The following is a 288,358-nucleotide window of genomic DNA, read 5'->3' as shown; positions in this document are numbered from 1 at the left end:
TATATTGAACTAGCCGAAACTTTCCTGTTAAGAGAAACATTCATTATTATCGATGATGTCTTTTCGATTTATCGATATTTTTGTTTTTCTTTACAATCCATATTCCATCTGTTTTAATATCTTCAAAAATTACAGAATGACAGACAAACAGGCATAGCAAATACTTTATGTCTAAGTTATAGGCCTACTTGGTTCAATAATCGAGTTATTGAGTTATAGCTCGTATTAAGTTATATAATAGGATTATGAACTAATCTTGTTTAGGCAAAAACAATAGCCGTTATATTGGATTAAGAAACAAAACTATTCTAACCCAAAAAACTAACCGAACTTGCTGTAGGCTAAGTTACCGTTTCAAAATTCCGTTTGATAATAGAATAAGGCATAGGCCTATGGGGAATAATAGGCTATCAAACGGAATTTGGAAATTTTACAGCAAGTTTTGTTAGTTTACTTATGTTAGCTTAGAACAGTTTCATTTCAATATAATTTTTTGTATTGTTTGTTGATACTGAATAATATATATTTATCGTAGTTGTCAGCTGATAAGTTTCAATTTGTTAATATCAATATATCGAATAAAAAAATAAACAATTGATATCGGAATATATCGAAAAGAAATCATTTATAATAATGAATGTTCCCTTTAACAGTAAAGTACAAACTAGCCTAACTTAACTTATCCCTTTCAGACCCGGGAATCTTAGTCATCTCGACCGCTTTAAGTCCTGAGGAAATTTTGAATAAATGTTGGTTTTTAACCTAGATTTCAAATTCTAAAATTATTGATTAGGTTTGTTTTAAAGACGAAACCTTCATAATACCATATTAACCATTTCAGTTTCAGCAATAATTAGCATTATATATACGTTTAAAAACAAAAATGATACAGTCATTAACCTTAACAGTTGCCTCTTTCTCCTATCTTACCGTGACATTGCAACAAAACAATCAGTGTTACCATAAGACATGAAGGCAGACTGCAAAACAAAAATTCCCAGCTGATCTCCATAACCTACACAATCGATGTGCTGAGCAACAGAAAGATCTAGAAACTTCAAAAAAACAAATAAACATCTAACCTACACAATTGTGTTGGTTAGGTTATCAGGACTGAAAAATTTACCTACACAAATGAGTGTGCTGGGTCTGAAAGGGTTAAAATGGTTGTAAGATAAGTTAAACATGACTAAACTTAAACATTGAGTGAAACATTGGGTGTTTTGAAACTGGAGTAAACTTTCGACACCCCATCTATATCTTTAGGTGAGTCGGTGGCTCAGTCGGTAGCGTTGCAGACTTCGGGCCCAAGGCAGAAGTGTCGTGGGTTCGGATCCTGGTCAATGCCACTAACTTTTATCAGTACAGTTCACCTTTTTACTGTACTGGCTCACCCCTTGCTTTGCTGGATACGTTCCACGCACAGATCTGTAGTCTATGTGGACGGGCAAATGCAAGGTTAAAAGAGGCCGCCAACCTCTTTAAAAAAAAATATATATATTAGATGAGGTATAAATAACATTAGGTAACTTAATTTGAATGATTATGAGATTTCAGAGGTTTGCTTCTACAGGGAAGGTATTGAAGTGTTTTTTATTTATTTATTTAAATGTTGATAGGTAAGTTAGGTAGCCTACTAGCTTAGTATGAAATAGGCTAAATAAAATTGCCAAATTTGATTAAAATATATATATGTAGCCTATCAATAAACAAGCAAACAAGCATCAATAAACAACAGAAACCATAAGAACCATAAGAAATTGTGGAATGTTAAATGTTTTTAGGAACCAATTTTTACCCCATAAAACTTTGGGGTAAAAATTGTTCATGTAGTAAGTTCCTCTAATATTTTAGGCTACACTGAGTGTGTACACTTTTAAAGTGAGTAACATTGAATAAACAATAACATCTTCAGACAAAAATAAAATCTGCTGATTAGTTTGTAAATAAGTACGTTGATTTTCACCACAGCTAATATAAAAAGTTTGGATGTTTTGTGTGAACTTTAAAGACAGTAAAAAGGTGTGCAATTGTAAAGCCATCCTAAAGATAGATAATTGATAAAAAACACTTTAGGGGTTATGTAATCTTTTATTATTGTTTGAAATAATCTAAAATCGCTTAAAAATAACTTGAAAAGCGGACGGAGACTGTTGCATTGTTGTGGCAGACTTTAGCCGCATGCCTCGGCATGCACTACAACTAACCTCCAGTGGTCACGTATTACTAAAGCTATATCTCAGTTAATATTCGCCCAATCTTAAAAAGTAATGTGTCAATCGATTTATAATTAAATTACCTTATAAAAGTTCTTGTAAAATATTTGTAAATCAACGGTTTTTGAGTAATAGGCTACCTATTTAAAAAACAAAATTTTAAATTACTGCCATTTTGTTTTATGAATTTTAAAAATTGTTATAATTTTGTTATAGCTTTGTCTAGTTGTCATAAATGTTTGTGCAAAGTTTCAATTTCGTATCTTTTACCTTCTTAAAAAAAACAATAAGTGAAAAAACAAAATGGTGGCTTTGTGAGTAACTTACTTCAGTTTGACTTGGTTGAAAAACCTGCATATTTGTCTGGAATCAGTGACTTAACTTATATCAGCACGAATTAAATATAGCCTGTCGGCCATGCTGTAGTTACCATGGTTACCATTAGGTTCAGACGCACACCACTGGGAGCGCCGTGTTTACGTAGCGCGTAAGCTGTAACTGCATGGCGCTCCCAGCGGTGTGCACCAGAACCTAACCGCAGCATGGGTGTTGGTCTGTATTTAACTTAGCCTAATTCTTTTTGTCTATGCTCATACCAACTAGGCCTAATCCTTTTTGATGTAAAAACTGGCACCAACTTTAACATGACGATGGAATATCTAACTTGGTTTTATCAATATATAAGTAGGCTTAGAAAAAAAGCTTTTTAACTGTTTCTTAAAGTAAAAAAAATATGACAATACCATTGTGGATACAGTCTGTAACAAAGTAACTTCGAAATATTTGTTATTATGGCTGACATTGGTAAAAGTTGAATTGGCTAGATATTTTCACTCACAAAAAATTTATTATTATGTAAAACCTAAGTTATCCTCTTAAAGTTTTTTGCACGCTAAATCTGAAAATCGCATCAGTTTTTGTCAGAAATAGTTATGCGTGAAAAAAAATTGAAGATTGTGTCTACGAATTCACAGTTCATTGAGCTGTTTGGATGGTATCATGGCAGTTTGACAGTTTTTTCCTGTGACGGGCCGGAACTGATGTGTGTGAATCGACCTTACCTGACATGTATGTACCAATGAGAAATTTTACAGGGAAGGCTGTGGCCACTCAAGATCATAGGCTGAGCTGAGACTGTATTTGCTAGCATATCAGCACCCTGGTTTCCTTCTATCCCGGAGTGTACTGTCCAGGGACCTAACAGAGCATCACGATGTTGTACTGATCAGAGCAGATACTGGTTGTGAGGACCTTGGACCTGAACTCATAAGAGCGCAATGCCTTAATTCACTGCAGCCTGGTTGTCTGCGAAAATGGAGATGTTCTTGACTCTAAAGCCCTGCCTCAGTGTCGCTAGGTTCTGCCAAGATGCACTCCGATAAAGAGACAAAAGTCAAACGACGTTCTGCTCACTGCTTATTTCAGCCCCTGTCCTATCTGTTTATCTTGAAACCATCTGTGTACCATATCAGGTCCCCATGTGGATCTCTGGACATACATTACATTACATTACCTACATTATTTGTCATGAGAGCCGAAGCCCCCTGACTGCATACCCGGTACCTATCGTGAGACTTACCCGGGCCCCATGATGTAGGCCGAAGCTTACGCATCAACCTTTAGCACATCATGGGCGGATGACTTAAGGTCATCAGGCTCGCCGGCTGCCGAAGCAGACCCTTCGGAAGGAGGGTTGCCCCTCAATCCTAACCAGGGATTCCGGCTGCTTGTTTAAGCGTCACTCCATCTGGGTTCCACTAGGTCAGGACCTAGAGGTCCATGGTAGAGCGCCCCGACGCATTTAGTGCAAGCAACACTCGGGACCTATCTAATCCCTGACAGGCAGAACCCGCCATCAATAGCCAGGAGGAAGGGGACCGTCAGCAACCCCAACCTCCCATTTACACCACTACCCGATCGAGGCCTTACCCATTGCTGGGAAACCAGAGATAACCAGAGCGATATATCCCCAGATACCCCTGGCGGGCTCGGACCCAGCACCCGATCTACTTCGTTTGCCCGTCAGACCCAACATCACTGCCAGGCCATCAGGGTTTCCCAAAAGGAGGCAGGTATAGAAGTGGGACCCACCCGGATGAACCTAACTTATCCACCAGAGGTGGCGACACCCTTGACTCAATTGAGGTTCCGGGAAGAACCCCCCACACTCAAGATAACCATACCGTCCGTGCTCAGAGACAGGGATTGGTTTGCATAAGTGCCTACAAACCGTTGCCCTCACACTGCGGAAAGTTACGTTGCCCTTGAGTGTCCCCGTGAGCTACGGGTACTTGCCCGTTTTCACCTCCAGGAAAGGTTACTTCCAAAGTCGAGGATTTGCCCACTGAATGCTGGTCGCACACAACAAGCAGGCCGAAGCCCAAAGAACCACAGACACAGGTAGGTTAGAGAATATGATGCACTTCCATCTCTCCTAGAGCTAAACACCCCTCCATCCTGGATAAAGGAATGTCACTGGGACCCAATGCCCAGTCGTCCATGTCTGTGGCCTACTTGAAAATGCCGATACCAACACCGAGCATTTACCTCCCCTCTGGGGGCTAGGTATTTCACCTCCCAGGACGAGGCTACTTCCAAAGTCGAGGATATGCCTCACAAAATGTCAGTCGTACACAACAGGTAGGACTCAGTCACAACCACAAGCTACAGGCAGGTGAAAGATCTATGAACTTAATCAACACTAGCAGAGCTGAACACCCCACCACCCTGAATGGAGGGAATGTCACTGGGTACTCTCACTTTGGGTACAACCCAAAGAGGCTGGCTTGTCCAGTCGTCCATAGCTTGTGGTCTACCTGAAGTGCCGGTTCCAACACCGAGCAATTACCTCCCCTCTGGGAGAGCTAGGGTCCGCGTGGTCGCCCAGGCCACGAACCCACGCAAGCGTGGGCCCCCTGCGGTTGGATCTCTGGACAACCACGCCGCCATGTATGGAAGAAGGATAGCCTAATCAATGGCTATAAAACCAAATTGGCATATGTTTTAGATACCCATCTCTAAAAAGTGCCATCGAGTTTTGTCTAAAAAAAGGATTTGTGTCTAAAAACGAAAAACAAAGTCAAATTACAAATTCATTCACAAGGGAGTGTTGCGACAAATTAGCTTAAGTTTTTTTGGGTTTAGCCTCACTAATAGTTTTTAATCTTCTACAGACCCTAAGTAATTTTTTTTAGACGAGATACAAATAATAGGCCTATAGTTTTTTTACTTAATCCTACCTTTTATTCAGAGTTGATTATGTGTTTCAGAAATTCTCTCGGAAGACGTGTCAAATAACTATTTATTCACAAATATTGCAAATCAGATCAAGTATTTATAGAATATACTGCAAACCTTATTCCTCACAAGTGATTGCAGAAGGCCGAAATAATTTCCTCAAGGAGAATCTTTTTGTCAATTCTTTGACATGTTATATCTGTAAGAAGTTTATGTACCACAATTTAAGTTAGTGCATTTTTAAATATACATTTTACATATTAATGTATTGTACTTTATTTGCCATTGCCAATCCAAAGAAATGTGTAAGATTTTATGATCAGAGTGTCCACATAGCACACATTTTGTTTTTTAATATTTGAAAGCCATATAAAAAACCAGCCACGTTTGTCCAGTGTTAAAATTTTTAAAGGTTGGTTTTAAGTTCTTACATATTTTAGCAAAAAAAAAAAAAAGGACAGCATAATGTTTTCTTTTGAACTTACTAGGTTAAATTTAGTTTAACTTTTAGCTTTCTTTTAGTGTTAATAGTCTAAATGAATCACTTACTAAACAGCTGCTTGTTTGTTAAAAAAATTGAAAACAAGTTTGAGGTCGATTGGAGAGGTTACTAGGCCCTACATGAAAATTATCTTCGTTTTTAACTTATTTATGTTTGCTAAAATAAATGTGCAATATGACAAAAATATAGTTCATCACATGGTCAAAAAGTGTCTTTTCAACCCTAGCTCATTTTCCGACCTCGGCTTCGCCTTGTTCCTGAAACTTGAACTCGGGTCAATAAGAGTCACTTTACGCCCTAGTGATGAAATATATTATTTTATTTATAAACCTTAACTAAAGCTTTTTAGCAGCCTACAATAAATTGTCATACCCATAAAGAAGATAGAAAAACACATTATCTTAGTTGTGTTATAATTAAAATTAAAGGCGTCAATAAAGCAAACGCACTAGGGGGGCAGATGTACCAAGGGGGAAAAATAGTTATAACAAGTCAAAGGAGAATATTTTAAAATTTTATTTTGAGCCGGTAAATAATCATCATTATCCTTTAAGAAAATATCTTGCCCATGGGCGCCAGTATCTTGGGTGGGGGGAGGGTTGCAGTTATGAAGTATCTTTTTTAGGGTTCAGAGGAAAAGATCCTCTAAAAAGAAGTGTAAAACACTATTTTGGCTGTTTAAAAGGTAGAACTGTCTTCAAACACTTAGACTAATTTTTTTCTTGCTACAACCTGTTTAAAAACCTTAAAGAGCATAGTGGATTTTAAAATAAATTTAGTTTTTTTCAGAGAGGTAATGGCCAGGGCAATTTTCATTGCATATGCTTAAGTTATATAAACAGAGTATTTGTATTTTCTGCACATTTTGAATTTTTGTTGGAAATAAACTTGAGCTAAGTATTCAGCATACAGTTGTGATGGTTTATTCAGCGAATGAGAAGAGATAAGAAGATTGGAAGACTTCCTCGCTCTGATAGGTTTAAACCACTGATCACCTTAATCAGTCAACGGATTTTGAGTTAGAGAATTTGCAAACCTGACGGGCTCAGAGAAAAAAGGTTCGAACCATTGAAGCATTGGTAGTTCATGGTTGAGGTGCGAAATCAACACAGTTTGGAATTTAACCTGAATAGTAGTGTTTTTAACATGTGCGACAAAGTCGAGGAGTTGGTATGTGTGCAGCATACTTTGTGGCTTTGCGAGACAGAAAAGCGTTTGATGGGTGGATTTATGCAACAATCGCTAAAACCCGATTGAATTTGTTTCCATGCATTGTACACTTTTTTCTGTCTATATGGTCTTTGCGTAGTAGATTCCAAATAACAGGTTCCTGTTCATAAAGTACAAAAACTCTTATCGAAAATTCTATTATTCTATTCCATTTTTATTCCCAGAGACTATTACCACACAACTTATCCAATGCACTCCCAGCGGTCGGCTCAAAGACTGAACAGGATGTGAGATCAGTGCTTTGAGCTTCAGTCTCAAACCATTACGATTTAGAGGCTTTTGATGTTTATGATTTATGAGTTTTCTGCCTCTGGGCGGAAACGGCTCTGGCCTTAAGGAACCACCTCAAAAAGCTGCACAAGCCACTGATGAGCTGTTCTCACGACCCGTATCAATACAAGCCGCTGATCAAGTTCACTTCACAAGGAGACTCAATGAACATTGCGTCGTGTGGAGGAAGCTTTAAAAAAGCTTTAAGGTAAACTTTTATGAGGATATTAACCACACTGTAATATCATTAAATCTCATTTAGATGTTATATGAAAATCATCAATGTTATAAAAGGCATAGGCCTATATGGTTAATCTTCATTCTTACAAATATAGCTTACATAGGAGCCTCAAAGATTTTTGATCGGCTTTCCCCAGGTCGTTAGCGCCACCAATAACACACTGTACTAATTGGACCATAGCTACAAATTAGATCAAGTAAATGAGATTTAATTATTTCATCTTCAGGTTCTATTTTAATAAGTTATTAGAAGTGTTTATGATTTGCCATGTGTTGTGTGATCAAAAAGAAATATGGCTTAAAAGTGATTGTTTCTCTTTCTCTTTCTGTCAGGCTGTCCAGACTGAAAGGTACCCATTAAAGGTGTCAGATGGGGCTGTTTGTTACAGGTGACCCAACAATGGGCTGTGGCACCCTATCTTGGAGCCTGTGGCGTCGTATCTGTATCTGAGTATTGCGGCCCCTCATTAACATCAGTCTTCTCACAACTTGCATGGAAACAGCGCTCATCACTCGCTGTACAGCTGCTGACCTTTGCTTTCAATGCTACATTTGATAACAAAGCATTTGCTTTTTATTTTACCGACCTAACACCTGACAATTTCGCAGTTTCCGACAGTAACGAAATCCGACTGGTTGATTTGGACAACGTAATTGTTGTTGATAAGAATCCCTCAGGTTGGTTTGATTTTTTATACATTTAAGTATATGATAGTTTTAAGTTAAATTAAGAATACAATTTTTGAAAAAGTTTCATATAGCCTAATGATTCTTACAAATGGTTTAGAATAACTGCATAGTAATTCTTCATACTATATGCAGGTAGCTTGGTGCAGGAATTGTAAACCATTTTAAGTAAAATACAGTAATGCAGAGGCTAAAAAACAGCTCTACTTAACATCACTTTAGTTCGAAATTGTTTTTAACTGTAGGAAATGGAATGATTAAATTCAAACTGTTCGTTTTTTACTTTCTATGCATGGAGAAAGTACTGTATTGTTATTGTCAACATTTTCGATTTTTAGTTTGGGTGGAAATAACTATTTGGTGTCCCCCTGAACTTAAAAAAAGTGGTTTTCAAAGTGATGTCTTGTGGATGTATACAGAGCTACAAACTACACATGTAGACCGGTTTTCATTAAATTTGGTATGTGGGTACTAATCCTTGGTATCTCCAGGCTGTTTTCATTATTTTAATTTTTAATTTTTGTGGTAATTTTGGCTATAATCTATAAAATAACATAACAAATTTATTTGAACACAAGTGGCTTTAACTATTTAAGCCAAAATTTAGTATGTTTGGATTCTTTTAACCCCCCAAAAAATTGTACAACCCCCAGTTCTGTAAAAATTACTGTTCAAAAGTGATGACAACTTTTGTGTTTTTCCCAACTTTTGTGAAATAAATATTTAGAAAATGAAGTCCATGTACAGTACAATTTTTTGTCTCGGCATACCTTTATAAGCTGTTAAAATATGATACACTTAGGAACTAACGTAAAAAGTTACAAACATACTTCACGTTACATCCATTTGTAGTGATCATTTTCAGCATTATATACTTTGATGGTTGTAAATGTATGTTTTTGTATGATTTGTTTAGAGAAACCTTCAAACTGGGATAGTGTGCATACCAGCTATCACGATCAAGATATCCATGGGTTTGCTTTTTCAAAGGAGGAAATCTGTTCCCATAAAATCAGTGACACAAATGTTTACTCCATATGTCAGGTAAATGAACATTTCATTTTGTTTACATTATAGAAAAACCAATCTTGATATGTTTTTTCTGTAAGTTATTATAACTCAATGTAGAACTCCGCCATATGCGACCTCGGGATAGAAAATTCTTGGAACTTATGACCTAGTCCAACAGGCAGCCAGGTGGGGTCCATTTCTGCCCACCTTTCAGGTCCAAGTCTTGGAATGATTCACTTGTGTTATGTGTTTTTATCGTTTGAGTGTAGGCTATCTTGTTAGAAAAGGTTGTATAAGCTTAAATTTAAATGCTTTTATGATATTTCTTTAAGTTGCTGACACTTTTTCTACGCTGCTCTGACTAACGTTGGCTGAAAAATATAACTTTACCACACATAATTTTCAGATAAATTGTATAAAAAACCACCTATTGGCACATATTAAACCTCCATCGGTCGCACCTATTTTGCACTATATCTTTAGATACATATTTCCTTGTAAATATTTTTGAGTAAGCCAACTTTAGACATATATTTACCCCCCCCCCCCCTAATTTTTATTTATATAACAACTCTTGACCTAAAGATTTCTTACATATTTCACACCGTCCAAGTATTTCTCAATTAGTAAAAAAAGTTGTCAGACCAAACATTGTCTGTAAAATTGAACTCAAGGTTTTCTTTGCTCGTTAAAACAGTTTTATTTATTTATATACTTAATGGAATTACCTAATTTTTGTATCATATAACAGAGATATATCTATCACATAAAAACGAGACCGGTCCTGTTTTTACTTTACCGGTACATTACAAAATAAAAACTAGACCGGTCGCACTATATCTCTCAGATACAACGGAGCAAAACAAGGCATGTGTACACGGGACGACGCTAACAGGGATACTTAAAAAGGTGTGTGGAGGAGGGGAGGAAGCAGCACAGTGGCCAAGACAGGTTTTGGGATGAGAACATGAAAGTGGCGGGAATTTTTCATCTTGAGGTATCTAATAAATTAGGTGCGACCAGCGGAGAGTAAGCTAAAATGTTATCAATCTATATTGTTCCTACAATTCCTACAATCTCCACTTATCAGTAAATCTCATTTTGCAGGGAATTTTGTCTCCACATTCAGATTTACTTCCAAATGGTCTGCTGCACTCACCCCCACCTCATCTGTCAGGGTTGAAGACTCTTCTGGATGATTGCATTGCTCCCCCAGCAGAGTTGACAAGGTTTGACGTAGCTCAGGAGATTTTACAGTTTTTACAAAATGATTACAGTAATTGATTTACACACATTTTAAATGGTCAGATTGTATGAGATAAAAATACTATTGAATCGTTTCATTAAAACTATGATAAAAAGAATGATTTTCCTACAGTTTCCTTGTTTGAATCCATAGAAAGCATAGATTTGTTAAAAGGTGACAAAAAACATTTTTTATTACTGTATGTACGTACTTACAAGTATCTTGTAAAATTTCATAAAACCGGCGCAAGAGGTTTTAGGTTTGTTAGGGGCGCAAGGATTGGAATTCCCCCACAAGGTTGTTGAAGAGGGCGCAATCATCTCTCAGGCCCGTTGTGCACACATGCCAACTGTGGGTCTAGTAAGCATGCCTGTTGGTTTCTACTTTGTTTGAATGCTTTTTTTCTCCAGGAGCCACATTTTAGTTGCATATAACATTTGCATTTTTTATCATTTTTTTTATTTGCAAAGTCAATTATACCTCCCCCAGAAATAGTTCAATTTTTATCAGTGCTTTTGTACATATGTATTTGCCTGTTTTTGTAAAGAATTTTAAAAGACCATACCATTTAACAAGCACAGACATTTCAATTATGATAACAAATTTTATTTAAAAAAGTTGAGGCTCTTAAGAAGTGTTGCAGGGATTTTTACAGGGAATCAGTATAAAATATTTCAATCAACATTTTTCTTACAAAATGTATTTGTTTCCAACTTTTACATTACTTTCTGACATAGTAATATTTTCTTCTTCTTTATACTCTAACAGGTATAATTGAAATTATTTACACTTTACACATAAAAATATATATTATATTACTTCTTTATACTTTGTACATTCTACTTTGGTGTAGCTTTGGTATTGAAGGTAATGCTTGTAAAGTTTCCTTTACAATGTGAAAAGCCATATTGACTGGTTCATATTTTTTGTAAATTAATCTTTGAGAGAAGTAATAGTACTATATTTTGTACCTAGAGCCGAAAATGGGGTTTTGCCTGCTCGAGATAGTTTTTAATCGATTTTTTAAATCGATCGAGAGCTGCAAAACCATTTCGGTCCATGGTACGAACGCTATTTTTCACCACACTATACCCTATTACCACTATTCACCACTATAATAATGCACACTGATAGTCAACACAACTACAACTTTAAGGTTATGTGAAGAAATAATTTGAGGAATCAGCAAAAATAAAAATAAATAGTTGCTAGGCAACGGTGACAATAACACAATTGTATTGCAATGCTATGGATTTTGATTGTGTATTTAAAACGCATTCAAGTAAGCGGACAGCTGATTTTGCGGCCCCGGGCTGTAAAAACCTGCTCGGTCCCCAAATTACGATGACAGCTGGCATGGCCAGCAAAACGTAACTTTCAGCCACCAATTAACGTATGTAATACAGCCAAAAACATCATAGTGTGGTGAAAAAGACATTACAAACTTTACAATATTGACCATATTTAACATCTGTTTTGCCGAATTTCACATTTATTTCTTCAGCTATTCAGAATCAACAATGACCAAACACAATCACAAAATGGAATATTGAGAAGTGAAATGATACAAAGATTGGTTTGTTATAAATGTTTTAAACATTAAAAGCTGAGTTATTTTGAGTTTATTTGTGTAGAGATCCAGTATTCAAAACCTTTTTACAGTAAACACTTGCAAATCTGGCTCGCAGATAAGTGAAATAAGGACCTTTAAATGTGAATTACACCCTATTCCAATTGAAATGGTCCATACTATAGTGATTGTACACATCCCTTCTAGTATTCGTTTTACTTATATAGACTTAAAACGTAGAGACAGATGAAAAATTACTCTAAGACTGTACAAAAATTATTTTAAAACATTTAAATGATGCTGGTACTGTAATTTGAATGCTAATTGGTAAGGTGACAACAATTACTATACTATTGTAATTACAAAGTCTATCCTTGCGATAAAACTATTTACATCCAAACACATTCAACGTATATCTAAAATATATTTTAATATTACACATACACATGTATCACACTAAATAAATGCTATGTTGCATTTAGAGGTCAGTAATATCACAGTAACGACTTTAAATAGACTTATTGTAATAATATAAGAGTGAAAAATTTGAAACGACTACGAGAAAATAAGTCATTAATTCACAACAACACACAAGTCAAAACAGAATATGGTTGATACATTGAATTAACATAGTTTCTTTTTCTTACCTACAATAACATTAATTGTGATGTGAAATGTATAAACTTTCTAATTAATAACAGGTTTTAAGTTAAGTTTCACGACTTGATTACTTCTACATTGTCCCTCTTCTATTTTCTTGAAATCTCCTCCTTCTTCCAGATCCGCTACTGTTATTTATTGAGTTTTATGTAAAGTAGAACTCCAATCATCTGAGCTTCAACCATCAGAATTGCCGACTATCCAAATTGCTTACGGAAAGAATTTAAAATCACAGTAATTAGAATCTTTATCAAAGAAGGCAGAAGCTGTGATGGGGGCAAAATCTTAAACCTCTCTTGCAATTGTGTAAAAATTGTCATCATCTCCAACGTTTACAGAAACATTGTCATAGTTTTACGCGATCGTGGCAAAATCTTGAACATCTTACGTGGTTTTGTAGACATTATCATCATCTCCCGCTGTCACAGAAACAACGTGATCTTTTCTGTAACTGTGGCAAAATTTGATTATCTTCTTGGATCTTATAGACATCATATCAGTCTCCTGCGGTCTAGGAAAATATAATCGCCCTCTGCAATCGCAGCAAAAGCGTGAAAGTTTTGTTTAGAAAATCTTCGCAGACACGTTTTGCGTTAAGTAAAAGCTCCCCTAAACTGTCAAATACTGTACTGAAAAAAGAAAAAAAAAATTCTACGAACATTTTAATATCCAAATATAGTATAGTCGTACGGAAAAATTTATCTAGATGATTGCAGTTCTACTGTACTTGTAATTAGTCCTTTCTTTATGTATACTTTCTCATATTTGGTCTTCAATGATTAAACAGTCATAGTCTCAATTTTTATAATATCTAAAAATGTAAGCATATTCTTTTAGTGTTAGAAAAGAATAGAAACTATCTATGATGGTAACTTACTTGTTTGTTGCATTATTCCCCTTCTATGTTCCTTAATCATTCTAATTGAAGACAACAGGTTCAGTTCTTGTCATAAAATATACATCACAAATCCAGACTCATAGCATAACTTGCCTAAACAAGCTCATTTACTTGGCTATAAATATATCTTCTCTTTATTCCCTTCAACGTAGAGATTTATTTACAAATATTACATCATAAAAACAAATTCATTATACTTGTACTCTTATCCCTCTGATTTCCTCAAAATTCGTTTAGCACCTCATGAAGATCACATAAATAATGAGCAATTTACACTGTAATTTTATTTTGAATCGTAGTTTCAATCAGGCAATGTCTGTAAGTATTCCTTTGGCTCAGTTTGTAGAGGTTTCAGATAATTCTCTGCATCGAGGACCTCAATCGCAGTTTGAGGTGTTACAGGGAATGCCGGCGGTCGAGGAAGAGACAACTGCACACTTGATTGAGGTGTTTGTGCAGCTCTGTGCAGAACTTGCAGTATTTCCGCAAAGTTCGTCCTGTCTCTTGGTTCGGTTTTCCAACAACATCTCATTAGTTCACATATGTATGGCGGACAGTCTTCTGGGGGTATCAGCATGATACCTTGTAGAATCAGTCTTACCACCTGAGGAAAATTGACAAATGTTACAAAGTTAAAACCGCTAATATACAAAAATATATACAACAAATATTTATTTAAATACATTTGACATTCAAATTCATTGCTAGGTTAATCTCATAGTTGAGAAATAAACTGTAAGGTTTTTTTTATTCAGATTTCATTGACGGAATTGGACTTCCATTTATGCAGGATGTTTCTATGTTATTGGAGATCCTCCAATAACATAGACTGGAACATAACATAGACCTGGAAGACCAGGTTTAACCGATGATGATATCATCGGTTAAACCTGGTCTTCCTTTACTAAAGGACTATTTTCCTGGAGGACCAGGACTATTGGAAATGTGCTACCGGTACTTGATAATACTGTAACCAGGCTCTGGGCCAATTAATCTTTTTGGTAAGAAGATCTATATTTGAGGTTATTCTATATGAAAAGCTATAGGATTTAGCAACTGCGGCGTATTTAAAAACATTAAGCGACAAAACGAAGACTTACGGCTTAAGAACTGTACAAATCATATGAATTTGTATGAATCGAATACTCAAATATCAAATACTCAGACCCTACAAAATATTCTAAAATGTTTGGTACTTGTATTGCATACTAGAATATTACCTCTTCGTTGGAATGTCCAAAGTATGGTTGCTTTCCAAAACTGTATATCTCCCAGAGAACAACTCCATATGACCAAACGTCAGACTCAAGAGTGAATCTTCCGTAAATGACACTCTCTGGAGATATCCAACGAACTGGTAGAAGACGGGAACCCCCAATCTGGCGACAAAAGCATCTCTTAGCCACACAACACCAAGTGTTTGAAACGATTGATTTACAAAACAGTTTTCCATTAGAACACCTATTTGCAGTACTTATTGGTCGAAAGTCTAAACTGTATCAACTTCAATAATGCAACCTTGAAATAAAAAAGTTTACCAATTTGGAGAGGTGAGATATTTCATTTACTTGCCACTTGCCAATCTATGTTTACATTGAAACAATGTAGTAAATGAATTTAACGTTTACTATGAGAACGTTACAGTTAAATTATCTTGCAGTGTAATGTGTATATGGTGTTTATGCCTTGTATTAAAACCAAAGACTTTCTGCCAGAGCAAACCAAAAAGTATGAAATATTTTGCCACAATTTTCTGAAATGCTTAACCGCAACTACCAATACAAATTATATTTTGATATTCATCAAAGCTCTTTTAGAACAACTTTTGATATAGAGATCAGGGCCGATTTACCGAATAGGCACGGTAGGCAAGTGCCTAGGGCGCGAGGCAATAGACTATTTTGAGGGGCGCCAAAAACAAAAAAAAATTGAAAATATAAAAAATTGTGGCTGTAGTTTGCGGCCGTGTAGACATCGTAACTGTCTCCCTCGATTGCGGCAAGATGTTAATCATTTCCTGCGGTTGTATACATCATCATCGTCCATCTCCCGCGATCGCGGCAAAATTCTGACTATTTCCGGTGGACGTGTGGACATAATTATCGTCTTCCTTGATCGCGGCAATATATGAACACATCCTGCGGTCGTGAGGAGATTAGCACTGTCTACCGCGAATGAGGCAAAATTCTAATCTTTTCCCAGGGTCGTGTGGACATTATCATCGTCTTGCGTGATCACGGTAAAATTGTGATAATCCCTCACAGTCGTGAAGATATCATCGCCTCCCGCGGTTGAGTGGCATAGTAATGCTCTACCGCCATTGCGGCAAATGGTAATCATCTCCCGCGGTCGTTTTGAGATCATCATTGTCTTCTGCGAATGAGGCAAAATTCTGATCTTTCCCGTGGGGGGACATTTCCATCGTCTTATGCGATTGCGGTAAAATTCTGATCATTTCTCGCAGTCGTGTAGACATAATAATTGTAACTCCCGCCATCCTGTAGACATTGTAATAGTCTCCCGAGTTCGTGAAGACATCTTAACCCTTTGAGTGCCAACGTCCGGGGAACCGGACGTTTTTAAAACGAGCCAAAAGTGCCGACGTCCGGCCGACCGGACGTTTTTAGAACGAGCCAAAAGTGCCAACGTCCGGCTGACCGGACGTTTCGTAATGATCGAACAGCTGTCATAACAACCGAATGGATACTCGGATTCTTTTAACCCATATATTAACATTGAGTCGAAAGTTACTAGATGCGATACATCGATTTTCGTTGGTCGAAATATCGAAAGTTCGATTTTTACGAAATTTTAACCTAAAAATCGCCAGATCGCGCTCGGCATTTTTAGCGCGACCTTCGGGAAAAATCATCGGCATTTTTTGAGCGTTACTTTTATTTCTCGCCTGGCACTCTAAGGGTTAATCGGTCCCACTGTCATGTAGCCTAGACATCATAATCGTCTCCCTCGATCGTGAAGACATCGCGGTAAATTGACAATTCCAGGTTCAACACAAAATTCACACATAATTCTCGGATTTCCCGGTCAGTGGTCACCCTGTTATATATATATATTGCAAAGGGGTGCTACTATTATTTGTGCCTAGGGCGCTGACATAGTCAAAAACGGGCCTGATAGAGATACAAACCTAAAGTTATGCATCCATACCGTAGAACTCTATTTAGGAGTACGTAAGATGAGATATATATTGACAAGACACCATTTACAGAATGACGAGTAAGGGATTTATGGAACGTCTTGTAACAATTAATAATTAATTTTTTATTCACTGTACAGGGACGTGCGACACTCGTAGGCACTTGAGTAACATTGTGGGCTATTTGCTTGTCTCGTTAGTTATGCCTATGAGATCTGCGGAGACAGGTGCCTTCCCTCCACCAAGGTTTTAAGGGTGTTCTTTCCCTTAGTTACATCTGTGCAATAAAACATCTAAATGGTTTTTAGTTTACGACTAGGCAGAACTGACTTGAGAGAATGTAAAAGATTATGAGATATGTACCTTGTAGTAGTCGCACGTGTAGACGTCCCGACTCATGCCGAAGTCTGCAATCTTGACACGCAGGTTGTCACCCACCAGACAATTGCGACATGCGAGGTCTCTGTGGACAAACCTCTGCGCGGCCAGGTATGCCATCCCCTGCGCAATCTGCGTGGCGATGTTTAAAAGGCTGTCCTGCAATTGGTATTAGTTAGGTAAATAAATTTTGGAATACGTTGCAAAATTTTACAATGAATGCAAATATTAGGCCTATTTAGTAGTAAAACGAGGTTTATCAACGATAAAATGATTAAGAGGCCTAGTTTGAAAAAAAAACCAAAAAGCACAACCCTTACAATCCTAGAAACATTTGAGTTTTTGAAAATTAAATTTGGGGTTTAGTGCAACATTTTGAAATTATAGATCGATTAAGTCAAGTCCATATATGTGAGTTATGTCATTGACTTATAGATACTATTGTTGTGTCCAATATCGGAGTTTATGTGTTCACTTGCTGTTAGTATTTTTTTATTCAGTTTGGTTATATAAAAATCAACAAATTCGACTCTTGCAAGACCGAAGGATTTAGGACGTAAGGCCCCGTCATATTGCAAGTGACGAATCGCATTACTAAGATTAATAGCCTGAACTTAATCAAATATTGAAACGGTAATTCTATCTAGATAGATTAGTGCTTATATTGTAAAGTGGAAACAGCAGGATATTAAATTATGGGGCTAAACAATCCTCTCCCCACCAATTCAAAAAATGATTATACAATTGGGTCTAAAAACATCTTTGTATGTAAGTGATTTATTATTTGTTTCAACATCATTGGCGCTTTCCACTTTTTCCACCCTGGTCTTCTTACCAACATTAACCTGTTGTTAGATCATCCATGGACAATTACAATTTGCTGTTCATTGTTGTACCACTGTACCTTGTTGAGGCGAGGCAACTTGTTGTTGTCTGAAGGTCTGAACAGACGACCGTTGCTTCTTAACACTTCTGTCAGGTCTCCATGGGCCATGAACTCAAACACCATCCAGGGGCTCTTGTTGGGCTCTGAGATGAACAGTAAAAATGGAAATCAACTTTTGAAATAGTATATATCTTTCCAGCATTCCATACAGTAAGTAGCTAAGAAGCTATTTTCGATGACAGTTGATATCAAAGAAAATAACTGCTTTCCAAGCTCATAATCTGTACCAAAATTTACTATCTGGCACTTGTTCCAATTCCCGTCCTCGCCTTTGAAACACATAAAACTTGATCGTGCACAGAAAAACCGTAACTTTTGTTACTTGTAGTGAAATATATACTATTACGCTACACTATTTTGACGAACTTCCCATGCAAGGATTTAGTCCAGAAAACAGCTGTTTGCCGCCAGCTTAATCAAATGGGGTTTCATTGCGTACTACTGTACTGTAATGAGTTTTACCGGACACCAATCAGCTGATTATACTGTATTTGGGTGGCAATGAGTGTTTATAAACAAAAACATAACCTCTCTAGAGGTTATGACTAGTGATTGTTAGTCCTTTAGTCGGTGGTAATATATATGCATTTTTACGAATTTAGTAGTACGGTATGGCGTAAACTATCGTACGTAACTTGTCCAAAATGTGTATACCGGACTTTTATGGTAATCAATGGAATGAAAACACACGTCCGGTAAACACTTATTTTCAGGACTAGTTACGTAATATACTATTTCACCATTGACTATTATTTCACTTAAGAACTTTTTGTTTCAAAACATTTTTAAAGTTTGTATTGCAAAGTACTTTCTTTATAGATTGTATTATTTAACCAACTTATCATTACTCCTCAATGGCGATTTATTATTCTTTTGCTACCAGATGTGATGTTAGGAAGAGTCATGGGACTGCCTCCCTAACTTTGATAATTATTGATTTATACAGGGTGAATTTTAAATGAGTTCCCCCCCTACTTTTTTCTACATTTCTTAAGATATCATCTCCGGACCACGTCAGATCATTGTTTAGTAGTAAGTACTTCATTTTGACTGGGTATACATTTTTGGCCGCCATCTTGGATCCGCCATATTGGATACAAAATTTTTTTTTCAAATGTAAAGGTAGGGTTGTGACCCATTATTTCAAACTAGAATTTTATGCTGATTACAATGCCGCAATTAGTTTTTAAAAATCTTGATTCGTTCTAAAGTTATGAGGACTTTTATAACTTTATTTTTAGCGCATTTTAACATTGTGCATTTACAAACTAAGACCATAATCTCAAAATAGTGCTAGATAAAGATAAGTATACACCACCATTCATTTTTTCATATTTTCACTTGGTTATGACGGATGTAGTTTTTTCAGCCGCCATCTTGGATCCGCCATTTTGAAATGTGATCAATTAATTTAAATATGAAGGTGGTGTTGTGACCCATCATTTTGAGTTACTTTTTTATGCTGAACTCAATGGCGCAATCCGTTTTTCATTTGCATCTTTGGATTTTGAAATATTGAAATTTTAAATAAGAGTATTTTAATATTTCATCAAGAAAGCTTGATAACCAAAAACGGATTGCAGCATTGAGTCCAGTATAAAAAAGTAGTTCAAAATGATGGGTCACAACACCACCTTCATATTTAAATTAATGAACATAAGGAAACAAAAGTTCCTTATGTTTTATGTATAATATTGAAGCCCATGATTTTCCAAACAAAATGGTATATAGAACAGTAGAATTAACATTGTTTTAAGCTTCTCAGATCCGTTTTAATAAAACCTTGCAAATGCGCCAAAAATAGGCGGACATTAAGGCCTAAACTATGGACACGGAGGGTTAACTGTAATTTTTTTTAATTATGTATTAATTCACAGTAAATTTGTTTCCAAGTACCTACTTATAATTCTAATAATAATTCAAAATCATTAGAACTCTAAATTGTTAAATGAATTATAATTAATTGAAAACCAACAAACATTAAGTGCTTGGATACAACTGAACTTTTCCAAGTCTTCACATTTCCATTTGCAAATGAATGTTGCTCTTGCAGATGTTGAATCCACCATGAGCACAGATTAGGTGCTTGAATACCCAAGAGTTTGCCTACCTCTGAGCGCCACGCCTATGAGTGTGAGAATGTTGGGATGTTTGAAAGCACTCATAATCTCCACCTCTCTCATAAAGTCTTCTTCTGCTTCCCTGGTGGCTGACTCTTTCAGAACCTTGATAGCGACAGTTTCCACCAGTCCCTCACTACGCCATTCTCCTATGAAATAACATCATCTATGATTACACATTTCTCCACCTTATACACATTCTGTTGTCTTCTAATCCCATCTAATTTATAAAACCGGCCAGAAATTTTATTAAATTTTATAATCTTTGTAAAGCAATAATTGTGCAATCGAGGTCTTCTTACTATCTAACATCAACCGCTTGCTTGTTAGCATTATTGATTGCTTAATGACTTGTGAATTCTAAGTCCAAAACTAATTCCTCTCAGAATTGAAGCATCAACCTTCAGATTAAAATACGAGCACTTAAAACACTTCCATCCGAGAAGTATTGCCATCGCTCTCTTTCATGGCTTTCGTAACTCGACACCCATGTTTTTTAATTAGTTAACACAATAGTTCAGCTAAAAGTGAGAGAACTAAGTACCTATGATTGATTATAATTTTATACTGTTTGTATTCTTTAAATAATATTACAGAATAATTCGGTTCTTTTAGCGAATTTCCCATATAGGGAATAAGCTATTACCGTAGTACTCATGGTAAGACCTGGACGCGGGACCGATTTTTTTTTTCATTTTGAGGTCCCTAGAGGCCAAAAACACCATCCGTTCAAATTCATATATATATATATATTTATATATTTATATATTTATATATTTATATATATATATATATATATATATATATATGTGTCCGTTAGCACGATAACTCGAGCAAAAATGATCCAATTTTGATGAAATTTGGTACAAACGTGTAAACCTACGTTTATTCGAACGAGTTCGCGATCCAGCATGATCGGACCATGGGAACAGGGGTTTACGGGGGGTTTTATGGGGTAAAAATAGGTTTTTCCCATTTTTGACCCAAAAAACATAAAATTTAGCAATTTCTTTCCAAACCATTTTGTAGAGCTTAAAAAAACAAATAATTTAGTATATTGAAGCGTTATTATGCGCCTAATGGTTACGGAGAAAATGCCAAAAAATTGTAAATTTAAAATTCCCATGTTATTGTTATGGAGAATAAGTAAATTGTTGTAGTTTGCTTGTTTATGAACATATTTTGATCAAATTTGGAAAATGTTTTTATTTCTTACTAACTATTAATGTTTTACAAAAAAAACAGTTTTACCCTCCCTGATGCAGCAAACCTAAGTACTAGTTAAACTAATTCTATTTAAATAGAGAATAAATGTTATATTTTTAAGTAGACATTTCAGTGTAAATCCAATCAGTCAAATGGAAATTCGCTTAGTCTGCAGGTTTGCTGCGGCGGGGGTATTTTTTATAAATCAATAACAGTAAATTTTATGGAGGAATTACAATATTTGTCTAAATATAAAAGAAAATATTCTCTATGTTATTGCTTTTCCTACCACACCCTGGTTTTGGATTCATAATAGCAAAAAGTACGGTATCCGAACAGAGCCACATGAAGCAGCACTAATGCTGTCTATGAAGTTTGAAAGTTCTTTGAACAAAGTTTGGAAAAGTATTATTCATTGGACTTCAACTCAATAAATTGGGAATAACTTATTGTTTTTTTCTCTGAATTAATTTAAAGTCTTTCTGTTTAATGAAAGTGGAATATTGAGCTGGACACATCAATTCTATCTTGTATTCATAGTATAACTACTTCTAGCATAAGATGATATAATGACAAACCTTTGTACACTTTTCCAAAGCATCCTTCGCCAATCTCCTGATAGAAGGTGAGAGAGTCCCTTGGTAAGGTAGGGACAGAGAGGTTTGGAGAAACATCCCCCAGTGAACAAGGGGTGTATTGTGGGTTAGGAGTGTAATGCTCAGACGCTAACAGCCCTTTGCTCAGGTTCAATGGCATTGCCTGAAATCAGAATTTGATTGTATTATAGAAAACTGAAATCGCTGAGGTAAAAGGCTGTAGTACAGGTAAAATCTTGTCCTATGCAAAAGCACAGATTAAGGACTCTTATTTAATCTGTGGCGAAAGTAGAGGTTTCGATTATAATATACCACACTATGTACATACACTATATATTTACTAGTCAGTCAACAAGTTAATAAGTGATTAAGAAGCCAGTTATGTGCGAGTTATATTAAGTACCATCGGATGCCGAAAGCATTGGTGGTGCAAACTGAAACTACTTTTCGTTACTCTTCTCTGTGTTAGTGTGGAGCAGATTGCAATGTTTACATAATTTTCCTATAGTTCATCATAGATTTAAGTGGTTTTTGTGAGTCGTAAATACCGTCGTAGTGTTATGCTGGGGACATCAAAAGAAAAATGTAAATCGATTCCGGGCCCATGTCTACGGTATAGCTTATTCCCTATATCAGAAATTCACCAAAAAGTAAAATACTTACAGATTGTTGTTGCTTGCTACATTTATTGGACATTGCACAGCATTGTGACAGTTGGCGGCCCTTCCAGCAGCAAACCGCAGTGAATACTGCTAGTAAGAAGCACGACGCAGCTACACTCGCCAACAACACGCCTGCCTCTACTGTATTGGAGAGGCCGTTCGTCAGTGTGGTGTTGGACGTAGAGTTCAAGCCCAGGGGTGGGATGATGTTGTGGATTGGCCGAGGTGTTAGTGGCACTGTGAAAAATATAAATAAATTAAATAGCATTTAATTTTATTATAAATTTATTTTTATCATAATTCCTTTCTGAATTCAATGTATTTTTATATTGTTGTTGCTGAATGATCGGTGTAATGCCATGAAAAGACAACCTCCTGCTTAGATGGACAAAAGCTATTTACTAAGATATTTTGATGCTGTGAATTAATTTTAAGTTTGGCCCCAAGAGATTTTTAAAGCCAGGCTTACATCAATGTTAGCAACAAAATGATTGACGACACTGCTTGTTAAGGTATGGCTTAATCAACTAGTTGCAAACTCTGGTGTAAATGCCCAAACGTGGCTCTATACCATTAATCTGTATAAAAAAATGAGACGTTTGTTTAAGAGTCGGTTTTATTAAGATGTAACAACCATAGAACCATCAATTCAAATTTTCACTTAAGGTGTTGTACCTTCGCCATGAAAGTCAATGACATTTTGCTGTGGTAATATTTTTACTCGAGGCTCTGCTCAATGCTATCAATGATCTGATGTGATATAGGTGTTTAGAACTGAAATATTGATTGGTCGCAAAACAATAAAAACTGCACACTTTTTGGGGTTTTGCTGCTTCGAAAAAACTATACTATTCTACACAAATTCACACACCTAAATCAATTATAGGGAAACAATTTCCTATGTTTAAAAGTGATGCTGTATCTGATAAGAAATTCCTATTATAGCATATCACGATGTAAAGCGCGATCAATATTAAACTAATCTATTAATTGTATCAATACATCATCATTTTGACCTGATATTTCAAGCTATGAAACTGAGCCCACCAATCATTGTTCATGTGCTGTTTAAAGTTCCGCAAGCTTTCTTCACTTACCAGTCAGTCTGTTGGGGCAGCGCAGGTCATGTGTAGGAGGAGATGAGTCATGTGGGCAGATGCATTTGAACCTACTAGAGCCCACAGGCATACAAGCTGCTTCATTTCCACACAAGCCAGGCGAGCACTCCCCATCATGTATTCCTCCTGAAACACCATGATAACATTATTAACTTGAAACCTACTAGAGCCCACAGGCATACAAGCTGCTTCATTTCCAAACAAGTCATGTATATCCCTCTGCAAAAAAAAAAACAAAACAACAGTATAAAAATGAAATGTCTGGGTAGCTAGTGGTTGGAGCAAGGTACAACATACAAGGTTTACAATTGCAAGGTTTACATAGGTAACAAAGCTTCATAACACGTCTTACTTCATTCTGCAATCTTCCTTCACTCATGCGTTCCCTTCTCAATTGGAAAGTGTGTTAAAAAAAGGTGGGGAAATAGTTGTTGTACTGATTCCGTGGGTGAAAATAAAGAGAATGTTTACATAAATATTTTTTCTTTGGATTCTCTCTACCGATCTTGATGAAACTTGGTATGTATGTTAATCTAGAATAGATCCATATCAGATAAACGTGTTACCTTGATTCAATTTTAAATTTTTAAATGGCAGCCATTTTATTTTTTTTCAATTTGAATTATTAAAAAAGGCTAATTTTTTGAAAAAAAAATTTTTAAGAACACTTTTTTAAGTTAAATTCATTTCCTATAAAGCAACACTAAGATAAAATAAAAAATAACTGAACCATCACGATTTTTATTTGTAATATGACGTGGAATAAGGCTGAGCTAGTCAGGTTTGCCACATTGTGAACTAAAAATCGTCTTATTTCAGTAATTTTCATTAGATCTTTTTAACTTGTGTTGTTTGATAGGAAATGTTTATATGGCCGCCATTTTGATATTTTAAATTGAATCGAGTTAACATTTTTAACTAACATGGATCTCGTCTACCGTAACATGCATAGTTCAAGTTTCAGTTTCAGTTGCATCAAGTTTCATAAAGATCGGTAGAAACAATCCAAATGTGAAAAAGTTTTATTCTTAATCTTTTCTTTATTTTAACTCAAGGAATCACTACCCTAGTAAATTGTGTCCTACCTTTTTTTGAACACCCTGTATAAATATAATAACACAGAAGTTTGGGCGACTCTCCGTTAGTTAACATGCCCAGGGTTGGACTGTTTCCTTACAAAAAAAACATTAAAAATGCCAAATAGCGTAAAACAAAAACATACAAAATAAAACTTCATAACATTAACAATCTTAACCATTCGTTGACTACACTCAATCGTGAGTTTTTAAAATTGTATTTTGATCCTTTACAATGTACAAATGCTTTGTTTGAGAAATATTTTTGATATGAAAACACGTTTAATGATATATTATGCCTATTTTAATTCAATACTGCATTATGGGATTAAATTTTGGGGATTCTCATCAAAAATAGAAAAGATTTTTAAAGTAAAAAAAAAAAAAAAATACTTAAGAATTATGACATTTGCTAAACGAAAACATTCATGTAGACAAATTTTTAAAGAACTTGATATAATGACTGTACCAAGTTTAATTATTTTTAAATCCTTATTAATGGTACAGTCAAATTTTGAAAACTTATGTGCGGAGAATTTTGACCATCAATATAACACCCCTTCAAAAAGAATTTTCAGTTTCCGATTCACCGATTAAAATTAATAGAAAAAACACCAAAATATATGGGAAAGAAATTTGTTAATAAACTGCAACCAAAATATAAAGATTTAATAAACAAAACTTCTTTTAAAAGTATATTAACAATATAACAAGTATATAACAAAATATATTACAGTATTTACGAATTTTTGAATGATGGAAATTTTTTAAATTAGTAGCCTAAATATTATGTTTTATAAAATAACCCAAATAATTATTTCTAAGAATCATTGTTTATTTTTAGTATTTTAGGTACTTATTATGATATACCGGTATGATTATATTGACAATGTCACCTGTTTTTGTAGCTTATGCTATGTAATCTGTAAAACAATAAAGATATATTTATTTATTTGTACATTTTCAACCATGGCTGTGTTTTTAGACTTTTTTTACAGTAAAATAACTTTTGCAAAACATGAATTCTTTGTACATCCGCCATGGTTGAAGTAGGTTTCAGTACAAAGAGAATTCTCAAGACATATCAAAGAGACCAGTCGAGTGTAAACTAATCTTTAATTAAATAAACCCAAAATTAAACTAACAATTATTTTTCTTCGCCTCACGATTAAGCAGAAAACATTTATCAGATTCGCTCTCCAGTATTAGCGCTGATTTCTCGATCACAATTGGTTGTTTAAACTATGAGCTTCCTGTTACTAAACTAACGAACATAACATAATACCTAAGGGAGTATGTTTTATCTATGATAATACGTAATGGCTGCCGTCGCCGGTTTTATTGATTTACTTGACGTAAAAACCCTACTTAAATCTCCATCTAACATAACCTGACAACATAACAATGACTGGTTACCATCTTAACGTGATAATTCAGTTACTATTGTTCTAAAGGAAAGATGAAGATGTAAAAAACACTGAAGATGAGAGTGGGTGATGTGTGGGTTTCATTTGAGTGTTTCTTTGAAACAATAGGGACGGGAGCGGTTCAAACCCTTCTCCTTACCAAAACAAACACAGAAACAACGGGAGGTCCACATGTGCTTCCACCTGGACAGAGATGCTCTCTGACGGCGTTTAATAAAGTTATTTGTGTTTAAATATTAATTTAACAACTATTATTAGTTTTTATAAACATGTAGTTGTAAACACTGTTTACACATTATAGTTTTCATAAGAGTCCGCGCCGTTTCGCGTTTGATGCCCTTTATTTCCACGCACCACTATCGGAACGTTCCTCAATGGAACTTTCATCGACCGTCAAAAAATGATGTGTGTACAACTTTTGGATAGGTAATGAAGTGATATCTCATCAATATATGAACTAGCTGTGGACATTTTAAATTTGAATTAGCTATTTGTGTATTAAGAGTGCAAGTACGTCATTGCCACTAGATGACTACAGTTCTCTACTGCTTACTATACAGTTCTTACCGTTTGCTTAGCTGATTGCTAGCGCGGTAATGATTGTTCTTGTCATAGACTTAAGATTTTTTCCAATACCATAACTAACTTATCAACACACCGATTAACTTTTTAGTTGTAGACTATATAAAATGTCATTTCAGTTATTAGTTTTTTAGGTTATGTTGTTTTTGAACATAATTGATCCACGGCTGTGGTTGGCGACAACTGCGAAATCAGTGCTGGATTAGCGAGCGAGAATGATACATTCCCGCTCTAGAGCGTAAATGAGCTATTTTGTGTACTGTTTACAGATTTGGACAGATGATAATTTCCATGCAGTGGTAGGAAAAGAAAATAGTTAAATTAATGAGCCACTCACAGAGTGTATGGTACAACAATTTACAATTTTTTTTTTTGCTATCTCATTCTTTGCTATTGTGATTATGATAGTTGGTTTGACATGAAAGCAGCTATTATGCCTACAATAAGTAATCGTATCAGTTCGAGTTGGTTAAAATATTTCGTATTTGACAGAATTTGGAAATTAGCGCACTCTGTATTTGAATTGGAAATGTAAGACAGGGCCATGAGTCTCAATAAAGAAGGATATCTATGTATTTCACTTATACTTTAAAACGTTATACATTTTTTACATGGAAATGGAATATTAGTTCTACCCGTCAAAGACAAAACCGGTAACTAAGCCGACCAAAGTTTAGAGAACTTTGTAAACAAATCCTACACCAATTTCTGGTGTAAATACGACAATCGACGTTACTTTAAAAAAAACATCCAGTATTGGTTAACTGCCATTCATGAATCAGTCGCCGTTTGTCTCGGCACAATTTGTTTCCGGCCTATTGAAAAGAGGATTCAGTGAGATTCTGCGATGTGAAATAATTTTGCAATATATGGGTGAATTAAATTTGCAATTTAATCTCAACTGTTTCAACTGACATGAAAATCTGAAACCCCAACCAAAGTCTAGTAATAGTTAGTTTAATTGTTGAGGTTTGAAAAAGAGTAAAGTTTTGCAATAGAAGTGTGGTGAAGTTCTCCTTCATTTATTTCAGTTAGGATTTATACCGCTCATTTGTTTAGGTAGTCTAATTTTCTGATGTGAGTTGAAGTGGAAAATTAACTATATTGTGTTGAATGACCTAGGCTCACACTAGTTACACTTTGGTCCCTTTAGTTTATACAATTCTGGAATCTAGGTTACAGTGCATTGTTTATTGTATACAGTATATTTTTTATTCGATAGGGGTTTCTTCCATAGTTAAATATTCAGCCTTAAAATTTATTAATTTATAGTGGTATAATGGCCACTATAACGAAGTTACTTGTTTTTGATTCTATTATTGTTATGTAATTACAAAACTTGTTGTTCCCTTGTTGATTGTTATATTGTTTTTGATTGTGATATTGATATATTTTTATATAAGTCATTTTTTTCTGTTCTTTCTTCATCTATGAGATGTATTAATCCTGAATTGTAAAGTTTTGCCATCATTGTGTGAACATGTAAAATGGAGTTTTCCGTAAATAAATAAATAAAACCAATTATATAATAACTTTATCTGTGAAACTTTCAAATCCACAAGTAATAAAATACACTGCAGTAATAGTCACTCTGGACTAAGCTAAATGCCAAATCCATCAACTCAAATTCCAATAGTATGAAAAATATTAAAATTATTTTATATGCTGAATTAGGTTTGTCTAGGAGTATGACGTCACTACATAACCAATTACAATGAATTTTATATGAATTGAAATATGTAAATTAAACCAGTAGTTTTCCAGTTGTAGGCAACATTTAGCTTTTTGTAAGGAGTGTGGCGATGACTTAGTGTTGGGGCCGTCGACTCCCCTCACTTCTCACTTCTGTGATATTGCTTTGTCATGTTTAATAATATTTTATGGTTATCTTGTTGTTGCTCTTGTTAAATTTTTAAAATATTCAGAGTTTATCGTACCTCTTGCACATTGTTCTTTTTTGTATATTTGTTGCTTTTGCATCCATAATATGTATATTTTTTTCAAAAATTGGGTTTGCTTATTGTTAGATTCTACTTCGTTTACATGTATTGTTATTATTGTTTCTGCATGTGTTACTATTTATTTATTGCCACTTGTGATACAATGTTTATTAATTTTTCTTAAATTTGTTTCCATTATTCTCAGTGTAGGTAGATAGCTTTAATGGTCACACGCATGTTATTTTTACGTTTTCTTTTTCCACCTTTGGCCACCTGTAAAAAAATTGAGATGTACAATGCAAAATGGTGTTTACCGTTAAATAAATAAAGTTAAATAAATTAAAGTTAAATAAATAAGCTTGTAAAATTAGATGTTTATTTGGCACAGAAATCATTTGATCCAACGTCACTAATGCTAATGCAATATAATTGTTTACTAGGCAGGAAATGTGCTCAGGACTAATTTGTCTTCCTCGGAATTAGTTATGTCAATTATTTCAGTTACGTAATTGGCAAAACAATGCATTTGTTAGCGACAAATCTGTTTAAAAAGTTCAACTGGAGAAGATTAAAACCCCCGCTGCAGCAAACCTGCCGACTAAGCGAATTTCAATTTGCCTGGATTGATTTTCAATTAATCTATTAAATTAAAATTTATCTTTAACAAATACCTAGGTTTACTGATACAGGGAAACTAATAAAGTGTGTTTTTTAATAAAATATTAATAGCTTAGTATAAAATAAATAAATCTGCCAAGTTTGATCAAAATATATCCATATGCAAGCCAACTACAACATTCTCCATAAGAATTATATGGGAATTTCTTTGAATTGTTTTTCATGCAATATGGGAATTAATTTTTTTTTTAATTTTCTCCGTAACCAATAGCTGTACAAAAACACTTTGATATACTAAATATTTTTTTTAAGCTCTTTAAAAAGGTCTACAGAGAAATTGGGAAATTTTGAATGGATATTGAATGGATGGATAGGCTATGCAATAATGAGTTATGTTTATCATGCAAAACATGTTGGCAGGATGTCTGAGGTATACTGGTGTGCGTGATGGGTATGTAGTACAATAGGCTGCGGCTGGGTATGTATACCTAATGGCTATGTATACTTAAACGTGCCTCTGTGTCCTGTGGCACAGTATCTACTGTACCGGTACCAACTGATCACACAGTAGTAATTAAATCACTTTAAATTATTCATTCTGAATTTTGCCATGGAATATATAATAATTAGTTGTATTCGTATTTATATAATCGGTGTACCATTTTTATTTCTTTTAACGTGACTGCATTATGAGTAAGTAGTTATTGCGATAACCTAATGTATAACTGGTTTACGTATTTATTGAAAAATTAAGTGCGTGAAGTCCATAATCCAGTATAACATATTGTGACATTACATTAAGATAATTAAATATATTATTAATGGTTCTGATATTTTTCCTGGTGTTAGATGTAATTCTAGTAATGTTGTAAGACATAGAACCGGGACCAATGTACATTTAGATTTAAGGTCATAAGTCAGCACATGTCTATTGGCGTGTTTTGATACAGTAGCTTTATTGAATGGAATTACGTACCTAAAAAACTGTTAATAATTATATGTAATACCTGCCACAGCAACCCTGCAGACTAAGCGATTTTCCATTTGCTCATTTGCTCTTTTCACTCAAATATTTCCTTTATACTGTCAGACCTATTCCCGACTTAGTAAAATAACATTATGTTTAGGAGTAGCCTACTTAGGTTTGCTGCTTTTGCTAAATTGTTAATAGCTTAGTATGAAATAAAACAAATTTGCCAAATATGATCAAATTGTGTCCATACAGAAGCAAACTACAACAGTTTGATTATTCTCCAAAAGAATAACATTGGATATGTACATATATAAATATTTTGGAATTCTCTTCGCAACAATTAGACAGGCAATAAAGGTTCAATATACAAAATTATTCGGGGGTTTTAAGCTCAACAAAGGGGATTTGAAATAAATTTGAAAATGTTATGTTTTAAATTAAACCCCCCTTAAAACCCCGTTCCTATAGTCCGGCCATGCTCTTTCGTGCTCAAGTAACCGTAGGTTTATACGATTTTACTAAATTTCATCAAAATCGGATGATTTTTACTCGAGTTATCGCGCTAACAAAACCTTTGAATTTGAACGGATGATGACTACGGATGGGACTCTGGTGCTATCGAAACAAACAAACAAACAAGTAAAGCGGTCCCCGGTCTATATCTTACGACCAGACTTACTAATGGTAATAGCTTGTTCTTTATATGGAAAATTCCCTTAAATTATCGAACTTTTCCTTAATTACTTTACATTTCTGACGTGTGTTTAATAACCCTTTGATGGTAATAGACATTCAATATCCATGTTTAAGTATCCGGTTATAGAATCAAAATATAGGTAGATGAAATAAACCGACAGTAGGTTGCTGTCAATTATTTCTATGTCGAATGAACCCACATTTTCACCTATACATAATAAAAAGACAACTTACTGTAACTCTGGCATCACTGTCGTTTCACATAAACTAGAATATCGAAAACTGGTGAGAAAATAAAATTGTAACATACCACATAGGGTGAGCGATTCATAACTTATTCATATTCCATTTGAATATAGATTCTTCTACAAATAGCTCATGCATGTGGTATGGCTCCCATATACAAAAACAATGGTACATTCTGATTCTATTAATGTAGATATTTATTATATTCCAAATTGTTTCCCCTATGTGACTTTACAAAATGAAATCATAGCGTAAATCTTTCTATATTATCCAATATACTCGACCTTATTAAAGTTACAACTAGCCAGTAATCGGTCCAGTAATCGCATGTCAGTGTCTGTAAGTTTAATTACCTATCTCTGCCCAAGGGAGGGAAGTTATTAACCTGTGTCACAGCCAATAAGTCGTTTTGTCTCTAGCAAATTGAGTTCTCCAAAATACATTTGGTAAATCAGTTTTTCCTTCGATTTTGTAAAATTATAGTCCAAAGGGTATAAAAAGACATTATCGTCTACAACTATCGAAATGTTTATAAATTTTGATACGGGAATTCCTGTAATTAAGTTAATCAAATCAAATAATTTATTTATTATGGACACATGCATTGGCATTGTCAGTGGAGCAGAACATAAAATTTCAATATTTATTGTATAAATAGGCAGAGTTAACTTAAGTATGAGGGGACTGCCCTCAAAATAATGTATTAAAAAAACTTCAAACCGTTGTGTTTTGACTGCATGTGGCAATACAAAAAAAATTGATTCATTCAAAAGTAGCGTAAAAGTATTTTACAAACAATATTTCCTGTAAAGTAAAGGGGAAATAAGTTTCTTAAATAAGGACTTCGAACTTTACAAAAGTACAGTAAAAGGAAATACACTTGGTTCCTATTGTTTGTGGTAAAAGCCTCTAAACAATTCCAAGTGGTTGCAAGAGCAGTATTGTGTAGTAAATTAAAACCGCTCATACCAGGGACAAGTTTTCAATTTTACTTGATAAAGTGCCATTAACCAGTTTAAACAAATTGGATATCACATTTTAAGCCCATGTATTATTTTATTAAACGTAACAATTGTAAATTTAACAATACTTTTGTTATTTGCTTTCTACTCTGGATTATGAACTTACGTGATTACTTTTATCCGAGTAAAATACAGTAAATACATACAAACTATGTAGTTAGCTTTTAAAAAACCATCTGCACGGTGCTTTGGATGGATTAAATATCGTGTAAGCACAATTTTTACGTTTTACAACAAAATCGCATTCTAGTCCAGCAAACAGTAAATGTTTCTCTCAAATCTGAAATATGCATAAAACATTCCATGTAATCCGTTCTCCGAATAAAAATTCAGGTTTCGTTTGCAGTAGGACTTTTTCCAGGTTTACATTCTAAATAACCCAAATGACATAATGTAAATTGTAAATTCTACTTACGTTTTAAGATATCATTTTGGACCTAGGACAGATTTAAATAATTCCAAAACTCGAAAGCCTGTTTTATATTTTAAAGCCGATTGTTGTAGTGAATTTAACTGATTTTTACTTTCTCCGATTATACAATACATAGTGTATGGAGAGAGTATTGGTTATTCCTACTTAAGAAAGTTCTATACATTCGAGTTTGAATTTCGAGTGGAAATATCTGGTTTGGGTCCCCAAAACCCAAAAAGTGGTTTTTGAAGTAATGTCTTTGTGTGTAATACCATTACATCAAGTAAAGTTTAAATTACTGAATTAATTCAATATAAAATGTCAGTTTTTAGTTGTACAGGCCACTCAAAATAAGGCCAAGTAGACAATGCTCACCTCATTCTGAGGTTAAAAGGTGTGATTTCTCAGTTGTTTGTTATTAAATTTCTTTGAACTTAGAGTGGTTTGATAGGAAAATGCAATTAAAAAAAATAGTTTCAAATTTTCTCATAAAATCTACTTTTTTGTAATTTATGTTATTAAAATTAAAATGGCCGTAATTTGTAAACCAAAGAATATATTCAATGATTATTTTTTCTCCAATAGCACATGACTTTATAAAATGCTTTGCCAAATTGCATAAAGATCTTCAACTTCCTTAAAAGTATAAATTGAAAACACGAAAAACATATTGGCGAATATTAGTCGGAGAAATATAGGATATGACCTAAAAAAAATTGCAAGAAAACGTTTTATGGTTTTATTTTGTAGAGTTGGGTTTGCAGAATGACATACTAAAAGTTGCCAAAAATCGGTGCACAAAAAACCACTAAAATCAGAACTTAAAATGGCGGTTTTTCCAACATTGGACAAACTAAAAAAAAACATATTTCACATGCATTTGTTATGCACATTTTTCGAGATATTGACTTGGGACCACCGCCTGTATTTATTGGGTGATAAATAAACTAAATTCTGATTTTAGTGGTTTTCTGGTGCACCGATTTTTGGCAACTTTTATTATGTCATTCTGCAAACCCAACTCTACAAAATAAAACCATAAAACGTTTTCTAGCAATTTTTTTAACGATCCCTATGTAAGTTTGTTTAGTTTGCTTGGACTATATCCCAAGAACGAATCGTTAGTGGAAAAAATATTGTTCCTTATTTTCATTTTATTTTTCCCATACCTCAATTTTTCCTACCTATTTGCATGGCAGCCTATACATATGATTTTTTTTAGATTTATGAATTATTGCCTTCAAAACACTAATTTTAATATTACGATTGGATTGTTAAACGTCATAAGGTATTGGTTGTGGACAACAAATTTGATATTTTATTTTCACTTTGAAAATTTACATTAATACTATTGCTATACAGAGTAAGGGGTTTAGCATAATTTATGATCAAAGATGGATTTCAAGTTATGAAACATAATTAAATATTAACATATGACCTGTACAGTCTAGAACGCTTCTATACATGAAAAAATTACAATATATTGCAGATGTAGGTATATTTACATTAAAGGTAATTTAATCACAATTCCTCTCGCAGTTTTTGAAACCTGGTTGAAAAACATTTAACGTAATTAAACTAAGAAATCGTTGTAAAGAAGCAATAAAATTAGAAAGTCTAACTCAGGTCTTAGAGGTCTAGCTTAAACTGATTGCAGTGTAATGAAATAATAATTAAAGCAAGCCTTTTGTTTGCATGTCATTTTTAGAAGACGGGGACCTATTGGCAGACCTGGGCATACCTTGGAGATTCCATTATGCTTTACACGGACAACGATGGGACGCGATTTTCACCAAACCGATATCAAAAACATGCATTTTATATTTTAAAACTATTTTTACGCCACAACGACGCTCATCACCACCTACAGTAAATGCATAATTTATTGAACAGAACAGAATGACACGATTTGCAGCTCTGTAGCTGACGTGTACTCTTCGTTGTGTTATAAAATTTGTGTTAATTGAATCTCCTACCGCAAGCGCAGTAAGTTCAGTGATACAATTTTTACCACAAGAAACATAACGCCACGATTACTTAAGCCCTCGTAAAAATGAGTTTTATTGTTTAAATTTCCTATTCGCTAATTGATTTTTGTTGTTTAGTCACTCCTGTCAAAATAGTTTCAATGAAGCGAGATAACTCTCGGTTATCAGCATATTTATTTACTCCAGATGATTATGGAAGTCAACAACCGAGATACAACAATGAAGCAACAACATTCGAGGACTTTGGCAATTGGGAGGTATTGATATAACTATATAATGATAAGATATTACATTTTTGTTTCCAAACTCTGTGAAAAATGTATAGCATAAATGTTTAACAATGCTTTAGTTGCAATGCTGCAGCCGATTAAATATTTGCATGTCTTTCCATGAATTTCCGATAAAAGCTTAGATATTTGTACAACAAATATTTAACTGAATGGATATTTCCTTAGGTATTTGGTCGTCTATATTTCTTCTAAATAATTCAATCCTATGATTCTATCAATATATGTAGTATATAATTCGTTAGTAACAAAAATACAGCTTAATAAATATTTTATCCCCTTTATGAACTAATTTAATAATTTAATTCAAACATAATGTTGTATGGATGCAGAACTACAGATAGACGGACAACAATTGTTTGCTGTTTCTTGGAGTTATCTTTCTATAGTTTATTCAAGTTTAGACAAGCATCCCATCAGGGTTTTGCCCGTTGTTTTTCAATGTCAACACATAATTTACTGGACTTAAATTTCATTTGCTATGTGAGTTTTTTTAAACGGTTGTTGTAATCTCTAAATCCAAAAGTTATTAATTATTCTACTGGAGACTATATCAACAACTTCACTTGTTTTTCTTAATATTAATAGGGCTTCAACTTATCTTGTATTTCAGCTATAAAAATAGGCTACGCTAAACCCGGTTTCACATAGTTGGTTTATAAAAATATCAATTTTTAATGCAGCACGATCAACAATGTTTTTAAGTGAATGTCTGAGAAATGAGATAATTGGAGATACGTCTAATTCGTCTGAAGTCATAGAATGTTTAAGTTAACAGGAAAAGGTAATATGTTACCTATTCTTCCCACGAGTGTTTGTAGCTTGATAATGACATTGAAAAACAAACAATTTCAAAAGTAAAAAATCAATACAGATATTTAAATATTCTTGTATTTTTTATCAGACTAAATTTATTAATAAAATCTACCTAGCTTCTTCCGTGCGTAGAAAATAAATCAAACGCTGCCGAGAGTAAGCAGACTGAAGGAGTTGTGACGACAAATAAAACAAGATTTGAATTTAAATAAATAACGAATGCTTTGATAAGACTTGGATCAAGTTGCGCGATGTTCACTTAAAGTGTGTCGTAGTTCATCGAATCGAAGTTTTCTTACTTCTCGATCAGTGCTCGATCATTGGGTAAACTGGGATTTTATAAACATTACTACCTACCTTACCTAGCTGGTCATTTCTATTTATTTCTACGCTTATAACAGGGCACAATCTATTATGTGTTCAATATTTCTCAGTAAAACGTCTTCCAAAAAATCAAATTCAACATCCTTTCAATCAACCACACTTATCCTGTTAGAATCTACAGAAAATAAATATTTCACATTTTCCGCGTCGTGTAAAACTTGTGCAGAATGTCATTAGCATTCCCTCTACTAAGCTGGGTTTGTATCCGGGCAAAGATCAAGGTTTGTAATTTATTTTCCATCTATTTAATCCATCGACAGTTTGATATTATTTAATGTTAAATATTAAGTCATTAGTTTATAACAGATCAAATTATTATAAACCCCAAAGAATTATTACAAATAATAGATTTTTTCCACTTAGTGTAGGACAAAATCAATACATGTATGAATTTAGACATCTATATTATTATTTTGGCAAATCTCTTTTTCCTGAACATGCAAATCATATATGTGGATAGAAAAAACAAAAAATACATTTTTTCAATATTAATTTAAATTATCCCATTAAATTGCAACGATGTCGTTTTTCAGTCATAATAATTGACTTTGATTATAATTATTATATTGAATTTGACATAATTTATTACATTAAAAAGGGCATTAAAACTTTATCCTGGATGATTGATGCCGTTATAAACCTAGACTATCTTGATCCTAACTAAACTCAATTCCAATGAATATCGGTGGTATTAATTGCAATTAGTGCAATTTAACTCTGTTTGTTAAGGTTGGCAAAACTAGAGAAACATTTGAAATCATTGTATAGGCCACTATTTTTCTTATGGACAAAATGTAAAGATATTTTATAGGTAAGCTACATATTTTTTACCATCCTTCTCCAGAAGTCAATTTTAGAAATTTCTTGTTAACACTCACACACAACTCACGAATAATTACTTTGATTATTTATCAATTATATTTCATTAGTTAATTATTGTTATTATTACTATTTTATTAATGATATTTTCACCACTCCACTCACTTAGTTCCTGTTAAAAGGTGATTTCAGATTATAACGTGCACAAAAGATAAGAAACTTCGCGACGAAGAAAGCTCAAAGAGGTAACTGAAGTGGTTCTAACAATATCATACTCATGCTTTTGTTAAATAAGAGAAGATTGCACAAGGGAAATATTATTTTTACAAGAATATCATCCCTAAAGCGTTATTCTTTTAGTGTATGCATACAAGATTGTTTTTTGAATGTTTTTCTGTTCTAGATATCATCTCTTTGAACGATTTTCTGTTCTAGATCTCAAATAAACTTTATATTTTTTTCTTGTCATAGTTAAAAGTGATTATAAAGATGTCTGTAGCAAAAGAATCTATAGAAAAGCTATTTTTATAATTTCCTTATAAATCAGCTTATTCATAGATGTATAAAACCATTTAAATGTTTCAAATTACAATATAAAATAAACAACTGGTCCTGTTTGGATCTTTTTGAACAGTTACAAAATGATCTCAAATCAATTGATTTGTTTGTTTGATACATTCAGACAAAATATTATCCTACTACGTAGTTACAAGGTGTATTATGAACTCTGAAACTGATGTTGAGCTTTAAACAACCAAGAAACAACTGAACGACTTCTAGAGATTCCATCGTCGGTTCTCACTTCTATAACTACAGTTCCGAGTAACAAAACTCAGATATTGTGTTTGAAACATTCACCAATACAAAGATAACGTGGTTGCTAAGTCTGAGACGTAGCTTTGAGTTGCCACTATCATAAGGAATTAACTCTGAGGTAGTTCTAATGTATAACGTATTGTGTTGTCAGAGTGTATTGAACTCACATACGAGATAGGTATGGGTAAAAATAATTTATATTAATCTGATTTCACGATAAAATTGTTTGAGGCTTTTTCAAGTTTACTGAAAAAAACAATATTAAACTATCATCATGAAATTGACATTTAATCTGTTGATAGATGTTTGCATCATTTTCGTTTCACAAGGAAACCCGTTTACACAAGCTTACACTTCCAAATTGTTTTTTGTATAATATTTTTATAGCAGCCGCTATTTTCATATCTCAGTTAATATTTTCTACGAAAAAAGATACCTCAAATATTTCTTATTGTGTTTTAAAGAAACAACAAAACCTTTTGCTTTTAAATAAGGCCATAAACTGCCACATAAACGTTTTTAACAAATTATTTTTTTACCACGAATTGCTTGTAGCTTTTCATAGTAACATTGACAAACTGAAAATTAAACATGTTAAATATTAAAATATTCTTATAATTTCCTGGAAATATTTTTGGAATTTAAATAATCTTCTCTACATTTTACAAACATTAAAATAATATATTATAAAGCTTGGAAATTGATTTATAATGTAATAACACATTCATAAACTTGCAGTTAGAAATAACTTTATATATCTCCAATATCACTATTAGACGTTTTTCCCGCGACATCCGAATATGATAATCGGGTTAAGACTCGTACACCATTTATTGGTGGTAAACATCTCTCTTTTCCTTTACGTAAGGAACTGAGTCCATCGAATTTGGATCACAACTGGACGACATAACCTATGTGCAACTATGCAGATCCACTGACGAAATCCAAATCATTCATCTAGACACAATCGTGAACTGGAAAACAAGTGACGTGGTGTATGCAAATATTATACAGCCGAGTAAATCAAAACTTGTGTTAAATCAAAGGGGGATTTAGTATAACACAAAATATTTTAAAATCTTTCTTCGATGTTCATTTAACAGCAAATCATTGTCTAGTCCCAACGGTCATCTTGACAACTGCCTCTTTATCCGAGAACAGATCGTAGCCTAAGATTACGTGTATAATTTCTTCCAAAAACGAGTCACTCTATTTTCATTAGCCCATTAGGAGCAGACAAGAGTGACGTTGTCAGTTTTTGTCGATCAGCTGGGCTCGTGCCTTTAGTCGCATCGCCGACGACGATCAGCTGATAAAAACATCTGTTCGTCAACCACTCTGGTTAGCCTTGCCCAAGGTTTTTGACAAATTGTCCCCAACATGTTTTTTACTTCACACCCCGTAAGATATTTGGAGCTCATATGGGTGTGTTATGACATAACTTCTCAATATGAACACTTCGTTCTTTGTAAATTTTGATCCGTAGTGATGGCAGACAATATTTTTACCACTTACTAATGTCCAAGTACAGTATCTGTTAAACCTTTGATAAAAAAACTTCTTGTAACGTGTTCATATGTTCTTTACTAGCATATTAACTAGCATTTATTCAGCTATGTCAAACCAAAACACATACATAAAAAAAATATTTAAAAAATCACCGAGGTTGATGAATTACGTAGTCTACAACATTAATGGTTTATTTCTAAGTCAAACAGATTTGTATTAATTTGTTTTTTTTTCTATACAGTAATGCAACAAATGCAGACCAGTTTTAATAAAACTGTTTAGATTTAGAAAAGTCACTTGGTATCTTTGTGCAAAGTTGAAGTTTTACTACTCTTAAAAAAATCCAACTTAGTTGGATGCAGCGTATCATTGGTGATTTTTACTACACAATTTGGCCGTGTCCATGTCTATAAATATTTGATAACACGATTAAAAGTTTTAATTTTAATTAGTAGTGTTGTCTAAACTGATAAGTAACCATTTTATGAAGATGATCTTTCGCCTTTAACTTCTTAGTGTTACTTTTAACTTCTTAGCTTCAAATGTCCAAACTATGGAGCGTGTAAATATGTTAGTAGAATAACATTTTAGTGGGGGTGATGGTTTTGTTATCGCATAAATTTATCCCTGATGGAATATCGCTGCTCAATATAAATTGAGGTTGACATTGTTATTTGTTTGTAAATTCTCTTTTTTGTTTTAGGGCCATACAATGTTTTTAGGATACGATATTTATCGGTTAAACTTCGATATGTAATTAAAAAATCGATTTGTCCGTGTTCGGGGACGTTTTTTTTTTTTATTGAACAAAGTTCAACAACTATTTATATATACTTTATGAAGATGGAAGATATGCGGTTCACACTGGAAGTCTAATACTAATATCCCATATCATTTGTGTTCACAAAATAAATGTTTTTCACAAATACATATATTCAAATACGAAATGTTCTCGTTAACCGAAGGGGGGGGGGGGTTATTTCATCGGATAACGATCATATAGCAAGAGATCAGTGCGGTTATGTATTGTAGTCATCGATTGATATATTCAAAGCAGATTCTTACATTATTGAAATTCCACATCTAACTTAACGCTGTATCAGATTCTCTATATGTTACATTTATACGGTACAATGACACACGCTGCAGTACATTAACCTGCTTCATTTTATCAGCGCATTTCCCTTAGGGAATAAGCTATTACCGTAGAACTCATGGTAAGACCTGGACCCGGGACCGATTTACTTTTTCGTTTAGAGGTCCCTACAGGCCAAAAACACCATCCGTTCAAATTCATGAACATATATGAACGTCACGATAACTCTAGCAAAAATGAACCGATTTTGATGAAATTTGGTATAAACGTGTAAACTTACATTTATTCGAACGAGTTTGCGAACCAGCATGATTGGACTATGGGCACGGGGGTTTGTGGGGGTTTTATGGGGTAAAATAGGTATTTTCCATTTTTGACCCTAAAAACACGAAATTTCACAATTTCTTTCCAAACCATTTTGTAGAGCTTAAAAAACAAACAGTTTAGTATATTGAAGCGTTATTGTGCGCCTAATGGTTACGGGGAAAATTCCAAAAAATTGTAAATTTAAAATTCTCATGTTATTCTTATTAATTCGTTAAGGTAGAAATTATTAAGTCAACTGTTGTAGTTCGCTTGTTTATAAACATATTTTAATAAAATTTGGAAAATACATTCACTTCTTACTAAACTATTAACATTTTACAACAAAAACCCTTTTTACCCTCCCTGTTGCAGCAAACCTAAGTACTCATTAAACTAATTCTATTTAAATAAGGAATAAATGTGATATTTTTAATGAGGCTTTTTAGTGTAAATCCAATCAGGAAAATGGAAATTCACTTCACACACAATTAAGGACAGGTCTACATAATTTATGTTACTGGTGAGATAAAATCGTTTTGACAGTTCGAATTTCCCAAAGGTATGTTTCCAAAGGTTCTTTGAAGAAATCTCCGTCTAACATACGAGGGATGTCAAGCGATCGCATGAAACTCTTTCTAGAAGAAACTTTTCTTCAAATATGCAAACCAATAAGTAGAGCTGAAACTTCGCTCTCGCATCCGCAAATTCGTAAAAATGAACTTTGGTTTTGAAGTTAACGCACAGAATAAATGTACAAACTGCCGTTTTAAAATATTTTGTAGTATCGTTTTGTAAATCTTTTGTTTACCATACTTTGCCAGTCTCATATAAAAACCTTTATGGGGAAATGTGAGAGAAAAACACTCTAAAGTTAACATAAGTTTACGTTGCAAAAAGTTGCTTTGCCCTTTGAAACAAGCATACTAGTATTAGTGAAATAAAAGAGACATTTAAGAGGGTAATATTGACTGAACTTTGATTGCTTGAATAATACTTGTTACTTAACTTAACAGGGGTTCCAAACGACTAACAATATACTTAAACTGTATTTAGTCTATGAGGGTTTATTCAAAATTGATTTACAATGATGCAAATAAATGACTTATTGACTTATTGACTTATTTATATCTTCAAAATTGTAAGAAGAGGATTTTAAAAACAACGCCAATAAGAGACATATATAATTTTTGCAAAATGTTCTACGGATATTTTTAAATATAGAAACTTTTGACTTACGGAATTATGTACCGGTTGAGTTTTAATTGTCCCCCTTTCAACATTTTCTTAATTATTTTCAAATATCAATCCCAGACCACTTCCAAACATTGTTGGGTAGTAAGTATTTCATTTTGACAAGGTGGTCATTTCCACCGCCATCTTTGATTCGCTATACTGGATGCAAAAGATTTTATAAATGTAAAGGTGGGGTTGTGACCCATTATTTAAAACTAGATTTTTACCCTGATTACAATTCCACAATCGGTTTTAAAAAATATTGTTCCATTCTAAAGTTAAGAGGGCTTTTGTAACTTTATTTTAAGCCCATTTTATCATTGTGCATTTACAAACTTAGACCATAATCTTAAAATAGATCTAGTTATTTGATCTGAAATAAGTTATTTGAAATAATTGGTCAAAACACCACCTTCATATTTAAAATAATTGATCACATTTAAAAATGGTTGATCCAAGATGGCAGCCGAAAAAATTACATCGGTCATAACCAAATGAAAATAAATCGACAGTGACTGGTGGTGTACACTTATCTTTATCTAGCACTATTTTGAGATTATGGTCTTAGTTTGTAAATGCACAATGTTAAAATTGGCTAAAAATAAAGTTACAAAAGCCCTCATAACTTAGAATGGATCAATATTTTTAAAAACGGATTTTAGCATTGTATTCAAGGAAAAATATAGTTTGAAATAATGGGTCACAACCCCACCTTTACATTTGAAAAAAATATTTTGCATCCAATATATCGAATCCAAGATGGCAGCCGGAAATGACCACCTTGTCAAAAATGAAGTTATTACTACCCAACAATGTTTGGAAATGGTCTGGGATTGATATTTAAAAAATGTAGAAAAAAGTTGGAGGGGGAACAATTTAAATTCACCCTATGTATTCCATTTGGTGTGTCCGTCCACCCTAGTTCAAATACTACAAATAACCCCACTTTACTCCTACAGTACATATACAGACATTACTCATTACTAAAAACAATTAAAATACCCTCAAAGGATTGTCCACTCGGATGGACACACTAATTGTCTTCAACTATTGGAGGAGGTGAAATGGTCTGTTTTTCAGTCACATACAAATACTTACGAACTTACGCACAAAAGAGAAACATTAGCAAGGACATATTTTTTACTTTTAAAAAACAATTTCTAATTTCAGTTTTAATTTTCAGTTTTTGGATTTGCTTCTAAAATTTGAAGATTTTCATGCTCATGGACTCGCTCATAAATTGCCCATCTAAGGTAAGGTACGTTTAAATACCGTTATTCTGCTATGTAGCTTTTATAGCAGCATTGTGCACCTGATGATGAGCAAGCGCTTGGTAGAGTAATAACTATGACCTTTACTCCTTGTACTAGAGCTTTACTATACTTTGAGCAACAGGCGCAATATTATTTGCTAATACAAGTACGATACAGTAGTCTCTTGAATGTACAACAAAACTGAATCAATTAATTATAATCATGGACATAAAGCACAACTTCAAGCCTTTGGAGTTAACATTTTAAAAATTACCGTTCTTGTTGAATGCCCAACGGTATTTCCTTATAATAGAATCCATAGAATCCTGCTTATCTTTCATTTTATTTCCACTTTGTTTTCAATTTGTTCAAGCCTTGGTAGCGCTTGTAAACTTTCCAAATTTTATTCAAACAATAGCTGCTATACCTGTGAGTGCTTTGCAACGAGAGAGGACACAGAAGAGGATATTGTTGCTCTTTACATAGTTTTGTATGTGATAGTTACACATCCGCAATTCATAATAGAAACAAAGCTTAATATAACCACTTGGTTTGGTACACCTAATTTTCTAGCACTTCAAGTAAAAGGTTTAAATTTTCTGGGTAACCTAGTACAGCGTACTATAAGTGGAGCTGTTTAAGAATACCGTAACTATGTTATTTAATTTTGAAGGAATACTCTAAATCTGATTTACTTTTAAGTAAATATATGCTGTACAAATGAATCTTTAAACATGAGATAAACATATTTTACCCTGATTCTTCAATAATAGTCGAAACCTGTAATAATAATCATAATAACCTCTAATAATAGCATATTTATCTGTTTTTTACCCATTTAAACTTCACAGAAAACCATAAGCAAATTTATACATTATCCTTTTAAATACAACTTTTCATTAAATAGCGAAATTTCTAAAATGTAAATACATCAGCTATATTTTCAAAAGCTGGAACTCGCACAGCGCAGAGGTCTCGTTCCTGTGGTGTACAGTATCATGGTGGAAGTAAATAGTATTACTCTATTCTCTCCATTTTACGTTTATGACAAACCCGTGCTATAATCTCCTTCCCTCTGTCGATATCACTAAAAGTCACCCTCGACCGACCCGACCTTGCTATCAGAAGGTCACGTGTTATCAGTACATTCCTCCCGCCATTTGTACTCCAATACTAACGGTTTGTTACTCCATATTGCGATAACCTTGTGAAAATATTGTGTAGTCGTGTCTAGGTATCGTTTCCCATGTTCTTGTGGGGACAAATGACCCATTAGAGGTTGGAGGATGGAGGAGAGTGTAGGACCCCAGCCGTGGCTTCGTCCTGTAATCCAGCTACTAGGTTAGGAATTGTGGATATTTATAGGCATTATGTGGATGCTACATACCTTGATGTGGATAAGGTACTAAGGTACTAAGTTTAATGGCATTAATAAATTCTTATTGAGTCTTATTGGATTAACGTCCGCACTAGTTAGTACTAAGACTATCCGCAGTACATCCAAGTAATAGGACCAATTCGTAAATTACAAGGCCAAAAATGTGGTTCGGACTCCACTATGGATGTATGTACTATTAATTAACAGCTGTGTCTAAGGAATATGTCGTCCTTCCTTAGTCAGTAACAAGACTACAAGATCGCACCACTCATCCTACACTCATCTCCATTTAATACCTACCATCGTATTAAGTATTAAAAACTTGAATATCCCTCGCCTTTGCCTACTGCAATGGCTTTAAGGATTACTAGAATGTAACTATTGCATGCTTTTAACCTGCGTTAGTACTGCAATACATCAAAACGACGAAATAGTGAGCTGTAAAACCCTGCTTTAAAGAGTTTGACTATTAATTACTACTATTTACCATCAATTTGCAGGCACACAGCCATGGACACATACAAACTTAAACTTATAATAAACGCATGGTTACAAAACTGGAAATAAATCAATTGAATAAACTATAGCTCATTCAAGTCAATATGTTTCAATACGCTCTACCTCTTATAGCCTATGTACTTTTTCACTAAGTCGTTATGTGTGATAAATCCAGTTACATTCAGTGGTTCGGTGGTATTAGGTTAGGCTGTTATTGGGCACTGTATTATCTAAAGACAGTAACCTATCTGGATTAGGATTCATAACGTCAGGCAAATCTGGTATTTTACTCATTTTGTCATACTAATGTACTGTATAGTCCATTTTAACTTACTTGAAGTTATTTATAGGAATTGACTTAAATAAAAATATTTCAAATTTTCAACTTGGCGAGTGGATTAAAATAAAAAAAAATCGGAGGAATAACATACTGTGGTAAGCCAATAAAACAGACGAATAAATTGAAAAGTATAGGTGTGTTCCTATTTTATTTTAAGCTTTCAATAACGCGTGTCACGAAGATATTTACATGTTGTATAAAAAGACACAGATATTTTTACTGGCTAATTAAACACCAAACATTCAGTGTTAATCGCATTTTATACAGCCTAGTCTATTCAAATAATAAGATTAATTTAGCTAAACATATTGTACAATTGTAGGTTTCTCTCGAAAACACTTTCGTAAACATGTAAAAATAGTTATACAGTACATCATCATTAAGTTCAAGCATTGATAAAACAAACTCGTTTGCGTTAATTCCAATTAATTAATCATAGACTTTTCATATATATAAAGACGAATACTTACAGGAAAAAATGATCGTATATACTTTTGTAAAGATACATTTAAAAACAGTAATATTGGAGGTAAAAGGGATAGATGGACATAAAAGCACAGATTAATGCTAAAACTTCAGGAATTCATCTCTGGTTCGTGAAATTACTCAGTGAGAATCAAATTACTAAGTGGTGATTGGTGGAATTTGTACTCAAGACTCCATGAGAGAAGTGTTCTGCTTTTTTTACTATAACCCCCCCCCCCCCCCAATCACATGGACCAACGGGTCTAAAGGTCAAAACTGCTTTGGCAAAACCTTAAACCAAATGCAAGAAGTAGCGGCAAAAAATTGCCATGTAATAAATAACTTATTTCACTACAGTTGATTGAATCGCCACATAGCTATGTGCAGAGGAGTATACACCTCTCTAGTTACACTAATAGTGTAAATTCAATGGAGGTGGTTGTAATATTGGTAGCGATGTGTTTTCAGAATAGTTCCAATATATTGATTTTTCGTTAACCTGATTTGGCACTAATGGGCTGTAAGGTACCACAATTAACAAGTAAACTCGCCTACATAGCCGCTACAGTGAATACACACGTGTGCATCAATACATCTTTATTGCAATTCTCATTCATGTAATATAATCACAATAACTTAATTAACCGATTAGCTCTAATAAAAATATTATAATATCTATAGCTAAAATTAGAGAATCTGGGCATAATATATAGTAAGGTAGACAATCTAATATTTAACAAACCATAATAATTTAGGAAACCTACAATCTAATATTTTCCATATTAAAAGCAGCTAGGTATTATCCCAATTTTGTCATCAACAATTAGTAGTAAATACATAGGATTAAAACTCCTTATTAAGAAGGAGCACATGCCATTAGAATTGGGGTAAATTAGCTAAATTTCCAAAAAGGTACGTTCAAATGTCAATACATCATTATGTGCTGAATTTCACCTTTGCCACAATCAAGAATAGGTACAAAGATTGAGTTTTAGATCAGCCAATGGTTTAATTTAAACATTTATGCTAGATAAGCATTAAAACTGAGAGAGCTTTGATCAATATGTATTTCACAATGGTAAACAATTATTTACTAATTTTATTTCTACTAAGTGATAACTAAAATTAAGCTAAGAGCCTTACTTGATTTATTAAAGGCGTGACAGTAACACTAGCATTTACCTTACAGACACAAAATCAACATAATGAATATCAAAATAACTGTATGGCTGTCCATACAATTCATGACACATAATTGTTCCAGCATTGCTTGTATGTGTGAGTGTGTGATGGTGTGAGTGTGTGAGTGTGTGATGGTGTAGTGTGTGTGTTTCGGGTCGTCTGAGCGAGATAGTGAGTTCTCAGTAGAAGACAAAGAGACCACTGTATGTATCAAAGCTTCTCTCATTGCTTGAAAGATCGGTTAATTCAACTTTAAAAAAAATTCTAAGAAAGAATGCCGCCGGAAATATTGTAAGTCAATACAAGAGACTAATCCTAATAATAAATATTGTTCTAACTTTCCAAACCCAAATTGTAGTAACCATTAAAACAAAATCTCATATTTTAAATAATCCTAATACCAATGTTATACAACTACAGTATTCTAAGTTCTAAAAACTGTATTCGGTAAGTTTCATAAACAATTTTAACGAGCGTTGGTTGTTGTTCTTCTTTCTGGCGGAATAAATGTCATGTCATAAATGTAACTTGAACGCCCTTAAGTCAATTTAGTAGAAAATGTGACATGTCCTCTTCTAGGAAAACAATATACATTGGGTAACATGCATGGTATTTAAAGTGATATTTGAACAAGTACGTAGGTTAAGAATTCGAAGGCAGTAAAATATTGGATTTTCTTTTAATTATTTCGCTAACATTTAAAAACAATTTTTTAGCCAAGTAAAAAATATGACTGGACAACTTTTGTGAGTAAAACATGTACAACTCTGATAATTAAATCACGAAAACATTGTTTTCTATTTACAGCTTTAAATACGTAACCATACAGTCTTACAACTCTTTTAAACGACTTTACGTTGATCCTCATAAAAAACCTTTTAATCATAATCCAATTTTGAAGTTAATAAAACATTAAAACAAACAGATTGATACTCATATCTTCAATGTCTTGTATATCACGTTTGCACACCCTTAGTTATAAGGATATACAAAAAATTCAAAAAATAAATATACACAATCCAAGTGAATCATACAATCTTCTGAATTAATTTGAGTTTCATCAAAGAACAGCATGAAAGAGATGTTCGTTTTAAACAAGTAACACTTCATTTATAACAGACTCAGATTATATTATATTTGATGTTTGTAGAACCTTTCATCTCCAGTTGTCGCTTCGGGTTATGTTTGAAATTTCTATACAACTTAAATAAAATGTTTTATCTACAGTTATTTTTCCAATATAAATGTCCGTTAGCAACACAATAAAAATATGTAAACCATAAATTAAATATTAAGTATAAAATTAAATAGCTAAATCCCATTCGAATTTGGTATTCGTTTGTAGTTTGAAAATAGTTGGTTAGGTGAGTAATTATAGTGCTCGCTTCGTAATAATAAAATAAATTTACATTGTAGAAATACACTGTTCAAATCTGAGAAGAGTGTGTAGATATTTTGATTGTTCGAAGTAATAACCAGTTGTCTTGCTCATTGGGCTTTTGATTATTTGTTCTGACTTATAAAGCAGCTAATACGTAGAAACAGAGCTATATTTATAATCTTTATGTATAGACTGGGACGGTGGCGTCGTCCTGTAATCCAGCTACTAGGTCACGAATTGTGGATATATACCAATTCGTTAATACCCTAATGTGGTTCGGATTCCACTATAAACTGTAGGTCCCTTAGTTGCCATTATCTTTTTGGGCTATTAATTAACAGCTAGGAATATGTCGGCCTTAGTCACTAGCAAGACTACAAGATCGTGCCCACTCATCCTTCACTCATATTTGAGTTAAAATACGTACATAGTGTCATCCCCATCAGTTAAATAATTGATAATTGATAATATATAATTTATTTATTAATCCCATTCCATTCTACGCGCATAATTAGTTAAGTTTATATACACCACACTATGGCCCTTTCCCAATGCTATTATATACTACAAAATGAAAATTATTAAAAATTATTATATTTAGCTGAATATACCGAGTGTGCAATTTTTTCATAAAACAATATTGAACACCTTTAATTTGTTAAAGATTTTCCAAAATTCATCTAGCTGTGACGGTGTGAACATAATGTTATAGGTCGCTTCATTCGTAACCGCATATTGGATTCCACCTCAAGAATTTCAACCTGTATCTCCAATACTGTATAGGTGCTACCTACGTTCACCATATATTCACACTTCTAATCCCTTACGTTGTGTACGTATTATTGTTTTTTTATTTGCATAGAGTCAGGGGTCTGTAGGTTAATGTGACTACTGTATAATAATTAAAAGAAATGTTATGCTAACATGAGGTGCAAATGAATGTTCTTAAAATCAATTAGCTACCCAGGTAATCACATAATAAAATTAAATAGGGTCAAATAAAGATTTTAATTTGATTAGTTTTATAATTACTAGCCGTCAACAACACACATTTCTAATTTACATCAAAATGCTTCCACTTGGCAAATAAATTAAATGGACTGGCGCTATTAAAAACCGTCTAACAATTTTATGAAAAAAAACTTTGCATTTTAATTGTTTGCCGACGGCAAATGCTTCAACTGATTAACTGGGAGTTGACAAGCGTTGATAGTGCAATTAGAGGTAGATGCTTTCATTTAATACCACAAAAATATTAATTAAGTTTGAAAAGTTTTATCTGAACTGTGCAGTTCTCTTCCATCACGTACATGCGCTCAAGTGGAATCCTTCTGCCACCTTCTCATCCACATTAAATCCACATTTAATCCACATTAAAAAATAACTGCTTTTATTTGCATCAGAATATTTTCATTTTAAAAATAAAAATAATAACCTTGTTTAACCAACTCTTGTGAAAGCACAAAACTTATAATTAGGCCTAAATTGAGAAAAATTATTAAAATAATATTACACTGTGACAATTTAAATCTTTAAAGAATAGCCGCAATTGAACTGTATAACTGAACCGAACAGTGTGATTGAAAAGTCCGAAAAGTCCCGGAACGGTGTGATTATAACTTTAAAGTAATGATAGGCCTACTTGGTATATCAATAATAACGATGCATGTCTACACTTTAATGCTATTATTACTTTTTTATCTCTTAAGGGTTGCGGCCCACGAGGAGTTAGACAGAATTATTAAATACCAGCACAGGTTGAGATTGCTATTAAAATTAAAGATCGCAAACCCGAACTCAAACGGACAACCATGCAGGTCAAAAATGGAGATTTCTCGAGTTACTTAACAGTAAAAATTACTTTAGTGTAAAAATTTGGAATATATTTTACTCTTGAACACACGGCCACGTTCATTCTGTAATGTTTTGAACATCAAAACCTAGACATAAATAATATTACATTTCAGTTGAATCGTAATTGCAAAATTTTAGTTAACCATTCATGATTTAATTGTATTGTGCAGTTTAGTTTCGACACTTGCACAAGTTATGATTATACAAGATAAAAATGTATGTTAAGATTAATGTTGTAATATGCCTAGAAAAATTCTATTATGAGGATGAGATTGCGAAACAATCGTGAAGTATTGGTTGTGTAAAACAAATTCAATATCTTATTTAAAACTTTAAAAACTTACATTAATACTATAGCTATAACGAGTAAGTGGTTTTGAATCCTATATGATCAAGTTGTTCGATTTTAAGATATGCTTTTGCATTATTTTGTCTCGAAATTAACTCACATACAATACACATTAACTCTCGACATTAACTCGAATCTCCCAAAGTGGAAATCAGTTCATCACTAAATCTGATGAACAGCCCTTTGGCATTTTTGTATACGAAAAGTAATTACGAAAACAGATAGTCAATAGTAACATTACGAACCGTTGCCTAAACCATTCTCTGATGCTATTTCCCGCGTTTTAATTAAAATTCGATGATTATTTACGGTTGAAGTAATACTCAAGCCAAAGACGATACTTTGAAAGGTTCTTCTAATTAATTAGTTGAAGTCTTGCAACTAAACTTTGTGGTCAGTTTTGCCAACCTCGTGTAGACTACTGTTCGGTACTGCTTGCTATAAGACTGTCAGTTACTATCATCTGGTTTAAATTGTGTGTTTCATGATTCGCGTTAAATTAGTTTAAATGTTCAAAAATGTAATCAAAATCGGACCAAAACGACTCGATGTTAGACCGAGATCATATTCATAGACTTTTCAAATGTGTAAAAAAACTTATGTGTGTATTTTGTGCCAAACCTGCTAAGCTTTATTCATGTTTTCAACCCTTTTTAATAATTAGTTTTTGTAATATTTTTTTATTTGAATGTTTAGTTTTGTAATATTAAATAATCAAAGTTCACTGACGTAAATAAACATAAACTAGTATAGTGCTTACCATATTTAACTTAAAAATAAAATATAGAACATCGAATATGGTGAAGATTATTAATAAACTAATGAAATTTACATTGAATTTTGTAATTTCTAGCTTTTGCTGGGTTCACGTATTAATATTTGGTACGTTTAGGATACTTTCTGACCTGTGGACGGGGTCAGGTTTTAGTTCTTAGAACGTTGTAAAACAATAATTCTGGAGGAAGGAAAATTTCCGTAATAATCTGTAAACTAATAAAATTAGTTTCTTAACCCAGTTCACAGTGAACCTATATTCTAGCATTATTGAACTACTAAAGAACAATAATACCCCTACCACAGCAAACCTAAGACACCTACACCAAATTCATCAAAACTTTAAAACCCAATCATACCCAGTACCAATGAGGCGATCTTCGCAATACAGTTCTACTCATTCATGCCAAGTTTAATCATGATCAGACCAAAACTACAGATTTAAATCACAACAGTTTTATACTTACCCGTTAACAATAACATAGAAATATTAAAAGTAGAGTATTTTGGAATTTTCTCCGTAACCTGCAATCTTACGTTAATTCTTTCGACAAATAAACCCGTTTTTTATACACAATGTTTTAGTGAAAATCGCGCATTTCAATGTTTTAAGAATAAAATATATATTTTTTTTACATTTTCAAAATCCCAAAAAATTCCGTTTCCATATCCAAATCATGCTGGTTCGAGAACTCAATTAAAGTTTATCAAGCTATACTATAGCATGGAATTTTATCAAAATCAGATCAAAATTAATTGAGATTATATACATACGTATTATAGTAGTCATTTGAAAGAATAGTGTTTTGACCGAATCTCATCACCATCAGATGGTCTTACTTGAGTTATCGTGCTAACGAACACACATATATAAATAAATGTTTATTTATGTATTTCAACGGAGTTTATTTTCGGCCTCGGGGGTCGTCAAAATAAAAAAAGTAAATCGGTCCCAGGTAACTTCGGTAAAAGGAATAATCCCGTCCATTCATTCCCGCCCTAGAAGTTATTCAGTTGTAATTCAGAAGGCGTTACTTACTAATTCCATAAGTAAACTACTAGGTCCAAGCCACCGCACAGTATAATTGTTTCTAAAGAATATCTCATTTACCTGACAGTCTTGTAGGTGTATACTCAATTCGCTCGGTTCTGTCCGTCCTTCAAATAAATCTCTTTGTACACGACTAAATTGAATGCTACTATTTTATCACTTTATCGTTCCCAGAGAAGTCTTTAACTTGTCTTTGTAACAGGAAACTTTTGTCCTTGACATTAGAAAATTCACAATTTCCAAGAATAATTGAAAACTAGCGTCGCGTGGACCCCTTCGTGCGTATCTTAATTTTTAATCAAAAACGACTACCACGTGTATACAATTTTCTTATTTAATAAAGAATGGTATGAATTTATTACAGTACAGTATTTTATTTTCTTATGACATTGTATTCATGACGGTAAGCAAATTTTTATAAATGCAAATTTCAGTTATTTGACTCAACAATTTATACATTTTGCTCAAACTCAAAAATGACTCGAGAAGAGTCAAATCAATGTCAACGATATTTCAAATGTTTCCAAACTGAGACAACAATTGAAAAATAATGCGAATGGATGATCAGTTTGCTTAAGGTTTACTTTGTTGCCATAAAGAGATCATGTTTATAAGGCGCTCATCCGTCATAATCTAAATTAAAATCTTTAAAGGAGTTATTTTTGGATCTTAAAAAAAAACGTTTATACGTACAATATGCATATGTCCTTATAGTATTTTTTTCTTGCGAAATAGTTTAGAACTAACGGCATTTGGTTTAAATATGTTCATAAAGACCTACTTAATTAAGGTATCAAGTTCATTGAGAAAATATTTCCTTTTTCTTTTGTAAATGTTTTTTATTTGCCATGTTATATTACGAGGCTTTTAGTTAAGGAGGATGTTTTCTTTTTAATATAGGAAAAGTATATTTTTTCGAGTAAACGGACAGCTTAAGTTAGGTTCGATACATTGTCATTGGCTGAATTGGACCTGAGCGTCTTCAATATCTTCCAACATGGTATTTGATCATTTTAGGTTAATTAATAAGAAATCCATAGCTGAAACCTAACCAAAGAAATGAGGAGGTTTTTGATTTGTAGTGAATACATACGAACATCTTCCTACCAATGTCGAGATTTTTGTCCTTGTGTTAAACAAATAAAAAGCATATTCAAGGCTGCAAAGGCTATCATGGCTTTGAGATAAGCTACAGTAGAGCCACTATTAAAGACACAAGCTATAAATAGACATTATTTAACAGAGTATACAAAAGTGCTCTCTTTGACGTACAAAAGGTCTAAGTTATTTCCCTCCCTTCACAATCCTAAGGGGATACTGTCTCTGACACCTCCCCCCACCCTCTTAAGAGGAAAGTAACTTTAATCGTAAATAAAACATTTTTAAAACCATTTGAGTATTTTCAAATGTCTCGTTTAAATTTTCTAAAATGTAAGTAGTAGTTGTGTCCGTGTTTTCCTAATGAGGTATATTTTTATACAAAAATAAAATGTCCAAACCATGCTACATCTAAGATCTAAATAATATTCTGTGAACTAGATAAAATTTTACTATTATTCCGTTCAACAAACGTTTAATATTTTTGTATTTGTTTCATTATCTTACTATTAAGTTACAACGCATTCATTGTTTTGGCTCACGGGGTTAAACACAGCTAAGTTATGAACTCTCTAATATATATAACCATCTTCGAATCCTATCAAACTGTAGGCTATGGATATGTAGGTTAAGATAATATTTATATAATTCAATGTCTTTCAACGTTATTTTCCACAGTATAACTTTGCAACAGGAATCTGAAATTATAAAATGTCTCTTATGCTGAAACGAAAATAACAAATTTATTTACCAAGTAAAAATAGTGTTACTTTTTATCAATAAACATTTAATTTACCAGACAATAAGGAAACTTCCCTAGTATAGCTAGTATTCTATTTTGACGTTGCTCTATCAGCTGAAATGGAACCAGTGTAGTAATTATTTTCATTACCATGGAGACCGACCAATAAAACAATTTTCATTAGCTTAACCTTTGAATTTTCTAGCTGCCAGTCATTCCATCCCCATGTTAAAGCTGTCACCAGATTTTTAATCTAAATTGTAGTAGTTTCTGTGAGCCACCAACAGATTGTGCTGATCTAAATTACTAAGTTATGTTGAATCTTTTGTTTCCCTATTCTGTGGTTGAATACATGAACTTTTTACCAAGTAAAACTAATGGAATGACATGTGTTGAACTATAGCAACTGTTTTTACCCATAACAGGAACAAAAAAATAGGCCGAAAAAAGAATTTTAGGAACTAGCGCATTCTATGACTGGCTCACACAACTACTTAAAAAAAATTGCAACAGCTGGTCCATACAGATGGGTAGTCAACGCCAGTATCCAATAAGTCCATGCTTTGAAATGGTCCTAGGCTCTTAGGGATTTTTAAATTGTAACGATAAAACCTAGTTTATTTTTTCTGGTTTTGGCCGTACAACCAAAATTTACGATTTTTCAGCATCAAGCTGCAACCTTTTGGTTGTTAGTTTGAAACCTTCACCATAAATATTCTTCTGTGCACGTTTATTACATCCCAAAAAAATTTAATACCTTATCTACTTTTGTTAATTTCCAAATGATTGCTTTCTTACCAATAATTTCGGATCCACAATATTAGGTTGGAAATAATAGCACAAGCTTCGGTAGAGATTAGAGGTTAAAATCACGTTACAAGAATTCCAACCCTGAGGAAATTCTGTACCCTCATTCCCTCAGATTTAACTCAGAGATATTGAGCGCCAAGTTACTCGGTTTGTATCCGTTACAATAAGATTCCGTTTGATATAAGTTCTAGTTACTTGTTATTGCATGTTATTTGTCACTGGAACGTTATTGTCACATTGTAAAGTATCGACGTATCGTTACGTACTGCAGCAAAGTGGTTTATCGAATAATGAAGTCATGTGAGTGGAATTTAGTGCAATATTTCTGCGTGTATATTTCATAAAATGTCTTTAGCTTTTACCATGTACAACCATACACTAAAAAGAGCTGTGTCTGGATGTTTTCCCAGCAAAAGCTCCTGAACTTATCTTATTGAACGTGAAACTCACAAAACTATTTCGAAATTTATCAAAAGGAATATTTACGCGTTTTCATGATTTCAACATTTTTTTTTTCAAATATTCTAAATCTTAAAACTCCTTTATGCATCTGCCGTCTTTACACTTAATAGCTGTTGTCAATGTATTATTATTCTCCTCTCACAATCCCGGATGGTTTCTGTTAAGAATATTCTTTGAATAGTATTGTTTTTGTACACGAATTTTCACAGTAGTGACAGAATATATTCACCAATTGCATGGAGTATTTATACGAATAGCCATTTAAATAAACGGGAATAAACATAAACAATGTTCGTAGGAAAATATGAAAATCTTTACTGAACTTACTGATTGTAACGTATTTATTTAGTTATATACTCATATGTCTATCCCGTAAACAAATATATCATGAGATGTCCCATATAAAGTTTCAAAAATGTGTAAATAATATTCACACTAGGTTAAATAATTTAAGGGACAGTAAAATTGTATAAAATACATTGGGACAACCTGTAAAAAAATATAAAACAAATTATCATGTTATGATCTACTATATTATTATTATGTGTGATAAAAACTTATTACTTCATATTCTTATCGATCGTCTAAATACATAGGCCTATACAACAAACAAACTAAAGTAAACAAAACTAAATTATATTTCGATACGACTAAGACTAAAACCAATCCTGTTGGGAAAGATTTAAATTGAAATGAATGCCGAAGGCAAGGGTACTGCTTTACTCTTTGTTTTATCAAAAAAAGATATTGCAACAAGTATTTCTCTAATTGGTTTATTCACAATAAGATATTCGATTTTTCTAGATTGATATGGATGGTTGCATCGTTGTTTTACTTATTTATCGAGATAAGCATTCTTAATTTTACCACGAAATTGACAGAAACTGAATAATAACATTCAGAACACTGCTGACTTGAATTCTGTAGTTCGCAAAATACGTTGCTCTGTGTTTCAAACGTATGTGTTTGACATGCATATAACACGGGCCATAGTGAGAGCTGGAAGTTTCTTTGACAGTTTGTTAACAGTTTGTTGTTTGGCTTTTGGGTTTGGGACATTGAGTACATTACATTGTTTCTTAAAATATGAGTAAATTTTGATTGCTAATGGTAAAAAGGGATTTTCTTGGCTGAAGAACTAGAATACTGTTTCTTTACTGTCTTTAGTCAGTCGCGTTCGATGCGTGTTCGTGGTTTGCGTAAACAACTAGTATTGGAAAATTTTACCTAAATAGACAGTCAAGTAAATAGCATTTAATAATATATTACAAATTAATCAGAAGAAGTCATTTATGGTGTAATTATACAGGTTTTGATACTTATTTATGTTACTTATAGATCATAGTTGAGTCATTATTGTAGTGATCTATAATCGTGCATTGACTTCAACCCACTGAAATGTACTGGCGTATAAAAATAGTTAGAATACAAAAATGTATTTATATTCAAATAAATGCTTAGAACTCATTAAAATAATAACTGGATAATGGGGCAACGTAGTTCCAAGAGAATGTATTATTTTGTATTTATTTGTTTTGATGGAATTAACTCATTATTTCATTATTTTTTCATTATTTCAAATGAAACCACGTGGATTTGCATGGTTAGTTAAGCGAAATCTCACAATTCAACATAGTTTAAATTAATAAGACTTTAAAACTAATACGGTGCTGTTATACAACCCCGTTTACTATTATATCAAGTTTAGGAGTCTAGGCCTATGTGTCTTCTAATAAAAAAAATTAAAAACAGTTTAAATATTATCACGTAAATATATCTACTAAGGAGGATCACAAATAAACAAACCGTATTACGTAAATATAATTATCCTAAAACAAAGCATGGTCGATGTAAAGAGTTTTTTGTGCACATATAAACAAAGTGTGAGCTGAAGTCTAAAACATGAGTTCTTTCCAGTCTGTATGTAGCGTTACTTGGACAATAGTACCGGTACATACCGACTGAAAAGAACTCATGTTTTAGACCTCAGCTCTCGCTTTGTTTAAATAATTTCATTTTATATAGTTATGTTTTCTTAAAATATTTTCATGTTAGATCTGTGGATGGATAAAGACTAACTAACGTTTTATTAATATTGTTCTCATATATGCTGAATGTTCAAAAAGCTTTTTGCATGTTTTTTTCTTGTTTGCCGGTGTTGTATGTTCATAGTATATATATATATTTGTTTTTCATATTTCATTAATCATTACTCAGTTGCGAGTCATTAGTGTTAAAAAAAGCAAGATCTAAAACTTACAGCATGTTAATAGTATTAATTAGTACACAAATTGTTATGCATGTAATTGATAAAAAAATGGCGATTTTGCCGTAAACAAATAAATAAATAAATAATAAGCTTAACAGATTGTAAATAAAATTGTCAAAAAAATATATAAGGAATATTGCTGTTTTTTTTTTTTACTAGTAAACTATTTTTATCCAAGGTTTTAATGTTCTAAATTGTGGTTTGAAAATAAAAAACCATTTTCCCCAAGGAACAATGGTACATCGAAAATTTTTACAAAACGATTTGCTATCTATTTTCCATTTGCAGTCAGCTAGTTTTGATATTTTGGAAATCTAAGTGCGTTTATTTAGTGTCTGGAGTTACTACAGTGTATAGAAACGATGCAGTTTTCTATAATCAATGTTGATAACAAACATGTTTTGCCCTATCCAAGGCCCTGTTTGCAAAACACCGGTTAAGCTATTAGCTTTATATATATCCTCTACAGTATCTACTAGTTTCAGGATGTTGCAATACTTATTATGTGAAAATGTTGTACCCCGATGGAGGAAACTTCAACAAACAGTGCCAATGAACCGGTATAACCTAATGCTCAAAGATTAGATTTGTCACAACAGGATTTTTCTGTTCGTGGCACTGTTCGGGTTTTGCATTTGTTAAGGTTCACTTCAAAAGAGTATTGTTTAAAAGTAGTGTGATAATACAAAGAATGCGTTAGTTTATTATGCTAATCAACAGTTGACCTAAGGTGTGACGGTACTTTCCTGTTAAAGGTAACATTCATTATTATCGATGATTTTTTTCGATATATCGATTTTTCCCTTTACGATACATTACAAATTGACAGCTGATATTTAGGCTAAGATATAGTCTGTTATATGGAAATAAATTAATCTGTTCTAAGCTAACATAACATAACCAACCGAACTTGCTGTACCATTTAAAAATTCCGTTTGATAACAGAAAAGGCGAGTGGAGAATATTAAATGGAGTTATTAAATGTTACAGCATGTTTGGTTAGTTTTGTTGGGTTTGTTTAGAACAGTTTTTTTTTTTTTTTAATTTTTGTTCGTCGATTCTGAACAATATTTATTTATGTCAGCTGAGACGTTTCAATTTGTCAATATCGATACATCGAGAAAAAAATCATCGATGATAATGAATGTTCCCTTTAACAGAAAAGTACCGGTGTGGCCTTTCTATTACATACAAACGTGGAAATACAGGGTGATTTGTACTCAGTGTGACAACATTTTTTTGATGTAAGTACAAAGTAAATGAAGTGTGATGATGCATATCAAATGTTCTAAGTCTCAAAATTAGCATCCCGAAAAATTATTTTATGTTTTTCAAAAATAACCATGCTTTCTAACTTAATAAAGCGATTTCTCAATTACCTGTATATGGATTTGAGTAGATAATGTCATTTTCGTGTTCTACATTAAATTTTGAACAAGAATAATACAAAATGACAGAAGATGAGTTGTAAAAACTCCATTGTAAATAGATTCAAAGATAAAAATTAAGATGTTAGATAAAAAGTTAAAAAACAATGGTTTATTGCATTTTTCACATCCTGTATACAAGAAAGTGTCGGAATATGTTAAAAACTGCGCCATTTTATAAGCTTTCCAACCATATGCTACACTATTGAGGTTTAGATATTTTTTTGTTTGTAAGAGTGGTTTGAATACCAGAAAACAGGGAACTTTTTACTGTTTTTACTGTTCAAGCTGAATCAAAAATACAACTATTGCTTAATACATGCCGACTTTCTATGTTTTAAATGTTAAATACACCATGCTTTGCAGTCTTCAAACCATTAAAGCGTACATAAGCAGACATAAACCTCAATAGTATAGCATATCGTTGGAAAGCTTATAAAATGGCGCAGTTTTTAACATATTCCGACACTTTCTTGTATACAGGGTGTGAAAAATGCAATAGACCATTGTTTTTTTAACTTTTTATCTAACATCTTAATTTTTATCTTTGAATCTATTTACAATGGAGTTTTTACAACTCATCTTCTGTCATTTCGTATTATTCTTGTTCAAAATTTAATGTAGAACACGAAAATGACATTATCTACTCAAATCCATATACAGTTAATTGAGAAATCGCTGTATTAATTTTAAAAACATGGTTATTTTTGAAAAACATAAAATAATTTTTTGGGACGCTAATTTTGAGACTTAGAACATTTGATATGCATCATCACACTTCATTTACTTTGTAATTACACCAAAAAAATTTTGTCACACTGAGTACAAATCACCCTGTATATGTATTATTTCTAGTGTGCCATAACATTTTATTCATTTTATATACAGGGTGTCCTGTAAGTAAAAAGACAAACTCTGTAAGTAAGACCAAAAAGTTATCTTGATCTAAATAAACATTTCAAAATGGGAGCCATTTTAGTTGTTTAGGATTAAATTACTAAAAACGACTGATTTTATGAATAAAAGTCAAGAACACTTTTATTTTGCTTTTAACATTCCCTATCAAAAGAATTCAAGTTCAAAAAGATCGAATTAAAATAACTGAAATAATATAACGATTTTTAGTTGTAAAATGAGGTAGACGAGGTTTTTTACAACTAAAAATTTTACAACTCAAAATCGTGATATTTCAGCTATTTTTTATTCAATCTTTTTGAACTTGGTATGGTTTGATAGTTAGTTTTAAATCATAAATAAAAGTGTTCATGAAATTTTTTTCATAAAATCAGCCGTTTTTTATAATTTAAATTACAACAAATAAAATGGCTACCATTTTGTTATTTTTAATTGGATCAAGATAAATTATTTTCCTAGCATGGGTCTACATACATACCAAGTTTCATAAAGATCGGTTAGAACAATCTAAAGATACAAATGTTTATGTGAAAAATACAAAACGGCGGATATCTGGTCAAAAGCGATTTTGGAAAAAAAGTCTCGATTTTCTTTTTATTTTGGCCCATATAACCATTTCCTGGAGTTAGGCTGTTAAATTACGGGACCCCTGTAAAATATATATAATTTGCCATATCATCTACAATTATTTGAGATTACTATTCAATAGTAATTAAATAAAATACCACTGGTAGTAATTAACATCCTCACTTACATTCAATCGCGTAACCTACATCTACCCACAGTCGTGAAGGGACAATGTAGTATTACTGTAATTGGAATAGTTTTGGTTAACTAAAGGGTGGAATACCTCGTGTATTTAAGGCCAAGGCGAAATGGGTTGTCAAATGAATATTTAGCTTAAAATGTTCTCTTCGGAAATATTTCAAATAAAATATTTACCCAAATTTGCATAGTAAATATCTGAAAATCAATATATTGTGACAAGTGTGTTGAATTCTGAGTAGGTTAGTTAAAAATTAAATAATAATCAAATTTTTTGTTTATTTTTAGAAAGATATTCAATTCGTAGATCAGACTCAATTAATATAATATTTATCCTTTTTCTGCTTGACAGCTAGGTGTACTTCAAACCACTGCAAGTCACAGCATTTTCGCAAATCTAAAAACCGTTGCTGGTTGGCAGGAGTTGAACCCGTGCCTACTAAACCAATAACAAATCAATTTAAAAACCCAGGTTAACAATGAAATTGCGTATAATTTAAATTAACAGCGATTGGTTTGATATTGAAGAAAAACAATCTGTGAATTGTTTGAGAAAGACAAAAGACACATTATATCAACGTAGCATATTCAAATTATACATATACGTAAACTGTCTATCTCTTAATACATTTGAATTATTAACGATTTATTAACTCATTATCTCTTATTAAAAAGTGTTAAAACAAAAGTTTTAATAGGATGGACCAACAACGATCCATAGACTACAACAATTGCTTTATATCTAAAGTCAATGCTACAACTAAAATCACAAAACTTTTGTTTAAAATCAGAGAAAACAGAGCTATCGCCGGAAACCGTATTGTTTTACCCTCACAAAAAGTGTAGTTCATGACCTTTTTTTAAATTGGAATTGGAATGTTTTATTTTCGTTTCATTTATTGCAAAAAAAAACAGATTTGATCGCATTCGAGAGAAAATTTGTTCAAAATACAACACTAGTCGAAAATAAAATGAATTATTGTTTATATGCTCCGCGAGACAAATTATTGGAAAGTTCATAGTTATGAATATTAATAAAGTATTAGTAGCCTAGTATTTTTATAAAATATACAATTTTATGTATGTTTTGATTGAAACGTTTTAATTCATGTTAGTAAGTAAATACACAATTAACCTATTTCCACGAACACTATCCGTTTGTTCCCAAGGTTTGTTTTAGTTTATATAATGACTTTCCTCCTATGTTGGGAAATTAGTTTAATTGTTGGACTACTTTATTCCAAATAATTTTATCCTGCTATTTATTTGTCTTCATACAAAAACACCATCATAATAAATATAAAATTAAAACGATGAAATAAATAATTATTTTAACACGGTTTACATAATTAACCGCTCTAGCTTTTATAAAGTTAAACAATCAAAAATTTTATTTTGGCAATTTTTTAACATTATTATTAGGAATAAACACTAAAACAAGCTCATTTCCAAATCAAGCATGTATAACGAAATCTATATCCATTTAGAAATTTAAATTTTTTTGTGTTTGTATATTTTTGTTTGTAATTTAATATACGCACCTAGAAGCATAAATTTAAGTCGAAATTAAAAATGGTTTCTATAATCATCTAATTAGTCCTGAGGTTTGCTCACCTTCATATCCAGATGTCATTTATTTGTGATTGGGTTTAATTTAATAAAACTATCCAACCAAAGAACGACGTTAGATTTTAACAAGACCAGGGTTTGGACCGTCCCCTTACAAAAGAATTTATAAATTCCAAGCGTGAACAATGATCTATCCTCTTGCCATGATCATAACCATTATCTCCAGACTTTTTAGGAACATAAAATAACATTATTTAAAATTAATTAAAACGATTGTCTAGGAAATCTTCGAGTGTACCACAGGTGGCAGAAGCTATTGGAATATCAATGGGCCTATTATAGCTGGAAGTGGCGAGACCTACACGTTGTACCTCCGTTAAATAAAATTTAACGTATCATTTATCAATGGTTGGAATGGCTTTAAAAGACCCAGGTTGGAAATAAAGTGTCAAAGATGTCACGATAAAGGTCTGAAATGTTTCCCTCTTAAATGTTTTACATATTTTGACGAGAATGGTTTTGTCGTTTCGGAGTTCCCTCTTCAACACTATTAAATGTTTCATTATATCTTTCAGACAAGTGTAAAGTTTAACCTTTGATAGTGTTTAAGTTCCGTTTTATTTTTGTAAGATTTGTTTGATTTACTATCACAGTAATATGTAATTCAACAATTACTAAGAATACAATTTTGCTATTTTTTAACTTTAGGAAAACCACAGAATTGATCTACATAATTTTGAAAATTCCTCAACTCCAAATTGAAAAATATTGAAAGACTGCATTGATATCGAAAATGTTAGTTCATACTGTATGTTCTTTAAAGCTTTTCTTTCCGTTTATCGTCAGAAAATATTGTTATTTTCATACTGTTTTGATGTCTAAGATACATGTTTGAGGCCACATCCTCTAGAATGCAAATAATTGCCTATCCATGAAATGAAAACTGAGTATAGGCTTAAAGTAATACATATAAGAACACCAAAATAAATTTGTCTAAAATAATAATAATTATTAAATATCTTGCACATAAAAGCTGCATGGCTTATTAAATATGTTGTGATATTTAAATTTTTGCTACTGTTTGCTATTGTTATTCTCCTCATATATTAAGAGCAATCATAATTATTCATCTATTACAAGGCTAATAAACGTACAAGGGAACATAAAAGTCTCACGATTGGTTTTTCAAAGCTTTTGTCCAAAGAAAAAAAGCAATATGTTTCTGAAAGTCGATTAAGTTCCTGGAAATGAAGTTTCAATTTTCAATCAACAAGAGGAATGGTCAAAACCCACGAACGGTTCAAAATGACAATCGCTGATCTGTTCAACCTATATGGTTATTTACTTAACATTTAGCCAGCTGTTTATTTATGTACTTAAGTTTTCCAGTATTTTAATTATTTAAACAGTGAAGTTTCTTTGAATTACTCAAAAAGAATTAAAACAGTATCCATATAGGACTGTAATTTAATAGTTGATCAATCTATTTGAACCATCGGCTTTAGTTTGATCTCGAGCGCTTGAAATTCATGATCAAGACACTTTAAATCCACGCGAGAAAACTGTTTTTGGAAAATAAATTTGTTTTCTCCAATAGAACGAAAGATCAAATATATTCATTTCCAGTAGTCATTTGCATTATCCTCATTTCAACTGGCAACTGTCCTTGCTCCTTTGGTTTCAAACACTATTAGACATGAACTAGGCATAAATTGACATTCTGGTTGTTTTCGTGAAAAAGGTAAGGTTATAAAAACATTACAAAATATTATAAAAATAATAATATTATTAATATACATTAATAAATATCAATTTGCCTTATTGTATAGTAGAGGTTACAGCTTACAAAAAATATTAATGTTGTATGCTAATATCCTTTTTTTAAACCAAACCATATACTAGTCAGTCAATGCTATCCAATCAAATGCCATAGACTAATTTAGACTTTTGGACTACTTCCACTCATTAGGCTTGTGTTAGCTTTGACATTTTAATACCAATACAGTAATTCCGTTCCAAATGAACACACACGCACTTCAAATTGCAAACCGGACATTTTAACCTTTTACAATTTTTCCAGCTAATTATTGTTACGTTTTAGCTTGTATTTGGTTCACATCAAATGAACTACCCAAATGGGAGGTTTTGTTCTGCTGCTTCCGGAGAGGGTCGCACTGGGAGACCTACAACTTCTTCCTCTTCGGGCTGCCAGTCACCCTGCTCCTGGGACCAGTAGGACACACTCCGCCTTCTACCACCACCGCCTACCACCAGGAAGGACAATGGTTGTGTCAACATTACCAAACGTTTTATTTTAGTCATGAACTTTTAAAAGTACTGTTATATAAAGGGGCCCCAAAAATAATTGATCTTCAGTTATTTAATTTTCATAGTCATCGTTATTTTTTTAAATTGTTATTTATTTATTGTTAATCCATTAAAAGTTTAAATTCATTCAGTTAACATAATTTATTTCTTGTTAAGCCTAATATTTTTTAGTTACTGGTACCAGTTTTTGTAAGTTCAGGAAGGGTAGGGTAATTTCCAATCCGTTTAATTTTTTTTAGAGAAATAAAAAAAAACAATAATAATTCTTTGGATGGCTGATTTCTTGTTCTGTATTTGTTGATTTTGAATAATTATAGTTTTTTTTACAATTTGTCTTGTCTTGTAATTCACCCACGGTCTTTCAGTTTTTAGTTAGGGATGTGGGGCGACCACTCGCACTGTCACTAAGGGGGACGCGCTTCCAATAGTTGTTCGTCTGGGGACGGTGCGAGGGGTCGGCTCAGATATGAATTTTTTTATGGTTTATGGATTAATTTTTTGATTGGTTTATTTTGATTGTAAAATAAAATGGTGCCTAATATATACAGTTTATCTTAATTTTATTGCTTAAGAGTATCTTAAGAGTATATAATCCTGTAAGTAAATGTATATAATCTTGCTACTAGGAGTGAAATGTTGATTACGTTTGTTAGACAATCATAAAAATATGATTCATGTTTCGATAAATTTTATTTATGCTCCTTCAACAGTATACATGGGAATAATCCAGCAGCAATTATTAGTGTTAATAAACGACCCTAATAATCTGGTTTGGAAATATTTGCTGCATGCTAGCCGTTAAAAGTGACAAGTTACAAAGTTCGACGACACTTTTTATGCCAGATAATTACTTTTAAAAGTTTAACGATTTCATTCAAGCTCACAATTTGAATATTTCTGAGTATTGGAGAAGTTTAATTTAAAGGAACTTCATGTTTATACATTAAAGAGACTCTTGAACTAGTTTATTCGCACTAATTTACTAATTTGAATACACCGGTTATGTAATTAATGACACGTTATCAAGTTCATGAACATGCCATGGATAAAAAATTATTCATTTCCCAATAATATCTTTGTTCAATTCATATTATCTAAATCCAGCATGATGGTAAATAGATGTATTGAATTTACTTGCTACGTAGTAAATGTATGTTCCTAATGTTTCTGTTTTTCGTTATTTTAAGTAAATTTTCCTTTACATTTTCCGTATGGAATCTCCTTTACGGATTTTAAAAATTTCTTCTTTTGTAGATCGTGTAGGTTGTGAATTATTGAAAACCAATATCCCAAAATCATAGGGCCTTTGGACGTGTTCATAAATATGATCTAATAAAAGTTTGGTGTGTGGCTGTAAATTCATTGTAGGGAGGGAGACAGTTCCAACCCACTAATAAGCTTTTTTAGTTGTAAATATTGAAAGTGATTCCAATTCAAACGGTGAACAAATTAAAATACCCCCGCCACAGCAAACCTGCAGACTAAGCAAATTTCCATTTGCCTGATTGGATTTATTCCCTATTTAAATAGAATTAGTTTAACAAGTACTTAGGTTTGCTGCATCAGGGAGGGTAAAACTGTTTTTTTAATGTTAATAGTTAGTAAAAAATAAAACATTTCCCAAATTTGATCAAAAAATGTTCATAAACAAGCAAACTCCAACAGTTTACTTATTCTCCATAAGAATAACATGGGAATTTTAAATTTACATTTTTTTTGAATTTTTCCCGTAACCATTAGGCGCATAATAACGCTTCAATATACTAAATTATTTGTTTTTTTACGCTCTACAACATGGTTTGGAAATAAATTGCTAAACTTTATGTTTCTAGGGTCAAAAATGGGAAAAACCTATTTTTACCCTATAAAACCCCCCGTAAACCCCCATTCCCATAGTCCGATCATGCTGGTTCGCGAACTCGTTCGAATAAATGTAGGTTTACACGTTTATGCCAAATTTCATCAAAATCGGATAATTTTCTTCGAGTTATCGTGCTAACGGACACACACACATATATATATACATACATATATATATATACATATATATACACATATATATATATATATACATATATATATATATGAATTTGAACGGATGGTGTTGTTGGCCTCTAGGGACCTCAAAACGAAAAAAAATCGGTCCCGCGTCCAGGTCTTACCATGAGTACTACGGTAATAGCTTATTCCCTATATGGGAAATTCGCTAAAAAGCTAATAAAAATGTAAACTAAAATAAATCGTATTTGTATTTACTTTTTATGTAGCGGTTCGTGTGAACAAACATGACATCGAGGTCTACTGATGTCTAATGGTCTGTTATAAGAATTATTAGTGTTAGTATCTGTTAATATTTTCATTGATATATTCACCATATTAATTATACTAGGAAATAATCTTTTCGTGTGGAATAGGAAAATATTTTGTCATAGTGCACACTCTCATAGAATGCATACAGGATGACAAAAAAGTCTGGAAACTGCTTAAATCTTTTTAACCAAATCCGTTGGAAAATTCAAACCTTTCACATAAAGTTATATGTACGAAAACTACCTTTTGCTATCATTAGCATTTTTTGACCTCCAACAAGGTATGACCCATGAAGAATAGGTACATAATCTTTAGTGTAAGCAAAGGTTGATATGCACATCATTCTAAAGGGCTGGTCAAGTGGAGTTCATTTCCGGAAACCGCGTCTCAAAAGGTTCATACGTTACAAAATGGCGTCGGCCAAAGTTCTTGTGAAAAATACCTGCACAGGCCTTAGTATTGGTAAATACTCGTATTCAACATTAGCTAGAGAGCTAAAACCCCGTAAAATTTGTTTTAAATATTGAATAATATTAGTCTATGAGCTAGTTGACTTTAAATTGCAATTCCAGCTCTCTAGCTAATCTTGAATACCTATGCTTACATTACTACTTCTCATGGGTCATCCCCTGGTGGAGGTTGAAAAGTGTGAATGCTTGCAAAAAGTAGTTTTCATACATATAAGTTGATTTTAAAGGTTTGAATTTTCTAAGGGATTTAGTTAAAAAGATATTAAGCCGTTTCCAGACTTTTTTGTCACCCTGTATACGTTTTGTAATCCAATTAAAAAGGGAATTTGGTTTCGTAAGGTGCTCTGCCGTATAGTTGATGTAGTTGAGAATTAATATAATGTTTAGGAAGAAGTCAAATGTTTTACCCGAATAACTCAAATAAGCTTATAGGAATTTTTACATGTATCTAAAAAATACAGTTACATAATCCTAATTTTAGTTCGTTTTAAAAATTGATAATTCTATTTTTTTTCTCATCAACAGTGTCCGTCAAACAAAAGAACTACTCAACCAAACCTAAAACAACAGACTTATTGTTGTATCCGTTGGGTCATTGTACTACTTGCAGCTCAGTATTCATGTTATTTTCGGACAACACATTTGCAGTTCATGTTTAATGCATTCTAATTTGATTGACAAAACAACTATCACAGTTCGTTCTGATACATTGACAAATTGTAATCACTAAAACTAACTAACTAACTAACTTTAAACTTATTACTTTTAGTAAAATTTCCACGCCCTGAAGCAGGATTTACGTAAAGAAATACAACTAATCGTGAAACTCGTCAAAAGTATTGTAAGATAATATTTCATCCAACTCACTCAATTTCAACATCCAACCCAACAAGCAGGCTACATACTCATTCAATTATATGTATAGTGTATATAATATCAATTAAAACTGGGTTTTTTTCTTTTTTTTCATTTATGCTATTGGAAACACTGTCTCAACAACTCACTGGCCACCATATTGGACCTTAAAAACACTATATTCCTTAGTTGAAGATGATGTAAGTGACAGTGAAATGTTCCGATTTGTTGTGTATATACAGTAGTGTGAAGTATTGTGTTTCTTGTGCCAGTTGGACTCTTTTCCAATCAGGTAAGCCTGTTATCTTCTAAAAAATCCTTAAAATACTCTTGGTTTAAGATAAGTTTTCCTCACTGACCAGTCTCCACTCTTTAAGTTTTTGTGCTCAGATTGGCTGAAAACTATAATATGTAAAGCTGTTTTAGGTTTTAATGTTTTGTGGTATTAACACTTACGGATACTAAAGTAGATATCTCATCTAGATTACCAGCAATAGCCGATTTTGAATTGACAAAGAAAATCGTCGACTAAGCCACTCACAGCATTTTCTAGGGTCAAAAATATTTCATTCTCCCATATTTTATGTCACTGATATGGTTAACGTAACATGAAAGGTGACATAAAAATATGCTTTCAGGTTGGTTTGATTAAACAGTTGGTGTACTTGATAGAAATCACAAATACACCAGCCTACTTCGTCGGTGGCTCATACGTTCATTTTTATTCTAAAGCTGGCTACAGCTTGTATAAAACTCTAGCTCTACTCATAGTCTAACGTACAGCAGTCTGTGCTGGTACCAGTAAGGACAGCAGCAGCACCGGCTGGTAGCAGCTGGTGGGCTACATGGATGAATTACAGCCATCTCTGCTGCGTTTGTAGTTTACTTGTCAAAACAAGGAATTACACAGTTAACACCTGCTGTCTTACTGTATTATAACGAGGGCCTTGCGCAAACAGCGCATCTTAAGTTCAAAACTTGTCTGCCGTGCATATTGAAAAATGCATTACTCTCTTACATTACTTCAAAGCCGAAGCAAAATTTAACACTATAAAACATTACAATTTTAAAATGAAAATTGTGTGAAATTTCTTTTTAATGTTAAATCAACAGTTTGTGCTAACTCACAATATTTAATTTTGTCGTTGGCAAATCTATATAATGTTGATTTAGCTACACCAATCGGGCAAAGTCAATTTTACTTTGTCAAGTAGTTTGTCTTTTACTGTCAGACTATTTAGAATTCATTTTCATAATCATTTTCTTCTTTTCTTTACAAGATGACTGTTGTTAAAAATGTAACTAAATTTAATCAGCTGTCAAATTACAATGTACATTTTCAAGCCAACTATTATTAAAAAAGTTGGTCGAGGCGAAGCCTAAAAGGAATTTGTTATTTAGGCCTTACCAGTCATCCATTTGCTAGATTATAAGCTTCAAAGTAATGCCTCAATAATATAAATCGGTTAAGTAAGGAGGGTTATAAAGGGGTGTTACAGAGGAAACCATTGTTGTAACAAGTATCTTTGACTATTAATAAGGTACAAAATAGAGTTTTAGACACTAGTGCAATCTGTGACTGGCTCACACAACTACATTATTTTTCAGTAAAAAATTGGCGACAGCTGATCCATATAGATGGGATGTCTTCTTCTGTATCCAATAGTCAATGCAAGTATAGATAGATTCAAAATAAATATTTCCATCACTCCAGGTAGACACTTTTAAGGCAATAGATCTCGCAGGTAATGGTCCTCAAGATACAAAAATATCCACCATACATTTTTACATTTACCTATCCATGTAAACACAAGTAATCCCAGTATTGCTATAGTGTGTTTGTGAACAGCATTTTTCATCCTAATGAAATAATCTTAATGAATTCAGTGTTTGTGCCATGTTGCATAAACCATTGTGCTAAAAGTGCTTTTCCTAGATTTTTTTAGTTCATTTACCATACTTTGCCTCGTACCATTTTTGGCGTTTATGTGAGACACTCTTACTTGATAGATCAGTGTATTTCATCGGCAAAAATAAATTGTGTAGTTTTTATATTATCCATTACAAGTTTATTTTCTTAGGACGAGATGTTTATTTTTGTTACGTGCCATTGAGTAGCATGCATGTTTCTTTTTAGGGTTGAAACAGTGTTCATAAACAACATTCATAATTATTGTTATGAAACCAAACAATATCTCCTGTTCATGTTGGTGCACATAAATTTCACCACATTAGATGTTTTATGAAATATTTCTTTGATCGATCATAAGTATTCAATGTTAATTAGCAGAATGATCGTGAAGTGAGATGTTTGTGCCATTTCAATGGGGATCCACAGGTACCAGCACGGAATACTCGCTTTTCCTCAAGAGCCATAGACATAGACAGTGTGAACTTTAACAGGTGCTTAGTATATTCGTAGTGACATATTTTGAAGGTCGGTAACCTTATTGTGGCAACGAACTCCGATACAACTATTCGAGGGCTTCTTTGAAGCAATACAACATTCAAATGCATTTTCATTTTTATGGATTGTAATAGTTATGATACTTTCAAGATTCCTTTGGCCTATTTCTGTTTTTATTTAAAACTTAAAGCTAATCGATGTAACAAAAACATTCTTGGTTTTATAAAAGCATATAATAAAAAAAATAGTTTTGTAAATATTAAAATTAGCGTGTTTATTCCTCACTCAGTACGATTTAAAACTAGTCTGATAACACGTAAAAAATATTTCACAAATGTATTTTTCAGATGTTATCAAATTATAATTTAGTACCAAAGACCGAGCCGGTGCAGTTTATTTCTATGTTAAAGGCAATATTTATTTACAACTAATTTTGAATTGTATTATTTAAGTTTCAGTGGAATTTCAATTTATCATTATGGGATTTTTAACCTGGCAATTTACAACACATTAATTAATTTTACAGCCGATGGTAAAAATCGCTCGTTTATAATAAGCATTAATAGCCTATACTTGCCTAATTATTGTTTTGGAAATTTGTTTGGATTAAAACAGTTATGATTGAAAATTTTTGCTTGAATTATAGTTTACATAAAATATAATATTATTAAATATTTATTTCACTGTTAAAACCAAAGTTTGCTTAAAAAACTGTCTTCGGGTTTAGTTCTTCGGGTTTAAGTTTGGTTAAGAGAGAGCCAAGTAAAATAATCAGTATTTGATCGGAACTATTTTCACATATATCGAGTAATCTTCAGGCAGTGTAATCTTTGTTCAGTAGTAACAACTGATGTTTTTCCCTGTGTACTTTATGTTGTAATTTGCTAGTAGACTTCGGATGGCTTGTTATAAAAACATGTTACAAGTATGTGTTTACTTTTCCTTGTTATTTTGTTCAACATACATGGTTAATTGGCAACCCATAAGCCCAATGTTAACGTTTTGACTTTCAATATCATTTTTTCGTAATGACATTTTTTGTTGGCAGTTTTTACTGCAGCAATAAACTATTTACGAGATTAGAAGGAAATCGTCGAAGCAGTTTACGAGATCTTTGTGCAAGCAAGCAAACATACAAGCAAATATTGCTCATATAAGAGTATAGGATTACTAGGTATTCTAGACTAAGGCGGTAATTTTTATAAATAAATAAAACAAGGGGTTTCAGTAGAATATGACAAAAATACAATATTTTTAATGTAATAAATAATTATCTTTAAAATGCAAACATAACGCTGGAGCTCACACTTTTGCTTGAAAACTCGTAAAAATTAAATCGTCTCAGAATTGCAATTTTTATACTTCTTTCTGGTTATGAAAATCTCAAATGTAGCCCATAAAAGTCTTTGTTGTGATACCCATAATATCGGCAAGTTGAGCTGGGGATTGCTACATGTATTAGTTTCGTCAATATACTATGTAGGTCAGTACAGTAATTTCATTTACATCGACCGTAAGCGGACCATTTACTATTACCGTAAGGCGATATGTGAAGCGTAGGATGTCACAAGATTTTACACATCCTCGGTAATGTATGTGGATTATAAATCACAAAAACAGTCGATAACAATCAGTAAAAGTTATTATCTGAGCAAATACATGGCTGTAGAACTTGGAACTAGGTAGACTTTTCTCTCAAGATACTTCTCGGGCTAGTTATATTCAAAACTAAATCCTTCATAGATTCGACAAAGTATGTTAATTGGTACTGGACATACTGTTAAACCAAGCAAATTGCTTTATAATGAAAATTGTCCCAAAACGTCTCCTTTAGCCAAACTCTGTGTTAACTAGAATCAAAGTGTTTCGTTTGATAAGTTAGAGCACCAAACCATAATAATGTTTCTTGCACGTGAACTAAATCGAGAATGATTATTTTAGTGCTTAAAATTAAGAAAAAACTAGTACTTTTCAAAATTTTGAACTTTAAAGCACGTCTGGAATAGGTGGGTTTGCTCACCTCACTAAATAAAATACTTTCCAATCGTTTTCAGCTGTCAAGCAGTCAATCCTTAGAAAACCTGTGTGAACTAACGACTTCTCGAAGCTAATTTGAGATTTTAATTACATTGCTTGAAACACGACAGGAAATTGAACAAGTTTCTTAAACTTTTTAAAGATCTAGCAGGCTAAAGATCGGTTCAAAATACTTATGAGACTACTAAAAACCTTCGAAAATAAGCTAAGACTAAAATAAATCCGTTTGATATTATGTAATTTACATCTAGTTTCATCCTTTTCTTCTCATCGTTATATGAAAGTGGATTACAATTATTATGATTATACTCTTATCAATCCAAAGTTAGGAATTAACTTAAATTGTAATTATCAGAACGCACTGGCATTGTGATACATCAAAGGTTAGAGGTGATACACTAATTGTCTGTTGGATTGAAGTTGCGTTAATATGTAATAATTCGCAAGGTAACTTCCATACTGTACCTACTTTGATGGTGAATATGCTATTAGGCTAATGGATATCATGTTAAAAGCATAGTATCTGATAATTCTCTTTCTAGTTAGGAATAATAAACTATCATAACCTAACATGATCATATCCCGGGCTTTGTCAATATACTTTGCCTCATTTCCTATACAGGGACAGAGTTTCTCTATTTTAATAATCTTATGTAGTAAACAATGTTTATTATCCGGTTTCGTATTAATTTGCAAGCATTTTTATTCCCTGATAATCTCTAAGCCAACAGAGAAGGACGGATTATTCTAATTTCATTGCTGATTGTTTTATCAGTGCGGTGCAGATATGTTCACGTAATCCATCGACATCCAAGATACTTAAATCTTTTTAATATGCTAGTTCCGATCAATAAACATCAGTGAATGAGTATAGATGATAACTAATACCTTTGGCTGTGGATGGAAGTAGACCCGGGTGTTCCATTGTTGAAGATGTTGCCAGTTTTAAAATTTAAATAAACTTAGTGCTATTTTTTAAGACCTGTGTCAAATAGATTAAAGTTTTCAACTCATCCCTAACATAGAAATCAAATCATCCAAAACTATAGAATCTTTTTCACACGAATCTTCATAACACAAAACCTGAGGGAGGAAGAAAATAAAATTTGTGTATTAAAATACTCTGTGGAAGGTTCATTCAACTATCCCTATACTCTAATACAAGCTATTATATAGTAATATCTGACTAAATTTTGTAATTAATGACTTATAGCCCTAAAAACGTGTTGGTGATAGCCACTACCCTAGAGAAATTCGTATTTCGCTACACAACTCATTTTAACATTGGCCTTATGGGTTGCCAAGTAACTATGTTGGTTGAAAAAAAAATAACAAGGAATAATAACAAAAGACTTTTAACATGTGTTTATAACAAGCCATCCACAGTAGGCCTATACTAGCAAACTACAAAATACAGTACAAAGGGAAAAATCAGTTGTAACTATTGAGCAAAGATTACACTGAAAATTACACGATACAAGGAAATATAGAGCAAGCGTTGATGAGTATATTGGGCTAATGGCAACACGTTCGAACAGGCGTCAAATCAATGATTTACTCTTATTTAAAGGTAGATTTCACAATTTTATGAACTCTAACTTTGTTTATACTTCACGCAATTTGGTATTCAGTTTAATTAGTATTAAAGTTAATTGTATTACAATAATCTTAATTGTAAACAATATACGCTTGAATCGTACTTTCTACAGCTAAGCCATCTTATGAGAGTATTTTAGAATATTTTTATGCTTATGCTGAAGTTATTACTTTTACCTTTTACTTAAAGAAAGATTTAGTTTAGTACCAAGAAATATATCACACTACAGTACTTACATACGCTGTGTGTGGCACTGTAGCTGAATAGTACTGTATTAACCCGTGATTGTATATTAAATCCTACACAATAGGAACTAAAATAAAAAAGACATTTTATTTATTTTTTAAATTTGTTTGATTTATTTACAACATAAGCAATGAGTACGATTGAAATAAATTAATGTAATGGATTACTGGGTTTAAATTTTTACGATAGTAAAAAATAATAAACAAAACAAATTTCATGATTATTTAACAAATATAAATTGTCATGTTAAATTAATATGTACAAACGGTTATGTATACATTGGATCGATAAATTGGAATTCTACTGAAACTTAAGTAATACAAGTTAAAATTACTTGTAAATAAATAGTAAGTTTCCTTTGTATTGCTACTACAAAATTGCTACTACGAAATAAGCTACCGAGCCATGGCTTGGTACCCGGTACTTATATTTAAATAACTAAATATTATAGTCCACATACATGGGATTACAACTTCAGCATGAAAAGGCCTATGCTAATGACGAAGTTTTGAAATTTAAGTCCAGTTTAAGCTGTGGCTTTCCTTTTGGACGAAACCACGTTAACTTTTGTTGAAACCAAATGAACTACGAGTTATTCATAAATATGTACATTCTTTTCATTGACTAATACTTTAGAAAGAATTAAAGTGGTGAAACTCTACTATAATGAACGAATTCTTTATCTGTGCAGGATAAAAAATCGTTATACTTCCATAAAACGTTTCTTAAACATACTAGTATCTTTTTATCGTATTAATCTGCTCGTATCATAAAGAATATTAAATTCCGTGTCATTTATTTGGTAGTAATAGATAGATCTTCGGTAAATATGGAAACTATAAAATGTAATGACTTAATACTAAATTAGAGATTTAATTAAGTTCATTAGTATTTGGGACTCTGATTGATTCACAAAGATTATAATGAAGGATTAGTGGGTAAATATATAGCTTTAATTGATAGAATTATTTTGGACCATTGATATTCTATGACGTATGCATATTGGCATCCGATTGTATGCTTTAGGTCAGATACCATTCTAATCAGGAAATTATTGAGGAGTTGTTAAATTCAGAACCCCATGTTTATTTTGACAACCCCAATAAGAAAAGACGTATGATTTTGTTAAGCCATTTAAAACAGTTTATATAATGTCTTTTAGTGCTTTTACACTTAGACTAAGATTAAAGGTAATCAAGATTACTAATTTTAATCTGGTTGTAAAGAATTGTTTTGTCGGTTTTTGTTTAACTTATTTTTATTTTTTTACAAGAGATGAAGTGTTCGATTATCATCAATCCGCATAGAAAACTATTATTGAGGGTAACTAATTCTAGAGTCGTAATGCAAAATTGTTTTTGAAGATGTAAAATCAAAAATTTGGAGAGTTTGAATGTTCTTGATCCTAATGTATTTATCTATCAACATCAAAGTTGAACAGACGTGCTTCTTTATACAAAGAGGTTAATGATATTGGAACCAAACTCTTGATCCAAATCCACTACATTCACCTGCGCAGTAGTACGCCTTATCCGATAAAGGACCCAATAAAGAGCTTTCGTGGTTTTAGGATCGTGTAGAGCTTGTGGGATTCACAAATGGTTTCTGATGTTGGTATTTGGTGTTGGTTTCGACTGTTTCAAAGCAAACTGCAGAGGTCTCGGACTTGAACTGTTTGTTCACTAGAGTCAGTTTGTCTCTTGGTTGTTAGCAACCCGTTTTCTGAGAATCGTTCACAGACGGATTGCCGATCTTATCTCGTGTAAACTTAACTTTTGTAAATCACTATCTTGTTTTAAGTCCTGTAAACATGTTTTACTTCGTGCCATAACTTTTTTTTAACTAACTAAATTTGTTCACGCTTTGTGTTCAAAATTATACTTCAACACAGGTCCGTTTACAATCAATGCGTTGCTATGGACAGATCCGTTTACAATGCGTTGTTGTGGACAAATTACCTATAGGAAATACAGTTTGTTATGCATTTTACTTGTTTCATAACGTTGTTACATCCCGTGGATGTGTTAGTAGCAATGAATGTTTATACAGAGTTTTTTAAGTAGCCACAATGTAGGTAAGTAGGTATGTACAACAATAGGTTTGATTGGTCCAAACAAAGCGAAAATCAACACAGTTTTGCGCAAAATCGCTCCATTAGCGAGATATCCACCTTTTGAAACGCTTTGAGTTCATAATACTTTTTACATCATATTACACAGAAATATGTACTTTTCCATCCGTATTGATAGGCTGGAAAAGTTGTCCTTTGCCGTGTCTACACACGGAAAAGTAACGTTATGTACTTTTACCGTGCACTTCGTCAGCTGATGAAATAAACAGCTAATTGCAACGGTCTATTTTATTTTCTGAAATATAAAAATATAATAATTCATGTTATGTTTTAAATAAATTGTTTTATGAGTTTAAAATGTACTAATTTTTCTGTGTAGTATGATGTAAAGTATCGTACGTTACTCGCCCGGTACGTCTCGCGTTAGTAAAACTCGGGCTAGTAACGTAATACTATAATACGAATAATAACACCGTAACGTCGTACTTCTTCAAGCAAGTATTAAACACCATTAACGCAGCTTGAAAATTCTTTCATTTATTCTTTCCCTAAATTTGCATATGTTGTATCACCAAATACTATATGCTACTTATACCCCCGGATAGTACCAGAAACTATGTACATTCTAACGGATTCAAATGATTCGCAATAGTTAAAAATGACAACATTTAATCTTGAAGACTTGTTTACATTCCATGTTTAGGCCCTGCACAGTAAACTAGAGGGCTGGGCCCAGCTGGTGGTAGCCAATGATGGATCACTAGTCTACAGTTAAACAGCCGTCAAAACAAAGGCAGTCGTATACATTGAGTCGGTCACTGGAATTGTCATTACTATCGTAATTTGTCATGGAACAAAAACTGCCCAAACTATTTGATAATCTTCCTAACAGCAGTGGCGTGATTTGGTCTTACAGGATCCTGGAGGCTTATGTTTGAAATGTTAGTACCTTTGGGTCGGGGATAGCCTTTAAGCTGCAAGTCCTACATAAAGCATTCTGATTCCATTCAAGGAGATTAGAAGATCCTTGAGATTAAACCTATCTAATCTTGCACAGTGTCATGGTACAGTTTAATGTTTTGATATTCAATGAATTATCCCCAAAATTGATATCCGCCCTCTAACGAAAAATCTGAGTAAAATTTGCATAAACTTTACGATTCGACCAGGAAACTGAAGAACTGAAAGAATATCATATACGTACGTGCAAACACATAACTTTTTTAAAAGGAGATTAATTAAATTCTATGGCATTATTTCTTATGATCCCGAACTTTCATATCATAATTGGAGTTGTTCTACGGTTTTAGTATCATACAATAGAAGGATACATATTTACAATATTCCAAAAGAGTATGGTGTTTATATATTTCAATTTTGAGTATATTGAGATCCATACAGACGTGTATAAACACTATAATAAAATCATGGATACAAATTTTAAAAATTGTTGCCTTTAATATTTACATTTTTGAGCCAAATGTATTTATTTTAAACAAAAATTCATCTTGCTGAGCAATTTTTGGGGTTAAGTGAGTAAAGCGATATTTAAAGCTGTTTTCACACATTGGCTCTTCAGCTTTATTTTGATCTAAAAATTATCATCTTACTAACGGTATCAGTTATTATTATTAACATTACCTTTAAAACTTAAGTAATTGCAAAATAGTTGTCTAGTTGTGGTTTATTTTCAACAGATATTTAAACTAATTAACAAGAAAAATGTTTTATGTTCCAGATTCTGTTATTATAAAAAATAAAACTTAAATGAATAAAATAACCAAAATATAATTTTATAAATAAAGTTTGATAAATTATTTTATCAAACGAATTAAATATATTTAAAAAATATATTCTGGTTCTTTCCTTTACTAGTCTAAACATCCGTGCTACGTAGAAAGGAATCCAGTGGCTCTTAAATTGAAGGAAACGTTTTATTCCTTCCATTAAGTACACACACGAAACCTAATCAACCAGCATTCTTATTTGTTTAATTTAATAACCTATGCAAAACTGTTAAATCAATAACTTCATCGAGTTGAATCCAAGCATACGAATTTAACGTGCATGTGGTTGACATTGTAGGGTTTTGTATTGACAAAAACCGATCAAGGCCTACTTAAAAAAAAAAGAAAAACTTTACTTCAAAAGACAATAAAGGCTCAAATTTTGTGCACAGTTTCATAACAAACCTTTTTGTTAAATTTCAGCTCGGTTTCAATCCGAAACAAACCTATGCGCTGACAGAAACCAACCTATTTAATAATATTTTATATTCTAACATCCACGTGTTTTACATCAATTAATGGATTGTCGTACTTGCAATATTCAATATTCAAAAGAGAACGTGGGATTGAATAAACAAGGATGATCCGGTATTGCATTTACATGGAATATTAATGTAATGGAAACCATTCATTTTTAAAACTCCGTATGAGAATTATAATGCATGTGTTGTTTGCTCGAAATGGCTAAATACACAAACAATTAGGAATACCGCAGAGAGCCAGTGATATATGATCGGACGAATAACGATAAAATACCGATAGTGTGTTATTTGGTTCGATATTATAATCCCAATGAATTTAAATTCAACATTAATATAAATAAAAACAATAACATTAACGAAGCTTTTTCTTTAATCAATCTTAGGAATACAAATTGAAGAAACAATGAATTTTCGATTTCTATGGGGTTACTGTTTATTAGTTAAAATTTTTGTTTTTTCCATTAATTACTGTTTTTGTTATTACTTTTTTCGTTACTTTTTATAAAATAAATGTTGTTTTTGGTTGAATATCGATCGTTTTATTTATTAAATATTATCAAAGACGAAAACAAATCCGATATCGATTCGATGATTATATTGGGAAATAATTCTGTGATCGATATATCGAATTGGATAAATAATTATATTAATCGTTATTCACCCGGTAAAATATCACAGGTTCTGTGCGAACTGAACCAACCAACCATTTCAACACACACCATCTCACATTCTGGTTAATGCTCTAACATCAAAGACTCAAAACGTTGTGTTTAATTAACACAATTTGAACTCCAACGGCACAATACATTGTACAAGAGTAACATAAACAAATTTTTAATCATACTTGTAACTACTTATACTTATGCGAATATCTCGGTACACGGTGGGTAGTATCACTAACTATACACAGAATAGACTTCTCATGGGATATAAAAGTTTGAAGCCAAGAAAATAGGTGGTATATACATTGTATATACCCGGTGAATGGGTGGGATTCAAGGGAATGTTTATTTACGTTGCAACTCATTCCACGAATTTAAAACATTTTCTAATGTGCTAACTATGTAAAAGATTTTGATTTGTTACAAGTTGGAGGAGAAATTCGTTGAATTGACATAATGGAAACACTGTACAAAAACTCTCGCATTCAAATAGGTTAACAAACTTATTGAATCCCTTTCTTGCCTCAATGAATACAATATAGTGCGGGATTCTGTTTTACGAGCTTGTTAAATAATTCAACTTTCAAATAAAACTACCAACTTTACAAAAACTACCTTCTCACAATGACAAAAGTCAATATTGTTGATGTTTTCATAATGTTGACATTTGTGTAACGCAGTACCTCAAAGGCATTTCCGTCAGCTACAACAACTGTTTACAATTAATTAATAAAGTTTGGTGCGGTGTCAACTGTCCAATTATATATTTTATAATCAAACGAGACAACAATAGAAAATGATTTATTTCTATTATTTTCCTTATCAAAGTCTGTCGACAACGATTTAGTTTTTTTAACGCAACACGTTTCATGTTGCTGGACTAGTTTTGTTTGATAGAAGTTGTTTAGGAATGTGATGTATTTTAATGGTACTTTCCTGTTAAAGGGAACATTCATTATTATCGATGATTTTCAATCGATTTATCGATATTAACGAAATGAAACCTATCAGCTGACAACCACGATAAATAAATATTGTTCCGTATAAAAAATATTGCAATGAAACTGTTCCAAACCAACCTAACAAAACTACTACTAGGATGAGTTTGATTTACAGGACATTTCTAACAGTTTAATTTGTTGCACTTTTGTTGAATAATTGTGCTAAATCTTTTCAAACCGCATACATTCGCATTTTGCATTATCAGCCAGTTGAAAGTGTGTTCCGAAATTACGTTGGGCCTATTTTTATTTAAAAGCGTGAGCATAAGAAACAATTCATTACAACTAATGTGCAATGCAATGCATGAACCCAAGGTATGTCTGAGTATGCTATACAATTCATGAGTCCGATGTACTGCTTTGTAATACAACACACGTGCCAAGTGTATGTCTACTATACAACACACATCGTATGTCAATTAGAAGAGTCAATGTCAAATGCAGTTCAGTCTCATCACTTGTGTATACACAGGTGCAGTAGCACTTGTACTTTTTTACCTTCCGTCGCATTGTTTTCTAAATAATCAGTTTTGAGGCTTCCTGAGTAACAAAAAGAGTATCTGCTTCCCAAACAGAACATTTTGGATTCTACCAAAGTACTAAAAGATTCTAACGATTTTGAGGCGAGTTTCGTTGTCTTCAATTGAAAGTATAGAAACTTATAAATAGTTTTGATCCATATTTATTTTTAAGACAATCTTAATATTATTTTGTCTTTTCTTTTTTTTTTAAGACGAACTCAATTGAGAAGAGTACGTTAATTGGACTTGACCTCCTCCTCCTAATCTTTAAATATGCTTCCATGACCAAACAACCTCAAAAGGGGAAAGATTTTCTACACAATTTGGCAAAGCTTAACAAAATTCACAGTGTAAATTCACACTCAATAATTATCAGCACTACTTAGACACACACTCTGATAAATCTAGGTTTTGTGTTGTCTGTACAAATTTATATTAGTATAAATATATCGTTGTGCACTTTCTACACTAAAAGAATGCTGGGTACATATGTTGGGTTTATATTTTAAACAAATGTTTAATGAAACGTAGTAACACATACATTTGGAAAATCGATCGATATATCGACGAAAAGTGTAAACTACTTTTAAATGGTGACCTATAATAATTTGAAGGTAATATTATGCTGTTATATTCCATATTTGATTTCTAGAATCATACGCATCCGTTTTGTCAACAATTGCACGTTTGTTTCGTTTGTACAAAAGTCATTTGCATCACTTCCATTCAATGACTGCGGTATAACAAAGTAAATGTTCCACTCATTTACTTTGGAATCATTTGGAGTGTAAATTTCCTCGAAATCAGGTCACGAATGATGGAGTGTGTTTTTGATTAATAGCTTACTAATGGAAAGCCCTGAATGGAAACAAATATTTGAAAATAAACTGTAATTGTAAACAATCGAATAATAGATCCTCTTATGCTACTTAAACATTCGGGGACCAGTGGTTTTTTGCTAGAACAAAAAAAACTTTCAGGATGACGATTTTCACATGTTTCTTTTACAAATAGTTTAAAATTGGGGTAAAAAATGTACCATTACAAATGAGCCATTACGTTTCGTCTTTATCATATCACTCACAGCCATTGGTTATAAGCAGGATTCGAACCCAGGTCTCCTGATACAAAGGTTCACCGTTACCTTATACGATTCATTTATTACGCAAAAACGCGTCTTATTTCTTTAAGTCGCATAGTTTGTATAACACTTTTCTACATTTCTTTAACTAATCTTAGTTAAGGAACAATTAAGTGAAAATGCACATGTTTTTAAATCAAAACTTTTAATAATGATTAACAACTGAAAATGTAAGAAATTATTGTTCACCATGTAGTTGAAGGCAAATAAAAGATACACTTACTAAAACGCGTTCTCAAATAACTTAGGCAATTATAACTTGTGCAGCTAAATATTTAAATTGGTTAACCGTAGTTTCAATATTTATTTTATTTTAAAAAGGTTTTATGTTTCCAGAAATTTTTAATTGAAATATTTAATGTTTGCACATGGTTTCAGTTTTCAAATTGATAAAAATAAAAGCGTTGCCAGTATTTAATTAGCACCATTGTTGCAACTTTCTTATCCACTAGAGGCCGTAAGTTGATACGGCGGAAATCCTACCTTGTCTTGATAACAAACTTGGCGGAAGTTTAAATGTAAACACCTTAATGGTGAACATCATTATTCATAATTTAAAGAACGTTATACCATTGACTAAGGAAATAACAGTTTTTCCCCTTTGTTTCCCTTGTCTGTGGTTATACATAACATTGACTCTTGCGGAAATCATTACATAATCTAAACTTAAGCTTTTTGGTGCCAAAAACTAGTATATTTTTAAGTCGTGAGAGTGATAAATATAAAATAACCTCCGATGAGTGGATTTTATATGTCTCAAAATATATTGAAGGTGTATAATCTATTCACACAACTTTTAGTCTTGTATAAAAAAAAATTAGTTTGGCAATTGATTTTCCGTGTACTGCTGTAGCTTTACTTTTTCAACACAAGGACTAAAGGAATCATAATATTTTATTTTAAAGCGACGATATAAAATTGTTATAGTACATATTGTAGTTACTTTAATCAATTTTTGAGTAGGGAAAATAACATACACATGTACGAATTTATAATATAATTGTTTGGTTTCAATTAGTAAATTAATTAACAATAATTATTATATATTTTCCTATTGTTTTCATGAATATTAATAAGTACATTTTCATCAAGTTTACTTGATAACTTTGAGAGTGAAAACCTCAAATCTAAATATAAAAACTTCAGGCTTCTATTTTAGGTTATTATATCCACGTGATCAATTTAAGATAAACACACTTCAGTAGTTATAGGGTGCTTGAGTAACAAACATCAAAAATTTCTTGTTTGTAATATTAGTGTCTAAACACTAATTTAGAAACTTTCACCAAGTTTATTGCAATTAAATTAACTTAGAGCGCAGCGAAGCGATGGGCATTGATTAAAGTATTTGAGTGTGCTGCTTCTTTGTAATTTACTTCATAACTTGTTGATTTCATATAAAGTAGCAATGCCTTTTAGCTAGTGAACCATTAAGCTATAAATATTAGAGAAGCCAGATAAAATTAAAACACGTGTTTGGCGGAGTTTGCTTTAGTGTAGCAATAAAATGTAATGTTACACTTTGAGATTGCTCATTACAGAAGCCATCGAGGGACATAGGTAGTTTAGTTACACAAGTATTAGTACAATGCATTATGATATTTGTTATACAACATATATTTTCCTCTATTAGCCTAAAGATATTTGTTTAAAAAATGAATCAACGTAAAATTTAAGACTTAACTAAAATTTATTATTGAGATCCCATACAAATGAGTTCAATTTTATGTACACTTAAGTTACCTTTGATCATGTTAAAGGCGATACAAATACAGAATTTTGCTTTTACTCTGGTTCAATCATATAAGTCTTATCTTATAAGTCGCCGTTTGAAGTCCGCAAGGCTATGGAAATACTTGTTTGGCAATACATACAGCATTAGGTAGAAGGTATTAGGTTCGGTTTTCTGGGAAGGGATTCTCTTATTAATTTTTTGATGTTTCCCAGTTGCCAAAATGTTATAAATAAATGTGAATGTAATAAAAATGAATGTTAATAAAATGTTAAATAAATAATACAGTAATGTAGTAATACTTCACATACCGTTTTTTAGTGAAAGAATTGCCAAGTACATTTTACTTAACGGCTATTAAGAGTGCTACTTAACTTAACTAACTACTTAATGAAACTATTAAGAGCCTTACAGCCTAGACGTTCTAACTCATAAAACAAAACAAAACTACAAATACAATGTTTAACATCACATTGCTCTAGATATATAAATTACAATTACTTTGGCATTCGAACAAATATTTTGAAATGGCAAATAACTCTCCAGTGGCTGTTTAAGATTAACGAAATTAACATTACTCTTATGACGGGCAAATCCAAGATGGCCGTTGGCTTCCATGGACTCCCTTGGAAAACAATTCAAAACAACAAATAAAATATTTGTATTTGTAGTTTATAATTGAAACATCTAGGACACTGTGATTTCTAATTTCACAGTGTCCTAGATGTTTAAATTATTATAACTTTGGTGTTTGAAAGATATATTTTTGGATGATAAACTCTTTTAGCAGCAGTTTGAGGTTATCCAAGATGGCCGCTAGCCTCCAAGGACTCCTTTCAAACGAACCGATGTTGTAATGTGTATTTTACAAATTTACATTGCATCCCTCGGTATTTTTTTATATTTCATGATTGGACTGATATTCCAAACTTACGAATCAGTTCACATAGGTACATAAATGTAATGTAATCTTGTGAGGTTCTGTGAATAAAAGAGATTGCAGTTTTTACAGGATACAGGGGTATCCTAATGAACTATTTTAGGATTTGATTATGTATTAACATAATGTTGTGATGGTGTTTATTCTTTGTCTGTTGCTGTAGATTTTTTTCTTCTATCATATCCCAACTAAATCAGTTTTTTGAAGTATAGTTTTTTTTCTTATATCAGGCAAATAAACAGCTACAGTTTAACAGGAGAATGTTGTGTATGCTTTGATGGTATAATACTTTTATTGAAAAGAAACAAATATTTGAAAATAAACTGTGAATTGTAAACAATCGAATAATAGATCCCCTTATGCTACTTAAACATTCGGAAACCAATGGTTTTTTGCTAAAACGAAAAAAACTTTCAGGATGAGATTTTCACATTTTCCCTTTACAAATAGTTTAAAATTGGGCTAAAATGTACCATGAGCCATTAAATGTCGTCTTTATCACATCACTCACAGCCACTTGCGAATCGCAGGATTCGAACCCAGGTCTCTTGATACATAGGTCCTGCGCTCTACTTAGTAGACCCGCTGCAACTCTGTGTTACTACTGTACTATCAAATAAAGAGATTACGGAATTCGTAGTTTTTGTTTTAACGTTACTTTAATACGATTTATTAACGCAAAAAAGCGTCGTATTTTTCCAAGTTCGATAACCAATCAAGTTATCGAATAATTTAATGAAAATGTACATTTTTTTAAATCACAAAGTACTGTATATTGATAATGATTAAAAACTGAAAACGTAAGCAATTATTGTCCACCATGGAGTTGAAGGCAAATAAAAGATACACTTACTAAAACGCGTTCTGAAATAACTTAGGCAATTATAACTTGTGTAGTTAAATACTTTAATTGGTGATGGAAGTTTCTACATTTATTTTTATTTTAAAAAGGTTTTATGTTTCCAGAAATATTTAATTGAAATATTTGATGTTTTATTGCACGTGGTTTCAGTTTTCAAATTGATAAAAATAAGAGGTTTGCCAGTATTTAATTAGCACCATTGTTGCAACTTTCTTATCCACTGTCAGAGGCCGTAAGTTGATACGACGGAAATCCTACCTTGTCTTGATAACAAACTTGGCGGAAGTTTAAATGTAAACACCTTAATAGTGAACATCATTATTCATAATTTAAAGAACGTTATACCATTGGCTAAGGAAATAAAAGTTTTTTCCCCTTTGTTTCCCTTGTCTGTGGTTATACATAACATTGACTCTTGCGGAAATCATTACATAATCTAAACTTAAGCTTTTTGGTGCCATAAACTTGTATATTTTTAAGTTCTGAGAGTGTTAAAGATAAAATAACCTCATGAGTGGATTCTATAGGCCAAAAAATATATTGAAGGTGTATAATCTATTCACACAACTTTTAGTCTTGTGGAGAATTATTTTAGTTTGGCGATTGATTTTCTGTGTTCTGATGTAGCTTTACTTTTTCAACACAAGGACTAAAGGAATCACAATATTTTATTTTAAAGCCACGATATGCAATATTTATAATACATATTGTGGTTAATGTTATTAACTTTTTGAGTAGGGTAAATAACATAAATGTACGACTTTAAAAAATGTTTTCATGAATATACGTACATTTTTATCAAGTTGACTTGATAACTTTAAGGGTGCAAACCTTAAATCTAAATATCAAACTTCAGGCTTCTACTTTAGGTTATATTATGTCCACGTGATCAATTTAACATAAACTCAGTTCAGTAGTTAAAGGGTGCTTGAGTAACATCAAAAATTTCTCGTTTGTAATATTAATGTCTATACTCCAATTTAGAAACTTTCACCAAGTTTAATGCAATTAAATTAACTTAGAGCGCAGCGAAGCGATGGGCATTGATTAAAGTATTTGAGTGTGCTGCTTCTTTGTAATTTACTTTATAACTTTTTGATTACGTATAAAGTAGCAATGGCTCTCTTTTAGCTAGTGAACCATAATAAAGCTATAAATATTAGAGAAGCCAGATAAAATTAAAACACGTGTTTGGTGGGGTTTGGTTTAGTGTAACAAAAAAATAATGACACACTTTGAGATTGCTCATTACAGAAGCCATCGACGGACATAAGGTAGTTTAGCTACACAAATATAAGTACAATGCATATGACATTTGTTATGTAACACATATTTTCCACAATAAGCCTAAAGATATTTGTTAAAAAATGAATCAACGTAAAATGTATGGCTTAAATAAACTTTATGATTGAGATCTCATACTTAAGATGAATTCAATTTCGTGTACACTTAAGTTGCTTTGATCTTGTAAAAGGCGATACAAATACAGAATTTTGCTTTTACTCTGGTTCAATCATATAAGTCTTATCTTATAAGTCGCCGTTTGAAGTCCGCAAGGCTATGGAAATACTTGTTTGGCAATATATACAGCATTAGGTAGAAAGGTTTTAGGTTCGTTTTTTTGGGAAGGGATTCTCTTATTAATTTTTTGACGTTTCCCAGTTGCAAAAATGTTATAAATAAATATGAATGAAATAAAAATGAATGTCAATTAAATGTTAAATAAATAATACGGTAATGTAGTAATACTTTAGATATCGTTTTTCAGTGAAAGAATTGCCAAGTACATTTCACTTAACGACAATTAAGAGTGCTACTTAGCTTAACTAACTACTTAATGAAACTATTAAGAGCCTTACAGCCTAGACATTCTATTTCATAAAACAATAAAAAAATTACAAAGACCATTTTTAACCTCACGTTGCTCAAGATATTCAAATTACAATTACTTTGGTATTCAAACAAAAGTTTGAAATAGTAAATAACTCTCCAGCGGCTGTTTAAGATTAACGAAATTAACATTGCTCTTATGACGGGCAAATCTAAGATGGCCGTTGGCTTTCATGGACTCCCTTGAAAAACATTTCAAAACAACAAATAAAATATTTGCCGTTTATAATTTAAACATCTAGGACACTGTGATTTCTAATTTCACAGTGTCCTAGATGTTTGAATTATAATCACTTTGGTGAAAGATATATTTTTGGATGATAAACACTTTTAGCAGCAGTTTGAGGTTATCCAAGATGGCCGCTATCCTCCAAGGACTCCTTTCAAACGAACCGATCTCCTTTATGTTGTAATGTTTATTTTACATATTCACATTACATCCTTCGAATTTTGTTTATATTTCATTATTGGACTGACATTCCAAACTTACGAATCAGTTCACATAGGTACATAAAGTGTAATTTAATCTTGTGAGGTTCCGTGAATAATGGAGATGGCGGTTTCTACAGGGTACAGGGTCCTAATGAACTGTTTAGGATTTGATTATGTATTAACATAATGTTGTGATTGTGTTTATTCTTTGTCTGTTGTTGTAGAATTTTTGTTCTATCATATCCAAATTAAATTGGTTTTGTGAAGTCTTTTTATTCATATATCAGGCAAATAAACAGCTACATTTTAACAGGAGAATGGTGTATATGCGTTGACGTTATAGTACTTAAATATTAAAGAAAATCTCCTCTATCCTAGTGGTGAATCTCTAAACCGTCATAATATACCCTTTTGCACTGAAATTTGCATACATTTTCACATGAGGGTTGGGTACTCTTTTCTAGGTTGTACTTAGGGTGGGTTAGCAGATAAGACCATACATCTTACAAAGCTTGTTATCTTGCATTGGTTTTATAAATATATCAAATCTTTCTCTGGAGCACTGAGCAATACAATTCCATCCCCTATGTTATGGAGACATCATTTGAATTTTATTATTGTAACCTAAAACCCAGAATCCCTCGGATTTTCTGTACAAATTGAGGTGTTAGAGGCAACACGAGATCCTTGTTCTGAAATACGAGATTAGTTATGATGGAGGGAGGGGGAAGAGGAGATATACTGACCATCATCCCTTATCACTACTATCTTAATGCTATCTGGTAACAACTAACCTTCAGCTTAAGGTCATTAAATGTATCTCTTCATTAATTTATTTCCAAACTACACCTGCAGATGTAATGTTAATCAGTATAGTTTATGTGTTGAACTCTATGTGAACGAGCCGTACGTTTAATGTGTATGCAAAAAAAGTTTGTTCTAAAAATACAAGCTCAAGCCAGATAATTGAACAGGTGGTATGATAACTTGGAATTGACAAATCTAATCGACAATTTCAACAGAATTGTGCAGCAGAATTTCAATTATCAGCCAATACTATTCTACTATGTATATTTTGGTGTTAAATTATTTTGAAAACATATTTCGACTACCTAGAGATTGTTTTATGTCCTATGATTTTTCAGAATTCCACTTTCATCAGTTCATATATCATAGATACTACTCAAATGCAACCGGACATTTAATGTTGATCATTTTCTTCTTTGTTTTAGGTACCCTTGGTGATGATGGTGGTTTAAGGAATTTGTAAGAGTTTTATCAATCCAAGATAAATTTCCGTCTAAAAATAGAGTGGGTTAAAACATCTATTACTATGGTAGAGTGGCTAGTTTATTACCACAATTTCCTCGTTTTGTGAATTTAAATTGAAAACAAATCTTGTGAGACTCTTGAAGAAGCGGGCCGACGTACCAAGGTGCGTCATCCAGATATTTCAGATTGTTCCACGTCTCATGGCTGCAACATTATCAGTTAGCTAAAAGACAAATAATTGGTGGGATTTGAACCCGGAACTTTGGGAACCGAAGCCCAGCGTCCTACGACAAGACCAGCTTGCTACCCGATGGTGTAAAGTTACCTCGAAAAAAACTCATTTACTCACCAGGGTTTTGCAGCACCTGGGGGTTTTGCGCCGTGAGCGCCTCTGCTCGGAGAGGTCGGTGCCTGGACTTCGCCATGTCACTCGCACGCACACACGCGCACACACGTGCTCTCTGACCCTGTAACACACACAATGATAAGATAGATAACTGACCACGCTGCCCAACTGTGACTTCACTAATTGTAGACACTTCCACTGACTTACAGATGTTTACAACTCAAAGTTTTTATATATTTATCCTCAAAGTCCTGATGATAAAGGGGTTGTTGTGAGGTTTTGTGTTTTTAACGTGTGTACTGTTTACGTTTTTCAGGGAACGACCAAAGTGATGGTCTTGTTATCGTTGTTACAGTAATTAGGACGCAAATTGGTGAATTTCTACCAAAAAAGTAGTGTGATGAGTGTAGAACAATTGCCTACAGTTTAAGAGGCTCGGCTATTAAAAGGCGTTTGAACACGCGAGAAAGGTATTGCTATTAGGATACATCATCACCAGTTTTTACTTTTAGAGGTAAAAACAAAAGTCGTTAGTGTCGATACTTAACAGGATTTGTGTTTCTCACGTAAGTGCTCGTGGTATTATGAAATAATTTAACTTTCTTTGATGATAAATAAATTGAAAATATGAAACATTAACTGTGGGAATCAAATTCTCAATATAATTTGGTATAAATTTTTTATACTGGAGATGGTAGAACGCATTTAATGACAAGCTGAAAATAGTTTCTTCAATTAACTGTGTAGGTTTGTTACGTCAATTGTTGTCAAGGGAGGTAAGGAATATCCAAACGGAATACAAATTAATTACAAGATGTTTCTTGAGGCGATGAAATTATAGATCGTCGAGTATTGTTAGAGATGCTATACATTACCATATGAAGTTTCAATTTAGTCACATAGTTACGGTTAATATCGAAGCAACTTTACCGTGCTTTGTATGGATGAACTTTGTTAGGATATATGGAATGTAATAAGAGGAAAGTATGTAATATGCATAGTCCAGTCTTTAAAAAGTTACATTTAACTAAGCATATTTGGGGGGAGGGTTGGATGACGATGCAGAAAGCATTTTCGGGTTACTATAAACTCGAATAGAAGTATATAGTACCATAATATATAAAACATAAACTAAACAGGAAGATTAGGACCAGAATATAATACAGGGTGATTCTAAATTATTGTTACACGTTTTAAACTCTTAAGAAGAACCATACAACCCATCATCACAGCACGTGAATGGCAACGTAAAACGTAAGTAAAAATTGTTGAGTTTTGAGCCAAACAGTCCCAAACTACTTGAGAAATCCAAGAAACTTTGCCAAGTACTTGACCACTCACTTTAGGTGCTTTCCTGTAACTTGTACTTTGTTTCTTACATAAGTCAGTATAATGGTGAGAATCAATAGAAAGAGGAGATTCTAATGTTTGGGAAACGGAGAACCGATCTAATCCGCACATAGAAGTTTGGATAGGTTATGTTAAGTTAGATTATGGCCCCTGGATTGTCTACCAGTGGCCGGGACCCCTACACTCCTAAAGTTTTGTTTGACACCACTTTAGTAAACATAGTTCCAAAATTAGCCTCTACAGATAATTTAGATTTTAATTACGATTTTAAATTAATTACACACTTCTACCTCTCTGAATCTCACAACTTCATACTGTATGTTGAATTGTCAAATTAATTATACCACTAGGGGTCAATTAGTTCTATAATTTACCGCTCAGTTATTGTTGTTCATTATTATTGTAAGCTGTGAGGAACACGACTTCGAAAGAGCAAAAAGGGTTCGTATTTTAGAGTTTCATTGATTTTAAATTGTGGAATTAATTTAAAATCGTAGTTAATCTAAAAAAAATATCCGTTGGAACTAATTTTTTCAACTATGTTTAGTGGTGTACAAAAACTTTAGAATCTCCTCTTTCAATTGATTCTCATCCCATCATGATAGGTTATATAGTTTTTCATCTATAAAGTTTAAAATGTGTAACAATGATTTAGAATCAGCCTGTATAATCATTATATTATAAAAGTACAAATAAAATCATTTTACCGAAGGTTTTACAATTTTAAAATATAGCAAATATTCATGAATCCCAATTTAACATTTTTATGAAAATTCCTGCCAAGCATTATAAGTTCATATTAAAAACGATTCGTTCAAAAAGTGAACAGATTAGAAAACGTGCATATAAATATGAAACTGGTTTATTGTGATAATGCACCTTGGCACCTTGGTAAACAATATATTCTGTAAAACCATCTGTCATTCCCCTGAAATAAGAGTATAGTATCTAAGTTTAGCGACTTTTAAAATTTCTTTCCGTGTATCGGTAGACAAACTGATAAATAACTCGAATTACTATAACAAGCAACTGTTAATATTCAGCGCCTAAGCCGAATATCGAAACCGAAATAAGGGAAAACATTACCAGGTGCGTATAAAATATTTTCCCAAAATGTTATGTTAATCGGATGACCGCTTAATTGCATATAGTAATGATTAATGGAGAGATATGTACATTTGATTTTAACTTTAGGTATAGTTATGGACTTACCGTGTAGCAAACTGTCAAACGAAATTTAAATTTTAAATTTTAGGCAGCAATATGTATGGGGAAAGAAGGGAGGAATGGTGTGCAATTCTGAACTTTGAAGCAATCAAATGCAAACCAACATTTCTCTGCAAAGTAGTTTAAAGCTACAATCTGGTTTGGAACCACAACTAAGTATTGACTTAACAAAGCTATCACTCTACAAACGAGGATGGATAAAATTGAAACATCCTCCTGAACTAAGGATGTGTAAAGTAATGCATGAACAATGCCTTTGTAAGGAGTTACAAAGAAGTTTGAATGCTGCTTTTTTTACTCTACTTTGCAAAATAATGTTTTTATGTGGTTACCAAATAACATGATATAAAGTACAATGCATGACTTTCTTCGATGTGACATATTATTTTATAACCCACATAAGCATACAGGGTACTCCATGTAATAAACATAACTGAAATGTTTTGAAAACAACTGAGGGTTGAGCATAGACAGTTCTGAAATGTATCAGTAGGAAGCAAATAAAGTACTTATTTGCTTTTTAGTGCTTTCAAAACTAATAATTTAAAACAATTAATTCAAAAATAATTTTTATTACATAGATTATTTTTTGTTTAATTATTTTCTCTGCAGAATTCAGAGATTTATTTTCTATTTTCGTGTTAAATTCACCATAGTGTACCGTATAGAAATGGATTTCGTACAAAACGAAAAAATTCTGAATTATTATTTTTATGCTCTTTAACATGTTTTGAGGGTCAAATAAATACGAGAAAACCATTTTTTTACCCCCGTACAACTCCGTTCCCATGGCCCGATAATGCTGGTTTGTGAAGCCGTTCGTACAAACGTAAACGTAGACAAACGTTTTACACGTTTGTGCCACAAATAATTGAAAAAAAAACTGGTATGGATCATTAACATAAACGGATAGCATTAACATTTTGACAGTTTAATTCAAGCAATGTTAAATTATTATTAATTTTGGGCCTGCAACGATATTTGTTTATGTTTATGATCCATACAGGTTCTATTCAAGTATTCGTGGTTTGTACTAAATTTCATCAAAATCGGATGATTTTTGCTCGAGTACATACAATTTACAAACAATAATAAACGACACCTAGTATTTTTTTATTTACGCAATTGATTTATGTGATCAACCTGTATACATTGGGTCCTTAACATTTCGTTTCTTATGGAATATGACTTTTTCACAGTATTGTGTTTATGTAAAACTATTATTTAAAATTAGATAAACATTTTCAAATTAATACAATTATCATTTTATTTGAGGAATTACTTCAAATATTGTTTAAACTGATACAAAATAAACCTTACTTTCATTTATCATTTCGATTAAAACATGAAAATCAAATAGGCCTATCCAAATACATACCTAATTTTACCTTTCATACTGTCAACAATGGTTTTTGCTTCATCTCTAAATCTATTTTGCATGTATTTTTAGAAGCATAATTTTATCACAAAAACTAAATTGCTGAAATCGTATACATATGCATATTAAGACTCGTTTACACAGATTTTCCACAAAAAAGTGCAATATAGTTTTACTTCAAAACATATAAAAAGCTTCAAAATTTATGACCTGACAAAAATAAGCAACTTTAATTTTTTTTCTTAAAACTAAAATCTGTACCAACAACCTAATCCCTTTGCCTTTTGACTTACCCAATCTGTTATCACTACCGGTGACACGACACTCACTCCTTCACGACAGATAGAAGACTGAGCCGCGTCCCCACCATCGTTACCACCCTCCCCCACTCACTCCCACTTGTTATCAACTCCACTTCTCCAGTTACACTTATATCACAGTCAGACACCCCTAAGTTTTTATCGCGAGTTGTGGAAGGGTTCAAACCCTAGCTATCACCAATTGGTCTGCGTGAATGATCTCCCCTGTGAACACAGTGATCATATCATTGTCAGATGGAATTGACATGGTTGAGGGAGAGACTGTATTGGTCCTTTGTAGCTAAAACCTCTTTGATAGGATTAAAAGTGATGCGATGGATTTCACCAAAACTGTCGTAAAATACTAATTTACTGAGTTGTAATTGTTTTTCTCGCAATCATCATTTATCATTATTATTATTTTTTTACCAATTTAATTTGTTTTTTTAGATAATTTAACTGGTCGTTTTTAATCCTTTTAAGAAATAGAAAGTATTTCACTTCTTGACTATAATTTTAGCGGATTCCCCATAGAATGAGCTATTACGTAGGTGTTATTGTAAGAACTAGATCCTGAACCGATTACCTTTTCCGTTCGTATGTCCCTAGAGACCAAAAAACATCATCTGTTCAAATTTATGTGTTTGTGGATGTCCAAGCACGATAACTTGTGTAAAGCTACTTTTATTTTAACGATTTTGCGGACCAGTTGGGATCCAACGATGGCATTGAGGTTTCATGGGTGTTGTATGGAATACAAATTACTATCCCCATTTTTTATTCTCACAGCGTAAAATGTCACATTTAATTCTAAACCATTTGGTGGAGAGAAAAAAACTACGTAGGCTATTTTAATGGGTTCTTTTATGCTTAATGATTACGGAGAAAATTCTGATAATACGTAATGATCAAATTCCCATTGTATTCTAATGGAGGACAAGTAAACTGCTGTTGCTTGTTTGTTTATTAATATATTTTGATCGAACTAAAAAAAAGTTGTTTATTTCATACTAAGCTGTTAACACTTCATGAAGAAACTCACACTTTATTGGAATATTTGTAGAAGCAAACATAAGTACTGATTAAACTAGTTTTATTTAAATATGGAATTGATCAGTAATGTATTTTAGTCTGAATCCAATCGGGCAAATGAAATTTGCGTAGTCTACAGGTGTGCTGCAGTATGGGTATTCATGGTTTTAATCATATAACCTCAAACATTATGAATTATATTCTATTCCAGATGTCATTCGTCTAGGCTCTAGACAGTAACACTTATTTTTTTTACTTTTAAAAGATCGACTTATGTAAATGTTTGAATGATAAAAGATCAACAATAACCAACAGCTAAAGATTACAGCCGCTATGGCTAAGATAATGTGAAAATAATCGTACCAAATAGTTCAAAATACGCGATTAGTTTGATGTACTATAATTATACAAAGGTATAAAATTAGTCGTGGCTAATTGATTAATTTATTTCTTATTTCTATTTTAAAAAAAGACATATATGTTAAAATCCTAAGTGATCTAGATCCAAAAACTATATCAGCACTTCCTGTCACACAATCCTGAATAATTCAAATTCTCTTCCACGCTATTAAAATCCTATTAAATAATCCCGTTTTTGTGATTTTATAAGATATCCGACCAATAAGTCCTTAATAGTAAATAAAACCTAATAGGTACCTAGAACCTGTATTGGTGTTTACGGTCACAGAGTGTCCCGGAATTCTCTACCGAAATATTAGAGGATTGCTCCTGAGTAAGAAACATATCTAAATACCTCATTTAAATTGTCCGGAAGTCATTATTTACTCACACATAATAACATAAGATGATGGATGATCAATGGTAAAAACTCTATTGTAAATAGATCCAAAGATTAAAATTAAGTTCTATGATAAATATTTGATAAACATTGGTCTATTGCATTTTTATACACCCTGTATACAAGAAGGGAGCAAAATATGTTAAAAATTGCGTTAACTTATAAGCTTTCCAACTATATACCAACTATGGAGATTTAGATCTGCTTTTGTTTGTTTTAGTGCTTTGAATAATAGAAAACAGGGAACTTCTTTACTGTTTAAACTGAAACAAAAATACACGTTTTGCTGAATTCATGCCTATTACTATCTATGTTTAAAATGTTATAAAACACCATGTTTTGGAGTATTCAAACGGCTAAAGCGTACATAAGCAGATTTAAAACTCAATAGTGTGGCATATGGTTGGAAAGCCTATAAAATGGCGCAGTTTTTAACATATTTTGCTACCTTCTTTTATAGAGGGTGTAGAAAAATATGTAGAAAAAAAGGGTGTAGAAAAAAAATTTAGACTAATTTTTTATTAGAGATTAATTTTAATCTTTGGAACTATTTACAATGGAGTTTTTCTGTTGTTCCTTCATCACTTTATATTATTCGTATTAAAATTTAACGTAGAACATGAAAATGACATAATCTACTCAAATATATTTACAGGTAATTGAGAAATTGATGTATTGAGTTTTAAAACATGGTTATTTTTGGAAAACTTAAAATAATTCTTTGGGAAGCTAATTTTTAGACTTGGAACCTCTTATATATATCATCACACGTCATTTACTTTGAAATTAAACCAAAAAGATTTTGTAACACTGATGACCAAACACCCTGTATAAACTGATTTTTTTTTTCTTTGCCTATTAACTTTATGTAAGATTTCAACTAAATAAAAGTTATTGTTTGTATGGCAGAGTATTTTCATACATGCATCACTGCCTCATAAAATTTTTACTAGGTATACTTATAAGTTAGCCTAGCTTTAATCTAAGAGGTCCAATTAAATTTTGTTCGTAAGACCAAAGGCGGATCTATAATTATTTAATACAACAGATTTCAACATCAACATTTCCTCTTCAGTGTCCTAACCGTTGCGAAGCACGGTTACAGCAGCTAGTATGTTATGTTTAAAGTCAAGACAGACACTGGACTCACTTGGACTCGTCACTCAGACCAAATACTTCCCTTACACTAAGGGGGGAGAGTTGATGTATAGTTTTAAACATGTGTTCATTAATTGAATGTTTATGTTTACCAATTTTGTAAATAGAATGGATTGAATAAAATAATGTACCTATCTTTTGATTTGAATCTAATTATTATACAATATAATAATACCAGCTTTTTCCAGTCGATCGAGTTCTTCTTCCACCTTTTGTTTAATAGCATAGGGCACTTGCCTCGGCTTCACAAATATTGGACCACAGCCTTCTTTTAGATTCAGGTGTCCCTTTTCATTTGGAATGCAACCAATTTCCTTACTGAATATATCTGAATAACTGTCAAGAACTTGTGTCAACTCAGATGAGTTTTGATTCAACATTCTAATATCACCAATTTCTAAATTGACTTCTCTTATCCAGTCTCTACCAAATATTGGTTCAACATCTTGGTCGATAATAAATAGTTTTCCGAAGTAAATCTTTTCTTTGTACTGAAACCTAACATATACTACGCCCTTAGTTTGTATGATTTCACCTGTATATGTGCGAAGCTGTACATGTGATTTGAACATTCTCTTATTGATATCTAATCTCTTATAGTCCTCAAATGAGATTGAAGATAGCGCTGCTCCTGTATCAAGTTCCATAGATAATGGTTTCCCTTCAATTTCTATTTTCATAATGAACTTATCACTGTTATTTACTTGAAGTTTATAAGAATCGTAGGTAGTATGATCTAACTGTTTTTCAGTCTCTCTGTCGTCTAGTTGGTCAATTCGTTGTTTTCTTGGTCCTCCCATACATACCTTTGCAATATGCCCTACTTTGTTACATAAATTGCAAAATTCATTTCTAAACTTACATGTATTTGCTCTATGGTCTCTATCTCCACACCGATAACACCGTCCTTGTAACCCTGAAAACTTTGAACGGGAAGGAGAATATTGGTCTTTGTTTGTTGCCTGTACAGCGTTCTTATTCCCAGAGTATCTGTCCCATTTTCTTGTCTGATTCTCTACAACCTTGAGCACTGGAACTGCTGGTGGTGCTGTTTGAGCAGTCATCATGCTGCTTTCAGTTCTCGAAGCTTCCAGTGATGTTGCAAGTTCAAGTGCTTCCTTAAAAGTAGTTACAATTTTCTTCTGTAAAAGTTGTCCTTTAATATCATGGTCGTGAAGTCCTCTTACCAGTTGCATGCGTAATAACATATCAGTTACTGACTTTCCACAATCACAGTTAAACTGACAATCTTTGGACAGTTTCTTCAATTCCATAGCGAATTCAATGATTGACTCATTCGGTTGTTGTACTCTACACACAAAGCGATGTTGTAATGTTAATACACTTGGTAATGGTTCCAAATGGTCTTTTAAAACAGTAACAACATTTTCATAGTTCATCTTGTAAGGGTCATCAGGGGCAACTATGTCTAGAAGACGTTCATGTAGTTTAGGTGAAAGTGCATGTAGTAAACTACAAAGCTTTGTTTTCTCTTCATTTACATCTTTAAGTACAAGAAAATTTTCAAATCTTTTAATGAAATTCCTAAAAGATTCTTCTTCATCGTATGGAACAAAACTAATGTTTGATGTTGTGTTTGGTTCCTTGTTAAGCGTATGTGCTGCTGTAGGCTCTGTATTATTGTGTCGTGTCTTTTCATTTCTCAAAACTGCTTCTAAAACAATGTACATTTCTTCTGTCTCACTTCTGTACGAGGCTAGATCATCTTGTTCTTCGTCTTCAGTGGCTAGTTCAATTTTGGTTTGTGCATCTTCAAATTGTTTCCAATACGATCTTAAACTGTCTAACCTCACCTCTATCTCAGCACTTGTCATTTTATCAGTTGATTTATTTTCTACAATTAGTTTAAATGCTTTGGAAATTTGTCTTTTTGCAACTGATCTCAACTTCTTTATATTTCCTATTTCCGTCATCCTCGTCGCCATTTATTGTATAGTAATTAGATTCAAATCAAAAGATAGGTACATTATTTTATTCAATCCATTCTATTTACAAAATTGGTAAACATAAACATTCAATTAATGAACACATGTTTAAAACTATACATCACATTTCCTCTTCAGTGTCCTAACCGTTGCGAAGCACGGTTACAGCAGCTAGTATGTTAATATAAAATGTATCCACAGAATCTTTTTAACATAAATACAGATGCTGCATGTAGATGTAACAATGGTACAATGGGTCTTCGCTACAATTACTTGCAACAGCTGCGTATTGTGGTATTATGTAACAACCGTGCATTCAGTGTATCTTCCTCCACAGTGTAAAGTTGTGATTATATACTCGTATGGCTACAAATACGCTTTACATTTCATCATGTTCCGCGGTAAGTTGTACATATAATTTAAAAGTAAAATATTGTTACATTTCGTGTATGTCATACACGTGAATTTGTACGTTACATGATGTCTAGAATGTTACCAACGAGTCATTTTTCCTTTCTTCACATACACCGTATATGGGAAAGTATTGTTTTCTTCAAAAATTTTCGAGTTTGAGTTTAGAGTGGATATATCCATTTTGGGTCCCCCTGGACCCAAAAAATGTTTTCGAAGTGATATCTGTGTGTATGTCTGTGTGTCAGGATGTGTACAGAGCTAGGGACTACACTTGTGGTCCGATTTCGATGAAATTTGGTGTGTAAGTTCTAATCCATGCATCTCCAGGTATTTTTTCTATTTTTGAAATTTTAATTTTTAATTTTGATTTTTCCATAAAAACCAACAAAATAATAAAATATCGTATTTTCTCCAAAATGGCCTGAAAGATTTTTGATAAAGATTTAGTATGTTGTAGCCCTTTAAATTCTGAAAAAAAGGTACGACTGCCATTTCTGTAAAAATTACTGTTCAAAAGTTATTGTAAATTATGTTATTTCCCATAAAACAACAAAAAATAGGATTTTAGAAAAAACTGGTTTTAATTTTATTTAATATGTTATAGTCCTTAAAATTTTAAAAGTTTTTTTTTCATTTTTAGAAATTTTAATTTTTAATGGGGATTTTCTCATAAAACCTAAAAAAATAACAGAAAATCAGATTTTCTCGAAAATGGCCAAAAGGATTTTATTACAAATTTAGTATGTTATAGCCCTTTAAATTCTGAACAAAATGGTACAAATCCAATTTCCGTAAAAATTTACTGTTCAAAAGTTATTGTAACTTATGTTATTTTCCCATTAAAAACCATAAAATAACAAAAAATCAGATTTTTGGAGAAAAGCTGGTTTTTATTAAAATTAATATGTTATGGTTCTTATAATTATAAAAAAATAGTACAACACCCCATTGCTGTAACAATTACGGTTTATTACAGCTTTTGTGATTTTTAACTATAAAATATCATATTTACTCTCACCGCTTACCCATGATAAAGGTTGTCGACGAGCTTATGGGAGAAAGTATGTATCAGAAGTCTGATACCGTTTATTTTAACTTTAACTTAACAAAATTTTCAACAATCAAATAACACTATAGTGGTCCATGTAAATTCTAACACATTTACGTGATTTTTAGGTAATACTCCTACTGTCCCTCTCGTATTCTGCCGCAAGAAAAGGAATTGGTAAGACGAAATACAATCTTTTAATAACAACCATCCAATAGTAAGGTTTATTTATAAACCACTATAATAACACCTTCCCACCACACCCGTTTCAATATAACATTATATTAAGACCAACTAAGGGCACATGCTTTGCAATTGCGTCCACGCCTACTCAAAAGATACTGACCCCACTAATATTGTTATGCAATATTCAATATTCTATAAATGTATTTGGTTTTAACAATGTATATTTGATCTGCTTAAGGTGATTTTAACTTTCAACTTCAGAATGTTATAAGTAGATTTGTGATACATAAATAACTACTTCACAACATACGATTAGAATTGTTGTTTATTAATATTGTGTTGAAGAATTATGTTTTCATGAAATTAATAGCAGGTTCAGGTTAAGCATAAGGGAATTCTATCACTTACATAGCATATGTATTAGTAAACTTTAGCCATGTACATATTTCTACTTTTAATGAACAGTTGGACAACTTTTAAATAATAGCTCTCATCTGCTTTGGCAACACATACTCATACGCTTAAAATGCAGTTGGTTTGTGAAAAAAAATAATCGAGTATAAATTAATTGTAAATCTTTTTGCAAGATATATAGCTATGCAATTTTGATAGTAATTAAATGTTTTGATTATATTATCTGTAAAAATTGTCCTTAGAATTTTATCCTTGTGAGATTGTAGTTGTTTTGTCTAGAAATCTTTAGTGACTGAAAACACAGATACGTAGGCTACGTCACTACAAAGGCATTGCGTCATTACCGTTTCGTCATCCTCCATACAACCGATCTCTGTGAAGGCAATTGATTGGCCAAATAGATTACCTAACAGATAAACATGCCTTCAAACTGTTTTCAGCCAAAGAATGACTGATTTCCAAGTACAATTTTAAATATTATGACCCATCGAAAATGGAAACGAAATTATTTAAAGCTATAACAGCAACAGTTTGTTTCACAGGATCAGTCTATTAGGTCTCATGGTAAGACCCGGACCCGGGACCAATTTACTTTTTCGTTTTGAGGTCCACAGAGGCCAGAAACACCCTCCGTTCAAATTCATATATTCTGCAGGTTTGCTGCGGCGGGGGTATTTTGTTTATTATGTATTACGTGTTCCAACATAAAAGTAGAATCCATAGAACTTCTCTGCATTTCTGTTTCAGTTATGGAACTTCCCCCGGAAGATCAATACCATTACGTGTTTAACAACCGAGAAAACGACGACCCTCCTTTAGCGGAAATATCACTAAACGAAGGGAAAATACGTGTGTTTTGTGATAAATATATGATGAACGCGTACGATGAAGAAGATAACGCTATTACTGATTTTTGGTTGACTGTGAAAACAAAAGCTGGTGATGTCGAACTGGAGAGCTTCCAAATTGGGACATGCAACGTGGAGGATATAACTGGTGCGATAGATGTTAAGATTCTAGATCCAGTGGCTGATGTTCGGATATTTCAAATCTATTACAGAGATAAAGACCATCATTGTCAGCAAAGGGATTATAAGGTAATGTTGATTTCTCCTAAAATACAGTGTTTTTCCGTATCCATTGCATAGATTACATCTCCAATAGATTTTAGTAAAAGACATTGTCTGGGAATATGAGCTCCGTTAATGAGGTTAAGCAACACACTCGTTAAGAGAGAGTATCAAGCAATATTTAATGCTTCTAAAATATAGTACTGTTAAAACTGATTTTAGTGTATGGCCAATTATATCTCCAACATAATATAGGCTTCGTCTTGGTCGAAAGATAAGCGCGGCTTGAAAAGACACTTTTCACCCTTGTGATGAACAATATTTTTCGTCATAGTGATATTTAAGCAAACTAAGCTAGAAAACAAAAATCCATTCCATGTGTGCCTTCCAACATGTTTTCATATTTGCTAAAAGAGCATTCGTCTCTCGTTTTAGTGTATATTATTCTATCGATATATTGAACTATTGACAAGAATTTAACAATTAGCTACAACCTATTAAATCCATCGAAACACAATTTCGGTACCTGCGATTACTTAAAAACGAAGTTTACAATAGTTGACTTTTACTCCCTAGGAGCTAATAAGGCTTTTTAGTCTCTAGGGAGTAAAAGTCATCTCTTGTAAACTCAATTGCAAACTTTGTTTATAAGCAATCGTAGGTATCAAAATCATATATCGATTGGTATCATTGACTGTGGAATATTGTTGCATACTTGTAAATAGTATGTAGTTATTGACATAGTAATGGACGAAATGATTGAATCACTTACTAAACAGCCGCCTATAAGTTGGTAGTTGTTTTAAGAGGTTATGTTTACATACAAACTTTTCTAACTTATTTTCTTTATGTCGAAATGTGACGAAAAAAAATAGTTCATCACACGGGCAAAACGTGTTTAAAATTCCCGTTTATTTTCTGGCCATAGCTTCGCCTAAGCTCGGGTTGAAAAGAGTCACTTAACGTCCTAGTGATTAAATATACTATAAATGCGATATTCAACATTTTTAACTTTTCCACAGGTTTACTCTACTAACAACAATGTGGCGCCTACATTTGACGTTGAAAGATCTGGACCAACGAAAATATCTGAGCCAAAGTTTTGGTTTTCGCCGTGTCCGGTAGGTATACATTGTGTTACAAATCATGAGTTCGATATGAGTAATGATTAACAAGAATGTTCAATATTGCAGTTTTGCTGTGAAGATACATAAGATTGGTATGTTACTTTTTCGCCTTTCATTAGCCGGAACAATATATAAAGGCTCAATGCTCAAGTATGGCTGGGTCTAGTTTCAATCAAATGTTTCTAGCTTTTCTCTGGCAATATTGTTTTCTAGAGGAACATTGAATTCAAGTACCAAACCGAAACTGAATCCAGCTGTATTTGGTCAACGAGCTTTTGATAGTTGACCCTAATTGAAAAAATTGTATTGTAGGCCGTAAAAAAACTACAAAGATCATTTCACACAAATCTATAGGCATTGTTCATATTAAGCTGAGGTAGTCGCTTAAGTTGTTTTGCTGTCAATATGGGAATACATTCACGAAGCCACAAATAACACAGTTTGAAACCACCAACGTCAATTATATTTTCTGACCCCCCCCCCCCTTCAACCAACCAATATGTGGTCTGACGTCATTTGAATCGTCATCAGCCGTTAAATGTCATATTTTATCCAACTCATAGAGTACCTCAGAGAAGGTAACATTATAACTATGAACGTCCTGTTTAAATTCTTGGACTCAAAACAAAAGTGGATGATTTAACAAGGGCACGAGGACTGACAAATACTAATAAAATCCTTAGAAATAAAACCCAGTTAAATTATTGTTAGTTTTTAGTTTTGGAAGTATTGTACCAGATCTATAATGAAATAGAAAATTGTAGGGAAAATAATTGATTACAAAGATCTAGTTTACTATATCGCCAATGGAACCTAGGATGGACCAAACCAAACCTCTCTCCTACCTACTAAAGCTAGCTTACATGTTTTATCCCTGCCGAATTTATTAAATTTGTTTACTTCACAAATATAATATAAGCACTGTTCAAAAATATACACCCAACTTCATGACTTTGTATCTCAAAAAGTATAAATCGGGTGAACATAAAAATACACCATAAAAAAGAGGAAACTTCAAAGTTTTCTTGGTCATATTTCCGTAAACGGCTCCAAAGTTATCTTAGCAATGGTCAGCCGTTTTGCAACATAAATTTTTCTGTGCGACAGAGTTTGAATAGTCAGTCTCCTACTACATTGCCGTGAGCTTTTCCCATCGAATTTGGTATTCAACCACCGCCTAGAAAAAAACCAGAAAAAACATGGTTTTGGCAATTTTAAGAAATTTTTACACAAGAGATGCTGTCTGGTGTGTGAGACAAATTCGGTTATCGCAATGTTTGACATGCAGCACAGGGGAGACACATTGAGCATTTGTAATCATTGTACATAAAACTTTGAAATTTTCCCTTTCTAACGGTGTTAAACTTATTTGTTTCTAATAAATACTTGTGTAGATACAAAGTACCGAAACTGAGACCATATTTTCGAATAGCCCTGTGTATTATTCGATATTTGCTGTAGTAACTGAATCGAATGACATTAAAAATATTAAGTAGAAAATGAAAAAAATGTTGAATTAACGAATTTAAAAAGGTAGTATATGATTGAAACAAACTTTTTACTAGGGTCTATTATTAATTTTGGCTTGCCCGGTTGACAGTTATACTGTAAGCTGCGACAAGGTTTTTATTAATGTAAGGGTAAATATAATTTGGCTAATGTCTACAAACAGATCGATTGTACATTCGTGTATATTACTACCACTACCTCTTCATATTTTAATGTTATATATTTTTTCAGATATCAAAATCCGCTCCTGTGGGTAAGTAAACATACACACTGTAGTGGTTATCACATGTAAATGTTAAACACACAAATGACTCAATATTTTCAAGAGTAAATTTTTTTTGTTCATGGATATCCATACTTTCCGATAACCGAATTGAACCAGAGTTTAAGGTAGAGTTAATTACTAAGTTACTAAAGTTACCAATTACTTCATTCGATTCAGCAGAGTTTCGTATTTCTACATGATTGGGTTAGGATAATATTCTACCACTATTCGAACCTTCACTTTAGTGTTTTAATAACACAACATGGTTTATTTAGTTCAAAGTTGAGTTAAGGCTTCGTTTAAGTTGTGTTATTGACTTTTAAATAATGAAGCATACCTATTATACAGGGTGTCCCACGTAAGGTGTCTCAAATTGATTACGGAAAAACGGCTTAAAGTACAAGGTTGAAATAAAATTATTTCCCGCTAAATCGACCCCAAGAAATAACGTAAAAATATTTTTTACTTTTTCCCAATACAGGGTGTGCCAATAACTGAGGGTCACTAGATCGACTCTCAGAATTTTCAAATGTAAGCATATGTCCTGTTATACACGGGTTTAAAGGTATTTAATAGACAAACGTTTTGGCGAAAACAGAAATTAATTATCTTTTTCCGTTTCAAAATGGCGGCAGTATTTTTGGGAAAAACCAATATGTTTTTAATACTCTGTTTTTCCTATACCAATGCACTTAGCCCTTTTCCGGTTGAATTTTCTTACTCGTTATGAAATTTGCTTTACTGTGATATGCTATGTTTTTTTAAATAATAACAGTATAAATATTTTATTTAAAAATTTGCAAATGGCCATTGTTTAAAATTTTCAAATAGCAACATATGTCAAGCGGCACATCATGTTATAGGTTTTTTAATTCCAACTTTGTAACTTACACTTACTTCGTATCTATTTTACTTTTAGTGTAAACAACAAAAAAAAACTTAATTTTCCTATATCAAATGCATGTTATTTGGGTTTAACACTAAATGAAATGGGGCCATTAGTGTTAAACAGATTTAATCCTTGTACGTTAAGCCGTTTTTCCGTAATCAATTTGAGACACCTTACGTGGGACACCCTGTATTATGCACAAACTGTAGTCAATATTAATTCATAAAGGATTTAGTTGAACGAAAACTCACACTATTCCAGCATACAACTTTTTCCTGTTAATTTTTGTTACACACATTAGGATTCATCTTGTGTTACTTAGAATATTTAAGTAAAAGTATTGACTTTTTAATACTGAAGTAAATATTCCATCTATGTGAACTAGCTGTAGCCGATTTTCATTCAAAGAACATTTTTGAATGAGCAAAACTAAGAGTGTGCTTTTGCTACCGTAATTGTCAATTTGACATCAAAGATGCTGTACCTTACAATAGGTTGAGTTTGAGCTTTCAGTATGGGTTGATTATAACAGTGGGGTATTTGGAAATAAATCACCATATTTTTATATTAATTTAATTTTTAACCCATAATATTCCTCTGTGTGTGCAACATGACGTTTAACAATCAATGGAAGGCTTAATTGAATCATAAGTTTCAATTCATAAATCTCTCAGAATGTCTCATTGGTATTTATTTATTACAATTAGATAAAATAATTACAAAATTGTATTCCATTGGACTTACTTAGTTACTTACCACAGCTAGTGTTTTTTGTCATTACTAATTATTTACTTTTATGTTTATTTCTTTCTGGATTTTTTCAATTTAGTTTACTATTTAGTTTATGTATTTTCAGTTTTGTTAAGATATTTAGCCTAAGACGAAATGTTTATACAGGGATTGTTAAATCGCCAGTAATCTGCCCCACAGGCTTTTAATGTCACAATTTTATTATATGAATTGTATTTGATTGTTTTATGGGAGTACAAATAAGCTACAATGTTTACATTCCTTTTGTTTACATTCCTTTTGTTTGCATTTTAAAAGGCTTTTTACTTTACACTGTTTAGGCCTACACAAATAATTTACACAAACTAGATAGAATATTTTGTAAAAGGACGCGGTGATATTTATAATGCTCTAAGGGTATAAAGTAGATAAAATATGTATAATTCTACACTAATTTGTTGTTAAACTTGGTGTTTACTTAAGAACAGGACCATTTTTTTAATGTAGCCTCATATCCATTGTAAAGCCCACTACATTTAAATATTCGATAAATCTCTGAAAAGCAATATGAGCACTCGGTGGATTACAAAAAAATCCAACATCAAGGCTTTGTGCTAATTGATTCCAAAGTTTCCATGTTTTGTATTGTAGTGATCTTTTTATATTTCCAACGGACAACACCTTTTTAAAATAACATACATAATATAAATGATTTTACAACATTTCAAAAAATATGTATAAAACTTTATGAGATGGCAGACAGAGAAATTAAAGACTAAAGATTATCATTGAACAATGTTAAATAATTTTGTATCAGACAAAACAAAAATCAATAGGAATTATAATACATTGGCAATATGTTTGGACACAAAGTTAAATAAATTAACAAGTAACATGATATATTGGTAACAAGTCAACAAAATACAATGTAACAAAGTACAGAATAACAAAGTGGACGCACAATAAAGTATAATCTTTAACAAATCAACAATAGTCCAAATGGCATAATGAACAAATTTATTTAAAGCATGAGAATTTATTTAATTTATTTAAACATCAATAAAATTTTAACGGCAACCTTTGCCCATGAAATACAAAATTTAGAAATTTAACAACAAAAAGAAAACAATAAATATACCTAATAACAAAAGTATTTGGTAAGAAATATTCCACGTCTTTTGATTTAGATCAGAGTAACTGAATGTACCTTCGACTATTATACAGGGTGACACAAAGGAACCGGACGTTTTTTAAATAAGTAGTACACAGTAGTTAAAAGGAATAAAATGGTTTTAATACTGTACATAGTGAGGTAAACATTTGCCATTTGTTACAAAACAGTCATTTTTTGAAAATGACGTCACGCATATGGCGGCCATGTACTTATCTACAAATGTTCATTCTGGTCAGAAAATCATCTGAAACTCGGGTCAGGAGGTCTTGTTCAATGCCATCGATCTCTTCTGTGATTGCCAACTTCAAATCCTCTAGAGTGCGTGGTTAGTGAACATGAACATGCTCTTTAAGAAACCCTCAAAGGATATAATCACTAGTGGACAAGCCAGGTAATCTTAGCGGCCACGGTATGTCACCAAAGCGAGAAATACCCTTGTTAGGAAACATTCATTCAATACTGCTCTCACTCTGGCGATGTTTTCGGGTGTTCTCGAAGTTCTGACAAGGTCTGGTGGTTTCTTTCTTGTTATATTCCCAGTTGTTCGGAACCCTGAAACCCATCTTAATAGCGTATTTCGGCTTGGAACCGTTCCATGGCGTTCGATATTAAAAAGTCGACAAAATTCCCGCTGAATTTGACGACGGATTCACCATTTAGGACCAAAGTATCGTATACGAAAACGCGATGGTCTACGGTCCACTTTTTCAACAAAAATGGCAAGCCTCACTGAAGGTAATGGCATAATTTAAATCTTCCTACCACGTGAGACAACAATGGAACAGCTGTTTAAAAAACGTCAGGTTCCTTTGTGTCACCCTGTATTTGGGACTATACATTTCATTTTTAATTTAAATTGCAGCCAGTTGAGTTATGGTAGTTGAATCAAACAGCAGGGTCGGTGCGTTGATGTAAGTTATTGATTTCTGTTAATTACGCAAACTTTTTACCAAACTAAACTGAAATAACAACTTATTCTAAAACTATATTTTCATTACATAATTAATCCCCGTTAAAAGATTTAAAAAACTAAGGAGCAGAAAAGAGAGAATGTAGCTCACTTTGACTCATTTAACAATGATAGTTCTTTTTCCTACAGTCACCTGACAAAGTGGCCTTCCTTGCACTGATTATAGCACAGAAAGTTGCTTATTGCTGCATCTACTTAATTTTGCCGCACACTTTTTACTTTTGTCGCACAGTTTTTTCACACACTAGTATTCCAACCAAACAACTCAAATCATCATGAAAAAAAATAAAAAAAGCTGGCTGTATTTATGTGTAAGTACCATGTAATACTTACATGTGTATGTCATGTAATACGCGTACGCTTGAAAATAAGTTGGCAAGTTGGCAACACTTAACGATATTATGAATACGATCAGCAGGAGCAACGTTTACTATTTCGTTCAATGTTTGGATTTAACTTAACCTAAAAACGTGTTGTACAGTGTTTGAAAGACTAATTATTTATATGCTTTATAGTAACTGTAGGAAAAATATAATGTGTAACGCAAGTGCAAACTGCCTTTGCTGCACTCGAGAAACTTTCCACACTTCACTCATTAGTTACAAAACTAACTATGCATAAAAAAAATGGCATCAGCTGCCATAAAAAAAAATAAAAAAAAATTAATAAAAAAAATGGTTGGTCCATTTAGATTGGTTGTCTACTCAGTACCAACAACTCAATAATTAATTGTACTAATTCAATTTAGAACAATACAAACTTTTTTGTGGATAGTTCTAGGTATGCACAGCAATGGGAAACTGAGAAGTCTTAGCCTCAATAAATACTCGATTGCAATCAAATATTGGTGCGAATACTGCTATGCTTTGTGTGGGAAATTTGGAGACCCCGAGGCTGAAAAGTATTTGGTTGACGTGATAGCCGGAGAGGCAATCATAGATCGCATACAGGTCGCCTCGTGTGCTGAATTGGATCTGTTGTCATCCATCTGGTTTGTGGACTCCTTCCAAGACGATCCGCGGTGGAAAACAGTCATAATTCAGTACAAGATGGTGGATGAGTCTTGTTATCGGAGGAAGTATCAGTATGACACCATCAACCATGTCAACAACAGAATGTGGGTTGTTGCTAAGGTCAAAAAAGAACCGGCGGAACCAAACGATTGCGAAGGACAAGTAGGTGAGTGGTATAGTTTTATTTAGCTTTGGTAAGAGGTTAGGTTTTGTGTCCTGACCTAAATCATATCTGGGCAGACGTATAGAGTTTTAAAAGGATAACACGTTAGGCCTACTACTATACCAGTATTTGAGATGTTTTTAGCCCAACATTTATTTCGAATTATTATAACGCTGGTCATAATTCCCAATTATGTATCAATGTGACAGCGATCGTTGGATATGACGTTAGTACCGCGATTACGAAATATAATTAGGATGGAGTTTTGATAAATGCACGATTTACTTAACAAATTTGTGACACGTACACACACAACAAACATATGAAACGTACTTTTACATCCCTGGCTTTTTTTTACTTGTTTGTATAGTAAAATCAACTGGAAGACTTGATTTGACTTAATAGGGTTGTAAAAACGAATTTGTGTGAGCGTTTAACCTACTTATGAATCAAGTAGAGACATAGGGAATGTGTGGAAAGTACACACACAGTAGTTATCAGCTGTCGATCCACATAAAGTCTCTTGTAAGTAGTATGCATAAATTTCGGGTCTAAATAATTTAAGGTTTCTCAAACAATAGTGTTTTGGACTAGATGTTATACTTTAATAGCATCATCATCACAATTTTCATTTAGTTCTGTGTTTCTCAATGCACATGAGGGTCCATGTTTCTCAATATTAATACATTTATTGTAATAAATAGTTATAGCATATTATTATTATTTAATATGTGGATCACGAATAAATTTCAAAGTGGTGATGGGTTGCAAGACCAACACGTTTGAGAACATCAAATAATTCACAGTGAAATGCCTTATTTGTGTATAAAGCTACTGCACTTATTTATTGCTAAATACAAACAGTTAATGTATAAACTATATCGATTTTTAATATCGATTTAGAGTCACATAATTCCATATCTGGTCGTGTAAAAAGGTATCGTATTTACACTAGTTTATAATCAATTAAAGGTCTGTCAGACTGATAGATGTTGAGATATCTGAAAACAAGCAATGTTTCTGAATGTGTTTTCTCGCTTTAGTTGTCCCCCAAAATGCTCTTCAGATTCTCCTTGAGAGGTTGAGATCAAGTCTATTGAGATTTGTTATTTACTGATTGTGAGAAAAGTAGAGCCATATTATGCACACTTTGTTTAATGAACATTTTTTAATCTATATAATTAATACGCTACACATGAAACTTTGTGAACAATAAGGTTTTTTTGTTTTAATACTTAACCCCACATATTATATAACAAAATGCTCGTCTTTAAATTTGGCAAATTTGGTAATCTTTGTGTAGATTTGCAAACTGACCTTGCATTTTTTGAAAAAGTCCCTTGGGCAGATCCCAGTGGCTTTTAAAGTTCCCATGTTACCTTTATGAAGAATTTTGTTTACATTATAATCAGCTGAATAATTTAATTGCAGTTAATATTTTAGGAGCAATTTAAGGAAACGACAAACATTTACTGACTTGGTTGAAATGAATTATTTATATTTCAATTTGGGTTGGCGTAAATATTGCAATGGAAAAACATCTAGAAAGCCTGGACGATTTGATATATTAAAAAGAAAACTGAATGTACACTATGCTGTTAGCTGTATTCCTTTGGCAATAATTAAAGAGTCTAATGTATTTGCAAACTATGGAAACATAGGAAAGTCATAGAACACCACCAAGTAGAAGAAATATAAATAATGTTTTGTTTTTATAATCGTTATTATGTACAACCTAATGCGGCTATGAGTTGGAAACATTTCAAGAAAGCACTAAAATTCACGATCAGCTTTTGAAAAATCATAAGATATTTACTAGAATATTGATTAACTTATAGAACTGTTATGTACATCGTGAGTCTTTCCATAATCTTTGAGTCGAATCTTTTTAAGTCATTAGAAATTATGACTGTCATTTGTTTTAAAATAGGCCCTAACGCCTGTAATACTTCACAATTGCTCGAATTCGAGATACGTGTACACAGTTTTGTTTAAAGCTTGTGACATAATTTTAAACACATTTCACCAAAACGCTACTAAAAACACAAGTTTATTAAATGGAAACCCAATGCAAAGGTGTCACTAATTAGCAGACGTATGATTTCAATCTACACAACAAGTTCTGTTAGCAACTTGTTACAATTTATGTTTTAAATTTGTATGCACCGTTTGGAAGAATAAATAAATAAATACATACATCTAATTATTTATGTACTAAAGTAGTGTATTTAGGACACTTTCAAATCTAAAGGTCACTTGTTTGATTCAATGCTAGGTCGATTTCAGACGCAGACACCATTTATTTTAACCATTTATTTTTATTTTTTTAATTTTTTAGGTTATTTTAACGATGCTCTCTTACAAAAGATTGACGTTATATTGCAACAAGACTAGGGGTCAGAATGCTTCCTTTAAACCAAATTTTTTAAAACACAAAAAATCTTTCCATTGTTTTGAATACTAAACATAGGCCACATACCAACAAGTCAAATGTTTGTCAAACAATGTACTAATAATTTCAATTTTGTGTAGAATATACCGAGACAAAGGGGTCATTGAAGACATTTACAGGTCGTAAGTAATTATTTAAGTAGTTGGTACTGTATTTAGCCTTTATATTACAATAGTAACTACTATACAACTGTTGTATTAGCATGAATGCAGAAAGTACATGAACTCTGTGTGGTGACATAAATGGAATAATGATGTTAGACATCACATCCTTGAGTTTTTGTTCTGATGTTAACAACCTAGCTGTAATATTTAAATTTGTATGTATTTGACAAAAAAGGCTCGTAATTTTTCATCAACATTTTTGCAAATTTAGTAGCCTATTATTTTTTTTTCAAAAGCCCCAATTTGTTAATCATAAATTAGAGGTTCTCTCTTTATGCGTCTTTTGCTCAGTAGACACTCAAATTTCCCTTTATCTCTATTTTATGACTTTATCACATCCAATTAAGTCAGAAAATAATCTACAGTCTCAAATCTGAGGTGATGTTTTAACTACATTTTTACGGTACGGTATATCTCTTTTGAGAATCGTATTCCCAACACACTTTTGTAACAATTTTATTTATTACTCAACATTAAATAGAAACCTTATTTAACTATGATGCTAAGCGTGATTTTCATTGCAGCTCAAAAGATACAAATATGTAATATTGAAATATGCAACGAAAAGCATAGTAAAAAGTAATATTGTCCTAAACCAATTTTTATTTTGTATTTTTAGTCTAAAATGCCTTTCAATGGCCTTGGACTCAAAAAGTCGGAGGTAGATAGTAAAAAAACCATCCCTTCAAAAACTTCCGAACTCGTTCCTCCTGGTGTTTTCCTACTCGTCGGGAGCGAGTTGGTCTAGTGGTAGATCCCGGAGCTTTGGTCCCATAGGGGGGTTCCAAATGCCATTCACCAATCCCTTTTAGCTATGTGATAGTGGCGTGAACCTAAGCCAAACCTCAGCTGTGTAAAAGTGTTCCGAGGTAGAACCTAAAGGGAGGATAACACAATTTTTACAAGTTTTATCATGGATTAGCCTCTGCATAGTTTTAATTAATTAATTAAGTAAGGTTTTACCTGGTTCCTGTCTAAACGAGCTCGTGTAGTTTGAAAGACTGCAGATTTTTCATGTGGCGAATTGAGCACATCATCAGGTCAGAATGTCAGATGAGATCTACAAATTTCTTATGGTGGAGTTCGTCAGAGGTTTTAAATAACACGGAACACACAAAACACACACGAAATAAAACATTTAAAACCCCCTCTTGTTTCTAATAATTATTCTTATCTTGTCCCTTTTTTGTTCGTTTATCATATGACAAATGAACTAGAAAATTTTATAAAAGAACAAACAAAGGAAAAATTATTGTTATCAAAAATAATTTTACTACAAAATGTAAGTGATACAATTATCTTTGTCTGGATCAAAACATTTCAGTTTTTTTTCAGGCTATACCAAAAAAGCAATGCATATGGTTGGAAGGATAGCTGACACTCTGCATGCTACGTATGTAAACAATAGATACGGTCAAAACGGTGAAACATGATAAAAACAACTACAGAAAAAAATGATGTTGTTTTCTATTACACACATTGCTGAAATTAAATGTGTATCATTTCAAAATACCCATCATTAAAACTGAGGAATTATCGTTATCTGGATAAAACCACAGATAAAAAATAGAGATCCGTCTCTTCTGTGATAAGAATGTGCTTTAAAGTAATCGTAGTTGCATGATGAACGTTCGATCACATCCCTTGAACATAAATAGTAAACTTAGGTAAGGTAATATGTCTTAACCCCAAAACCCTCTTTTGATTATGTATTAGCGAATTTCCCTATAGCGAATGTCTCCAGAACTCCAGAGGCCAAAAACACCTTTAAACTAAATAGTAAAGTTTAAAGAAATTGAGTTTGAGTTTATCTATTTGAAACTATGAAGCAGCAAGCTATTTGAATGACATTTATCCCAAATTAACTGAAGTCAGGACAAATGTTAATTGAAATTGCCAAATTTGTTGTTACCTCCTTCAAAAATAACATAACTTGGAGATATAATAGGTTAGTGATCATATTTTTTAGCGAATTTCCCTATAGGGAAGTAGCTATTACCGTAGGTGGCACGGTAAGACCTAGACCCGGGACCGATTTACTTTTTCATTTTGATGTCCCCAGAGGCCAAAAACACCATTCGTTCAAATTTTTATATCTAATATATAAAATTCTCGTGTCGCAGTGTTTGTCTGCAAACTCCTCCGGAACGACTTCACCGATCGTTATGAAATTTGGTGTGTAAATTCTGTAGGTATGCGAATCGGACGTAAACTATTTCCCGTTTCGAAATTCTTAAAAGGGCTCCGCCCCAGTGGCTCTGGAGTTTCCCATGTTAACCTTATGAGAAATGGAATTAATGAATCTTAACAGCTGTTTCAATTAAACAAGTTGGTTCTGTTATATGATGTTCAATAGCATTAAAGTTACAAGGATTACCAACAGGGTGCAGCACTATTATTTCTTTTACATTTATGAGAACAGCTAATTTGCAACCAAAAGGTGAGTGAGCGTAGCGAACGAACTTCAACCTGGAGGCGAGTTAGCGTAGCGAACGAGCTAACTTGAAGGCAAGTGAGCGCAGTGAACGAGCTCCAACCTAAAGGTGAGTGAGCGTAGCGAACGAGCTCCAACCCAAAGGTGAGTGAGCGTAGCGAACGAACTTCAACCTGGAGGCGAGTTAGCGTAGCGAACGAGCTAACCTGAAGGCAAGTGAGCGCAGCGAACGAGCTCCAACCTAAAGGTGAGTGAGCGTAGCGAACGAACTTCAACCTGGAGGCGAGTTAGCGTAGCGAACGAGCTAACCTGAAGGCAAGTGAGCGCAGCGAACGAGCTCCAACCTAAAGGTGAGTGAGCGTAGCGAACGAGCTCCAACCCAAAGGTGAGTGAGCGTAGCGAACGAACTTCAACCTGGAGGCAAGTTAGCGTAGCGAACGAGCTAACCTGAAGGCAAGTGAGCGCAGCGAACGAGCTCCAACCTAAAGGTGAGTGAGTGTAGCGAACGAGCTCCAACCCAAAGGTGAGTGAGCGTAGCGAACGAACTTCAACCAGGACGTGATTGAGCGATGCGAACGAGATCATCTTGAAAATTAAACGTAACGGTACTTTCTTTCCATCGGTCTGTCTTAGGGGAAACCTATAACTTAGGCGATACGAAATTCGGCGGGTCAGCTAGTATGTATATATATATATATAGACTTATATAAGAATTTCGAAACGGGAAATAGTTTACGTCCGATTCGCATACCTACAGAATTTACACACCAAATTTCATAACGATCGGTGAAGTCGTTCCGGAGGAGTTTGCAGACACTGTGACACGAGAATTTTATATATTAGAAGATATACGTCCGTGAACACGATAACTTGAGTAATTTTTGTCCGATTTTGATGAAATTTGGTTTAAAGATGTAAAGCGGGATAAACTTGAATGAGTTCGCGAACCAGCACGATCGGATCATGGGAACGGGGCTTTACGGGGGGTTTTATGGGGTAAAAATTGGTTTTTCTCACTTTTGACCCTCAAAACACAAAATTTCCCGATTTCTCTTTAGACCTTTTTAAGGAGCTTAAAAAAAAACAAATAATTTAGTATATAAAAGTATTTTTGTTCGATTATTAGTAACGGAGAAAATTAAAAAAATTGTAAATTTAAAATTCCCATGTTATTCCAACCCAAAGGTGAGTGAGCGTAGCGAACGAACTTCAACCAGGACGTGATTGAGCGATGCGAACGAGATCATCTTGAAAATTAAACGTAACGGTACTTTCTTTCCATCGGTCTGTCTTAGGGGAAACCTATAACTTAGGCGATACGAAATTCGGCGGGTCAGCTAGTATGTATATATATATATATAGACTTATATAAGAATTTCGAAACGGGAAATAGTTTACGTCCGATTCGCATACCTAGAGAATTTACACACCAAATTTCATAACGATCGGTGAAGTCGTTCCGGAGGAGTTTGCAGACACTGTGACACGAGAATTTTATATATTAGAAGATATACGTCCGTGAACACGATAACTTGAGTAATTTTTGTCCGATTTTGATGAAATTTGGTTTAAAGATGTAAAGCGGGATAAACTTGAATGAGTTCGCGAACCAGCACGATCGGATCATGGGAACGGGGCTTTACGGGGGGTTTTATGGGGTAAAAATTGGTTTTTCTCACTTTTGACCCTCAAAACACCAAATTTCCCGATTTCTCTTTAGACCTTTTTAAGGAGCTTAAAAAAACAAATAATTTAGTATATAAAAGTATTTTTGTTCGATTATTAGTAACGGAGAAAATTAAAAAAATTGTAAATTTAAAATTCCCATGTTATTCTTATGGAGAATATTGTCAAATGTTGTAGTTTGCTTGTTTATGGATATATTTTGATCAAACTTGGCAAATTTATTTATTTTCTATTAAACTATCAATATTTTACTCAAAAACACACTTTATTAGTTTCCTTGTAGCAGCAAACCTAGGTACTCGTTAAACCTAATGTTATTAAAATATATTTAACTGAAAATCAATTCAGACAAATGGAAATTCGCTTAGTCGGCAGGTTTGCTGCGGCGGGGGTATTTATTCTTTACGTTCGAATTAATTGGTAATAGCCTAAAATTTACATACTTAAGATTTTATCAGCCAACCGATAATTTTTTGTAGACTCCATGCCTACAAAACTTGGTTTTTGACTTTTGACTTTTCGACAGGTTAATTCATTAAGAAGTATGTTAAATTAGGGGAAAAATCTACATGTAAATAATGAAGGAAAAAAGATCGTCTAAACATAATTTACGCCCGTAAATTATTTATTTACATTCTTTTTTTTCTTAACTTTATATGCTCATCACAATAAACCTTTGCCAGTATATTAAGGATGTTGAATAAAAAGAAATGTAATTTCTGCGAACTATAAAATTATAATTTAACAAGTTTCAAAACCATGTGATGTTAAATTAGTTTTTCGCGAATCCCCCTACAGGGAAGTAGTTTAGTTACGTGTAACTAGACGTAACTAACTTTCCAAATATTTAGACTACTCTATCTGTTTTGCGAGTACAACAACAGTAAGGGGATACGGAGCCCAGGGCGCCTACGATGTTTGCCTCCCTCTGTGTGAAAACAAACACAGATAAGAGAACATGTAGACAAGAGCCGTACTTGGATAAAGATAGACTCAGACAATAGTGAGTAAGGGGTAAGACAGATGCATACACCTGGAGGCGGAAGCCGGAACTGTCCTACACCAGTCTAATGGATCATATGATCAACCCAAACAAATATGATTATTTTGGCTCAAGGGGTATTCCAAAGAGCTTTGACATCCTGATAGGAGATGATATGGCTATGAGACTTCCCATACTGCTAATTAAGAATAAATTTAGCTTTTCTCGTAAGGTGAAGCATGTGGGTTCACGTTTCGTTCAATATGTTGTTATTGGTTTATAAAATATGCCTCCTTAAAAAAAAATATATTTCAATATAAAATACTAGCCATAGAGATCGATGATACTAACTAGGCCTAGTTATTTATAATTTACCTATTTATAGAAGTTAACGAACAATTGTGACAATATTCACACTTTTCGTTTCCAATGCAAATCATTTTCAAGCACAAATAAATATAAAATTATTGAATAAGTAAGTGAGCCTTTTAGAATTTATTTTAGAGTTTGAAAATGTATATCAAATCAGGTTAAAGCTGAACTCAAACAATTTCTAGTCTTTCACCATACTATATCATAGTATATGGGTTTTACTATGATATATTTATAGATGCATCAAAACTAACCGGTTTGTAGGGGCAAAAATTGTCATGGACAAAAATTTTGCATTTTTTTAGTGAATTTTCAAAATAGGGAATAAGCTATTACCATTTAGGTCTCATGGTCAGTCCCGATCCGGGGCCCATTTACTGTTTCGTTTTGATGTCCCCAGAGGCCAAAACGCCCTCTGTTCAAATTTATAACTCGAGAAAAAAAAACAACTTTGATGAAATTTGGTACAAACGTGTAAAACTTAGTCTATTCTAACGAGTTCGCGAGCCAGCATGGTCGGACAATGGAAAGGGTGTTTATAGGGTAAAAATTGGGTTTACTTATTTTTGACACCAAAAACATTAAGTTTTGTTTTTCAATTTCTTTCCAAACCATTTTGTAGAGCTCTAAAAAAGCAATAATTTAGTAGATTGAATCGTTATTGCATGCATAATGGTTACGGATAAAATGCAAAACTAATTTAAAACTGTCATGTTTTCCTCATTGAGATTAAATAAACTTTTGTAGTTTGCTTGTTTATGGATATACTTAAATGGAATATATGGATTTTTTTATTTAATACTAAGCTATCAACATTTCAATAAAACACATAATTTGCCTTCCCTGTAGCATGAAACGTTAAGTACTCATAAAAATTAATAGTATTTAAATATGAAATAATCTGACAATTAAGTAAGGGAATATTTTTGTAAAATTCTAGTCATTTAAATGGAAATTGTCTTATTCTGAAGGTTTGCTGATATGATTCTCGTTCAGAACTAAGAATACAAAGTGAAGAAAACAGCGTTGATGTGAGAGTAATTCTTCTAGCGAATTTCCCATATAGGGAATAAGCTATTACCGTAGTACTCATGGTAAGACCTGGACCCGGGACCGATTTTTTTTTCGTTTTGAGGTCCCTAGAGGCCAAAAATAGCATCCGTTCAAATTCATATATATATATATTTATATATATATATATATATATTTATATATATATTTATATATGTGTCCGTTAGCGCGATAACTCGAGCAAAAATGATCCGATTTTGATGAAATTTGGTACAAACGTGTAAACCTACGTTTATTCGAACGAGTTCGCGAACCAGCATAATCGGACCATGGGAACGGGGGTTTATGGGGGCTTTTATGGGGTAAAAATGGGTTTTTCCCATTTTTGACCCAAAAAACTTAAATTTTTGCAATTTCTTTCCAAACTATTTTGTAGAGCTTAAAAAAACAAATAATTTAGTATATTGAAGCGTTATAATGCGCCTAATGGTTACGGAGAAAATTCAAGAAAATTGTAAATTTAAAATTCCCATGTTATTCTTATGGAGGATAAGTAAACTGTTGTAGTTTGCTTATTTATTAACATATTTTGCCCGAATTTCGAAAATGTTTTTATTTCTTACTATTAACATTTTACATAAAAAAACACTTTAACCCTCCCTGTTGCAGCAAACCTAAGTATGTGTTAACTGATTTGATTTAAATAGGGAATAAATGTGATATTTTTAAGGAGACATTTTAGTGTAAATCCAATCAGGCAAATGGAAATTCGCTTAGTCTGCAGGTTTGCTGCGGCGGGGGTATTTATATTTTAAACTTTTACTTATTTTTTATTTTTATTTTTGTTTGTGTATGATAGAAACTGATGGGGTTGCGAGGACTGCGTTATCCTAATTTGAAAAAGGTGAGTGATGCCCAAAAATATTTATCTAACTATGAATTTTTTTATTGTATCTTGTACTTTCAAACTTTATGAAATTGAATGTTGCGCATGATTAGAAACAGAAGTGGTGTACCTTACAAAGGGTATTTTTGTATACAACTTTCTGAATTAAACTACATTTTTTTCAATCGTCCCGTAGTAGGCTATAAAAAGAAATTCCCTTCATTTGACGTTATTTCAAATACTACACTACAGTATATTAAATGTATATTTGTTTAACAAACGCCCATGGATTCGAAATTGACCTGTTATAATGTAATTCACTGAGCAAATCAACGAATAAATATTATTTCTTTGAATAAGAACATATTGCAATTATTCAATCACACAATTGGAAATTAGTTAATTGACCATGGTTCCTGAGTTTGAGTTATGTTCAAACAACTCTCAGTGTGTAAATAATGGGTCAAACATTTGCAGATTGTAAATTAAAATGTCTGATTTTCAAAATATATTTACTCTTAAGTGATACCTTGCTAATACAAAAATACCCTTTTTGGGGTTTCCATTTCGTTTATGCATGTTGACCGATGTCCCGGATTTGAGTTATTTTTTATTTTTTATGATGGTCCTCAGCCATTTTTTTTTTAATGATGATTACAATCGACGAAGGTTCTTGTACAGAGATGCTTCTGTATCCAATAGTCAATGATGCAAGCTATCAAAATTTTTTTTTTAAATATTGACTTCTAATTGGGATTTCACCATAAAACAACGGAAAATCGTATTTTCAAAATTACGGCTAGATAGATTTTTATTCAAATTTAGTATGTTATTGTCCTTTGAACTCTGAACAAAAGTGTACAGCTCCCATGTAAAAATTACGGTTCATAAGTTATTACAGCTTTTGGGGTTTTCCCTATAAAATATCAAAGTTACTCTACCGGTTACCGGTATACAGGTTGTTGGCAAGCTAATGGGAGAGTATCTTTCAGATTGCTGATACCGTTTATTTAAATATTCGTACAGTACTTCCAACTGTATAGCTAATCTCCGGAGCTTTATAATGGGTTGATCAATAAAATGGACACTGTTCAACTCCCTCAACTTAGTTAAATAGTACACAAGTTTTTATTAACTCAATGTCAATATTTTATATCAGAGCATCTTTTCTGAGTGAGAAATAACAAAATAAAACCATAAAAATTTTAAAATTAGTAATGAAAACCAATTTACAATAAAATAACAAAGTAAACAATATGTGTAAGTTTTGATGTGTTTAAATGTTTTGATTAAGATAGAATGTTGTTTCTACTGTAAGCTATACCTCATTAGTGTCAGAGAACCAGTAATCAAATGTTTATTTCTCAATTGATTAAATCTGAGTGGGGTTCGAATATTTAAAATATTCTATAATTTATATAGCCTCTTGTTTATACTTGGTAAAGCAGAAATATATCAATCAGAGAAGTATAAGTCAATTTTATACACCAACAAACACACTTAATATTTTAGTCTGATTTTTTTTTATGAAAGCAACGGCATATATTTCTCTACTGTATTACTCGACCAAAAAACATAAATTTGAATTTTTTTTTATCTTACTTCATTTTAAGATGTATTTTGCCAGTTATAATTATATAATCCTATATATTTTGGTCTAAGAACCTTCAGTGAAATACCGGCTTTCATTTAAGCTATTAGTTATTAAAATCGGACGAGTTTAAAGCAAAACGTAAGGTGAACAACCAATATAACAATTATATTTTATAAGGCTCTTCTATGATTTAAAATCAATAGCTCCAGTATTGTTTATGTTTTTTTATGTTTTTGACTTAAAATAATCAGTAAATTATATGCTTTAATTTAAGCTATTGACCGTTTGAATAAGTTTAGTTCAAGATACTGTATTACTCAATCAAAAATCATAAATTTGATGATTTCTCGGATATGATATTTATTTCAATGCTGCAGAGCAGCATGGGTCCTCCAGTCTTATATGTTAAAAAATTATGTATTTCTTTTCCGAGTTTGTTTGGCTCTTCTACCGGACCGATTTTCAAATCAAATTGAAGGTATGCACTCACGGATTTTACATCAAGCATCGGAATATATTTATCTACAAAAATAAGTATTAGAAATGGGGAATATTTGATAAACCTAACTCTGCATGTTATTTATTACTATATTTGTTGTATAAACTTAATATAAATATATATCTACACATTTGAGATGGTGGGTGAAAAGGTTTTGCTCACTAGATACAGCCTGTTACAGATGTATTTGCTGTAAGGCACAGTTTCTATAATCAAGGTATTGTAGGTGGGGTGTGGGGTTTATCTACAGTATGTGGATGAGTATTTTTGTTAATACATACTTTTACTTAATCAACCTATCCTGCCTGTTATTTAATCCAACAAATGAGAGATTACGGATGGAAGTAGCTCATATAATCACAGAGGACAAACACAAACAGTACAAATAATTACGTATGAGTTTAATGTGTATATACTGAAGATATAAATCCACAAACATCCAGTCCCTAATAACACTTTAAGGTAATTCAAAAAGGCTATTTTGTGTATAAGATCATAAGAAAAGGTAGACACAATCATACTTATCATCATTTGGGCCTGGATCATCTCCTCTTCAAACTGGACTTCCAGGACAGGGCTAGCCTATACAAATGTCACCTTCAAAACACACCCTCCCCTTTTCACCATCTACTTTAGATGTGTAAATATTTTATTAAATTAAATAATAACAAATACTACATTATTAATGGTACCAGTAGTAAAGGTTTAGAGTTAATCAAATTTGTTAATAATTTTCTAATAAATTGTTTATGCGAGTTTCTTTTAATAGTTCTGTACAGTTTGTCGAAATAGGCTATCATATATTGTTTTTAAACACTCATATTTTTCAATTAAGTATTACTGTAGAAGAAAAAAATTCAACTTTTTAACCTTTTTCCAGTAAACTTCTAACCTAAATTATTATCATAAATATTTGACCTCAGCAAAGTAATAAGTAATTTTATCAAAATGTAATAAAAATGTAATAGAAAAAGGATATTAATGAGATTGTGTTTTTTATTGCATAACATTAGAAAATTCATATTTTCACTCTGTTTCTTTTTACAAGCATACAGCTTATTTTGTGAACTTTCTAAATAAATAGATGTTTGTAAAAATTTATTAATGCTTACAAGAATGACTCATGAAAATTGTCTGTAAAAAAACTTTTAACCTTTAAAGAAACGTATACATATTTGAAAACATGTATATTTGAGTAAGACAGTGTGGCTAAGTATTTTGGTGCTTTAAACTGTATGTATACAATAATAATCAGTTATTTCCCTTTTATCAAGTTTCAAAAATTACTTGGCCTTTAAATAATTTGTGTTTTAAATCACTAATTTACCCCTATTAGGTACTCATTAAAACATTTAATGAGCTAACCATGTTATGCTTGCAAAGAATTAATTGATTATTTTATTTAGAAGCAATTTTAACTAACACAGAAATACCCTGGTTGTGTGGGCGACTGGGTGCACTGGTAAAAAGCCTGCACATTTGCTTATTTTAACCATCTTGATGCTATATTCCATCAATGAGTTATACCTAGATACATCGGTTATTAACTTCATCAAATGAAATTTGTCACATTTCTTCATTTTGGCAGCATTTTACAACAAACTGAACCAAAAAAAAACATTTTCTTGTTCCTTAGTCTATGTACCTACTCTTCAGCCAATTTTATTATTGGATGTGGAACTGGGGGTCAAGTGTATAGAAGTGGTTCGACCAACATTCTATAATACAACTGTAAATTTTCTTATCATCCAGGTTTGTTTGAATGAGGATATTTGGTATTTATAGTAAATTTATCATCAAACATACAACATTGACTATTAGATACTGAAGTAGAAGTTCCATCTATATTGGACTTTTTTAGAGAACGTAGTTGTGTGCGCCAGTCACAGAATGCGCTAGTGACTAAAACTCTATTTTCCACCTTATTTTTTGTTGCTGGTCAAATTGATGGATCATAAAAGTTACTATAGCTCACAATAAGTCATTCCATTAGTTTGAATTGGTAAACAAGATAGTGTATTTGACAGAAATCAGTAATTTAGATCAGCACAATATATTGGTGGCACACATCAACTACAACAATTCTGGTTGAAAAACAGGCGACAACTTTAACATGGGGATGGAATGTCTAAACAGTCAAAGCATACAAGCTATGAGCATCAGCTTGATGGGTAAAAAAGAAATACAAGGTTTTCATAAGTTAGAAGTTTTTATTAATTTACTTTATTAAAGTAATTGGTGGTATGTTTACACTTTACTAAAGGATTTGCATTTACATTTTTACAAATATGTTAAAATATAGTTAAGTATTATATATTGAGCTATATAAGTAACTATACATCAACAAATACAATATTCACATATCAAAATAAAAAAAATGTAGGCTATAATAAGCTCAATAATTTGTGTGACAAGCAAGAGATCGAGAAATACCTTAAAACTGGTACAATGTGATTGCTTGTGTATATCCGAAACATTATTGTCGAGTAAGAACAAAGCGCAGTCTTGATTATTATTTATTGCACATACAATGGTACTTCAACAATATTGTATTGTCATTGAAATCACTTTTGCTAAGCTAAAATCTTAGGTATTTTTGATTATTATGTGTAAAACTTGAGAATATAATTGTTACAGATTGTGCCAACAGTATGGTAAAGGGCAGAGAGGCTGCATGGAAAATCTATGCCTGCCTTGACATAAAACAGCACATAGCTGATCGGGCAGTTAAGTAAATGAATAGCTAACCCTTGTACACCTCTGTACATCTCACAGTATTAGGCACTACCATGTGTTTATAATGATGCTGACACAAGGGTCTACAGTATATGTGGATCTGAAATGCAATACTACTTTTAAATTATTGTCATGAGTAGTTTAAGTAAAGTTTAAGATTGAGCTGAGTCGCCTTGTAGTTTGCCAATGACGTGCCTCACCCATCCCTTGCTCGAGGTTGACTCTATAACAGTAGAGGCTACAGAGCTAGAATCACATTCATCTGCTTCCTTGTCCTCTTGTCTCGCAACGTCCGGAAGATTAACATTTACATTATTGTTCATTCTAAACATCGCCTTCAAGTTTGCAGGTTTTGCAGGAACAGGCGGAGGTACCTTTGGTCTGGTTTGGGTCTCTGTAGAACGAGGCTTTACGAAACCGTGATCAAACATTTCATCCGGATCACTGAATATGGCACTATCTCTAAACACTTCTGAGTCCATCATGGATTCCATGGCCTCGAAGGAACGTTCATAAAAGCTATCTGCAGACCCATCGCTTTCGTGTTCATCTTTTTTCCCAGCGAGTTGAACTGTCGAAGCGATACTTCCGCCATACCCTGATGTTTTATCACCATCGCTAGAAGACGTCAGGTTGGATACTAACGATAACACGGAATACGGTCGTATTCCGAGAAGAGATGCTGCCTTTTTAGAAGGAGTGATCGAGGGAAATAGAACTCTTGGATCGGCATAATCTGACGTTTCAGAACCGTGTGCGATCCTTGCTCCTAACCTCGAACTCCCTTGCTTGTAAGTCGGAGTTTCGTCTTCATTTTCTTTACGCCTCAGTTTGTTGAAAGCTTGAGTCAACTTTGTTCGTCTGTCCGAATCGCTCTCATTTAGTGTTTCCGTACTCGCTCTCAAGCTGGCTAACTTATTTGTCACACTCGAAATAACTGATTTTAAAGCCGCTTTGGTGATTCCGGTTCTGTAAATCTTGTATTCAGGGTGGAAATTGAAGCTTTGTGCGCTCGAGAGATACTCCGTAGTGCTTTCTTCTTCTGTGGTATAGTCTGGCACCGGGAACCTATGCCTCCACCCTAGACGTTTGTCTGTGTCTACGTATCGCTCCATGTCGTCCAGGTGAAGACCCTGAGGTTTATCTGAGGCGATGGTCACAGGCCGCTCTGGCCCAGGCTTGGGATACTCGGCAGAATGTGCAAGAGGGAAGCTGCGAGGCAGGGATCCTGACTTCTTGGTTGCCGTGGTGACTAGCTGTTGTTGCTTGAGCCACACAGCAGGAGAGGTGGGTGTGTCGAGTGACAGTCGTGAGGTACTGCAGGGAAGTGAGTGGTCCGGCGAACTGTCGTACTCGTGGCTGGTGAAGGACTGTGTTCGCTTGAGACTAGCTCTCCGCTCCAACGCCTGTACTGACTCCCACACATTCCTTAGGTTGTCATAGTCACCAGAGTTGGGTAGTCGACAGTTGTAGGTATTTGGGCTCCTGCTCGGCCTGTAAATATACACATAGTTTGGTGAACAGGAATAAGTGTATGGCAAATATTACAAAGAGAGAGTAATAAGTTCAAATGACATCATTAGTAAAATGATAAAATCATAATGAGTAGGCAACTGCTAATGTCAAGTTCAGAGCTTTTGCAGCCAACACAGCCAACATGATAATACTTTTTTTTATTGAACCATATTGTGTTTTATTGAAAAATCTAGAACCAATAGACTTACTTAAACTGACAAAACTTCTAATCTAACAGTTGGTCAATAGCTTGATGATACTTGAGCAATACACTCAAATTTAATGTCACATATTGCTGGACTCAATATGTGACATAATATATTACTTGTCTAATAATCCTCAACAAATCAGGTCTCTCTGAAAAAGGGGCTATAAAATGCAATTCTCAAAATGTCAAATAGGTCAGACTCTCATGCACGTGTGACAGATGACCCTAGGGTCCTAGCTCTAATTAGTTCAGAGCTTGGCCAAGCTTTAAGTATGTTTGGTACTTGTTGATCACAGGCAGAATGACAATCAGAAGTTACATCAAACTCAATTTAGCAAGATTTAGCCACTACCAGCATGCTGTTGTCAAATATTGTATATTATATTGTACCACACATATCCAAATGTGCCGGTACCTAACTTGGTTGTCACTTGATCATCCATAACAAGATCAACATGTTAAGTGTATAGGTGGTCTTGAATGAACATTGCATTGTATCATTGACTTTTGAATAGTACTGAAGTATCCAAAAGTACCCATCTACACAAGCCATTGCCAATTTATCATAAAATAAATAAATAAATAAAAATGCCTTTATTTATCAAGCGTTTCTCAGTACAAATACTGCTTCTCAGAACAACTTTCGTCAATAACAATATAAAGCTAACAACAAATAAATAGAGCATAACAAAACAGAAACAAGACAATATGAGTAACAATAATTAACCATTAGTGCACAATTCTTTGATCTTAACTCTAAATGATGATAAAGAATATTTTTTGAGGCCAGAGGGGAGGTCGTTGTACAGTTTTGGACCGAAGTACGAGAAGCTTCGTCTCCCAAACTCAAGCCTCACTCTTGGAAAGCGAAGCTGGAGACCACCATGGCGGGTACTGCGCTGAGAGACCTCCTCCCGGAAAGAGAGCCTCTCAAGAAGGTACTGTGGCTCCTGTAAGACAAGAGCCTTGTGCACCATGCAGCACGTCATGATCCTGCAAACAGTGTCTACTGTTGTCATCCCCGCTACAGCTCTATAGGGAGAGATATGTTCAAATTTTTTGAGGCAAAATATGAAGCGAATAGCTGAATTTTGCAGTTTCTGCATTCGGGTCATGTCTACTCCAGAGATGCTGTTTCCATAAGCAGGGAGACAATATGTAAACACCGACAGGACTAGTGACTGCATGAGGCGCAGCTTCGCAGATTCTGGCAGCAGACTTCTAAACCTGTACAGCCCTCTCAGCCTTCCTAACGCGCGCTGCGAAGCATGTGTGACATGGTCAGAGAAGGTGAGGCTGCTATCAAGCACAACGCCATATCATACACGGAACATAATTGAATGACCACCTCACAGAGTGCTGGTATCAAAATTCTATTTTCTCCCCTAGTTGTATTACCGTGACATTTTTATCTCACCTGGCAGGTTTGGTGTCCTCCTCCTCATCACTTGTGTCTGCTGCCCGTCGTCTGCTGATCAGCTGTTTCTGCTTGCTCAGTATACGCTGGAACTCCCTGTTCTGCATCAACAGTTGACCCACTATCTCCTCCAAGGTCCGTTTCCTCTCATTGGGTCCCCGGTCATCCACCTCCGCAGCCGTGGTCAGGTCTGACTCGGATATCCTCAGTTCTGTGGCCGATGTTGCGTCCAGTCTTATCTCCGTCTCCTCCTCCGCCAGCAAACAGCTCGGCTCCGACTTGCGCCTCATTCCTATCCGTTCCTGACAAACCAGTCACCAAATTAAATATCAGCTGTAGAATATACTAGCTCTAGAAACTACAAATAATTACAGTCTTTACAGTAATTACTACAGGTGTGAAGTATATGCCAATCAATGTGAATAACTATAACTGGAAAAGTAACTTTTTAAAGTAGGTAGGTAGTTATTTCTAGTGATGTGCGTATCGATACAAGGACCGCAAAATATCGATATTTTGTAGCGATACGTGGGAGTGTATCGATATGCCCGTATCGATACACCTATAGCCAATATAGTATCGAATATCGTATTGCTTATTTATTAATATAAATCTTATTTTTATGGTAAGAAATTTGTCTTCCCATCTTCCTCCCCTCAAAAGAAGTATTGGAAATTTGATATTTTACCCTAATCTTCAAAAACACTGATAAAACATGTATTTTCAGCTATGTTTTGCAATTACCTCAAAACTAGGGCCACCATTAATGGAAGTGGGGACCCTCATTGTCCATATTATCACGGCCGCCTTTAACTCCAGGCTGCGGCCTTCGAACTGGCAACGTCGCAAGTGGTGTTGTAACAGCTGATTTTTTTGTAAGCAACTAATGGTATTTGTGTATTTACGAAAGATTGATTACTGGACTATGACAATATTTACTCTGCTTAAAAATGAACAGCTATAGATTTTAATTCATATTGTTTCAATTTTCAATTATGTATGTTTTATTTTTAATATTTTAATAAATTTATGTTCATAAATTAAAAATGAAATCAATAAAGTGCAAATTAATGAGCTGATGTCACCTGTCTGTCATGTTATCTTATGGGACGTCTGTCACTGAACAACACCACTTGCAATGTTGCCAATTCTAACAGGCCTTGGCCTGTAGTTAAAGGCGGCCGTGATATTATACTATTTAATGTGTAAGTGGCATACCCACCATCATTATTAGTACTTTTTGGTCCAATTAATTATCCCTGTGTAAAAACTAGGAAAACAATAACAAAATGTTTTCCAATTTGAGGGTTTACCGGAATTTGGAGGTTATGTATGTATGTTTGATACAAATAAAAAGACACAGGAAGGGCTTATAATATAATAAGTTATTAATAACCTATTATAACCCTCTTTACAAGCTTGTAAGTAACATAGTATTTGTCTATGCAGCTTGTATATTTGAGATACTTAATTTTTTTATATAAATTATAAATAAACAATACGATACGATATTTTATCCGATACAGATAAAAATCGATACATGAGGATACGATACGGTACACGTATCGATACACCACGTTCCGATACGTATCGATACGCAGTATCGATACATTGACCCGTATTGCCCATCACTAGTTATTTCTTTATTCCCTGTTCTTGAGTGTAAGTTCTATATTACCCAATCTAAAAATATGGAAATGGTTGTTCTGCTCGTACGGTACTTAATGGTACCATCATTTGATGAAAAAGTTTCAGGACTTATTGTTTATAGTATTAGCTGAATTCCCCTATATGGAAGAAGCTAATGCCATAGCTGCAAGGGTAACACCTATTTTAATGAGAATTATAGTACTCTAAACTAAGTACTTCCTTGCTGAGGAACTTTTCACAATGGAATTTAAAAATATAAATATCTGCATTAACTCCAACTCAAAAATACAGTTGACATTGATTAAAAAGAAAGGTGAGTAAAGGGCACCTTCGGATAAACTTACCATAACATTCTCGGAGGATAGTGAATCTTTCTTGTCTCGGCTCTGAGTGTTGCGACGTAATCTTTGTTGGGCCTGTTAAAAATGTCAAAATTAGTGTTAGTAAAAGAAAATCTTTAAATAGTCCAAAAAAGAAAAATAATACACTATATAGGACTATATCTTTCAATTCCTTGCCAAAAAAAGTTAAAATATTGCATAAATGAGTTAAACTGTTAAAAAAGCTAAAAGGAAAGACCAAAATAATTTCTTAATTACCCTTTACACCATTGGCAGACATGTTGACAACCTATAATTATTTTTACTACAAAATATTATTTGATACAACACTTGTTTGGCCATATCTGATGTTGTGTTTAACGCTTTATGTTGTGGGTTGTTATGCTATGCTGAATAGGTTATTAAAATGTCAAGACTTTCAAGCTTATTTACTCACCTTCAAGCAAATGTTTGACTCAGAGTTTCTTGATGTTCTAGATCTCAATCGAGCTCTAATGCCTGTCTCAGACTTCCGCCTCCCTCTATCTGTCCCTCTTTCTCTTTCTTGCTTCCTCTTCTCCAAGTATTCAGGGGCTGAGTGTTGTCTTTTGGGTGTTCCCTTTTCAGCAAGGATCTCATCTGTGATCACATTTCACATTATAAATGTGACTTATATTATGATTATGGTTGTGAATGCCTTATACCTGCAGTGTATGCCTCTCGCTCGCAACCATACAAGTCTTGGGCAGTGGGAAGAGATTCTATGAGTGTCGCTTGTTGCTTTGCTGTTAAAGACACTGTAGTAGTAATTTTTCTTGGCTTTTTGAAAAGTTTTTTTGGGATGCTGGCTTTAAAACGGAAATAATGTGGATTTCAATTGAAAAAAAAAAAACTTAAATTCCTGGATAGGTTTGACAACGGAGATTCACTTAATTTTAATTTGATGGTTTTTGCTTTTTAACGTGGTTTTTAGTTAGATGTTTGTTATTTTCTGTGTTGGCAGTCTTGTGTGCAACTTTTCCTCATCTGACTTTACCGCAGACAGTTTAGGTATAATCAAGGCTCTACAACAGTTTAAATTAAATTTTATAAAATTTATCTTAATTTTGATAAATGTATTAGAAAAATAAACATTGTTAAAACTGGCACACAAACAGCACCTTAAAACTGGATACTCACGTGAGCAGTTTGTTTTATGTGCCAATCTAGCTTCCAGTGATTCAGCCTCTATACAAGCCTTAAACAAACAAACTATTCCACATTCTAGACTTCTAACAGGGATCTACTCACCGTCTGTCCTGTTCTGTCCCAGTTGCATCACCAGCTGTCTAGCATGAGAGGGAATCACAGCATTGTAGTTCTCCAGAATCACTCTCTTCAACTGCAGTGACCATTCTCGCTTCTGTTCTAGGTTGCGAGCCTGTGATAATTATACGGGGATTTATTGTTACTGGGTTGAACATATGATGCTAGTGGAAAACAGTATTGCAGATAAAACATACTTTTTTGTCATACTGCAGCAAAAACAGCCATATTTAATACGTACACTGCGGGTTAAAAGTAGTATATTTACTCCCTAGGGAGTTAGTCGGCTGTTGTAAACCGTTGTAAATTTCAATTGTAAGTAATCGTATGGATCAAAATTATTCATCGATTGATTTATTAGGTTAGGTTTTAGCTTATGGTTGCATTCTTGTCAATAGTTCGACATATCGATGGTATAATGTACAGTAACACAAACGTTGTAACTCGGAGATTGTTTGGACCACATTCCATACTTGGTCAATATGACACTTTTTTAGATTGGAAAACGATAGGGAACTGGGTAAAATTATTTAGGATAACAGCTTAAAAAACCATAAAAATAATCGGTGGGTACCGCAAAACTCTTTGTACACCGGCAAATGTTGAAAGAGTGTGAGTCGCAGTAACTCAAAGTCCAAAGAGGTTTGCCAGGATGCTTTCGTTGTTGGAAGCTTTACGTTGGCTCTTTGCTTTCTTTGGGGGTTCTCCCTATAAGCTAATTGAAATTTAAAGGTTTTTCTAAGTTGCCCTAGAGATTTTCTTGAAAATTGTCCAAGAAACTAATGTGATTCCTGAAGAAATGTTGGAAGGAGGATTCAATGGGATTTTCAAGTGACTGAAAAGGAATGTCAAGTAGGACAAGGACGTCACTTGAAGGATTTTGTTTTCAAGACATGGAAAAATGACTTTGTTAAATGCCAAAATATAAGCTGTGTTTTGATGTGCTATATATACGTATAGGGTAAATAGTGTTGAATTTGTACCATAAATTGGGGCGGTTTCATTGCCTTACCCTTAGAAAAAAATCTTGAGGCTACTTTGAAATAAAGATATAACTTTTTAATATACACAGTATACCTGGAGGGTGTATTGCAGACGAGGATTGTCGAAAGGAATGACATGGAAGCTGAGCGGTTCTCCTGGTACACTCTCTATCAGCATCAGGTTGGAACACTGCAATTATAACATCAGGTTAGAGCTATGACCCATATCATTTGGACAGAGGCGTTTTTTAATTGTGCTTTTCAAAGTTCATGCAGCTTAGCTAAGACAATGATTGGAGTAACAAAACATTGCTATTTTGCTAGACTATTCCATGGACTACATCAGATGGTAGATTCGATTTGTCTCAATTAAAATACCTGAGATAATCCTTCTACTATGACTGCCTAGGTCAGTCAACATTTTCCCTGTTAAATAAACCAAGGAGGTTTTGATATAACTATTCTTATATGATTACAACAATTTTACATTTTTAAGAATTTACTGCTTTAAAAAAATAAATTTTAAATTCTTCCAATGATGGACGTTGTCGTTATTTAAAAAAAAATACTTGAAGGACTAATGTTTTACCGATGATTCACCTTCATGGTGTCAAAACTTTAAGTTAAATGAAATGTAAGCCGCCGTTAGCACATTGCAGCTTAAAACTTTGATACTGCTATATGATGAAACATGTGCAAAATGGTGCATATGAGTGAAATAAAACGTACATAAAAAAAAAAAACAAGCAAAGAAAGTTTTTGGAATAATATCCCTCTACTCAATATACTTACCATTATATGCGCTTTATATCCAAGTATGCCTTCTTCTTTCTTTTTGGTAATGAGAAGAATTTGATCAAACAAGAAGACATGCCTCAGCGCCTTCGCACCGGACACCCTGAAGGTTCCTTCAGCACAAAGCTCGCCAAAAGTTGTCAAGTCTTCTCCCTATAAGAGTCAACATGGTTAAAAACATTAGGTTTAACAATTACTTAGGTTTGCTGCTAAAGGAAGGTTAAATAATTGTGTTTTTAGTCAAATCATAACATAGTATGAAATAAATAAGTTTGCCAAATTTGATCAAAAATATTCTTTAAAAAACCCTGCCCCCAGCAAACCTGCAGGCTAAGTGAATTTCCATTTGCCTGATTGATTTTTTTAATTTTTACTCAAATACATCCTTAAAGTCAAATTAATCCCCATTTAAATAAAATTACGTTTAACGAGTACAGTAAAACCCCGGTTAACCGAAATAAAGGAAGAAGAGCCGTTTCGGATAGCCTATGTATTACCACAGTGTGTAGGAAAAATGAATTTAAACAATGTCTACTATATAATACAGTTTTTTTATTTCAGCTACAAAAATGTTCCAATGAGTCAGAACATGGTCAGAACTAACGAGAAAATGGCCTCTCTGTTCACATATTACTTATATTTAAGCCCTGATATTAATTTATGGAACCGTTTCAGTCAACCCGAGTTTCGGTTAACCCCATTTCGGTTAACCGGCGTTTTACTGTACTTTGTTTTTTTTTTCTACAGGGAAAGTAAATGTTTATAGTTTGTTGTAAAGTAAATATATTTTCCAAAATTTATCAAACGCCATGGTGTTTTTGTTGTTTTTTTTTGTTATGCAACGCTGTATTACCAGTACAGAGGCAGAAACTTTTTAAGGACTTTTTGAAGAGCCCTTGTTTCTTTACAATATAATGTTGACATCTATTTTAAGTTAGCATCAATTTTTGACAGCCTGATAAAAAATACCGCCAGGGTCCAGATCTCCCTTGGAGTCAAACCAGAAACGTTCAGATTTTAAGGTGCAAGCAGTATAACAACACAGTGAACGTTGATTCCAGGGTTGCCACCTCAGGTTAGGGAAAAATCGGGACATTGCCCCCCTCTCCCCGAATTAACATAGGCTTATATACGGGCATAAGGAACCAAAATTGAGATTGTCCCGGCAGAATCGGGACGGGTGGCAACCCTGGTTGATTCAGTGACTTAGGACTATTGTAGTACCTGCCAGCCCAGCAGCAAGCTCTGTATCTCTTGCACCCTAACTGCGTGTTCATGCCTGCGCTTCATCTCATTGATGTGGTGTGCGATGGCAGTCATGGTGGAGAGTGCGTTCACAATATCGCTGTAGCCCGGTGTGTCTGGGGACGACTGCTTCACTATGTTCTGCAGCAAACAAACAACAAACCAATCAGTATTACTTTGTGCTGGCACTAACGCTTTAGAAAGTAACCCTTCCCCTTGGTAAATTAACAATTCTTTAACCCTCCTTATCTAAAAGTGTTTCTTGACAAAAGATGGCACGTCAAAGTTGAGAGAGCACATCTTTATTTAAACTATTATTTTTATTATTATTACTACAACCAGTTGAGGTGGGGACGCCACCTAGGTGTGTATTTAAACACAAATATGGGTGAAGGTCAGTCCTAGCTGTTTTCTTAGCCAGGACCATTTATTAAAAGCCGAACGATCAACGAAAGCTGAATCAAAGAAAACTGGATCAAGGAAAGCTGGGCTGGGTCCAATTGTTTTGAACCATCAAAAAGCAACTAAATTTCTTAGGACCAAACCGGAGACCTTTCAATTAATAGGTGATCACTATAACTACTCAGCTACCCAGTTATATAACATAACATAGTGATGTCTGAAATTGAGAAAATTAAAAAGATTTGTTAATTTTTCAATCGGTTTGATGGAGATAAAAAATGTTTAAATATGTGAACTAAACTCACTCAACAAATTGCAGAGACCCTGTGCGATACAACTGCTGTACAAAAATGATATGTGGCCTTTGCCGTTCAGGCTCTTCCTTGCTCGGTACAAGTACATTTCTACCCCAACAAACCAGAGCTAAAAGCGCACAATTGTCCTATGAGCTTGTACCCTCTGTATGTTACTTGCTCTGTGGTCCCATTGAGAGAATAGAATATTCACTTAAATGGAAGCCCGCTAACGTAAACCATTTAGCTTAATCACTTAAACACATCTACAACAGTAGTTAGTTACTCTTTAGTACAAACACATTTCAACTACAGCTGCTTGTACTACCTGAAGCAGTAGGTGGTACTTGAGTACCCTCTGTATGTTACTTAATCCTCACATGTCCCATTGAGAGATAATAGAATAATCACTTAAACACATTTTGACATCTACACATTCCAACTACAGCTGCTTGTACTACCTGAAGCAGTAGGTGGTACTTGAGTATCCTCTGTACAGGTTTGAGCAGGTAGGAACCGAGGGGTAATGTGTGGTGAAGAGCCATCTGACGTTCTCGGAACATCTTGACAGTGTTCTCTTGCCTCATCAACTCTGTCAGAACACTCACCGTCCTGAGAACACAACAACTAGGTACACACAATGTTTGGTACACATAGGTTGACTTTTGGTTACTGATAAAGACATGCAGAGTTGAATAAGCTACTGTAGTCAGGTTGGGTAGCAGGAAAATATTTCAGTTCTGGCAGAGAGGCTGCAATTTTAGGTGGTTATAGTATACAAGTTTCTGAACCTAAAACCGCCCAGACCCCAATTTTTAAGGACCTCGGTCGTCCGTAATGACGTCATCAAAATCCGTAAGAGGATGCTGGGTCCCCATGAATTGGCTATAACGACCGAATGCCTGAACCGATTTTTCATGAAATTTGGCACACAAGTGCTTGAATACATTATCTTGGCCTGGGTTGAAAATGGTCAAGTTTCATCAAGTAATTTCAAAATGGCGGCCAGTAAAACCTAAAATTAAAAAAAAATCATTCAGTGTTTTGTGTTCTCAACTCCCTCCAGAGATCTGCAGCAACCTATTCACTTTCCTTGCAATAAAATTTGATGTACGTTACATTGCTTTCCGTCTCTGCATTTCATGGAATAGGCAAAATACCCCCACCACAGCCAACCTGCGTATTAAGTGAGTTTCCATTTCCCTGATTTGATTTTCAATTAAATCAATTTCAATAACATTAGGTTTCATGAGTACCTAGGTTTGCTGCCACAGGGAGATTAATAAAGTGAGTTTTTATTAATATATTAATAGCTTAGTTTGAAATAAATAAATTTGCCAAGTTTCATTAAAATATAATCATAAACAAGCAAACTACAACAGTTTATGTACTCTCCGTAATAATAACATGGGAATTTTAAATTTACAATGTTTTAAATTTTCTCCTTAAACTGTTGTTGTAGGCTGATTAATAGCTATGGTCTTGCCTGTCTGACCTTTGTGACAGAATTGTTCAGTATCCAATCAGGGTTTACGACGCCAAGGGTCTGTTTACAGGCTCTTAATCAACTTCCACAGGTGTTGGGTAGAATATTTTGTGATCCGAGTCTAATTAAATAGTGTTTACAATTTATAGCTACTTAAATTAAATTTGTACCTGGGATAGTTGGTGCAATATTCGGTGTAGATAGAGAATCCGTCGTTGTTTCGCACAAAGCAACGAGCCACCAGCACAGGGTCTAACCCACACTTCTCTAGCTCTTTTAGGAACTTGCTGCAAACAAACAACAAACATAATGAGAACTGATTTTCAATAAGGACTAGAAAAGCACAGTCATTCCCTTGAACAGGATAAGCTACACACAATACATAAACTGATAAAAATATTTGTTATTTATTTTATAAATTATAGTTAAGAGTTTTATCACAAAAAACAAAAACCTCTCTTTAATGCACTTACCAAAAGTAACATGTAAGTTTACTTTTTTACGCTGATTATTTTTTCATCAAAAGTTTTTCCATGTGTTTTTTTTTACGTATAGCCTATGTTGGCTATTATCATTTTTACAATGATGCTTGATAATCAGTTCAGCTGTCCCTTGCAATCATGGCACAAACTACTTTGATAACTTTTCTCTTCATTAGGCATTGAACTGGTTTGAGGGATTGAGGTTTGAAAAAAGATTGTCTTGAAGTTTTGTTTTGAATGTCTAATATTTTTTTACCAAATTTAAGCTGCCCTTGAGATTTTTAAGACACTGCTGTAATCTATTCAGACAGGGTACTATAAATTCTTCATTATAGGGCACAGTACATTGTTACATTACATTACTTTACTTTGTTATATCTACAGTTATCTTTGGTGAAGAAATATGCTAAATGTTTGATCATCATCAAATTTCCATAGAATGTTGGACTGATTTTCCAAATGATTTTGAGAAATAAAAATGTATCTAAAATTAAAAACCCGATATTTGCTCTCCTAAGGAGGTATTATATGTGCTAGTATTACACTTTGAAATGTGTTTCATTTATGTAGCTTTGAAAAAAGACACGAATATTATTACCTGTTAAAATGGTAAATCTCTTCAATATTGCTGAAGAGGTCTTCCATCTGGGTATCAGAGAGGGGACAGTCTGTGCTGCCTTGCCACCTCTCCTTGTAGCCCTGTACAACAATACTAGAGTGAATACATGACATACGGTGTTAGAAACAATAATATTTGCTTGATTATAATACTCTTAAGGTTCTTACTTTATTTAAGTACAAATTTAACATAGGAATAGAGCGTCTAGTTCTATGAAGAGTTAAAGGTGATAGCCAACCACTATACTTTCCATTCACTGCCATTTAAATGACTCAGAGAATTCCAAAAAACACTGCGCCTGAGAAGCATGTTCAGTATTGGAAACTTGTTGGAAACTGATTGGAAACTTCCGAGGTCGGAAGCCATTGCCTGTCTGGCCTTTGCGACAGAATTGTTCAGTATCCAATCAGGGTTTACGACGCCAAGGGTCTGTTTACAGGCTCTTAATCAACTTCCACGGGTGTTGGGTAGCATTTAGCTGCATGAATGCTCTTTTTTAAATGATCGATTTTACACTAATAATATGTTTTGTCAAGCAAAATTCTAGCTGTTATTAATGCATTGTTCATGTTCCTCTAAATTGACCAAAGTATTCCAATAATTTTTCTTTTTTCGTCTAACTGCAGTAAAAATTTGTTTTCAATATGTACAATGCAGGTTTTAAACAGCTCTTTTACTACCTATAGGGAGTAAAAATCAGTTGGATTAGTTGACGTTAGCAGTATATTTTGCTCACTTGTTAACTTTGATTTCAACGAATCAGTTGTATATTGAAAGAATTGAAAGTATTATCCATTGTTTTCAACTAATTTGTTGCTCATTTTTCATTAGTTTTGACTGGATTAAAATTAATTTACGTTGGATCTAAGAAGGTGGATGACACCGGAAACGGTTTAATACAATGAAAATCAAATAAATTCAAGTAAGCTATATCAATGGTTATAATAGCTATATCAATAGTGTTAATAGTGTATTATATCAATAGTTCGACTTGTTGATATCGGTGGTATAGTTTACTCGAAAACAAACATGATGGATGGAAATGATTCAATACCTTACTAAACTTGTTCACAATATCAAAGTTAATTGAAAATAAGATGGAAGTCATTTTGGGACAATGACATGAAAAGTAGCTTTTGTTTGGTAACTTGGTTTGCTTAAATAATTGTGCAATAACATTAATGTTTCCTCTTTGGTATTATTTATAGATTTTCGCAAGGTAACTGTCCACAACCTGGTCTTGCTACCATCCAATGTCGACTTTTGTAAGATAGTTTTATTATTATTGATAGCCCAATAAAGACTTGTATCTGGGTCCCTAATCCCAATTTAGATCTCACTTTAAATCAAACCAGCGATCTTTAGATTTGAAGGCGAGCTTTCTAACCACTTAGTTAACTAAAAATGCATTTAAATATCAAAATTTAAATGGAATAATTATTTTATCAACAGTAATAACTAGAACCTGAAACTAATTATTAAATTTAAAACCATGTTGGAACGAAATTGGTTATTTGCAAGAGAAAATAAGGTCCACAAATCAGTTGCAGACGATAATGAGCAGTTTGGAGAGGAGCCAGCCAACCCCCCCCCCCAACATGCCTAACTCCCCCCCCCCCACAGATCTGCTGCTACTGGAGTCTGCAGTATACACAGCAACTTTCACATCAGCCTCACATCTGCAGACCTCAAGGTCATTATACCACAAATGGAAAACAATGCTCTCTTCATACCACACTCAATGCTTCCTTGAACTGCTTCTTATCGCTTATATATTTTTCATCCTCTGATGAATAATCTGCTTGGTTTCTTTTACTACGTTTTTTGTATGGATTTCCAAATGTTGTCTTCATCATATATATAAACTTCAATGTCAACACAGTTTTGTAACATAAGAGTTTCTTGTGGTTTATGAATTAAAAAAGAGCATTAAGAGGTTATAGACCAACAGTTGGATAAGTATGACGGATTAACTTTAGGAAGCAAAGCAAAATAAAAATTGAAGAAAGGAAGAAAGCAAAGATAAATTGAACATTTTGAATACATGTTACCTGACACTATAATCAATAGGAACCGTCTAAACCACAATCTTGTTACCTTTTACGACAACATGTTCGAGGAAGTGTCATTAATTATTAATATCTCAATAATAAATAGCACTTGGGTCCTGATTAATCCCTTTTCAAGTTCAAACTGGCAACATGACACTTAATCTTTCAACCTCTCTGCTAAATTTAACCAGTTCAATCATCAGTCATTTTACAAGACTTAAAAATTTCTATACTGAGAGATATTTCATATCAAGTACTTAAGTCATTCCGTAAAAAAAAATGTAAATACGTATTGTACATTATTTAATCATTTGTTTAGAAGATTCTCTGGGTTTTTGCAAATGAATTGTGTCTGCTAACGTTTACTACATTCGATATCAGGATTCCAAGGCCAGGTTGTTAATTAGCAGTTAACGTGCTCTGGGAAAGTTTGCAAATCGATTGCAAGGCGCTTTCTATTGACTTCTGGGGATTGTACTATTCAAGACCGAGGTGCAGTTCTACAACACATACAGAGACTTCAGTAGTTATGGTATTGGTATATTTCTTTAAAAGTACTGAGTGATTTGATTATTCCACTATTGCAATATTTGGAAAATATATATCTCAAGTCTAAATATCAAGCTACTGTAAAGGCAATATGCAGTTACATTGGATTAAATAAACTGAATATAGTTTTAAGGAATGTTTATTGTCCGATAGGGCTTGAGGCCATTGATGTCTTCTATTTATTCCTCGTCGGAATGGTTAGAATACTAACTTTTAATTTATTACAACCTTATAGAACTTTATTGTACAAGTAAATTTGTTCATCCACTGGTTTTTGTAACTTGAATAAAGGGCATACTGTAAATTCAATCTAAACAGAAGAGAATCATTTAGCTTACACCAACGTCCAGCCTACTCAAGCGTTATATCACACTTTAAACACACAACATGATGAGAGCTCTACACGTTTACTATCCAAAGTTTTGATTCTATGGGCTATCACAATCACCTCAGTAGTAGCAGTTAAATATCTTTAGAATTGAGCCATTCACCCATTAGCCATGCTAATAGCCAACAAATCAAATTTGTTGGTAGCAGCTCCTACATTATTTTACAAGGTAATGAGGTATGCAAGCCTAAAATTAGAATCGATGGACAGTTTACGTTGAGAACACGCTACAAGTGATTTCTTTGATCTCATTTTGACACTGCTTGATTGTACTTTATTGTATCCCAAACCAAATCTCTCTTGACACTAAAAATATGTTTGAGGACATCAGGTATTATTAATGAGCTTGGATCGCAACTCACCAAAATAACTTGTCTGAGATCAGCGACATAGACAGCTTCCGTCTCGATGATTTCGATGACGACTCTGTCTCGGTAGCTGAGGTGAGGACGGGAAGGAGGGGGACTGTGTACCCCACTGTCTGCAGAACCTGCACGAACAAGTCAGTAAGTAGTCTGTAGGTTAATAGTGAATGGTAGTAGGTAATAACCTAAAAATAAAACTAAACAGAAGATTGAAACATAACCTCAAAAAAACACAACAGGCTATATAAGGAATAGAACATTACAAAACTAAAAAACGATTATTTGAGAATCAATCAATCATAAATTACCAATTAATGTGATAGGGACGCCCCTAGGTGTTGATTTTAACCCAAATATGAATGAAGAACAAAATGATATGATCTGTGTAGCTTTGTTAAGCCCCTGTCACACAGAGCTGGTTTCCCCACCGCTAGTAGCTAGCAGCTAGAGCCAGAGGATAACCAGCATCGTGTGACTTATTCTCCAGCTGCTAGAAACACTCGCATGAGCTGGTATCTCCAGCCGCTGGAGGGTTTAAACCGTTTAATATTCCAAGCACTTGATACTTCTATGATAGCTGATCATAGACAAAATATCACATCTAATGCCAACAGACGATTTTTGTTTTACAACACAGTGCCAATCACAGCGTCAGACTTTTAGCTATAGTTCCCCAGCTTCGTCTGACATAACTTCTAGCACGCTGGAGAATCAGCAACTGAAGCTGCTGGATCTCGCAGTGAGAACTAGCTGCTGAAACAAGTCCCGAGTGACAGGGGCTTTACTAAGACCAGCTGATTCATTAGTCAGGACGGGTCTACCATTAATTTATTTAAAGCAAGGACAGCTAGGTTCTGTATCAAACCATCAAAATGTTCCACAATTTTCTCAGATCGAACCGGCAACCTTATGATTACTAGGTGAGCACTATAACGACTAACCGGCTATATCTTTAGTGGGGTCTTGCTTTATAAAAAAATATAACTAATCAACACAGGAAAACTAACCTTGCGAGGGGGCCTTAAGCCTATGCAGTGCTGAGGGTCTCTTCCCTTCATCACTGTCCTCCAGAGACTCTATGGATGCCAGATAAGCTACACTCTTCACTCCCACTCTGCCACTACAACAACTGCTGGTCACTGAAACATCATCAGGCCAAAACATTAAAAATTCTCCACTTGATCCACTTCATATTGTCAAGATAGTTGAATGCAATTCGCTGAGCTGAAAAACTATTTGATGATCGAAGGGCTCTTCCTACTCTTATGCAACAATAAGTCTCATTATAGTAGGTGAAAACTATGTGTGGGACAATCTACAACAAGATTTCCCTTCTTTAGCCGTAACTGAAAATCAAGGGGTTTAGGTGTCTGAATAAATGAGGAGACAGATAAACTTGTTAAGGGAGGAGCTGTACTCCTTCCATCATACCTGGATTTCTTTTGTGAGAGGAAGCTTAGCCAGAAAAAAATGTTTAGGCCTACAAGATAAAAAGTTTCTAATGCTCTTCTAGGGTAGGCAGGCCAAGGAATTACTTGGAGACTTTACCATGTAAGAAGGTATGTATGAGATCATAATCAGATTGAGTAAGAAATTATTGAGAATTTAAATAGGATTTTGTAGGCTCAGGAGGACACCTTGAGAAAAATTAACATCATACAGGATAACTTGCCAGTTAAGGAGATAACTCCCAGGCACCTTTTAGCTGATTGTGAGGCAGTTGGGCAAAAGATAATCAAGAAATTGGGAGCTAACCAGGTAGGTGACAATTAGGGGTTTCTCTCTACTAACCCTACTGGAATCTGGAATTCAATAAGGAGTTAAGGTGATAGGGGTCCTCAAAGTTTTTTGTCAAGAGGCAGTAGATCTTCCTATACTATCACTATTAGTAAGGGCTGCTTACCCGACGATGATGAAGATGACGAGGATGATGCTATGGAGATGGCAGAGAGAGGGCGGTACGCAGGTGCACAGCGAGGCGCAGGCGGAGGTGTAGGCGGGGGTGCAGGCGCTCGACCTATTAGGGCGTCATACATCCCCAACAATGTCGGCACCAGGTCCTCTGCAGTTGTTGTGCCTGCAACAATTGTAACATATGTAAACATAAAAATATACGAAAAAAAATATGAACCTAAGACAAGCTAGGTTGCACAAGGGGATGAACTGATAAAGGGAAGTGGATGGATGATAAAGAAATGTCATAAACACTGGGATGGTAGGCAGCTTACAACCACTATGATGGCACTAAATAGTACAGAAGTATCAGAGGTCCTAAAGCTAAGCAGAAATTGACTGAGGAAAACAGGTGCTTTATTAGTTACTGAGTCTTGAACTTGAAGATGGGACTTCCAATCAAGAGCTTTTGTGCAGAAAATGCTATGAGCAGGGGAAACAGCCTTCCTCAAGGGGAATCATTCAAGGGGAAGGTAAGGGAACAATTGTAAAGAAAATCTCAGAATTGATAAAGGATCTGGGATTTATCAATGGATGCGTTCCTGCAATGAGGGTGTACAGTAAGCTGAGTATTTGTGTGTAACATAGTAATCAAGCCTAATGCCCCTCGCTGTTGATAAAAAAACTCTAGCAGAACCCAATCTTATCAGAAATAAATGTTTTTCTTCATATGGCAGGTGTGCAAAGAGGTTTATTTCACAAAAATACTTTTGAACAATTGCACAAGTGAGAAGATTATTGTTAACCTATGGTTGTGTACTTATCTTATAAAACTTTGAAATTTAAATTGATTCCAAGGTTTTTGCTTTGATTTAAAATAAATTTCCCATTAAACCTAACCTTCTTGTAAAACGGTTGCTAAGTCTGGGGTTATTTCTTGTTTGCTTTAAATATCTTGTATCGTGGTACCATGTACGATGGTATTTACTGTAATCTGCAAATCTTCTAAAATTATTGTAGTAGGTAGATTTTTCGTTTTTTGTCATTAGCCACGAGTCAGTACTAAGGAGCGAACTAAGGAAAGATTTATTTATCCTGGTTTTTTTTATTTTTAATCAAGAAACACTTAACAAAGCAAAGAAACAACTTATTAAAAAAGGTACACGATTTCAACTTTAGCCAATTAACCAAACCAAGTAAAAAACCCTTTATATACCAATAGTAGCACCTCTCCTTTGTCTGGAACTGAAACACCCCATGTTGGCATACCACAAATACCACTTATACCACAAATACCACTTATGTATACCACAACATATGCCAAGGTTTATTCACCACTACTACTGCTACTGACAATAAAACAAGTTATTCAACACCAGTAACACCACCCTAATACAAGCACAATAATTTAGAGCATGATTGATGGTTTTTCCCAGACATAAGACTGTCAGACTGTCTCTTAGTTTAATGAGTTTTTAATGGATTTTATCTTTGAGGGTTATCTCGCTTCAAATTAATAGGAGTAATATGTCTGAGGAACTTGAATTTTGTTTCCCACCATTACTAGCATAGTAGCAGTGCAATATTTATATAGCTTTATTGAGTAATGATTCATTTAACTGACCAATTATACTATAGGTTCCCAGAAGCTGGCTACTAACCAGATGCATACCATCTATTTGGATCATCAATGGTAGGTCCTCTAATCTTGTTCAGGTCCAAGTATAGCAATACTATCTATTTGGATCATCAATGGTATGTCCTCTAATCTGGTTTAGGTCTAAGTAAAGCAATAATATCTATTTGGATCAGCAATGGTAGGTCCTCTAATCATTTTTAGGTCCTAAGTACAGCAATGCCACCTATTTGGATCAGGATCAGCAATGGTAGGTCCTCTAATCTGGTTTAGATCTAAGTACAGCAATACCATCTATTTGAATCATCTAATCACGTTTAGGACTAAGTATACCAATACCGTTTATTTGAATCATAGATGGTAGGTCCTCTAAACTTTTTTAAGGTGTAAGTATAGCAATACTATCTATTTGGATCATCAATGGTAGGTTCTCTAATCTGGTTTAGGTCTAAGTATAACAATACTATCTATTTGGATCATCAATGGTAGGTTCTCTAATCTGGTTTAGGTCTAAGTATAGCAATACTATCTATTTGGATCATCAATGGTAGGTTCTCTAATCACGTTTAGGTCCTAAGTACAGCAATACCACCTATTTGGATCAGGATTAGCAATGGTAGGTCCTCTAATCTGGTTTAGATCTAAGTATAGCAATACCATCTATTTGGATCATCATCTATTTGGATCATCAATGGTAGGTCCTCTAATCTGGTTTAAGTCTAAGTATGCAATACTATTTATTTGGATCATCAATGGTAGGTCCTCTAATCTGGTTTAAGTCTAAGTATGCAATACCATCTATTTGGATCAATGGAAGGTCCTTTAATCTTGTTTGGGTCTAAGTATGGCAATATTATTGGATCATCAGATGAAGGTAGGTCCTCTTATCTTGTTTACAAACTAGTTTGTTTGCTCTGTCTATCAACAGACTCCACTAATGTGTTTTACATTGTGTATATCTGACTCTGACTATGATCACCTCAATTAATTGTGAAGTACGTAGTCTAGTTGACATTTTAAAATGTTTTAAACTTTTCTTGCATTTAGATTTCAATACACAGAGTGTTCAAAAATTTACCTATTTTGGGAACAGTCACTATGCATAATAATTCAAAATAAAGCAATTTACCCTACTACCACAGACAATGGAATAAACATTACAGTATTATATTGTCTGTGCTACTACCACTACTATTTTAAACTCCATGCGCAACAGAAATAAAATACTAGTTATGGAAATTAAAAACATCGTCCTTCAACACCATATGCAGAACGGAATGCAAGGTCATGTTTGTGTACGATGCAACAAGTAACCCCGTTATCAGCTGATTCAGAGGTCGTCTCAAGGTCGAACTTTGTCGTGGTCATTGTCAAACCATTGTGGGTCAGCTGGGTCGGTCAAAACCCGGCGATGGGTTCAAGGAGGTACAACAATAGACGTTACAGAGTGCGCTGCAACTAGAGTAAATAATACACAAGCAACAACTGCTGGAAACGAAACTTGAAACAAAGGGAATAGTTAGTTGTTTGTTCTTGTTGTGCATTTGAGACGAATTTATTTGCAAGGTCAGTAATATAGGTAATTATGTTTGCAACATTAACATTTCAAAACGAAAGTTTTTATGGGATGACATTTTTTTGTATCAAAGTCAAGTTCGATGTGCAGGGGTAGGGCGATCAAAATTAAATTTAATAATTTTGAGGACCATGTAACTTTACTGACGATGGGTCATGGCCTATATGGGTTTCACACAAGTTTGTTGTCAATAAGTTTGTGAGGATAGCAATATTACTCGTTTTAAGAGAATTTTTATATTTTAATCTGTGGATCCATCTAGATGGTGGGTTATCTCTTAGCTAATGATAAAGTAAAATTAATTACTTAAGTACATAGTAAAACTTCAAAACACGTGAGTTTTGCATTTATTTGGTCGCTAGGAACCACACATTAAACTGAACCTGGTAAAACAACAGACTTGAGAATTAATTTTCTCGTCTGTGCTAAAACTATCTCCACGAATTTTACGTGAGTTTTGCATTTATTTGGTCGCTAGGAACCACACATTAAACTGAACCTGGTAAAACAACAGACTTGAGAATTAATTTTCTCGTCTGTGCTAAAACTATCTCCACGAATTTTTATAATGTGCTCAGTTAATATGAGTAATATTTGCCATAGTAGATCATAATTCAAGGAAACGATTTGCGATTCACATTAAGTTTAAAAAAATCATAGTCAACCTTTCCAACGTAAGAGGCTTAACCTGGCAAACGTAATCGAGGACTATAAATAAAACCATAAAGTCAGTACAGTTTTGAATAATGCCTACTCGTACAACAAATCCTTGGCTATTTGAATATTCTCTAGTTAGAAACAATTCGGTTTAGTCGGTAAGCCTACTGAAGTATGTTTGGGGTTTGCGTACTTAACACTCTTAACTCAAAGGCAAATGCAAAACGTGTGACTAATGTAATTGCAGTCACAGTCCGCAAATTTAAGTAACTAGTGTAACATTTTAATCTGATCTAATCAACCATGGATCATTGTTACATCAAACAATATTTCCGGGTTGCGCGCTCACCGTCATGAGCGTGGGATTTGGATTTGTGGGAAAAACTTATACGTTTCTCTAAAAAGCCAAGCTGTAATTTGTAATGTGAGATCATATTAGAACCGTTATAAATTTGGACTAAAGCGAAGCGGGTGAAATAGCTGCGGTCTTTCTGTCAAATTATTAACAACAAAGGTATCGTTTAACTTTAAACAACGTGCGAGTATCTGGTTAATTTGTGGGAACCAACATTTTGTGACAGATAATACTGTATTGAACATTGGTGTTGCTCACGTATTGAGCTGTTTTTTACAATAGTGACTTTTTGAGCAGTATTGGAATGTATTTGAAGATTGTGTCTCTACATTTAGAATAAACGATTAGTCTAATAAATATTTTTGTGCATATATTTCGGTGAACGTTGGTGAACTGTGTTTCAACTTTGGAGCTTACTTCCCTGTAGAGAACATAGGTACAGTACTATGATTTGTTTAGGCATTGTTGTCGTTGTCAGTAATATCATACGCAAATCGGGTGCGATCACAGGATGAAACGAATTACTAAGCTTTTGGAAACTACGTAAATCTTAAAACTGATGTGGGTTTGGTTGATCAAAGTTAACTACCTATTGTAATATGTATAATCATACTGAGTCGGAATTTGTCTTGAACGAGTGTGGTCACAGTATAAGAAATAAGGCTCTCTATTCATTCTCTGGTACGATACATACCTAGTATTGAGAAACAGTTTTGACAACTTCTTGGCGAATATTTAAAGAATTGCATTAAAACTTCATTTACATTGTAATATGACTGTACAATGTAACGGTTAACGAAAGTGTACACTCATAACATGTAAGTAGTAGTGTACAATCGTTGAACAGAGGACTTGTGATCCCATTCGTATGTAAAAGTTGTAGCCAGTTGCAGAATAAATATGAACATAGTTTTAAACTCAACCTCCAATGGAGCAATGAGTGCACTTAACGTTACTGATTTCTAGTCGAATACGATCAATTCATCCTAAGCAAATTGAGTAAAACTTGTTATACCAAGTTTAGCACTTAGCATTGTTCATGTTCCAAAATCTATCGCAGTGACGAAAACTAGGGGGAAACATAGAAGTTTACCGTAGCAGTCTTTGAGTGGTTGGTTCAGTGGCCCTTTTAACATCTTGAAAACGCAGGATGCACTCCTTCAGTGATCAGAAAATTACGTAATTAAGTCCCTACAAAAAATCAAATAAAAAACAATCGCAAACCTTTGTCAGTACTGGGCGGTGGTGTCGGCTGCCTCACACACTTGATCTGCATACTCTCACCAGTCACCAGTCACCACACTCCGCACTTCGCACACCTTCCTCACCCGCGATCCTCCATCGACTGACTGCGGCAGTGAGGAGTGACTCACCAGCAACCGTGGACCGGTTCTCTGCGTTCCTTGTCTTCCGTCGCCGCCACACCTGACCGGCTATCTCACAGTCTCAGTCTCACTATCTGCCTCTCTCTCTAGCACGACCGACGCGCTCTCCTTTTGTCACGGTTTGAGATAAACACGATCACGCTCTGCGGGAAATTCACGATTAATGGGAAATTGATGTTCGAAAGGAGGAAGGGGTTCGGAAATGTTGGGTGTTTGGTATTGGTTTATTGCAGCGACCACTTAAATATACCAATAAAAAGTAAAAGTCTCTCACAAAAAACCCGTACTTTTCTCCCTTCATTTCCAAAGTAAACGATCTAGTGTCGTTTAAGTCCCAAAAGAGACAACCAAAGAAAATATAATCCAGAGCATTTTGATGGTCGACTTTTTGATCAATCAACTAATTATGATCAATACGTTAGTAAAATATACCACTACTTGTATTGTATAGACTCTGGTTGTATAAAATTATCTTTTTGGGCACGGTTGAATCAGTCACTCACAGGAGTCAGAGTGACAGTCTAAAAATCAAATTTTCTCTCTTAATTTCTGTTACGGAGATAGTTGATTAGACATAAAAAGACGCATTTACTTTACAAAAAGTTGTAGTTACAGTTTGGTTTCGTAAAAATTTGACGTTTTCAACAGTAACCAATAATTTACACCACACTATAAATGGCCCAATTGACCCACATTCATTTTTATTGTTCAACTTGCCCCAACCTTTAACACAGGAATGGAATGTCTAGTTCCATCCATACGTATATAGTAATGACACAAAATGTTTAAAAAATAGAACATGAGCACGATGGGTCTGTAATTTCCAAGTGACGTTGGACCACCGTCACGTACCCATGTCTATGATGGATGTGAGGTACTGATGCGGTACGTTACAGGGTGTCCCACAAGTGTGCCGTAATTACCTCCAACAGACAGACAGACAGACAATACTGTTATAATCATGGAGAATATCGAGAGCACGAGGCACCCCTGACCCGACTCTCCGCCTGTCTCTGTTGACTTGTCCATATCTGTAATGGACCAGGCCAGAGCTAAGCCCTACTTACATTCTGTGCCAGTTCTCAACTAATATTTGAACTAGTAATGGACTAAGGATGAATAGTTTGAAGATGTAGACGATGTTAAAATGTGGGTTAACAGGGAAGAATTTTCTTTTCTGATGTTTTTTCCCTGTGCACACATTGTTTTGCGATACACAATTTTACTGAAGTGCAATGAATTGGTTAATTGGTTTGATGTTTAGAGCAATTTATCTCAGGGTTAATTTTGGGTAGTACATTTGCGAAGATATCTCGATAATGTAGGTAATTTGTGGTTTATCGCCCCGAGGTATACTTGGACATAATGAGCCTCATATCAATGCTTGTGACTGACTGTATTTAATATTTGCTGTGTGTGCTGAACATCTTTTTTGGAGGCCATAGATCAACTCCCGTCAAATTGAAGAAAACGCTTATTTTAGCGATAATTCTGTGATTTGGTGGTACAAGCCCGCCTTAAGTTGTAAACCTACATAAGGCTAGGGGAACTTTTTTGGCTTTGGGGGGGGGGGGCTCCCCACTAAAAGCCCTACAACACCTTTTCATCACAAGTATAAACAACGATCGCATAAGACCACATGGTGATGTTCTTGTTAACCGAGGTTCGATGTACTGTACCAAGAGCTGTGGTTAGTCTCCGTCACCTCGAGGCAGACATAATGAGCCTAATATTACAGCTAGTGTAACTAGGACTAGAAGAACCGTTACCTTGTGTCTATATGCACTGGATCCTTTCTTATCTATCAAATATACTAGGTTCGAGTAACATATATACCATTAGGTAGTTGAGTGATTATAGTGTTCAGGTAAAAATCACAAGGGTGCCAGTTCGATCCTGAAGAGTCAGAAATTGTTTGACGGTAAGAAACTGGATTCAGCTCTCCTTTATCATCAAGATTTTAATAATTTGGCTAAAGAAATAGACTGTCTTAAGTTACACAAGGTATCTCAATCCATTCTACACTCATCTTGGACTCATGTGGGTATACGTCAAGTTGCATCCCAATCTAAAATGGTGAACTTATTACGTAGTATGAGCAAAAAATTTTGAAAAAGTAAAGATGTCCAACATAGGTGCACACATATTGACAATACAACTCTATCTTTTGGTTAATGATCCTGTTATAGAATATATGGCTTTTTTTTCCGCAACGCCGTTCGTCTATAGCTATCTAATGTTCATTTGATTTCATATTGTTATTCATTGTGATTATGGATTTTCATTTAAAATGTCTATGGAATCCTTCAAAGCTCTTTTCTTTATTTATTCATTCCAACTGATTACACCATTAAAAAAAAATTACAACACATTTTAGGGTCATTACCAATTGTCTACTAACTATTGGTTCTATAGTCTGTGCTATTATACAAGTTTTGGTTTTACTTTTCGCCTGACTAACTTAGCACTGCTTTTCTATTGCAGGTCATCGTCATAAAGTTGTATTGAATATTTATTTCAAGAATTAATAGCACCTTCTTTAATTAAAAAACCATACGATCAACATTGACATTACTACGAAATGGTTGAGAAACTTTTGTTTAATACTCTATAGCGTTTATTCAAAACCTGTTTCTCTTTACTTGGTTATTTAGTACAAACAATCACCTTTTCTGCCAATGAAAAACTGTCAAATCTATCACAGTGGTAATATTTTATTAATCCATTTAGGACTACTTGTTCACATTAGGTATGTCAAACATGACTTTCCCCTATGCTTGAGAGATAAGTATATTTATGTTACATTATCACCTATATTAAACCTAACTAAATATACAAGCAAGCAGATGGAGCTGAGACAAAATAGACCAGCAACATACGCGGGCACCGGTTTTAGACGGTCGACGTAAGTTTATTTTTATTCCCTGTAAAAACACCGTCCGGAATGTGGGCGATTGTATCCCACGGACTACGTAGCTGGAACTTGGAATTGCGAGGACAGGCTGCCAGCATGAATGATGCATAAGCATGGAACTGGTAACACTACTTACAATGACATGCTAGAAATAGAGCATGAGCATTACCACAATTTAACCAGCGTAAGTATTGTTGTTGACTTCTAATTGAGTAAATGGACTTCTGTCTTATTGTAAAATCTAGAGCAAAAATAAACGAATTCTACAATATGTATCTCAAAATTTTACTGGTAATTTAATTAATTATCATGAAATAAACAATTTAATTATTATTTAACGTTTCATTATTTTCCTAAGGTACAAAAATTTAGTATATTGCATCCACCTTAATGTAGAGATGTAAGAAACTAGGAATGAACAATGATAATGGCAGAAGGTGCTCAACGCGGACGACAGTGTGGACAACCCGTTGACAAGACCAAGTACCATTATGGAAAATGGAATGGGGGTTAAGTGCGGGAAGTTAGTAAGAGAGAAAGTATACAAGTAAATAGTAAAAATAAAATCCAAGCCTATTGATGAATGGACAGTGGGTGGGAGTATGCAGATGATGTTTACTATTACAACACTGCGGCCCGGGCAGAGTGCCAGAGGTCAGTGACTTTGTTGTGAAGTTGGCAACATTGATTTGGCACCAATCAGCACATCAGCTGATTTCAGTTGTTCCATGAACTCTTTAAGTATCAATGGTCCAGTTGAGTATGGAAGACTCACTGAAGGTTGCTGAATCGGTGATGAGAAGTGTGTATAGCAAAAATAGGAAAATTTTGGTTGTGTGTTATCTAGTTTTATATTTTTTACATATTAACAGTGAACATAAATCATAATAAATACTGTACAACATTTATTTCCACCATTTTTCAATGTAAATTTTTGATTAATTGTTCTGGCAAAAGAACCCATATCATGTTTTGGTCATGAGTATATAATGAAGACCCTACTTCCTTTTCTACATGTCAACTGAAGCAGAAGAACTTTTTACAGGTTTTTCACCTGAATTCTCAATGAAATGGTTCATTGATCCACAGTAATACAACTGTATTACTTCATCTCAATACCGTAATACAAGAATAATCACCACTAACAGTTCTACCTGTAATAATTCTAGCAACTACTTGAATTAAAAGAAATACTCGATATCAACAAGTTATGTGAACTAACTCTGTTCGAATAAGTGTGAATATTAAGAATATACATAGGAGTTACAATTTTCTATTGGAATTAGACATTTGGAAGATTCGCGATTTTCGAGTGTCGTGCTATCCAAAGTTTAAAGTTCTGAATGAAATATTACGTCAATTGTGTGGAAAAACACAATCACACAAGCTACAAATATAAGTAATGGCACAGGAACAATATACTCCAACTTTGTCGCTATTTCATACTAGATTTTGTCAAACTAGACCATAGAATACACATTTTACAACCTTTATCACTGATAACATAAAAACACGACCTGACGTCTAGATGGACCACATTTCAGTTTTCTTTAGAGGCAGGCAGTCAGGTGGGCAGACAGACAGACAGACATTACGCAATGCCAGGGCTCAGTTTCATACTCCCACGCCCTCATCAAAGTCTTGACTACTTCATAGTCTATAATTAATTCCAAGTGACTTTCACTCTGAGTTTTTGTTTCAAGATCAATTGAAATCATCAAAAGACAGGTCTTCAGCTCGTCTTGAAGGAAGAGCCCGACTGTCATCGGGTTATAAATGATGAAACAAGAAGAGGAATTCATTAACTGTCATTGATTCGATTAGAAGTTTTCCATTCTTGTTAATTGCCACAGTGATGTAACGAGGTATTATTCCACCGTTCGGCTTACATGGAAATAGAGAAGGTAAAGATTTATAGTTTTACAATAGGAATTTTTCAAACATTCTTCAGGATTGTATATACTTATGGCTCTTTGCTCATGAAATAACAATATTCACCAAAAGAGTAGCCGAAGTAGGAAAAATACCAGTTTCGCTTCAGTTACGATACAACCGCTATTTCTCGTGTTTACTTAGAACGATTTAGATTGCAATCTACATAACAGTTCACATGAATCAACTTTCTTAGGCATGCGATTCGCTATATGGAACTTTCCGATTAATTAACTTCCCGACAACCAAACCCGATTAATTCGCATCATCTACTCCAATATATCTAAGCGCGTAGAAAGTTGATTAATTTATAAATATGTTTTCTTTAAGTAAAATAATTTGACCATCAAAATTGTCACAAATCAAGGGGAGTATTGATTATCTTTAGAAATGCGAACATTTAAATTATAATCATTAAATTCTGAAACCCAGTTGAATTTAATTTGGATAAATATACTGCATGATAGGGCCTATTAAAATAAGGATACCTTTACCGGAATATCAAGGTTCAATTAATCAAAATATTGCTTAAATTACTAAATTGTAAACACAGAGTCTCCATCTTGCTAACGGCTTTTGAAGTGAAAATGCAACAACCTGAGAACCTGAGTTACAAACCGTGTATGTATTGTATTATTCCCCTACTCGTAGTAGTAGGAATGGCTTACTCTCATGTTTAAGGCCCCGTTTATGCACCAAGTGCGGTAGCGGTAGCGACAGCGGGAGCGATTTCTAACACCATTGAGTTAAATGGGGCTGTTTATGCACCAAGAGCGATAGCGATAGCGGTTGACCTCCCGCTGCGATTTCTAATTCGCCCGCTGTGTAGTTAGGAATCGCAGCGGTTGCTTGGGCTGAAGCCAGGGCTGCCAACTTGACCCACGCGCACGTTCGCTTAGGACAAATAGTTGTGTATATATTTGGCAGAGTTTGAGTTGGCAAGACTGTGCCCCCCTTCCATTCTCCTTTAACCAACCGCTACCGCTATCGCTCTTCGTGCATAAACAGACTCATTACAGCGGGAGCGGGCCCGCTATCGCACCGCTCCCGCACTTGGTGCATAAACGGGGCCTAAGATCTTTTGTAAAACTGTCCACACTTTCTTTATCTCTTTATGGTCAGTAATTTTGACAGATTTTGATACTTAAGGTAATATAAAGTATTACGACGATGTTTGGTTGTAAACTCCGTTTTTATCAGGATTTATGGGTAGGATACCTTATTCAGTTTCTTCCACGTTCTTAGTTAAGCTGTTATATAATTTGCTACGTGTTGTTTATTTTCACAAACTGACGTCTTTAACAACAATGTTTATGTACTTGAGCTTGTAGAGGAGCTTAAAGAAATTCGAGATCACTGCCTCGTGTTTGAAGTAAGAAAATGCACCTCGTGTTTGATTGAAAATTCTCTCAAGGCAAATGAGTTCAAGTGTTGTCAAAACTTTTAGATGAATTTCTTCTGCAAGATCCAATATTGATACACGCCTGCGCCTCGCCTTCACCCTCACGCGCAGTACCACGCATGCGCACCGCGGCCGCCATCTTGGTACCGTTTTGCATCATTGACTGTAAATGAACTGTCGTCTGTTGCTCTTGACCTCACAGCTGCAACGTTACAAAAACCAATGCAATTCCCCATATGAATTCAAATTACAGAAAACAACGCGGTTCAAAGCAATATTCAATGCGGACTGTACTGTTTTCTTATACTTTTTAGTTTCAATGCCAGTGGAATTTCGTAATTAAAACACAAACCCTTTGAAGAAAAAGCGACCTTATTATTACTTCAGATAATACAATCTGAGGAACAATCCGATGAATGTCCCTTTATTTGATGTTGGAATAAAATGTCCAACATAGACATTTGGAAACTCCATGAATTTCGCGCAAAGCAATTAAGAAACTTCAACGTGTACATCTCCAAGATCCAAAACAGAACATGCTCTCTTAGGAAACCAATACGAGAAAATTATCACAACAGTTTCAGAGGGTGTCAAACCTATCAGATTATTGAGCTTCCGCAGCAAAGATGGAAGATGGAGTGAATGGACAACCTGTTGACTTATCTGGACAACCATTATCACTAATGTGTTGGGTAGTCTGTCAACGTCGCAGTCAGGTCTCCGACCGTGCGTTAACGGTCCAAATATGACAAGAACCACAAAAAGGCTTCCATAAACTAATGACCTCTGAGCTCTTCAAGTTTCACAATCCAAATTCGGAGACGGCTGACACGGAGGTATTTGATTTCAAAACATCTACCATCACCTATTAGGTTGGTTGGGTCATTCACTAGCCAATAGTTGGAGGGCTTAACCATTAACTGGTGGTCACAATCGTAACCTCTACTACAGTAGTCATCTGTATGTGTTTTTGACTTTATTGTTCACAAGGGCCATAAGTGTTCAACAGTTAACAACGAGATATAGGCCAACATAACATTTCTTTTAAGCTAGTGGTTACTAGAACATATTTTCTTTAATCAATAGCACATAGAATGGACGAATATATTGCAGTAATAAAACTGCAAGTATTTTAACCATCTGCCTCTTGAAGTGAGGCGTTTGCCTTTTCCAAAATTCAAAGCCTTTCTAAGTAATTGGCTCTTAGAAACACCTTTATTTGACTCTAATGAGTTCCTTAAGTTAGAGGTCCACCTGTAATTAGGTAATGCATGGTGTGTGCTTTTTTTTAAACTGCTTTTTGGTTTTTTTTTTCTCCAAATGTGCATGGTTTTAATCTGATTTATTTAACTTTTTATTTTGTCTGCTTTTGACTTAAACTAAGCATGGTTTGATTTTATTGTTAACCAATCTCTGACGATGGTTTTATTTTTATTCTGTTGAATTATGTATTGACATAGCCTATTATGTATGTTTAATGGCCAAATAAACAATTTGAATTTGAATTTGAATTTGAGTTTGACTAAATATCCTAATTGTGTGTATGTACAAGTTAGTTTGATAAAATTACATGGGGATTGTAAAAACAATGAGTGTTTATTACTGTTACATTATCACAAATTGGGAAGCCAAAACAATATCTAGAATTGAGTGACAACGTTGTGTAGCTTTTTTACCAGTTACTTCAGCAAGAGCTCGCTCCATTAATTAGAGACCCTTTAACTAAAGTCTCGGGTTTTCGGGGGTTAAAGCCAAACACCAAAAAGTTTAAACCGGATTGTGCCTATTAGTAAACCAAGATACGTAGATGCCCTTATATACGTTTTCAGCAAATTTGGTTCAGTGTTTTGCAGTATGGAAAACGGATAGGAAAAAACATCTCATTGAAACAAAATGATGGAAATATAATACTTGTTAAGGTTCGCCAAGCTCCAAATATCCAACCTTCTAAGGACATCGGTACACAAATATATTAAGCTGAAGAGTTTTTCTGTTTTTGCAGCATTTTATTGCTTTCACCAACAATTACATTTTGTGTCTTTGTAAGCAAGTGTTTGAAAATGTAGCACTATGTAACTTAAAAAGATAGATGCCTATAACAGTTTTTAAGCCTTTGTACCGAATGTTTATTTTCTTTAAATAGCTCTGGGATGAATAAATAAAAAACATATTTGATCAACAGCACGCACAGAAATCATGCTCGATTTCGAGCATGAGGAATAGTTTAACGAATATAAGTGTGACAAACGATTAGTCTCGGTCCCTATAACCTCTAACCTTCACACTATTCGTGTAAAAATTACAAACCGGAGAAACAGCTTTCGAGATTGGCTGGAATTTGTGCATACATAATTCATAGGTTCGTTCCACAAAGATTCTATTATAGTTGGTTTATTAGTGTTGAAATAGGAAACTAGTTGGGATGAGGTATGTCTAACATCGTAGTTTGGGCTCTAATACTGAGAAAAGTTATGAAATAAAGTTAAGCAAAATCAGCAGTGCAATGAGACGTGAAGCAATATTTCGGTGATGAATTTCAATTGAAAGGTGATACGACAAATCTACAACACCCCCACCGCAGCAAACCTGCAGACTAAGTGAATTTCCATTTGCCTTATTGGATTTACACTAAAATAAAATATCACATTTATTCCCTATTTTAATAGAATTAGTTTATCGAGTACTTAGGTTTGCTGCAACAGGGAGGGTAGAATTGTTTTTTTTTGTAAAATGTTAATAGTTTAGTAAGAAATAAATAAATGTTTCAAATGTGATCAAAATATGTTCATAAACAAGCAAGCAAACTACACCAGTTTACTTATTCTCCATAAGGATAACATGGGAATTTTAAAATTACATTATTTTGGAATTATCCCCATAACCATTAGGCGCATAACAACGCTTCAATTATTAGTAACAACGCTTTAATTACAAAATTATTAGTTTTTTTAAGCTCTACAAAATGGTTTGTAAATAAATTGCTAAATTTTAGGTTTTTCTTTGTCAAAAATGGGAAAAACTAATTTTGACCCCATTAAATTTCCCATAAACCACCGTTCCCATAGTCCAATCATGGTGGTTCGCAAATTAGTTCGAATGCATATAGCTTTACACGTTTAAACCAAATTTCATCAAAATCGGATGATTTTTGCTCGAGTTATCGTGCTAACGGATATATACAATATGAATTTAAACGGGGGAAGTTTTTGGCCTTTAGGGACCTCAAAACGGAAAAGTAAATCGGTCCCGGGTCCAGGTCTTACCATAGGTACTACGGTAATAACTTATTCCCTAAATGGGAAATTCGCTAAAAATCACTTTTAATCTATTGCCATGAAGTGAGTTTTAGTATTGCAGTACAGTTTCAGTTTATACGAGACCACTGCAGTAGTTTATTCGTGAATGTCAAATCTGAGTGTTTTCTTGTGCGATTTACACCAAGTACACCTTTAAGAAAAACATGATTTTTAAACATTACACGATTCTCTGCGTTCTCTCCTCGTTGGACTCATTTCAAATGCATATAATGTTCTAAAGTCAATTTTCAAAACTTTTTGCTGAATTTATTCAAACTGTTAATATGCTAGTCTAGTCCACGAGGGATTCAAAAAGTACACTTTATTGGTTTGTAAATTCTTTCAAGTATCTATTTGCCACACATAACAGTGTATATATTTATATAAGGAATAAATTTTTGATAAATAAATTGGAGATGAATTGAATCGGGCAGTGGTAATACGATTAATCCGATTTACACAAACAAACTTCTCGCGGAAGTAAAAAGACGTAGTTTGAGATATTTTGGAGAGACTTTACGTGTAGGTGTAACCATTGGGTGTAACCATTTCAATATTAGCCGTTGCTGGTCAATTGGATTAGAACACGAGTATTAATTAGAACCCAAGTTTGTTTCTGCCTTGACCCACTAGAATTAAGTGTTTTATGGATAAAACCCGTGTTTTATCATTGTGCCTACAATAAATGGTCCTGACTTGAACCAGCAGATCTTAGTCCAAACCCAAAAAAACCGTCTTCTTCATACCACACTCACAGTCCACTTATACTTAGTTAAAATACGCATTTGTAGCATCGTCTTCTCATCACTGTTATAGGGTCAAATAAACAGAATCACCAATTAAAGTTCCAATGTTCAATAAACAGCTATTAACACACAAGCACGAGACTACAGAGTTGAGTACGGTAGGTAAAGGTACTGAAGCCTCGTAGCCGGGGGGGCGAGGCCCTGGGATGGGGAGGCCACGGAATATTACGTCCGCGATCTAGCGAGCTACGAGGATGTGGAGTCGTGATTATCGACCATTGACCCAATAATCTGGATAGAAACCGATCGAGCTGCTCTGGGTCTGGAGCTCCAGTACCGCATTATGGTAAACGAAGCTGCAGACTGGTTGGTTAATGATCAAGGGGTGACTTTTAGCAGTTTTAAAAACATCGTACTGAAGATTTAATGCGTAAACCAATTATTAGTCTTAATGGTTGTTGACATGACCTTAAATCTTATCAATAATTGAATATGCGGAAAACTATGCTTCAAATTTTTAATCTTCAAAGTGCATGCAAGTACGAAATTACGAAGCTCTTTAGGCCTACTGTTTAGTTAGAAAATCAACGATTGGAAGTGTAAAAGTTAAACAATGTTTGAAATGCTATTCGATTCCATTTGGGATTCTGATTGAACAAGTCCCGTAGCAATAACATGGGATCAATCACCTCATAAACTTTGATCTGTCTTCTCTTTATGTGTGTTTCTGAGGTTGATAGTTACACTTGGGTTGTTGACATCGATATATTTCAATATTTCATACTTAATAGTACATTGGTGGTTAAAACCTATACCATCCGAACTTCAAATTTAACACAAAATATTACTTACCGGACAATATGTAGAATTTAGTGTAGGGTGAGTGCACCAGTGAATGATCGATTAAGTTTGAGTTTCCACGTGTATCCTACATGGGGAAATAGTCATTGCTACAGGGTAGGGAATAGTTTTAAAATCTTGTTCGTATTTTCCTGTACATTCTAATAACGAAACTTAATACACCCATAGTGTTGGAAAATATAATTTTTGCACATAAAATAATTACACCAATGAATAATCTGTATAACATTTTAAGATTGTATTAACATTCTATTCACCGAATAACCCATTCAAGATAATCATGTATATTATAAAAAACCATTTCAGGGTCGATAAAGTATAGTTTGTAGCATCAATATAAGTTTCTCGTGAATTATAGGCCAATTTAGTCTTGGCAACATGTAAACTTTACTTTATACATTTTTAGCGAATTTCCCATATAGGGAATAAGCTATTACCGTAGTACTCATGGTAAGACCTGGACCCGGGACCGATTTTTTTTTTCGTTTTGAGGTCCCTAGAGGCCAAAAACACCATCCGTTCAAATTCATGTATATATATATATATATATATATATTTATATATATATATAATATATGTGTCCGTTAGCGCGATAACTCGAGCAAAAATGATCCGATTTTGATGAAATTTGGTACAAACGTGTAAACCTACGTTTATTCGAACGAGTTCGCGAACCAGCATGATCGGACTATGGGAACAGGGGTTTATGGGGGCTTTTATGGGGTAAAAATGGGTTTTTCCTATTTTTGACCCAAAAAACATAAAATTTTTTTAAACATAAAATGCGCCTAATGGTTACGGAGAAAATTCCAAAAAATTGTTAATTTAAAATTCCCATGTTATTCTTATGGAGAATAAGTATACCGTTGTAGTGTGCTTGTTTATTAACATATTTTGCCCAAATTTGGAAAATGTTTTTATTTCTTACTAGCTATTAACATTTTACATAAAAAAAACACTTTTACCCTCCCTGTTGCAGCAAACCTAAGTATGTGTTAAACTGATTCTATTTAAATAGGGAATAAAAGTGATATTTTTAAGGAGACATTTTAGTCTAAATCCAATCCGGCAAATGGAAATTCGCTTAGTCTGCAGGTTTGATGCGGCGGGGGTATTGTTTATAAGTTACCAAATGGTGTATGAACAATTCACAAAGTTATGAGTCTGATTGTGCCAACGACAATCACAACTCTCAGTCACATTTCCACTTTTTTGTCTTATTCTACTCCACTTTCATTGACTAACATCTTCCCAACACTAGGGTTACTTTCCTACAGTATCCCATACACACACCCACCTATGGAGGCTCGGCCTTAAGGAAAGTGATTTCTCTACATTCCAACGAGAGTGGATTGGATCCAGTTACCAGATATGACTCATGACAACATATGGTAAAGGTGACAATGGTCCGAACTAGGACAATCCTCGGACCTCAATCCCCTCACACAATCTCCAGTTTCGGAAACTGTTATGCCCCGACTGGATTATTTAAATAGCGGCATTCAACAGGATGTTTATGAGCCCTACTTTTGCCTATCTATTTTCTACATTTTTTATGGGAGGCGCCGACGATGTGAGGTATGTGAGTGGTTGATTTTTTGCCAAGTCAGGATGTGCAGTGGAAACATGTTATTGTGTTTGAGCAAGGAAATAGTTGAGCATCCAGGACATCTGCAATCATATTTCTGTGTTATGTCTGTTTCGTTATGTCGACAACATCACTAGATAAATTTTTCGAACCACCTTTAAACGAGAGTAATTAAATGTGTTATCATATTGATGTTTGAACAAATTTATGAAGTACTCTATGATCAGTTAGAGTTAGATAAATTGAACGATAGTATGGTGTGACAAAAATAATTTTGTACAATTGAAAAACATCAACCTATTTTAAACTATACTGTAGTGTTTAGGTTGATTGAAGTTAATGCGTAGTACCTGTGGTAGTACGAAGAAGCATACGCAAGATCTACGCTGTGTTAGTATTCTGAGAACTTCGCCGGAAAGATGCCATTCGCGTTAATTCCAGTGCTGGAGACGGAGTAATGTTACTTTTGAAACAGGACATTTTCTAAATTCGCCTGTATAGTCAATAAGAACAACGGAACCAATTAACGTAACCTTGTATTATTAAAAATAACAAAAAAAACATAGCCTTCAGTTTTCGTGATGCGTAATGATGGCATACCTAGCAGAAATCCTCATAAAAATTAAAATAAGTAAATATTGGGGAAGTTGTTATTTTAAAATTGATTGAAACCAATACTACCACTTCTTCACTTCTTCATAAGGAGTCAAGGAGTGTATTATTTTTTTTAGTTATAGGCCCTAGACAAGGTCCTAGGAAAGTCTTAGCTCAACCAGATGTGTAGAGTGTCTAACAATATTTTTGTATGTACTAAATGTACTATCAAACATTTCAATTAGATCAAATCATTTTTCCTACAGTCACCTGGCAAGGTGGGCTTCCTTTCACTGATTATAGCACAGAAAGTTGCTAATCGCTGCATTTACTTACTTTTGCCGCACTCTTTTCACTTTTTCCACACTTTTTTGCCGCACATCAGTATTCCAACCAAGCAAAACAAAACAGTTTACTTTTATTACAGACGTAATAAGTGTACGCTTGAAAATAAGTTGGCATCACTTAAAGATACTACAACTACGATCAGCTGATGCGGCGTTTCTCATTTCGTTCAACGCTTGGATTTACCCTAACCTAAAAACGTGTTGTATACCATCATCTCATACAGTTACTAAACTGTTGGAAAAATATAATGTGTAACACGAGCGCAAATTGCCTTTCCTGTAATCGAGAAACTTTCCACACTCACCTACGGCTCGTGCGTAAACATTTCTCATGTGCAGCAAAGTGCCACTTTGCTCACTTGTTACACAAATAACTATTTAACTAATGTTTAGTTAAGATGGTACATGTTTAAAAAAATAAAATACTCGTAAATACCTAACGACATTTTGAACTGCAGGAAAACAACGTTACCCCATAACAATACCTAAAAGCTGGACCTCCTCCTTCGCTAAAAGAGCAGGCTAGGTTCGCTTATGCCCATGAATTCGAGGATAGACATGTTTTCACTTAGGATTTTGATCTATTTATTTCATTTTTCAGCCAAGCTTTAAAGCTTCAAAGTATAAAGCTATGTTTGATAATGAATGTAGTAAATACGTTGGAATATTCAATTCCTTTTCCAACTCGTTCCTATGCATCACATAATGCAGTATGCAGTAGGAATGCAGTCACAGCTGTGTGTCACGGGGTATAGATGCTCTTTTGTCACATACCTCGGCGTCTGTGGCAATGTGACAAAGCCATGTGGCAATGTCGTATGCTGGAATGTTAAACTTACGCAAACCATGCAATTGTGGCGCCGATGTAGATTTCTCAATTTTAACGATGTTTTGTGGAAACGGGGATAATTACAGTATATGTAATACAGTATACTGGGATGCATTTTTTTTTTTAGAATGCAGTAGCTATTTTTTTTATAGTAAACTATGTGATGGTTTTTTGTTAGATGTTTTTGTAGTTAGACGTTAGAGTTGTCAAATAGCTGACCAAACACGTTTTTAAGATATGACACCCCGTTAATCTTTGCTTCCCCCCCCCCCCAAAAAAAAGTGCAAACGTAGCCCCAAACTACATTGATCAACAAAAAATTGAATCACATACGATTAAGCTTTATACGCATGTAAGTTTTGTGCGTTTACGAAAACCGTTTATGGGCAATATCGTCCTGTTTACATTAATCTTTTGGATGTATAAATTTAGCATGTTGGTTTGTGTAGGCCAACATATAAAAGTAAAATTTATAAAAAGGGGACTTGCTGTTATGATTGGTTTAAGAAAAAATAAGCTTATTATTATTGCAAAGCAGTTTGCAATTATTTTTCAGGGACTGGAGGAACAGTGAATAAGAGTGGAATGTTTGCTGTATAACATCCTAATGTGAATAACTTTGCAAAAGGTGGAACTAAATTTAAATGATGAAAATATATAAATCGAATTAAGTTTATCTGACATATCAAATATACGTTTCATAGATAAAAATCGCCTGAAACCACTTCGTCACGCGTTTACGGTAACGTCCTCCCACGCTCAACTATCCACTATTGTCTAGAAACTCGCCACTCCTCGTCCGCGAACTGACAAAACGGTTCCGTGATTTATCTCACGGGCTGCTCGACAATTATGAATTATGCGACAGTCGCGGTTGTACATCACGGTCGATGTCCACCATTGATCATCAGCGCTGATGACGTCACGGGAGACGAGCGGCGACGACAGTGGCGAAACCGTCGCGACTCTAGCGGCACCGTACCTCATACTCATACACATTGTATTGCAATGACTCTGATTGTATTGCGGTGGTGAACGCGAAGAATTTCTAATTTTAGTTTAGAATCACATTGGATTTTCATCATTTGTTCAGTATGTTGGTAAGACTATTGAGAAACTAGTATGACGGCTTTGACGTAACGAAGAATGAAAACTTTTGGGAACTGCAATTTATTGAATTGGGGACGGTATCCCTTACCTTTCTGAAAATTGTCATGGTTTGGTACATGTTTCACAGCCATATCTAACCATACATTTCTGTTGAGATACACATAGGTTAGCTACATGCAGTCATATTGAAAATTGTATCTCAATCGTTGCATTTCGTAACTTATTTAAAGCGTTGTCTTTTCTGTGCAATGAAGCATATCTGGTGTTTACACTTTGTTCCATTTTATAAGAATCGCAGTACGCCCTATATTTTGTAATATTTGTTAAACAATCAGTAGGACGATTTAAAACCCATTATGACAGCGATGAGTCATTATGTAAAGTATTCAAAATATGAAATTCGATTGATTATATATTAGTAGGTTTGGTACAAACCATTCTGCTACGGAATCGTGAGTCACTACAAATTCCAACGTCTTCCATTCTTTTACAATCTAGGAACACTTATCAAAAGTCGATCACGGAAGAAATTTGATGGAAAGTTATAAATAACACATTTCCAAACTCTCGATTTGACAGGAGCGATAAACAAATGCGGAAGTCAGTGCCACCAAGATGCACAATCTGCGTGGCATCCGGCATAATTAATTATGACAGACGAGATTAATGTGGCTGTGGCAGTGCTCGACGATGAACTGCGTCCTTCCACGACAGCTACAAGCCACAACTACAAGCTACAAGTCAGTACAAGCCACATACAAGCACAAGCTACCAGCTCGCGTTACGACTCAATGCTAGCTACTATACGTTTCAATTTACAAACCAACTTTTCATTTATGTAATAAACTAACTGCACATACATCGTATAAACATTTAAGCTTAGAACTCTTCATTTATGTAATAAACTAACTGCACATACATCGTATAAACAATGAAGCTTAGAACTCTTCATTTATGTAATACACTAACTGCACATACATCGCATAAACATTAAAGCTTAGAACTCTTCATATATGTAATAAACTAACTGCACATACATCGTATAAACATTAAAGCTTAGAACTCTTCATTTATGTGATAAACTAACTGCACATACATCGTATAAACAATGAAGCTTAGAACTCGTCATTTATGTAATAAACTAACTGCACATACATCATATAACCATTAAAGCTTAGAACTCTTCATTTGTGTAATAAACTAACTGCACATACATCGTATCAACATTCAAAAGCTTAGAACTCATCATTTATGTAATAAACTAACTGCACATACAAAGTATAAACATTTAAGCTTAGAAATCTTCATTAATGTAATAAACTAACTGCACATTCATCGTATCAACATTAAAGCATTGAAACTAAAAATCTATTTCACTTCGATTCAATTATTCGCACTTTATAATCCGTCCCTCAATAATCCGACATTGTAAAAAAAACAGAATATTGGATATCATTTTTCCCCTTACCCATGTCATAGCTGCAACCAGTTTTAAACGTAAAATGAATTTTATTGACTATAGCATATTATGTCACATCAACTATCAAAGTTGCAAAAACGAAGGTAAATAATAGAGTTTTGACTGTAGTGTACGGAAGCATATGCTGTAAGTGGTTCCTCAAAAAATGTTCATTCTAAATACTGTAAATAGAAAAATAGCTACATATATTATGGGACTGGAATAGATTGATTTGGATTAGAATGTGGGATGACTATTTTACTATCCGAAAGCGAATGGTGGCTTACGCCTAAAGTCATTCACAACAAGTAATATAGTTATAGTTGTACCAATCAATGCAAAGCTTAACGGTTTATATAATTCCTACACTCATCTCCATTCATACTTGGCTTAAAATAACTACCTTCGCATGGTTGCCATTTCAATTAAAAGTATTAATTTGTTTTAAATAAGACTCTTTTTTGCCTAGTTTTGGATAATCCAATCATTTTTCGCCCTTTATCGAGAATCGAGAGCAAAACTGACGTAATAAAATATGAAGAAAACCTAAAACGATTGATTTTAACTATTGAAAAATGCATTCATAGTTACATTAAACAATTACTGTATAGTTATCACGGTAGTGTTCTCGTATTGAAAGGTAGACATTTCCTTGATTTATATACCACATTAGAGTTTAGTTAAACAAATTAAGATTTAAAAGTGGTAAATATTAAGTCAATAACACTAATTAGGCGTAAAATGTTATCGTTCAATATTATTAGTTGAGTAATGCCATTGAAACTTTAGATTGGAACTTTTGAGATTGGATGGACTCTATTAGACCGTAGAGTAATTGAGAGAGTGCAGTTCATACTATACGGGAGAAACGGTAATAAATTTCTATTAGTGTCAGAATTAACAGACTTTACGTGCACTTTCCTGTCGTCTTTTCCCCGAAGAGTAATCCCTTTTTGACCTCCCCTAAGACCCTTACAGATCCCCAACAACTAAACTAGATTACTCACTCCCTGAGGAAACTCACTTACTTTGTCTGAGGAAATGGCAAAGTCTAAATAGAGAAGTTAGTTCCGACATAAGAAATCTCATGCAGACTGAAACAAAAATGGGTAGAACTTTGTTTCTAAATACTATACAGCCGGATGTGTAACTAAGGGATACAAATTCTAGACCACTTCTAGATGAGCTAGAGACTAGAAATTTTCGGTGGTCGTAGGTCTAGTGCCCAAACCCCCGGGAAAAATCCGAAAAGTCGCATTTTCAAATTTTAACCCCCCCCCCCCCGAAATTTCGAATTCCCCCCCCCCATGTTATTCTTATGGGAAATAACATTGAAAAATGCCGAATTTGGTACTCTCATCTGAACCACTTAGAAACGTGACTTCAAATTTGCGTAGTATTGTAGTATGAGATCTTATATTACCGGTGGAATTTGTAAAAGTCCCATTTTCAAATTTTAACCCCCTCAAAAATCCAAAATGGCGGACCTCTGAAAACGAAAAAACACTTTTTTTTCAACCGGATGTAGCTCGAAAACGGTAAGAGCTAGAAAAGATTTGAAAGAATCTTAGCGAAAGGAAATTAAATTTTCTACAAAACCCTCATAGGTGTTTTCCGAAAATCGCACTCCTTCAGCTTCAAAAAACGCCCTACTTTCAAAATTTAGTAAATTTCTTTCCAATTTTTACCAGTTTTCGCTATTTTTCATACTTAAATAATTGCTTTTCACAAATATTATTATTGCTTTGTATTCTCCTTACTTTACTTCAAATTTTACTCACTACAAGTTTTTTCGTAACTTTACTCCTTGACCCCCAAAACTTAATTTTGATCTCAAAGTTTGAAGGTTTTTTGCCACTTTTACGAGCCCCTATGTTATTCTTATGGAGAATAAGATTGAAATTCAATGACTTTGGTATGGTCATATGAATCGTGTGGAAACATGCTAGAGACTTGTAACTTCGTACTATTGCAGTATGGTATCTTAAATTAACGGTGAAATTCGTAAAATAAACCATTTTCAAATTTCAACCCCCTAAAAATCCAAAATGGCGGACATGTAAAAACGACAGAACACATTTTTTTCAAATGGCTATAGCTCGAACACGGTAAGAGCTAGAAAGGGTTTGAATGAATTTCCATGGTCAGGAATTAAATTTTCTACAAAACCCTATTAAGCGTTTTCCGAAAATCGCACTCCTTCAGCTTCAGAAAACGCCCTACTTTCAAAATTTTGTAAATTTCTTTAAACAATTTTCCGGTTTAAGCTATTTTTTCATACTTAAATATTTTTGGCTAACATTATTATTGCTTTGTATTCTCCTTACTTTACTTTAATTTTTACTTATTGCATGTTTTTTCGTAACTTTACTCCTTGACCCCCAAAACTTAATTTTAAAGTCAAAATTTGAATGTTTTTACGAGCCCCATGTTATTCTTATGGAGAATAACATTGAAATTTTAAGACTTTGGTATGCTCATTTGATTCGTTTAGAGACGTGCTACAGACTTGAAATTTGGTAGTATTGTAGTATGGGATCTTTAATTAACGGTGAATTATGCAAAAGACAGATTTTCAAATTTTCGACCCCCCCCCCAACAATCCAAAATGGCGGACATATAAAAACGACAAAACACGTTTTTTTCAAACAGCTATAGCTCAAAAACGATAAAAGCTAGAAAAGATTTGAAAGAATTTTCATGGTCAGAAATTAAATTTTCTACATAACGCTCTTAAGCGTTTTTCGGAAATCGCACACCTTCAACTTTAAAAAATGCCCTACTTTTAATATTTGGTAAATTTATATAAAATTCTTTACGATTTTCACTACTTTTCCCAATCTAAGTAAATTCTTTTTGCAAATATTATTAATATGTTGTTTTTACTCTGGTTTACTTAAGGTTTTATCCCCCTATCGTATTTACAACCCCCCCCCCAAATATTAAATCCTCCCCACCCCAATGTTATTCTTACAGGTGCATAAGTCTAAATCACGTTTACCCATTTCTAGATTAACTGGATATCTGAAATTTGGCAAAGCCTTTTAAAAACTACTTTTCGGTAATAACCATATTACAGTTATTTTTATTTGTATTGCCTTCTTGTCTTCTTTACGCTTCTTGGTCTTGGTCTTTCACCCCCCCCCCCTTCAAGTTTTGAATTCCCCCTTTTATTTTTATAGGAAATAAGTTTGAAAGGGGCTGTTAGATATGTATTACTAGAGATTTAAAATTTGCCAAGGATGTATAACAATAATTCAACACCCCACAATGGAGGACTGGGGCTAGACTCAAATCTACTAATGACGACTAACAGCTAGGGGGCCTGGGGGCGGAGCCCCCAGCGAGCCAAAGGCGAGTTGTAGATCTACAAATGTTTTGGACGGTGTAAGATAAGGTTTAATCTCAGTTGTAATGCACTCTATAAACATTTTAAAAAATATTGTAAAAATATAAAATCTCCTAGAATTCATTATGTTGCCCCTGAACTTTGTAATTAGTCAATTATAAGACATTCCTATTTATCTGAATGAATTTCACATCACTATTAATGGATGGAGCATTCTTGATATGAGATCAATTGACGATGCCAAAATAGGCAAAACATTCGTGAGTTTGGCAACACACTTTGAACTGTTGACGTTTTAAAGTATGTGACTTATAATTGTATAAAATTAAAAACTTTAACATTTAGGCGGTTAAAGTATGTGGTGCTCCATGGAATATATTTTAAAATATCACATCTTGAGATAGGGATGTAATGAAGTGCAATCTGTTGCTATAAAATAAAACATAAACCTAAGCGATTTTAACTGATTGCTCTTACATTCACATAATTATGGAATTTAATACAACATCAAAAATAGGTACACTGGTTATAAATAACCCAAGGATGATACAGAGGAGGCCGAATATAACAAAACTGTCCGGCTATAGACCTATACTACCATAGAAGAAAAAGAATCCATAATAAACCAGAGAACGAGAATGAAAATGAAATCTGTTGATAAAAATATCGTGATACATCTGTTTAAAAAGCTACTTTAAAAGGAGGATTGTGTTCAAATAAAAGTACATTTAATTTGTTTATTATTTTACATATTCTCTATGTTACATCTTCACAAAAAATGAGAGATCGAGTGATAAAAATACAGAAGTCACGAAATGTATTCTTCTTAGAAGTGGCATCCTACAAATCACCAATGATTCAATAAACATGTAACCCTTCTGCACAACCTTAATAACGAAAGGTCCACCACGTTCCAGCCCAAACAATAAGTCACTGTCAATTTTATCAACCACCATTGTTTTATCCGGGTCAAAACAATACAAATCAGAGCCATCGACCTATTAACACATGAATGAAATCGTGTCATTGCCAATAGTGGAGGCGCAGCGGCGAGATCTGCCAAAGGTCAAGCCGGCATCTAGACAATCTACAGACAATCTGCATCCAGACAATCTCCTCTTAGACAATCTGAATCTAGACAGAGACGGTTGATCTGACAGAACAATGTCGTCTGTGGAGGTCTCGCCTACATGATTGCGCAAATTAACTAATTATGTCTAGATTATGTCTTTTATTATTATTTAGGACGAGATTAGACGATTAAACATACTGCTTGAAAAAAGAGCTATATTTTATCTGTGTTATAGAGAGGGTGTCCAATCCATGCATAACATTGTTGCACAGTTGTGTATGATCCAAATTTAGGTTTTATAAAAAATCATCTAAAGTTTTCCTTTCGATAATTAAGAGTTCACAATAACCTAGAAGAATACAAATTAAATTAATAGGTACTAAATATTTATACAAATTTGGTGTTTTGCAAAAGGTTTAATTTTTTTTATAAGAAATTGGATAGTTAGAACCTTAACAGGTATTTTGATTTGCAACTATTAAAATAAATATACTATACTTTGGGGAATTGATTATTGTAAGTTCAAAACGTCCTGTGCGTATTATTTAACCACTCCACACTTGTAAGGGGAAATTCAAATATAAGTTTCCTGTAATGTTATTATTTCTATTTGGCATAGCTATACTTAATCGATTTTCGTATTAAATTCATTGTAAAATTAATGATAGCTTTTCTCCTAGTTTAAACTATCTGTACTGTTGTGCCATACTATATTCAACTCCCCTCATTTCAACCATAAAAGAGTAGGTTAATACATATAATCTTCCATAATATTGAAAAATAAAAATGAAAAACCATTCCTGAAACTTAACTTAGAAGTAAAAATACAAAACATTATTGTGAAATTGTGTTAATTTAAAGCTGCAATACGTGAAACCCTGCTGATGTATTTCTTCAGCGCCGTAACCTATATCACAACCAAGTCCAGCTGTTTGTCCACTGTCCCAGTTAATGTTTTATGTGTACGATTATCTGGGCAACTTTCGTCCCCGTCGCCACAGTTGACGGAAGCAGACGTTCGTGGACGTTAAAAACCCGACAATGGAACGCTACGTTTCTCTTCGTCTAGACACAGACGTTAATTTCTTAGCGCAATGTTCACGGCCTTGTGGGATTGACGCCAAGAATGGGTTTCAACATTCAATCAGACGTAAAAATGTTCTACACTTTAAAGTGGTTCAAAGTATAAATTGATCCGTCAAAGATGACGAAATCTCACCGTTAGTTAAGGATAAGGGATAATATTTTTATGTCAAACAAATTTTCTTACCCCAGCTCAAGTATGTAAAATAAATTCTGTACCCAGAGTTATGGCTGAATTTTTAATTGAAAAGTATTGAATTCTTGATTTCAGATACATTTGATATAAAACGTGTACAAATTTCAAGGGAGCTACCTATAATCAGTAATCACTGTTAAGAATTTTTTTTTTACAATAAAAAAACTCTAAAACAAACCTAGATGTAGTAGCATAAAGCATACAATATAAAGTACTGTAGTTATTTAAAAAGTAGGCCTACTGCAATAAAACAAATATTATTGTAATGTTGCAGTTGCAAATCAGCAAAAGTTATTCTGTAGATTTAAAAAAAAAATAAATAGCATCCAAAATATTGCAAACTAATAAAATTAGTGTATGTACTAGAGGTACTAGCTGTTGTACCCACCAATATGAGAATACACCATGCGTTTCCTTACCTGCAACAGACAAAAATACAGTTAGTTAGTGTTTAAAACACCACCGCTAATTGAAAATTAAAATTACTATGTATAAGTATAAAATATAAGCAACAATTTACTTCTAATAGATATAGATTACCTGTACAAAAACGTACGTAGAGAGGCCTACACATTACTCGTTGGTTATGATGGCTTATGATCAAGTTTGTCTTGTCAATTGTCAATTGATAAGTAAAATGAGTCTCAAGCAAGTACAGTTAACAGCAAGACTATTTATTCAGCACAATCACTCACTTAGTACAAAGATTCTTCATAGTATTACCAACGACTGTTTCAACATAAAAAAATAAACTATTAACACACTTTTTACCAAAAACATTCAATATATTTCGACATAAGCCTTCTTCAGGAACAAAACAAAACCGCATTAGGCCTATGTTTTGTTTCTGAAGAAGGTTTATGCCAAAATATATCGAACTTTTTTGTTAATATTGATTTAGGAAGTATTAGGAAGTATAACAGTCTGCGGGTCTGATCCTGGAGGCTGGAGACACAGGATCAGACGTATCCTGGCGACGAAGGAGAAACGCAGCTTAATTGTATGTGAGACACGACACACGGACATACAACATACACTATTACACTGGCGCCTGACCGATGCATTGGTACATAGACAGTGGGTAGTTTACTGAATAACAGGGAAACCAAACGCAGACAATATGTTGCGTAAAACATGTTTTAATCTATTGCATTGAAAGTACCAAGGTTAGCGATGGGTTATAAGTATGATTACAATAATTAGTTAAAATTATAAAAGACCCCCTTGAAAGTAACATACAATTTAACAGGTTAGTTAATAGTTAGTTTTAGTATATTGTTGGTCGATCTAAATAAATGAGTTATTGAATGGCCTATGCATTTATGGTACAGCCATAGGTGTTGGACCATGTCTACCACTAACTGTTAATAATATAAACGTGTACATTTAGCAAACTTGTTTTAACTACAGTAATATGTATTTTCGTAAGAGGTTGAAAAAATATACATTTATGTTAGGGAAGTATTGAATTTATTTATTCCTAGAGCAATCAATACAACACTTAAATAACGTTTGACAACCAATTTGTATGAGACCTAGCTACATAATTAGGCTGGGTTAGCTGGTATCGTATATTTGTCTAGCGTAACACGACCTAGGCAACCACCAAACAATGAATGATGTAGCTTAGGAGATTAAAAGGTATCATAGGTGTATTAGCATACAACGATACAACCTCTAGCATAGATTCGCTATCCTCATGGGTCAAGAAGACTATTAATTTTAGTGTATATTTCTGCCCGGTGCATAGTTGACGATACTGTTAATTCATTGGTATTTGACTACATGTTAAATACATTCAAGCTAAATAATATTTCTCCAATAGTATAACACACAATAATTTACTTAAAGAGGATTAAGTCGTACGCGATTTCCACGCTCTGTCCAGTTAGAACATTCAAAGTCAGTGAAAACAGCGACAAAAGTATATTACATATATGTTTATATGCAAGGGAAAAACGAATTCCCCGTTCCCCGTTTCCCCGTAACAAACGGCTTCCTGTTGTTTTTGCCAAGTACACTATAACCGTTTGTCATGTTTCCGTTAAATTTCATTTTTTTGGAACATTGTATTAATTTAGCCAAAACAATCGTTCAATGCTTCTAATTATTATTGTTATCGTTATTCCTTGTCACTTTTGTTTATCAATACTTTTCTTGTTCTTGTTTTTCAATATTGTTATTATTGATATCTATTAATTTATTGGGTACTTGTTATTCATTTCATTATTTTCTTGTCGTTACCACGTTTACTGTTTGTAAGAATATTTAGCCATTTTTTTTAACATTGTATCCATTTTAAACTGGTGTAGACCGTTAGTAAATAAATAATAATACTACATAATAACAATTCCCGTTTTACCACGATTTCTTTCTACTACCTGTGAATATGGAGCTATTACCATCCGTAGGTGCGTGTCTTTTGACATTTCTCACAAAAGATGTTATAATTCTAATAAGATGTTATAAGATGTTATAGTTCCATCTAATTGGTTAGTACGGGGTTAATTGGTTTATGGTATGGGGTGACCTCGGGCGGTCAGATTTTGTGGATATGGAATACTAGCTGAACTAGGAAGGTCGTCCTTAAAGAAACCCGAGACACCTTTTGAAGGTTCTAATAAAACTAGCTGTCGTTGATAATCAGGGATTAGATTAGTTTATCTTGCCTAAGCGTGTGATCTGAAGTATACGGCTTCATCACATTTTATTTGGTTGCATGAATTATTAGTGTTTAGAACTGACGTAGCATTCCTCCTAACAGCACATTGGCAACATATCTCTTGGTATTTTGTAATTCGCCAGTTGCGCTTACATATGTACTTCTGGGTTTCCTCGCCTTTTGAGGAAACTTGCCGCTTCCAAAACAAGAGATTAGGGAACGAAACTTGTACCAGTGGTTATGTGATCGAGAAATCAAAGTTCGATGTGTTTGAGTAAGTTTTACCATAGATTATTCCTCTCTATATATTTTTTAAAGTTTTTATCCTGTAGTACCTTTACATTTTTAAAGTTTTCATTAATCAGAGTAGTATGATTATTGTTTGGTATGAGAAGTGATTCTTAAATACTTATAGTGTAAAATGTAAATTTATAAGTTATACTCATGACAAGGCTACTACTTTGAAATATTCAAAAGCACCATACAACGAACTCCGTGAACCATTTTATTTTTACCGTTCTCTGTATTTAAAAATAAAATACTTACACAACGATGTTATGTAACTAGTAATACAAAACATTATTTATTGAGAGTGTAGATTTATCTGTACTTAGTATGATACAATAAAAATGATGAGGTTTTCCCTAGTTGTAGCATATGTAGAAATAAAAATTACAGAAAGCGAATTGACCTTCAATTGTTTATTTCATTGAATAGTAATAATTGGAAGAAGAGTCAATTATTACATTTGTTCAGTGCTTCACAAAGGACAATCTATACAGGGTGGCTGAAAAGTAACTTGCACCCCCCTTAACTTTTCAACCATTTGAGATATTTGAAATCGGTTTGCGGCAACCTTCTTAGATATGAGGGGCTACAATAATCATGGTCAATTTTGAAAATTTTGCCCTTAGGGGCAGCGGGGGTAGGGGGTAAGTTAGCTTAAACTTTTCAAATGACAAGTATAGTCGAGTTTTGGATCATTTTACAGGTCTTGACGAAACATAAACATTGACATAAAGAAAACCAAAATCGGCTCACTAATAACAAAATGGCGCCCTAAAACGTTTCAAATCCAAATAACCATGAGGGTGGCAAAAAAATTAACTTGCACCCTCTTTAACTTTTTAACTATTTGAGATATTTGAAATCGGTTTGCGGCAACTTGGTTTGATACAAAGGGCTACAATAATTTTGGTCAGTTTTGAAAATTTTGCCCTTAGGGGTAGCGGGGGTAGGGGGTAGCTCAAATTTTCAAATAGCAAGTATAGTCGAGTTTGGTATCATTTTGTAGGTCTTGACAAAACATAACAATTAACATAAAGAAAATATAAATCAGACCATTAGTAACAAAATGGCAGTTCAAAATTACTTTAAATTACCATTGTATCAAGCATTTTTAGCCGCCATTTTGTTATTAATGGTCCGATTTCTATTTTCTTTATGTTATTTGTTATGTTTCGTCAAGACCTGTAAACTGATACCAAACTCGAGTATACTTGCTATTTGAAAATTTCGAGCTACCCGCTACCCCCGTTACCCCTAAGGGCAAAATTATCAAAACTGACCATAATTATTGTAGCCCTTCATTTCTAAACAAGTTGCCGCAAACCGATTTCAAATATCTCTAGTATTTAAAAAGCTAAAGAGGGTACAAGTTAATTTGGTTGTCACCCTCATAGTTATTTGGATTTGAAACGTTTTAGGGCGCCATTTTGTTATTAGTGAGCCGATTTTGGTTTTCTTTATGTCAATGTTTATGTTTCGTCAAGACCTGTAAAATGATACCAAACTTGACTATACTTGTCATTTGATAATTTTGAGCTACCCCCGCTACCCCTAAAAGTAAAATTTTAAAAATTGACCATAATTATTGTAGCCCCTCATATCTAAGAAGGTCGCCGCAAACCGATTTCAAATATCTCAAATGGTTGAAAAGTTAAGGGGGGGTGCAAGTTACTTTTCAGCCACCCTGTATATTAATTTGAAACTGTTTTTCTTTGTCACAGCTATTTTGAGAGAACGGCTGGGCGTAGAAACTCGGTAGAGGTGTCTAAAGAAAGGTCTTAGTCTGTAGATGAGCCATCAAACGAGAAACATGGTGAATTCCGTTGGGGCTCTGCCCCCGTGGCCTTTAAATTCCCAACCCATGTTATTCTTATGGAGAAAAATGGGGATTTTGTCACAGCTAATTTGAGAGAACGGCTGGGCGTAGAAACTTGGTAGGGGTCTCTAAAGAAAGGTCTTGGTCTGTAGATGAGCCATCAAAAGAGGAACGAGGTAAATTCCCTTGGGGCTCTGCCCCAGAAGCCTTTAAAGTTGCCTCTTCAGATTTGTTTACATTACGACCGTATGCATAATTCTACACTACTTTTTAATGCAACAGCTGTTAATATTTAAATTGTGATTTATTGAATTTGTGAAAATGAAGTACAGTATTTGCAATGGATTTTTCTGATTTTAAAATTGATTTTCTTCTGCATCGTGTCATGTTTTGCAATATAATGCTCTATTACCAAATCAGTGGAAAATCCTAATATCACAGTAACCTTTAAAATTATTTTTTTTATGGAGTTAACTTATATCTATTATAAGTCTTAATCTATTATAAGGGTTGGTTTCCGCCTTTTTTACCACTTCTTGGAGATTGTACGTAGGTGATATTTTTTGGCATATTGCATTTGTAGACGAAACTTGGGTTGGTGTATTTATTACAATGGAAAAGAGCGAGATATCCTGGACAATTTGATATACTAAAAATAAAACTGAATTAACACTGTGCTACATTTCTTGAGCAATCATTGAAATAACCGATTTGCAAACAATGGAAACATAGAAAAAGTCATAGAACACAACCATGTAAAAGAAATAGAAATAATATTTTTTTTTAAACTAAAAACACTAAAAAAAGAAGATCAGCTTTTTGAAAAAAGATAAGATATTTACAAAAGATTTTAATTATATCTAACTGTTGTGTAGATCGTAAGTATTTCCATAAACTTTGAGTCGCCTGTAATGCTTCGCAATTGCTCGAATTCGAGCAACAGGTACACTAGTACACTAAGAATTGAACATGTTTATTTATTTATTTGCTATTAAGTATTATCCACTGCAGGGCTTAGACAAGGATATTGCGACATATGAATAAAATAAACTCTATTTAAAGACATAAAACTCATCAATGTGTTCCAAAAAGACACAGCATATACCACACTAACCACTTGAGGATTTACAAGTCGGAAATAGCTTCGACGTAATCCCAAATGACAAACGCAATGACAGCTGTTCGGTTCAAGAAAAACATTCAGCTAAAAATAACATCTGTGAAGTGGAGTAGACGAGATCCTTGTAGGGAAACAGGTGAGCGGCTTCCCAGGTCTGCTGCGTTGTGGTGTACCGTCAGTCACGTGACCAAATGACCACGTGACACCTGCAGCTGTGCGAAGGCCAGCTGTTGTTTACAACCAACACAACAATGCACCGCACGCACGTCACACCCTGTAGAATGGCCGCCGTCTGTAAGGGATGTAACGGGGAGATGATGGTCAAACCCAAACGACTCTCGAATCGAATGTGTGCAATAAGAAAAAGTGTAAGTCCATTACAAGTTTGTATTACAGTACTAGTGTGTATTACAAGTTTCTACGCGTTGAGGACTTCTGGTTTTTAAGGTTTTACAGACGAGTATATAAGTTAATCATACAATTATATTTTCAAGATGGCTGTTGTTGAGTATATAAAATCTAGGAAGGATGTAGCTATGTTGTAATTAATGGATAACAAATTGTTGTCAAACATAGTGAGTCATTAACAAATTATTGGCCGTTCGTAAAATTTAAATATGGAGTGTTTACGCTAATGTTTTTGCTGTCAAATAAAAATTAGCTTTGCTTCATTACAATTTTAAAAGTATTTTATAGAGTTAAGTGTTTTCAAGATAACAATTCTTTTACAGTAATTATGAAATAAACAAGTTGCATACAAACTTACTAGGGAAATTTGCCTGTTAATACAGTAGATACGTAGACTAACCAACACAAGGAGTATGTTTTATTTATGGTGTTAGCAAAACTTCAATTAAAATCCTACTTCGAGCATAAGTAATTGGCAAGCTACATAAACATACTTCGTTTTAGCACAATTTTTAACACTAAGGTAAAACCTTATATTAGTTCTAAAAATTTCCTGCAATACAAATTCAAAGAGTAACAAGGTTTATATGTAAATTGTGAATAAATAATACGAACCAGATAAACTAAGTGGAACATCCACAGCCCGACGATACCAAAAACAACAAAAAACACACAAAACAAAAACAAAAATACACAAACTAAACACAGAACAAAGCTGTAGAAATGTGGCGTGGTTATAAGATGCCATAAACCAGCGAACAAAACTTTAACCACTAACAGAAGAACGTGAAAAAGACTGAAATACGACATCAGAAAACATAGACAACCAACTACAAAACGACAGACGGACAAGTTCTCGCACGTGGGAGTGAACAAGAACAAGACTACCTGAGAGACCCGAAACTCCATCCCCTTCCCCTCGCATCATCCCTTCAGTCTCAAAAAACCTCCTCGAAGCCCCCTCCAACAAAATTTAGTACCGTAATTTGCAGACCCATTTCCCCCCATTAAATATCTAACCACGTTATCGACATCATCAATAATGCTCGGAACAAATCTGGAGTGTAGTTTTCTTGAATTGCAGATGCAGCACAAATTTTGTTATGCTCCTATAGACAGTTTTGTTATGCTCCTATAGACAGTTGAATCACAGACAATATAATACTTTAATGTTCCATTTTATTCCATTGTCTGTGGTTGAATGTTAAGGTTTACTCTTGGTGGAGGGAGGCCTTTGGGCCTCGCTGATATGATTTAATGACGTCATGAAGATTTTATTTCATCCAAGCCACACTTCACAAACATGAAATTTAGAAATAATGAATATTTTTCCACCTTTTCATTGTTTTCCTCGCTGTTATGCAAATATTCTTCCTCGTCTACGTGTCAACGATCTTCTGGTCCTGTGTATACCCTTGAACTTACACGCTTGACTTTGTCAAGGTTGGCCGGTTGAAGGTTCAATTTGTTTAGATTTTACAAGACGATCAATAAATTAAAGACAAATCTGAAATTACCTGGTGTAGCCTTGTTTTGGGACTTAGATCGTAGCTCTAAATGTAACTTTTTCTTACGGTTGAACTTATAGAAAATCTCTTAATTAAAACCGACTGACCCAACATATTCTCAATACAGTATATGGGCAACCTGTTGTTTTACTTCACGTGCAGAAGAGATGCGTAACATAATTGACACCAAAAATATCTCGTATCTGCATTTTATCTTAAATATCTCATTTAGATCAGACTAAGATATTGCAGTATAGTAAAAGCAAATTATTTGAAGCCATTTTTCATAACTAGTACACCATCCAACGAAGGTAGACTTAGTTAGGACATTCAATACACTAGAATTTCCCTTCAAACACAGCTCGCGACAAAAACCCGCTCTACAAGTAACAACTAATTTGTATCGTCTGCCAGACTATAAAATGCAGTCGACAAGCCTGGCCAAGTATAGCAGCGATCAGCTGTTTCCCAGTATCCCGCCGTTTTTACGAAGAAGCGACGACGCGGGCAAAGAACTGCGGAGATGACTCAGACCGTGGGAGACTCAAAGACCGCCAAACAATAGATTCTATTACACTCTTTGGTCTTTGAGATTGGTTTACGCCTGACAATATCGCTTTGTCAGGCCAGCCGGCGGCTAACCAGATAATTAGGTAATAACAATGTCCAGACAAACATGAAAACAGCTGAGTATAACACATGTGGCATGTAAACAACAAAATAACATCAATGGGGCACGTTGAAATATTTATTTTGAAACATTCAATCCCTTTTCATCAACTTAACGCTTTATGACAGCGGCGTACTTTTTGTTTACAGCTCGTCTGTAACAGTTAAAGAACCTCCTTTAGATTTGCATTAGAGTAAGACCAGTTTCAACCATAGTTTGGAATAGCCTACATTACGTTTTATATGTAATTTAGATGTTTTCTACAGCCAATAGGAACAACACGCTTACTCCGGTTATAATTACAATTGTTGAAAGTTAAATAATGGATTTTTACGTCAGCAAAGTCTAATCATTGCCTATTTTGAAATTTGACCTCGTGTTTTTTTTTTCTTTTTTTTTGCTTGATTTAGAAAAATAGATGCACAATTATTTAAGTTCTAAACGCATTTAATTTAAGCAAAACTTTACAATATTCACGATTTGTTAATGAAACGACTACTGTAGTTTAGGACATCTCTCACAACACAATCCCATCAATGTACAGTTGCAATTTAACCTATCTCCGATTTGGCCAATTCTGACTGACAATTTCCTATGATGCTCAACTGCTAGATTGGTCAGTAGATATTGCTGGTTTGAAACTGTATCTATTGATTACACGTATACATCATAGGTGATGGGTATGTATGGTAAATTCTGCAGCACTGCGTAATAATGTTACTAGTTTTCATTATTAAAAGCGAGCTGGTTGCAACCTCACGGTGTCTTGCAGTATAGTATATATAGAAAATATTCATAGTATATATATATATATATATATATATAGTATATAGTATCCATATTGTAGATAACATCAACTAGAAAATGATTAAATCTAAAGAAGTAAGTAAGTTGATGCGTTAGCACAAAGAACCCGAACAGTGTAATTTAAGGTTTTCCATAGGTTATAGGTATACTTACAGTACAGTAGTACAGTAATATGCTGCCATAAATTTTTTTTTATTTTTAGTCGAAAACATGGAATAGATATTTACTTTGGAGTTAGCTGTCTCGATGTAGTACTGTATTTTTCTGTCTCGAAGTACTTTTTAGCTGCAATAGATGAGACAACCGAACAAACTGATTCAGTCTCATAAATTCACACACTAACTAATGCGGAACGAGATTGGATATGTTTCAAATACAAATGTTTAATACTGGATGAATGTGCTGTTTTTCCAAAATTCTAAGATACATAGACGAATACGATAGTCAAAAATGAAAAAAATGCATATAATTTCGGCAAAAGTTGTGAGAAAAATTAAAAATGATTGACTTGTATGCAATGCATAGACCTAATGGGCGGTATACAGCCCATCATAGGCTCACAACCTTAACAAAAACGGCGCAAAAACCTCAAACGCTCGCTTGTAAGAACTGCAAAACAAAACAGTTTTTATAACCAGTTGGCTGGTGTTCCAACGTGAAAGCCAAGTCAATTCTTGCTTACAACAATGACCACATTCGTAGAAGGGCGGGTTGGGACGGGTGCTACATTCACTATCGTTTGGTTACATACTCAACTATGCAGAGGGGGGGGGGAGAGATAAAATGTGTACGTATCATCTTTATCTTCGTACTAGCGTAGGTATTTGGTCGTGGTTGTTCGTGTACATAGAATAAAATTACGACCAAATAAGTAATAGAAAAGTATTTTAATAAGAGTTAAATTGTGTGTACATTCCTGTAGAAAACAAAAATCAGACTAACTTAATGCGTTGCTATGACAACGTCATCAGCTGACGCTACACCAGCCCCCCACGGAGAAAAGGAATCTATACATCATTTTGAAAAGTAACCCGTGGTCGGATTTGTCTTCCAGAACGAGTTGTATAAGAATTCGTAGATGGAGTTTGACAAGATGGTGGTAGTTTTGAGGATTCCTCTGCTTGTCCAGTCGGCACCAAACGTTTCGTGGGCTCAGGAATAGGACTTTCATCTGCAATAATATAGGCTGGCTTGACCCTGTCCAAAGATACCTTAGTTTCTTGGCCTCTTACAATGATGGTAATTGTCTTTTCGTCACGGCATATGACCTTGTAAGGACCAGAATATGGAGCCTGTAAAGATTTTCTTAAGCTGTCTTGTCGGAGGAATACAAAGTCACAAGTATTGAGGTTCTTGAACACAAACGACCCTGGTTTAATGTGGCGTGATGCGGGTGTAGGTCTTAGTCGATTCATATGCTTACGCAGCCCTGATACCAATTCTTGTGGCTCGTTGCTCTCGTGGGAACGTATTACGAAAAACTCTCCCGGAAGACGCAGTGGTTCTCCGTACACCAGTTCAGCTGATGAAGCAGTGATGTCCTCCTTGAAGGCAGATCTTATTCCGAGAAGGACAAACGGCAGTACTTCGGTCCAGTCTGATTTGCTGTGAGCCATTATAGCAGCTTTCAACTGGCGGTGGAGTCTTTCAATCATACCGTTGGCTTGTGGATGCCAGCTGGTAGTGAACTGGAGCTTTATGCCCAACTGTCGTGCTAGGTCTTTAAACAAAGTCGATGTGAACTGGGATCCGCGATCACATGTCAACTTTTGTGGGCATCCAAATCGAGCTATCCAAGTAGAGACAAACGCTCCAGTAACAGATTCGGCAGTTATTTGATCAATAGGACAAATTTCAGGCCAACGAGTAAATCTATCTATGATAGTTAGACAGTACCTAGAAGATTTTGATAAGGGAAGTGGGCCAATTAGGTCAATGTGGACATGAGAAAAACGTTCTGTAGGTGTATGAAAATCACCAAGGGGAGTAGAAACATGTCTAGTTATCTTAGATCTTTGGCATGAGAGGCAAGATTGAGTCCATTTGTGGCAATCCTTACGAATGGAAGGCCAGACAAAACGATCGCAGATAAGTTTTGTCGTGGCACGTATTCCAGGATGACTCAGCTTGTGGAACTGGTCGAAAACTCTACGTCGCAGTTCTGATGGCACAAAGGGTCTAGGAGTTCCTGTTGAGGTGTCACAGATAAGGCTCAAATGGGTTCCAGGAATCGGAACTTTCTCCAATCTAAGAGATGTAGTACTTTCTGAAATGAGATTTTGAAGTTCTTCGTCTGACTCTTGTGACTTGGCTAAGGATTCATGATCTAAAACAGTTGAAATGGCTTCAACACGTGACAAAGCATCAGCAACTATATTTTGTGAACCACTGATGTGCTTTATGTCTGTCGAAAACTCAGAGATAAATGAAAGTTGGCGTAACTGAGCTGGAGGCAACTTGTCACGGCGCTGTTGAAAGGCATAAATAAGTGGTTTATGATCTGTGAATATAGTGAAAGAAGTTGTTTCCAAGAGATGACGGAAATGCTGCACAGCTTCATAAATAGCGAGGAGTTCTCTGTAGTATGCAGGCCAGATGCACTGTTTGGATGATAGTTTCTTGGAGAAAAAACCTAGTGGTTGCCAAGAGTCATCGACAAACTGTTGGAGGCAAGCACCTACACTTACTCCAGAGGCGTCTGTAAAGAGACCAAGAGGAGCATCAGGTTTAGGATGAAACAATAGTGTTGCTGATGATAAGCTAGCCTTGCATGCTTGGAAAGCTTCTTCTGTCTCTGGAGTCCAGGGCACAGGGAGGGAACCTTTTGAATCAGCGTCACTAAGTAGGGAGTGCAGAGGTGCTTGAAATTCAGCGGCCTTTGGCAGAAACCTACGATAAAAGTTCATAATTCCCAAGAATCTGCGAAGACCACGCATTGTCTGAGGTAGTTGGTAGTCTTGTAGAGCAGTGACTCTCTCCTGAGGTGGACGTGTCCCAGCATATGAGACTAAGTAACCTAAAAATTTAACTTCTGGTACACCAATTACACATTTAGATGGATTTACAACTACTCCATAGTCAGAAAGTCGTTCAAACAACATTCTTAGGTGTTCTTTATGTATTTCTTCAGACTGGGAAAATACTAAAATGTCGTCAATATATGCATAACAAAAATCAAGGCCGTGAATAACTTCATCTATGAATCTTTGAAATGTTTGACCCGCGTTGCGTAAGCCAAAAGTCATGAATGGAAATTCAAACAAACCAAATGGAGTGGTGATTGCTGTTTTTTGGATGTCATCTTCGTGGACGGGAATTTGGTGGTAAGCCTTGGTCAAATCAATGGCAGAGAAATGCGTACAGCCTGCTAAATTGAACGAGAAATCCTGAATATGTGGTACAGGGTATCTGTCAGGAACAGTACGAGCATTTAAAGCGCGGTAATCACCGCAAGGACGCCATCCATTTTCACCTTTAGGCACCATGTGCAAAGGTGAGGACCAGGGGCTTTCAGAGGGTCGAGCAATACCAAGCTTAACCATCTCCTCAAATTCTTTCCGGGCAGCTTTCAATTTTTGAGGATGTAAGCGACGTGGTCGACAGTGAACAGGAGGACCAGGTGTAACATTTATATGATGAACTGTTTTATGTTTCACAGCACGAGGTAAGCCTGGAGGACGAATAATATCAGGGAATTCAGAAAAAACTTCTGCCAATGGCGAAGAGAAAGATATAACTTTAATACTAGTTTGATTGTTGTTAGAAACTATTCCCTCGGCATTCAATCCCGTTTTCTTGTCAACCAAACATTTCATTTTGCAATCGGGTAATAAGTGATAGTGTGAAAGGAAGTCTGAACCTAATATAGGTATTGAAACATCCGCTACCACTAGACTCCAAGGGAAATTACGTCTAAGGCCTAAATTAAGGGTGAGAGGCATGGTACCATAAGTCTTTATTTCACTGTTATTGGCAGCACTTAGTGAATAGCTAGTAGGAAAACGTTTATATTTGATAAGGCGTTTAGGAAAACACGACACATCAGACCCGGTGTCGATAAGGAACCTAGTTCGTGAATTTCTGTCCATCACAAAGAGACGGCCGCCAGCATTTGAACAATCCGTTGCGGCCTCTACGGATTGTTGCTGAGGTTTCCCTGAAAAGAGCACGGAGAAAGACATTTGGTAGCATTGTTTTTGAATTTTCTATGGTACCAGCACCAGTTCTTAGAGGGATTAGGTTCGTTTCCTGATCCACCACGAGACTGGGAACGACCCCTAGGTCTCACCTGTGTATCTCGTACTCTGGTTTCTGATAATGCTTGAACTTGTTTAGAGAGGGATTCTATTGCATTTAATAAAGAAGTGTTACCTGAAGAGACTTCACAAATACCAGGTGTTGAAGGAATGTCAGCTACCTCCATGATCTTATCAGCCAGTTCTGCCAGTTTGTCCAAGGAGAGCTCAAGTTGCGTAGTCAATATGGCTTGTGAATGAGGAGGGAGTCGTCTGAGCCACAGTTGACGAAGCATGTTGTCTTGAAGGGGAGTCGAGCCCGCAAGAGACCTAAGATGCCTCAAAAACTGAGAAGGCTTGCGGTCTCCAAGGTCCTCTTCACTCAGCAGCCGCCGCACACGTTGCTCTTCGGATGCAGAGAGGCGTTCAATCAGTTTCTTTTTTAGATGTCCGTATTTGTCGCCTTGAGGAGGGTTTGTTATGATGTCTTCGACTTCAGCAGCAATTCCTGTGTCCAATTGCGAGACCACGTAGTGAAACTTGGTGTCGTCGTTGGTAATTCCAGATATAAGAAATTGCGAGTCAACTTGACAGAACCACAGACTTGGTCTTTCAGGCCAAAAGGGCGGAAGTTTGACGGCTACTCTGTTCACCGACATGTTTTGAGAAGTGCTGGGTTGTCCAATCCGTTGACGCAGTTCTTCATTCGCAGTTCTAAGTTCGGCGAGTTGAGTCTGCAGGTCTTCTAATGACATCGTTCGAAGGAGGAAACACAAAAGATTTAAACTCTTCAAAGAAAATAAGTCTTTAGATAACGGTTGTAGTCGGGGTCACCATTTTGGTCGTGGTTGTTCGTGTACATAGAATAAAATTACGACCAAATAAGTAATAGAAAAGTATTTTAATAAGAGTTAAATTGTGTGTACATTCCTGTAGAAAACAAAAATCAGACTAACTTAATGCGTTGCTATGACAACGTCATCAGCTGACGCTACAGGTATTATGGCAGTTTTAACGATTATTCTGTTACTTTTTACCGTATTACTATCGAGTACGAGTTTTTCTCCTAGACAGAGTTCTCCTATCCCTCAAACATTTCTCATGTTACTTTGTGTTTTTCTTTCTCTCTTCCAACCATTTCTTATGCATTTTCTCTTTGGGGGTGTGTTTGTTAGATAATAGATTGTCTGATTTCGTCTCCTCATTTCCTCTATTGTCTGTGATGGTGTCCTCAGGGATTTTCAACTGCATTGTACCATAGATTAAACATACTCCCTTAGATGATTGTACCCTACACCCTTCCCCGTTTTTCAATTTATTTTCATGTTACTGTTCAAAATGAAATATTGTTGGATTGTCTGCTATTGTTCATTTTGTGGATGCACCATACAAGTTTTCAATGTCCAGAAAAAACTCGAAAAAAACACTGTAAGCTAACTTTTTAATGTTTTACGAAACAATGTGACTAAGTGAGTATTTATGTTACTAAGTTGCTCTAGACAACTAACTGAGAACGAGCGGTTACAACTGCAAGGCATTGCATCATAATAACTAATAAATCCCTCCAAAGATGGGTAGATAACACTACTAGGTTTACCTTGTCTTGTAGAGGGCGGAGGAGTGATAAGGGACAGCTGATAGTGATAAGACGACCTGCGGTGAGGACTCTTATCTGGTGTATAAATAGTACGCTATTCCAGGCACTTTGAACTTGCCGAAGAGACGAGCGTAGGCGAGAGAGGTACGCGGGAAATTAGTACTATCATCGACTTTGGATACAAAGTGGACTTTTTATACAGTTGTCGAATCAGAAGCCAATTTTTATGTGCGTCCCATGTTCGGTTGTTATTTGGGTAAAATAACAGAGCACAATCAGTTTATTAATAGATTGCTTAGTTTATCAATAAAATCGTGAACACCAAAACGATGTACCGGTACCGGACAGAATAGAGGTCAAGTCATACATTAAAATTATAACTTGTCTTCTAAGAGGGAGTATGTTTAATCTATGGATTAAGTATATGTAACTAACGTCATTTGGTAACGACTGTAGTAAATTGAGTTCCTAAGTGCAGTTAAGTACAATTATGTATTACCAATTACCACTGATTAAATGTCCAATGGTATTGCCGTATTGCGTTCATTCTTTGTACCAACTTCCAATGGACATTTGCCAGGTCAACCCAGGCCAGGTCGTCTTGGTGATCAATATTGTACTAAAAGCACCTCCTCAGTCTCTTGTGTACAATTTCGTTCAGTACCATATTTAAACGTAGATTACAAATAATACAACAAAGTTGTAAAACCAATGAAATGTTTACTGGCAAAATTTACCACGTGCAATCTAATTGTTCTTGAAAGAAAATATTGTTCTTGTATGTAACGTTTTGATTAAAGTACGAAATTGATCATTAAACTAAAATAATGATATGGTAGAACGAGTTTTCATTTAAAGTACATCGTGCATCGTGGATACTACAACTAAAAGTGCACACTTTATCTAAATACTATCTGTGTTCATTATTTCCAACTTTTTATAAAGTTACTTTATTTTATATGGCTTAATTTTTTTTTACTAAAAAATTTTGAAAAACACCACTTTATTATCTAAATAAATCTACTAAACAGCATATCAGGTGCTAAAGCAAACATTTAAATTGTAATCTAGATTAGTGTTCCACAGAGCAATAAATATCTATTAGTAAGCACTATAACGACCTCTTCCATTCAGACCTGACGCGGTGTATTTGGTGGTCTTTGTTATGTGAGGATTTTTGTCCCATTTTCAAGCTCGTTTGTTGGATTCAAAGATTTTTTACAAGGCAAGGTTCGTAGACCACCCGCGCTGTGACAGTGTTCTGCGTCAAGTGTCTGTAGTAATGGTTCTAACCACCGCCGCTAGGTAGCAGCACAGTGCGCTAGTTGTGGCCGTAGCGGCAGTGCTATGATGGGGTTATTTTACCATAGATAGTAATATAAAATAAGATGAAGTAATATATGGTGTTTATTTATTCTATGATTTTACTACCCCATGATAGCCCACCACCATATCAATATATATATATAAAACAAAAAAAACAGTTATAGAACTACCTCTTAGGAGTTTTTTTTTTTTTACACGATATGAAGTTAAATTTAAGAAAAACTATTATCGACACGTTGAATATTTAACTGTCCAAAGTCACTAGTGGCTCAAGTAAAAGTTGTAACAAGTACAGCTTTTAGATGTGATAATGGGTGGTGTGAATAAAAACTAGTATTTGCTTAAACTAAGCTGATTTCAAGTATATTCTAAGTTTTAGGTGAATAAAAGTAGTCAGAATATACTACCCCTAGTAAATTCTAAGATCATCAAATGACTAGAATATTCTAACCTTTGTAGGTGAATAAACGTTAGTTTTTACTAGCCAGGGCTAGTATATTCTTAAAGATTTTTAAGCTAGGGGTAGGCAGGCTAGCATTCTGGTGACGGAGGCCAAAAAAGGGTTATCAGTCATCGTGGCTATGTTTATGCATGTACGGAACAGAAAAACGTACTCTATCAGGCGTGAGTTAGATGTAGATAAGTCCAAGCAGTACATTTACCAGTACTTTACTGGAGTAGAAGCATGTGCACTTGTAAAGTCCCCCATACAGTGCTTGCTTCTATGAACAAAAATTTTAGTTTTTTATGTTTTTTTTAAATATTTTTTTTATTTATTACAAATCTTGGATATGGGGTAGGAAATAGAAGTTGGGAGACTTTAACAATGTTTATAAAACAATGTATTTATTTCCAAAGAAGCCGTCAGTGTCATCAATGTTGTCGCCCATAATCATGTCACTTCCAATAGAGTTCTTAGGGTGTTTAAGTACTTCCAAGTTCCAACTGTAACGTTTCCTTTTTAATTTGAATTTTGATCAGTTTGATCTGCTGTATCAGTACCAAACGTTGAAGTTCTGGAAGTGAGAGATCTTTGGTTTCTTCTGTTAAATATGATTGAAATTAAATATTGTACTGTACGTGTATTTTGAAAATCAATAAATTGTAGCTGGATAACATAAATATATAAAAAACATACTGAATTGTTTTGTTTATATATTAAAGGAAATATTTTCTTATATTTTATGTTTACTTCAGAATAATTAATCTATATGAATAGGAAAATAATTTAGTTTTATATTATGATAGGGAAAAGAAACTAGTTTAGTATTAAAACGTTACTTTTCCAAGTTAGAAACATTTAAATGCGTTATAATCTTTTTAAAGATACTCGTTAATACCACTATAATGCCGATCTCTGATTACGATAATAAAATAACACTTTACGCACAACTATGAAAAAGACATGCAGATTAACACCTTTAGTTATAGATAGTCACCTGCAATGGACACCCTCTTTGAATTTTGTATCAAAAATCATCATAGAGCCGCGCCGACTTAAAATACGTGAGCTTGCCTAATACAAAAGTTTACTTTATTGAAATTATTGTTTATTTTGTTTTCCTCATCTTACACTTGAAAGTTTGCGTCATCTTAGTATTTTCTAGGCCTAGTTTGTTCTAACCTGTTAGAATATACTAGGAATTGCCAAATGATCCAAGTATATTCTAACTAGTCTTAGCAAATTCTTATTCACCTCGTTTTGAGAATTAGCTAAAACTAGTTAGAAAATACTAATAAGAATTTACTATTTTTATTCACTTCACTGAATGTCTAAGTAGCAACGGTTTAAATAATTTAGGTTATGTTTTTTGAACAGGTTACCCAATGCTGGGTATTATTTAAGTTGAATCTTATGAGCCTCTTTCGTTTTTGACACACTAACTCGCTTTTTAAATATTGGTTTTAGATAAATGTTTAATATTTTATGGTTTGATACATTTCGAAATATGTAGAGCCAAAAATGGCTGCAACCCTTAAAACTAAAAGGTAAACTATCATTAGCTTCAGGGTAGTTTTCACATGAATAAAATAATGTGTACATGCTGGATGGTTCGCTTGCAATTAAATGTTAATTATTTGTTTTTATTCTTGTTTATAACTCTACTAAATAAAAAGAACTCAATTCTTTAACTTGAATGATGAAACTAGAATCATCTATATAAATAAAATTAGAGTTTTGTCTGTACATTGCTCAGAATCATAAACTTTTAGGTTATTTTTACGTGTTATACATTAGAGAAACCGAAACAAGTCTCATCTAAATTTCTGTCTGTCTTCCAGTCTGTTACGACCCAAGAGCCATTTTACGCGGCCTACTCCTGAAAAACGAGAGTACCTGTCAAGTTCCAAATCATTTTAATGCATTCTCTGGATTGGCGAGATTGTCTTTAGCCATTAAAATATGGCGTCACCACTTTGTAAATAAAATGACGGACGTTTAAAAACCCAATTTTGTGCGATTTTTGTAAAGTTTTTTTCCCAATGTTTAGCACATATTCTTCTATGAAATAACGAACAGCTGTTCAAATCAAGATTATTTCTTCTAGCTGTCACTGATATGCTTACATTGAATGTTGTTTACAAATACCGCAACCATTTCCGATCACGTTTTGAAAGCAAATCCAAACCAATTAAGATTAAAAACGTTTTCCTTACATAACGGATTTAATTAATCGCAAGTGCAATAATTTGTAGGGTAACAGTAAATGAAAATAGAGATTCTTTGTGCATAAAATTGTTCTTGAGTTTTGATAACCGGGAAATAGACCTTGAATCAGTGTTGTATATTGCTGGGAAACTTACATTTTTTAAATGAGCGTTTTCAGTCAAGACTCGGCACACGACCGATGCGCGTCTACTTGTCCGTCCATAGTAAAAATAAAAGTAGGCCTACCGTGTATTTATGTTTTATTCGTTATGTGTATAAGTGTACAGTTCGTGTATGTGTTTCAAAAACTCCAAGATGCACCTAATGGGGAAGCTCAAGACCTTATATTAGGACTGATGATGGCGATTTAATTTCGCCGAAATGCATCTCCTCTAATAGGATACATTAGAATCGACCGGCGGACACAGGTAATTTAGCCTTTTATTGATTGTCATACCGATCCGGAACAACAACAAACGACATAAAATGAAGTTATGTATAATAAATAGTTTGGCCAGCATATCTGAAAATATGCAAACCAACTACTGTTCTTTATATAAGAAGGTTTCAACTGATACTATAAGATCCCCGTGCGTAGAACGGGTACACAGCTAGTCTCAACTAAAAACATTCTATATTAAACAATGAGGGGTTTCTCTTTCCTTTTTCAGCCTCTCTACTCAACCAATTTTTTTTCGACTGAGGTGTCATTTTAATTTTGATGCCATTTTATTTTAATCGATTTTAGTAACAAAGTGTATTATACTTAGGTCAAATAGTCCTGAATGGATCTAGTAAAGAACTAGCCACTAACAATTTAGCTTTGAAAATTGAATTGGCTTCAGAGTAAGGCCCCGTCCTAGCTGGACGGCAAGAGCGGCGCGACCGACGCGACCGACAACAGCGACAGATACAAACACATGTTAAGTAATGGGAGTGTCCTAGCTGAGCAGCAACAGCGGCGCCGCTCTTGTCGGTCGCGCTACAAGCGCTTCAAGATACAAACATGTTTGTATTTGGTAGCGCTACACCGGCGACGCGACGGATCAGCACCCAAAACAGCTGCCTCATTCTATGACGCGTCGCCTTGTCGCACCGCTCAGTGTGGACACACATTTTGCCGCCAACAGCAGCGGCCAATGGTCGCGTCGGTCGCGTCGCTCTTGCCGTCCATCTAAGACGGGGCCTAAACCATTTGAGGTTTGACACTAAACATTACTATTAACTAATAATTTACATACGGTCATCGGAGGGCATTAGAGATGAACGACGGAATCATGGCTTACATATGGGCAGACAGGGCAGGGGGTATTTACACATCTTATGGATATATTTGAGTGCATCTTTGACTACTAATTCAACATAGGTATCCAAGAGTCAATGATTTAACATAAAATTCTTACGAAAGATGAAGTCCAGTACACATCCTTCATGTGACCTTTAACTATGCCTACGTTTGACGTATGTGTAACGGCTCATCAGCTGTTGTGAGACATACTTGTCTATGTAGCCTTGGCCTCTCCATGGAGCACAGATGGCCTCTCAGACAGACAGACAGACAGACAGTACTAGCGCCAGACGGCTAAATGTTACATTGAGCAACCGCTCTCACGCCCAGTTGCGTAATTTTGAGCATGTTTAAACGATAATCGGAAAGACCTACTTTCGTCGATCGCATCTGGTTATGTGAAAGCGATATGACCGAGAGACAGGTTGTAGGTGAATTGGTGGAGATGAGTGTAGGATATTGAACAGTGGAGATGAGGTAGGTGCTCATAGCGGTAAAAAGGTGGTAAGTGCTTTGGTGTTTTTTTTGTTTTTTTCCTAGGACGCTAGGCACGAGCCCGGGATTGTTTTGCATATTACTTCAGGCTAGACCTAGGGGTTGCGGCATTTTCACATAGATACAATCCATTGATGATTTGGCAGGATTTGAACCCGGGACCTCTTGGACCGAAGTCCCGCACTCCAACCACTAGACCAGCTCGTTCCCCCAAAACTGCTTTGGTGTTAGAGATTAATTGCTAAATCAGCTCACTACCTCAATTTACAAAGTGACTGCAAGAAACAACTATAGATCACTAGCTACAAGAAATAAACTGTATGCTAGTGGCAGTTGCCCAGTTGCACCGATGGTGAGGGGTAGCCCTAATCTCGAATGCCCAGTTGCACCGATGGTCATTTTAGAGTGATGACCAGTTGCACCGGTGGTCAAAGATCTCTGACGCCCTCCCCTCCCATTGAAATGTTGTTAAACGTAGTTAGTACGGTAAACGGCTCGGTTAGGTTAGGTTAGGTTAGGTTGGGTTAGGTTAGGTTAGCTTAGGTTAGGTTAGGTTAGATCAGGTTGGTTTAGGTTAGGTTAGGTTTACAAAAAATACAATTCAGTAAATATATTTTAAGACAAAGAGATAAACGTTTATGGCAAAATTATATGATAGAATGTGTTGATATAAGTCTATGTGTTTGTAATGTTTGTTTATTACTCTTTACCCCGTAGCAAAGAAAGGAGAGTTCCGGGACACCCTGTATAAGAGCGTTCGAGGTGGGGAAGGAGAATCCAAGCATGACAGATTCTTGACCGCAGGTGCAACTGGGCACCTTTGGGATGAAGGTCTTTGTTGACCCTTGCAAATTCCTTCGACCATCGGTGCAACTGGGCATCAGCCGTATGCTAGTTACTACATAAAACATCTTCATATATGAGAATCTAAGCATTGAATTTGGGAACTGAAGAAGACGTCCCATATGATTGGACCAGCTGTAGACTAAGAACACATAACACATACAAAGAATGAGCTACAGAGTGGACTTCAGTCTACGATAATACCATAGACAAAAATAATTAAATACAGTATAGACTGTCAGCCTTGCTGTGGTTACCACGGTTACCATAGGTTCTGCCGCACACCGCTGGGAGCGCCGTGTTTACGTCGCGTACGCCATAACTACATGGCGCTCCCAGCGGTGTGTGCCAGAACCTATGGTAACCACAGCACAGCTGACGGTATATATTTAATTCTTTTTGCCTATGATCATACCAAGATTGACTCTTGGATACTAAAGTTGAGGTATTGGACAGAAATTTGTAATTTTCATCAATACACTCTATGAATGGCTGAATTCTACTAAATGTTGATAAAAAAAAAAAATATGGGGGTGGAATGTCTAGTTTTATAAACATTTATAGGCCCAAGGTCCAAGTGAAATGTAGGATCGTTTAAATAACAGCAAAAGAAAGAGTTTTCATTCACTAAAAAAAGTATTTGTACAACACGACATGCTACAGTACTTGAAATTTGAATATGTTGAGATTGAAGTACTACAGTACATGAAGTCTTGCTTGGTTGAGATTGGGCACGCAATACCAAGGCAGGAATCAATAGCAATAATTAAAATTATTTTTCTCCCTCTTTATGCCACCCTAAAACAAACGCCCTCTTACGTCCTTCAAGGGAACTATTCAACAATTCCGCTTTGTTCGGCACTGGATGTTGTAGGGGTTAAGCGTTGTTGTAGTTTGTAGCATTGAATTGGAAGTAGTATTTATGGGCCTTGAATAGTAAATACGTTACTGTGCTAATAGTTCAAACCTTTAAGGTTTAAGTGTCTTACACACGTCCTGAAGTAAATAAAATGGTTTTTGATAGCAAGGAGAGAATTTTGAAAACAAGATCTCCTTTTATACAAAATCCTTGATAAGAAACGTTTTATAACAAATTTAATTCAATAATCCGATTAAGTAAAAAGCAAAATCGAAATTCTAATTTACTTACGAATAGATTTAGATGAAAATTGTGTAAAACATACTAATTTTTCGTAATAGTTATGGTTTTTAAAACCAACCTCCTTGAGTTACCCAGATAACTTTGATTTAGGATCAAATTTAAATAAAACCTTTTTTGCCAAATGTAAGGCAGTATTTAATTTTAGCTAATCCGATCGCATGAAGTCTGGACGTATCAAACATCATATGTTGTTTCCATTTCGTGAATTTTTCAAAAATATACATTTCATCACTCTTATTTAGGCACAGTAAAATGCATCAGTCCAAAAGTTACCTGTACTATTTACGGTCATATTTCGCCAACACTAATCCCCACATATTAGGCATTCACGTAAAAATGAAACAGAATGTGTCAATGGTTCCCGCAATCAACCGTACGTAACAGACCTCATGAGTACAGATGTTTCCATTTCAAGATGTGAGCAAATCCAGAAGGAATCGCGCGGTTTTTCAACATTCTGAGTAACCCACAAGAAGCTTTCACAATGTACATGACCGACAGCGAGATAGCTGGATTAATAAAGGTTTACGAGTGCGATATTTTCCTTATCATGCTGTACGTGCGACAAGGAGCTGTGCTGCTATCTGTGAGTGAGAATGAGTAATTGCAATACAGTAGTCACTTGTCAGACAAAAGATAGCAGCACGTAGTGAGTGAAAGTACCACTAACAGCTGATTCATTGCCAGTGTTGACATATGGACCATAATGTATACGTAATCAATATCCTGTGCATGACTAAAAGTTGTGGATGACTTTTCGACTGTATCCATTATTGCGTATGCTAATACGGATTTAATATGAAATCTTTTGTTTCCTAGACATTTTAGAACAAACCACTTCGTCGGGGCTTCGTCCTATAAGCTCTATGCAGACATTAATTGCGCCAACTGACCTGAGTCAGGTAGTCGGGTATTCCTGAATTGCGCCAACTACTCCAAGGAGCCACCTTGGACTGTATATTTGAGTAGAGTAGGTTAGGTTAGGTTAGGATGACACGTAAACGAGGACATGCCTTCTGCCAGCAACTCACCCCTACCTATGCTTGGCGCAACTAAGGAACATTTTTTGTGACCCTTTGAGGGCTTTGGCGCAGTTAAGGAACTCTTTAGCGCAATTAATGCACGACCTCATACAATGGTGTCTACAATACTGTATGGCACAGAGACCTGCCTAGCACACGTGGCACACTGACCATATACATCAGCTGTGTGGCTGTGATTCACAGAGCGCTATAAAGTAGGATTTATAGCATGTGATACCGGAGCTTGATAAGGGCTTGGCGTCAGGTGCTAAAACATACATGGGACCGAACGTTCGACTGGGATAGTTTTGTGGTTCCGTACATTAAGGACCTCCTTCTATGGTTTTACAAACGACAATGCTGTGTTGTGTACATACTACAGGATGGTTTTAACTTATTTATTAACTTATCAAAAAATCTTTGGATTTTTTAACATTGTACACGATATACTACGAATGATATAACAATCGTATATTTCTATTTAGATTTATTCATCTTTTCATCAAAGTAAAAATTTGGCAACCTCACTTATAACGCATACAGTCTTGATGTGTGACATTTATAACTGATTATCAAAAATTACTTATGAAATTTTAAATGTTAATTGCATTTAGTAATGCCATTGACTACCATAGCCGCTTTACACCATACTGTAGTTGGTAACTATAAAGTCAATGATACAGCATAAGTAAGCCTACATATGGCGTTGTCACAATATTGATTTATTATAGGGATGTAGGGATTAACGAAGGATATCCACATCATCTATAAACAAATTTCCTTCGAAATTTTCATTCGATACGAATGGATTATTTAGACCTATTGTATCCAATATTTTCAAAAGCACTTATACCTAACTAAAAACTAAGCAACTCATAATTAATTTCCTGAAACAGTGGCGAACGAAAGGGCTGTGGATCTATAAATAAATATCGCTATTGGAATGCGAAATTATTTCCCAATAACCTCTCCTCTCCTCACACCCGCCGAACCGAACAATAGCAATGTTGGGAATCATTAATGTTGAATGGAGGCTAGTGCAGCTGTTGAGCTCTTCATGATGACGGCGGATTGTTAAACATTGCCGAGGGCGATTCATTTTAGTTTATATTTGCTTAACTCGCCGCGCCTGCATTTGCGCGCCTCCAATCAAAGTTCTTTCTTTTGTAATCTCTATGTGCCCCGGGACTACACTAAGCAGTGGGATAGACGTTGATTCGTTTTTGGTCCTTCGAAACGGATTTTTGTAATGTTGTTGAAACTACGTACCGAGTTGAATTTTGAAAAGAAAATGTTACATGATTGGGATTTGTGTAAACGTTTGTGATAGGTACACATTGCTGATATGGGTACACCAAGTTTTGATGGGGAAGATTGGTTTAAAGATTTAAGCGTCATACCACAATTTACAATTTAGCGTACTTAAATTTACGTGGGCACCTGGTTCGGAAGCCACAACAGATGTGCACTCGTCTACAGGAATAGAAGTGTTGCCACAAACTTATAAAGCCAACTTTAAATTTCTTGAATTCACTGCACAAGTTTTAGGGTTTCAATTTGGGATCAACTAGGATTGGCCCGTAGTTGATATAGGATGGAACGTGTCTGGTCTAGTGAACACCACATTGCAATATGCACTGTATGTTCAAGAACATTCAAATGTCAAAAATTATCAAACGTTTTATGATAAAGTAATATAATACTGTATAAACTTAGAGGTTAGAATATTTGGATTGACCAAGGTTATGTAATTAATCAACTACTTGCCCTGCCTAAAGTGCAAGCTAAATACGTTTTCTCATCCCGCCTACGGTAATTAATTATTTACTTCCCTCCTGTTCTACTATAAGATAGACTAATGTATCTCAATCTTAATTTTAAAATAGCTTATTCCCTATATGAGAAATTCGCTAAAAAGATCGAGTTTGGATACTCTTCCTTGACACTGCATCGCTAGCAATTCAAAACGTGGTCTTATGTTCCTAGCACCCCTAACCCAGTAGTAGTGAGTCGATAATAGGATAAGATATTAGCAAATCACAATAGCCCTCGGATGGAGGGATGACATCTGGCGAACGTTCATAAATTGCGTGACAGACTTATAATGTGAGGGTGGAAGTGTGCCATCGTGACAAGTGGGGTGAGAATATCAAGGGTGAAGTAGAGAGGGGTGAGCAAGTGTAGTCTGCTACTCTACTGGCATGAATGTGTATCTGATCAACTTGGACGTGTATGAACGTCTATATGTGATCAACTTGGACGTATACAAACGTGTCTATGTGTGATCAACTTGGACGTAAGTTATATAGGCCCTAAACGTATATATGTGATCAACTTGGACGTATATGAACGTTTATATGTGATTAACTTGGACGTATGAACGTCTATATGTAAACGTGTCTATGTGTGATCAACTTGGACGTATACGGACGTCTATATTATGTGATCAACTTGGACGTATACAAATGTTATGTGTGATAAACGTGGACGTATATTTACATCTCTATGAGATCAACTTGGACGTATATGAACGTATGACCATGTGGCCCTAGCTTTGCCTGGATAAATGAGGGATTTTTCATTTCATTTTAAAGACTAAATGTAATAAACTTGTAGGTCTATTAATTGTAACCAAGAATAAGGAAATAGAGACGCCTCCTTAATTTTCTACATTCAGAAAACAATTTCTTTGATCTCCTTTCTGCCCCTGAAGGGCGATGGGTAATATTGGTTATTGGTATAACATTAAAGCCAAGTAACCGTGGCTACTTATGAAATTACTCGTGTTATGGTTATGAATCCAAGTAGTTACTTTGCCCTAGATACACATTTATTTCACACATAATGATTTTAATGCAGCAGAAATTTTCCTTCTCATGCTCAACAATGTATTTAACAATATGCCATTGCTGAATGAGGTTAACCACAATACTGAATATGATGAACTTGAGCTAAGGTTTTAGATACAACTCATTTTAATATTATGTTGGATTCCAAAAGTTCTAAGTAGGCCTATTTATTGTTCGATTCGGACACTTACACAACGAATAGTTTATCTCAAGGACCAAATTGTCAACCTCTGGATTATCATTGTGGAGCTAGCTCGCTAAGCTTGGCTACCCAACAACCGATTACCATTTCGCTAATTAAACGGCGACATTGCGATATTGTGCTCGAAGATGAATACAAATAGGAACTGTCGTTTAAAAATATGATTTACATTGGAAAACAAATTATGACTTTTAGTATATATATTTTTTTTTTTTTATAATTATGTACAAAAGAAGCACATTTCATCTAATATATTATATTTAGACTTTTGAACTTTGGACATTGAACAACATACAAAATGGCTAAACTGTAGACGCCAGAGAGGCGGCAGAAATGCAACACAAAGTGTGCGAGAGAGAAAAGAATACTTGTGCGACAAAGAGAACCAGTGTCCGCACCGGAAATGACGTAGTCGCAGACCGTCTGGCCTCTACATATCTGCATATTGAGATCAACAAACTGCATGAGATCTCTGAACGCTCTGAAAAAAATAAATTTCTGGGAGATCTATATTCTATAAACATTGATATTGTTTTTGTGGCTAGAACCACATAGGATAGGAGGAGTATATGCCTACTAGATAGCCTACTAAAAAATGAATAAATAAGTTAACCAAGTGTATTATAATTTTTTTTATGTATGTGTTTAAATTCTAAATGTGGCATTTTATTATATAAATTTAGCTTTCTTGGCGTAATTTACTTATCTACTTATGCAGCGGCGTTCGTAATGAACACATTAGCAAGATTGGATAATCAACATGTTGTCCTATCGATTAAACCATTGAACTGTGAAAAAACTGGTTTGTGCCACGTAACCGGTGAAATTTAGTTGTATTGATAGGTTAGAGTCTACGATATTTTATTTATCATCATACAGATAAACAGCTATATCAGTTTTCTTGATTATAATACGATTTTTAAATGCACTAATTTCATCATGCTTGCATCTAGAATAGTTAACTTAATAGACTAGAGGTTATGATCGTTTATCTCACACTACAGATAAGGAACTTCTCAGTTTGTTCATCATACTGCAGATTTAAAACCACACCACTTTCCACAAATCCGCCTTAATCTTATTTTGGTTCAAATACGTTCAGTTTACACAAAATATTAAAACAGTAATACACAGTTTTGTGACAGTTTTTTTAGTCCTTTCAGAGCGGAAATACAGTCTGAGCCCAACAACCGTCAAGGAGGGTGACTTATCAAGGAAACAGCTGTGAAAAGGAGTGAGAAAAGAACTCCACATCCAGCCAGTTGTTTATACTGCAATTGCGGTTTATATAAAACACTGTACGTATTAGAATGGATTATTTTCGGAGCGGTGCCTTTTTCTAAAAAAACATGGAAGCGTTGCAACGCACGTTGTGTGGTTGTAACCACAGAAAACATTCTGTTGTAACGAGCTTCAGATAAGCCTTTGCGTACACATGACAGCGTATGAGCAATTGTCTGGCACGTTCCGGCATAGCCATAAAAGTCGAAAAGGTAGTATTTTTTTGGGATTTGTACTATACATATAACGAACGAAAACAAAATCAAAATACCCCCGTTGTAGCTTAATTTATTATTTAAATTATAAAATATTAAACTATGTTTTTGGTCTTATGTTTTTTTGTTGGTTTTATGTTTTTGGTCTTTGTGGACATAAATATGAAAAAGTAAAGCGGTCCCGGGTAACCGTGCCGGGGAAAATTCCCTATAAAGATTTGGGCCATCCAATTTTACAAGAAAGTTTAGCTCGTATGCTTTTTTTTACTTTGTATCTTAATCGAGGATGAACGTAAGCTTTTTAATTACTAAAGAATGCTAATTGCTTCATTTAACGAAAGTTGAAGTCTGTCTAGCACCTTGTGAGAGCATTGTCAGGGATTGGATTTCAACAGAAGAGAACCTCGTAATTAACATAATGTAATGTTTAGAAGTACACAGTAAACATCCATAAAACCTACTCCACTCTACTCCAATTCGCGCGTTGCAACGTTGCAACGCTCCCATGTGTACAGGGTCTAAGTACAGTAATGCTTTCGGAACAATGCCGTGTTTCGGATGAGAGGAGGATTAGTGTTGATAAATGGTTTCATAGTTTTGCTAGCAGACAGCTTTTGTCCATATATTAAATAGATACTACTATTGACTAGCCTTTGTTTTATCTATCCTACTACAGTATTTTTGCTCACGATCGATCTCACAATCGCTTGATTAGGCAAACACTATAACCACTTTGACTGTATTAACCCATTTATTGTATGAAGAAAATGAAAATGTAGGAGAGCTGAGAACGGTGAAATATGAAAATCGCATAGGAAGAGCACGCAGGAAAGGCCAGGGAACGCATGGGAAGAGCACGCAGGCAAGGCCGGGGGCGGATGGCGCCTGCGTGGTCATCTGCGGTCTGCGCATGCGCCCGCGGACACATGAATCATTTATGCGCAGTAACAACGCACGCGCATTCATTAGCAATACTGTTAATGGAGCACCTCCGCATAGAAAGTGTTAAGTGTTATGTTGATAGTGTAATTATTAGTTCCTTATCCTTCGCAAGGTGGTTTGGCGGAAGTAAAACTCTAACAGTGTCGTTCAGGAGGAAACTCCACTTGGAATATGAATATTCCTCCCAGCTATCAAAAGATAGAGTTTAAATTAGTTTGCATTTTTACGACAGTCAATCGCAATTTTAATATAGAGGGTGAGTGGACATTGAAGTAAAATCCAGAGGCTATAGTTTAGTTGCATCTGACAGTGGGAAATTATGGGGAAATTGGGAGAATACTTTTATGAGTAACTTAACCTTATAGTTGTCGCCTACATCTCTGGGGTTTGATCTGTTAGGATAACTGATGTCTTTAAAGAGTCATGTTACTTATACAAAGACATAATCATGGATGTATTTAAATTACTAATCCATGACAAATCATTCTTATCTGGCTTCAAAACCACAAATGAGAACTGACTCAAGAACACCTTTATGCTATAGACATCCCAAGAACAAAACAACCTACGCAGAAACGAAAAGATCACGTGGTTCGCGCCGGTAGGTGTGGCATACCATTCAAACCTGCGCGGCTCGAAACGGCGCAGGCAGGGTTCTTTTGTTTCTGGTATTACTATAATCTTGAGAGCCCAAACTTTTTTGAACTTCTTGTAAAGCATATATTGAACCTGCAATTTATCAACAATCCCAAAAGGTTTGTGTTCTTATCAATGCCAATAGAGATATTTTCCACCCTCGCCAACCTTTTCCCTACTGTTGCAGACTCTTGTCTATCCGTGGATTACGTTGTCTTGAGGCCAACGGTGCATCTACCACCATCTGTCTAGCTTGACCTTCACCAGGAAGATTCCCATGCCTCATGTATATCTGATGGCAACTCTATGGTTTACTGGCACGCTCCTCGCACCTTGGCAGCACCGCATGTCTTTCTGCAGCGCGGGAGGTCATATATCTATCCCGGACAGCGAGAGTGTCCTTGCGACTGCATAATGAATCCTAGACAGCTTTCACACGGGGACCACGACCACGGGGCCAAGTCACGAGTCCAGCAGTGCCAACAGGTGGGGAAATGTTGACGAGGAAAGTGGAAAATGGCTGAATCTGCTGCGACAAGTCCATGAGCCTCCAGTGAGAAATTATCAGGATATGCTTTTCAACAAGATTGAATTGAATCTGCTTTGACAGAACCTCATGGATTTAGTGGGTAGCAACCCCAACTGTTCAGGATTTTCTTTTTCAGCAGTTAAGCATCATTAGTTAAACCAGCATTACTGGCAACATTAGGCAAACCTTATCAGCACCATGAAAAATAAAATCTTGGTGCGATGGAGAATGATCTAGTATACAGATAACTAGTCCATACGATTTATATGTATGGTCCCTATTTATTATGTGATATGATTAAATATCACGAGTGTTAGAAGAGCTTAAGAATATTTAAGTATTAAAGAGAAGTATTGAGTTTCGTAAGCTCGTAGTTGTAAACAAGGATTTATAAGCAAATGGGGGAAAGAAAATGAAATAAGTGATAATCAAGTTTTCATAATACATATTATATTTCCATTGCAAACATGTCTGTAAACACTACAACTTAAAGGCTCACGAATTTCCCAAATCTGATTCAGACTATCTAAAGTATCTTGTAAGATTCTCGTGAGGTTCAATTGGAATCATAGTCACTACACGATTTATATTCCGACAGTTGTTCGTTTACTCAAGATCTCGCAGCCAAACATAAGGTAGGACTGAAACACAAGAGGGGGGATAAATAATCTCCCTGGAGGAATATACGCTCGATCCTCCCCTTGAACATTATTTTAAGCGAGGAACAACTTAGGGAAGAAACCTGGTTTATTTTTACCGCAGGCACATTTTTCAAACACGGTAGAACATGTGAATCTATTAATATGACGAATGTAATAATGAAAAAGACGTTTGGACCAATTTAGACCCTGAAGGCGCCCGTGTCAGATCTAGTACTACAACATGAAAATAGAAGATTGATAATTATAACCGGACATAAATAGTGTCGGTGGAACACCTGTTTTCAGCCCTTTTTGCTACGTTTTTACCACAGGACTGGGATCGTGTAGTGTGGGTACAAATTATACAAATTATATACGATGTAAAAATACAAAACAACAATAACTGCTAACCAAGTCACCACTGCACGTCATGTCTTTTTCCACACATTAGACGAGTCTTTTTGTTGTTTTTTTTTTTCCAAAAGCAGGGGTTTTAATTATATGGAGGATTTGAAACAATTGATAATGGTTCTACTGGCATGCCTTTATAAAGTTGTTATTAGTAAATAGAATTAATCTTTTGATTGTAAGAATAGTTTACTTATTTACTGTATTAATCCTGCTTGTTAAACTAGGTTTGAGGACAAGATGAACCAGCATTTTTATTTGGTTAAAATTTGATAAAAAGCTACACGTAAAGGTCGCAAATTCAGTAGCGTATAATTTATAATAAAATATTGGATATACAAGCAAGACATTTTTTTATCTCGTTTATATTTGAACTCTATGTGTTTTTATGAGAAAGCGGTCCATTTTGTAATTATCTACGCATAAAAAGTTCACTTCAGGCCGACTGTCCTTTCAGAAGGAAACATTCTATACACCCCATACAGTAGTACACTATCTGTACCCTATGTATTGTTACCTACACTTATTGTGCCTACACGTGGAGTCACACACTTACACAATACACAATACTAAGATCAGTAACAATACTAACGGCACGTCCAGCTGATACCTCCGTGACCTTGGGGCGGTCAGCTGTTGATAACACGACCTTGATAACACACGTTCACTCACCTGTAAGCAAACAACAATGTTACCAATGTGACCACGTGAAATCACAACAATGAACACAATGCTGCCACATGTTGAAACTAATTGTTGGCAGTTATAAACGTTGTCAATCTTCATACTGTTATATTACGAATAAATGTATTATGTGTAGAGGTAGTTCCAAAGGTTAGCAAAGCATTAATTCAAAATTAGTGTAATGAAATGTTAAATAGATTATAAAGTCTATCGAATATTCCATTGCACTTATGAATTAATATAACAACCAGATATGAATATCGTCGTTTATGTAATGATTGTTAATGCAGGCTTACACCTCAATTAAGGAATACACATAATATTTACAAATGTATAGAACCTTTTTGTTGTCTATTCATGGCTGACATCAACAGGTTAGTATATGAGGGTTTTGCTTTTATTTTCATTTTGTACATTCGGCATTAGTGTACTGGACCTAAAATCTTTGGTATCGTTTAATATAACGCAGACCAACAAAGTTTACTTACAGGGGAACCTAAAACCAATCTAAATTTATTTTGTAATCTAAAGAAGTTAATCACAAGTTACCCCACGAAAAGGCAAGCGTATAGGTCCGTTATTTAAAATTTAGAAAAAAACTACATCTTTGCAATGTTTAAATTATGTATGAATAATAGCGTCAGTGCCTTTGGTAGTTTTTAGTTTTGGCAACGGAACCGTCTAAATATGTATTGTCCTTACAACATGTATTCTTACATTTGTGAGATAATAATTGAGTAGTTGATTAATTAATTTATTACAATCAACACTGCCTGGTATCAAACCAGCAAACTTAAAAACGCGAGCAAATTAACCTCTCCCCAGGCAATAGAGTTTTATTAAAACCAATCCTTGTCATACACAAACAAATTTTCCGTTATAATTTGGATGAAATATTCATTCTGAACTTTTCCAAAAATTCCACAACAATGTGCAAGTCACAAGTCGTCGAGGCTAAGGACATGGAGACAAGTGGTCCAGGGGATTGTGTAGTGTTTGTAGTTAGAGGAACGAATAAACATACGTGCGAGTCTGAGGTCTGAGCGACAGACCGTGCTGTTACGACGGTAGTTAAAGGTTCAATACCCGCAGATTGATAAAATACAGTCTACCAGCCTACTGAACGTGTCACGCCATACCCAGTCTAGGAGACATGGTTAGTCAGGAATCTAATGCAAAGAAACACCATGAAACTCTCTTTCATGAGTATCATACCCATGCTGCTGTCAGGAAACTTCAAAACTCATTACACAATAATCATAAATTTAATTTAGGTAGAAATAGATTGATAATAGGCAATTATTGGTGAACATATTACGAAGAAATTCTGTATTAATTCTGTATGAATATATCTACTGTTACTTATGTACTCAGCTCTCGAAATTGGGGGATAAAGTTTAAATTAATTAATTTTCCACACTCTTTCCTGTATTGTGTAGTAATGCTTAATGTAGTACCTACACTGAAAAAAGATTCAGTTGGTCAAAGCAAACAATAATAAGAGAGATAAATTCATTATGCGGTCTCAGTTAACAAAGGTCACACTTTATTATTGTTGTCTCATATCTCATTCGTTATTAACTGTGCGGCCAGGTGTGTAACCCTGGCAGTATTGAAATATATATATAATTTTTTTCAATATAAACCATGATTTAATTTAAGTTAGATGTGTGAAATTTACAAGTTTTGCACGCATTTGGGTAAAATAGGGGGAGAAAAGTGAAAGTGATTAGTGAAATAGAAGGGAAAAAGTTGAGTTTTCACGACGTTTCAGAATCTGGAAGCTGATTCCGTCGTCAGAAAAACACAATCCAAACCGCCACCCAAATACTCGTATGGAGTAAGAAGAACTTCAAACAAGATGTTTTTTTTAAACTGACGACAGATTTCCTACATCTAAACGATCTAAACAGATTGCTGAATTACCAACAAGAGGTGAGAACGTAAATTGAACTATCCACCGATTGCGAACGTAATTAGTCTAAGTACGTAGTTAGCTATCCACTATCCACTATCCAGCCAGTTGTCGCGCCCACTCTGAGAGCTGTAGGCACGGCAGCGTAGGTTGGGGACATACAGCAGACCTGCAGACCTGGTAATACTCTCGCCTACCATCTGGACACATAACGGAGGATCAATATTACATGTGAGCGACTTTGGTGGAGGAAAGGTAGTATGGTCGTATACGATCTTCAAACTATTGTAAATGAAACATTAGTTGGCTAAAGCTGTACCTAGGCTCTGAATCTACTGCAGGTATAAAAAAAATGGTAGCTCCTTGCTTTATCCATAATCTTCTCAATCCACGCTACTTCAAATGTTGTCCCCTTTGAGTTATCTTATAGCACTGGACTTTCCCACCTCAACTCTAGCCAGCCGAGACGTCAGGTATATCCCGAACTTATGGAATATATCTGAGCACATCTTTTAGTTATGGAAGTATAATCTACTTCCATACATCCCTGCCCATATGATTTTTTGTACGAGCTACAAAATCTGGGTAGTGATGTATACCTCTAAATTATCAGTTTTCCTTAAGGCAGAGGATACGCGTCCGGTAACCGGACGTGGATTAGACGTCCGGCAATTACTGTCATAACCTAACCTAACCAACCAAACTTGCTGATAGTGAAAAAATCGAATTAAGGTGAAATTCTTTCTCTATAAAAAAAATTATAAATGCCAAAAATTCTAATAAAAGATGTACAGTATTCTTAAATGGTATTCAATGCAAACTCTTCGACAAAAAGTTAAAGTCATCAATGGGATTCGAACCCTGGACCTCTTGCATATCAGCCGAGCATCTTATCCACTACACCACGAACACCGATGGCTGGTCATTGTATTGTTGTGGTAAAGGCGTTCCAGGCTCCCGCAACCCCATGACGTCATTGCCGTACGCCTTATCCACGTCCGGTTACCGGACCCGTATCCTCTATGTTTCCTTAAATATCCATCATGCATATTGTGCTTTACGACATATTTTACTCAGTACTACTATGGTACTACTACAGACAATACTACTGTAAGCAATATTTAAAACAAATCATGAGTCTATCTCACAATCTTATATCTATTCAGTTGTACTGCGAGAATTATTGAATTTTGATCCTTGTTTTTACGTCAATTTTGACTTGAATATCTTAGCTAAGAACCAGTTGGCTCTGGTTGCTAAAGCTGAAATTAGTCTAGTTTGGAATTTCTTTACACCATGTAATTGCATCAAAACGTTTGAATTTAAAATTCTCTGCTCTATCGATATGTTCTGCGCCTCCAACCTTTATTTCTTTTATTACAGGACGTTATCCCGTATCACTCTAATTTTAAACTTTTTCGGTACTTTCCTGTTAAAGTGAACATTCATTATTATCGATGATTTTTTTCTCGATATAACGATGTTTTTGTTTTCCGATCCATTACAAATTGACTACAACTAACTGATCTTGTTTAGGCTAAAATAGTCTGTTATATGGATTAAGAAATGAATCTGTTCTAAGCTAACCTAACATAACCAACCAAACTTGCTGTACCATTTAAAAAATTTCGTTTGGGTTTGAATATAAAAGGCAAGTTATAAACACGGAATTTTTAAATGTTACAGCAAGTTTGGTTAGTTATGTTAGGTTATTTTTTTAGAACAGTTTCATTTCATTAATGTTTGTTGATACTGAACAATATTTTTCGTAGTTGTCAGCTGATATGTTTCAATTTATTAATATCGATATATCGAGAAAAAAAATCATCGATAATAATGAATGTTCCCTTTAACAGGAAAGTACCCTTTTTTCTGAAGACTAACTAGTTAACGACCAAGTGTTGCAGACGATCGCATAATGATGTCAAAGTTAATGTCACATCACCGTCACATTGTAGGCACGAACAGTGAGCAGTAAGCAGTTTAGTAACAGGTCGACACGAACACGAACACCCTCAACACTGAAGGGTCGTTAAGGTAGATACAATCTCTCTAGGCTCTGAGTTAATGGGTTACTTTGCCTCCGAGTGAGGAATAATGTGACAAAGATTCATGATCATTACGTTTTGAATATTCTCTGGACGAACAAGGACCTTTGATATACCTTTTATGTTTTGTTAGCGAATTTCCCGTAGGGAATACGCTATTACCGTAGTACTCATGGTAAGATCTGGACCCGGGACCGTTTTTTTTTTTTTTTTTTCATTTTGAGGTCCTCAGAGGCCAAAAACACCATCCGTTCAAAATTCATATATATATATATATATATATATATATATAACCGTTGGCACGATAACTCGAGTTATACGATTTGATGAAATTTGGTATAAACGTGTAAACCTACATTTATTCAGACGAGTTTGCGAACCAGCATGATCATGGGGGGTTTTAAGGGGTAAAAATTGGGTATTCCCATTTTTGGCCCCAAAAACGTACAGTTTTGCAATTTCCTTTCAAACCATTTTGTAGAGCTTAAAAACCAAATAATTTAGTGTATTGAAGCGTTACTATGCACCTAATATCCTAATTGAGGAGAAAATTAAATATAGTATTTTGCTTGTTTATGAGCATATTTTGATCAATTTGGAAAATGTATTCATTTCACAAAAAAAGTTTTTGCCCTCCCTGTTTCAGCAGTAGTACTCGTTAAATCAATGCTATTTGAATGGGGAACAAATGTTATATTTTTAAGGAAATATTTTAGAGTAATGCCAATCAGGCAAATGGAAAATCGCTTAGTCTGCAGGTTTGCTGCGGCGCGGCGGGGGTAATTTGAAGTGTGTATTTAATTGATTGACTGGCTCGTTGGTGCACTTACTTGTAAATTTTAATACTAAAGATCATCAAAATGTAAATGTACAAATGTTAAAGTACAGTAACGGGACTGGGAAGTAATGTTTTTTTGTGTCCATGATTCAAGAACACCACTCTTGTGTAAAATATTTTTTTTGAATTTACAAAATTGTTTCAAAAGCAAGCGAAATGTAAAGTAAACAACAAATAATTTCTTTGCATTCAATAAGAATAACAGAAATCAAAGATGTATTTATTCATTTGCCGCACATGATAAGCTAAGTACGAGAACCAGATTAGAATTCGAGAGGTTTTGCCATTCCTTCTACGGCACTTATAAATAAAGCTAAGCCGATCTGGAGTATTTTAGTCCAATTTAGGGATAAATCTTCGTCTTGCAATTCAGAGTAAATAAGTTTTATGCAAACAAACCCAATCGCTTTTCAAATAGTCTAACAAGATGAATTATGTTTTATTCATCCAGACTGAAGAGATTTTCTGACTTGGGAATAGTAAACAGTATTGTGTTACAGATAATAATTGGAAAAGGGTTTTCGGGAATATTTAATCAACAATTAATTCAACAGAAGCAAGATTTGATGAGTAGAAACCATCGATATCTGTTTGCCATATAGGAAAAATATGAATCATAATTGGTACTTTTCGATTACATCGATCACGTCAATTATTTACACACTGAAGATTATACGTAGTTTCAACTAAAATTGACATGTCGAACTCGTCGGAAAGTTCCTGTATATTTTACGTTATGAAACTATCTTACCTGACCTAAAAAATTAGTGGGTCAAGGTGATTGAAAAGTACACAAAAGTGTTTATTTTATGTTTGAATCGTACAGTCACCAATTTCAAGCGATTTAAACTAAGGATACAACGATTATTATACAAGTAGTCCTAAATAAATAAAATGGTTAGAGTTTAGAATAACCAATAGCTATATGTTTTGTCGAGTTTCAATTTTATCTTGGAAGCCAATAGGCAGCAAGCGTTTGAAAGTAGTAAACTGTTTAATTAAAATCATAAAATAAAAATATACAATAAATATTTAAAACGTTAAGTAACGAAATAACTAACCTAAACCCAACTAGAATAACTTTTACTACTATGCAAGTGAAATAACTGTTGCGCTTATTACAGAAGCAAGGGTATTCTATGAGACCATTTTACAAGTAAATTGCGGATCAATTAAAATTTAGATTTTGGTATTGCGAAAGGAGCGCAGTTTTTGGCCGTTGTTCGGAAGTGAAGTTTGACTTTAAGCTATAATTAATAATAAGTACTATAATAATTAGTTAATATTGTGTTTATTCTATGTCCATAGCGAGTACCCAGAAAATTTCAAAAATTTACTCGCGATGATAGTTTTTTATGTATACCTGAACGGGGAGCGAACGATTCTAGTTGTGGAGTGCGGGGGGGGGGGGTTTAGTCTCCTAGGTCCCGGTTTCAAATTCCGCCAATTATTATTATTATTATTTTATTATTATAATTATTATTTTTTAGATTGCCTGTGCCGCGACCCTCTATGTTAGACCTAAAGTAATGCAAGTGACACTGATCCGGACCTACAAACCCAAAAATATTATATTCTAAACATACAAAACCAACATTTTATTTTAGTACATACACGTAAACAGCTACAAATACTCTACATTTCTTCTGCAGAAGCTGCATAGTCTATTGTCACAGAGTATAGTTTACATTACACGCATCGTTAGCTACTGTGGTTGTGTGAACTCTACGAACGCACGACTCACAACATCTAGGGACGTTCTGTACGCAAGGCACGCGTACGTACGTGACAATACCTCTACGACCGTTACACTAAACTGAACAGTTTACATCGTGTTTTACATGTGTTTACAGGTCAACGACCGACAGTGTCAAGCAAAGGAAAATTTATACAAATATACATTTTAACGATAAGAAATGTATACAAAATTAGGTATATTACATAATAAACATTTTTGTAATATTTTCTAAAAATAATCGGGATGAATTTGTAAAAAAGAGTTGATGATCCAAAGCTAAATGATAAGACAATTAATATGGTTTACAAAAGAACGATGACTCGTCCAGTAACTTTAATTTTTAATTCAATTATTTTTTTAATGCTTTGATAAATTTTTGCTTTCAAGCATCTAAGAAATCTTTGGGTGGGATTAATTTAAATTAGTGATATATTAGCTACAAGTCAGCGCAATTGAATGTGTTGAAGGGACGGGGTTGTTAATTTCTATTAATATATACTCAAAATATTCCAAACTAATTATGGACGCGCTCTATCGCGGCACGAATTCTGCTCAGCACATATTTGACATACCGAAAATATTCTTAGTTACAAAGGTACCTAGGAAAAAAATTAAGATGGCAAAGAGTAATGGTTAAAAATGAGCTCTATCCTTAAATGTTAAATGTCCTTCCAAAAATGTTATGCTCCTTTTGAGGGGGGAGGGGGGATTTTTTAAATATATTTGTTAAATTGTGCATTTCCTTTTCTTTAATAAGTAATTTAGCATATTGACAATTATAAGTGAAACCAATATTTTTTTGACCAAGAAAATTATTTTTTTAATTTTATTTAGTCAAGTACTACAGTAGTCAACCACTGAAGATTAGGAGGTAAATATTTTTACACAAAAATGAATGAAAGACAAGGGTGTGATTGGCATCGCCTTGTGTAGCTTAACTAGCTTAACTACTTTTAGTACAGCTGTTTCTTTAGATACGACACTACGATACGACTTCTTTAGATACGACTTCTACGACTTTGTTTCTTTAGATACGACTTCTTTATACACGAATATCTGGACCAGTTTAGAAATATAATACCTACTTAATTTATTCCAGGATCATACTGGTAAACTACCACTGTAAATAATTAAAACACTATAGAAGGTCAAATGTTAATCAAGATACCACACAACAACGTCCTGGTTGTTAAATAACTTAAAACCTACAACTATTTAATTTCATATTTTTCCACTAGGTTAATGTAGGCCGATGATGTAAACTTAAATCGAAACTGTTATTTTCCCTGTAAGAGTAAGCGTGGCTAACGAAAAGCCGTGTAATAAGTTGCACTAATAACTGTGATTATACATTATCAGGCCGACGGACGGGAGTTAATTTATTTCGCAATAACACGAACTCGCTACGTACGCGAACGGAAGAGGTTCGCGGCACGAAACAGCTGTTTAAATATAAATTAGAGTGTGTTCGGAGAATTAATGTTTCTTGCGTTTCAAATTGAGTATATATATTTTTGGTGAGATCTTGGTTTTATAATAATAAATTTATTTTGGATTTCTTTTATGCCAGGGTGAACTAGGGTTGTGAAATCCTACCGAGTAAAAATATTAAAATGATTAGAACAAAAATAACACAAATTAACAACTGAGAGGTTGCTTTAAGACTGATAAGCAAATCTAATAGCACCAAACATTATACAAATCTTGCAAATAAACATTTTCCCTCACAATTTTTCCCTCTTTATTATTTCTTCAGAACCCACGATTATTGAATATAAAATTTTACAACACGTATGGTTTTTAAGAATTAGGATAAACCTCTAAATTATATGGGGGTGACGAGATATGCAACTTAGCACTCGTAGTATTTGTCAACAACTAATATCATACTAAATATTGTCTTAAATTTTTTCAAAATATTTTAAACCACACGGCGTAAACTTTCATGATTAAATTAATTCGGTAGTTTAAAGGTTTCAAATAGATATTAATAGCTAATTCAGCTCTTTTACTATTGCATGATAAGCTGAGTGATATAGTGTCCAAATGGACTCCAATTAAAAGTTTATATCTCGACGGCGCCGGCAAACTATAAACATATCCGCTAATCGGTTGAAACCGGAAGTGATTATCGTTAACATTGACACCATAGAGCAACGCTGGCAGTGGCCTGCAATATCACTGCAGAGGAACAAACGAGATTTCAAAGACACCCTCATTGTAGGTTATGCCAAAGACAAAAGATTACTCCCAAGCTTGACGTCAGCTGTTGTAACCAATGACACATAAAATTATGATAACGAAGGTTACTGGGCGAATCGACGATATTATATTGACTTATTAATGGCAGATTGTAATTGAATATGGAACTAAAATTATGAAACCAATCTGTAAAAGGAAGTACGTAGTCGAATCAATAGATCCAAGTACTTATTTTTACCAAGTAATAATTGGAAATTTCTTATCATCCCTACAATTAACAATAAATCAAATGTAATGGATACATCTGGGCTGGCGACTGTGTAGATGATGATGGTACTGTATGTAGCTGTAGTTGTGGCGACTGTGATAAACACCCAGTTACAACTATTCACATGTAACCAAGAGATACATCTGTGCTAGTGACTGTGTAGATGAAGACGGTATGTAGCTGTAGTTGTGGACACTGTGATAAACACCCAGTTACAACTATTCACATGTAACCAAGAGATACATCTGTGATAGTGACTGTGTAGATGAAGACGGTATGTAGCTGTAGTTGTGGCGACTGTGATACCGAGTAACTATTCACATGTAACCAAGAGATACATCTGTGCTAGTGACTGTGTAGATGAAGACGGTACCCTATGTAGCTGTAGTTGTGGTAACTGTGATAAACACCAAGTTACAACTATTAACATGTAACCAAGAGATACATCTGTGCAAGTGACTGTGTATATGAAGACGGTATGTAGCTGTAGTTGTGGTGACTGTGATAAACACCAAGTTACAACTATTAACATGTAACCAAGAGATACATCTGTGCTAGTGACTGTGTATATGAAGACGGTATGTAGCTGTAGTTGTGGTGACTGTGATAAACACCAAGTTACAACTATTCACATGTAACCAAGAGATACATCTGTGCTAGTGACTGTGTATATGAAGACGGTATGTAGCTGTAGTTGTGGTGACTGTGATAAACACCAAGTTACAACTATTCACATGTAACCAAGAGATACATCTGTACTAGTGACTGTGTAGATGAAGACGGTATGTAGCTGTAGTTGTGGTGACTGTGATAAACACCAAGTTACAACTATTCACATGTAACCAAGAGATACATCTGTGCTAGTGACTGTGTATATGAAGACGGTATGTAGCTGTAGTTGTGGTGACTGTGATAAACACCAAGTTACAACTATTCACATGTAACCAAGAGATACATCTGTGCTAGTGACTGTGTATATGAAGACGGTATGTAGCTGTAGTTGTGGTGACTGTGATAAACACCAAGTTACAACTATTCACATGTAACCAAGAGATACATCTGTACTAGTGACTGTGTATATGAAGACGGTATGTAGCTGTAGTTGTGGTGACTGTGATAAACACCAAGTTACAACTATTCACATGTAACCAAGAGATACATCTGTACTAGTGACTGTGTAGATGAAGACGGTATGTAGCTGTAGTTGTGGTGACTGTGATAAACACCAAGTTACAACTATTCACATGTAACCAAGAGATACATCTGTGCTAGTGACTGTAGTGAGTAGACCGTAGATGAAGATGGTATGTAGATGTAGTTGTGGAAACTGTGATACCAAGTTACAACTATTCACAAGTAACCAAGAGATAATCTGGGCTAGTGACTGTAGTGAGTAGACCGTAGATGAAGATGGTATGTAGATGTAGTTGTGGAAACTGTGATACCAAGTTACAACTATTCACAAGTAACCAAGAGATACATCTGTGCAAGTGACTGTGTAGATGAAGACGGTATGTAGCTGTAGTTGTGGTGACTGTGATAAACACCAAGTTACAACTATTCACATGTAACCAAGAGATACATCTGTACTAGTGACTGTGTAGATGAAGACGGTATGTAGCTGTAGTTGTGGTGACTGTGATAAACACCAAGTTACAACTATTCACATGTAACCAAGAGATAATCTGGGCTAGTGACTGTAGTGAGTAGACCGTAGATGAAGATGGTATGTAGATGTAGTTGTGGAAACTGTGATACCAAGTTACAACTATTCACAAGTAACCAAGAGATACATCTGTGCAAGTGACTGTGTAGATGAAGACGGTATGTAGCTGTAGTTGTGGACACTGTGATAAACACCAAGTTACAACTATTCACATGTAACCAAGAGATACATCTGTACTAGTGACTGTGTAGATGAAGACGGTATGTAGCTGTAGTTACTGTTGCGGTCGCCAGTTTCACAAGCCTTCCATGTAAGGTAAGGGCAGTCGTAGCTTGGGCAACAGTCGTGTCTACCCTACATTGCAATACTCCACTATCTCTGTGCCAGCTGCGACCACTGATACCTGCGACTGATGCGACCAGCTTATGACGATTGTTAAAGCATTTGGTAGTTTTTAAAGCGGTTATGATTTACATTTCACAAAAATAATTGAAGCACAACTAGTTTAAGTGAAATTTTCTGGTATAAATACATACTGTACAGTTAATTATAAGATAAAGTTTGGGAGCTGAGTGGTTATAGTGCTCACCTGGTAATCGTAAGATTTCCAGTTAGGGAAATTCGCTAAAAAATACTTTTTCGTCATACTGCAGCAAAAACAGCCGTTTTTAATGCATGCATTGTGGGTCTAAAGTAGAATTTTTACTCTCTACAATTTTTAGTCCCTAGGGAGTAAAAATCAGCTGTTATAAACTGTTGTAAATTTCGATTGTGGCAATCGTTTGGATCGAAATTATTCATCGATTGATTTATTAGGTAAGGTGTTGACTATTGTTGTCGATCGTTCGACATATCGATGTATGTACTGTAACATAATCGTTATAAACTAAATCATTGAATCATCTACTAAACAGCTGCTTGTTTTCATTAGAAAAATTGAAAACAAGCTGGAAGTCGTAATGAGAGGTTATCTTTACATAAAAATTATTTCGTTTTCTAGCTTTGTTTGTTAATTAATGATTACATTTAAAAAATATGACGAAAATATAGCCTTCCATACGGGCAAAAGGTGTATTTTTAACCCTAGCTCATTTTCCAACCTCGGGTCAAAAAGAGTCACTTTAGGCCCTAGTGATGAAATATAGGGCTACTATTTAACGATTTAAAATAATTATACCCAGGGTTCTTATCCAGGGTTTTTCATGTAGGCCATGGTAAAATAATCTCTTAGTAATAAAGGTATCATCCTACTCCTTCAACAGTCATCTTTCGCCTTAACGCACCTTGTTGTATCGACGTAAGTGTAATGTAATATTACCTACCGAATCTACATTTAATTAGGTACCTATTAAAAATTAAATTTACAAAATGGAACAGAATATGGTGATTATAATTAGGAGGTAGGCCTAGTTAAAGTGACACTTTAATGACCAACAGGTTGCCAGCCCTTGACATATGGTTGCCACCCAACAGAGATGAGCAGATATAGTGTAGGGTTGAGTCTAGGGGGTATCAGGTGAACGGCACCCCATGGCTAGGAGGGTTGGCTGGAAGACCTGCATAATACATGACTATAAATAACAAAGGCGTCTTCCTAATGCCTTCAATTGGATAGTCAAGATTTTTTACCAACAAAAACGATTATTGGTTTGTTTCCTTGGATATTGCTAGGACGCTTTATTGGGATAGCTATATTTCAAGCTTGGAGCATTATTATTTTCGTGAGTTTTTTTCACATTCGTTAGTTTTTGTTCTGGACTGGAACATTTCATTGAATGCTCTATCTCAATTACTGTAAACTAACACACATACTTTTATCACGAAGAAAAAACTACTTCATCAAACATAAAAAAAATATCTAATATTTCTTAATCCATTCATTTTTCTTCAGTTGTAACTTGGTTGATGTCAGGCAAAGTATTGTTTGTGTAACGAAAGTAATGTTTATGCAGCGAAAGTAAAGTTTATGTGAGGAAAAGTCAGCTGATCACTATTTGTTTTTGGTATATGGAAATTGACAATTTTCGAAGATCTACGCTGTATGGCAATTTGCTATTTTCGAATACAGCGTGATTAAAAATATTTTTCACCACACTATGATGTTATTAGCTGTTTTACATACGTTAATTAGACGCTGAAAGTTACGTTTTGCTGGCCATGCCAGCTGTCCTCGTCATTTGGGGACCAAGCAGGTTTTTGCAGCCCTAGGGCCGCAAAATTAGCTGCCCGCTTGCGTATAAAATACACAAACAGTATCCATAGCATTGCAATAGACCTGTTTTATTTTCACCCTTGCCTAGCAACTGTTTATTATTATTTTTGCTGATTCCTGAAATTACTTCTTCACATTACCTTAAAGTTGCGTTGACTATCAGTGTGCATAAATTATTATTGTGAATAGTAGTTGTGTGGTAAAAAATAGTGTTCGTACCTCGGACCAAAAATGGTTTTGCAACTCTCGATCGTTTTAAGTTATCGACTTCGTCTCGAACTTAAAAACTACCTCGAGCCGGCAAAACCTCATTTTCGGCCCAAGGTACGAAATTTACTATTAAAGAACAGGAAATGTTAATAACAAACATGTAAACTTGTTTAATTAATCAGATTTTTAATTTTTAAAATTCAAAATTGGAAGAACTGACATGGTATATAGGAGACTAAATGTACAATCGGTTTAATCGCTGATACGATATGTGTAAAATCAAAATTATTACTAATGAGAAATCCATTCACACATTGGCAATGAATGTGAAAACTACACAATAGACGTAATACAGCCACAATACACAATACAACAATACAACCAGCACTTTGGCGTAATGGAAGTGGAAGCCGTTCTTCAAAAGTGCTCTATAGAAACGCCTTCCAGAGTTTTGATTACAAAAACGATTTCTCACCGCTTATACTTTAATCCAGAGTTGATAGAGACAACATTTTGCTCCATATTAAAATGTTCTGCAGCACATGTTGTTTAAAGAATGTACAAGCTTTCATTAGTAATATCATTTCATGTTAAAATGTTTGAAATATTTTCGAAACTTTAAACGTTTCAACCCATGGACCTTTACAAGCATTGTTCATTGTACCATTAACTTGTTATTAAGTATACCACAAATTAGAAATTAACCTTCAAAACCGCATTCATGCAGCCCAGAGAGTTTAAATAACCCTTTTCGTAGTAACAGTTTAACAGTTTAAAAGTTTATAGCTAAGACTTCGCTCCAAGCCCAAGATTGGAGTAGTTAAGTGGATTTGACGACGGATCCCAGTTTGACAACGGTCCAATTGGAAACAGAATCCGTAGAACAATTCCAATTAAAGGTCCAATTCGAGACACTCGTTTCGTCAACCATGTAGCCTACTAAATACAAGACTCGACCGATCGTTTGCGAGAGGGAACAATAATAAGAAGACTATAATGCAAACAACAAAAAGGTGGTCAATGTGACAACCGAACTATACACACGATGGAAAACAAAATATCTAATAGTTTAATTGTAAATAAGTTGTTTTATGGTGATTTCTCTTTGCATGTAAAATCTAATATTTTTAGTTGCCCAAGTAAGGGGACCCACTGTGGGCTCCAAATCGATTGGTCATAATATCACTGTTTAAAACCATAGATTAAAGAGTGAACAATGTCTACTCTTGAATATGAGCTAAAAATCGTCGGTGGTTGGTGGAATTTGTCCACGATCAAACCAAAGTGATCGTATTCAAAAAATTTAAGTAAATAATGAATATTGTAAAAGTATCTAAATTTTAGTACCTACCATACATTTTTCAAATTTAGAACAATGTTCAGAAGATTAGCTTGAAGAAATAAAGGATGGCAAAACTATGCTATCGAGCACACATAAATGTACACACGACATGACAGAAGGATTGCAACGGTACATGATGGATATGCAACATACCAAGTGATGAAATGAATGACTGTTACTGGTCTATACCTACAGATTGAAAGGTGCCTCAAATTGGTCCTAGCCAACCGTTTTCTAATTAGTAAAATGTTCCCCAGTTAGCTTCCCTAAAGCATTCTATGACAATGTATATACTAAACATAGAATCAAAGATCATAATGGACTAACCTCATTAATTTTCTTCGTAGACCACACAATTCAACCATATCCGTGAACCAAATATAATTGACCGTTAAAAGAATCACGATTCGATAAATACAGCCAATATAATAAGAAATATAAATCAAACCACAAGCCAAACAAATATTTGCACTCTAAACAGCGCTTTGCTCCCTCAAACAAAAGCATTCCATTTAGAGTTTTGAATCCTGAGGGGGGGGAGGACTTGCGAAATGAAAGGACATCAAATATTGATCTGTAGGGGCATTGGGTTTGTATTGCGAGGGTCAGCCAACCCCTAGACTGCGCGGCCCCTAGACACGTGCTGGGGGGATGAACCTGTCAGCGGGGGAGGGGGTAACTGCGGAATCTCATCGAGCCGCAGAATCGGATTGCTAAGATCTAGAGTGCTCCACAGAAAGTTGGCAATGTTATAAGAGTGTCAATCAATATGTCAACATAGCTTTAACGAGGTTTTAAGCATCTTTGATTACAAATTGCAACTAAATAAGTTCTAAAACACTTTAAAATAGATACTGTAACAACAATAACAATCCAAAACAGTTTTGGTCTGACAACCAAAATTCACTGATTCAATTCTTAGAAAAGGCGGGAGCTTTGGTACGCAACTGGGCTTGCTGTCCACGATCGCTAGATTTTTATTACATGGTCCGGGCTGATGAAACCTAACTGAAGGCAGTAGCAAAGCCAATAAAGCAACAAAGCTACTGATAAAAAAACTGTAGGGTGTTGTTGATATTCTTATCGCCTAGGCACAGAAAACATTCAGGTTAGATCTCATGAACAGTAACATGATTAAAGCCATTTTTTTCTTTCTTTTGCGTGGTTAATTCACTTTAGATACAGTAGTTCCAAAGTATTATTTCACAAGTAACCTCTGGAAGTTGTATATTCCAGTGGACCCTTCCAGTGCTGAGCAGTCCAGTCGTCCAGTCCCGGAATAGAGCTGTCTGTCTATCTGGCCAAACAGACAACTGTCTGGTGATCTATGACATCTGGCAACATCATCAACAGCTACAGTACAACTACAGCGACAGTGTAACAAACTCTACTGTATACTCTCCACCACTATGATTAAACATCTTCACATTAGTATGTGGTATATGGTGGTTGAGCGAGCTAAAGATCAAACTAACAACGAGCTTATAAATAATTACACAAATAAATGACAAACAACAACTGAAATACACGAATGTATAGAAGTAAAAATATATTCTCCACAAAATTAAATCCACCAGCCCTCACATGGCAGACGTCCAACTCTCTAAGAGAAGCAGTAAAATCTGTAAGAGGTATTAAAATATTTTTTACTACAGTTACCTAACAAGTGGGCTTCCTTGCACTGATTATAGCACGCAAAGTAGCTAATTTCTGCATTTTCTTACTTTTGCCGCACTCATTTTTTTCCACAATCCAGTATTTCAACCAAATAACATAAAACAGTGTGTTTTTATTAGGCATGTAATACGTGTACGCTTGAAAATAAGTTGGCAACACTGAAAGATACAATACGACTACGATCAGCTGGTGCAACGTTTCCAATTTCGTCCAACGCTTTGATTTAACCAACCTAAAAACGTGTGGCTTAAGGCGGTGACACACTATCGATCTTTTCCCCGATCAAGACCCCGAACCGAGCAGGGAGAAGGGAGAAGGGAGATAAATATCAGCAAAATTTTACTCCGAACATTTCCCCGAACATGACCAAGACCAGACGAATTCTACCGAGCGCGTCAAAAGGAAGTTGGAGAGAGATAGAGAGTGTGTGCGAGTGAGAGCGCGAAACTATCAATGCTAGCGCAGGCGGCCGCTCGGTGCGGCGCTCGCGACGATGTACGGGGCAAAAATGTACCGTGACACACTATCGTACATCGGACCGTACATCGGACCGATCTTTTCTTTGATCTTTCGCCAAAAAACCGCCTCCAGAGCGCTCGTCTCCCTGCTCGGCCTGATGTCTTGTTCGGCGTCTTGATCGGTGTACGGACTCGTGACACACTATCGAACATACTCCCTTCGACCTCCCTTCTCCCTTCTCCCTGCTCGGTTCGGGGTCTTGTTCGGGGAAAAGATCGATAGTGTGTCACCGTCTTTAGTGTTTGAAAGACTTTATGATTTATAGTAACTGTAGGAAAAATGTTATGTGTAACGCGAGAGTAAAGTGCCTTTGCTGTACTCGAGTTACACATACAGTATAACTATTTTTTCATTACATTTTTAAATGTTTAATTCATTTGCCCTTTATGATTCATAGTTACAGTACTACGAACGTGTGATATTTCTTGCTTGGCCCTACCCGTATCCATAGAATTCCCATTCAGCATTTTCCCTGTCTTGTTAGTTTTCTTTTCTTTCCTCAAGTAGTTTACCAAGTTGAACCTCTTACAGTTTTCGATATTAGCATAAACTGCTGTCATACGTTACAATACACTAGTTCCCAAACTTCGGCCAAATTTCACCTCGACTTTAGCATGCTTTCGCTACAAGAGTGCTGTATATGTTAGCATGCTACGACGACAACCTAAAACGTCGCGCGGTGTATACAGGGTGTGGCGTTACTACGTTACAATGCTAATGGGTGTCATTGTCTTGGAAATACAGGTTGATTGGCGTTTGAAAGAAATAATTTCGGGAAAGGTGTCAAATATGGGTCAACACTTGTGGATTCTGTCGCTGCCGCGTGTATGGACCTCAAGTTGTTACTTTTGGAAAACTATACACTACGGGATAAATTTGAAACATAATCATAAACAGTGTTTTCTCTATACGTTTTGAGTGGTGTTCTTCTGTCTAAGGTTTACACTTAAAACTAAAGGTTATTCTGTACTTCGGCCATTATGAACTCAGACTACGTAGGGAAATAAGAATTTCTCTCAGTTCACTTAATAAAATAAACAGTATACGCAATAGTCTGATAAATTGTACACCATAATAGTATACTCAATACAATATGGTAGAGTATGGCGTACATGGTTTAAGCAAATTGTACACCCGCTAGAAACATGCTTTACTTGTAAAGTTACACTTTCAGTGTACATATTTTAAAATGCAATAAATTCTAAAATATTTTTAATATTTCACAAGTAGCGAGGTTTAAAAGTAAAGTAATCTTCAAGACAGTATTGTATAAAAATCTAGTGAAAAGAATCCTCTGTCTCCTCCCACGGCCATGATGATTGAAATACCTCGACTTACATTGAACATTCTGTTTTGAAAGAAATAATTGGAGAGTTGGTTAGTATTTTAATTAGCCTGAGGTCTGGATGTGTACATTTTAAGATAAAGCTTGTATACTGCCAACCTAAATATTGCACTACTGTATATAAATTAACCGGTAAAAAATAAAAGTTTTCATTCAAACAAATGTTATAGGAGATGAAAACTTCGAAGACAATACATGAGCAAAACAACGCCCTCTAAATAGTTTCTTATAAAGCAAATTTACATACATTTACAAACGCCATTAGATAGACACACTTCAACACTTTACTTAGGAAATCCTAGTCTACATTTACATTCAAATGGGTTTTAATCTGCGGGTTTTGATTGAAATCGTTCTTCCTGCTCCATTTCTATGCAATTAACTAGTCCAGACTGGACTGAACAAATTGAATCAAGTTGCCATTTTGCCATTTGACGTAATCTAATGACTGTAGCACATGTTAGACCTTGACTCGGCCCACACTGACCACACAGCCACAACATGTAATTGACAATCGTTATAGTTCTATATCCTTCTGTTTCACAGGTTGTATCGATACGAATATTGTTCACAAGTTTTGGGGGATTTCAGATGTTGTTTGGTATCATTATGACGTTTAATACTTTATCTCCCTATGCATAGTATATTTAGAAAGTATTGTTTTCGTAAAAATTTTAATTTTGAGTCTTGGGCCCCTGAACACGAAAAATGGGGTTTTGAAGTAATATATGTAGTGTATGTGGATGTGTACAGAGCTACAGACCACGCCTGTGGTTTGATTTTTATGAAAATTTTGTATGTGGGTACTACTTCATGCTATATCCAGGCGTTTTTCCCCCTTAAAACCCATAAAATAATTGAACAATTTTGATTCAAGCTTTGTATGTTATTGTCCTTATTGCTCTAAAAAAAATTCACCCCCATTGCTGTAAAAAATAATGGTTCGAACCAAACAACTGTATTATCATACAACACACATACTAAAAAATGCTAAAAAATACTAAAAGTTTTAATCTTTGTGGTTGTGTGTTGGACGTATTGCAACTTTTGTGATTTCCCATAAACTAGAATAGTTACTTCCACCTCTAACCCATAGAGCTTCTTGACATGCTAATGGGAGAAAGTATGTGTCATGGTGTCAGATAGCTAATACAGTTTATTTCGTAAGGGAACGGTTCAAACCATGGTCTTGTTGCCATCGATGTATAATAACTTCGTAGAGTACCATTAATGCTTGTAACTGTCTAACGTCGGCTTATGTTAGATAATATCTTATGTTACATAGTAAATTGTATCTTGTTCTAGAACCAGCCTAGCTTGGAATCAAACCCAGTGACCTTCATATTTGAAATTAATCACTATAACCACTCGGCTACCCACACAATCGGCTACAGGTGATAATAGAGTACCGTATTATTTGTGTGAAATTTACAGCAATGCTTGTAGAATATTTTTGCTAGTTAGCAACAGCTCGGTTCCGCACAAAACCTACATAAGTACCAAAATCTACAAAATACGTCCGGTGAGACGAAATTAACCGTACCGATGAAGATTACTACGTGACTTATCATCACGCTACGTGACCAATCTGTAGCAAGCATTGCGCCTATCACACTGTATGACGTGATCTTGTTGGCCAATGCCCATGCTGAACACGTACATCGGCACCTTTGTGGTGGCCACATCCTACCATGTATCATGTGTCATCGCCGCGGACTTCCTTGGGGCTTCCGGGGGGAATATGCATGCCGAGAATCTGGTTATGGTCTTAGATGTTGTAGTCCAGGCGCTAAACGGGTTGAGTATGCACTGAAAGTCTGACAAAATTTGACTTTTGATTATTGTTGGGGACATCTAGTAGATGAAAAAAATCGATGATGTCGCATTTCTAGGGTGGTCACAACTCGGGGGGGAGGGGGGGAAGTTGCGTGGGTCATCGGTTTACGTTTCCGCGTCTAACACACAAACGGTTAATGATAGAAAGGTGAATTAAGCGTCTATCTACGCCTAAATATATTGTCTTTTAAAAAGATTATTACAACCTTTCTTCTATCTCTTATACTTTAGGCGCTAATCAACATTTATTGCAAAAAATAAAATTTAAAAATACTTTAAAATGAAATATCGGAAATATTGCGCTTGTTTAGGGCATGTTACAAACTATTTATGGTTAGAAAAACTAACAAGTAGTACAACAACACCAAGTTTAAAGAAATCCGTGCAAAAACAACAGAGCTACGTTGATTTCAGTAAGAGTAAACGTGGGAAATTCGTAGTAGTATCGAGGCGCGCATGGATGGTACACGTAGCCCACAGTCAATATAGGTTTGATGTTGTAAGTAACTATGGGAAAGCTGAATTTGTCTATGCTGTTAGACCATGTTGAGATTATCATTTTCCCGAAAGTCAACACTCCTCCCCCCTTGTGCTTTCCTCTAACCCCCCTTTTTAGATAAATTTAAAGCCTCTCAGCAATTAAGCTATAACTTTAAAACGGGTAAGGATAATAATGCAATATTTTATTAATAATTTTGCGTTACGATAATCTACAAAAAGAATTATTAGATGAATATATATTAAAAAGGAATTATTATAGATTTCTGAAGAAGAAGAAGAAGAAAATGTTTTCATTGTAATAAAATATCAATACAGTGTTTTTTATTTAAATGCAAAGAACAATGGTCAAAGACCGTCTGTTTTGTGTTAGACACACTGATTTTAAAATATTTTAAAACAGTTTAAAAAAATTCCATGAATCACATACAATTATTCATAAAATAAACTGATTTCCACTACAGAACATACACAAATAGCACTACATACTAATAGATCAGATATCAATTGAATGAATAATAAAATTTAAATGTAGCCTACTGAGAATCTGAATTTTTCCTACAAACAGTTAATAATTCATAAAACAAACCTGTTACTTTTATAATTTACTTTGATAGATACTTAACAAACAATATTTTATAAACTTTTTAAATTACATAGATCTTAAAAATTTTTGTATTGATATCTCAATTCTTAAATTTAATAATTATACTCCATTATCAATTCTCACCCTTTACTCCACACCTCTTTAAGATAATTTCCAAGTGCCCGCCAATCTTTGCCATTTAAAAATTCAAAAAAACTCATATTCATTTAAATATAATTTGTTAGACCAAAATTGACGTATCTTTTTTTAAATTGGACATTCTGCTATAAAAGGGTACACGTTTCATCCCGGTTGAGATTACATAGTGAACATACATAAATTTTATTTTCCATATAGAGTTAACTTTTTATTAGACGACCCCTTTTATTTGTAAAAAATGTTTTTAGGGATGGTTACGAATAAAAAATATATGTCCACCATTTTCCAATATGGCCAACAACTTTGTTATTTCTTATGGAATACGCTGTATTTTAGTATTCTTTTAGAATTTAAAAGCTATTTTTTTATTCGTGACATTTTTTCTCTAAACCTACCCCATTTAGGAGTTACAGCGTGTTATATCTAAAAGAAAGGCTTGTGGTGTACATTCGGCATTCTGTAGCTCATAAACGAGTAAGTTGAGAGAGAAAGTGCAAAGAATAAATAAGTCACATATAAGTCCTCGTTCAAAAAAAATATATAAAATACGTTAAAAAATACTGATTTTGTTGTTTTAAAAATGGCCACCATTTTCAAAAATGCTAGCTTACTTTGATATTGGAACAATTTATTTTATGGTTTTTGTTAATGTAGATGTGATTTGAAAACTTGTTTATTCTTTGTATTTCCGCTCTTAAACTTACTCGTTTATGAGCTACAGGATGCAGGATGTACTCACAAACCATTTCTTTTTCGATGTAACTCCTAAACAAGTAGCTTTAGAAAAAAATGTCAAGAATAAAAAGGTTTAAAAATTGTGCGTTTACATTCTAAAACAATCATAAAATACAGGGTATTCCATAGGACTAACAAAGTTGTCAGCCATATTGGAAAATGGCGAACATATTTTTAAAATTCGAAACCACTAAAAAAACAACTTAAAATAAAGGGTAGTGTGCCATAAGAAGTTAACTCTATATCTCATAATAAAAAAAGTTATCTATTGGTTCACTTTAGGTGAGACACCCTGTATAATAAAATGAGGCTCTGGCGTACAGCAGCAAATGCACGATATTCATTCATATGTATCCACTACAGTCTGTATATGTACTGAATGAGCTACATAACGTTAATAAAGCGGCAAATTCAAATACAAAAACCATAATATACGTAATTTTTTTTCATTGTTGCGGTGCACAAAAAAGCCAGAGTCTGTAAAATCAATATACTGTACCTACTGTACCCATCTATAACATCTATGTATACTGTATCTATAACCACTATATGCAAACAAACTGTTAATAACTATGTATCATTTTAAAATGTAAACTATGCACCCCAAATTTTGTATCAAACATTTTGTTGTGCGACCTCGTATAAAAAATCTACAAAGAAAAGTTTCATAAATTAATCCGTAAAAAATATTTTTTCATGTTTATGATATTTTTTAACTATGAATATTTAGGATACCATGGTAAATATACTTTTTGTAGAATATCGTAACGCAAAATGATTAATAAAATATTGCGTTATTATCCTTACCCGTTTTTAAGTTATAGCTTAATTTCTAAGAGACTGTAAATTTATCTAAAGGGGGGGGGGGTAGAGGAAAGAACAAAGGGGTAGGAGTGGGGACTTTTGGGAAAATGATAATCTCAACATGGTCTAACGCATAGACAAATTCAGCTTTCCCATAGTTACTTACAACATCAAACCTATATTGACTGTGGGCTACGTGTACCATCCATGCGCGCCTCGATACTACTACGAATTTCCCACGTTTACTCTTACTGAAATCAACGTAGCTCTTTTGTTTTTGCACGGATTTCTTTAAACTTGGTGTTGTTGTACTACTTGTTAGTTTTTCTAACCATAAATAGTTTGTAACATGCCCTAAACAAGCGCAATATTTCCGATATTTCATTTTAAAGTATTTTTAAATTTTATCTTTTGCAATAAATGTTGATTAGCGCCTAAAGTATAAGAGATAGAAGAAAGGTTGTAATAATCTTTTTAAAAGACAATATCTTTAGGCGTAGATAGACGCTTAGTTCACCTTTCTATCATTAACCGTTTGTGAGTTAGACGCGGAAACGTAAACCGATGACCCGCGCAACTTCCCCCCCTCCCCCCCGAGTTGTGACCACCCTAGAAATGCGACATCATCGATTTTTTTCATCTACTAGATGTCCCCAACAATAATCAAAAGTCAAATTTTGTCAGACTTTCAGTGCATACTCAACCCGTTTAGCGCCTGGACTATTGAGGGATTTGATTATTTCAATCAATACTTTTTTTAAACCCTTTCGATGCAATGGCAACCATGTAAAGTAGGTATTTTAAGCCAAGTATGAATGGAGATGAGTGTAGGATAAAAGGCGCGATCTTGTAGTCTTGTTTGTGGCTTAAGGCTGACATATTCCTTAGATAAAGCTGTTAATTAATAGCCCATACAGCTAATGGCAACTAAGGGACCTACAGTTTATAGTGGAATCCGAACCACATTTTTGCCTTGTTATATACGAATTAATCTAATTATCAGGATAGCACTGCGGATAGTACTCACTCGTGGGGACCTTAATCCACACCAGAAAGTATCACATCCACAGTGCATGCCTATAAATATCCACAAAACGTGACCTCCTAGTAGCTGGATTACAGGACGACGCCACCGTCCCAGTCAATGTTTCAACTTTAAAAAATCTTCTCTGAAGCGGACAATTTGTGTCTTACAAAATGTTATAATGGAAATGCTGAAATGTTAAATCTCTTCACACATTGCACTTTAAAATCAAGAATCGATCTGTCTGACTGTAATCATGGATGAATGTGGAATAACGTTAGAAAATAAGTTAAATTTGTGCGGTTTTCAGTAAAATTTTATCAGTGGAATTAGCGTTGATTAAACTATTGAGAAGCAACGAAGGAATTGAGAATAAAAAAAGATGAAAACTTTTCTTCATCTAAACAGCCCTATATCCAGCCGGGGTTTTTAGAATGTATATTGCAAATATATCAACAACTAAACATTACAATGAAAATAAATTAGTAGTATAATACTGTTGATATAACTTATTTATACATTTTTACGCTGTTACGTAGGAAAAAATACCGATTTTCCTTCTGCTAAAAAATACCAGTTGGGAAATTACAGTTTCAGAATAAAATAGGAAAATAAATTAATTGTGACAAGTGGAACTACACATTGATCTTTTCATAATGAAGCCTACATGAACAAATATGTAACATAGTTCTGATTGATGGTGAGAACCCCAATCGGAGAAAAGAAGCAGTATTTTAAGCCAAGATCTTGAGTTTTAATATAACGTTTTCTTTCTGTTCCTTGTATATATTTAATCTACTAGTCCTAACAGCATTAATAGAGCAGTGGTAAAGAGTTTGCTAACGTCATACGTCATGCTCTGTGTCCGTTTGGTATATTGTCCTTGGTATCAAGTGTCAGACTCTCTATACATGTAACATATACTCACACCTCCCCGGCCAACAGTAAGTGAAAACAGTTCATATTGTTACAAAATATGATTAACAGAACACTAATAATTTTGATGCTTAAAATGGTAATGATCATAATGAATGGGATTAGCCAATCCTTGTGATTCCGTTTTAAAAGTGAAAAAAATAATGTGTGAAGAGCTAGGCTATTAGAGATGAGTTAGTTTATTTTGAATTTACTATTAAACTGCTGGAGGAGCGAGCTGGTGCAATGGATAGAACGCTGGACTTTGGTTCCTAGGCCCCGGGTTCAAATCCAGCTAAATAACCAATGGTTTTTATTTCATTGATAATGCCACAACCCCTAAGTCTAGTCAGAGTTAATGTGAAAACAAACCCGGGCTCGTGCCTAGCATCCTAAGACAAAAAAACTGCTAACGTTTTAAATCCAAAGGTAAATATTTGTTTTATCATCACTCTCAAAAAGGGTTTTGTCAAAAACAACTCCTATTATGATGTCCAGTACATTGTCAAGATATTATTTTTGTTTATCATCAGTCAACGATTTTATTAGTCTGCAAATTATTACCATGTGTAAATGTAAATTTGGTAATTACTAAAGTTAATTAAAAAAATTGACGGATCAAAAAGTGAATGAACAAAACTGAAATAAACAAACAAACTTGAATGTTGTTAGTATTGTTTGGATTCGTTGTGTTAAGTATCAACAAACGTAAAGAGACGGTTCCGTATATATAAAGTCGATTTTAAAGTATCTATTCTATTAACGTAGAAGAAAAACTTCACTACAGCTAATTACTTCCTTATACAGTCTTAGCTCTTTGATCTTTAATTGTAATTTGAGTCGGGAGTAAACCATAGTATGTAAACTATTTTAACGTTACAGCTCAGACAGTAGAGCGTTTAAAATAACCAAGCTAACTCATAGGCGGGCTTCCCAGTTTTGAAATAAATGAAGCTCACTGTGGCTCTCTTCTCTACAGAAGTTATGGTGATTTGTTTATTGTATTGCAAAAGCCTTTTTATTGACGTGTTATTTTAAAACAGAGAAATTAAGCTGTTGTGAATGAATCTTTCAGGAAACTCAAAACATATGTCTGTGATTGGTTTAACTACTGGACAGACGCCACTTTAAAGTACACCAAACGGGTGCCTATTGGTGGGATTCTAAACGACATTTTAAAAGTCAAGAATCAAAAATAATGGATACATTATTCAATGTGGATGAAATCATTGACTATATAATGGTGAAATAAATGCTATTGTGACATTATACCAAAAAACACCAAAACCCACTTAGGTTAATCACGTTACAGTTTCATTATATTAGCCTCCGAATAACTTTAGTTAATTAATATATGGTTTAAATACCTTAACTGTCAGGTGATCCTTGGAAAAAACTGCAGTTACTACTACTGCAGTTATTACTACTGCAGTTTCAGCCCTCAGGGGGCTTTCTACAGGTGTCTGTTCTCTAACTGCAGTAGTGTAATACCATAGATTAAACATACTGTTAATTCTGTAATACCACTCCAAGGATCACCTGACAGGTATTTAAACCATATATTATTTACACGTTAAAACTTTACTAATCACTAACAACTTTACTTTATTATTAACTAGCTGTACCCGCGGGCTTTGCCCCGTTTAACTTCATAAGTATTCGCATGGCTCAATCACGTCCTGGTTGGAGTGAGTTCGCTACGCTTACTCACCTTTAGGTTGGAGCTCGTTCGCTGCGCTCACATGCCTTCAGGTTGGCTCGTTCACTACGCTAACTCGCCTCCAGGTTGAAGTTCGTTCGCTACGCTCACTCACCTTTTGGTTGCAAATTAGCTGTTGTCATCAATTAAAAAAATACCGGTAATAGTGCTGCACCCTGTTGGTAATCCTTGTAACTTTAATGCTATTGAACATCATAGAACAGAACCAACTTGTTTAATTGAAACAGCTGTTAAGATTCATTAATTCCTTTTTTAATATGAAAAATCATAAGGTTAACATGGGAAACTCCAGAGCCACTGGGGCGGAGCCCGAAAGCCCGATCAGAATAAAAACTACTTAGTTGTCCTATTTAATGCCCAAAGAATCGGTGCACCGAATTTCAGCCTCCAAGGTAAATGGGAAGTGGGAGAATTAGTGATGAGTGAGTGAGTCAGTCAGTGAGTCAGTGAGGGCTTTGCCTTTTATATATATAGATTTTCTTTATTTGCTTTATTTTTTGCTCTTCTTTCAGGTTTTCATAGGTTTCCAGAGAATCGCATTGGCTTTTAACATGGTTTTGTTTTATTTTAGTACTATTGAGGTTTTATTGTTACAGTAAATCGTTTGTTTACTCCATTTTTAACCAGCTGTAGTGAGTATTATTGTCTTATACTGTATAGCCAAAATGTTTATCGCTATCGATGATAAAAGCAGTGCTTATTTGGCAGTGAATAAGACTCATACATAATAATCGTCTTCTGAATGCACGTAGCCACTATAAACAGTCTAAGGACTGCAGTTGCAATTACCCAGAAGGCTAGGACGAGGCCGGTCGGTCACCAGCTGTCTACCTTTCAATCAGCTGATTGTTTGAATCAGCTGATTAACTTCCGTCTGGAGACAGGACAAGGGGTATCCTGACAATTGTATGTCAAGTCGGCGCTCATGTCGTCCTTCAGTTAACTACTAGACTCAACTTTCCAGAACTATTTAACTCCTAGTTCGTTTATCTTTTCCTCTTCCTATTACATTCATTGCGTGAATTACGCTTATACCTTTGGCATTAAACGCGAGTTGAACAGTTATGGCATCTTAATGAGCAAAAAACAAGGTCGGCTTTTTCTGATTCGTCAGGATGCAGCTTTGTTATTTTAAACTATGGATCTATGGAATCTATATACAGTACTTTATAAGTTACATCATTGACTTTATATCTACACATGTGTAGCTAGATATAAAGTCAATGGTTACATTCATCGGTTATGAGAGTGAGCCAAACAAATTAATCATCTATCAAATAAAAGGTAGAATAGCAATGCCTTAAAATTTAAACTTCACAGGAACTTTTAACGTAAGATTTAATGTGTACGATCCTAGTAATATAAAGTTTTTGAGTAGTTTTAGACACACATCTTCTACTAATGCATAACTATGTAGAAAAAATAAAACCCGTTTATTTCTTACTTAAAATTACACTAAATAACACTTTGTATAAATATCACCCTTTACCTTGCAAAACTTTAGTTTTCTCTAACACCAAAAATAAATCACAATTTCCAAGTGAGTACAGCCACCTAACACAGTGTACCACACAAATTGACGTTCCAATCACCAAACAGACCGCCGTGTCCCGTACAATAAGGAACTGAGCCCTCAGCGGAGGAAGACTGTCATTTAATTGAACCAGTAAGTGGTTTAATTCAAGACATGCGTGTCTGGGGGTCAAAGTTCTACAGTTCCCGTTTGTGTTTTTACATTATCATTTCCACTATTTTGCAGAAAATACCCCGTATTTGTTTTAAATTATGAGATTTGTAAATACTGTAATAGAGGTTGTCCCGTGGTCGAAAACTCAACCAAAAATATAATGTACAGACTTCTTTTCACCCCACGCTGTAATAAAACATGTGATTGGGATTTATTCCATTTGTTTGGATTATCTGTTTATATTTTGTTGTTATTTCGTCACCAGCATGGCGACCCATATCACCAATTTTTTATTTATTTTTTTATTTTAAATTCATTTTTTGGGTTTATTTTAATGAGCTTATTTTAATTTATAAAGGGATTCTGCACATCTACGGGAAAATATCTTTCCAACAGTATGCGTAGATTTTCCCGGTGATGCACATCACGGGCTAAGAAAAAAGGTTTTTTTACACATGTTTGCCTATTAATGTATTATATAGATATAGATTTCTTTAGAGTTTTTTAGCTAGTGGAAATAAACTGTGTATAACCTATAGGTTATAATTCGATGTTAAAACCTAACTTAATGCAAAGGGCAAAAAACTGAGATAGGTCTATCCTAAATAATTGAGATACTATTACGGATGGCTGATAATGAATCACACACTCTCTTATATTGTTTTGATATATATATTAAACTTAATCAACATTTTTACTAAAATCTTATATAAGCCTATTAAAAAACTGTTGCACAACTGATGACAGCTGGCCTGGCCATACTTACTGGACCGAATTACGCCCAGGTTGTACCAAAAGAAAGGTTATTGGTCCTATATAGTTGTATTTGTATTTTGAGAATATTTATGTTAATTGGGTCAAAAATGGAAATTCGACATTTCTTTTGGAGATTTAACATGGGGCTAATTTTATTAAGTTAGGAATATTAAGTTAGGATTTTAGATTTATTTTTAGATTTTATTAAGTTAGGATAAACAGACTTGTTTATTAAAAACCTTTTTTCTTAGCTCGTGTGCATCGCAGGGAAAATCAATGCATACTGTTAGAAAGATATTTGCCTGTATATGTGCAAAATCCCTTTATAAATTAAAATAAGCAAATAAAATAACACGCACAAACAATTGATTTAAAATTTTAAAAAATTGACATGGGCCCTAATGGTTGCCATGTAGGTGACGAAATAACAACAAAATATAAACAGAAAATCAAAATAAATTGAAGAAATTCCTATCACATGTTTTATTTACAGCGTGGGGAGAAAATAGATAAGTTTGCACAATACAGTAAATACTTTTGGTCGAGTTTTCGACCACGGGTCGAGCTCTAGTAAAGTTTTAAAGAATTGCGGGGATGCTCTGTAAAGCTCATTTATTTCAGTAGATTCGTGCAAAATAATCATCGATTTAAGGAATGGTAATGTTTTAAGAATAAATTTACTAGTGTTTTGTTTTAACACAAGTCAAATCTTTTTGTACTTTAATTCGCTAGTCAAGTTGGGCAACTGTTGTTCATCATAACACTTATAAATTATTGAGGTCCTAAAACTAAATATTATATTTTTTGAGTTTCAAGCTGAACACTTGTATTTAACATTTGACATTCTTATTCTGTTTCAATTAAGTTACGTTTTGAAATTACTGATCGCGTGAACGTTTTGTGAGTTCACCAGACGATATACAGGGTGAGTTTCTACTGACCGTGTTAACTTCGCCAGTGGGTTCAACTCACTAAAAGGAACAAAAAAGTTCCTATAAACCCATGTCCGATTTTCGACCGTTTGGCTGTTTTGGGGGATTTTGTGTTTTTCTTATTTTATTAGACTTTGCTCCACAATTTATGTAATAAAAACTTAACCAATTACTTTAGAGAGTTATAGTTAAAACCATTGGATAGAACATTAAATTTGCTATAAATCAAAGGTTTCATTCAACAATTATACTATTACATAGTCCACGTTATAACCAAAATAAAGTAAAAATGTCATTAAATTAATTAATTACGATAATTTTCATGGGCCTCCTTTGATACATAAACCTGCATTTATGCAATGTTGAAATCCATAAAAAACTTGGCATTTTAATAATCTTTCAAATGATATGCTATTCAATACTATTATTGATATAAACCAGTGAGAAATTACTAATAAACTACAATAAAACACGGTTTACAGATTTTGTTTTTGCACAGTTTTACTGTTAATAATAATTACTGTATTCATCATGTTGGCATAATCTTGATTGGTAAAAGGCTCCATATTTTAATAAATGTTGAAAAACTCTTAATTGACTTGGAAATATCAAGTTAAAACAGCAAATTACTCAACAAGGTATGTTCAAGCAGCTGAGTTATCTAGCTATAGATGACAAATCAATAAAAGCTGACTTAATCAAGCACAAGGTAAAACTAATTACACAGCATTTAAGAATCAAACACACTACATCTTTGAAAATGTGAAAAACCTTAAGTTTATACATTTTATTAATTCAAATAATTTTAATAAATATTTAAAAGTTAAAATAATGTACAAATTTTATCAGATAGTTCAATAAAATACATCATGGAGTATACAGTAATTATTATTAACAGTAAAACTGTGCAAAAACAAAATCTGTAAACCGTGTTTTATTGTAGTTTATTAGTAATTTCTCACTGGTTTATATCAATAATAGTATTGAATAGCATATCATTTGAAAGATTATTAAAATGCCAAGTTTTTTATGGATTTCAACATTGCATAAAGCAGGTTTATGTATCAAAGGAGGCTCATGAAAATTATCGTAATTAATTAATTTAATGACAATTTTACTTTATTTTGGTTATAACGTGGACTATGTAATGGTATAATTGTTGAATGAAACCTTTGATTTATAGCAAATTTAATGTTCTATCCAATGATTTTAACTATAACTCTCTAAAGTAATTGGTTAAGTTTTTATTACATAAATTGTGGAGCAAAGTCTAATAAAATAAGAAAAACACAAAATCCCCCAAAACAGCCAAACGGTCGAAAATCGGACATGGGTTTATAGGAACTTTTTTGTTCCTTTTAGTGAGTAGAACCCACTGGCGAAGTTAACACGGTCAGTAGAAACTCACCCTGTATATAAGTAAAACAGAAAAGTACAACAAAGTAACAGCACGGAAAAGTACCAATACAAATTATACGAATGTAATAAAAATCTCAGACAAGAAAAAGCAATATTTAATTCTTTTGTAGGTAATGTCCACATCTTTACTTATGACACTATTGTTATGGATCTTAATAGCTCAGAGACAAACTTAAACATTAAATAGTTTCATATTTCATCTATAAATGTTGTTTTAATTTATCACTTTATCAAAAACATATGATCGCTCCGCCCTACTGGCTTTCACTGCTCTGAAAGCAATACTAGTGATAACTAATGTAGGGCTAATACCAATCTTTGAAAGCACCGTGTTTTATTGAAACAATAATTACAAAGAACTTTGCTGTTGTCATACGTGAATACACCATAATTAACTTAATATAAATTTAAATGTAATATAGTTTCAAACTGGCATTGATTTTCAAATGGGATTACACAGGGACAGTGGTACAGTTACTATATCTGTATCCTGTATGTATTTATGTTTTTTCGACAGTCAAGGTTAAGTTAGATACCATATTGATTACTGTATATGTCATGTTGTTATCTTTTTAAAGGTGTATTGGCTCACAGATGAAGAAATGCACTCTGTTATCCAAAGATAAAACATACATTGCTCACAGATTGGTCTTTATCGTTGCGATAGGTTATGATAGTGATTTGCAAACTGTGATAATAATGTCGGAAATCACTACGACTAAAATAAATACTATCAAGTGTTGTTGAAAACAAGCATGGCTATAAACTTGGGACTTTTGGCTATTAATCGATGGAATGAAGTATATATTTATATAGTACCGACGTGGTAGGTAACTGGTGCATGAGTGTCGAATGAATGGTATTATGGTGTTGTGTCAGCTGATTTAATAAACGTCAAATGAGACCAGTTTCGAAATTCATACCATCGTAATATACGGACTTCAACAAGGCTACATATCCTGTATCGGAGTGGAAAACTTTCTACCAACACACCCCTCTAGGCCTATGACCCATGTTTGAACATGGGTCATTAGATCCAAAGCTCACACGATTATTGTACATGCCAAAACTATCAACAAGGTACTTAGAACGGTTGTTGAATTGGACTTTTTTTAGTTTACGATATTTTAAGGCTAATGTGGTTTGAAAAAGGACCAAACATATTATTCCATTTGATCTTTTAACGTCATTGGTAGACGAGAGCATAATAATTTAGCCAAAGTTACAGGACGAGTAACTGAACAAATAGGCCTACTCATTTAAACACATATTAAGAACTAATTTATAGGTAGGTAATTGGTAAATGGGGAAGAGAGCAGACGAAGGGGAAACGTTTGTGTTAATTAGCAGACTTACCTCGTTATAACTACAACGAATTCAAACAAAACTTTACATTAATATACTGGCGTTCAAGGATTCAGGAAAACACAATATAACATTACATTCGTCATCTTTTTAATATGTAAATTAAATTATAATAAGGTAAAAGTAAACTTTGCTAACCATAATCAACGCGCATTTTTTTCGAATTGCTTCTTAGACGGTTGACTAGAATCCGTTTGAAAAACATTGGTGATAGAAGTATAAAATCAGCTGATTGCATTGTTGCTAATTGTCAGCTGTTTAGCTGCGTAACACCCAGCAGGTTGCGGAAGGTGTAGACTGCGTCACGATCAATAACAGTGGCTCCTCCCAAATAGATCTCGTACTGACTTCATTGCCATTCGATTTATTGTAACATTTAGATAAAATAATAATGTTTTACATTTCCTACTTTAATGCACGCTAAAGTAAATCGTAATAATATAGGCTACGTAGCCTATGCATGGATGTAATTAGGATGTTATAATGAAGATAAAAATTTAAGCTAAGTAGGTAGTGAACTATAAAATAATACACAAACATTTTTCATGAAGGCTTTGGGTAAGCTTTTAAGGTTTGTGGTAAAAGGGATTTCCAACAGGCTTAACTAGTGGATGAAATACGCTGATGATGGTTGTAAAATTTGTTCAGGCGTATAAAACATGACATCAGTGTATTTCGTCCATCAGTTAAGTTTTCTGATAAGCCTGTCCACCCCAATACACAAATTGATGAGCTGAAATTAATTGGCTTTAAATAGCTTCTAGTTTATCTGTTCAATTTTATAGGTACTGTATTTCTAATTCTAAATTAATAACACTTCGTTTCTGCTAAGATTATGAAATTACTGGGTATTTTTGTCCTATGAAAGATTGACTTTTTACGCTCTTTGATAAACTTAGGAAACGAAACAACAATTATATATTTATACGGGCAAACTACTAAGACGTTGAAAACCTCCCCCAATCGAACTGGATTCATACTGTTGGTAAAGTACAAAGTTACTGCGACCCAGATCACATGTCCATTGACCAAAGCCCTCATGGATGAATTTACAACGTTGACCACCGGTGAAGTATGTGACGTATGGGCCAGGGGGATATTTGCGCCCCCTCAGACCAAGACCCCCTTGCAAGGGAAATTTCCCCTCTTGCGCCCCAACGGCCCCAACCTAAAACCTGGGCCGTCGCCCGGCCCTACCAAAGACACCCAGGCCGAGTTTCGTAATATCGGTGTAACTCAAAGTCACAATAAACCTAGTATACGTTGACAACGTCATGGTCTGTTAGAGGCTCGCATAACCTCTGATAACCCAATGTCGGGCGGGTCTCTGGTTCCCTTTACTATCACATAGGAACACGTAGGATTATCATCGACGAGCTGTGGTGCATTAAAACAAAGTCATCACAGATAGTACAGATGACGATAAAAGAATATTCGAACACCTTTGTAGCTGGGTAGTTACAGTGCTTGCATTTCAAGGTCACCGGTTCGAACCTGAGAAAAGCCAAAAACCGTTTGATGGTTCGAAACTGGACTCACTTGCCCTTTTGGGCTTTAAAGGTATTTAGGTGTAAAGGTACTACAGAAACAAAACTGCTCTTAGTCAGTAAAGCTACACAAGGCATCACACTCCTTTCTACACTCGCCTTCATTCAATAGTATCGTGTTTATTTTTAAATTGTATATATAATAACAATAACGCAGTCTATCCGACATTGTCGGTCAACGACGCAGCACACAAGTAGCCTATCAAGTAAGTATCAAGTAGGCCTATTCATATTTGGGTAAAAACATTCGCAAAGGCGTCTCCAGAGAGCACAGAATAGCGTCTCCCATTTCAATATGCAATACAATGTACAGTAGAACCTTGATAACAATACTCACATAGGGATTATAAAATAAGACTTGTTATCAAGGTTGACTTCTTATCGAGGTTTGCATAACATGTGATTAGGGGTAAAATAATTTCAATGGGATTTAAAAATTACCCTTGTTATCAGGGTGAGTTGTTATCGAGGGTCTTGTTATTGAGGTTCTACTCTACAACTATTGAACGCATGTTGTGATTATCCACATTGACTCTTCAAGCCCAGACACAGTAAACATATGGTGTTTCTCGGAGGGTACATGTGCGGGGTGTGAGAACTATACAGTTTTTGTCGCCGTATCCGCGAGCCTATCATGTAAATATATCTCACATCTGACGCCTCTCATTACGCACGGACTGTTTTTATCTGCCGAAATACGCGTTTCGGCGCTTTTGGTCGGCGAGTTCCGGCTGATTGTAGGAGAAGCTGGGTAATAAAGATCGCAGACGTACAATGGGAGACGTGTTGGAGATACTGGTCCTGTGGTCAACTTTATCATGAGGTTCATTACCTACCGTAGTCTACGGCGAAATAAGGGTTGGATGTATTTTATTTATTTATTTAATTTTGAGTGATTTTCGACCAGATCAAAACACAATCTTCCGGAAATATTAAAACTATTGATTCAGCATTACATTTTTCCGTTTTTTGCACTCTTATTTCAAATATTTTTACCTTTTTTGAACAACCCTGGATGGACAGGTGTTTCCAGGTGTTGAGATTGCTAGTAGCTATGGCAAAAAACCTCTACAAACAAACCAACCCATCTACACGAGTATTTTCACAATTTGTTAACAATGAATTAATGGTAAAGTAAACGTTCCTTTTTAATCAAACTGTTTTGGCTATATTTGGTATTTTCTGCTATAATATATGACAATGTAATGAAAAATATTGTTCGTAACTCGTCCTAAAACGTTTTTCGTGACTTAATCGAATTTCCAAACACGAATTTTAAACACGATATCGTCCGAAAATAGCCTACTTTAGGGACTAGTAAAGAAAACTACTATTTTAGGATTTTAGGTTTAATATGGTTTTAAGAAAGTGTCAATAATTTTACTGTAATAGACTGCGTTCATTTATGTTTGAGCAATTCATTTATGCTGTTACAATTTTAAAATATTGGTATCAATACTGCAATGTAAATTGTAGCCTATAATGTATGACTTGTTTCTAAAATATTTGTTATGTAAAACATACTCCTCGAAAAAAATGCATGTTCAATATACTGTAGCTCAACGAAACCTGGAAGGAAATTAGCTTGGTTGAATTGCAAGTGTTATTTTAATGCATCTAAAGCGTCTACAGATGGATTAAAACTGTTTTATCTGCACAGTTTCTCACATAATAGAGATGCAGAGCAACATGAAGGGGTTCCACAGTTACAGTTGCTTGTAACTTGACTCTCAAGGTTGTAATGGTTGAAGCGATTCCACACTATAATTAGATCAGAAATTGCGTGAGTTTGTTACGTGGGTGAATCACTCAAATAAACGTATTTGGTGAAATATAAATTTTGTTGTCTATCACTCGTATTGTAACCAATGATTCAAACTTATAGGCCTAATAGAAACTATATGGTACACATTTTAGATTTAAGAGAACTCAATTCCTACCCCATGTTTGTCAGTTTACATAACTTTATTTGTAATTCCTGTTGAAGTCTCTCAGGGCAATAGTTCCATTCAATCTGCACTTCTCGTTGAAGATATGTTGATAACGGAGTTGTCAATAATGCAAGGCTTTCGGGATTGATGTCAGGAACCAGTCGCGTGGGTCTCATTGTAATCGTATTCGTAGTGAAATCTATTATATTATTAAAGTGATACAATCAAATTTTATGTAAACGGTTAAGGTCATTTACCAAATAAAAATATAGGCATATGGCACATCAAAATGAAGCTTAGAGTGTGTAGATTTGCCGAAAAGTATTGATATGGACGAATTTCCTAAGGGCTCTGCCCCACAGGCTAATTTCCAAAGGGCTATCCCTGGCATATTTCCAAAGTTCAAATGATATAATTCAATTTAGTTCCTGAAACAGCTGGTCAGTGCAATGAATTGGTGTTTGTTTATTTACTAGAAAAATGAAGATTGAGGAGGGTTATGTTTGGTTTTAAAGAAAGGTTGTATAAGTTTTGTTTAAGTATTGCTCAACGTTTTTTACTTTGTAATTTATATAGTAAGCTACATGGAAAGAGGCTTGACTAAAATTTAAGAATTATGGTAAAACATGTCATTCATGAAGCAGCAATATGAAGAAATTGATGCTAAGGTATGTGTCCGTATGGAGGTATGTTCTTTTGGATCTATTAACATCAAAAGTAGGGGTTTGAAAGTAGGATTACACTTTTAAATCAGTTTATATTTTCAAACTAAATCATAGAGTTGCTGTATTTTAAAACACACATCAGCACCACTTGAATAGCTCTCTAGGTAACATTTTCTTCCCGTTGCAAAGCACGGGTATAGCAGCTTGTTAACATTTAAAGTTGTATTTTAAGAGTAAAAGCAGTGTAGTGTATCCATTGCATAAAATATTCCAAAACATAAAACAACTTATATACGTCATTAATTGTGAATAAATTGAGGCCGAGTCACTAATCGTAACGAATGTTTGGTTGACGAACTGTCACAATTAATTGTTTGTAATTTCTGAAGACCTTAACTGGACAAATTATGACGACAAAACGAACGATGAAGGGTCAAAACATGAACTAAAAAACGTAACAAATAAACAATTCAAGTTATAGGCTACAAGAAACAAACATCTATTTGTGTGTTAGTTTGTAAATACGTCCTGTGGTCTGAACTATAACTTTTTTTTTACTGTAGATTGTGTTATTGGAATGAGCTGTTGTAGAATTTCAATGTGGTTCATTATAACCAATTAAGATAGGGGCGTAACCAGGAGTATTTTAAACCGAATGAGTATAGAAGGGAGTGAAAGATCTGCGTAGCTTTGTTACTGACTAGAATCAGCTGTTTATTTAGTCATGGATCAAAGCCCAATGACCAAGGACAGTTGGGTCTAGTTTTGGATCATAGAGGATCGAACTGGCGACTTTTGATTACTAGTCGAGCACTATAACCTCTCAGCTACCCTGCATTATCTTCGATGTAACAAAGTCTACAGAAGATACATTTTCAATGTAGGCCTACTGTATTTATATGTACATCAAGCATGAGACACCCTGTAATGTTCGTCATGATGACAGCGAGAGTGACCGGAAGTACACGTGGTTCAGGCAATCCCGCGCCGGAAACGGTCGGTCAGCTGGTCACTATTTACAAGCCATTTCCCATCTGTTTATTTAGCTCTCGTTGTCAATAAGCCTGCACTCGGCGCGCTGCCAACTCATCTTCTATTCTGTGCGAAGAGGAAATTTAATAGGTGTAGGTAATCTTAGTTGCAACCGATCAGCATGCGAGAGACTCCTGCATTCTTTCACGGTTTGGACGTGATTTTATGTTGAAATGTAACTGCTAAACGTAGCGGTATTGAAATGCATACTGTGTCCTCCTCAGCCACTCGACCGAATCGTATGTTGTTTCTATCATTCTATCAATTAATTATCGAGTCCCAAACTTCAGAATGTAGCCTACGTGTATTTCTATGTCAACATCCTTGTGTGGTATATGATGCTAGTTAATTGTGCAGGAACAGCATTTTTCGTACTTTTCCACAGTCATAATGTTATCGGATACTTTTGGTCAAGTTAAGTGAGGTATGTCTTTATATCACACAATATGTAGGTATTCCCTCGACCCGTATGTATGCATATGAAACCTAATCTGACCGAACGTACAAAGTGGGATCGACTTTTAAAAAGAAGAGCTCATTTTTGAGACGCTGGTACTTAATTTATCCATGTCCGAACCCTTGGGCCTTGGTTAACTGTAATCAATGATTTTAATATTATTGTTGAAGAAATTAAACCTTGGATTTTTTGTTATACATTTGTGTTGTAGGTCCTTTACGATAAATTTCACAAATAATGACCACGTCCCATGAAAAATCACGGATAAAGATTCTGCAGTTATTGTATCCGTTTCATGGTAAAAAGTAAACATTCCCCAGTTATTTATAACAAGAGATATATAAAACTAAACAAGTAGGCTACTGTAAAACGAAGCAAACAGATCTTCTGACCCTGCCACACACGATGCGTACCTCTGCTGGTATAGCTAGGCTCAGTGCTTCGTAGTCAGTAGTCGGTGTCAGTGGCAGGGGCGTCGCCTTGGGGGGGGTAGGGGGGGGAGCCTCCCCCCCCTAGAATCTGGGAAAGAGAAAAGTTGGGAATTTCCTTGCCATGAGTTGGGACAGTTGGGAAGTCGGATACAAGAAAAATATATTTTTAAACTAAACAAAATTTAAATATTTGCAAAAATCCATCAAAGGGAAAAATTTCTTTGACTTGGACAAATAAACTTGACTCTTCTTTGATTTAATTTAACTTTGATTAAACAAGGCTAAACCATGGCTAAACACGCCTTATTTTAAGAAATCAATAATCAATTAGCGGTAAAGCTTGTTGGAATTTCGTTTACGAGAAATTTTGTTCCTTATTGGACGCATGTTGGGTACCTTGATCCTGTCCTGTGTTGATTATTCTGAATGATTCGTCTGCAAGTTTGAATTTTGAAAGTGCAAGCAATGTAGCTCTTCTGTTCAATTATGTTGTTTGTTAGTGTTTACAAGAAATTCAAAAATATTTTTCACGTCAGTCACATGAAATATATTTTATACCTTTTTTGTGGTATTTGGAGCAGGCTAACTGACCGGAGTACTTGCTAATAAGCAGATTAAAATAACATTAAACATAGGTTTTGTGTATCGGTATTACCTTTAAAACTCTTATTTTTTAATAAACTAAATGGAATATTTATTCTCTGAATATATTTTAAAAATCTACACAAGTTATTTAACACTCCTAATTAAGGATTTACAAAAATGAATCAACTAATCACTCTGAAACAGATCTACGTGGACAAAACATAACCTAAAATTTGATGTTTGACTTTCACTCTAAGTTTGATTTTTGTCTAAGTTCTAGTTTGATGAAGATGAAGGTTAACATTTTTATTGTATGTATAAGTTTATTATCAACCAAGTTGAACGTTTTTATTTTATACGAGTCTTACTTTAGGTTTATTCCTTTCTAGGCTAGAGTAATATTATTCACAACACTGATATTAATATTTCATCATTACAAACTTGTTTAGGCCTACCCTAGCTGTAAGTTTTATGAAAGTTAAAATGTTGATCTTAACTTCTAAAAGTATTTTAATTTCATTATTTTGTAATAAAATATATTTTCTATACCCACTAATTTGTACTCTGAGGCTTATTTTATATCACTAAAATTTTACACTGCTACGTCTGCTACCACAATGGTTTTTAAAGTTTTTTGGATTCGAAACATTACTTGTTCAAGCTTTTTGAAGTCATAAAATTTCATTATGAATTGGTAGAAGTTTTAGAAATTGAGTAATTTTGTATAGGATGTAAAACTAGCTATGTTTTGTTAATGCGAGTTTATAAATACTGAATTGAATGTTACTGCAGTGTAGTATAATAATTTGTAGATTTTTAAAAATAGTACCGGTACAGAAATTGATTTAAAAAAAAAAAAATAGTTGGGAAATCTATGTTAGGCAGTTGGGAAATTTGAGGCTTCTCCCCCCCCCTGGAATTTAACCAAGCAACGCCACTGGAGTGGCGCTATAATGTGATTACTTTGCTGATTGTCTCTCGTGTTACGCCGAGGTCTGCGGCCTGGCAATGATGCTGCCACAGGGCTACTGCTTGACAGCTGGGCCTGGCAATGATACTGCCACAGGGCTACTGCTTGACAGCTGGGCCTGGCAATGATACTGCCACAGGGCTACTGCTTGACAGCTGGGCCTGGCAATGATACTGCCACAGGGCTACTGCTTGACAGCTGGGCCTGGCAATGATACTGCCACAGGGCTACTGCTTGACAGCTGGGCCTGGCAATGATACTGCCACAGGGCTACTGCTTGACAGCTGGGCCTGGCAATGATACTGCCACAGGGCTACTGCTTGACAGCTGGGCCTGGCAATGATGCTGCCACAGGGCTACTGCTTGACAGCTGAGTTACGTTAATTCTTCCAACGTACCGTCACCAACTCTGGGTAACTAAATAATTGTAGTGCTTGTCTAAAGCAAAGGATGCCGGTTTATGTGCCTACTGAAAAAAGACATCAGCTTTTGATGGTTCTACAGTACTTTCTGTAATGATTCGAAAATGGTCCCAGCTGTCCTTGATCTCTGAGCTTTTATAAAATGGTTATCGCTAAAGAGAGTCAGATACAAAGCTACAGCTTCCAGTAGCGTCCATATCTCATCTAAATGCTTATATAATATAATATATAATTGGTCCGGACTTTGAGAATTCCGAAGCACGAATTGATTTCCAATCTTTAAGAAATAAACTAATCCAAAACGGATTTCATAGTAATAATTACTCAAAGTCGAAACATTATTCCACTCGCGTGGTACATGTGACAACAAACAACGTGAGTTAAAAAATAATTCCCGAAGAGAGCTGGAACAATACAGTCTTTAATCAATTCCAAACAGACCGACCCTTGGGCTTCCTCTCCCTTGTCATATCCGCTTCCTCTAGCTGATTACGTCCTCCAACCCTTCCACGCCCACCCCCACTAACAAATCCACCCCTAGTGTGGGCCATTGCATAACGCTCTTGGTAACCGTACCTGTTTGTATTGAATCAGAAGCTGTACAAACGTGTGTGGGAAAATAAATCTCGCCCCACGACAAACGAAAACATGGATTGTCATATGTAGGATGATCAATCAAACCCTGGAGCAATACTATTCCACCACCAATTAGTTTAGTTTGAGTAAAGTTATAATTAAAGTCATAACCACCTCAAAATGGTTATGATTATCGAGTTTCCCACGAGGAAGTAGTTTGTAGTCTTTATTGCGATACCTAGGTCTAGGATCGCTGTATTATTTTCGTCTCCGTCCACAGAATCCAAAACACAATATGTTTGGACTTCTATTCACTACTCGAATAATTTTTTTTTTTTTTTGTAAACTTAAATTAGTTTTCATCATTCAAACACCATTGGTTGTTGATATTATTTAAAAAGTTGAACGGAGTTCGTCAACTTCCATATTAGGCCTATTATCCTAATGGAGAGATCCTTGTTGAAGTCCTTGTTTATGGATATGTATCTTCAAAAATAGAATTAGGCGATTTTTTGTTTCGTTGAAGGAAAGAAAAACAATCCTCTGCGTGTGGCAGAAAAGTTTAGTACTGTACTTAGGTAATAAATCCCTTGTGTGCTGAGACAGCTGGTTTTTAATTTTGGTTTCCATGGAAATAATTGATTGTAAATAAACTAATACTAAAGAAAGAAAGTTGATACAATTTTAACTCTTTATTTATTCTACATTTATTAACTTAAAACTTAATTTAAAGCAGGAAAACCAAACATAACTTTACTTATCCACGGATATCACAATATGGTAGCAGAGCGTGGTTTCTTGCTTTAACTTTTTACAACTTTCTAAACTTAACTTCTTTACTCAAATTTTTTACAACTTCCAACTTTGAACTTCACTTTCCCGAATAACTAAGAATGACTTCAAGATGGGACCTTCGATTGAAATCTGCCTTACTACGACTGAAGACTTATACTACTGATACAAATGCATTCTTGGAGACTACAGACTTAACAGAACTACAACTTCAAACACGACTACGGACTTTGACAAGCTTTGTAAAGAGAGTGGAAGAAATTCAAAAACGTTTGGACACCGAGCCTATTACTGAAGATGGACAAACTGAAGGACCCACCACAGAGGACGACTTCATAAATACTATGATGGACTGTGAGGAGGTGCTTGCACAGCTTACGGTAAGACTAGATATTTCTCAAACTAATAAGTCACAGGCAACAGTGCCTGATACGTCTACCGTTCAGCCAATACCAACTATACAGCACCAGTATGTTCAACTACCAAAGTTAGTATTACCAACCTTCCAAGGGGACATGCTACGGTGGCAGGAGTTTTGGGATAGTTTTGAGTCTGCCATTCATAGCCACCCCACACTCAGTAACGTTGACAAATTTAACTATTTGATTGCACAATTAAAAAAAGGTGACGCTAAACGTTGCATCGCTGGACTCCCCATTACAGATCTAAACTATGATATTGCTATTACCTTGTTGAAAGACAGATTTGCTAAGAAACAGGTAATAGTGAATTCTCATTACTGTGCCTTGAGGGATATGCCACCTATCAAGTCCAGTGACACGGTAACACTAAGGCGAGGATTTGACAACATTGAGAAACATAATGCGTTGTCTTCAAGCCTTAGGTGAAGACGTTACTTCTAACTACTTTGTTTCTCAAATTTTCAGTAAGCTGCCCTATGAGATTGTTTTGAAAGTTGAAGAAATGAATATTTCTGGGGAATTGGATGTTAAAACTTTGTGCAAATTTGTAAATAACTTAATTTCGATTCCGGAAAGAAAAAAGGGGCCCAGAACAACTAACTAATGATGTGGGAGTGTGCTGAGACAGCTGGTTTTTAATTTTGGTTTCCATGGAAATAATTGATTGTAAATAAACTAATACTAAAGAAAGAAAGTTGATACAATTTTAACTCTTTATTTATTCTACATTTATTAACTTAAAACTTAATTTAAAGCAGGAAAACCAAACATAACTTTACTTATCCACGGATATCACAATATGGTAGCAGAGCGTGGTTTCTTGCTTTAACTTTTTACAACTTTCTAAACTTAACTTCTTTACTCAAATTTTTTACAACTTCCAACTTTGAACTTCACTTTCCCGAATAACTAAGAATGACTTCAAGATGGGACCTTCGATTGAAATCTGCCTTACTACGACTGAAGACTTATACTACTGATACAAATGCATTCTTAACTTATTTATTAACACATTTATTAACTTAAAACTTAATTTAAAGCAGGAAAACCAAACATAACTTTACTTATCCACGGATATCACAATACCTTGTCATGTCGTTTGGCCCGGTTTGAATAACAAAAATAAATTAAGTTTGCCAAGATCGTTTAGTTTGACGAAAGTATTTGTTGTTCATAGTCAATCCAGTAAAATATGACCAACTAGAGAACCCGTGCGGCTCAATGAGCCGCATAGTATGAAACATAACTCCGATGAAAACGTTATGCTTAAATTCGATTAATTCTAGTTACATCTTAATGCTAAACGATCTGCTTCAATTCGAGTTAACATGTTACAACAAAGTTTTTCCAGCATTGAGAATTGAAGAAAACTGTTGCCTTACTGATAGTCTGTGTTAAGTAATTTAAGTTTAATTTAAGTTTGGGTCATTTTATTTCTTTGATTTGAGACTTCCCTATAATCAAACGAATTTTCTCCGTAGAGAATCCTGAAAGGTTGGGTGATATCAACCATTTCATGTGCTCCATTTTTTACCCACAAACTCTGGGTTACTAACTGAAAGGTTGGGTGATATCAACCATTTCATGTGCTCCATTTTTTACCCACAAACTCTGGGTTACTAACTGGACAGCTAAAATATGCTTTGAATAGGCTAAAACAGCAAAATCATTGAAAGTTGGTTAACCTATTTTTACGTGTTGTCTGTCAGTCACAGTGTCTTTTCTAGTATTCTTGGTCACAGTATATGCCCCACATCAGATCGTTCTCACGTTGTTCAGTGGATTTTCTCTTTTTATACCTGTCCGAAAGTTTTGAAACTATGGATTCATATGTCGAAATAGGTTGGATAACTCTTGTAGCTATAAAATTTGGATATTAATTTTCAATTTCTCTTTTTGATAAGCGTATATTATTTGCATCTCCTGAGTCATCAAAATAAACTTGTCTGTAACTACTCGATCGTTCGTTAAATACATAAACACTAATGCCTTCACTTATGTTTGGTCTATGTTGCCACTAAACCTTTTAATAGCAAATGAGTTTTTGAAACTTCTTATTTTTGACTTGAGATGTCTGGATTGTGCTGGTGAATTCAGTCCAAAAACTTTGTATAAGTTTGTCCGAAATACGGGCAACGTAACCTAGAAGTAAACAATCCATTTGCGTTTTTCTCAATTGAAGTAGACCGAGTAATACAAAAGTTTACAATAAAAACATAAGGTCCGCAAAGATTTGGTATAATCTTACTACTTGAACTTATCATAGTCAAGGCACTATTATAGTTTCTACTAAATGTTTTGAAATTTCTCGATCTGTCAGTGTCAGAAGTAAACATTTCTTGCATGCATTCATTTGATCTGTGATTAGGCAAGTTTACTTTACCAGCGTGAAAACACCAAGTGCTTCGTATATTTTTTCACTTCCAAAGTAAGTTGTAACTGTCAAATATTATTCATCTCACCAAGTGAATTTGAATCTGGATGGGTATCTGTTAGACCAGGCCTCTCTTTTCTATTCTCCTCATACGCATAAGATATCTTATTATAAATCGTCTCCTCCTCCCGTTTTCAACATTTCTTCTTTGAACTTGAGGCATTTTCTGTTCTTCCAACAAAACTGATTAGGCCTAACTGTTTAACTTGGTCTTTAACCTACTGAATATTACAAACTTTAATATTTACTCCCAAAAAGCTAATGAGTTTCTTTTTATGAACAGCTGTTTTTTGTTTTTAAATTTGTTCTGTGTATTACTTATGGGGAAAACCCGACCTTTGAGAGGGTCTCACACCCTTAAGAGTAAGAATTTTTAGATTCTAAAACCTTATTGCAAAACTACATATTGAGACGAATCTTTTGACACCTTAAACGTTGAAATTGGTCCACAAATAAGGGAGGAGTTGCGTTAACAAAAAACGGCTTCACGTATTATATATATAGATTTTATTTACAGCATTGCTGTTCCTTTGTGGTTTCTTAAATAAATAATCGGCTTTTTACAATAACATACTTTTATTACCCTGGCAATGATAATTTGATCATTCATTACACTTATTTACCCCTTCATTTAAATGAATAACTTATAGGATGATATAATACCTAATAAAAAGTAGTTAACATTATTTATAGTCCAAATTTAGCAGGAGAGTCAAAAGAGGTCTGGTTTGTATCTTGGCGTCTTTATGACTTCAGAAATACCTAATACAGTAGAACTTTTTGAATTCAGAAACAAAACAGTTTCTTCAGATGGATTCTTATGAAAACTTTAGTATTTAGTCAGCAAAAATTCTATTCAAATCAATACTTTAAATCAATCAATACAATGTTATAAACAGAAAATTCAGTTCACTTTGCTTTGTTTACATCGAGTAATAACAACCCTCCTCTGAGAAATCTTCGTAGTTACACATTCTTATTCTTATTACACACAATTAACAGTATGACAGTTAAATAATTGTGTCAAATTAACTAAAAAAATAGCAAATCTTAAATATTCCTTGACGAAATCTTACCAAAAAAGTCCTCCCATGTAAGCGAGCCGTCTGAATCACAGGCTTCGTGGTTGTCTTTGTCAATGGAAGGCATTGTCCACACAGAACTGACACATAGAAACACACACACAACTGCTAAACATCACATGGCACGGCAGACAGCAGACACTGAGGTAAAGGGACGATATGAAATCAAAACAAACACGAAAACATAACCTACAACAGACGCGCCGCGGGCCCGGCGGAAGCTGGGCGTCCTATGCTGATTGCTGATTGTCGCGCCGCCCCGCACTGTTTCCAGGCGTACCAGCGCTGATTATCGTACAAGCGGACAAGATTATCGTATTTTGTGTGAAATTATGGTGCTTTTGCTTAACGTTATCAAAACATGTCATATTTGACCATTATACGCATGAAAAATACAAGAATATATCGTCTTAAGGTACTTAATTTGGCTATGCGAGATACTGTACAACAAAAGGAACAAACACAAGTTAATTATTGATAACAAAATTGTTTAAGACTGACAACAAAGCAAAAATAGGTCTGCTACTAAAAATATTTAATTGACTAACAATTTCTTCGCTATTATTCAAATTTGCTTTGTCAATCAACTATTTGGATATACAATTAAGAAGAATAATGAAGGTGTGCTAAAAATATATATTTAAATTTAGGATATTAAATGTATTTTATAATTGCCAAAGATAGGTCCAGTTAATTAAAGGCACTGTAACTGTTGTGATAGTGTTTTCGAGGTTTTTGTAGTGCGTAGTGGGAAATGTGTATTTCATAATACCACCCCTGTTTATTTCTAATAATATGTTTAGTAGTTATTTTACTGTAAAAAATGTAAATAAAGTTAGGTGGTTTCGAGTTATAACATAAAACATTCTTGCAATCTTAAATTTTTTAGTAAAAACGTTTTTTGTCCTAGGACGCAAGGCACGAGCCTGGGATTTTATCTCATTAATTGAGGCTAGACCTAGGGGTTGCGTCATTAACACTTAATCCATTGGTGATTTAGTGGGATTTGAACCCGCGGTACCTCTTGGACCGAAGTCCCGCGCCGCGCCCAAGACCAGCTCGCTCCTCCAAGTAAAATAGTACTTTAGAGATATTGATTGCTATACTATAACAGCAAAACAACGCAAAAAACCGTTATAAGCGAAGATCAATTTAACCCATAAACTCGAAGGTAGTGTGTACAAACATACCAAATCTTTTAAATGTTCTTATTATATTTATATATTTTTTACGCAACGAACGTAAAAATATAGTATCGAACAAACAACATTTTCCGTATCACGGCATGCATTAGAAGTGTACACCTTAAATTATGGTACGGCACGACAATCCTCGTGCGGGTGGCAACCCTGCGTAGAACGGAGCGGCAACGTCTCGTGGACTGTAGACTTGCGTTGCGTTATCTGTGATTTACAAGTTGAACTGTTACTGGCGCTGGCGGAGCGCAGGAGCGGTCCCTTTGAACTGGCTGTTTGGGTGATACGGGTAATGATTCGACGCCTGCCTTCGCGCTTGTGGTGGTTTTCTGATAAGGCCATTAAATACAATTTTGTCTCGTAATTTCATAATGTTTAAGTGATGTGGTGATATAATAGAGTTGTAATACTTGGAATAATTAGTTAAAAATTGGTTAAATTTATTTGTGTTTTTCTAAGTCACTCTTATTAATTGTAACTTACTGCTACTATTATTTTATTGTTGTTGTTATTTAATAATTAATATTTATTATTATTCTTAATCTATGAATGATTCAACTTTTTATTCAATTTTATGAACTCATAGCATGATCTTTTTGAACAAACTAGTGCTGCAATGTAAATGGGATTTGTATTCTGTTTTGTAGCATGCAAAATAAAATAAAATGAAACCTTGGAGGATTAACATCCCTCTAGAGTAGTAGTACCCTCCTTAACACAACCATTGACCAGAAACAATTTGATATACCCCCGCCACAGCAAACATGCAGACTAAGCGAATTTCCATTTACCTGGTTGCATTTGTACTAAAATATTCCCTTAAAATTGTCAGATTTATAATTTCTTATTTGAATGCTGTAACATTAATTTTAATGAGTACTTAAGTTTGCTGATACAGGGAAGGTAATGAGATGTATTTTTAATTGAAATGTTTAAAGATTAGTATAAAATAAAAAAAAATTGCCAAATTTGATTTAAAAAGACATATCCAACTAAAGTAGCGATGGATGAGATTGGATTTTTAGTTCGATACGAGATTTTTTATTTCTCATAAAATTACGAGACAAGATCGAGACGGGATTTCCCTTCTCATACACAATAGGAAATGCCCGTTAACATTTTTACCTGATTTTGTAACATTGTTAGATGACTACAAAAATAATAACTAATAGGCAATGATATTTAAAATCTTTTATTAATTAAAAAAAACATCAGCATACAAAAATGTATATTAATTACGCCTAACTTATTAAAAATGCTTTTAGGAAACATGGTGGTATCAGTCAAGTTAGTTAAACTTAACATAAAATAAAAACAATATTAATTTGTATAAAATAGTTACTTGTGTTGACTTGTAATGTTTTACTATAGTAGTAAAACATGCCTCACACTGCTTACACTTAACAAAACTACTCGAATGATAAAATAATTAAAGTAATACTGTATTTACATGTAAAGAATTAAATAAGAACGCCTTCGCAAAGGAAACGCAACTGCAACGCGCTCCTGTATTGCGGGTATTGCATTGACTTTCTGCAAGCGTTTTTAAATTATTTTTTTAAATTCTCGTCTTGAAATATTCTTGATCAAAAAGAAACCTCCTCTTGTATAACGAGATTTAAAATTTCCCGAAATTTCGAGACGACCATCTACAACAGTTTATTTTTTCTCCTTAGGAATGACATAGGAATTAGAAAACCCCCGGTCCCATAGTCCGATCATGCAAGTTCGCGAACTCGTTAGAATAAACCTAGGTTTACACGTTTGTACCAAATTTCATGAAAATCAGACGATTTGTGATCGAGTACACATATATACATATGAATTTGAACGGAGGGTGTTTTTGATGGCCTGGGGACCTCAAAATTGAAAAGAAATTTAAACCCGGATTAGGTTGTACCATGAGACCTTCGGCACCCTTCGGTAATAGCAATAGCTTATTCTCCAAGTACAGGTTAAGTGTAAGTTGCCTGTGTAAAAAAGTCCCCTCAAATCCATCCATCATTGGGGATTTCCATGACTTTCAATGACCAGAATTTTTTTCCATGACTATCCCTGACTTTCCAGAATGTGGAAACCCTGTGGAAGTTCCCTTCTTTACCCTCTGCCCTGGGGATTCCTCCTGTCCAATCGTAAAAAATTAAGATTGAAAACTATACCCAGGATTGGAATATGTTGTGAACTGTAGAAGGCTCTAGTGCAAGCTACCTTCAAAACGTGACACATCTTACCATTTGAAATCACATGAGCAAAGTATACAAACTTCTCCATCAGTAGAGGCAAAAGTGATCTCCTCTGGCTGTTACTTAACAGCTTCTGCTTGAGGCGTTTTTTACAAGATACAAGAGCGTGTTTGGGAGCAGCCAACAGACAGCTAAAGGAATAAGACTTGCAACTAAAATTTGTTACTTTGACCCTAAGACTAGATTTTTTGTTTTGCGCGCAAATGCAAGGGCGTTGGTTCTTACTTGTTAGTAGCCCCCATTGTGAACCGATTGACAAGATTTGGTGTCATTTTTCGTTAAATATTATTGTAGATCCTGTTCTTTTTAAAACTAAGATATTTTTAACAAATCTTGGGCTAAAAGATTGGTAAAAATTGTACAATAGGCTACACGTTTTTAACATAATTTTGAACGCATACAAATTATTTTTAGGGAAAAGATAACAAACGGGGGAAGTGCAATAGATTGTTAAAAACAAGAAACTGCAGTTAGTATACTAAAAGGTTTAAGGATAGCGATGCAATCACCCAGATTCAAAAGGCTTGCAAGCGCTCTTCATGGCGCAGTTCAGTGCAATGATATAGAAACATCAGCATCGTACTGAGAAATGCGTCGTAATGACTTGTTGATAAAAAGAGGTAACATAAGAGTTAAGTAAGTAAAAAGAAAGTATAGTCACAATGTAAATTTAATAGGACTACCTACTAATGGTCAGGCATAAAATTATTTGCCAGTGAACCAATTAATTGTTACGTCAATTGTTACGATTTAATGTGAATATTTAATAAGGATCCAGTTTCGAAACAATTTATAAGATAAAGCAACAAGAAAAAAATTCATATCACTTCAATAAATACCAAAACAACCAAGGGGCATTAGTTATGACAAATTCAATAAAATAGTTTTATTAAACAATACAATTTCAATGTACAATATTATAATACAAAAATTCTGTTTTTTTTTGTGCTTGTACATCATATCAGCAATACATAACATTGGGCATCGAGCTGGTCCAGTGGTAGAGCACTAGTCTAGTGGCTTCGGAGGTCAAGGTCCCAGGTTCAAATCCCACCAATCACCAATGGATTTTTTTCTATGTAATTATTTTGCAACCCTCTAGGACTAAAGTTATAGCTTGGATCATAAAACCTAGGACTAAAACTAGGTTTTAGCTTGGATCATAACTTGGTTACATCCTAGGATGTAAAGGTGGGACATAAAAAAACAAAAGAAAAAACCATCATACGTAGCAACAGTTTTTTATAGAAAATCTTGGACCCAAAAAGTGTTATTCAAATTAATTGAGCAAACAATGCCGAAATTATATATTCAAACAAATGTTTGGAAACCCGTTTTTGAAAGGGCAGCAGAGGTTGATTGGAGCTTTGCAAAAAAAGTTGATACTTATTTACACTGAAACATAGATTTCTGGAAGGTATATGAGAATATCGATAATCGTACCCATCTTCAGTTAGGTGTCATTTCTTGTTCGCCTCAACTCCCAAACCACTTTTAAGAAAGATGAAGAACTATGCATTCTTGACCTATTTTCGTATATTATGACTGTAGCAGGTTATACCGCCAGTAGTCTAACAACACAGGCTTGGAAGCACCCAGCACTCGTCTTTATTTTCTGCTTGTTTTAGCACATTTCATATCACACAGTAGTTTTCAGTACCTCATACCCCCATACTGTGCCTCACGCACAGTGCAACAGAGACCTGTGGCTATGCGGATAAGTATTGTTGTATTCTGTATCTTATAGTAAAATTAGTGTCATTTTTTACCGTGGCTCATTTCAAGAAGTTGGTTTAAAAACAGAAAACATTATAAGTAAAAAAAAAATTGAAGATTTAAATAGACCTGTCAACAAAAAAACTGCAGAATCCAACCATTCCGCATATTCAAACTTTCCCGTGCCCAATATACTGTAGATTGTTGTTTGTTGTGGTTGTTGTTGTTGTTGCTGAGGGGGTTACACTTTGCCAGTGTATTTATAGTCCTTGTTGAATGTTGCAGCGACCACCTTGTACATTTCTACAGATGCTATGGGCAGAAGGTTCTGCAGCTGCTGAGTCCCGTGATGATCACAGATGATCAGCAAACTACACACACAGTTCTGCAGCTCTCCCTGCAACATCATCATTGCTATTATCAAAGTAGGGGAGTCTCGAGAATAGGGGTGGAACAAAAGTCATTGTTGGCGAAATTTGGGGAAATTTGTGGAGGCCAGGAAATGACAGGACAGAATGATTTTACGATTGCGAAAAATGTCACAATTTTGCCGCAATCTCTGGAGACACTCATGTCGATGGAATTGTGGAAGATGACTATGTTTGGTCTAATACTATTATCTGCCTTGAGAATAGCAACAGGGACCTTAACTCGACGTTCTGTACCCACGAGCACCTCAGCTTCCACTTGCACAGGATAACAGCTATTTGTGTAATAGCTTCACTGTATATCTTTAATTGGACCTGTTTAGATAGTTGTTTCGTTTCAACAGTTGCAGTTTGCAGTTGCGAACTGTGCATTGTGATTTTAAGGTGTTTTTTCTTTACTGTTTGTTTATTTTTGACTTGCATGAGCTGCTTGAAAAGGTGTTTTATGATTATGAAAATTAAAGTGTTGTGAGTGAGCTGAAGCTGATTATTTGTTATTAGGTATTAACAATTAAATATTTTGCGTGCATGAATTATTTATCAAGTTTTAAATGTTCACTTAACCTATCTTTTTCGGATTCCTCAAGAAAGAGTGATTGTTAATGTTAGGTTGAGTTGCGTTTGTGTGTGAATTTGTTAGATTGGAGTTTTGGTAGTGGTAACTTAGGTCTAGGTTTATTTTGATTAAGTTAGTTGGGCCTTTCAGTGGAGTTTAGGTCTAAGTTATTGCCTTTGAAAAAGTTAAATCAATAACTTATCTATTAATAAGAGTATGCCTAAGTTAAGTTTACCTTAGAGGCTAACTTAGACCTACCACTACCAAAACTGCAATCTAATAAATTCACACACAAACAAACACCTAACCTAACCTAACAATCACTCTCTCTTGAGGAATCCGAAAAATATAGGTTAAGTAAACATTTAAATCTTAATAATTAATTCATGCACGCAAAACATTTAGGCTAATTGTCAATACCTAATAACAAATCAGCTTCAGCACACTCACAAAACGTTAATTTTCATAATCATAAAACACCTTTTCAAGCAGCTCAAGTCAAAAGTAAACAAACAGTAAAGATTAAAGAATAAACACCTTTTCAAAATCACAATGCACAGTTCGCAACTGTAACTGTTGAAAAAAAACAACTATCTAAACAGAAACAGGTCCAATAAAGATATACGGTGAAGCTATTACACAAATACCTGTTATCCCAGGAACTGTTCGAAGGACTTCTGTGCTTGTGGAAGCTGAGGTGCTCGTGGGTACAGAACGTCGAGTGGGACCTTAAAAATATATAAGCCTATGTGATAAAGTAGAACAATTTAACTTCACCAATGTTCAGGCAGCGGTGTGACTTTCAACCTCTTTTTTAGTTCTGATGTGTGTTAAAACTTGACTTTTCAATATTTTTCCATTAAAATGCCTAAGGTTACCTATTACAGCCAGACTTCACAAAGATGTTGAGGATAACATGTATTTAAAATCTTATTTTATTGTTTTAATTGCTGTCTTCATTACTTATCTTGTACATATTTCATATTTGTTAAGCAATCTTTTCCATACTGCAATATGTAACTCGTTTGAACTTAGAACCATTATGTCATTACCGTCCTTGGTCCTATCACTTCTCAAAATCAAGAAAAAAATTATTTCCAGCCCTGTCGTGAAGTCAAAATTTCTGTCTCGCAGATAATCCTGCTGCAGAAAATATAAGAAAAAAATCTATTACGAAGGTTAAGAGAGTGATTGTTTAAACTGCTAGGCCAATAAAGGAGAAACATCCTGTTCACTAATTAAATAAAACAATTACCTTAACTGATATCTCAATTGGATGTGAGACCAAGAGATGAAGTATGTCAGCGATCAAGTACGGAGAGATTCGGGCAAAGTGTTTGGCGTGGTGGTCCGTCATCGTTTTGATTATTCTAAAACAATAATCATAGTTATGCTATGTACTTTGATATGTTGTAAATGTCTCATAACACTTCAAAGATACATTTTTAGTTTTACACTAACTAACAATATATTCATACAAGGCAGACAACTTAGTCAACAACCACAGTAGGAAGTATAGACGCTGTTACTGGTATTTAGGTCTGTTATGGAGTTCCTAAATTAAGTTGATCATCTGTTAACAAATATTTTCTTGTAAAGGGCTAAGTTTTAAAAGACTAACACCTCATAGATACGTTTACATGTAAATAGCGCCTCAATGAAATATTCGTACATACGTAGTAACATATAGTACATATTCGCAAGTCAGTGTACTATATGAGTACTATGTACGTGTAAATATTTCATTGAGGCGCTATTTACATATAAACGTATCTATGAAGTGTTAGTCGTTTAAAACTTAGCCCTTTAGCAAAATAACATCTCAGCATGATAATAAAGAAGTAAGTTCACACATAATTTTTGAAATCTTATGTAAATTATAACTATTAGATAGTAATGAGGCCTGGTTTTGGGTTACAAAAAATTAACAAATAAATAGCAATTGTGTAAATAACACCAAAATAATTTTTGTAACTAATAAAATAAGAGAAAATAAACCATTTTCTTCCAATTTTGAAAGGGGCATCTTTCAAGCACAAGTAGGGTAAAAAAAAGTGGAAGATTTTAAAATATAGTATTTACACTCTTATTAATATAAAATAAGACAAAAATGCATTCAAAGTTCGTAGATCTTACATGCGGTAGGCCTATGATGGTATTAAAGAGGCTTTAATAATCAACAAAACTCTGAATTTAACATTCCGAAATATTCATACAAGATATTACCGAGTGACGAGATTGACACTGGAGTTGGAGAAAGTGTTGTAGCTCAACTTGTCTCCATCTTCAGCCAGAGAACACAAGACTAGAGATCTGATAAACTTGCGCAGCCGTTGTAGAAACACTGGTATCCTGTCAAACACCAGTTCAGCTCGGACGTTGATCAAAGCACTGAGAACGGACAGACAGTCCTGCAGCAGGTGGGGCTGACTATCCGTCGGAGCTTCACCGAGAATCACCAAAACCAGGTCTAGCAGCTTGGACGACAATGTGATCTGATCAAACAAATGGTTATATTTTTTTATAAACTTGACGTGGCCAAGCCACTGTAGGCTAATATAAGTCAAAATATATTACAGCTTGCCTGCCCTATTTACCAATTACAAGCATTATCAAAACTCATGAGTTTGTTCAAAATACAAAACAAAATGGATTCTTTATCTGGGATGTTCATTGTACAGAAACTTTAGATATATTCTTGGACAATTAAATTTATGTTTTAAAGGGCAGAAATCTCGCAACACCTTCTTTATCTCAGAAAGTAATCACAATAATATGTATACTTCAGAATCCAAAAGTCAATACAATTTTGTTTCATATGTACTAATGTATTCTGACTAAACTAGCATTGATATCAGGAATTAAGGTAATCAATAACAAAAAATCATTGTTCGATATTAATGATTGACTCAAAAAAATTAAGTAAAATTTAAAGAACAATACAAATTAATAAAAGTAACACTTACCGATCGATGCACCACCATGGCATGCAAGAGGCTGAGCAGGTTTGAGTGGAATTTAGAGATGTCTTCTTGAACAAGTTGGCAGCACTGAGTCAACACAGTGACCAACAATTTTTCTCTTACACGAGCCTTATCCCTCCCTTCTTGTGTGCCAACCACAATACTCCACAACTCACACAAACTGCTCACATCCTGATACACCACAAATACAATGTACAAGTTGGTAGCACTGGGTCAACACAGCAGGTTTCCACAATCCTGATACTGTATTTATTCCCAAAATACTAGAATATTTACCATGGGACCCATTTTTAAACACTTAAAGACTAATTGCCAATCAAAATCTATAGCTGTAACTATGTGATAAAACCACATAAAGACTGAATAAAATGTTGCAGAATAAACAAACCTTTTGCTGATGACTGTTAATCTTGCACAAGACTTGATGGTACTCCTCACAAGACAGAGCTTGGCAGAATGCTTGGACTGTGGAAGGGTAGCACAGTACAGGACACACATCTGTCCTGCACAACTCTTGTGTGATGGTGGTACACACTCTAGACACCAGCTCCTGTGTCACCTCTGTCTGCGAGTGGAGCACCACCTCTATCAGCTGTACAGTGTCTGGCTCCATGACGTCGCTGCCTGCCAGACTGTCCAGCTGTAACAAGTTACTATTTAGAAGTAAAATATTACCTTTGCATGCTTAAAATTATCTCTAGAACATGAATATGCAGCATTACTTTACACTACTAAAAATTAATTATAGATGAAAAAACTTAAACATACTTAAATCTACCAATTGTTTCAAGTATTTGCAATTTTTTACAGAATCACTTTCAAATCACTATTCTACTTACCAGTATATCCAAATACTTTGGAAGAAGATTCATCAAAGAGGTAGTAATTTCCTTGAAAAATGTGAAATCTGTTTTTACAGCTGTTGTGAAGAGTCGTACTGTTTTAGGTTTTGGTTTCTTTACACACGCAAGTGATGAAGCCATTAAAATCAGCTTTTTAGCCATGTTTTTGTACTCTTCATTATTCTTGAGCCTTCCACTTTTTTGGGCCTGAAATAACATTAGATGGTGTTAGTAAACTAAGTTACATAACTTTGAATCAATCTTACTATATTTTTGGTATGCAAACTTGCCAAAAATAAGAAAAAACCCCTCATTTTACAGGTTGTGGTCACTAAATTAAGGACTTCTCCAAAAATAACAAAACAAAGATAAAATTACAGAACCTGTTTAATTTTTTGTATAAGAATCTTAACTGCAGCAAATATTTTCAACTTCTCGTTTTTAAATATGAAATTTTCTTTTACTTTTTTCTTTTTGACAAGTGTGGTATTTTGTTGAAACCTCGGTGAAAGAAAAGTTATTATCCATTTCATTCATGTTAGGTTAGATTATGTCGGGCTAGCTTAAATATCATGTTGATTATGTTTCTTTAAATTTATGTTGGGTTTTGGTTTCAACAAGATGGTTTGGTTATTTTGGGTTAAATTAAATGTTCAATTAATAATATGTCAAGTTTATTAGATTATGTTAGGTTGTGTTATTTAGGGTTAGCTTATATCAAGCTGATTAGGTTATGTTAGGTTTGATTGTACTCGGTTGGCTTATTTCATGTTAAATATGTTATGTGAAGTTGTTACTTCATATAGTACTGTTTAGGAGAGGTTAAGTTTCTTACCACAGTGAGAGCCTGCAGGGCAGCGCACAACAGCTCCTCGCTTGTCTCCAACACTGCGGTGTCCTCAGCCACAGCCAGGATGTGCATTAGTCTACCCATAGCCACTGTGTACAGCTGTTGTCTGTGAGGGTACTCAGGAGGCACCACAAGAGACAACCACCGCAACATCACTTGCAGCTGCAAACTGTCAGGCACTACAGGGCTAGTGTCATCTAGGCAGCCTACGGTCAACACCAGCAGTTCAGCAAAATGTACAAAGAAATATTTATATATCAGGTAAAGGCACTGCACAGTAACTCTTCACCATCACTGGATTAATTGTGTCTACGGTAGAAATATAGGTAGGTTCATCCACACTACATTTTTAAACCGGTAGATTAAACTACATCTTCTTGGAATCTAGATACTTTCAATCCCATTCTTATTACAGTAATAAAATTGAACTTTGTCGATGTCTGATGTTGTTAAATCCACACAAGCAAAAACAAATCACTAAATTTAAAAGTAAATCGTAGCGTGTGATAATTTAAGGTCTAGACTCTGGACAATTTGATTTAAATTATATATGAATGTATAGTTTCAAATACAGGGTTTGTCCACACCACACTTACTATCTAGTTTAAAGAGTGCAATTTTCAGAATACAGGTTCACTTTTAGCCCAAGTTGATGTCAAAGATATGTCAGTTTGTTTTGTCCATAGTTAAATAGCTTGCATTTACATTTTGGGTGCATGAAACCCACAGTAAATCCAATTTCTTACCCATTACATAGTCCAAAATAGTAGGTAGTAGGTTGGATTCGCCTCTCAAATCACAAGAAAGGCCAATCATCATAAGACAAACAATCCGCTTGCTTTCTGTCTTGAGGCAATGAGAATTCATGAGTGAGAGAACATCGAACATTCTGCAGGAAAAAGAAAAAGAATTTCATCAGAAATTGGGTTTTTTGTGTAATGACACAGAATAATACACATGTGCAAATTATCAATGAAAACCTTATAAGAAGCTAAATGTCCATGTTAAAAATTTAATCTGGGATTTTTGAATTTTGACAAGTTTCCGTGGCGGCCGCTAGGTAGGAAAGGCGCTACTATCGCTGGCTCGTGGCAGCATCAATGGGACCCCATAGCTGTGTGAGGCAAATAATTATTGTAGAGAGAGAGGGGAGAGAGGAAGAGGCTAGCGCTTACCTAGTGGCTGCGCAAAGCTCATTTCAGCGGCAAAAACCAGTCTGACTTTTCCCCATTAGTGTTTTGCTTCTTATCAGGTTTGTATTCATTGAAAAAATTCAATTATTTTGTTATACAAATACAGCATTATCTTTTTAAAATCAAAAACCTACCCGAAGACAGCTGAAATGATTTATTAATAACTTTGACTGTAAATTTACAAATAAATATAAAATTGTATCATAAAGTCAGCGGTTCCTAACAATTTTGGCCTGTTAACCCAAACCCACACATCTTGTTTATTTTTGCAATCCACTTAAATAAAATTGATTCTGGTGCTCAGCCATTTGTTAAGATAAGCCAGTTGTAAAGAGTGGGTGGAAAAAAAACATTTTAAATGTTTGATCTCTTCTGATTGTTTTGGAACCCCTGATCTAACAATTTCACAAATAAGAAATTAGCATCGTGGAAGTCAAATTAAAAAAATAAATGTCACTAACAAGACTAAAAGATCGCCCCACTCATCTCCATTCATACTTGGCTTAAAATACCTACTTTGTACGGTCTCCATTTAATAAGAAAGTATTAAAGTATTTCTCAAACTCATGTGTTATACAAGTATGGGCTTGAAACCCATAAGTTTATTTTTAAGATACAAAAGTGATAAAAAATAATTGTTACCTGGAATAATAGATCTTGCTGTCAGGTCCCAGCATCACAGGGGCCCGTTCTTCCCAACAATGTCTGTTGATAGCCTCCACCATAGCTTTTGTAATGATGTTTACTTCTTCTGAGTTCTCATTGGAGAAATTCGTCTCAAATTCCATGACTGGATATATGTTTAACAGTTTGGCCAACTTTCCAGACAGAGAGCTGTTCTCGGACCGAGCCAGCTGGTTTAGGGATCGGAAAGTCATAGCAACTCGGAAGGCTCTGAAGCAAAATTATACATAAAATAAGTTACGCAAATTTGATTCCATACAGTATTTTAATAACTACATTATTGACCTACTGATACTTTAGATAATGGTGCCTCTCTCAACATAGTATTTGGAGTAGGCTACCTAGCCTATCGTGCACTTGCAAAAAGAGAATATTTTAGTGGGTCTTGGTGTACATTGTGTTGAGTCAATTTGCACACTGTTTTTTGTTTTTTTTTTCAAGTCATGTATTAGGTAGTGTCTTAAATTATTCAAATGTGACGTGTTTGGTTTAAGGAAAAATGGTCTATTTCATTAGAGACTGAAAACATGACTAACAATCTACAGATCTAAACTAACAACTTTATGTCCTACATTAACCTGACATGACTAATAAAACTTGACCTGTCAATCGAACAAAGAGTGAAAGAAAAATGTGCAAGCTAACTTGTCCCAGTGGGTTGTTCTTTTTTGTACGTACCCAACTAGCTGCTCAAGGGAGGACATGTAGTATTACCTGCTGCTCAACACATTGATGTTGTCCAGGGCAGTCAGCTGCTGTGTACTGTCCAGTGATGATATCAGTTTGTCAGTATACAGCTCCATATGTGTCAGTGGCACGCAAGGGGCCACTCGTGACACAGTGCTCCACAACCACTTTGACACTCCCTCCAACACCAAGCCATTCAGTGTGGCCTGATCTTTCAACATCATACTCTTCTGCAGTAGCAAGTCTTGCTGGAAATAATAACTGAGTTACATCATAACTGAAGTGGACATCCCATTTATTTTTATTTTTTCATTCAAATAGAACATATAAAATAATACTGTAAAATGTTCATACCATAGTGGAAATAATACTGTTTTGTTGGGGCGAGTTCACAATCCACACACCGGCTTTTTTACACGCAACTTGTAAACTAGCTCAGTGTGAACGACATACTAGCTCAAAATCTGCTTTTAAAAAAGCTCTGGAAAAAGTTAACTCTGCGACTATTTAACAAGCATACTCAACAGCTTTTGAGCAAGCTAGCATGTAAGTAGCCCAGTGTGAACACGGTTGCTTGTGCACATGTTATTCGAAGATGTCGGAGGAGTTGGTTATAGCAAGAGCTGTAGTTATAGCAAATGTGATTAAAATGTATTGTAGACGACAAAATGAGAAACGGAAAAGGAGAAAAGTGTGGTTGAGTGGTAGGAATTTTTATTCCCTATACGTCTAAATACAGATAAAAAGATTTTATCCTTGATGTTCCGAAAGGCTGGGAACTCTTGGTACACTTGTAGGAACTCCGATATATTAGCCCCAGTCAACTTCAGTTTAAATATACGGAAACACCAACACGAAATTCAATACAAGCATACTCGCTTACTAGCCGGCTTCTTACACGCTAGCGTGTAGCTTGTAAACTCGCTGTGTGAAAACACCGATATTATCTCCCCATTAAAATCAGCAACAAATAAGCACTTCTGCAATAGTGAAAATATCCGTGATTATCTATTGTGATTGGGGCAACCCTCATGAACAAGTGCTTCATACTACTCGACGACCATAAAAGGTAACTGTTAATGATATGTTTGTTGATAAGAAGGTTAATAATGATTATTCTAATTTTCCTAGTTACATTTTTCATAACAAATTCATGTACATTTTCCCAGTCATCAAAATTCACGATCAAGTACCAGTTTTTCAGTCATCTGTACACTCTGACTAATATCTCAAAACCAAAACACATTGCTTACTATTCTGAAGTCGTGAGTGTATTATTTACAAAATAAACTACACTTACTTCATTTTTTAAAGTATTGACGATAGAAAATTCACAAATTAACCCAAAACACTCTAAAGTCAGTGGAATAAATTATAGTCGTAGGCAAGAGTCGATAAAAACTGTTTATACCTTGTTGATGCTTTTGAAATCCATTGTAATACAGTTTACAGACCCTAACATCCAGTGTAGAGTTTAGCCTATTGATCCCGTCGTCGAACGTGGGGGCGGAAATGCCGAGATTCCTAGATATCGGCGGTTAAACCCAACTACTCTCAAAACAAGGTCAGTTTTTTATTCCTTGTGGGGTTGGGGTAATAGCCTACCCCTGGCTACTTCGGCCTGGAGACCTATTGTAGCACTTTGACAAGGTCAGTTAAAACAAACTGTAATATTTTACGAGCAAGGGCGGATAATCCAATTATCGGTTATTGCGAAGGTCTACTGTAACTTAAATTTAGTAACCTTGCCAACAAGTGGTTCTTATTAGCCCGATGCTCAGATTGGCGGGGCTCTGGTGTATGGGTTTAGTTTTTGATAGGCCTACAATTATATTTAATCTAACATTAAAAATTCTTACAATAAGTTTTGCTTTCAATAGGGCTTTTGGTAAAAAAAATGTATGTAGAAAGTACACATGTTTGACAGATATCCGTAACCATAACATCAATGCAGTCTATCAGTGACTTAATTTAAGGACGCCCATTTTAATTTAAAATCTGGCTAAATGGGACTAGGGCTTCTACTTCTATGGGGGTCCATGGACGGCGCCGTGCCATTGTGAAATTATTGAGCAAGTCGAAAATTACAAATACCTTGGGGTCATAATTGACTACAAACTTAGCTGGGCTCCACATGTTGATTACATCAACAACAGATTAAGAAAAATGATCTTCGCTTTTTCACAGCTTGGTTGTGTGCTGTCTGTGGACCATTGTAGGTGTGTATACTTTGCGTATGTCCAGTCATTGTTACAGTACGGGATAGTTGCGTGGGGGGCTGCGTCTGCCTCTGTCTTGGCTCCTCTTGCTGTTACCCAGAAATCCATAATCAAACACATACTAAAAAAAGACCAAAGATACCCCACCTACCTACTTTTTCAAAATTTTCCAGTCCTTAACATCAGGAAACTATTCCTAAAAACAGTTATAACCTTTTAAAAAAAAAAAAATAACAAAAGCAAAATTTTCTCCGATTCGCTACATTCTTATGACACTAGATCTAGAACACACATAGGCATCTCCGTTCCCAAATTGAACAATAAAGCACAGCTTCTTACCCCTCACTATCTAGCCCACATTATACGCACTAATCTCCCCATACAGATGAGAGAATGGGAGGGAGACAGTGTCACGGTTTTCAGCAGAAAGATCGGGAGCTGGCTTCTCGGTCTGAGCGATGATGCTGCCGAAGAGCTCATCAGATCCCAGTACAGGGCATAATGAAAGTCGATGACGATTCTAAAACTAAATTAGGCTAAATACCAAACTACTTCAGTACTGGCACCCTCATTCAAGTACTTCAAATATTGTTCATGTTCAGTTTTTTTTCCAACAAGATGGCAAAAAAAATACTTCTTTTTATTTAAATAATTATTTGTTTATTTTGTTATCTTGTCTGTGAAGTGGTGAGCGACGGAGAAGACTCTCCCCACACGCAGATGTACAGTCTTTGTGGGGATTTTTTTCCTTTGTACTTTGCTTTACAGCCACGATTGTAATTTTTGTAATTTGTAATTTTGGAAATAAATATATTTTTATTCTTATTTTAACAATATTCAAAGGGTATCTGTAAGATTTTTTTTACAATAAAACAGTCTTAAAACATAAAGGAAAGAGTACTGTTTTAAAAAAGGACGTGAGATGAACGATAAATTAATTATACTTATTTTGGTTGGTAATAATTAACTTGAGTAAAAAGGCTTACCCAGGCAACTACTAGCCGTTGGTCCAAAGCTTCCCTGACAATATCAGAGATGTAAATCCATTCTTGAGGGATGAGGAAGCCATGAGACTTGGCGAGATTGTGCACTACAGTTGATTTATCTTTTGACTTGACCACTGGTAGGATCCTCTCTCCTGACTTTGATATCACATATTCATTGGCCACCAACTCTAGCTCAGCCATCACTTTCACAAGTAGTAGAAACTCAAGTAGAAGTTCATATTTCTGGAATTAAGTAATAAATTTTCTCAGTAAAATATTTAGATAAAATCTGACTTTGAACTATGACTTTAACATTTATTAAAGAAGCACAATCACTACATGTTACTTTTCTTTATTTTTTACTGAAGATTTGTAACACGTCAAGAATCAATCAAGAATCAAGAATTTATAGCAACAAATTACAAAAAGAACATTTTGTATAGTTGAGGTCAATATGAGAGTAACTTAGGCTAAGAAGTCTCAGTAATCTGCAAGGATAAAATGTCCAGTGGTTAGCATATCAATTAGGGCCTATAGCATTCAATAACTTAGGCTACAAATAATTTAAACAACAAAGTAAGTTACAGATTTAAGGCCTACATCAGTCAGAAACTAAAAACTAATATCAATGTCAGACATGAAAAATTCACTTAAACTTTAAAAAGGGTGATTTAATAACCAGCAAAAAAGTTTACTTTTAAATAACTTAAGATCAACACAGTGTGCCTCAGCTGGCAAACGATTAAACATCTTTAACCCTATACAAGAAAAAGATTCTTGTGACTTTGTTAGCCTGACTAAAGGTAACTCTAAATTATTCCTATGTCTAGTAAAATGACTATGTGAATGTGATCTCAAGGCTACAGAATTAATATTAACTTTTACATAAACAAGTAGACACACATAAATAAATAAACTAAAAACTGTGAGTATTTTTTCCTGAATAAACAAGGGTTTGCAATGGGCTCTGTACTTAGAAAAAGTAATGATTATTAAAGCCTTCTTTTGTAGGAGTAAGTGACGTCAGTACTGTCATACATGGGGAGCCAGTTGGTCTAATGGTAGAGTGTGGAGCTTCAGTCCGTGATGTCCCAAGTTCAAATCTACCAATCAACAAAAGTTTTTAGCTAGTAAGTGATGCTGCGACCTGCTTGGCGTAGCCGGAAGTAATGTGTAAAATAGTTCTGGGACAGAGCCTAGCCCAGAACAATGTAAAGTAAGGACATGAAACAAACAAAAACAAAGTGTTGTACAACCCTTAAAATGAATTGCTTTAAAATTAAACTCTAATAAACTTGTAAATGATATATCCCAACATCATTTTGTCAAAGCTACCACAAAGAAAGCATTGCTAGTAAATAGTAGAAAGCAAATGCAAATTGACTTACATTTCCCAACAGCTTTACTTGATACCCTCTGAGTACAGCGACGCCAAACCTTTGAACACCGAGACACAGGTGTTTCAAATCCTCACTGACTATGTTCCAGCGATTGCCGATGAAGAGTGGCGAGTTCTCCAATATATGACTCAGCACTCTGACCATCAACTTGAACAGCAGGCAAAAGCTTCCATCTAAAAAAAACATTATGAAATGTTTTCACTATTCTTTATTGAATCTTCACTTGGGTTATTTCAAATGCTACAGAATTTTTATGGTAACCTGTAATATCTTTACAGTTAAAAATCTTTTTTCCAATATAAAATCAATACTTTTCATAGCATGGAATAAAAAAAATCCTATTCATGAATCAGCGAAACAGGTTTTAATGCAGGATAAAAACATGCAATAACTATCAGGTGTTAATATTTAAGACTAGTTAAACCTATAGTTTTAAATATGGTTATGAGTTAACTATGACAATGGTAAATAAGTCTCACGGTTGAAATTGTTGACACATGGATTATGTGGATCCATTGGTCACATGGATAGCCTAGCGTTGTCACTTGCAACTCCTGTGACTCGGTCATGAAAGTCTGTGACTGGATCCCAAACCAGTAAAAACTCACGATAAAGAATAATAATACATTTAACGACTTACAGAAAATAAATCAAACAGTGAAACTGAAACAAATTATTGTAAGATGACATAGGGTTGGGTATCATATTGGAATCTATATAAAATTGTTAAATCTGTGATACATTAATGACAAGTACCTACTGAAGGTATCTAAGTAGCTTACCCTGTAGACAGGTGTTTTCCAGAGGGGCTATAAACTCCTTTGAAAAAGTTTTCTCCAACTGCCCAATTATAGATTTCATTTGATTTCCGGTGAGTGAAACCAGTTTTTCAGACAACACTGAATAAAAGCCTTTAGTAAAAAGCATCTCATTGGTCAGACCTGACAAGTCGTGTTCCTTAGAAATCAACACTGCACTTTGGAAAAACAACTCGAAAAACTTATTGAGTCGATTGAGTTCAGAAAATATTTTCACTATGTTTGTCATAAGATTATCGTAAGACTTTAAAACTTTACTTTCTTTCTCCACTAAAATGACATTAAGCATGATAAGAGAGAAAACTGGCCTGACACTTTCTGGATAGAGTTTGAAGATGTTGACAACTGCTTGTAACAACTCGGAGGACAGATTATAGTCTCCAGAAAGCAGCTGTTTTAGAATCAAGATGAGGTGTTGTGAAAGAACACCTTCCTGGGACTCTGCAGACGACGGAACATTGTGTTTGTGAAGTAAATAGACCAGCTGAGCCAATATAGCAAACTTCTGAGCTCTGGAGAGATTTGTAGCAGTAACAGTGACATACGGAAGTGGAAGTTGGAAGCCGATCATAGACGTAAGAGTGTAGAACACACTGAGATGATTCAAATCTGTTGTGCTGTTCTTGAGGCTGGCGCTGACATATTCATCAAAGAAGATAGAAGTGATCGAAATCAAATCACATTTCACGTCATTTTTGGTAAATAAATCAACTAGCATTTTTAGATGAGGAGGTATTTTCTTTTTCGTTCCTTGCTTGAAAGCTTCAGGTATTATTTGTATGTCATCTCCAATGATTACCTGAAATCATACAGTATGTATCATTCATATAGTAGTCACAGGGCAATTCCACGGTGTCGGACGTAGATTTCAGACACATTTTTCTGCTATTTTAATGCTTTAAAATTACTTTTTGTAAAAAACCTTAATCTTTAGTATTTTTATTTGAAAGAACAGTTCTTTAAGAACATTTTCATATGTAACATTTTTTAAATTTTAAAATCTTTAATGGCTAAAAAAAATTTTTTCTGCGGTGTCGGACGTAGAGTGCACAAAATCGATATTTCTTTTTTCCTTATTTGACTTTAAAAATCTGTGAATTTTAAAGAGATAAAACAACAGAAAAAATCATGGATGTAAAGAAACTTATTAGCTTTAAAAAGAGCCTAGGTTCAAGTTTTTTGGTTCAATAGTTTTGACACAAAAAAAATCTCCTACGGTGTCGGACGTAGAATTTTTGGTGTCGGACGTAGGTTGTGTGATTTTTTTTAGATTTACAAATAATAGGTAGTAATTAAATGTATAAAAACGTTCACAATTTTATATGAACCCTTTTAAACATTTATTCATGCATTTAAATGAGCCTGAGCAAATAAAATTACTAAAATCCTCTATACCTGGGTTTAAAATATTTAAATTTCGAACATTTACGTTGCACAATATGGTTTGACATTTTACCTTCAGGGAAAAAGTAAAAGACTGATAAACACTTTACATCTTTTATTAGATATTTTGCTTATTTAACTTAAAAAAGTTACAGCTTCTTAATTCCTACAAATTACCCATTCTCTACAAATTAGTCTCTTTAAAAAAAATAATGAAATGAAAAATTCATGGGCACTTTGGGTTATATGCCTAAAAGTAAGACATGAGAAAATGTGTTCAAGGGAGCACATCTGGAAGTGGACCGATGATACTTTTAAATTTATAGTGGTCTCTTGTTCCTCCGTAAGGTTCAGGAGGCTCAATTTTCAATCTGAATATGAACTGATTTAAAAAGCAGTGCAAAATACAATCTATGAATCAAACTTGGAAAGCAGAAGGAGCTGTGTAACTGAACTCAACTAACATAACCTCAACTTTACACACCAGTGTGCTGTGAACTTTCCCTCCAATTTAAAGATGTTTTTTTCTTGCTGTAAATGTAGTGTGCAGAGAAACAATGTTGCCAAATTGCGAACTTTCTGGCATGCTATTATATTTTCATAGGTAATGTGTACACTTAAACGTTTATTGGTTTCCCATCATGTTAGCCTATATGGGTTTTGTTTAAATACTTTAAAACACAGTTTAGGAGATTTAATAACCAACAGTTGTAGCAAATGTTATATATTTTTTTTTACTTTTGAAGCTTACAAAAACTTATAAATTTGGGTGATATGTTTTTATTTATATTTAACAATGGGGGTGTGGGATAAATTTTACATCTAACTAAACTGAAAGGTTCCTTAGTGCAGGTTAATTGAGTACTATGATAAAAACTCAACTTAGGGTTTTATAGTATATGCAGCATGTTACGGTATTTAACATACACTACCCAATTTTAGTACTTTGGTGTCGGACGTAGAGTCGGACGTAGGAAATATTTTCTACGTCCGACACCATGATTTAAAAAAAACCATACATGATAGATTTTTTTCCAAACATGGATCATTTAGACCTATGTAAACTTGCTTTGCATACTAGTTTTCAAGCTTTCAAAAAAATCCCTCTAGCCACAGTAAAACTAAACGTACATTTTTGGTGTCGGACGTAGAATTTAATCTTTCTTAATGTTAAACATCTGTAGGGTGGACATAAAACCTTTTTCTTAATTCTAAATTGCATTAATATTTAGCTTTACTCTTAAACTATCAAAAAAATAATTCATAAGGCTTATTTGAGTAAATTTTGTTTGTTGGTTATGAAAATAACCAACATGGTTGTAAATCGGAGTGAAAAAAAAAAAAACGGTAGTCTATAAAAAAACATGTATATTTTTTATTTATTTATTTTTTTTTGTAACCAATGTTATGAGTGGAAAGCTACACTAACGAGCTTTCCAAAAATGTATAACAGTAATGGGTTTGATAAAGTTGACAAAAAAGTATAGAGGTTGACCATTTTATGGAATTGCCCCACAACAATGATGCTAATAGTAATCATTTAAACCATTACAGCCTCCAGACCCTCATAATACCTAAGTTGTTTATGGAGTTTGATATCCAACATAAAGGTAGAATGTTAACCTTTCATGGGTAACTTTGATTTTAAAACACAAGAAATTGCTCAAGAGTTTTTCATACTAATATTATAAATGTGAAAGTTTCTGTGTTTGTTTGTTTTTAGTTTAATCATGCATTAACTACTGGTCGGGGTTGAAATTTGGGTTGAACATTTCCGGTTAACATACAGATATATTCTTATCTAAAAATCCTTTCGTGCTCTGTCCCAGTGGCTCTGTAGTTTCCCATTTAACCTTATCAGTATTCATATATAAAAGGAATGAAAGAATTTTGTCAGTTGTTTTAACTACACAAGTTGGTTCTATGCAATAAAAAAGTTCCGTTTACCAACAGGGTGCAGGACACGACAACAGCTAATTTGCACTCAAGCAGCAACAAAAAGCTGTGGTACACAATGAGAACTTGAATTTTTTCTATTGTTTAGGTGCAGTGGAAGAACATTATGGCTATGGTAGATAGGCTATACTATAGTATACCGTAAATTAAAAGAACCAAATAATTCTTAAACCATGTCCTCTGCTCCTCCCCCATTGCAAACGCAAAGCACGAGTATAGCTGCAATAAGCATTTTATACTTATACGCCAACCCCGTACGAAGGACGGGTACTCTGCTAGTATACATATACCCCATTGTAAAGATGACAAGTTGTACAGATTAAATTAATGAGTTACATTAAATACAAACCAAACAATTATTTTATTGGGCCATGAGAAGTACGGTATGCAACTCATAACAGAAAACAAAACACAAGACATGACACACAGAACTGAACTCTGGGAGCTTTGCGCGAGAACACGGCGAGAAAGGTTTAACATGGTTGTCTGTGTTGCGGGAGCCTTTACATTGACATTTTGTTCATCTCAGATTAGAACTGAACTGCTTGGCTGCGATGAGAGCCTGGCGGAAACTTTAATTTACGCTTAACCCTTGAAATTTATCTAACAATGCTATCTAATTTAGTCACTAACCCATAAATAGCAAAGAACTCACAAAATATAATTGTTTTTGTATTATTACTAAGCAAAGCTTAAATTTGGACATAGGCCTATGTTATTAAGCCTGTACCGGTACTCAATTTTATACCTCTGCAACCAAGCACCGAAACTTCGTTGATTCTTTGATGGTCGGGATGGATTTCAATAGTTCGGGCAAGAGAGATTTCACAAACTGTTGTTTCATCTCACTCCGTTGCTGCGTTACTTTGTATATATTACTAACACAAAGGCACAGCTCTTCAGATACCATACTGACTGATGAGGGATCACTTGACGTAGATTCATCCAAAATACCTGGAGAGAAGAAGATAGAATATTCAAGGTTATCAGTGTGTCCTTAAGAAAACAGAAATCCCGCTCATCTGGTCGGGAAAATCCTGTTTTGGAACTTTAATACACTCAAAAATCCAATTTATCCTGCATGCATGAACACGTTCAAGAGTGAAAATTTTGGTGTATCGTGTTTTAATAGATCTTTTAACCTTGCTATAATACTGTACTGGAATAAATTAATCAATTAGGGTTAGTTTTTATCTGAACAGCAGTATGATAAATTAAACACTATTGTCGGGACCACGTAAGTTTGCAGTTGGTGGCAGCCAATCACAAGACAAGGCTAGTGCGACGTTGCCACATCGCCCGTTGGCAATACTTATTAAAATATACTAAGCAATATTTTCAAATCAGCTGGTATTATTAGATTTGGCACCACCAAATCTTTGTTCTCATTGGGTCATTCAAAACCATATGGTAATTAGGCTCCTCCCTCAACCGCAAACTTAAGTGGTCCGGACATTAAACAGACATCAGCAAAAAAAATCCTGCATCCTGTTTTAATCCTGCTCATGGTTTGAAACCCATGTTTCGAGATAGAAATCCTGCGTACTGTATGGAAACACTGGTTACGATATAATGAATAAGTAAGTTGTACCTTTAAATGTTGTAGCAGCTTCTAAGGATTCACTCATTAAAAGGACTGCTTGACACATTGGTTGAATTTCAAACCTACAATATCTTTGGAATCCAGGAGTTTTCAAAAGTAGTAAAAGAAATTTCAATATTTGTTTGCAGTTCTTTCTCTTTAAATCAGAGTCTAAATTTATCACAGCCTGAAACAAAATACCCATTATAATATGTATTACCGTAAATTTATATACAGGGGTGGTGAAAAGTCCCGGCACGACTTGATATTTTTTAACCGTTACAGATGGAGCTACACAAGTTGGTACACTGTTACAGTGCATAAAACACTATTTTAGGTACTTTCGTATTATACGGAGGCCACTTATTTTACAGCGCGCTGTGGCTGTTAGGTTAGATTGGGAATTTATATGTCTGTAGGAAAGGACTTTCCTCGTTTTGTTATGAATTGAGCAATACCAGATGAGTCATAACACAATTATGATAATCCCACCTAACCTAACCGTTGCAGCTCGCTTTATTTTGGTGGCCTCCGTATAATACGAAAGTACCCTATTTTACTACAACTTCAATGAGCCGTTACCACTTCAGGGGGACGGCCCACAAGGAGTCTGAAGAAAATCTTAAATAGAAACATAGGTTAATATGCACATCAAATTAAAGTCCTTTACTTACTAGTAAATTACAACTACCACAAATTTGAACTCAAACGGACAACCAAGTCAAAAATGGCATTGGACATTTTTTTTATTTAAAAAAATAGGTTTATATGAAAAATCACCATTAAAAAAATTTTTTTAAACAATTAGGAAAAAGCCTGGAGATACCATGGATTCGTACCATTCCACATAGGCCTACCAAATTTCGTCAAAATCGGATTACGAGCGATCTGTAGCCTCTGTAAACATCCTCACACATAGACATCACTTTAAACCCCCCTTTTTGGTCCAGGGAGACCCGAAACAGATAATAAAACAGACCCTTAAAACCCTATCAAACACAAGGTTTACTGTATGTTCCCATCAGTTGATCAGAACGTTAAAAAAATATCTAACCTAAAACCTAAATTAAATTTGCGATTTTGATGCTTTGACAGTACATTGAGACACCAATACAAATAAATAAATACCCTGTGTGCTAAACTTAAATGCATGAATCACAATGAACTTACCTCAATCAAACTGGATGCATCAATAGTGTTACTGAATGTTTCAAAACAATCACTTCTTAAGCATTTGATTAACATTTTCAAAAGGGATTTTGTTTGTGCAGAGTTGTCTAAGAAGCATTGAGCAAACCAGTCAATTACTATTTGTTCTTTCCCATTCACATTAAACTCTTGAGACAGTAAAGCTCCATAGGCAATATTTAGTCTGTTATCTAGACTAAGATCTTCTCCATACAGTCTTTGTGCAAACTCTGTAAAAGATTGATTGTTTACATTACCAAAATAAACATAAGTTATTAAAAAGCACACAAGGAGCTATGATTAAAGGTACCTGTTCATTAATATTATAGGCCTAATGGTAGATGTTCAAAAGGAGTTAACTTACAATTTAAAACTACGAGGGTGGTTCTTTAAGTACCTAGGTAGCATAATTGTCGCTTTTAAGTATGAATCCGTGGTTCGCTTGTACACCACAACAAAGCTCTTTGCAACTTACTGGCATCATTTGTGAACAGAATGATACCATTTGAAGCTCTGTGGGCTGACATACATGCTTCGCAAAAATGTTTAAACCATTGAATCTCTTGCTGCTTGCAGAGAAGGTCAGTGATATACATTTTTTAGCACTAGAAACATATCCGATGCTGATATTAATCGCCAGATGACTGAAGTTTATGACGCTAATGCAATGTTAGTGGGGAAAGTGGAGAAATAGGCTAGGGGGTTTAAAAATTGATGTGCAAATGTTCTTTTCGAATGAAGTTGTGTTTTAGTGGGGTTTCCAGACTTCTCACAGAAAAGGAAAAAGGATTTAGGCCAATTTTTTCACTCCATAACCCATTTCCACACTTTAACTATCCTCGCTCATTGCATTAGGCCATAGCCTTCAGTCATCTGGTGATTTTAAAGGTTACAGATTGTTTCCGATGTGCCTAAAGTGTTACACAGGAGTTGGGAACACATGTTTAAAGAAAATGATCTTAACAAACCAAGAAACAATTTTTTGAAAAGAAACATTTTGATGTTCACAACAGTTTTTTTAGTGTTTGCAAACAGTCCTTTCCCACCAGGGGTCAGTAAAGATCACAGGGTGTAGCAAAAATTGGTTTGAGACACATGTTTCAGTACTTCTACGCTGTTCACAACACAACCACGCTACCCCCCTGTGCCTACCCACCACCATGTAACAACACATAATAGCTTGTGATAAAAATTAAGCTGAAGAGACCTGTCGCTCGCGGCAGCTATAAGAATTCACAGAAGTGATGGTTTTGGGTTCGACCGTCGCTTGCTTCGAGAAATACCGTAAGTACAGTGAAACAGATTTAATACGGGACCTTAATGATGACCATCCATCATTAAAAGGAATAAGGTACCAGTAGCTTAAAAACCTTTTTACATATGACGAGTGAAGATTTTGAGTTCATCATAGGCATGATTGGCCACAAGTTTGATTTGATAGAAAAAACACGGCATTCAGAGTGTTAGACTTTAGCACGTATTTCTTTTGATCTTTACTGACTCCCGATGGATAGCCTAGCACAATTTTTTCTAACTTATACATAGCGGAATCTGCTATTCTTTGCAGTGTTAAGTTTTAAAAGTTAGCACTTTTGAAAAAGTTACTTTTTCTACTTCTAGCAAAATGTTATATAGGCCATATCTTAAACATTGCTAGATGTTACACAAATCTGCTGTAAGTATATAGCAGATCCACTCCGTCACCCGCTTTGCTGTGGGGATTTTAAATTAAAAAATTAATTGCAAAGTTTGTACCGGACGAGAAAGCGAGCTAATAAAAACATTTTTAAAAGAAAGAGGAGAAAGAGGTTATATTTTTTGACAGCTATACTCACGTGTTTTCAAGTCACTTTTCATGTTGAGGCACTAACTAACTAGGACCTAATGAACTAGCCACGTCGTTTAGTAGAATAATGGTAAAAATATTTGTTAGGTACACCTAATAAATGGCCATTTTAAGGGCAAATAACTATTTCTCAAATCTTTGCAATAGTATTTGACAAGGTCGAGGAAGTTGAGGTTAGGTTTACATGCGAAGAACACTGAGCTAAAATTATAACTGGAGGTAGCACTGCCATGGCAGAAGTCTGTCAAAAGTGAGTCGCTGATTTTGTTAGGTTGGTATAGCAGTAAGTTTTATTACCATAGCAATAACATGGCTTCTTATAACTAGGTTGGTATAGCAGTGAGTATTTTTGTCATACTTGAATACTTTTAATACTTTAATAATTTTCTTTGAAATGGCAAACATACAAAGTAGGTATTTTAAGCCAAGTATAATAATAGTTATAGCAATAATATGGCTTCTTATGGACACCCACCTCACGCAAACATGGCGGCTGGCGACACGCATCTTTGACATTCAGTGCTACCTCCAGTTAGAATTATAGCTCAGTGGCGAAGAACCAACAAACCAACAAACAAACAACAACAAGTTGAAGTTAGTGTAGTGAGTGGAACAAGAACAACGAATCGAATATTTTATTCTTCTTTTTTATGGCTAGGCTATGGCTTATTGAAAATCCATGCAGCTTCGAGGTTTGAGGTACACTATATGTGGTTGCTTCCTTTATATCAATGTTGATAATGTGTTATTTTTAAGTTTAATAAATTACATATTGTATAAGCTTTAGGTTTTATTAGATTTTAAAGCACACAATATGTAAGTTTTTATTTTTTTCACATGTGTGTAAAACAGATAGGATGTCTAAGGTTCCTGGGAGAGGAAGGGAAGGGAGAGAAGATATCTTCTTCAACTGGGGCATGATTTTTATTTCATCGCCAGTTTTCGATACATATGAAAGTAAAACACTATATCACGGCCGCCTTTCACTCCAGACTCTAGGCCGCGCGGCCTTCGAAGTGGCAACGTCGCAAGTAAGGTTGCAACTTACTAACTAACAGCTGTTTTAAAGGTGGCCGTGATTCTATTGGCTGCGATGGCGTGACGTTATAGACAACGCTGATCAAGCTGTCTGATCCCCTGAAAATGTTCCCTCAGAGTAATTGAGATATTCCTAATCCAGTTAGTTTAGTTTTTTTTTTTCAAAAATACTGTGTTTTCAAAAAAAAAAATATGCAAAGTAGCTATATGTAAAGTAAAACCTCTTTTTAAAAAGGCGGACAGAACCGATCCGGGCAACTATCGTCCACTCTCACTTCTTCCGTCAGTCTCAAAATTAATTGAAAAAGTTGTTTATTGGAGCAATTCACTGAATTCATTTGACGTAAACAATATTGTCTGTAATAGACAATATGATGGGTTCAGAAAAAACAGATCCACCAAATTAACTCTCATTGATTTTGTTAATGGATTGTTTTGATGCGCGGTTGCGGTTGATGCCGGTGAGACAGTGGTGGGTTGCTTCGCCGACTTGTCAAAAAGCCTTCGTTATAATATAACTGTGTCGATCTAAATCAGAAATCAGAAACTTTTTATTGTCGTAATTTGCAAGGTACATGCATATGACAAAGTCAACAATGAGGTTACAAGTTCAACCAAGAGGAAAAAAAACTAGTCATGACTTGTCTTCTACCGCGGCGCCGGACCCCGTGTGTAACGTTTTTAATGTATTGGCCAAGTTTATAAATGTTTTTTTCGTACCATTCGCGTGTTAAGTGTTTTTCGGTGTGTTTTTCAAAAATTGACGACCTTCACGTGAGGAAAATGTTTTAACTTTTTGACCTTCACCTGAAGATGTGCTCCACGAGCACGAAACTGCAGTAGTGACAAACTACACGCAAGGACCATATTGACAGAGGTAAATTAAACCATTATTATAAAAAAAAAAACTAGATAAAACCTTCACTTTAAAAAACATTCATACAAACCGATACCAAATTACAGAAATTAGAGAAGAAAATCAAATTTTCAAAATAAAAAATGTCATGTCGACTCCTCAAAAAACCACAAGAGGAGTTCTGCAAGGATCCTCGTATCATCAATTAAATTGATTGATATGCTACATAGATTAACTAGGTGTACAATGTGGACATGTGGTACACAATGCAGTTGTCTGTTTTCAATACTAAGCGGACTAGCGGAGCTCGGAGCAAACTTATAATCAAAAGAATTTTGGGAAATGTAATGTAACAACTTATTTGATTGTCCCCAAAGTAATAACAAATTTTGTTATACATTATTCAGAAATGTGATAAACCCAGAATGGCAGCATAATAGATACACTAATGAAATAAGATGATTTGTTTTCATATAGTATATTTTGTACTGACTGGTAAACTTTCCATAGCAGTATTAATTATTGTTCATATTTCTAACAACATTAGGCAAGCTGCAAGCAAGCCAAGAAGCCAGCCAGCGCCAGCTAGCAACTCGGAGCCATTAAGAAAACCTTGTGAAAACTCCTTTTGGCACGGATTACTTTTATTTTTACAGTGTTTAAAAGTGTTCTTTCCGTGGATTGTGTCTACAAAAGTGTGCTTGGGATGATATTGTTACAGTGTTATTCCAAGATACTGTGCATAAACTTTAATTCGATGTATTTTTCTTGTTTGGCCTTGAACATTCCGTGTTTGGTGTAAGAAGTGTATCTACGACATAACTGAACATTTTTATCTGCCATCTTGTGAATTCTGTTGATTTTTATGGTATTAAGAGAAATTTCAATACCTAGGACTAATACGATCAGTACAAACAAATGTTTAAATGGACGCATCGTCCATTATCACTCAAGTCTCACGCGATGACGACCAACTAGGAAACTATTCTCCTGATAAAGGTAAGATTGTGTTTTCATAACACCATTAAACCCTACTCTCATCTTGGAACATGCCTAGCATGTTGGTAAGAAATTTTTGATAAAATATTAGTCATCTCAAGGATATTATAAATATCTGGGTCCCATATTAGCCTATTTTGATTGGGGATTGGGTTCTGCCCTTAGCCTAGGCCTAGCCAATAAAGTTATAATTTAAGCTTAGGCCTAGGTTTTTAAAGTCTAGACTAGTGTAGGCCTATAGGCATAGTTTTGGTTACCCATAAATAGGCTAGTTCAGGCTACCTGGCCCTTTAAGTATGGTTTAGGCCTAACCTACAATATACAAAAGAGCCCAAGGCTAATTTAGGCCTACATAGGCTAGGCCTAGTCAAGGTTGTTGTATTTTTATTATTTTATTTTATTATTATTACTATTATTTCAACGTAACAAACAGGTTACACTTAGGCCTAGGCTGGGATAAAATTTTGCCAAAGTGCTACAAACTCAGACAATTGTAACAAAAATATTTGCAAATATTTAGGCTACTGTATTTACTTTGGGATATGATGTAATGAAATGAAATGAAATGAAATGCTTTATTTTCCATTAGGCATGAAATGCAATAGGCATCGTCAGAACAAATAACAATTGATGTAATCTTATATGTCTACTTACAGTATTTTTAACGCTGAATCCAAAAATGCAATCAGTTTTTGTCAGAGAGATTCCTAAGTTGCCGTAGTGGCCGTAAAACGAAGGTTAGGATTACGAATCTAAGGATAATTGAGCGGTATTGAAGGTAGGCCTAATGGTAATATTGCGTGGTCTGAACTGGACGGGTCCACGGTACTGAGTGAGGAGTGAGGAGGACTGAGTGAGAAAGGCAAACAACTGTTTATACTTGATCTAATGCGGAATGAAATAAAATCAATTCGTTTTGAAACCTAATAGGCTACCTAATCAGTTCTTATTTAGGCATGTGAGGAAGGTAGGTCGGGTTTTATGCGGATTCGTGACTGTAAGTATTAAGTGTTTTGAAGTGAGGTTAGATTAGGAAGGTAAAGGTTAGGTTATAATGAACCGACTCATTAATTTATGCAACTTCCAGACTGTTTTTGCACAATTAAATAGTGGGTGAAACACACACATACAATGAATAACTTAGCGTCAAACAAAATATAAAGATGAATTATGCTCTACTTATCGCTATAACAATCATTAGGCCTATCTTTTCAAAACAAATGTTAAGCTTAAGAAGAATAAACAAAAACAAAATTAGGCTAAATCAAATCATCTTTCTAAACTATCATTTATGATTTCTCTTGGATTCCAAAATTCATCCAAAGAATACAAAGACAAGAAAGGAGATAATTGTTCAATCTTTTTTTAAAAACATCAAAACTTTTTTCCTCTATTATAACTTTAGGTCAATTAAATAAGAATTTTATGCCAATGAAACTACATTTCTTCTCAAAAAACTTTAATTTATGTCGTTCAACCTGCCTAGTATGCCTTAATTTATAGTGTCGAATAAGTTATTTTGTAGGCCTACTATTAGTTTGGAGGTTTAATTTTTTTACATGTAATATAGTTTGATAAATATACAAGTCATAGACTGTCATTATAACACCTAATTTAGAAAAGAATGGTTTCATTGATTGGCGTTTATTTTTAATTTTGAAAATAATTCGGAGTGCTTTTTTTGATGATGAAGAATTTTATCCAAATTTTTCTGGGTAGTTCAATGAAATAACGATATCAAAAATACGCAAGCTGTTGTACAGTAAATAATTACCGCATTTTTAAAAAGATTATTTATTTATCTAGGCTATCCCAATGGTTCCATTTAACTTAAATTTAAGTTATTACAGTTTGGTAGCCTACTAAACTAAATTAACAAAAATTAACATGATATTTAACAGAGATTCCAACGATAATGTAGGGCAACTTAATTAATACTAGCTAACAATAAAGATCTGGTTGACATAAGAACTTTAAAAAATATCAACAAATATGCTAGCCTATAGCCTACTTTAGTTGGCCTACCGGTAATACCCAATGTTAACAAATGATGGATAATAACAAGCAACAATACCAACAATTACACAAAAAATAGACTACCATGGTAATGAATAACGATACCAACACATTTTTATAAACTATGCACAGCTATAACTTTTAAAGTAACAACAAACTTAAAGTTTGCCAGTAAGTTTAACATTTAGCAATTTTACTAGGCCTACCTAACTTATTAGCATAAGGGGTCTTAATAAGGGTAGGGACGTATAAGAAGATCACAGTGCTCATGTAATGTCTTCTCTCGGGCTGGTCTTGGAATGCGTAATTATCATGTCGGAACAGATATTTTTCTTGTAAGTAGGCCTACAGTAGGCCTAACTTATTGTCCTAGGCTACTATTATTGTCGTTTTAAGGTTTTAGGGAATTCAATTCCTGGGGTGTGGTAGGCCTATTGTGTTTATTAAAAAAAAGTAGGCCTAGCCTGTATAGTATTAAAGTTGTGGAGGAACTTTAATTAGTGTTACTGTAGGTTAGGTTTGATTATATTCCGATCAATTCTTTGATCCGTTATCTCGTTTCTGCCATTTAACTTACTATATATTTAAAAACTTCAGGACACAATTTAAACACAATTCAAACATCAGGATGTGCGTTTAGGGTCAAGTAACTAATTGGGTGTCGCAAATTTGTACCGAACCTTAAGGTGCCATTTGCGCAGAGACCCCTCGTACAACATTTGGTTAGGTACCGAACAGCCCTAAGATCCTAACTTTCAAATGAGGACTTTAAAAATAAAATGCTGAACTCATTTTTGACCTTGGATATTATTTACTGTAGCCTATGCCTTTATTTTTTGGTGATGCATCTACCCTTATAATAAAAGACTTAAGTAGGTAGCCTAATATATTAACTTAAGGTGTTAAAGTACAGTAGACTCTCTCTTATGCAGAGATCTTTTAAACAGACATCGTCATCGGTTTAACCACACTACACACGGCAGAAGTAACATCCCGTTAACCGGAAAATCATTATATTAGTTTAACAGGACTGGAACAGCAGGAAGTGTGTGGTAGGGTACTGAAACGACTTTTCTTGTGGGAAAGATTTGGAACCAGGTGATGGCAAGTCTACAATGCTTTCCCAAACTTAAAAGTAAAATATTTGGAATAGATTTAGGTTGTTTCTTAAGTTAACAAACTCTGAAAAATGTAGTTTGCACAAAAATGTAGCCTAATTGATTTGTTCATCAGCTTAAAGTTACCGTACTAAATTAACTTTATTTCCAGGTCACATACAAAGGGTTGACAACGATGTGTGTGTGCCAGGTATGTTGTTTGTCTAAGTTTTATAATTTATAACTTACAGTGCCCTAGCCCAACTTCACAATAAGTTAGATGTATTTAAATATCAGGTACCGTATATTAAATTGTCAATTATCAAAGTCAAAATGAGAATAGTCAATTTCAGTACAACATTTCAATAACTATTTATTTAGCCTACTCATTTTACAATATTAAAACATGTGATAATTAATCTTCACAAACAAATCATACAGCAGAAATATAAAGATTAATCAATGGTCATATATAAAGCCTATATATGAAATTAGTCAAATAGTGATTTGAAATGTTGTACTGAAATTGACTAGGTATTCTTATTTTGACTTTGATAATTGACAATTTAATAAGGTATTTCCATTGTACCAGTATCCAAAATGATCTCACCACTTGTAGTTTTCTTTTTACTAGTCTAGTCTAAAAAAATAAATAAATTTAAATAGACTGGGACGGGTGGCGTCGTCCTGTCCAGCTACTAGGAGGTCACGAATTGTGGATATTTATAGGTTCACTGTGGATGCGAATATGTCGGCCTTAGTCAGTAACAAGACTACAAGATCGCGCCACTTATCCTACACTCATCTTTATTCATACTTGGCTTAAAATACCTACTTTGTATGGTCGCCATTTAATCGAAAAGTATTAAAGTATTAAATGAGTTAATGACACAACACGTTGGTTTAGTGATTACCTATCAAAATCTGACCTTTTAGTGAACTTCCCAATAGGGAAGTACTGTGTAGCTATTACAATACCGTACCATAGGTGACACGGTAAGACCTAGACCCAGGATTGATTCCTTTTTGCATTCAATGTCCCCAGAGGCCAAAAACACTTTAAAATTTGTATATTTTACAGGCCTATATCTATACTATAATACAAGTAACATTTGTGCACAATGATTTCAAAAACGGCTCCTATGATTTCCTCTAAAAAGTAATACCGGTACCTACTGTATCTTAGTTTCAGGCTTAAAAACAATAGGCCTATCCATGCTAGCCACTGTTCTGGGAAATTTTTTTACGTTATAAACTTTAAATGAAATTTCAATACATATTTAACATTGGTCTTATGGGAAGATAGGTAGCCATGGCAGTTTTACGAACATTTAAAATTAATTGAAACATCTTGTAACAAACCATCTACAGTACAGTGGCATATTACTAAATCTATACAGTAGGTACAAAAGAAAACGAAATTCCCCTAAATACCATTTAGCATTGGTTATTTAATACACTTAGGGGTTTTTTATTGAAAGCAATGGAATAATTACGACTATCGTAGAATACCTACCTCTAAAGATAATACACTAACGCTTAACAAAGAGTTGAGGAAAACCCAAGGACGTTCTGTAGTTTTAGATGCGCCACCAGAATGGGCGGTTGTTTGACGATCCCACGGATTATAAAATAGAAACTTTGTGGACCTAAACAAACAATTTATCCGAAAATAAACAGGTTTGTATTATTATTTTAATGCAACTGTCAAAAAATGTCCAAAACACATGTAGAGATTATTAATATTAGATTCCATCCAGTGAAGTTATTCTTTTTATGTTTTTGATCGAAACTGTTTCTGTTCTAATAACCGTGGACGGTCCCATTGTTGTTACGTTCCACGAACCAATGAGTAACATGTCGCTACCAGAGAGTGCAAAATATTCGCAACTCGTAACAATATACTATACTGGTCATTAGCTGATATGTTAAACATTCTCTCGAGTTTATTATTGAACTCCATTGTAGATCATTTCAATGTTGACTGTTCTTCTGAATGGAAATGATTGTTAATTAAATAAAGAATGACGAGGGAACGTCTATTCTCTGTATACACTAACTTGGCGTCTGAACCCTAGTCTACCTGCGGACGGACCGGGGCCGAAACCTTTCTCGCCCACTGTTGAGCAGCTGTTCCCATAATTAGTCACATAGTAGCACCTCCACTGCAATTATGAACTTTTTTGTGCGGGACGGAATTTTAATTTTTTTTCTGCACAAGCAAAAAGTTCATGAAATTTTAAGAAAAATGATACTAAACTTGACCATATTCGACCATATCGTTAAGTTAAGCTTACGTTTAAATTTTTTTTTATCTGGTTGATGGTTGATATAATTGTATTTAAATTTAATTTACCAAGATACCTAACAATTTTATTCATATTACAAATATGTCGAGTGGGGGGGGGGGGTAAAATATTCATATTACGCATACCGTTGATATTGCTATTTATATCTTTAAACCAACCCCCATGTTTTCCGGGAAATGAGTGATTCACGTCCTAAGACCTCTGACGATTCTGACGTTGGGGTATCGTCATTAGATTATTCGTGTATTGAAATGCTATTGATGAAATATGTCTAATCTGCCGAAAAACTACGGTAGGCCCGTCGTAGGCCTACGCTTTATACAGAAATTTAATTAGCTTAACAACATTAACTCAACACATACACACAAATCTGTAATTTTTTATCGACAATTGCCATATCATTAGAAACATGATGATTGTATGATTATTTTAAGCTTATTTGGCCCGTACAAAATGACGCAATTTTGACTTTTCATGCCAAATACTACTTTCGCTTGCATTTACGATTAGTTTTTTTTTTTTTTTACCTTTTAACACATAACATTACCTATACTTAATTAAACGTACGGTTTAAAAGTGTTTCACGTTTACAATATAAGTCCTATAGTCTTAAATGTGATTGGTTAGATCTACTCAAAGAAACATATGAATTAGGTTGTGACAAACTACATCACCTCAACACGTTTTACATGTTTTTACTTCTTAAACTTTATTCCCCTAACAATATTAGGAAATTTAAATATATAAATCTCCATTCCTTTTTTGTGTTTGCAGATTTGCGGTGCACGTCTGATTTAATTAAAAATAATTCATACATAACGATATTACAGTTTTATTTCTATCCCTAATAAAGTTTCTATTCCTCAGTAGCTACTGTACTTATGCCTGTAGGTTCTACAAACGTAATAAGAATATGGTCAAGTTTGGTATCATTTTACTTATTTATTCATGGACTTTTTGCTCGAACAGATAAAAATGTAAAATTCCGCCCCGCACAAAAAAGTTAATAAGTGCATTGGGGGTGTGACTAGGTTACTAATTATGGAAACAGCTGCTCAAGAAGTGAGCGAGCAAGGGACGGTCCCGGCCCGGTCGCAGGTAGTCAAGGGTCCAGACGCCAAGTTAGTGTATACAGAGAATAGGCCTACTGAAGAGAAATTGGCTTTAAAACTTAATTAAACGTGGCAAAATTGAAAATGGAGATGTTTTACACGGAAAACAAAAAAGGTTTAATGTTTTTATAGGTTAACCCGAGTTCTAAATTAATAGATTATATATTTTAACATGTTTGTTTGATTTAGACATATTTTAACACGTTCACTACTGAAAACTTTTATACAGGGGCTCCTAAACTGCTGCGAGGCCCGGGCGGAGCCCTGGCACGCTTACTGAAAAGCGATCAGTTTTGGCATTGAAATATCTGAGTAAGACGAATCACAAAAGAGCAGTGGTGATTGTTCTGCGTTACCCCGAAAGTGGACATACTTCACTGAAACGCTCAAAGGTAGCAGCACTGCCTGGATCAATAACCAGAGTCTTTGTAATATGGCTCGAATAGAGAAAATCCCCGAAAACGGGACAAAAGCATTGCCAGACGGGATTTTACGGGAATATTTAGTACCAACCAAAACAAACATGTTAAAATAGGCTATATCTTTAAAGCTTGCATTCTACGCTACAGGCTGGCAACAATTACAACGTTCCCCGGCAATGGCTGAGCTCACATTAAAGCAAAGTTATTGGCATTGGTGAAGGACGTGATTTCCCGCCCCGCACCAGTGGCGCCGGTATCGTGGGGCGAGAATTCCCGCCAGAATTCCCGCCCCTCGCACTGAACGTGTTAAATGTAGGCCTACTGTAATTCAGTATAAAAACTAACCTCTTCCAATACTTGTATAAAATATATGCTCTTGACTCAGAGCATTTAAAGTACCTAAATGATAGGTACCACATATTTTGTCTCGCAAACCCTTAAAGTATTCAGAATGTTTACTTGCACTTTTTACTAACTATTTTGCCGTTTTTATGTAAAGACTTTAACTTATTTCTAAGAGTAGATTCATCAGTGGAATTCATTAGTTTTGAGCCTAGATTAAAAATTGGAATTTTTTACTGTGTTGGTAATGAGAGTTTATTTAGGCCTACTGTAATCAATCTTAACTTAGGCCCACAATAGAAACTCCATATTTACAATACAGTAAATTAATTTTATCAAATAGGCCCCTAACAGTACAAAAATTGATAGTAAAAAAATAAAGGGATTCACAATAAGAGTTTAGGCTACAATTTTTATGGTGGAATGGCCTCTGGATTGTCTGAAGATATTTCCTAGACAGTTATCATAATTACATTGCTTTACTTTTTACTTACTACAAGTTTACTGTATCAAAATAAGAAGGTTACAATACCTGCAGACTGCCTTTAGTGGTCCTTAAATATCCAACAGGATATTTAATCCAACAGGATATTATCCTGTTGGATATTTAAGGACCACTAAAGGCAGTCTGCAGGTATTGTAACCTTCTTATTTTGATTTGCATGAAGTGGCCTAGAAAAACAACTAGAACATGAAAGTTTACTGTATATTTAACCAAGCCAAATAATTTGAATGTCCGAAAAGGTCCCAAATAGTTGGGAATCACAAGACTGGTATTTTTTTTTTGTGATATTTATGTCAGAATATAAGCTCTGCATGGCACCTCAATTACCCTTGGCTTGTCTCCAGGACAAGTGGGCAAGAAGTCTCGGCGTGGAGTGCTGCGGTCCTTACTGTGCTGCTGGGGCGGTTCTGCCAGCTCGAAGGCGTCCAAGACCTCCGGCGGCAGTGAGGGTCGCTGCTCTCCCCCTCTCTCCCCCGGCTCACCCCGCTACCTTCTGCCTCCCGTCCGCCATCAGGACATGCACAAGAAGTGCATGGTCATTGACTTGGACGAGACTCTAGTGCATAGTTCATTCAAGGTAAACCAGTTAAGAGTTATTGAGCACAGTATTGTGTTATATATTTTTATCATGTACCCTATATAGTTTCCCGTGTGTTGTATCTTCATCTTCGTCTTCATTTCATAAAATGTAGGCCTAGATGAAATTCTGTCAACATACGTTTTCTTATCTAGATTGCTAAAACTAGTGATTTTACTGTAGTCCAAAACAGAAAATGTATGAAAATGAATGACCTTCAAATTGATTATCCTTTAAACTCTTAACATTGGGCCCAGCTGATAAAAATATAAAATGCAAATTAAAGTAACAGAAAACAAACAGAACAATCAATGGAGGTAATGATTTTGATTTAAAGCGATTTCCAAATTATCTTTGGTATCTCAGTATAGATTAATATTGAATTCAATCAAATTTATCATTGCTTGTTTAAATGTTCCTTACTAGGCGTCTCACTCCTTTTTATCTCAAGCTATGTGATAACTTAATCTTACAACAACAACACCTTTCTTTTAAATTCCCCCAACATTAGATTTCTAACTAAACCAAAACCTACTTAAATGATACCTGAGACGATACTTAATTGATACTCTCGCTTCGAATCAAATCAAACCAGCGACCTTCAGATTTTAAGGAGAGTACTTAACTAGCTATTTACTTTTATAACCCTGTTATGACCCTTTTAGTATTGCAGATATATTATGTTTGAAAGCATCAAACTATAACTTAGTCTGGTATTTTAATTAACTCAGATTTAAAGTGTATGGATATTCCATTTTAAGACCTCCTCGATTGCGTTGATATAAA

General features: G+C 34.4%; 6 protein-coding genes across 9 annotated transcripts in view; 3 read left to right on the top strand and 3 right to left on the bottom strand.

Moving 5' to 3' along the window:
* The window catches only part of LOC129000803 (uncharacterized), an 11,551-nt gene extending 819 nt beyond the window's left edge, over nucleotides 1-10,732 (top strand). For both annotated transcript variants that reach the window (XM_054427815.1, XM_054427814.1), the window contains 3 exons: nucleotides 8,085-8,373; nucleotides 9,299-9,426; nucleotides 10,501-10,732. In XM_054427815.1, coding sequence (XP_054283790.1) covers nucleotides 8,085-8,373; nucleotides 9,299-9,426; nucleotides 10,501-10,677 — 594 coding nt within the window. In that variant the 3' untranslated portion in view covers nucleotides 10,678-10,732. The remainder of the gene's footprint in view (nucleotides 1-8,084; nucleotides 8,374-9,298; nucleotides 9,427-10,500) is intronic.
* Nucleotides 10,733-13,580: 2,848 nt separating this feature from the next.
* LOC129000703 (muscle, skeletal receptor tyrosine protein kinase-like) lies at nucleotides 13,581-94,457 on the bottom strand. The gene is made up of 10 exons (XM_054427664.1): nucleotides 94,416-94,457; nucleotides 90,171-90,288; nucleotides 23,930-24,076; nucleotides 22,834-23,069; nucleotides 22,153-22,333; nucleotides 20,359-20,517; nucleotides 18,207-18,331; nucleotides 17,288-17,461; nucleotides 14,988-15,146; nucleotides 13,581-14,371 (listed from the first exon to the last, which is right to left on the bottom strand). Exons 2-10 carry the CDS (start codon nucleotides 90,244-90,246, stop codon nucleotides 14,069-14,071), a joined length of 1,560 nt encoding a protein of 519 aa, XP_054283639.1. The 5' UTR covers nucleotides 90,247-90,288; nucleotides 94,416-94,457; the 3' UTR covers nucleotides 13,581-14,068.
* A 5,195-nt stretch (nucleotides 94,458-99,652) lies between these two features.
* LOC129001050 (uncharacterized) lies at nucleotides 99,653-114,424 on the top strand. The gene is made up of 8 exons (XM_054428201.1): nucleotides 99,653-99,757; nucleotides 100,947-100,995; nucleotides 102,166-102,515; nucleotides 103,511-103,609; nucleotides 105,356-105,377; nucleotides 109,926-110,330; nucleotides 112,860-112,901; nucleotides 114,279-114,424. The coding sequence occupies exons 1-8, from the start codon at nucleotides 99,719-99,721 to the stop codon at nucleotides 114,374-114,376; spliced, it is 1,104 nt and encodes a 367-aa protein (XP_054284176.1). The 5' UTR covers nucleotides 99,653-99,718; the 3' UTR covers nucleotides 114,377-114,424.
* A 10,192-nt stretch (nucleotides 114,425-124,616) lies between these two features.
* On the bottom strand, nucleotides 124,617-249,772 carry LOC128999515 (uncharacterized). 2 transcript variants are annotated; one of them, XM_054426078.1, is made up of 15 exons: nucleotides 249,537-249,772; nucleotides 143,120-143,293; nucleotides 142,224-142,355; nucleotides 141,214-141,341; nucleotides 137,843-137,943; nucleotides 136,933-137,049; nucleotides 135,738-135,888; nucleotides 134,561-134,722; nucleotides 133,334-133,489; nucleotides 132,636-132,731; nucleotides 131,544-131,673; nucleotides 130,711-130,892; nucleotides 130,278-130,349; nucleotides 128,284-128,585; nucleotides 124,617-126,637 (listed from the first exon to the last, which is right to left on the bottom strand). In XM_054426078.1, exons 1-15 carry the CDS (start codon nucleotides 249,607-249,609, stop codon nucleotides 125,296-125,298), a joined length of 3,318 nt encoding a protein of 1,105 aa, XP_054282053.1. In that variant the 5' UTR covers nucleotides 249,610-249,772; the 3' UTR covers nucleotides 124,617-125,295. The 2 variants fall into 2 exon arrangements, with proteins under 2 accessions (XP_054282053.1, XP_054282054.1); XM_054426079.1 differs by lacking the exon at nucleotides 249,537-249,772 and adding an exon at nucleotides 148,558-148,688.
* A 4,140-nt stretch (nucleotides 249,773-253,912) lies between these two features.
* Nucleotides 253,913-276,467, bottom strand: LOC129001208 (uncharacterized). Of its 2 annotated transcripts, XR_008491406.1 has the most exons (18): nucleotides 276,289-276,467; nucleotides 274,436-274,683; nucleotides 273,275-273,452; nucleotides 272,432-272,637; nucleotides 268,309-269,143; nucleotides 267,515-267,699; nucleotides 266,127-266,369; nucleotides 262,949-263,169; nucleotides 262,193-262,444; nucleotides 261,104-261,246; nucleotides 260,343-260,563; nucleotides 259,505-259,714; nucleotides 259,054-259,305; nucleotides 258,648-258,836; nucleotides 257,908-258,176; nucleotides 256,937-257,051; nucleotides 254,113-255,094; nucleotides 253,913-254,079 (listed from the first exon to the last, which is right to left on the bottom strand). XR_008491406.1 is itself a non-coding variant. In XM_054428427.1 (17 exons), exons 1-17 carry the CDS (start codon nucleotides 276,308-276,310, stop codon nucleotides 254,939-254,941), a joined length of 3,945 nt encoding a protein of 1,314 aa, XP_054284402.1. In that variant the 5' UTR covers nucleotides 276,311-276,467; the 3' UTR covers nucleotides 253,913-254,938. The 2 variants fall into 2 exon arrangements, 1 of the variants encoding a protein (XP_054284402.1); XM_054428427.1 differs by having other exon boundaries at nucleotides 253,913-255,094.
* A 2,300-nt stretch (nucleotides 276,468-278,767) lies between these two features.
* The window catches only part of LOC128999424 (phosphatase Herzog), a 21,365-nt gene continuing 11,774 nt past the window's right edge, over nucleotides 278,768-288,358 (top strand). Inside the window, exons 1-3 of the mRNA XM_054425945.1 lie at nucleotides 278,768-279,192; nucleotides 282,478-282,516; nucleotides 287,340-287,572. Coding sequence (XP_054281920.1) covers nucleotides 279,120-279,192; nucleotides 282,478-282,516; nucleotides 287,340-287,572 — 345 coding nt within the window. The 5' untranslated portion in view covers nucleotides 278,768-279,119. The remainder of the gene's footprint in view (nucleotides 279,193-282,477; nucleotides 282,517-287,339; nucleotides 287,573-288,358) is intronic.

This window comes from Macrosteles quadrilineatus, unplaced genomic scaffold (assembly GCF_028750875.1).
Source record: "Macrosteles quadrilineatus isolate MER2022 unplaced genomic scaffold, UCM_ALF_1.0 Scaffold_8__2_contigs__length_117827958, whole genome shotgun sequence".
In the NCBI taxonomy this organism is placed as follows: domain Eukaryota; kingdom Metazoa; phylum Arthropoda; class Insecta; order Hemiptera; family Cicadellidae; genus Macrosteles; species Macrosteles quadrilineatus.
The sequence above is the reverse complement of the archived record's forward strand: the minus strand, read 5'-3'. Positions and strand labels throughout refer to the sequence as shown.

Bases quoted from the DNA above. Each gene is read 5' to 3' on its own strand.
- LOC129000703 (XM_054427664.1), bottom strand. From the start codon at position 90,246: ATGGCGAAGTCCAGGCACCGACCTCTCCGAGCAGAGGCGCTCACGGCG. The intron at 24,077-90,170 runs GTGAGTAAATGA...ATGGTGTTTCAG, and splicing joins CCAGGTGCTGCAAAACCCTG to GAGGAATACATGATGGGGAG. The intron at 17,462-18,206 runs GTACAGTGGTAC...TACCAATTGCAG, and splicing joins AGTTGCCTCGCCTCAACAAG to GACAGCCTTTTAAACATCGC.
- LOC129001050 (XM_054428201.1), top strand. From the start codon at position 99,719: ATGGCTACAAATACGCTTTACATTTCATCATGTTCCGCG. The intron at 102,516-103,510 runs GTAATGTTGATT...ACTTTTCCACAG, and splicing joins GTCAGCAAAGGGATTATAAG to GTTTACTCTACTAACAACAA. The intron at 105,378-109,925 runs GTAAGTAAACAT...TTTTGTGGATAG, and splicing joins ATCAAAATCCGCTCCTGTGG to TTCTAGGTATGCACAGCAAT.
- LOC128999515 (XM_054426078.1), bottom strand. From the start codon at position 249,609: ATGCCTTCCATTGACAAAGACAACCACGAAGCCTGTGATTCAGACGGC. The intron at 134,723-135,737 runs GTAGTACAAGCA...TGTTTGCTGCAG, and splicing joins AGTACCACCTACTGCTTCAG to AACATAGTGAAGCAGTCGTC. The intron at 130,350-130,710 runs GTGAGTAAATAA...CATTTTTAACAG, and splicing joins AGTCAAACATTTGCTTGAAG to GCCCAACAAAGATTACGTCG.
- LOC129001208 (XM_054428427.1), bottom strand. From the start codon at position 276,310: ATGAAAAGTGACTTGAAAACAC. The intron at 258,837-259,053 runs GTTTGTTTATTC...GTGGTGTATCAG, and splicing joins TTAACAGTCATCAGCAAAAG to GATGTGAGCAGTTTGTGTGA. The intron at 255,095-256,936 runs GTAATTGTTTTA...ATGATGTTGCAG, and splicing joins CAATTGAGATATCAGTTAAG to GGAGAGCTGCAGAACTGTGT.